This window comes from Calonectris borealis, chromosome 9 (assembly GCF_964195595.1).
Source record: "Calonectris borealis chromosome 9, bCalBor7.hap1.2, whole genome shotgun sequence".
In the NCBI taxonomy this organism is placed as follows: domain Eukaryota; kingdom Metazoa; phylum Chordata; class Aves; order Procellariiformes; family Procellariidae; genus Calonectris; species Calonectris borealis.
In genome coordinates, this window is record NC_134320.1 from 15,439,986 (window position 1) to 15,684,536 (window position 244,551).

The window sequence follows — 244,551 nt, forward strand, 5'->3', positions numbered from 1 at the left end:
GAGGTATCCCCCCCACTTGGGGGGACGCAGGACATGGACATGGGGTGCTGTTGCTGCTGCAGAGCACGGCAGGGACCTGGGTGGTGTTCCTGCACTGGCAATCCCTCCAGGAGGGTCAGGCTGCATCCCAGATGAAGGTGGATGGTGGAAGGGCTTCCCATGGCCCTGGCTGCTCCTCAGGGGTCTGCGCATGACGGAGACGCAGCACATACCCAGCTTTCTGCAGCTGCATCCTCCCCTTGCTCATTTGCCTCCTGGTCAGGGTGCCTGTTGCTGCTGGGGCCCTGGCAAGCTGCCTTCGGTTCAGGCTCTCCTGGGACCCCCAGAGAAGGTGGCAGGCAGGGCACGGACCCCAGGACCTGCCCCTGCTGCCAGGAAGACTCCATTTCCTCCCAGGTGGGCAAAGACAGAAGCAGGCTGCAGGGCAAACACAGTCCTGTCCGTGTTCAGAAGTCATCATCACTAACGCTCTACTTTTAATTAGCTATTGCCAATGAATGTTCCTGCCAGTAGCTGCCTGGGACCGGCTCTCCACTCGCACCAGTCTCATCTCCTGGGCCACCGCGGATGTGGACGGAGCTGCCCCTGGGGGTCAGCAACCACGGTGTGCACAGGCAAAGAAAGCGCAGGCCTCCCCGTCGGAAACAAGTATTTCCAGACTATTCGCCTCCACTGTCAGGAGAAGAGAAGATGTTTTTGCACTGAAGCGGGCTGCTCTCGGACAATTCCATTGGTGGTCCTGGAGATTAAGTTAAAATCCCTGTGCCAGGCAGAGGGGAATGAGGCTTCCCAATGCCCAGAACAAGGTGCTGGGGAAATACCGCATCCCTACCCGCCGTCCCTGCCGGCTGCCTCGCCGTCCCCACGGACCTGCTTCATGCAGCGGAATGAGAAGTCGCTGGTTGGGAAAGCAGGCGGCTGCATGCACATTTGGCTCTATTGTTTCATAATTATTAGCAGAGAGATTGAAAATGTAATTATGATAATTAAGCTAAATCGCAATCTTCCTACAGGAGCTACCAAATTATTTATATCAACTTTTCATTCTAATTCCCTTAACCGTTCCCTGCCTAGAGGAGGAGAAGCCCTCACCGCTCCGGGCTGCCCGCACTGTGTGCCGGTGCAGGTGATCCTCCGGCACTTGCTGAAACAGCAGCGAGTGGCAGCTCTTGCTCAGCATGGAACTGGGCTGGGAAAGGAGCTGTGTGAGAGACAGCAGCCCCGAGGGCTGGAGCGCTCCAGGGGCCAGGAGCCACAGCAAGAGGGGGGAGCTGGTGGGGAGCGTGCAGGGCTGGGAAAGGCAGCACTGGGCTGCAGGCAGGGCTGGCTGGAAAGGGCAGAGCGATGCTGGGCAGATGCTCAGCAGGAGGTGGCTGCCAGGGCTGGATTCAGGCACCGAGTCTCCTGTCCCTCGGGGCTAAGGGTGTACCTGCCACACTGATTTTTGGAGCCGGAGTGAGCAGAGAGCTCAGTGTAGCAGGACTCGAGGGCCACGGCATGCCCAGGCCAGCCTGCTGCAGAGCCCGGCTCTGCGCACAGCGTGGGTGATCTCCATCCCCCAGCAGCAGCAGCTTCGGCGCTGTCTCTCTGCCGGCTCCCTCCAGGAACGCTGTCAGCTCTAATTAATGTCACAGTTTAGCTTGCTCATGCATCCGAGCAGACTGCATGCAACTTCAAAGTGCTGCAGGAAGAGCGATGAGTCCAGTCCCACAGCCTTTTCCTTGTGTTCCCGGGGTCTGCAGAGCGCCTGTGCTGGTGCAGCGGAGATTTCCAGATCTGGACGTGACGCCGAGCATGTCACCTCTCTGTGCGGGCTGGCAGCAGGACCAGCTGCAGGAGGCAGGCTGGCCAGCCGCCCCCCATTTTGGAGCAGGAGAGCATGGGAGGAGCTCTATAGGTACAGCCCTTTGCTGGGGCCCATTCTCCAGGGGAGAGCTCACATCCTTCCCGCAGAGATGAGGACACGTTCGGGACGTGGGGACAGATGGTGTGTACCATGATGTGCCACCAGGTCTGGGGCACCTGGGATGGAGCTGCAGGGCAGTATGAAAGCCCAGATGCCTGCAGCGAGCAACCCCATTCCCCTCAGCAGCCCTGGGCTATCCTGTCCCAGACCTTGCCTGGCTCCTGCTACCAATGGGGCTTGCTTTAAGCCTGCAGATGGGAGCTGGGCCCTGGCTTACCGATGCTGAACATGCAGAGCATCTCGCAGCTTGGGAAAAAGCATTTTGCAGCCTTTCTCTCACCTCCACTCCTCAGCAGCAGCATGGAGCGCCGTGACCAAGGCCAGATCCTGGAGGGTGCTGGGCAGCTGCAGCCTGGAGCTCAGCTCCTTGCAGAGCCATCATGTCAAGCCGAGGGCAGGATTGGGCCCATGTCCTTCATTATATAACTGTTTCTCCAAGTGTTTTTGTAGCACTCAGCCCTCCCACCGGGCAGAGCCCCCACCGGCAAGGGGGAATGTCATGTTTTTTTGAATGCATCGGTTTGATTTCACGCCGGGTCGTAGCAGCGGCCAATTCCACCCCTCCACTCCCCCCAGCTCATGCACCTTGCAGGGCATTAACCAAGGTGCAGCCCCCTGCGAGCCACCAGGCAGCAAGCTGGAGGTGTCACCTTGCCTGGGGTGGGTGATGGAGCTGCGGGGAGAAGCAGAACCCCAGAGGCCAGGCCAGGTCGGTTCATCTGCGGGGCCCCGCGGATGAACCGACCTGGCCTGGCCTCTGAGACCCCATGCTGTCCATGCCCTGCCCCAGCTGCCTGCCCTCGCATTCCTGTCCCCGCACATCATCCCCCTCCAGCTGCTGGGGAAAACAGCCCCCGCTGCCACCAGCGGCTGGGGTGCGGAGGGGGAGCCGCCTTCGCAGCACGCAGGCTCTGCGGGAGCTGGGGCTGCTGCTGGCCTTGGAAATGCAGGGTTTTTTCCTCCCGACTCTAAGAGAAGCGGGAGGTGAGGCACAGCCGGCTGGCACTGTGCACTGCTTGCAGCCCTGCCGATTTTTTCCATCACCGATGGGACCCTGGCCACCCTCGTCCAGGAAACAGGTCCTCACCAGGGGCTGTGCATTGCTGTCACCCACACCCCCTTGGAAGGTAGGAAGGCAGGAGATCTGGCCCCACGCCTCCTTTGCAGGCTGAGATTTGCGGGCTTTCCCCCTAATTAATGGGGAGTTTTGGTGTGATGGCTGAAAATTGGGCAATAGGACAGTTGCGGTGTCTTGGGAATGACTAACAGCAGTGGGACAGGTCAGCTGCTCTTCTCCAACACATCGCCGAGGAGGAAATCCTGGTGCCTTCCTGCTTCCCCGTGAGAGTCACAGTGTGTGTGCTGAAGGTGACACGGAACTGCCCCAGGGGCTGGAGCTGTACTCGATACTGGGTATTGCCTCTAGACCCCAAAAAGCAAGAGGTTTTCACCAACTGGCCTGGTGACTTGCACCAGCCCCTCAGACAGCAATTCTCGCAGCACTGCCCCTGGCCAGACAAACTGGATGTCACCCGTACAGGCATGTCACCAGACTGACTGCAAATAATTCTGGATCTAAATCAGTACCGCAGTCTGGGCTAAAAGTCATTTTGTGACCTGGCTCGCTCCACTTGACCACTGGCTAATTTTTCTGGTTGTAAATGATATTTTTTCCGGTTGTGGATGAGGATGACCTAAGGACAGGAGAAGGGCATGCTAAGGGCGGAGAAAAACAAGAAGCTGCACGTGGGATCCTGCAAAGACTTCCACGTTTGTGTGGCCCCCCTCAGCCTCATTACCTACGTGCAGGAGCAAGTCGGGAGTACACCAGCAAATACACAAAGTCAACAAATAGTATTAGCAATAAGTGCTCTTTTTCCCTTAATCTCTTCATATTAAGAGTATCATTGTTGTTGCCTGGAATAATCACATGCTCTGTTTAGCCGTAACATGCTCTGGAAACCTCAGGCAGCTGGTGAGGTACCTAAGCCGACTTGCCAAAGTAGCAGCCCCATGTGCCGGATTCGAACCAGCAGCTGAAGCCTTTGGAGCAGGATCATTGCCTTTCCTGGTGTTGTATCATTTGTTATGGGTATTTTCTGGCCAATTCATCACCTGCTGTCCGCTAGGTCGGCGGTGTGTGGAGCTCAGTGTTCAACCTTGCTGTGCTGGAACCCTCCAAGGGCTGCCTGAGCCCCGGCAGGAGCACAGCCTGCCGAGCCCTGGCTGATGTGTCGGTGAGCAGGGCAGTGATTTGCACCAGAGGCAGATAGCAATGCTTGACTGGTAATCCTGCAAACATCTGCTCCCACGTTTGACTTCTCCCCACACAGTCCAAACCTCCCGGCAGAGCAATCAGGCTGCCTGTGCTCTCCCTTTGCAGGCCCGTCCCTGGGATGGGGCTGCTGGCTGGTGGGGAGCAGCGTTTCAGAGGCTGCGCTGCTCTTTGCGCAGCCCACGCGCCTCAGCTGCGTCAGGGGCTGATTCACCATCCCCGGCTCTAGAGCTGAGCTGGCGCTGATGGATGGAGCCCAATCGACGGGGGAACGCGCGTCTCTGCTGACAGCCTGAGCAGGGGCCGTGCCGCGCTCGGTGGGACGCTGCACCTCATCTGCGGGGAGCAGCCCTGGCACAGGGGCTGGCATCAGCCCCAGCGCTGAGCAGAGACCACAGAACAGTTTGTCCTCCACCGATGGAAGCACAGCCTGAGACAGGAACGGCCTCAATGGCAGTCAGCAGAGGCTGCGTGTCCCACAGAGGCCTTTCCCAAAGCCCTGCTCTTCTCTGGGGCTGCCGCCCCACCAGCCAGCAGCAGGCTTTTCAGCTTGGCAAGAAGCTACTTGTTTCAAAGGAAAATCATTAGCAGCTCAGCCCTTTACTCGAACCTGTTCCAGAGAAGGTCTTGCTCTCTCCTCCTCTCCTTATCCTAGGGAGATGCTCCTTCAGACTTGCTGTGCAGAAAATATAATGACCTTTTTCTCCTCACATGCACTTGTTCTCATTTGCAGGCCCATGCATGCTGCTACGGGGAGGGCACAGCAGTTAAGCACACATCAATAACCTCGCACTAGCACTGCAGATATCTGTATGATTTTTTTTTTTCAATGGTTCTAGTACCAAAATATCCCAGGCACAAAGGGATTTGGACCCTACATTTACAGCTAATGATCTGTACAGGCCTCTAAGGAAACTGCACGGTAGCCCTGCTAATGGCTTCAAGGGGAAATGCTTCAGGCCCTGGCTGCTGCTGGTGCTGCTCGGGGAATTCTGCTTTCAGTTCCGGCATGCAATAAAAACCTTTCCATACTGTTGCAGACATGATGGCTCTTCTGGAGAGAGGAAAGGCATTGACTGAGCTAATGCCATTAACCGCCTTTAAGCACACACAGAGGATGTAAAAGCAAACACCGCCCGGTCATTCAGCAACTGGGATTAGCTCAAACCAGCCCGTGCGTTCCCCGGCGTGCCTGGCGTGCCCTGCTCTCGGGGCGCCGTACCACTGCCCTTCTCCCAGTGCTGCCCGCTCCCCCCACCCCAAGAGAGAGCAGACAGTGACACAGAGCCCTGAGCGTACACTTGGGGCACTCGTGATCTCCAGGGCACTGAAGGTGCCCCGCTGCGGGCAAGGCAGCCTCTCAGCCCCCACTCTGGGGAAAGCAGTGCAGGATAAGCTTTCCCCAGTGTTTCATTTTCCCCTCATCGCCTGCCCCTTCCCTCCCTGGGAAAGGCGAGGGGAGCTTTGCTTGAGAAAGAGCTGCAAGAGGCACTTTTTCTTTTGCGAGGTTCGTCTCAGCAGTGCTGGCCTGAGTGTGCTCAAATCCATCCATGGCCACTGTCACCTGCTGCATCTCATTGCCCATCACAGGCTGAGCGGGACCTGGACAAGAAGGTGTCTGCTCTGAGGGGGGCTCCTCCCTCTCGCCATTACCCCTTCCTGTGCAAACCACCCCGGCGTGCCTCCCTCCTCAGACTGACTCACACTGAGGCAATGGTAAAAGCTTCTCGCGGTGCGGTGGCAAATTTTGCAATCTGTTTTAATGAGATATTTACAAATTCGGAGGCTGGCTCCTTGCACAAGGAGTGCGGCCTGGCCCCGGCAGCTGGTTGGGCTTTTCATTGACATTCCTGCAACTCGCCCGATTGCAGCACAGGCACAGTGGAAAACATTTAGACATCAGAAATGCCAGATTAATTATCTCTTAATTGATACCTCCACTTGGGGACAAATGAAACCGGAACATCTCTACTGCCCTGGGAGCCTGCCACTTACAAACAGATTTACAGCTAAAAATACCGCAGCAGTCCTGTGGCTAATCAACTTCGCTGCTTAGCCTGGGTGAGGTTATGAAATTGTCTCGGGCTGGCGCTGCAAGCAGTGAGGGATCATCTGCAGTGGCGGCGTCCGACTGCAAACCCCGTGAGGGCTGCACGGCACTCCCAGCGCCCACGAGCGCGCTGCCAGGCAAAGGGCAGCTCGCCCCGCATGAGCCCCACGGCAGCCTCAGAACCACGCTGTTACGTTTCTCGAGCCTCCGATCCAGCCACAGAGTCCCAACATGAGGCTTCTCACACATTCCTGCCCATCGTTAGAGGCTGCAGAGAGAAAATCTCATCCCTGTGTCTTGTGAGACCTTAAGTGCCTGATGTGTTTCCCTGCAGTGTAAGATTTCCCGCTGGCTCAGGAACCATGCTCGGTGCTTGTGAGGGCTTTTCTGTGCGGTGCCCTCCTGCACCTACAACACACCCCAAGGGATCTCTCCCCCCCATCTTCTTACAGGAACACACACACACAGAGGCCAAATCGCCACAGCGACCACAGTTTCTTTTAAATTACTGTCATCTTTATTTTCTTCACGTATGTGCAAACAGAGGAGATCGCAATGGTGGTGTTCTTAAAAATAACAAAATGTATTTGCATACATTTCCCTATGTACAGGTGAACAGCCACAAGTAGAGTCATCTTTTGCACAGCAAAAGATCTAGAGCATTGAGACCGGGGACAGGACCGGGGCCCAAAAAAAGGGTCTAGCTTAAAAATAGTAATAAAATAAAAAAATTTCACAACAGTGCAAACGTCTCGGACACGACAGCACGATGGAGTGACTTTAATGGAGAAAACGGCGGGGGGGCCCTCTCGGATATGAGATTTCTGACTGTAAACAAGGCGCAACACCTCCCTCCCGCCGCCCTCCCCGGGGAAAGCTATTCCAGGAATTTGGCAGATCTTCAAGGGCTGAGCCGGAGGTAAACAGCCCGCGGCCGCCTCCCCTCCTCGGGCCACGGCGGGCTGGGGCCCGGCTCCGGCAGCCACCGGCACCGGCACCGGGAGGGGCGGCCGCTCCCGGGGATGCTGCGGGACGCAGGGGCGCCGCAGGGAACCAGGGCGCCCGGAGGGGCCCCGCTGCGCTCCCGGAGAGACCGAGCACTCCCGGAGGGGCGCCGGTGCAACCTCGGCGGGGCCGGAGGGGTCCCGGTGCACTGCCGGAGGGGCGCCGGTGCAACCTCGGCGGGGCCGGAGGGGTCCCGGTGCGCTCCGGCCGGGCCGTGCACGCCCGGAAGGGACCGCGCACCAGCGGCGCGGCCGAGCGCTCAGCCGGTCTCGGGGTCGCCGGGGGGCGGCTGCTCGGCGCCGTTGCAGGGCGGGGCGGCGCCGTCCGGGCCGTTGCTCTCCAGGGAGGACTCGCTGCCCGTGCTCTCGCCGGACAGCAGCCGGCGGACGCGCAGGTCGGCGCGCAGCGAGCGCAGGTCGTTGCCCAGGCTGAGCTCGCCCAGGTCGCGGAGGAGCTGGCCCAGCTCCGGGCCCTCGCCGCGGCCGGCGCCGGCGCGCAACAGCTCGCCCTCGGGCTCGCCCAGCGCCTCCAGGATGTCCTCGCAGTCGCAGTGCATGGCCCGCTCCTCCTGCTCCTCGCCCAGCAGGTCCTCCGTGATGGAGCCCAGCTTGGGCGCGCTGCGGCTCCGCTCCACCGGCGGCTTGTAGCAGCACTGCCCGTTGAGCAGCTTGCGCAGCGGCACCAGCGGGATGCTCTGCTCGCCCACCAGCTGCTGCTGCTGGTGCCGCGCGTCGTCCCGCTTCTTCAGCCGGCGGAACTCGGCCAGCGCCGTGGCCGAGGTCTGGTAGAGCAGCAGGGCCATGGCCTTCGCCTTCTCGGGCTTGGAGACCAGCACGGCGTGGCAGCGCAGCATCACCGCCTTGTGCTTCAGCTCGTGGCGGTAGATCCAGGCGAAGACGCGCGGCAGGCGCGGGTCGGCCACGCAGTAGGTGACCCGGTGCAGCAGGTAGAGGTGGCCGGGCCGGCGCAGCCCCTTGTCCTCGGCGTGGGCCATGCGGATGCCCTGTGCGCTGATGGTCAGCTTCATCTTGGTGCCCTGCCGGCCCGCCTCGCTCTTGCTCCAGATCTTGCAGACGGCCAGGTCGGTGCAGCCCTCGCCCTTGGACTGGATGGTGGTGGCGTTGCCCAGGTAGAGCACGGTGTACGTGGGGTCCTCGCTGGTCACGCGGAATTTCCGCCGCTTGGAGCGGAACATGCTGCCCACGCGGTGCAGGGCGCTCTCGGGGCAGGCGCGGGCCAGCGAGGTGAGCGCCGAGTAGTGCACGCTCACCGCGTACCCCTTGGGCTTGCTCTGCCGCCGCGCCTCGCCCGCCACCAGCTCCACCTTGCTCCGCTTCCAGGGCAGCATCGCCCCGCGGAGCCGCGGCTAGGCGCCGCGCCGACGGCTCCGGGCGCGGGGGGGCATGCCACGGCGGCGGCGGCTGGGCTGCCCGCCCGCCTCACATCCTTGCGGGCGGCGGGCCGCCGCGGCCGTAGATATAGGCGGGCGCCGGCGCTCCGCGGGCGCGGAGAGGGGAGGCCCCGCGCACCGAGGGCGGAGCGCCCGCTGCCCGCGGCCCGCCGAGCCGGCGGCGCGCTGCTCGCCGCCCGCCCGCCGCCGCCGCTCTGCGCCGCCCGCCGCGGCGCCCCGGCCCCGGCCCCGGCCCCGCCGCGCCGTGGGGCGGGCAGGGGGCGGGCACGGGGCGGCGCCAGCCCGGCCGAGCGGCCCCCCTCCCCGCTCGCCCCGGCCCGCGGAGCGCGGCCCCGCGGAGCGCGGCCCCCGGCGGGGGCAACGGCCGCTGCCGCCCCGGCCGCGGGCGCGGGGGAGCGGGGCGCGGCGGGGACCCGGCCCGCGATGCGCCCCTCCCCCCCCCGGCGGCCCGCCCCGCCTGCCGCCCGGCTCGGTCCCCACGGCGCGGTCCGCCCTGGGTGCTCACGCGAGAGCCGTCCCCACGACCACGCGCGGAGGGTGGGTGCCACAGCGCTCTCCTGCAGCCTCCAGCAGCAGGGGCGGGGAGGATGGAGAGGGCAGCCGTGGGGGGACCGGCAGCTCAAAACCTCCCGAACTGATAAAAATCCCGAGGCCACTGCGGGGCCCCGTGCTCCGGGAGTCCCCGCGCCCGGGAGAACCCAAACCCCAGCAGCCTTCCTGGCCAGGGCGTGCTGTGCAGGAGTCCCACTCTTGCAACATAATCTTCCCTTTGATTTGGTTCGTCCGGCTCTGAGAGCCGAAGGGCCTGCAGCAAATAAAAGCTATTATGTGTGAGTAATGCTTTGCTCTTTATTCATACGCAGCAGCCGAATAACAAGAAGCTGTCTTGTAATTTCTTGCTGGGGTTGCTCGAGTACAGTCACAGACATAATGAGAGCTTTGGAAAGTTGGTCTGTGTGTCGTTGCTATAGCTTCTTGTGTCATGTATATATCCTCTGCCAAAAAGAATAGAAATTCCATAGTTGCAGAGAATGGCACTTCGTCAGGGTTTGAATAAACTCTCGACAAAAGGGGAGCGGTACGTACTCGTACAGTAAAATATGTAAAAGCCTGCTTAAATTATTTGACAAATCATTTCTAGAGTTTGGATCAATGAAAACAAACCCGTGTATCGTTATCATTATCGTTATTATTATTATTACATTATGCCATCTAGCAGATTACTTGGGAACTGCAAGTAACCACAATGACCGGCGTCAAATTATTAAAAGCACTCGCCCATTTGCTTACATTTCAGAAATACCCCCTCATTGGAGGGCAGCGTCGTCAGCCCTGAGGCTGCTCAGCCACAGCTGGTACCAGGGGACGCCTGACCGCATCTATGGTTTCCAGAGGCCGGTGGTGGGTGTGGAGCTGTAACACGCTGCATTTCCTGTCTTTGGCGGCTCTAGCGCAGCACTTTCGCAGCATTAGGAAGGCTGTTGCTGGCCCTGAGACATGAACGTGTTAATGCTCCCATTTTCCTATGGGAAAACTGCAGTCGGAGAGCTGCATGGGCCGGGCACGCACCAGTCAGCGCACGCGAGCCCTTGCATGGCCGGGGCAAGCTGGCTGGACCCCTTGGTGTAAAGCCCAGTGCCCACTGAGACGCTCGTCTGGGCTCAGCACCGTACTGAACCGAGCCGTCTGCCTCTTGGGCAAAGTCCCTCTGGGACTGTTCGGGAGGGCAGGCAAGGGGCTGAGGTCTGCCCCGGCCGGCGGTGCCCAGCAGCAGCCTGCGCCAGCTGGGGTCCCTGCTTTTGGCCCTGGCTGGCCTGACGCAGGCTGGGTGCTGGGCACCCATTGGGAGCCCCCCAATGCTGTCAGTGTGGTGGGCGGGAGGGGCTATGTGCCGTGCTGCAGCCCAGTGCAGATAGCTCCTGCCAGCCTGCGGGACCATCCTGCTGCAGAGCAGGGAGAGAGAGACTTTGGTTTGTACAGCTAATTCATTTCATCTCCAGAAGCATCCAATGTGCTTTTCCTTTGTCTTCTTTGTCTTGCAAGGTGAAAACAGAAGACACTGCTGTGCACATAAAATAAATCCAACCGCTTAGGGTGACATGTGACACCCACATGTGGTGTGGCACTCCCACGGTGCCCAGAGAGCTGCCTTCTCCCCTTGAGGTGTCCTGCCGAACCACTGCGCTTGAGAGCCCGCAGCTCCCGGCTCGCACCCCCAGACCCACGCCTGCCCCGTGCTCAGCGGCTGCCACCTCCCTGAGCAGCGCCTGTGAGCTGCAAGGCCGAGAGCAACCCCGGCTGCTCCTCTGAGACGTGTGGGCACGGCAGGCTCTCCACGGGAGTGGGACTTGCCTTGCCGAAGCCCTGCCTGCCTCCGGCTGTCGGCAGAGGAGCCTGTCCTGGGTCTCGGGCTGGTGGCTCTGCGGGAAGGTGTTTGCTCCAGGTGGGATGGAGCGGGCAAGGAGCCCCCCAGGCCTCCCTGCGGCGCTGCCTCCAGAGGGAGGTTAGCAGCAGGGGGGCTGGCGCTGGCGCACAGACACTTGTGGTAGTTACTCCCACAGAGCTGTTTGCAGAGCCATGCTGGGCAGGTGCCTCTGTCACCCCGATTAAAGTAACCCATGCTCAGGAATGAAGACCTTAAATTTTCACAGCATGGCTCGCAGAGGCTGCCGAGCCCCGTGTCTCTCCGACAGCCCTTGGGCGTACCTGTCTGCAAACCCCAGCAGTGTGTAAGGTGAGGAGGAGCTCTGACCCCCTTGCCCTCCCCACCACCTCCCCAGCCCCCAAGTTGGCAGCAGTTCCATTGCTGCGTTGCCTTCTCGGGGCAGAGGTTTCCTTATCAGCCCCTCAGAGACCCGCTGGAAGCTCCAGGTGGTGGCTGGGGAGCAGCAGCACCCCAGGCACAGCTGCCTCCGGGCCGGCTGGAAGTGCAGCTGCAGGGAAGGTGTCTTGTGGTTACAGCCCTGCTCGAGGATGGAAACTGTCTCAGCGCAGTTCCTCGCCGCGCTTGCTCACCAGTTGGTGTGCCGGAGACCATTGCAGCCTTCCTTGCTTCATTAATGGGCCCAGTTAGCTTCAGGACCATCTCTGCTGCTGTGCGGCAGCTGCTTCAGTTCTGGGCATGGAGAACCACTACATGCTTTGGCAACAGAAGAGCACGTTGCAAATCATGGTGGCCTGTGATGGCAATTCCCAAACGAAATTCTGACCCCTCCTAGTCCCGTGCTGGGTTGAGGGGCTGTGCCACGGTGTTTCTTTGAAGTCTGGCAGCAGGGAGCAGCCCAGTTAAGCTTGGAGCACCCGCTCCAAGCGTGGGGCTATTCCTGTGGTGTTGGATGTCCGTATTTCACTGCCAGGAGGAGAAGCTGAGGCACAATGAGAGGGGAGCCTGCCCTGCGGGGCCAGGGCATGCTGCCTGGTTCCCAGCGAGCACGAGGCTCCCTCCCTGCCTGCGAGGCCGGCAGCACCCATGCTGTGTAGCACATGCACGCTGGGGGCTTATCTGTACGGCCCTGTAGCCCGGGGGAAGCACAGCAGCCTGCTCTCTACTTACGCAATGCCCCAGCAGCTACCGAGCATCACCTGCCTGCGTGTGCCCGCCTGGAGAGCTTGTGCGAGGCGTGGGAAAGTCTGTGAGATACCATCTCTCCCCCGCGGCCCAGCCTGCCCTGTGCCGGCAGCACCGCGAGTGCTGCACTTGGCCCTTGGCAGACCCCCCTCCCTGCCCCGCTCCATCCTCCTCCTCCCCTGGCCGCTCCGGTCTGCGCTGGAGCCCATGGTTGCAGCCTAGCAGGAGACTGTAAGCTCCGGGATGCCCGCTGCCCCGCTGGGGCGCAGGCAGGCGGGCAGCTGCCCACCGCCGCCGTTGGAGGGGGATGCCGGGCTGCCCGTGCTGGCTGCCCTGTGGCGGCATGGGGAGATGCCAGGGCCTGTCCGGTGGGAGAGGGTAAAACCCTGCAGAGAGCAGCCCTGCTTCAGGGATGGCTTTTGTGCCCAGCAGCTGGATCTGGAGCTGATGCGGGTCTCTGGTTGGGGAGAGTAGCGGGAAAAGGTGCTGGGAAAAGTTGATATGACAAGACCAGAATAATTAATGAGAATGTATTGATTTTGTCAGCGTATGAAAAACATCCCAGACTTTCTCCTCTCAGATAGCGGTGGAGCTTATCATGCTGCAGCAGCCAAAGTGACACAGTCAAAGCGAAACTTTTCAAACCGGTATTTCAGTGTTTTCCAAAACAAAGTATTTCAGAGGCTCTGTAACTAGGCTAAACGTTGAAGTTTCGACTCTTTGTTCCGAACCAGGACAAAGGAAATGCTGAACTGTCAGGATTTTCCGTGAAACGGAAAGGCTGAGCGGCACCCGGGCCCTGCGGTCCATCGATGGGGCAGGCGGGGTGCCATGGCCCCCAGCCCCACCAGCCATCATCCAGGTCTCACTGGCAGTGGCTGGGAGCTGGGTCTCAGCCTCAGATGAGTCGGCAGGGCAGGGAACAGCATCTCCTGCTCAGGGAGAGGGGTCCCTAATAGCCCTTCATGGATGCCTCATGCTGCCCCTGCTGCCCTCCTGCCTCTCCGAAGGGGAGCAGCACCCCATCCTGCCGGCGACCTGCCCCGGTGGGGCTGCGGGGGTCGGTGCTGGGGGCACGGGCCATGCCAGGGCAGTGTGAGGACCATGGGGGTCCATGCCCTGGATTCTCCTGGGTGCACTGAGGGCGATGCCGGTGCAGCTCAGGGTGCCACAGCCCGGGGACAGCCCCGGGGCCGGGGCTGTGCTGCTCGGCGGGGCCGTGGCGGTGGTGGCACACCTCCGCCGCGGTTGTTTTTCAGTCACCGAGGGCGGCACACCCCGCTTCCTGCACAGGCGGCCCCGGCGCTTCCTGCGCCCGCAGCTATAATTAGAAGGGCAGCCGGTGGCCGGGGGGGCAGAGCCCTCCCTCGGGGGTCACGGCACCCTCGGGGGGGGCTCGCCGGGCCAGCGGAGCTGTGCCGGGTACCCATCCTCCCACCATGCTGCCAGCCAAGGGGTGCAGAGGTGGTGTCGGGGCGGCATCCTCTGCTCGACGCCCCATCCTGGGGGCTGCCCCCATGGGCCCATCCCTGCCCATGTGGAGGGGGAGCCAGTGCAGGCAGCGGCGGGCAGCAGGGACGAGCCTGCCCAGGCAGAGCCGGCACGCCGGGAGCTGGAGAAATCCCCTGCCGGCTTCCCGCCCGGTGCTTTGCGCCTTCAAAGATGCAGGCAGCTCTCTCTAATTAACCTTCCCCCACCCTGCCAGGCGAGGAGGTGATTTTATCTTCATAGGGCTGGTGGAAGAAGCGGAGTCTAAAAAACTCGCCTGAGGGCCCCGGCAGGGTCGGTGCCTTCTCAGGGCTCAGCCTCAGCCAGGCAGCCGTGCTTCAGAGCCTCCCTGGGGTGCTGCTCTTCCTAGAGGGGACCAAGACCTTCACCAAAAGATGGGGGAGCTTGCGGAGCAGGTTCCCCCTTTTCCTATGGTGCCGGCATGCTTCTGAGTACGGCTGGAAAGAAGGGGGTTCAGGCAGCTGCAGTTGTGCACAGAGCCAAATTGTCTCAGTGTTCTTGCAGGGGTGCTTTGGGGGGGGTTCTTAATGGGTCTGCTTGTCAGGCTGAGGCTGGCAGTACCGCTGAATCGAGCATTGTGAGCCTACATGAATAATGAATAGCCGTCACATGAATATTTTATTAGAGACACAGTCCTGAGATCTCCCAGTGCTGCCTTAGAGGAAAATGGAGGAAAAGTTGTCCAGAAAGAACAATGTTTCCTTTAGGCAAAAATGCACTGGTGTCGTTGGCTTTTGAGAAAGAGCTGTTGCTGCTAAATAATTCTCAGGATTTGCATCAAAAACTGGAGCAGTGGTTTGGCTCCAAGGCAGAAGAAGTTGGGAGGGAAGCCAGACCTTTTGACACAAGTCAATGATTACAGCGCACTGGAAGGACAGCAGATTTTACTTTGTCTTTGCAATGGTTTTGCGAGAAGTCCCGAAGCCATGGCCACCCTCCAAAGAGCCGGCAGTGCTGGGCACTCGGTTAACACACTTCAAAGGAGCGGCGAGAGGTTCGGTGATGCACAGGGGGTGCTTGCTTTCCCGGGACAGCATTGCACTGCAGCCCGAGCACTGCTGTCAAAGAGCTGAGTTGTAAAAACAAGGCCCAGCAGCGAAAATCATGTTCATTTTGCATGCCGTGGTAGCTGCTGCATCATACGGGAGCGGGCTGCAATTCGACAGGTTTATTGGACTTCACAGCACATGCCCCTCTCCTCCACGCTCTCCTTGGTTGTCTGCGCTCTCGGCATGCGCACACAGGTGCCGAGCCACCTCTGTACAGCTCTTGTGAAAGCGTCTCTTCCGCCGTGGCCCTTTTTACTGCGGGCGATTAATCCACGCATAAATGTCTTCTAGGAGAAGCAGGTTGTCGTGTTTAGGTAAAAGCAGAAGCAGCCTATCTTGCTCAGGTAGGCACAGCAAAGCAATAGGAGTGGGATGAGAAACACTGCAATTAGAAATAGGCAATTAAGACTCTAGCCGAGACACTGATGTCTCTGTCACTTGGCTCACCCAATCTACATCTCCTTCAGCATTGCTCTGCTCAAAGCGATCCTCGCTGTGCTGCTGGCATCAGCGGACAGAAATAATTCCTTAGTGTTTATGAAGCGCTCAGAAATGTATCTGTTGCAAGAATGGGCATTTCTTCAGCAGCTCCCACAAAGGTGGCAGAAAATATCTGCAGTGACTGTCCCTGGAGCACTTCAGTCTGGAGATGGGGAATGGCGTGGGAAAAAAGGGCAACGTGTGGGAAAAACATCCCGATCAAAATGCACAGATCTTTGCTCTTCAGGATAGCCTCAAACCTCACCGCCCGCAGGAGGCACAGAGGGTTGCAGGCGGCCAAGCAAGCCTGAGCCTCCTTTTCCCACCGTGCCAGCACTTCTGCCCGTCCCGAGTGTCTCTGTTTCCAGTTCATGCCACCGGCCGTGGTTGCCCGTGTCCCGTGGAGGTCCATCGAGCTCTGCGCTCCGTACCGGTGGCTGTATCGCCAGCCAAGGACCCCGGCGGCACCGAGGCCGCGCTGCCGGGGCTGCGCCGATGGGATTATTGAGGCGTTTCGCCCCTGGTTGGGCGGCCTGGGAGCGGCATCGCGCGTGCCTCGGCTGAGGGGTTAGAAGTGCTGCCAGACCCGAGGCGTGGGGAAAGGCCGGGCTGGCTGGCTGCTCTGGTTGATGATTATGCAGTGTAGACGGAAGGTAACTTTTAACTGAAGTATAAAAGAAATACAATAATGAGCACTTATATTGCTGCCTCGGTGCCCACATAAAGACCTGAGATGGTTTTATTAAAGATGACTTGATTAAAAATGAATTTACTAAATCACTGCGTGCTGTCTGCAGCCCACCAGCCTTCCACTGAAGCACCTTGTGTAAATGAAAAGGCGAACACTGAGTCCCCTTTCATCTGTCTTACTTGCCTTTAGGAAGCAGAGGAGAGGCCGGGCCAGGCTGGCGGTGGCGGCAGAGCCGGGGATGAGCATGGCAAGGGTTCAGACGTACTCGGGAAATTTATGCTGTACGGTTGCTGGCTTTGAAAAGGAGAAGAAAGGAAGAACGGCGTCTTCCTAACGAGTGTTTATCATGGGGAGGCATCACGTAGTGCTGAGCGTGAGAAAAGACCCCTGCCCACGGGATTTCGTACGCTGCCGTGCTGCTGGCAGCCGGCACCTGAAGTTAAGCTTTGCCTGCCTGTGTAGGCAGTGCCTGTGTTTTCCAGGGATTAGCCGGGTTATTCTCCGATTACAGCTGATACACATTACAGAGGTATAGTCAAAAATGTCTGGCCCTAACCCAACAGCCATAAAGGAGAAATGGTTCATAAATCAGTTCACTGTGCAAGAACAGGTCGAGTTGTTTATTAATTTAACATTCTCTCCCATCTTGACCCAAACCGGCCGCAACGGCTGCTGCCGAAACCCATTTGATGGTTGCCTGGCCGGGCGGGCAACGTCCTCCATCTGGCAGAGATGCCCAGGCTCTGGCTAGATTTTGGCAGCTGCCTCGTAGCGCACCTTCCACCTCCCCATCCACTCTTCGTCACCGTCGTTCCGTGTGCGCTATTTGCTGTGTTGGGATGATGGGGAGGGGATCCTGCATCGGGCTGGGTGTGTTACAGGGCGCAGGGGCCACCTCAGCCCTGGGAGCTTGTGGCTTCCCCCGGAGGGACGCACAAAACCCCTGCCCCCATCGCCGCCTGCCGGGACAGGGTTTCGCACGCCGCGCTGCCGGCGTTGGCTTCCCGGCGATAGCACCTGCGCCAGGCCGAACCGGCGAGCGGAACCGGCGAGCGGAACCGGGGAGCGGAACCGGCCCCCGCAGCCGTCGGCGCTGCCGTGGGCTCTGCTGGGGCTCGCAGCCCTGCGCGTCGCCCCGCTGCCGGCGCCCCCTGCGGCAGCGCAGGCCTCGGGGCGCTGCCTTTAGACGTGCCCCGTGTTTTATTTGTGCCATGTGCTAATGGTGGGGCTGGTGGCTGCGGTGGGTGTGAGAGGGTTAGAGCGGGGCTTGGGGAGGGGAGCGTCGGAGAGGCGTGTGTCCTGCTGAGAGCCATGGGGACGGATGGACGGGTGGGCAGGGCAGCGTGGGGATGGACAGATGGACAGAGCAGCGTGGGAGTGGATGGATGGATGGATGGGCAGAGCAGTGCGGGGATGGACGGACGGACGGACGGGCAGGGCAGCATGGAGATGGACGGAGGGACGTGCATGGGTGCGGGTGGACAGATGGACGGGCAGGGCAGCGAGTGGACGGGGGAGCGCATGGAGCGACGGGGAGGCAGGCCGGGCACGGCCGGGCATGGGGGGCCGGTCACGGGGGTTCGGTCACGGGGGGCCGGGCACGGCCGGGCACGGGGGGGCGGTCACGGGGGACCGGTCACGGGGGGCCGGTCACGGCCGGGCACGGGGGGGCGGTCACGGGGGACCGGGCACGGGGGGGCGGTCACGGCCGGGCACGGGGGGGCGGTCACGGGGGGCCGGTCGCGGGGGCGGTCACGGGGGGGCGGTCGCGGGGGCCGGGCACGGGGGCCGGGCACGGGGGGGCGGTCACGGCCGGGCACGGGGGGGCGGTCGCGGGGGCCGGGCACGGGGGCGGCGGTGCCGGTGCCGTGGCGCCGCCCGGCGGCGGGCGCGGGGAGCGCGGGGCCGCCCCGGAACCCGCCTGCCCGGAACGCTGCTCCGCGGGCGCGGGGCGCGGCGGAGGGCCCCGCGGAAGGGCCGCGGAAGCGGGGCGGCCGACCCCGCCCCTTCCGGCTCCGGCGGCGGCATGGGCAAGAAGCGGGGCGCGGGGCTGGGCCGGTGCCTGCAGCGGCAGCGCGGCCTGGAGCGCCGCGGCGCCTCCTCATGGGTAGGGTGGGGGGGCTGGGGCGGCGGGGCCGCGGCGGGAGGCCGGGGCGACCCGGGCTGACGGCGGCGTCTTGTCCCGGCAGCTGCACGCCAGCGAGGTGGGCGGCGAGCGCGGCCCGGAGCTGCGGTCGGCGGCCGAGCAGAGCCCGCTGGAGGAGTTCCTGGCCACGGCCGAGCTGGCCGGCACCCGCTTCGTAGCCGGTGAGGGGCTGGGACGGGTCCTGGGCTGCGGCTGGGCCTGGGGAGAGGCCCAGTGCCGGGCGGGGGCGGATCCAGGGGCTGGGGAGGGGGTCCCGGGGCTGCGGGCCAGGACCGGTTCTGGGATGGAGGAGCAGGAGTAGTCTGGGCCTGGCAATGGGTTTGGCCGGGCAGGGGACCGGGGGACAGAGGATGGGGTCCTGAGCCACGGCGGGGGATCAGCAGGAACGGGGTGGGGTGGCAGGGGCCAGCAGAGCTGGTGACGGGGGGCATGGGGACAGCTGGCTTTGGATGACTGTCTCTTCCGTCCTGCAGAGCGCCTGAACATCCAGATCGTGTCTGCCCAGAGCCGCACTGGCCTGCTTACGGCCCAGGAGGCCCAGCGTGTCCGGCAGCTGCACGAGGAGAACCGGCAGTTCCTGCGCATCCCACGGAGGTGAGTCCTGCAGGGCCAGGCTTGGATCCCCCTCTGCTGAGTGGGCTCAGCTCCTCAGTGGCTGCAAGCCTGGGGACAGCCCTCTGGTTTGTCGGTACCCTGTTTTTGGGGAAGCCACTACCTAGCCTGTCTGCAGCACAGGTGCCTGCCTGCGGGTGCTGCCAGCCCATCTGTCCTGATTGTGTGGGTTTCCTGCACAAAGCCTGGCACCACTGGGGCTGGTGTGTCCAGGCCACCTAGTAAGCCTTTCCAGAACTCTGTGCGTGGTGGACAGAGAGATGAATCCCCCATCTTAAATGCCCTATAAATCTTAGCTCGAAAAAACAGCTTTGTGCGATCTAATGTGCATAGGATAGCAGCCTCTCAGCTAGTGGAGTTTAGAAGGAACAAGAAAACAGGCGTACTTAAAGCTGCTGAAAACAGGTGCACGCACATCTAAACTATAACCACTCAGTGTAGCTGAATGTGTGGTGCCTGTGTTCTTTATGGATGTTTATTGCAGTAATGTAACTGGTCTAATTGCTGCTTCTGATCACTCACCCCACAATGTGCTTGTTACAGGCCACAGTGGGATAGGACAACCAGTGCGGAGGACTTGAAGCAGGCGGAGAGGGAGAGCTTTCTCGAATGGAGACGACAGCTTGCCCAGTGAGTATGCCACTTGTGTCTGGGTAAGTAGCTGGTGGCATTTGGAGACGCAGGAAGCAGCGGGTTGTATTTATCCTTGCTGGACCAATAAAATTGATGTCTTGTCAGTAGCTCCCTGTACTTGTTCTAGAAGGCTGGACATCCCAGCCACAGTCCAGACACGGCTTTGTGGTGAGCTCTGCAAAGTGCTCTTGTGTGTGCGTGTTCTTGTACTGTTTACGGTTAAAATTCTTCAGGCTGGAGTGTGATGTTCTGCTTTTGCCTGTGAAGTGGAGGAGTGGTGAATGTGTCCTCTAAGAGCATCAGTGCCGCTCTGAATAGCGTGCAGTGCTGCCAGCCTGCGTACAGCAGCTTGTGCTGGTCCGGTGCTGCATCTGCTGGCCTGGAGAGTTAGGTGGTATCTGCTCACACACTGCGAACCCGCGCTTGCCCTGAGTAAAGTCGTTCAGGCGGTGGTAACAGCAAGTCAAGGATTGTACAGAGCCATTTCGGGTGCCATTTGTTATTTTTTCTAGGTGGTACTTGATTGAGCAATAACTGCTGGCATTTGGGATAACTTCTCTGGTTTATTATTGTGGCTCTGAAATTTCACAGGCAGACTTTTGATGAGTTTTTGCTCTTCCCATCATTTACCACTTCTCCATTGGCATGATCAGGAGCCATTGTGTCGCTGCTGAACCAGTGCCACTGACACCAGTTTACCTGGGCGCTTGATTCATTTCCAAAACCAGCAGAAATGGTACTTACTATATGAGTCTGATTTGATAGCTCTGTCTGAAACTAAAGCCTCCTGGATCTGAGGAAGAACTGGTGGTGTGCTTATTGCCTGACATGAGCCAAATATGACGTCTTTTTTCTGTTTTGCCTTAGACTTGAGGAAGAAAAAAAGTTAATTCTAACCCCGTTTGAACGAAACTTGGAATTTTGGCGTCAGCTTTGGAGAGTTATTGAAAGAAGGTAAAGTACAGCACTATCCACTTTTAAAAAGTAATGTTTAATGTGTTTTCCTGAATTGAAGCTTTTGAGTCAAGCTTCAAGTGTCTGAGCACAGGAAAAACAATTACAGTTAGCAATGTTTTATTATCAGCTCTGAAGTGATTTTGTTTTGAAGTGACCAAAATGTGACGTGAAGAAGGGCAGCTGCTTAGTGGTGCACGCTAGCTCTCAGCACTGCGGTTCTGCAGGGGGTTTGCTGCGAGTCTCGGATGATTCTTCAGATGCTGCTGCTCTTGGCCTCTTCCAGTATCTCTGTGTGGGAGGCCTCTTTTGAGAATGTGTCTTTGAGATCTTTTGCCAAGATCAACCCTTTCTCCTCTTTCTGAACCAGACAGCTGCAGCCTGACGCTCAGGGGCAGGAGGCAAGGGAGATCAGCTAAATAACGTTGGGAAAGAAAGAGCCTCTTGGTGCTTGGCCTCTTGCCATGCAGAGAAATTGCAGCAGTACACAAAAGACAACAGCCTGTCATATCACAGAAATAGCTTTGTTTGCTCTGCCGAGCTGTAATACAATAGGAGTGCTATCTGCTACATCAATCTAACGGGGGCATTTAATTTCACTAGTAATTAAGTTTGACATCATCTTGTCTGATTTTCCTAAAATTGAAAAATACTTCACCAGTGAGGTCATGGTGAGCTGGTCCCTTCACAGAAGTGGCTTTGTACGGGGTGCTGCTGGGCCTTTGGCCAGGAGAGAGCTGGGTTGGGAGCATCCACTGTAGGGTATCATGATATGCAGTGTGAGTGTATTGTGTGTTTTGAGGTGGCTGGAATGTGTTCTTAATGCCTTTCTGCTCTTGTTAGAGCTTTTTAGTTCATGTAGAGTGAGGATGCTGTCTCAGAATGGAACGGAAAAGTCATCTAGTCCCTTACCTTGCCAGATAATTTGATCTGTGTCAGCCTTTTCTTGTGTTTGCTTCAAACTAGCTCCCAGCGGTGTGATTCAGTAACTTCTCTGTATCCCATCCAGCACCATGGTGTCAGCTTTCTCTTGTATTGATCTTTGAATTTCTGTAACTGTTCAGTACCTCTTTGTACCCATGCGGCTTATGAAATGACTCCCTTGGGGGGTTTATTGATTTTTTTTTTTTTTATTTTTTTTTTTCCCCGTATGTAACCAGCTGACTAGTGAGGCTTGAAATTCTTCCATTCAATCTGTGGTGTTCTGAAGCTGTCCTGAGTTAACAGAAATCCCTGTCAAACAAATAGAATCAGCACATGGCAAGCAGTATTTTAAATTACCTGCCTGGAGAAGTTCTAGTGGAAGAGGCTGTAGTTAAATTTTCCCCCTCCTTTTGAAAAAAAATAAGCATGAGTGCCTCTGGTATCTGAAGCCAGTGTGTCTAATTTGCCTGTAGAACTGATGAGTCTTGCTCATACATGTGGTGGCAACCTCGTTTCCTAAAAGCTTACATGGGGGAGCAACATGTTTTACTGGAGTCTTAACACTATTCTTTCACTCTCCTCTGCTTTTTGTGTTAAGAAGAGCACAAAGGAAATTCTGAAATGCCTGATAGCAAACACTTAGAATCTACAGGTCATTTGTGGGAGACTTTGTGCATCTTGCTCCATGCAAAGGGGACAACAGTGTTCCAGAATACCTTGCTGTGCAGGAAAACCACCTCTTCTTCCTCTCTGTAGCCACCCCAACGCAGTTTGGGCATAAGAATAGACAAAAATAAAGTTGCGTTTTCATAGTTTTTAGTAATGTTCTAAAGGATAGAATACCACTACTCTGGTTCTTGCCCGCTGGCCATTTCTGAAGGGTAGATGGATTGGCAAAACTCGCCTGCTTCCTTTCCCCTTGCCGGCTGTACAGGAGAATTAGCCAAGTGAGGCAGAAATACTGTACGGCAGTACTGGCTTGTAGCGTAAGCATGGCTCAGTTGGGGGCTGTGGGATGCTGAGATGCTTTGTTAATTTAGTAAAGGTGCTTAGCAGGATAATACAGTTAAAACCATTAAAATTGCAAGCAAAACCTAAAAGCAAGTAGTGTGCTGTGCCTCGCTGCTTTCTTTGAGGCAAGGTAAGAAAGAGTACTTTATGGGGCTTTCTTTTATTTTTGCAGTGATATTGTAGTCCAGATAGTAGATGCTAGAAATCCCCTTCTGTTTAGATGCCAAGATCTGGTAAGTAAACCACTTTCTTGAATGTTGTCTTCATTTTATTTCCTAGAGTTTATATGGTTTATTTTTTGTTTAACACATTCAGCCACTTTGAAGCTGTTCTGCTGTTGTACCTAACTGGATTATTTATTTATGCAAGTATTCTGGCATCAAATTATTTTTCTGCAGTGTTTTTTGATGATTCACACAGAGCGTTGTGGATTTAGAGGCAGTTCTGCAGACATTATACGGCAGATATTATACTGCTCCTCATTACCCACTAGAATTGTCTGTACTTAAAGGAATTGTTCTCTTTAAAAGCATAGTGGAATAAAAATGGGTGAGGATTACTGTGCTGAAAGCGAAGGATTAAGAATTATTGAAGTGACAACTTCGTAATGATAGACTATAAAACGCTGTGCATCAATAAGATATGAAACTGCTCAAATAGTTGATCTTAAGAGTTCCTGCTGTGAGGTGCTGATTAATATCTTGTCGTAGCTCTAAGCAGACAAGGTGTTTGCACACGTGGCCAGAAACAGCCTGTATTGCGGTAGCTGCATGCTCCAATTTGTTCTTGTAGCTGTCTGCTAAACACCGGTTCCATCTAGCCCAGGGTTATGGTAAGCTTAGCTACACTCGTGTGGAGCTGGATGGGGTAACTTGTCTTGCTGCTCTTATATCACCCTGGGGGGAGGAGGAGTCCAAACCAGAGTAGGAACTGAGCCTTCTCTTGTTTTCTTCAGGAAAGCTACATTAAGGAGGTCAGCAGTGACAAGGAGAACATGATCCTGATAAACAAAGCAGATTTGCTGAGTGAGGAGCAGCGGGCTGCTTGGGCCCAGTTCTTTGAGAAAGAGGGCGTTAAGGTGGTGTTCTGGTCAGCTTTGGCAGAGTGCAGACGGCTATCTGGAGAAGCAAAGGTACTGTAGATGACCAGTTCCCACTGGATATGTGCTGGCTGCCTCTGATGACTTGCTTTTTACTTTTGCGTGTGACACACCTGAGCACCTTTCTAGGAAAGGTACAGTTCTTGTCTCAAGGAAGGATTATTCTAAGGACCTATGTGGCTCTAAAACAGCATTTTAATGATTGATTCAGAGACAAAAGTGAGGAGAGTAAAATGGTGAACAAAGTGGTATGCCGTTTGGTTGCTGTTCATAGTGCTTGCAATTTCTCTTTCAAGGTTAATAGCATGATAAATAATACTGAACTAGAATGTAAATTTGTTCCTTAAGGCTACTGATGAATAGCTACAGAAACAGCCCTTGTAGATCTGTCTGCAAACTGTTAACTCATTGACAGAATTGGAATCCTTTCCAAGAGGGATGCTGTGAGGGATGTGGTTATCTGTACAGAGGATTTTTCTCTCCCAGGGAGGGGAGGTGTTTCTTAGAGAACGTAAAGTACCTGAGAGCTTTTCTTTGCCCAGTGGAACAAACTGTGCTGCTGCCCCGAGTTACGTGTTTTCAATAGATGCCACTTTCAGGTTTTATTGGGTTCATCTGTTACAGCCATCGCTATTCAGCTATGGAATATCCCAGATCTCCTTCAGCTGGTTTACAGTCCTTGGATAAAATGTTTTTTACACATTGATTTAAAAGCGAGACTGAAAGTGTTAGTTCTGCTTTCTTTTTTGGAAGGAAACGTCAGAATACTATTGTTATGAAAAGGTCTTTCTTTTTGAATGTGAACTGTTAGCAGGGAGGAAATGTAAAGAGTTGGACTGAAAACAAGACAGTTGAAATTATTTTAATGAAATATTTAGACCTGAAACAAAATGGCTTTGTTCTGAACATTTTGAAAAATGTACATGCATTCTATTACTAGGAACACTTGATAATTTTTTAAAAAAAATATTTGCTGGGTTCTGCTGCTGCTGTGTGTAAGGATGCTGTGGGTGTGCGCGCATTCAGAGTTGTGCTTCTGGAGAGAAACCTCTAACGACTTCAGAATGAAGCTAACAATCCCTCTTGGAATACTTTTGTCATTCTCCTAAAATGGGCTAGTTGTTTCTACATAAGACCCCTAAAAAACTTGTGTAAGCAGTGAGTTGTTGGTCCTTGGGATCTGACTGATGAAAACAGTTGCCTGCAGTGCAGCAGCTGCGGTCAACAGCAAGACTTAGTGTTGTCTTTACATTTCTTTACATGAAATACTGTTCACACAGGAACTAGACACTGAAGATGTAGCAGAGGACCTGAGTGATTCTGAGGATGGAAGCTCCGGTCAAGAAGATGATGATGACGCACCACAAGATAGCACAGAAAGCACATCCACAGGCAGTGCTTTGCAAACTGTAAATCAAGTTCTGGTTAGTGATGGTGACAGTAGTGATGAATATGAAGACTGTGAAGATGATGAAGAGGAGGCCTGGCAAACCTGTTCTGAAGATGAAGGCGGGGACAAAGTAAATGCTATTGCCCCAGAGAGGATGGAAAGCAGGACTGATGGTGCTGCAGTGCAGCATGTAGTGCAGGAGCAGAACAGGAACATCAGGAACTTCAGCCATCTGGTACAGAGAAATGAGCTGCTGGAGATACTCAAAACCATGCACAATGGACCAAGGGTGAAGGATGGGGAAGTAAATGTTGGGCTGGTGAGTTGGACTTTGTGCTTAAATGGAACTTGCTTAATCTAAATTTTAATTCCATATGCCTTCCATGGGAAAAATTCGTCCTGTAGCCTGGCTTCCTATAAGGGTAAAAAAAACTAATGAGCACAAATCACTGAGGGTTTTGTGCAGAGATTAATTTTGAAGTTCCTGGAGCTCAGCATTCCCCACTGCTTGCCTTAATTTTTTTTAGTACATTTTATTAAAGTACTTTTGTGTCAGAGCTTTGCCAGTCTTCTGGCATTGCCCTGCCTGATACCATTGTTACCATTCCACTTCTTTGTCGTCTAGGTGGGTTACCCTAATGTTGGCAAAAGTTCGACCATCAACACAATCCTTGGAAATAAGAAGGTGTCAGTGTCTGCTACACCAGGCCGTACGAAACACTTTCAGGTATTGCTAACAAAGAGCATTGATCTTTTTATTTTTTTTTTTTTTCCCCCCCAGTGGAAGAGAGCTTCATTATGAACTGGTTGTAGCCGAGTGGACTCACTGAGAACTTTGTTTGCCAACCTGAACTCTGCCCAGCAGAGTTTAGGTTCACGAGGGGTGGGCTTGATGTATATAATTTTGGAACTATAGTTCTTGCTTCCAAACTCTTGCTACAGCTTGAGAGTCACTCGTAAGAGCTGCTGTGCAATGGGAGATATTTTCCATCTCCTGATTTTATTTAAGTAGCTTGGCCCTTGTTTTTTCAACAGTCATGAGGAGAGAACCTCTGAAAAGTGAGTGTTCCTCTGAATAGCTTAAGGTCAAACTTTCAAACTATCCTTTTTGTCCGCAGTCTAACCGTGTTCATATTGATCAAGCTCTTAATTTTTGGTAGCAACTCCAATGCTACAATGAGCATTGTGGGATTTGTACTTGTGCAATCTCCTACCTGTTTCAAAAGGTCCAACATAGTTAAAGGTTTCAGGAGTGCTTTCTCCTCCCCCATCAGATTGGAGAGCTCAAGATCTTGCTGCCCCCATCTGGACACCTTATTTATGAACCTTGGAAGTGCCGCTGTCTTCCACATCAGTTTTCCTTAATTCATTGGCTGGGGCCAGCAGGGCAAATGTCTGTGTTAGCAGAATTTCTGCTTATTCTCATTTGCATCCTTGTTCCATCTATGCATTTGATTGTTTTGTTTTGTTCCTTTTTGCTCCATGGACACTGACTTGCCTTGGTGAACTCCTCGGTTATTTATTGTGTAGACCCTGTATGTGGAGCCTGGCCTGTGCCTATGTGATTGCCCTGGTCTGGTGATGCCATCTTTCATCTCTACCAAGGCAGAAATGATTTGTTCTGGAATTCTGCCTATAGACCAGATGAGGGACCACGTCCCACCCATTTCTCTAATATCCTTTGCATGGGATTTGTAAGAATGTCTGCAAGCGTTGGATCTGGAGCGTGCAGTGTAGCATGTTCCAGCCCTGCTAGGGGCACACGTGCTCATGCGTTGAGGGTGGGGGGACACACATTGGATAAAACAGCCCTGCTGTGTTGGTCTTCCCCATCTCATATCAAGTTTGTCTTGTGTCAAACTTGCATCGTTTTTCTGGTTTGCAACAAAATCCAAAAGTCATTCTTAATGTGTGCTCTTGGAGTGACTAGGGCAAGATTACTTGTGTAGCTGAAAATCACCAGGTGGTTTCCTTTACTAGCATACATTTGCCAGCATATCCCACGAAACGTTTTGGAAGCAACCTATGGAATAAATATCATAAGGCCGAGGGAAGATGAGGATCCAGATCGGAAGCCAACAGCTGAAGAGCTGCTAACAGCATATGGATGTGAGTGATGATCCCTTTAAAACCTATTGCCTCTGCTGTGCGCATGGTCCTGAACGTGGCCTTAGGAGAACTTTTTAAAGTTAGGCCCAACTCAGGTTTGTCATGCAAAAGGAAGGGCCTCTCAGGAACAGCTAATCTCCTGTTTGTTGCAGTGGTGCTTTGCCAGCTTTGTCTGACAGATGTAGTGATTGTGTTGAGAATGTTGGTGAAATGCCCTGCCAGTCTGTGTAGCGTGATGCTCTCATCCTTCTAGATACCTCCCATCAACTGTGTCTTGAATTAGACTTTGAAGAATGCAGTGAAGGTTTATCTCCCTTGTCTGATTCTCTGATGCAGCTAATCTTCTCTGGCCTTAAAACAAAACAAAACAAAAAAAAACCCAGCAGGTTTTCTGGTGTTGGGGAGATGCCAGCTCTCATCATTCCTTTCAGGTTAGGATGCTTCTGCACTACCTCTACGGTCAGCAATGTTCCCTTTTTTCCCTGCTGTCCCCAACAGAAGCCTCCTCCTAAGGGAGTTTTTCTGAGAAAGGATACAAATGGGCAGCTAGGCAGCAGAGAAGAATGTGTTAATTCTCTTGTTGCACGGACACAGAATGTACTTTGGGTTTGTTTTCCAGATATGAGAGGCTTTATGACAGCTCATGGACAGCCAGACCAGCCGAGATCAGCTCGATACGTGTTAAAAGACTATGTCAGTGTAAGTGTTTCCTACATTTGGGTTTTCTTTTCTGCTAGGAGGTGAATTGAAGGTTCACTGGGGCATGAAGGAGCACAATAAAGTGAATTCTATCTCTCTGGATAAAATCACCATATATCAAAATACTCTTTAAATTGGGCTATTTTTATGTTTTAAAAGAATAAATGGAATTTCTGAAGCTGCTTAATCTTAAAAAGATGATTGCTTAAAAATATGATGCTAGCTAAATAAATTATTGTATCTCTAAAATAGGCAGCAGATATTCAGGAAACGAACCCATATTGTATAGTTGGACGAGTTGGACTGCAGTTCTGAGTGTTGTAATACTGCATGCTTCTACAGCACCTCTTGGCAACTTATTGTTGAGTATTTCTTAATAGGATCCTCCAGTACTCCTGAGAGTTTTGCACTGTATTGTTTGCAGCTGGACACTGCAGCTGGAAATGGTGCTTTGAAGTAGAGGTGGAACAGTACTTTAACTTAGAAGTCAAGCCAGTTGTTGCCTGGGAAGAGAAATAAAGTGTACCGATAGTCTGCCAGTGCGAGCCCCTGGACTTCCAGGGCCCTTCTTAGGTTTGGAGTTGTTTTCTTTCCTCTCTGGGTCTTTCTCTGAGTTTTTTTGGTAATAACTGTATTCCATTGCTTTCACAGGGGAAGCTGTTATATTGCCATCCACCTCCTGGCATTGACCCAAATGATTTTCAGCACCAGCATCAAAGATGCCCACAGAGCAGAACTGTGCAGGCCAGTGGACAGGTGAAGCCTGAGAAGAATACCAAAGCAAAACAAATTGAAAATGTGGTGGACAAAACATTTTTCCACCAGGTAAATTCTGGAGGAGATTTATTCTAGGAGTTTTTACAGCAGCACTGCTGTGTCATAGTTACTGGAAAAAATAGCTTTGAGGATGGAGGGGTGCTGGGTTGTTAATGGTGTTAGATGCCGTTGGCATCTGCACTTAATTTTTACCCGAGAGCTCTCTGTTCTTTTTATTATCTCCTAAATCACTGGGAATGTCCTAGGTGACTGAAAGATAGCTATTGAGGTGCGCATAGTTGATTTTTAAAAGGTCAGCGGCGTGACCCTCATCATTATGGTCCTAACATCAGTCTTGAGCAAACAGGAGAGTGACTGGGAAGAAAGACAAGGAAGGAGGGTGGTGTGACACAGCAACCGACCAGGAACATGGTTTTGGACTAACAGGTCCTTCAAACTTTCCTTTCCTGAGATGATGTATTTAGGGGACATGATAACCTTCTTTGAGACAATTGATTTAGTACTACATGGTTGTTTTGACTCAGAACCTGAAATCAGATGAAAAGAACACAGAAACAGATTTAAAATCTAATTCAGAAATCTCAAAATGAAGTGGGAAATGGAAATTTCTCTTAACTTGTGTGCTTCTTGTTAGGTCCCACAAGGATCTGTTTTGCCCCTACACTACTGAAAAAATGTATTAATCACCTGTAATGAGATATCAGATCCATAACTGATTAAGTCTGCATACCTGACAAAGATCAGAACAGCGTGTGTTTAGCAGTGAAGAGGATGGGTCACAGAGAGCATGATCCGTTCTGCTTGGCTAGCTGGATATGAACAGTATTTGTTTCAGCACAGCTAAAGATAGTCATGCATTTTGAAAACAAGAACTCGGGCCCTTTTGAAAAACAGTGAGCTGTTTTGGAAAGCTATGACCTGAGAAGAATTTTTGGGATTACCAGACTCTTCCTCTGGCTGCCCAGAGTGCTGGCACGAGCAGTGAGCTCCGGCAGTGCTACCCATGCTCCAGACTTGAGCAACTTATTTTAGTCTCTGGCTTTCACAGACGCCAGATTTATTTGCAAAGACAATTTGTTGTGTGCAAAGCAGAGACTGTGAGAATCGATCCTAGCGCCATAGCTAATGTCTGTCAGAGCTCGGTGTCTCGTCAACACTCCGCCTCTGCTTGCAGTGGTAGACACCGAGGACCTGGCGCGGCGAGACATGGCTGCAGACAGAACTGGAGCATGCTGGCAGGCTTTGACTCAGCTGCGTGGTGTGACCTTTCCTGCAGCTCTGGAGCTGGGGGCTGAGCAGGTCTGGTAGGGTTTGAGCTTGCCTGTGCTGGTTTTAGTAACATATCACAGCTCCTTGTGGTTAAGTATCTTCTCATTGGTCACTGGTGATTATATCTCCTCTTCCAGGAGAACGTTCGTGCCCTGATGAAAGGCGTTCGGGCTGCAATGGGATACCGGCCCGGCAGTGGCCTCGTGCCTATGACTACGCCCAATCCTGGGAATGTGGTAGGAAAGCCCTGGAAAAAACATGGAAACAGGAATAAGAAGGAGAAAATTCGCAGGATCACTAAACACCTGGAGGCTTAGCTGTGGCTCTGGCATCTGGCCTTTCCGGGGCAGGGACTGCACTGTCCTGCAGGCCTGAACTGAGGGGGGAAAAAAAGGATAAGCAGGCATTGCTAGCTCACCTGGGAACTCTGTGCTGTGGATTGGCCTGGGCAGGGGATAAGAGTGGGCTCTGATAGTTGGAGCTCATCCCTTCCAAGAACAAAAGAGACCTGCCCGTTCGTGTTATCTGGAAGCCAGCCCAGACGGTTGACTGCTGCTGAAACGTCCTTTCAATGGGAGCAGATGGAGCCATGCGGGAATGTTTTTTTTCCTTCCACAGAGGATGTATTTTATAGCTGTTGGGATCAAAGCAAGCCCTGTAAAACTGACTAAAATCTTTAAACAGTTGAATCTGAATGAGTGATGTTTGTTACATTTTGAGACGCTATTGCTCATCTTTTTTTTTTTTTTTTTTACTGCTTGTTTGTTGATTTGACAGAATACTTTAGTGTGTTGAAAAATGAGGTAAAAGGATCTTTATTGCCCTCTTCCTTGTCTGCTATACCAGCCCTATTCTGTAGAATCCAGTGCTGAAACCACTCCCTATCTCCCAGCTTAAGGCAGAGCAGAGCATGGCATACCATGCAAGGAAAATGCTGCTTTTATGTCCTTCACACTGAGCTGGTATCAGTTGGTTTTCTGTGTGACTTCCCGTTGGTATTTTAAAACATCAGCTCTGTGTGACTGGCCAAAAATCTGGTGCTAATTTTTCCTTAAATATATTAGAGATTTTACTTCCTATATGGTGCCATGTTCTGTCTCACTGGCCTGTTAGCTATTGACCTAGTTGCAGAAGTGTCATAGTAGCAGATTTTAATGCGTATATTCGTATTGGATGCTAAAAAGACTATACTTACTTGGGGTCAGACTTAAGTGAGATTTACTCCTTGGTTGCCTTGCTGAGAAAATGTTTGTGCACTTTGTCAGTGCTCTTCAGTCCAGCACAGGGAGTAATGATAGGACTGGAAAGGCTGGCAAAGACAACTTGTGCTTTGTTTTTAGGTGGTGAAGCAGAGTAACAGATGATGCTGGTCTCTGATACTAAAAAAAGGGATTGCTCTCTTGTAATTTTGTGCTTTTCAGGCCTTAAGTGTGGGTGGAGAGATGAAAGCAACTGCTGAGCAGCAGATGTGGGGTGTGCAACCAAGCTGCTTTTGGCTTTGTGACCCTTTGTGTGCTTGTCCTTTACAGCCAATTCGCACTGTGTATGCGGAGGGTCCCCTGACAGCAGAGCTCTCACCTCGGCTCCTGCTTCCCCTGGAGTCCCTGCTCTCAAATTCTTAATTACATCAGTGGAGGGAAGATATTTCCCTGCCACTTGTAAAACCAAAGCATAATTATACTGAACGAATACGGTCAATGGTATTTTAAGTCAGTGTTCCATAGTGGAAAGTAGATTCTCAGGAGATACTGTTTAATCTGGTTCTCCTGGAGAAGGTGATTTTTGCCGTTGTTTCCTGAAGAAATTGTGCCCTAGCCAAATAAGTCTCTGAACAGACTTTCCCCACCCTGCTTGGAGGGATGGTTTCTGCTTTTGTCCCTTATAATATTTCAGGGACCTGATTGCTCAGAAATGCCCGTTTCTTTTTGTCCTGTCTTTTGTGAAGGTATTATCTGTCAAATTACCTGTCAAACTGAAGTTGGGGTATCCTTTATTGAAGTTTTTACAATATTTTTTTTCTGTTCTATTTCCTTCAAAGCATTTTGAATTCTTTGTTCTTGATGCACGTATCTGGGTTTCCTTCTTTTGCCCTCTCAGCCCTTTCCTGCCAGCTGGGTCTCCCTGAGCCTCCTTGCTGGGCAGGCTGTGTCCTGGTGTGGACACTTGCAAATCCAGTGAATAACAGCAGTCCCCAGGGCCTGAGGCTTGGGACGACTCTGCTTGGTGCTCACAGAAACCTTTGGGCACAAGACCTGCCCAAACACTTGCAGTGTTTGCCTGAGTGAATGGAGAATAATGTAAATGTAAATAAGACCAAGCAAATAATTGTTAAATGCAAACTGCTCCGTGCTGTGCTAAAAGACTCTTGCCTTGATAGAAGAAGGACCAGAAACAAGAGTTGTGGACCTAAAGGCTTGTTAATATTTTATGCTGCTATTGAGCAGTGGGCAAACTAGGTAATAGGCGAGGATCGTGGTTAAATTAATGCTTTCCTGGGGTGGTTTGTTCTGTTGCTGAACTGCATCCGCCCTGCCCTACCCTTGCTGGGGAACGCCAGCCGGGCTGTGTTGACAGCTCAGTGCAGCACACGCGAGCAGCTGGCAGGCATGAGGCAACGGGGGACTGCTCTGTTGTCAGGAGCCGGCACAAAGGAGGCGTTGTGCTTCGCTCCGGCCACCTGCTGAAGGAGCCTCTCTCTGCTGCTCCCGTTGCTTTCCGCAGAAGCCAAGTTTCCATTTTTGAGTGTTGTTTTCTTAAAGTGCCTTGTGCACGTAGAGGGAACGCGCGGGCTGCAACTGGCTCCAGTCTGTTCTTTGGGGTCCGCAGCGCGTTCAGCACCCCAGCGGTCTGCCTGCCCTTTTAGGGGACTTTGCTTTATAATTAAAGCAGTTTGTTTTCCTGGCTGATGTCGTTACCTGCTGCACTGATACGTGCAGCAGAAGCGCAGAGCTGGCTTGGGAATATGGTTTGAAGCTGAACTTCCCTTTTACAGTATCTTGTGCTTGCATCATGAGCTATAGTTTTCCTCTCAGCAGCGCAGGAGCTGGAGCTGCGCTTCCCCTCCAAGTCTCTTCTGCCCAGTTTAGGGAGCCCTTGTCCAACAAGGAGTCTGCTCCCAGCAGCGTGTGGTGCTTTCTACCCCGGGGGTGGTGCTGGGCGCTGTACCTGCGGGGCAGTGCTGGCAGCCCGTGGTGGCGTTCCCGGGTGTGACTCCCCGGGGCTGGGCGAGAGGCTGCAGGGCTGCTCTGCTCCGACATCCCGCAGTGTCGAGCGCGGCTGGGCCTGTCCCTCTGCCCTAGGCTGTCCTGCGGGTGCCCGGGGCAGGGCCGGCGGCAGGCGTCTGTCCTCTGCCTCCTGTACAGCTTCCTGGGCCACATCCGCAACGCAGTTGGAGTGCTGCTCGCTAGCCAGCTCGGCATCCAGGTGGGCAAGGCTCCGTGCAACAGGGTGGGGATGCCCCCCTGCACCCTGCCCAGATCGCCGCCGCAGCTGTGGGACCCACACTTGCCTGCCAGAAGTGCTGCTCTGCTGCCCTGGGGTGCTGGGCCTGGAAGGGGGAGGATTTTGGCAGCCTGGCTCAAGATGGCACAGCAAATGCAGCCTCTTCCGTGGGAGGCTGTGAGCTGCTGCCTGAGGTTTTGCATTTTAGGGAGGCTCAGCCTCCCTGTGCTGTCGTGTCTCCCCAGATCCTCACAGGCGCCTACGTGGCTGTGGCTGACATCATCCGCCTCCTGCTCACCCTCTTTCCCCCGTGCCCCCCTGAGTCCCAGAAGACAGCGGGTCTGTGCAGAGGTGCCCCTCCTGCCATCAGTGCCGGTCAGCGGCAGCCTGCTCCGAGCCGAGGGCTTCGGGGAGCACTGTGTGCCCCCGGCTGGGCAGCCTGGCGCGGGCACCTTGGGGACAGTGGCGCCTGGGGTAGTGGTGTGGCACCCTGGGCGAGCAGGGGGTGGCTGGGTGGCCCCTGCGATGGGCGAGGAATGGGGGACCCAGCGCAACCCACGAGGGCAGGATGGGGCAAAGCCTGTCCCTGAGGATGACGCCCTGAAAGTGAGCCCGTGTCCCATGCAGGCCTGCCTCGCCAGCGGAGGAGGCGGCGGCTGCGGGATGGCCGGCTCGCCCTCGCCCTGCCCCTGTCCGTGGGTGCTGGTGGGTCTCTGCTGGCACCCAGCCCCCGGCCCTCCCGGGAGCAGCTCCAAGGAGCCCGGCGGAGGCTGCCTGGGATGGCGTTCGAAGTGAGCTGCCCCCTCCTCGCCCCCCCAGGGTCGGGTGGGCAGCAGGCAGAGCCTGGGCGAGCACAGGCAGCTGCCAGGCTCTGAGCACCGGCGGGGTCGGTTGTATTTTCCCCTTTAGCATCCTTGGAGCTGGCGTTTCTGCTTCCCAGGGCTTCGTGTGCCTGGGGTGCCCCAGGCTGGTCCAGGGGTGCTTTGTGGTCCCCCAGGACCCACCCCAGCCCCCGCACCCCAGGGGGTGGGAGCCAGGAGAGGCAGCCCCCACACACCGTGGCACTTCTGGTCTGGCAGGAGGGGGGTGAAGTCCTTGGGATCACCAGGGGGGCCTGGAGCAGCTGGTGGGGACTGGGCTCCTGCTGGGTGGTGTGTGCTGGGTGCTGTCAGGGTGGGCTGTGATGGAGGGGTTCTCCTGCCTTCCCTGTTTCTTCTTCCTCCCTCAGGACAACAGGGAAGTGCTGGGGTTTGTCCTGGAGCTGCTCTCCGCCCTCATTGCCCTCACGGCCAGCATTCCCGCATTCTCCAGAGCAGTAAGTGCCTGCTTGGCATGGCTGCCCTTATGCCCCCAGTCCCAGGCAGGGCTCCCCAGCCGTGAGTCCTGTGTCCTGTTGCAAAAGCCCTGGGGGGATGTGGGGTGCCCGTGCCCCCTGCACAGACTCTTCCAGCTGCTTGGTCCTCAGGGCAGCTGCAGGGTTTGGCACAGCAGCCCCCTTCCCAGTGGGGTGCAGGGTCCCCATGCTGGCTGCGGCAGTGTCCCTGTCTGGGGACGGGGTCCGTGGCTCCAAAGCTGTGGGTGGCTCTGGGCAGGGGGAAGCCGTGCCCGTGGAGGTGGCTATGGGCCACCCTCTGCTCAGCCGCAGCCGGTGTCCTCTACGCAGCAGCGACTGTCACCCACAACCAGCAGCCTGCACACGTCCTGAGGTCCCTGCCCTGGCTCCTGATCACCCTGGGCTCGGCTGCGCTGGATGTGGCCGTATCCTTTCCCAGCTCCTCTCCCGGGGCTCTTGGCCAGGATGAGGAGGTGGACAAGGCACAGCTCCTCTCCTGGCCCCAGTGCCCGGGCTGTGGGACTGGCATGGGGAGAGGGATCTGCTGTCATTCCAGAAATAGCCTTAATGGGGGCTCAGCTCCTCTTTCTCACCTGCATGGCCAAGAGCCAGATGGGCCAGCGGCTTGTACCAGAGGTCCCCAATGCCTGGGCTCTCCTGGCTGGAGAGGGGGAGGAAGAGGAAGAAGAGGTTTTTTCTCTCTCTGGTTGAAGAGTGGAAAGGAGAGCTGCCCTGCGTAGCAGCATTACTGCCCTGCTGCCCCAGGTGAGGGTGCAGGGATGTCAGGGGCCGGGGCCCCCATGGAGGGTTAGCATGCTGCAGGGCACAGCTGGCACTGAACGTCACCCTCACCACAGGGCCATGCGCGTTTTCCTCCCATGCTGACCTGGGAGCAGCTTGGTGTTGGTGTGCAGCTCCCAGGTGCTCCTCTGGCCCCAGCGGTCACTGCGGGGGGGGGGCTGGCGGGTGTCCCTCACCTCCCCCCGTTCCCTCTGCAAGGTGGGGAGGGTCTGGCTGCAGGATCCGACCATGTCAGCTCAGCACCCTGCACCCACCCAGGTCCCCAGTTCTTGGTGTGGCTGGAGTGACACTACTGTTGGGGATGGGTGCTATGTCCCTTGGTGCAGGCTGTGGCGTGGGCGCAGCTCTCCTGGTTGTAGCCGACGTGGCTCGCTCTCCTTTGCAGGCTGCAAACTGGGCCCCACTTAACATGTTTCCAAAACCCAAACCTGGGCGCAGGGTGGTGGCAACCAGCCACTGCCTAGACCTGATGATCAGGCTGGTGCAGCAGGTGAGAGGCTGCTGGGCCTTGGTGCAGTCCTGGGGCTGGGGCAGGATCCGGGGGGGGTCAGGGATGCTCTTGCCCCTCTGCTGGAGAATGGGATCTCTGCGGATGGCTGTGGGGGAGTGGGTGCATGTGCCTTGCTGTCCTGCACAGCACAGATAAACCAGCAGCTTCCAGATGCTGTTGCAATGTGAGCCCCGAGGTGCTGAGCACGCACAGGCGCTGCTGCGTTTTAGTGCTCTCCCCAGTGATGTCTCCCTTTGATGTTCTCCTCTTGCTTTCTGTCACCTATCAGACTGGTCGTGGCATGGCAACGCTGCCCAGGGATGCACAGACGGGTGCAGCAGGCCCTGTGCCACCAGAGCCCCTGCCTGCCCCCGGCTCCCAGCCCTGCACGCTGGGCTCTCCTCATCCAGCTCCTCTGATGCTGCCTCCATCAACTCGGAGCTGGAGGTCAGTGCCTGCCCCTGGCTCTTTAGATGCTGTTTCTTCTCCTTCTGGGGCTCTGCCCTGCTGCAGCATGTACATTAAGGCATCCACCCCATATGGTGACAGTCCTGGCGCTGGAGGCAGGTCTAGAGCCCTGTTCAGATGGGTCCATCCCAGAGCAATGCCCAGGATGCTGCTGAGGCTGCTTTGTAGAGCAGAGCTCAGAAAAGGAGCGTAGAGACCAGTTTATTCTGTCAAGGCGTGGGTGAACCACCACAGCATCTCTGCATGCCCTTGCACAAGTGTGCCAGCCCCGCTCGCAGCCTCGCCTGCCCGCCCGGGGAGTCTCCATCTGTGGCTGCTCCTGAAAAGGCTGGAGCCAGGGTGAACTCCAGGCTGTCCCCGGCTCACTCAGAAGTCTTTTTACTCTGGCTGAGCTGCAGCTGGCACAGCCCTGCGGAGACGCTGCTGCGAAATGAGGGGATTTCACAGGGCTTCTGTTGGTAGTGTTACATGGCCCTTCTCTTTCCTGTCTGCCTACGAGTTAGTGGAGCTTTATCCTCAGGAGAGGGGCAAGACCTGTACATTTTCAGAGCTTCTCTGCTACCTCCTGGTAGTCTTGCTTAGTTTCTCCTAAGGGCTTTTCTGCTCGGGCTGCTGCTGTTGGCTGCCAGAGGGTTTCAGTGCAGGTCTCCCTGGTGCAACACTGGACCCAGTTCTGCCCTGGAGGTCCAGAAAACTGGGACTGTCCTTCACACACAGGACTTGCTGTTGCATGTCAGAGCTGCTGCCTAGGCTGTCCATCTACTAGAAAATGTGCTTTGCAGGGTCTCTTGGGGGACAGCAATATTTTTTACTCTATCCCTGAAAATGGAAGCGTTGTAGGTGAGCAATGGAGGGGCATGCCAGGATGCACTCACCAACTGCACATCCCTGAGCTGCTCTGCTGTGGGGCACAATGGCTCTTCTAACGCTGCGATCCATGGCAGGTGAGGTACAAGCCTCACTTCCCTCAGCTTTGCAGAGCCAGCGCTACACAAAAAAAATCCTTTTCCCATCTGCAGACCAGGCAGGGTCACGGTCAGGTTTCTCTGATCTCTTCCTGATGTCTCAGCACAAGGATCAGTGGGATGATGACTTTTGCACCAGGGAGTCCCGCAGCGAAGGGCTGCCGTGCGTGCATCTCGACAGCTTTCTGCAGTCACAGCCTGGTCCAAAAATACTTCATTATTCCTCTGGAGGAGGCTGAAATCCTTCCCTCCTGCCGTTAGGGGCCGGCCTTTCCAAGGCAGAGGGAGAACAGCCTTGGCCACGCAGGCAGGCGTCCCCAGCGCAGCAGTGTTGGGTCCCGTTGCAGTTAGGGATCCCAGAAGAGGTGCAGGCCCTCGGGGACTCCCCCGGCACCAGCCCTGCAGAGCAGCGCATGAATCAGCTGTTCCCAGCCAGCCCGCTGGAGAAGGTGGTCAAGAGGACCACGGTGGGCAAAGCGACTCTTGCCTTGGCAAGTCAGGAGCTGGGTCCAGGCCTCTCAGGCTGCTTCTGCTGAAGTTAAGCAGCTCTTTCCTGGTTGTCCATTGCTTTAAAGTAAGAAGCAGCCTTTTTTTTTTCCTCTGCTCAATGCTCCTTCTCTGCTCCTGTGAGCTTTAAGCCATTGCCTGGCCCCAGCAGGTTCCTCAACCCCATGTGTCTGAGAGGAGCAGTGATGTGCTCTGCCACCCCCTCTGTGTGGTGGCTTTAGTGCAGCTTTTTCCTGAGTTTGTTTTCTTTTTTTTCCCTTTTGCAGCAGAAATATTGGAGAAAAATATCACTGGGCTGCTGGGAGAGAGGCAGGGAGCAACGCAGAGCACCTCAGAGTATAATTTCTAAGAGCTAAATGCCTGAGTTGCCCAAGACATCTTGGGACATGAAGAGAGGTCATGGTGAGGACAAGAGGAAAAGAAACTGCTCCTGAGTCAGAGGAACTCTGCCCCGGTCTTTTTTCTTGCTGTAGCTGTGGGAAAAGGGTGTCCCATGGATGGTGTCAGGGTGGGAGGGCTGCACTTGCTGGGTGGAGCAGACTTGGGTTTGCACTCCTGGAAATGTCCCCCTCTGATCCCAGCCCCTTGTCACTTGGGAGTCAGCAGTTGAGGCAAAGAAACAGAAACATCGACGTGTCCCTGGCGGGAAGTTCCTGCAGTCCAGCAAGGCTTTTGCTGCCTGCACAGAGCAAAGGGAAGCTGGAAGCCTCTACAGAGCCCCTTTGTGTTCGCTGGTGCTGGTGAACCAGCCGAGCTTCATCTGGGGCTTGACAGGGTTTTTAGCAAGGGTTGTCTCTGCCTGGTGGCTCTCGGAACCGGCTGTGCTCGCAGCAGCGCAGTGGGATGCTCAGGAACCGTTGCTGTGGGGGTCCCAGGGAAAAGGGATTCTCCCTCTCTTGACACGCTCTGTCTTGCTCGGCCCACCCCGTGTGCTCCTGAGCCCTTTCCTCACGTTGCGTGGGTGGGGAGGGAAGCGCCTGAGAAAAATGGAAACCAACATTGTTCTGCTTTGAGCTTTGCTTGTGTTGTCGTGGAGAAAGGGAGAACAAAATATTTTCTAGTTTCAAACATAGCCAATTCCCCTTTCTGGAAAGAGGTGGCGCAGGCCCTGTGCTGCCCGCGGGGAGCAGGGCTGCCCGGGGCTCCCTCGCACCCGGCTGTGGCACCGCCTGCTCCTTTTCTTCACAGTGGGACTTTGAAGACATGACGGTGCGGTGGAGCTGGCCCGGCGCTGCTGCTCAGCCTCGGTCTGTGCTGTGCCCGGGCATCTTTGGGCACCCCGCAGCCCGTCCGAGACACCCGAGCACCCGTCCCCCGGCCGAGCAAGCAGTAAACAGCAGAAGGTGCTTCCTTGGGGCTCCCTGGGAGAGGTGATAAGCTCATGACAGGCTGCCATGCCATGCTGTGCCCAGAGCACTGCCTCGGTGGAGCGGTGACAGCTTCCAGCATCTCCTTGCACCCTTGTCCTGCTGCAAAGGGGTGTGGGGGTCCCCCTTCCCCACCACTGTTGGCTGCACTCCCTGGGATTGGGGCTGCAGAAGAGGTGCAGCCTCGCGACTGGGTTTAAATCCAGCAGTCTCCTCTGTTGGTTGGGCTGGTGTTTTCCCCAGCATTGGGGGCTACAAGCCTGCCTAGTCTGCTCTGCAGACTCTGGAATTGAAGCCTGCTGATCCACCCACCAAGGCAGGAGATGGGGACAGTCCCCACTGTGGCTTCCTGCTGGTGGCTGCTACGCCTCCCCCTCACCCCTGACTGCTGAACACTAGCACCGCGAGCCAGGGACCAGTGAGACAGAACCCCAGCCGGAAGGTTATATATGTCTTAAGTGCTGTACATGGGGGACTGACCCATCGCTCATGGTCTGCCTGCCAGGTGCCATCTGCTCCCACCGACTGCCGTAAGGGAGAGCGCTGCCAAGTCCTGCGCTGGGGAGGTGAATTTGTTGCCCTGGGATGATTTTGTGCCTCAAAATGTGTGTGGTGCAGACCAGGGGAAGCTGCAGAAACGTGGGAGCCCGTGCAAAGGTGAAGAGGGAGCCGCCAGTTTGCATTCACAGCGCTGGGTGCCTTCAAGTGCCTTGGGCCCCGTGTGCGCTGGTGAGGCTGCAGCTGCCGTGCGGGGATCCCCAGGACCCCGCAGCCCACGCTGGTAGATTTGTTGCACATGAAGCGCTGCTTTGTCTCAAACCTTGTCCGTATCTTTCGAATCCGTGGGCTGTATCCTGCTGCCCCAGCCCGGGGATGCTGGGAGGGGAAGCCCTGGGCGTGCTGGACACTTGGCTGGAGCAAAAGGATCCAGGACGGGGACTTGGGGACCTGCTGGCTGCTCTCCTGCTCCTCTCTGTTACAGAGCACGGGGGAAGAGAAAAGCTTCCCACACAGGAGAGCGTTGGAGAGCACAACTGGGGCCAGTTTGATCCCTGCAGCCAGAGCTTAGCTCTTTGCCCCAGGATGGGTGGTGGTGGCTCCTAGAAGAAGCACATCAGGGAAAGAGCCTTTCCTATAGCCCTGGCCTGACAGTGCCTCCCACAGCCTTTTCTGAGGTGCTGGTGGCTTGTAGCCGTCCTTCCCTCCCAGTGGCACACATCCTGCCCTGGCCTCCGGGCTCGGCTCTAGCTAAATAAACCAGAAGGAAGAAAGAAATGGGAGACCATGGTGTTTCAATGCCATGGTCAAATCTCACCAAGCCATGCTGCCTCGCACTGCTATCCCTCTAGGTGAGCAGCGGAGCTGGCACCTGCCTCCAGCAGCGGAAAATGCACCGCTCCTTCACAGGGTGAGGTGTAGCAGGGTGAGGATGGGGCCCCGGGGCGGCCAAATCCTGCAGCAGCAGCAAAAGGAGCCTTTGCAGAGCTCCTGCTGATAAGAAGCGCCTGCATTCATGTTTCCAAAGGCCCGAGCGAATTGCTGAGTGGCGAGGCTCAGAAATCCAGACGCCAGACAATGGAAAGCCTGGAAACATAAAGGAAAGGAAATTCTTCTGCTGTATTGCCTTTCCTATGGCGATAAGATAACCCAAAGTGAAACAAAAGTCTCCGCTGCAGACGGTGGGGTGGGCACCTCAGCCGCTTTAGAAAGCGGCAGGAGGCCTTCTGCATGAGCCGGGATCTCCCGAGCTGGCGGGGCGCAGATGGCGTGTGCAGCCCTTGCACGGGTGCGCAGCGGGCAGCGGAGTTTGCGGTGCTTTCCACTGAGTCTTGGAAGCAACAGGTAACCTGGCCTGCTCCTCTCCATCCCTCCGGCCCATCCAGGTCCTCATTTACACACTGACAAGATGATAAATCTTGCTTTAAATTCTCTGGAAGAGCTGAGAAAAGTGAGGCCACAACATTTGCTAGTGATACGTAATTATTTGGTATATGAAATCCCAAAGCTTGTGCCAGAATGCCTTGAAGGGGTTTAGCACTGCTGAGTGGCTGGGGGACAGAGTGACAGGTTATATTGCGGTGGAGAGAGGGACAGCGAGCATGTCCACGTGGGCAGGGGTGCCACAGAGGCAGCTGGTCGTGGGAGCGTGGTGCTGTGTGGGAGATGCTAGGGCATGGATTGCAAGTGAATCTGTGCCATGCTGGTGTGTGCACAGTGCTGGGCACCTCCCATAGCACCCAGAGCCACGTGGGCGATGAGGAACAAGGACAGCAAGGGGTATGGATGGCATTCGAATAAGGAACGACTAAATGGGGCGAGCCTCTGAAGAGGTGTCCTGTCCCAAGGAGGGGATGTGGTGGGGTGGGTACCACTGGGGCAGCAGGGGAAAGGGAAGAACAAGTGCCTCTGCTGCACCTCGCAGCACAGGGACAGGGAGCTCTGAGATGAAACTGGCCAGAGACAAGTTCAGACTACAGCCTGCATGCTCAGAGAAAGCCCAAATTAACTGCGGAAATCATTGTGGGCTATTTTGGGCAGCGAGTCTGGGATGAATGATGAGTGGAGTTCAAGGGGGCAGGCCAGGGCTGCCCCTCTGGCTCAGGAAGCCCCCGGGGCTGTGGCCACTGGGAGCGGCAGGGCGGGCTGCAGGTCACCCTGTGCTGCCCTGCTCCGCTTTGGCCCCAGAGGCGAGCCTCTGGTCTGCCCCAAGGGCTGCATTGGTGTCCCGTCATTAACAGTTAAACTGCAGACAACAAGGGGACGGGTGCTGTGCCCAGTGGGGCAGCGCCTGCTCCCTTCTCGTGGGGGGGTCCTGGGATGGGGGCTGTGAAGGGGCGCGATGGTGCTTGCTCAGGCTGTGGGAAGGGACGTTGCAGGCTGCAGGGACCTGGGCTGCACAGGAGGGTGCTGGGGCTCGGGCACATCACGCATTTCTGTGGTTTGCGGCTGTGCAGCGGCTGCACTTGCTCTCTGCCCTGGGGTGCAGCAAGGAGAAATCAGTGGTCTCAGCCCTTTCAGATCTTGTATTCAGTCCACCTGGTTTTTTTCCCCTTTGGTTTTACACTGACGGCCCAGCTTTGGGAAGCGGAGGCTGAGCTGTAGGCATAGGGAGAGGTGCAGGAATCAGGACAGCAGCAGCTTTGGTCGGACAGTTGTGACGCTTGCGTGCCTGGCAGTCTTGGGAAGCAGGACCTGGCAGCAGAGCAAAAAAAGGCACAAAGCACCGTAACACCGTGCAGGATTACGCATCCATGCAGTGCGGTTTGCTGTACCCTCTCTGCCCGCTCCCTTTAGCCCTCAGTGGCTGCTTCTGCTGGGGTATTTGGGGAGCTACCACTGGCACCAGCACCTCCAGAGATCACCCCACCGGCAACCATGGTCATGCTCAGGGAAATGAAAAGCTCTTCCCAGTACAGAGCGCGCACTGGAGCGTTTCCAGCACTGCTGCCAGGCCAGGCCTGCTGCAGCCACACGTTGCATACGCAATCGCACAGTGAGGCTGGCTGCATGCACCCGGCATGGCCCCTGTGCTGTTGCCCCTCCCGGGCAGGTGAACCGAGCGGGCCAGGCAGGCGTTCCCCGTGGGACATCATTGCGGGCTTCTGCTGGCTGTCCCGATGGCCGTCACAGCTGCCTTTCGGGTCTTCTCCTGCCCTGTGGCTTGCAGCAGAGGTGAGCCGAGCACCCGCTGCTCCCTGCTGTGCCAGGGCACGTGGTTTGTGGGGTATCTGGACCCGCTCAGGAGGCTCTTTCAGCCCTGCCGGGGAGGGTCCCCGGGTGGCCTCGCAGCAGTGGGGAATGGAGAGGTGGCAGGAATGACCCGTTCTCCTCCCTGCGGGGCTGCTCTGCAGGCGGAGATGGGCTCGTGGGCTGCTCTTGGGCTTCCTGGTGAGATGACATAAGCCCTTCAGGAGAGGATCCTCTTTGCCCTGGGACTTGGAACAACGTGCCTCCTGTTGCAGCTGGTGTTTCAGGAACCGAGCTGTCCCCGGGGTCAGGCTGAGCCCCCCGGGGCAGGACGGCCGCTGGCTGAGTGCCTTGGAAGCGCCCCGCACCGCTCTCTGCACCGCTGTCGGACAGGATCTGAGCAGCCATTGTGCAGAACAAAACAAACCCTTCCTATCGTGTCAGAGGCTCGGAGGGTGGCTCTGCTTCCAGCTGCGGGGCTGAAGAGCGCAGCCCTGCCAGAGCCCGCTGATAACCATCTCCCCTTGCAAAAGAGTTCAAGTCCCCGCTCCTGGAGGGTGATGTCACCCTATCAGCGCTTGAAGGCTCCCGATAAAGGGATCAATGTAACTCCAACTGCATCCCCACCAGGGCTGCGAACACAATGTACTGGGCGCAGCCAAAGCGAGCACAGCCGGGGCCCTGCCTGCTCTTTCGCCTTCGGGAGGGTTGCGGCTGCCCGGACCCCGCACAGCGCAGCGCCAGGGCCGGGAACAATAGTGGCCGCGGCATTGCTGCGGCCAGGGTGGGCGATTACCGAAAATCATGTGCTTACCCCGGCTGCGACAAAGGCAATTTGTCAAAGTCCCATTTTCCTTTCCCTGATAAGATAGGGCTCGCAGAGTACAATAATGCTTTCCTGAGATACAATTGTGGCTCTTCTACCCGGCACACACGCAGAGGAGGCTAATTTTGGCCTTGCTGGGCTGGCAGGGGGTGAGAGGAGGCCTCCGTCTGTGCTGGGGCCGTGGTCCAAGGGGCAGGGTGAGCCTGGAGGACCAGGACAGCCCCGGGGGCAGCAGGGTCACGCTGCGTCCCACGGGCTGGCATGCTCCCTGCTCCCTGCCAGCACTCCTGGAGGGTGCCACGGCTGCAGAAGGAGCTGTCGCCACCGGCTTCGTGATAAGGAGCCGATACGATGTGGCACGATGCTGCAATCCTGCTGACACCTGGTAAACCCTGCCTGGGGCTGGGGTGGCCAGGATCAGCACTGCTCCCCCTTACCCTTGCAGGCACCCACGGCATGCAGCTGCACCCTCACGCCCTCTTCCCTCCCGTGCTTTGAACGTTATCCCGTCCTAAAGGCAGCACTGTGATGCGAGGCCAGTGTTCGTGTCCTGGCTGAGGAAAGCTGCCCCTTCCCAGCTGTCTGCACTGTGGTTTGCTGGCCAAGCACGGGCAGGAAGGCGATCTGGGCTGCCTGCTGCAAGCCGGTCCCTCCGCAGGCAGCTCCAGTGCCACCACAATCTCAAGAAGAAAGCAGTAAATGGCACCATTGACAAAGCTAGACCTGATGAAATCCCTGGCCTCCCTGGGAACCAGACCTTTTTGATAATATAGATAATATTTGTAGGTGCTGGATCCGGCCTTCCTCAGGAGGGTAATGAGCAGCACGCCCCTCCAGCGGAGCCAACGTTTCCATTTTGGCATATTGCTTGGGATGCACTTTCTGCACAGTTTGAAATCCGAGCATAATACTATCTTCATGAACCACATTCACCAGTCTGATAACGTGACCCAACAAAAGGTCAATGGAAAAGTTAATATAATTTATTGGCTGATTTAAAAAAAAATCTAATCATCTGTTTTTCCTTTTTCCTGACCCCCCCCACCCGCACCCAGCGCCCTGCTGACATTTTCCAGCCATTCCCAAAACAATGGCCAGGGTGGGAATGCTCCGAGCGGGCGCAGCTTTGGAGGAGGCTTTTCCTGAGGGGCTGCCGCCGCATCTGGCTGCTCAGCTCCCCCTTCCCGAGAGGTGTGCAGGGGATGCTGTGCGCAGCCAAGGGACAGGCCTGGCACCAGGTCGGGTTTGGGCAGACCGCGTGGCTCCAGTGTGTTTGCTGGGCGTCCTCTGCTCCGCGGGGTGACTTGAGCTCACCTGCTTGGAGCTCAAAGGGGGACCTTCACATCTGCTGGTTTCGTAGCTGTGGACAGGAGGGAAGGAGGGTCCAGCTGCGTCCCCGGGTATCAGGCACAGCTGCTGGAGCAGCGTGGCCACATGTCTTGGATGAAGCCCTCAAGGGCCCCAAGAACATCCTCTCCATGGACACAGCCTTTTGGGGAGGTCTCCATTAGCACGAGCTGCGCTGCCTCACGGGAAGGCTGCAGGAACCCCAATGCGGTGCGTAGACGTGCGCACATAGGTGCATTCCTTTTCACACGTGCGTGAGCAGGTGGGACACGCTGTCACACAAGCACCCCTCTTCCTTGCATAGTCCTCCCTTTGGGTGTCCCAGCCACCAAGAGCATGCTGCCGCTCGCTCAGCCCGGGGCAGCGGGGTTGAAAGCTGCTTCACCCCATAGCTACTCAGCAACCACTTGTCTCCTCGTGCCCTGGAGCCTGTGCTGTCTGCAGCGACCCAAGAGGTGTCTGGAGCAATCAAGCAGCCAGATGGTTGTCAGGGCATGACCTGTCCTGAGGAGGCAGATGAGCTTGCTTCACTAGGGTGGAGCTGCAAAAGTAATTAGTCATTGCTTATGCTAATACCTTACAGATGCAAAAGAAAGGACCCCAGAGGGCAAGGGATGGTGGAAAGGATCCAGCAGCTTCTTGTTCAGTGTTAGGTGCTGCTTAAAAGTGGTGGCTTTGGAGCTGCTACCCTGCTGAGCCATGGGAGGGAGAGCATGGGGAAACCATCCTCTGGCATGGGCTGGGGGAAGGAGAAAGTCCAGAGCTGCCCCTTTCTGTCAGGCTGCAGCACTGCCGAGCTCTGTCACGGTGCTATCGTGGCCAGGCATGGAAACCATGGCTCCTGTCAGCAAGTGACTGTCCTCCCCGGCCTCTTCGCAGCGCTGTCTCCAGGCCCGGCTGTTACTCGGGAAAGGCTGGAGAGATGGAGGGAGCCCGAGCAGTGTGGCTTGGAAAGCAGGGGGCAAAGGAAAAGCAGGTAATTTCTAAAGTCGGTAGTTTCAGAAAAGCAAAATGAGCCTCAAAAATGATCTCGTCTTGTGTTTTGTAAAGCTGGTGCATGCACGTTTGTGTGTGGGGCTGGCTGTAGCCCTTCCAGCTCTGCCTGCTGCTCACCCTGCCCGGCGCTCTGGGGTGCTGCTGCCCGCCGGCAAACCCAGCATCCCCGACGTGGGCGAACTGGGCTCCCGTGCTGGGGATGCTCCCCTGCCTTGGGGAGCTCAGGAAGAGAGGAGAGCTGGAGGCAGGACCCCTGGGCCTGGGCTCTGGGGCAGGTAGCCCTGGGTTCCTCCAAGCCTCTCACAAGCGGGAGCCTTTGGATGCTGCTGTCCCCAACAGCCCAGGGTGCAGGTACCTCGCCAAGGCCAACAGCAGGCATCCCTTGTGCAGAGCTGCTTTTCTCCTGCTGCTCTGCAATTACCAGACTGCTGCTTGTGTTCCCGAGGCTTTCTGCCCGCCTTAGGAACTGATTTCCAGTGTCTTGTGGGTGAGCTGATTTTCTCTGGCCCTTGCACAAGATGTTCTTCACCCACCAGCACATTTAGCTCCTGCTCGGTTCCAGCTGGTGCCGGGCCACGTGGCTGGGCACACCGGTCCGGATGGCAGCGATGCCGTCAGCCTGCGGGGCGAATGCGGAGCCACCGGGGCGGCAGAGGGCATTGCAAAAGCACAGCTTCTCAGACCATAAAAAAATTGTGGATCTTGCCCATTTAGTTGAAATAACAGAGATGAAAAAGTTACTAATGAGGATGACTGATGGTGGGTCAAATGACCAGACAGCGTAACCTGCCTAGCCTCCTTCGCCAAGGCGCCGTGCCAAGGAGCGGAGATGCACGCAGGGTCTAGCACCCCGTGCTCTTTGAAAGCAGGCATGGCCCAGCCTTGCTCCAGAGAGCACGAAGCAGAAGAAAGGCTTCCCAGCCCTCCGCTTTGTTGTAACAGCACAGACCGCCGGTCTGCCGGGCGGTTTCCCAGGAGGTGCTGTGAGAGCAAGGTTGCATAAGTCACTTCAGCAATAACTCCGCTTGTGCTGGACCATGCTGTTAAAGTCATGTCCTGTTGCCAGGCACAGCAGGGGTTAGGAGTTGTTCCTTAACCTGGCTGGACAGGAGTATCTTTGGTTTGAGATCTGTGATAAACCCCTGGAGAAGCTGTGGATGCCAAACGCCCCCCGTCCTGCCCATGTTGCAGTCCCCGGTGGCGTGGCAGTAAAAAGGAGATTTGTGTTTGATTCCCTGATGGGAGGATACACAAGCTGTCTCCTCACTGAATTTCAGAGCACTTCAGCTCCCTACTGCATGCTTGCCTGCTCTGGGCCGGCTCCCATCAGAAATGGCCGGGACAGTGGTCTGCACGGACCTTCATCCCAGCCCAGGACGGCTGCAAGAGCTGCTGCTTCTCTGCAATTGATGTCGAAAGACAGAAGGTGAAAGCAAGTGTTGCATATGCTATAAAAATCAAATCCAGGTTTTTTTTTGGTTCAGTAGGGGAACTCTTCTACGATAAATATGTCTCGGAAACTGGGAATCCAAACAGCAATAGTTCAAAGACATTTTTCCGGTGCTGCAGATCTAAAGCCGCTCATCGCAGCACAGCCCTTGTCAGGCTAAGCGTAACAGGGATCGCGTCCTCGCTTCCCGCCAAGGCACTAATTCACAGATCCTGAAGAATGTGCCAGTGGTATTTCAGCAGCTCTAATGCTCTGCAGCCTGTGAAGGCTGCACAGTAACTGAAAGGAAATATCTTTGTTTTTATTCACTTGGCTTTATTCCTAATTCACTCTTTGATGCCATCAGCCTGGGATAATACATTTTCAGAGATATGCTTGAAATTAAGGAAATGAGTCTGATTAAGTCCTTTAAACATACTTTGAGGGAGAAATGTACAACAATAGAGGTATTAAAGGTCCTATTTTCAAGCAATTCTAATATGAAATCAAAACATCGCGCTGCTAGATGGCGAGGTCCATTAGCGGTGTGTGTGCATTCTTTAGCTGGAGAGGATATCTCCTTCTCCAGTGAGGAAAGTTGCCAGAGAGCTTGAATCTGTCCTCTGTGCTGGGTGGGCAGTGAGAGGCGGATTCATTTCACAGTCCCCTTACTTGCAGCCAAATAATAAATGCACAAGCACTTGCCCTTTGCCAGTAGTACTCTGCTAGGTAAAAGTGATGGTTTCTCAAGAGTCTTGCGTTCGAGGTTTGCCTGCATATTTTTTTCTTTTAGCTCTGTTTAGATAGTTGCTTTATTTTTCTTAGCTGTCCCGGGGTAGTTTATCTGTAAATAGGTTACCTAGCATTGCATTTATGCTGTCTGTTGGTGTGGGTGGAGCTCCCCCCATTTACTGGAATGCTTCCCAGTGAAGTCAGTCGCTTTGTGGGTACCTGCTGGGCCCCCTTGGCAATTTTTCCCTCTGGCTGGGACAACGGCTGCCAAACCTCCTTCATAGTGCGGCAGCCTTTGCTCTGCTGTTACCATCACCAGTGCTGATGTGGTGCCCAAGGATTTCAGCCCGGCCCGGGAGCTGGATGTGACAAGACCTGTGCAAGCCATCAGGAGTCTTGTCCTTGGTGGGGACAATCCATCAGCGAGCTTTTGGGTGCGCGCTGCATGGCAGCGTTAAGAAATAATACGGTGGAGGTGTGAAAGCAGGTAAAGGCACTCAGATCCCACTTTTCTTTAGGTATGATACGGGCTAGGCAAAGTCTGACAGTCCTACTGACTGAAAGACTTCTGCATTATTTAAAATAAAGAGGGGAGGGGGGAAAGGGACAAGTACCGACAAAAAGGACGTGCCAAGTAGCTGCACAGTGATTCAGTTACGGCTTTGTGGCAGCAGGGAGCCAGGAGAGGGGATGGTAACTTCTGGGGAGGGAATAGACTTTAAAGGGCCTGAGAAGTAACCTGGAGACAGGCGTGACCTCCTTTACTGCTTCCCATGGCAGCTGTGGGGCTAGCGAGAGGAATGGGAAAGCACAGTGTTATTTATTCCATCTACTATAAAAAGTGACTATTTAAGATCTTGTTCGAGTAAATGGGGCAATGAATTCCCCTTTCACTCTGACTGCTGCTGAAGGCATGTGACTTATTAGATATGCTGCTGTTGCAATGGAAATAACTAGCCAGGCTATTTTAAACCAAGAAGAACTGGATGTCTGGGGAAAGGGGGGAAAAAGGGTTGGGTGGCACAAGAGAAAAGAGAGACTTCGTCTGTGACAATCTTGGGCACTTTGTACAATTTGCTCTTTAAGCTGTTTCACAAGCTGTTCTGGCAGAGAAGTGATAATAAATTGTTTAACAACTCAGGCTTGCCAAAGTAGTTTAAGGAGCTTTCAGAGGGGACTTTTAAAGACTTGTGGCTTTCAACTGCATGTGAATCATCTTCTTGAAGAGTGAAACTGTAATTGCAGATTGCTAACCACCGTTTCATGGGTCACCATATACCTGTCTGTGCATTCACGAGCTCTGGCACTCCGTTCAAGAGGCAGATGTTCCCGTGCAGATCCCATGCCCGCGTCCGAGCGCAGCAGCGATGCTGTTGCTGATGCCAACCTACTGAACTTGAAAATCTCAGCTGGCAGAGCCTGCAAGCAACTGAGGTCAGGGAAAATAAATAAAGGTAGGAGGAGGAATGTCATGTCCACCCACAGCCAATTCCTTCCCCTCTGTGACTGGGGGAAGGCATGGAGCCTTACCCACTCTCAGCCCCTTTTCTTATGAGGCTCTTATTTGCCTCAGGATGTATGGGGATTAGAGAGAGTGGGCCGTGGGGACTTCATCCCCTAAACATGTAACACCCTTGCCAGGTAAGTCAAACAAACAAGGCCAGAGGTATCCCATGGCTGTCCCTGGGGAGGGCTTGGTGGCACAGGGCTAGCAGAGGTGTGCTTGCAGCATCTGGGGCCAGATGTGGCCAGCTGGGAACCTCTGCACTGCGGAGGTGGGTCCCATAACCTCCTTTGAGCTAAGGCACGTATTTACACAGCCCTACCAGAAAAGGCAGGGTGGAACATGCTAATATATACACATTAAAGAGACTGAATAAATAAACAGTAGGTTTTGATTTATTTTCTCTGCTACTTGGATATCTTAGTTTTGGCACAAGATAGATTTTGTACACAAACGTGATCTCCAGATAGGCTCTTGTCCTGGCTGATTTAGAAATCATGTGCAAAGGAGAAAAAAGCTTTGCAAATGTTCTTAAAGCAAAATGATTTTTATGCTGCGTACTGCTGAAGCACATAAAATCCTTGGCCCCCGTCAGCTGGGTAATATACAACAGGTAACAAAGCTGGTCTCTGCCCTGAAGGATTTACAGTTTAAGATGAGAGATAACAGTGGATACACTCAGACTGGGAAAGAACATAAAATATGTTTAGTCAGCCTGAGACTCACTAAATGCTATACACCTACTGAGCATCGTTCAGCACATCTGTGCCTCCGCCTGGGAGAGTGCAGGGTTTGGTGGGGCAAAGCCGGACATGGAAAACCGCGTACGCCCTCGACACTGGGGAAAAGGTGATGGGAGGGAGCAATCGAGAAACGTCACCTGTGAAAAATGTTCTAGTCATTGTCTAGCCAAGTTGTAAAGGAGCTGGTAAGTTTTATTGTGGGACCTGTATCCAGTTCAGGTTCAGGTGGAATATATGTGACTATGAAATCAAAATAGTCACGGGAAGCCTGTTAAGAAAGGCTGCTAGAAGTGATCTAAGCAGGCTGTTACAGCTCCTCTTTCCTCAAGCCCCATGCTGCTTGCCTGCTCCCGCATTATTGAGCAAAGTCTCGAGGAATTACACTGGCTGTGAATGGCCGTAACATTTGCAGAAGCGGGGACGGTGCTGGATTGTGTGCTCTGGCTCGTTTCCTCCTGTTAACCAGTCTCACTAAGGTGGACTGAACAGAGAAAAAAAGTTATTTCTCTTGTAATTCTTTTTCTTCTTGTTTCTACCAGGTGGAACACCTGATGCTTTAAAAGCACCAAACACCACGATTTCTATGCAAGCCGTAACTCACGATGCCCTGTGACCTGTCCCTTCCCTAGAGAAGCTGCAGCCAGCGATGCTGCGGGAGAGCGGAGCTTGCCGAGCACTTCCAGCGGCACAAACCAGAGTGACGCCAAGAGAGCTGGAAAGCAGCTGAGAAACAGCTTAAGGAGATGGGTGGAGGGAACGTGCCAACCACAAAATTAATCTCTGGATTAATAAAAGCCTGCATGGTTTGAGGTTTGTGAAGCAATAAACGAGCTCAAATTTGCCAGAGACTGGAAAAGGAAAGCAATTAAGTGTTAAGGGAAACCTTCTAATGCGGGTAAAGATAATACATTAGAATATGCAATGGGTTGAAAAATGTGATGAGAAATTAATCTTTAATTGAAAATGACTGAAGGAATTCTGATGAAGAACACAGAAATGTATGTGTCAAAGTAAATCTTTTTACTCTTATTACTAATGGGGAATGACAGAATAACAGCTTCTGTTTAATAGCACTAGTAACTTCATAATATTTTTCCTTTGAGTCATATGGTAGGCTCTTTTTACCAGTCAATACTTAGCCCCCCAAAAAATCTCCCCTTTGGCTTCTCATCATCATAGTCAAGTTTCTAGGTCTGTATGGGTGTCTGCTACTTCTGCTTAATTAAGTGTTTCGCCTCTGTTTTTCTCTTTCCATCAATATCCAAGCAGAACAGGACCCATTTCAATGTCCCTGCCTTCATATGACTCTACTGGGGACACCGCTGCCAAGTTTGCAAGGCTAAAAGCAGTTACGAGCAAAAGCGAGCCTGAGGAAATACTTCAGTACGATCCGAATGGAAATTGGGGGAGTTCTTCACCAATGTGTTATTAGATGACTCAAATGCTCACTATTTCAGTGTCACCAAAGGAGGCTTTTCTGGTTTTGAAATAAAACATCCTGCTCAAAAGGGGAGGTATAGGCAACAATAAAGACATATATAGGTGGAAATTTGGCAAGCTGATAGCAATGGGTAGATTAACCTTTTGAAAACAGGGGTAATGAATTGGGGAAATTCCGTGAAGATATATATGGCCAATACCATTGATCACCACGCAGTGGCATTTCCTTGAGGTACAAAGAAAATACTAGTAGTGATTTAGGTTGGATGTTAGACAAAGACAATAACAATTCAGTGGAAAAAAAGCTGAAATTATTTAGTAAATTTTTCTGAAAAATGAAGAGAACAATGTCCCTGTATTTAACTGGAGGTATTTTTATCTTCCACATGTAAACAGAGTGAATGAAAACTACTGGTTAATACCCGTCTTTAAAACTTGCATGCAAAAGTATTTTAAAAATTGCCTGAGAAGATCACCAAACCCTTCGTGCTGATTTCTTAGCAAATACTGCATCGCTGTGAGTTTCCAGAGACTCAGGGGAAGTAATGGTTGAGTCATTATATAAAAGCCAGTAAATGACGTGTCCCAGGTAAGCAGGAACCGAAGCTCGGCTAGGCTGACGCCAGCCTTTGGCAAAAGTGGTAAGGAGGTCACTGAAGCAAGCGGTCAACACAGAATTAAGCTGTGACGGTACTAGAGTTAACACATTAACGGTAAATAGATGTTTTTAAATTTTTTTTGAGTAGAAGAAGGTGACCATTCTGATTTGAGTCAGAGCAGCTCGGTATTGTGCCTGATCCGTGGGCGGTTGCCAAGAGGCAGTTTTGTTTCTCCTTTTGTTTTCCTCTCATTCCCTTAAATAGTGGTCACATGCCTGCCCGGTGAATCAGTTCAACTCACTGGGCCAACAGAAAACTATGCCTTTTCTTTTCTTTTTATTATTGGCAGAGTTTCCTGCAGGATCCTTGTGCCGGGCTGACTCACCCCAGCACTGCGGGGTCACTGGAGCTGGCGCGGGAAGCCGAGAGCACTGCTGGGGCAATGGGTGCTCTGCCAGATGGATGTAACCCCTGTTCCGTCACTGCTGGGGTTGCGTGCAATGAGACATAATGGTCAGCGGTTCCCTTAATCTGCCATGGAGGAGAACTAGTGGAAACAAAATAGCACCATGTGAAAATAAATATAGACCATATTGTGGTTTACAGACCCCTTAAATGGTTTCCAGTGCTTTTCAAAATCTTTAACTGATGCATCTGAAAACTTAACCCGTCATCCACCTGAGGGTATGTTTAGTGAAGTCACACAGGTGTCCCTTTTTTGGCCTTACTATGTTCATTATCCTGGAAGTAGTAAAAATAATTTCTGATACAGTGTCTGGAGAGACGCCTAAGTCAGTGGGACAGCAATGGAGTGGGCCATCAGGCACACTGCCCTTGCTGGCTTTCTTGGCTGGGTGTTTCTGAGCAATGCAAATTTTATAAAATTAAACACCGGCTTCTAGGCGCTGAGAGCAGAGCACACACAAGTCCCAGCTGAGCAGTGACACGGGCGAGGGCTGCCGATGAGGACAATAGCAGGCAGCTGAGCACTGGGCATGTTCCTTGGACATCAGTACCTTTCCAGGTAAGCACATCGTTAGCTGATGGCAAAGGCCGTTGACAGAGATGGGTTATTAAAGGCAGGCGTGTGCCTGACAGCGGGGTGTGCAAAGACCCCTTGGCACTCCTGTCGGGTCGCGGGGAAGAGGAGCCGAGCGACCCGCTGGCTTTTTTGAACAGGGTGGGCTGGGTCGTGTCCCACACCTGACCCGGGGTCTGCGAGGGAGCCCTGCGGCGGGTGGGAAGCCCTCGGTGTCCCAGGGCGTGCAGAAGGGACGGTCATCTCTTACAGGGAGGTTTCCGTGAGCCGTTCCCCGCCCTCTCTCACCACTATGTACCCTATGGAGTGGACATACGTAGTTATACAGTGGCCTGCTCCTCTGGGCACCACGGTTGACTGTCAAGCCCACCATGGCGTGAATGCCTGTGCTGGACGGGTCAGTTCCTCCAAGGGAGGCTTTAAAGGTCTTGGCCCTGCGGTAACTGAGGACTGGGGGTAACTCAGGAGGGTAACTTGAGGAGCCGGCCCCCGACTCCACGGGGATGTCTGCCCTGCAGCTTTTAGGGGCAACGTCCAGCCCCCAGCACCTGCAGGGCACCCCACAGCCAGCACCTGCGGCCTGGGGGACGCCCACCAGCCTCCGCTCCCACCCTGGAGTGAGGCCTTGCAGCCCAACACCCGCTGCCATCCCCTGCCAAGACCCCCGGCACTGCCCCACGCATGCGGGTCCCCAGGGAGCCCCAGGCCTGCTCCGCAGGGGCCCTGCCCCTGTCCAAAGCACCTCTCTGGGCCCCACTGCCCCAGAGACCCGCTGTCCTGCCCACAGAGTCCCCCACAGCCATGTCCCCCCTATAGCCATGCCCCCCCTTATAGCCATGTCCCCCCACAGCCATACTCCCCCTATAGCCATGCCAGCCCCCAGCCATGTCCCTCCTATAGCCATGCCCCCCCCCAGCCATGCCCCCCTATAGCCATGTCCCCCCTATAGCCATGCCCCCCCCAGCCATGCCCCCCTATAGCCATGCCCCCCCCCCCCGCCATGCCCCACCTTGGGCTTCCCTGCCCCACAGCTGCCCCCGCCCCCTGCCCAAACCCCGCCCCCTCCCCAGGCGAGGCCCCGCCCAACTCCGGAGCCGCGCGGCACACCGGTCTTCCGGCGCGTGACGCGAGGGGCGGGGGGCGTGTCGCGGCGACGTCACTTCCGTGCCCCTCCCTGCCCCCGCCCAGCGCGGCCGGCGCGTGGAGCCGGTTGGCGGCGGATCCGGTCGCGCCTCACGAGGCAGCCGCGGGCGCGCCGCCGGGCGGGCGGGGTGGGGCGGGGGAGAGCCGGTCCCGCTCCGGTCCCGCGCCCGCCCCGCCGGCATGGGGCTCAGCTGAGGGCGCCGCCGGTGAGTGGGGCCGCGGGACGGCGGGCCCGGCCCGGCCCGGCCCGGCAGGTGAGGGAGGGAGGGTCCGCGGGCCCCCGCGCCCCCGGGCCCCCGCCGCCTTGGGCTCGGGCCCTCTTGCCCTTCAGCCGCGCCGGCGTCTCCTCTGCCCGCAGCAGCCCCGCGGGGCGGCCCGGCTCGGGCGCGGAGGTCGTGGCGGGGCCGCTGCCGGGAATAGCGGCTCCCCGCGCTCCTCGGAGCGGGTCCCGCGGCTGGGGCAGCCCCCACCGCCCGGGGGAGGGGCGGGCGTGCGGCTGAGAGCGTGTGCGCGGCGTGCGCCGCGGCCCGGGGTCCCCCGGCAGCCGGTCTCCGGACACGTGCGGCGCCTTCCCAGCGGCCCGGTGGTTCCCGCTCCCCTCCCGCTGCCCGGCCTGGCGCCAGCGGCGCCCGTCCGCCCCCGAGGCTGCCCTGGGCTCCCGCGTGGCACCTTCAGCAGCTCGGGCAGAAGTCCGATTGCGCTTCTGCGGTCTGCTCCGCCCGGCTTTCAGTTCTGCCTGCGGGTTCTGGTTACCGAACACCGGTGCATGAAGCGTCTGGCCGCTTGGGCACCCGTCAGTGTGTCTTGTGCTGGCGGGGTCGCTGGGAAACGCTAGTGATCGTGTACCAAAGAGAAACTTTCCCCGCAAAGAACAAGAAGAGGGTTCGATGCGTCTCATCCATTTTTCAGCAGATGAGTCAGTGCGTTATACTGCTGTTGACAAGGTTATAGAGTACTTTTCTATCAGCTGAGCTGTGGAGATGGTGATCTCACACTGCAAGCACCTCTGACAACCACTGCTTCATCCCCAAGAGGGGGCCTGTTCATGCTTGTTCAGGGGTAAACAACTACTAGGTGAATTAAACACTGAGAATAGAAACGGAGTTGACGAGGCAATTTTAAAAACTGCCTTGGTGCTTAAGGTGAAGAGGAAGAACTTGAGTGTCTCAGTACTGGCTCTAAAAGTTTGCTGCTACCAATAGTGCTCTGGCTTACCCGCCGGGGTGTGTGTATCCCTGCAGGTGCTGTGGTTGGAGGAGGCCTTTGGAGCTGTTCAAGAAGCTGTTGTCTCCCTCAGCTGAGATAGTGTAGCCTCCAGCAACGGGAGGTGGTTAACTCTAAACTGCTCTAACATGAGCACTGATAGTTGTCTGGCCGCACCAACTGACTGCTTCCTCTTCATCTGAGCTTGCTGAGAATTTTGTTCCAGTTTTAGAATTCTTTAATGTGTTTTCTTTGCTGTAGGCACCTGCTAGAACTGTATGGTATTTTCTTAGCTAGGGCAATTAAGATTAAGTCTCATTTAGCCTATTCATTCCTCTGACTGTATTTTTTTTGTTTTTTTTTTATTGTAGGTGACTCAGCCGTTGTATGTATGAGAATTGTCCACACACTGGCTCTTCAGACAGGTTAGCTATATTTTTCTGCCATCAGTTCCATCATATCTGAAAGAGTTGCTACATTTACCTTTTATTAAAGTAAAACTGACTTTTGTACAACACTGTTATCTCCTGTAGAATACTGATTTTCTTGAACCTGTGGAGAAACGGCTTTTTTCGGCATTATTTAAATATACTCTATAGTATAAGTCAGGCCCTCGTAAACTTGGTGTCCATGTAGCAGTGTCATTGGTTACAGCAATAGATCTTGGCTGCATGTACACTGAGGAAGTGTTTGTCTTGGTATGTAGCGTGACAGTAAGGGCTGCATACTGCTAGTTTTGTAAGCTTCTTTTTCTTGTTGGTGAATTACAAATACAACTTTACAAAGTTTAAAGAATATGTATACTTTGAACTGTATAATTGACTTGGAAATTTAGTGGTACTGACTTAACTCTCCTTCGAAGAAGCGTATCGTTAAGATGGCTTGGTGAAATAAAAATGTCGTGTATTGTTGGTGTAGTCACCTGTGAGGAAGACCACTGGCTTCTGGCACTGGCTTCTGGCAGTTCCAGTGTGAGTGCCTAGGTCAGCTAGGAAAAACTGGTGTGCTCTGAAGTACTCAGCTTTTAAAGTACTTCAGAAGACGGGTAAGAGAGATCTTCGTATTAACTTTGTTTTTGGCCAAAGCTGACTGTCCATGCCACAAGGAAGACCATGCCACAAGGAGGAGAAAGCAGTGAAAGGGATCTGAGCAATTCTGCAGGCGCTGTCTCCAGCAGAGCTGCTGGACAGCAGCTGCTACCTTCCTGACTACCTTCCAGGAGCAGTGGTGCTGTTCTAGGTGCTCCACTTGGTATTTTCCAGTAGTGCTCTCTAGACTTTGAGCTCATTATCCTCTTACCCCTTAATTTTTTTGTTAGTTGTCTTCTAGAATCAAGTGTCTGTTCCTGTATTTTTGATTCATCCCTTTATCCTCTCGGGAGGGCTTGATGACTCGGTCAGGCACTAATTCATCCCTAACCCGAAGAGAGGGGGGTGCAGGGTTCTAGCTGCCTGGTCAGGCAGCATGCAATGCCTGGCAAGGGAGTGTGGGGGCTGCCTAGCAGGGGGGGAAGTTGCATCATGATGGCTGAGTATGATTGAGAAACTGATTCAGTCCTCTTCTGCTAGTGTGCCATGTGACAGGCATGGTGCATCAGACAAGCTGTTTTGCTGTGGCCCTAATAAATTATTTTAAAAAAGAAATAAGAATCTGTATTGACAGGGAGCCCTCATATTGATTTTTCTCATTTGCCTCCAGGAGGGAGTATCCTCACTGTCTTCCGTGTGGAGTATAAAACAGTCAACAAGACACAGATTTTCAGTGGTATGGAGACAAATTCCATTTATTCTGTGGGAGTAAAATACCTTTTAATTGTTAAAGCCAGGTCCAAGTGGGTTGCCCAGGTCATAGAGGAAATTTGTACTAGAACTGGGAGCTGACATGGAAAAGCCAGGTTTTCGTCAAGCATCTTAACCATTGCATCCTTTTTCCTTTTTCTGGCAACCTTCAGATACTGTTTGCTTTACTTCTGTAAAATACCAACAGTGGATTACTTTGACTTAGCTTGTCCAAGGTCTGTTGTAGGAATTAATACTTCTGGTGTGAAAAATGTCTGAGTTGAGTGGTGCGCTTAAGCATCTTTAACAGCAGGCCAGGGAGAACTGTTCTAACACTTTCCTATTAAATGTCTGTCTGGTATGAACCTGATGGTAGCTGGCATGGAGGGAAGAGGTTTCATTCCTTTAATACCTTGTGAAACAAAGTCTTTTAGTTAATTCTTCTAAAACTTAGAGTTTTGGAAATTAGAAAAAAGGGTTTCCTTAGATTTTATTTTCTCAATGCCCAAACAGTATCAGCATAATGTAAAAATGTATGCTTCTGCGGTGTACATTTAGACTCATCTTTTGAATGGCTTAAGGGCTTGCATTGGAGAACTGAGTGTGTATGTAAGTGTATGGTTTTTTGGGCAGGGATTACTGGCCTCCGCAGCATGGCATCTAGCATGGCCAAGCCTGCTTTGGGTTTGTAGACATGGTATTGTGCAAATTAGTAGGTTTTGCGTTCTTTCAGTGGCGAAAAAACCCCAACATTCTGACTAGTGCTTGGATCTGGTTATGTTTAGCATGGGAAAGTTCGTACAAAACAAATCCTAGTTCAAAAAATCCTAATTTCCTAATTAGACATTTAAAAAAATATTTTAAATAACAGTAATGCTAAAGTGTTTCCCTTTCACTGTTACACAATGAGCTAAAAATAGTTTTCATTCATAAAAAACGCTACTTCCTTTGGTAAATAATCTGCTTAGCAGAGAACAAAAGTTCAGTTTGTAGTAAACTGTAGTTGTGTTGTAGCTTCAAGTCTAACGCTTTTATTCCTGATTGAAGTAAGACTGTAAGTTTAGATCTTTGGTAGCTGAAAGGCAGAGTTAAATAAAAAAGGGTGGGTGATTCATAGTTACTCTTCAGGAGTTATGGATGTGGTCTACACAAAATTCTGAAGTGCTGCATGTTGCTGCTCCTTTTCTAAAATATGTAACTTCAGCACCATCTCCATGGAGCGCTGTGCACAGGTTGGGATTGGGAAGGGGTCTTTGTGACCCTGGAGCCTAGCTGCTTGCTCTGAAGTGGTGCAGTGTCAATTGTAGTGTTCGTCATCCTATCAGTCCTACCAGAATTAACTGCATTTTGCATTCATTCTGTATTTTCATTTTTTCCTTCGAAAGAATTTAGCCCTTTAGTGTGGTTCTGATTTATTAAAATTATGGCATTGCATTGTTCATCTTAAAGCAGCTCTTTGGAAGAGGACCGGGTACTGGAAATGGTAGCAAGTCCATTACTACTTTTGTTGGATTGAGATTTTATGTGGTATTTAAGACCAAAAGACCATCCTTCAAAATCAAAATACCTAACTCGCTTTCTTTTTTGACCTTTATCAAAGTTATGTGATGGTGACATTTTCGGTTTAGAAGGTACATACAGCAACAAAAATGGCAACTCCTTTAGATTTTATTCTAGCTAGAGGATGTCAAAATGAAAGGTGATAAATGGCAATGGCTATGAAATCAGAGCTCGTGATCCTTATAAAGGGTAGGAGACAGAACAGCAAAATGGGAAGGCTTTTGAGAAATAGAGAAAGTAGTAAGACCAACTTATATTATGAGCTTTTACTGACTTTGGATGCAAGAAAAAAATATACGTAGAGTGTGAAAGTAAGTCACATTATGAAGAAAATGTATAAGAAAATAGTAGAGGCAGATATGAAGAACATGTATAAAAGAATAGTAGAGGCAGATATTGGAAAGGCCAAAGTGCAAATGGAATTGCAACTAGCAAGAGGCATAAAAGCTAGCAAGGTTCCTGTAGAATAATGTTAATAGCAGGAGGAAGATTGGAAAATGTCTCTCTTGATTCAGTGGAGAATGTATGTGTCTACAGAAGGTGCAGAACATTTGAAGTGCTCAGTGCCTATCTTGCTTGTCTTCTCTAACATAGTGTCATGCAGGTGCTTAATCTTATTAATACTTGTGATGAGGTAGTATTTTACACTGGAGTGTACTTCCATTAGATGTTCCTGCGTCAGCTGGCCCTGATAAGCTTCACTGTACAACTCTCAAAACAGCTCAAAAAATGCAAAAATATTGTCTAGAAATTCTCAGAAGTGCTAGAAGACTGGCAAAGGATGAGTCTTCAGAGAGTTATAATGGAAGAGAGCTGAGGAAGAGGAGTTGAAGTCTGACAGTTCGCTTTATCTCATTTTTTTCCATCAGTTGAGATTAATAAGCAAACATTCTGTTTTCAAGTGCTTGGAAGATAACTACGAGAAGAATAACAGCATGAACTGGTTTGTGGGAAAACTAATTGTGTCCAAAGTCTAATACCTTTTTATTGCAGAGCAGAAAGCTTAGTGGCTATGGCAGAAGCAGAGGTCTTGTCTCCTGATTGATTGATTTATTTATTTAATAAGGTTTTCCACATTTTAATGGCCTCATAAGTAAATGGAGACATGATCTGGGGAAAGTAGTCTAGGAAACGTGCAAAATTGGGTAGATGATCCTATTCAGAGAACAGTAATTACTGATTCAGTGTTGAAATGAGAGGTTATGTTGAAGGGTTCTGTCCTGGGTACAGTTGCCTTTAATGGAAGCATCAGTCAACTGGCTGATTAAATGTGCTTATTAAATTCTCAGGGACTATGTGTTGGAGGACATGATGAGAGTTCAAAATGACCTGAAAAATAGGATGAAATGCAATAGGGACAAATGCAGAGTACTGCACTTAGGCAGGAATTATCAACTGTGCAAGTGGAGGGTGAGGAATAACTGGTTAGGTACTAGAAAAAGGACGTGGGAGTGTACTGGATCACAAGTTGAACATGAGTCAGTGTCATGCTGTTTGCAGAAAAGGCGAAGATCTTACTGGGATGTTTAAACGGGAGTATTGTCTGTGAGATGTAAAGTTTAAATCTGTCGGCTGTATTTGCTGTTGGTATACTCTCAGTGTACAGACAGCATCTGTTTTGGGTGCCAAAATTCAAGAAGAATTTGGACCACTTGGAAGGAGTTCAGAGGGGAGAAATGCAAATGATCAGAGTTTGAGGAAACAACTTCATAAAGATGGAAGAAAATCTGAGTTATTTTGGCAAGAGATGAGGAGATTAAGAGGAATGTAAGAGATTTCAAGTATTTGAAAGATTTGTAAGAAGGAGGTGCTATTTTCAATGACCATGATGGGCAGGTTGAAATGGGATTAAATGGGATTTCATCAAGGAAACAGCGATTAAGCTTTTAACTTTCTCACAGTAAAAATGTTACTTTAAGAAGTCTTTTATTGGTGGTCATTAAGAACAAGTTCGTGTGTTGAGAAAGACTAGTATAGTTGGTTTAGGTTGGGGAATAGGCTAAACTCTCTATTGATGTCCCTTTCATCTCCTTTTATAGGATTCTACTTGTAGTTTGTGTCAAGTTTGGGCCAAGGAGGGGGAAATACACAGGATTCTTTTTGTCCATCGCTTGGTCGTATCATGTGAGTTTAGACCTTGCACAGGTTCAGATGGCTGGATTGGGGTGCTTGTATTGGTTTGGAAACATATGGTGTTCTGGATGTTACTCTCTTCTCTGGGATGCTGCCTCTTGCAAATGGAGCAAGTTTTCTTGTGCTTTTGGGATGTTCTAAACCTCCATGGTGGAGGTACTACAGGATGGCAAGGTGTGTGTGTAACTTCAGTGCAGCAGAGCATTGAGGAATTTTCAATAATTTTAGTAGTCTTCATAGCTTCAGATTACTACTTTAGAGTCAGATGGTAATTCTAATGCTTCTGATCGTTACTTAGAAAGGTCCACCTTTGGCTTTGAAGATCTTTTTGAAGGACACATACTTCGGTATATTCACTAGTACAGGGAGCCTAAGTGAGGACGGACAGATTTCAAAGTGGAAAGTCCAACAGTGAGTCTAGCCATGCTATTTTATTTATCATTATTTCATGTACTCTTATAATTGCTTTTGATTGTCTGCAGTAGACTGCATGACAAAACCAAGGATCTAACTATTCCCTCTGTTTCAGTGATTGATTTGCAAGATAACTGGAATGTGTGGAAACATTTAAATTAATCCTATGCATTTTGCAGTCATACCATGTCTCCAAATCAATGAAGAAAAGTACAGTTACCCTTGTGAACTCTGGCCTTTAGATCTGCCACAGTGTTTAATGTCAATAGTAGCAAGAGCTTATCTTCTGGAGGATACATTTAATGCAGTAGTAGATAGCAGGAGCTGAAAGTTCAGTGATGTGGATAAGGGTTGGCCTCCAATGTGGTGATTGTACGGTGTGTTGGCAGTTACATTGCGTTACCTGCCTGACTTTACCTTCACCCCGTAATAGTATTTATTGAACTGTATAACTTTTGGGTACAGAGGAATTTCCTGAAAATTCCTGTTACTGTTGAATTGCTAGAGAATTTTTTCTCTGAGCGGAGGGATAGTTTTTCTTACCTCTGTGTCTCAAACAGAGAAACTGTTTTTATCTTAGAGGAGGGGAGGATTCTTAACATATCTGCCATTGTCACTAAGTTGTGAAGGTTTGATCCAAAGCCCAGTGAATTCAGAGAGTTGTTCCATTGGCTTGAGAAGACTTTGGCTGAGGGTGCTGCTGTCTAAAACTGGTGCTTCTGTCACTACAGCAGTACTCCAGATCTGACAAGCCAGTGAAAAGTTCATTTCAGACCAACTGGTAGTTCAAACAGGAATATAAAAGGGCTGTCAAATGTGCAGTCTTGCAGGGTGCATTCTTTGGATTAACCCTATCTTCAGTTGGTCCATTTGATGAGGACCACAAAAAAGTTAAGTAGTGTTTCAAGAGAGACATTACTTTCCTGCATCATAGCCATGCTTTATTGCTAGAGGCAATCTACTGAGCCTTAATACTGGCAATATTGAAGACCTGTGGTATGAAAAGGAGCAATGGTTTTGACTCCAGTTTGGACAGCCAGGCTTTAAATGCCAACAGTGTATGGATGAAACACAGCTTCTGCCTGTTTGTCGTTCTGTACAATCGTACTGCTGCGACAGTTATCTAGCGCTTGGGTGAGATCAACCCATGGTGAAGGGCATGTGTCTGGAGCAGCGGCAGGTGTAATGTGTCTGAGTGAACAGAAGCACTTGGAAAACCCCTGTTGTGCAGTCTCTGTTGGTTGAAAGTGTACTCGGGCTCCTGGCTTCCTAAGTTTTGCTAGCTCATCTACAAATTTTATTTTTTGTTTGAAATATAAATTGCATTGTCTTTTCCAGCAGAAATAGCTTTACTGTAGTAACGAACAGGCAAAAATGTAGAAACACACATAATGTTTCACCACACAAATTGTATGCCTTTTGTAGGGGGAGAGCACAATGAAAAATAACTTACGGTCTTGTCAGCTTGACAGAGTCCTTACTCTATAGCATGCAAATGTAGGTATCCTTGTAGCACTCTTCCCTGTGCCACCCTCTCCTTCATCCAGCAACATTCCTTCTCCAGAGAGATAGCTTTTGTCAGTAGTGAGACTGTTGGCATAATTGCATTCTGAGCATGCGTTATGAAGGATTTTTGTGCCTCAGGCTGCTACGGTATGCTAGTAGCATTTTTAACACCAGTTCTTAGCCTGTGGTCATTTCAGTAGTGATTATCTGGGTCGTTAAATTGCTGCTGTCTCTTTGCTGGAGACTGCTGGTTCCACATAACTCCATTGGTAGAATGGATTATAGGAGTGTTTTGCTCAGGTTTCAGTGCGAAGTATTTTGAATTTGCATAGTCTGCATCTTGCATGCGGAACAAACATAGAGTGCCTCGATTTTTTCTGCTTGCTGTTATCCTCCGATGGCATAAATGTCTGGGAAGCAATAGCATATTAAATACCATAATTGTCTGTCCAGCTGAAGTCAGGTAACACTTGTTATATGTAACATTGATGGATGTGGTAGGAGAACTTACACAGACTATAGTCAGATGGTAATTGTGCTGATTGATTAGCTACTGTCAACAGAAGCTGTATCAGGTTGAGAATATTGTGGTGTGCACCATGAGAAAATGCTTTCTGTTCACTTATTGCTAAACTGAAGTAGTTCACCTTTTGTAAAGCTCATTTTCCTTGGAGACTGTAATTTTTGATATTGTGGACACTGAGCTGTACCTAGGCAGTTGAGTTTGCTGAGTTCATGGAGCAGTATTTTGTGGTGAATCATCTGCTCGGTGTTTCACTGTATCCTCCCATCTTATCTTTGCTAGATTCCTGAAGTGTGTTTTATATCTATGCTTTCCTCCATCAGGGAACATCCTCATTCCTTGGATGCTAATTTTGATTTTAGCGAAGTTAATGTTTCTTAATTTTGAAAGTGTGGCAGTGTATCTATTAAATACAGCTATGAAAATGGCTTGATACCTGTAAACATCAGCTTGAAAGATAGTAAAAATACAGTAACTTGTGGCTGATTCCCTTCTTAATGTTCTATAGAAATAAGGTAATGTTCAGAGCTTCAGTCTTTTTCAAAACCTTTTTAATTGTTTTGCTTTCATTCAGATAAAGTAGTTGTGTGTGAATTTCCTTTCTTGAGTGCTGTGGCCAAGGAGAAACCAACGTGCATATTCATACAGCAAGTTGTGATGGTGTTTAAGTTGGGTCTTTCCTAAGTTTTTTTCTATCTTGATAAACAGAGGCATTTTAAAAAACTCTGTGAGGTGGCTGGTGTGTTTGCAGGTAAGATAGGAGTTAAGTTAATGTCTGTCAGAAAGTTGCACGTGTGGATTTCTAACTGTATTAATCACACTGGTTTGCTAGAGATCTTGGATAAAGTCTACTGCATATGGAATTGGGCTACTCTGCTGTAGTTTCTGTAAGGAGCATAGAAATTTGAGGACTCTGCAGAGCCTCTACAAGGGGTTCAGTTTATGCTTAAGTCTTATGATCCTGTTGAAGCTTCAGGGTGAGGTGTCAACTTTGACAGAGCTGCCCTGTGGTCACTTTTATGTAAACTGTGAATGTCCACCCCCTCTTCCTTTCTGTAGAATGCCATGGTAAAAAAACATTGCTTGCTTTGTTTGAAGTGTTTTCAGATATATTGTGTGTTCTGCCCTTGATCCCTTTACTGTGAGGTTCAACGTGTAAGACGGATGGGGATTTGGATATTGTGGCACCATCTGGAATAGAAGTGTTAGCTTCATCCTGTAAACCAGAAATCCAGAAAGACCTGTGCTCATCAGAAATGGCATATGGGGGTAGTCCTGATGGGAACTTCTCATGTTTTAGAGATATTTCAGGGATCTGGGACTTGATGATGAGGAATTTAGTACCTATATAATTGCAAGTTTAATTCCTTGATGACTTTTGAAAATTCATTAAAATGTTTGTTTTGAATCTCTCATCTTGTGAGCCACCGTTGTTTGAATGTTCTTCTATGAAAACGTACTGGGTATGGTAAGTGGAATCGCAGACTCACAGGGTGGTTGAGGTTGAAAGGGCCCTCTGGAGGTCATCTTGTCCAGTCCCCCGCTCGAGCAGGGCCACCTAGAGCCAGTTGCCCAGAACCATGTCCACATGGAATACATTTTTTTGTAATATACGTAATGGTATTTAATGTTTCTATTCCATAAATGATTTTTTTAACATCAGCACTTAATGTAACCAGCAGGTGCTTCTAGGAACGTGTGACTTCTCTTCCACTTACCTGTAAAGACTGAGTATGTATGAGAGAAAACAGACACTTCTGCTCTTGAAAAATGTTTTTTAACCAATCTTAATTAGCTATTTGTGTAGTGTATTGTTTTCTGATTTATTTGTAGCATTAGTGTGTTATTGGCCACATGCAAATTCTTATGGGGAATGAGACACTGTAAGAAAGATACATAGCAGAACTGTGAAAGATGCTGACAAGGATGATCAGAAGTGTGGAATGGCCTCTGTGAGGGAAGCTGTTAGTTGTTCCTGCATGGAGAAGACTGAAGGGTGGGGGATAAAACAGTTTGTAAAAGAATCAAAGGTGGCAGGGAGGGAGTAAATAAGGCATGACTTCACTGCCTCTTCAAATACGAGAAGTAGGAAGCTTCAGCTGAAACTAGCAGATGGAGGGTCAAAATAAGGAAAGAAAAAAACCCCTTCCCTATGAACTCAGGAATTCTTTGCTGCAGGATGTTGGCATGCTTAAAATGTGCCCCAAAATAGTTAAAAACATTAAGAAAAATCCACTTAGTATTAAGTAAGATGGTGTAGTGTTTGGCGACGAAGCTCTTGAACTGCAAGTCACTGGGACTGGAGGGAGTCTACAGGGTAGTATCATTATACGACTGTACCCATGATGGCTCCTTGACTGCTGCTCTTCAGGGTGCTGTGCACATTTAATCTGACCTTTTGGGGGCTGTTATTTTGTTGCTCTGTTAGTCTTCAGCCAGGCTTTCTATTCTTTGGTTACTTTCATTCAAAGGGTATAGAGTAAAAGCTCCTCACGCATTTAATGCATGTGGAGGATCATGGCAGTCCTTTCCTTTAGAAAACTGACCTCTGTTTTCACCTACTATTTATGAAAAAACAAGGCTGATGGGGAAAATCTTGAGTGGAGTATCTGGACCAGAGGTATCTGAGAAGAGGCTACTTCTGAATATTTGGCTAGGCAGTGGTGATATTTCAGTTAGTGAGGTCAACCCTTGAGGAAAGAGTGCTCCTTGATACATTTAACGTACTTACTTACAACATTTCAGTCTTGATTTTAAGAAAACTAACTTTCCTCCTTATAGCAGAGAAGACAGATACAGTTACATCTCTTAGTATGTTATAAAAAAGTTTATAGGCTAGGAAAGAAAAAAAAATTCTAAAAAAGGTAGCTCAGATGCAGATGTAAATATTGCTCTAGACATGATACCTAACAGGAGACATTCTCCTTTAACATAAGTTTGCAGGATAAAAGTTAACTATAAATGGAGTGATAATCAAAAGCTATTGCGTACTGAAGAAGCAAGTCTGAAGACCTTTACTGACTGTCATCATTAGTGCTGAGAAGATTGCAGCAGTTGAAGGGAGATCATGTGTCAGGTTTTTGCAGAGTCTGTTTCCATTCTACAGAAGATGTCTCCCACTGCTGATGCTGTGGAAATCGCTCCCAAGAGGTACACAAGTGCTGCAAGGTATCATTTAGACTGAGCTATTTAAGGCAATGATGAAATGTATTGTAGTAGGCTGCTGTGAGTTCACTAAATTACCTACAATTTACTGAATTGTAGGACTGTTCTGAATGACTGGGACAGAGTAGCTAGATGGACTTGGGCCAAAGTTTACACGACAGGCATGGAGGAATTGGGTTAAAAGTTACAGTCCTGTAGGTCTGTTCTCTTGTCTTTATCAAACTTCAGTTCATGGAGATAGAGAGTGTAACTTTTCCCCCTTGGTTTTCTCATCTTACCTCATATGGTAATTCTGAGAGTAAATTAATAATTTTCGGGAGCTAAGGTGTCAGGTTGTATAAATTCCTGTGCGTAAGAAAATCGTCTTCTACAGCAGTCTAATATCTGAATGGAACTTGTTTGCAGATTTTTCTGTTACTTATTTCAGCTATTGGAATTTGATCAAGGCAAATAAATTGTCCTGCATGACACCTTAAATTGTGTTAAATTCTTTGATACAACCTTTTAACTTTAATTTTTAGTGTTGTTATATGATATTTAGAGTTTTAGCAATTTCTGTCATGCATAGTATTTCTATTGATTGGTGGGTTGGTTGCATACAAGAAGAGCTCTTTCCTTGAAGTGTTTTTGATCTAAGTAAAGTGAATGTGCTACATACTTAAGGCTTTGTATCAATTTATTATGACTGTTTAAAAAATTTATACTTTCAGTAAACGTTAGGAAACCCAGGTTTAAGTGCTGAAGTTTAACCTATTTGCACGTATAGATCTTACAGAATAAATTTTTAGAAGTGAGTACAATTTGATGCTATTTCTGTTAATCTGGAAGATACTGTGTGCGTTTAGCAGTCACATAGTTGAACTTTAAAAATCTTTAAGGTTTACATCACGACTTCAGGGGAGTGTGAAGAAATACTGCTTTGTCTCAGAATGCTCGGCTGAAAGCAGTGAAAGGTACTAAGTCAAACTTACGATGGGAAAGAAAAGACGCGCTAAAGCAGATTGCTTGCTTATGATGAGTATGACTGGTTCTCAAACTATGCTGTGGTCATAGCTGTATGCCAACTGTATGTGCTTTTGAGGAAACAAAAGTTAAATGTCTAAACTTCAGAGGAAAGTTCATCTCTTGTGATTAGTCTGGTTGTGCTTGATGATCTCCTTGTAGGCAAACAGAAATTTGATTCAAATGTTCTTATGCTAACCTCAAAAATATTTTCCAAGAATTTAGAGGAAGAGGAAAAAAAGTCATTGCCTCCTTTTACTGAGCATCCATACCACAAAAGCAAATATATCCCAGGAAGCAGATACTCTACATCGCACAATAAGGCGGCAGCCACACAGGAAAGGTTGGGCTCTTGGCACAGCCCCTGAGGGGAAATGCTTCCTTGAAAGGACCCATTGTTGCTGGATTTGGGTCTTCAGACTCCCAATTCTCTACTAGAATACTTGCGGTTCTCTTGGTGCTGGGATGGGGCATCTTTGCCATCTCTGTTATCTGACCGTAATAGTCTTGGTTATTTAATCAAATAGAAGGACTGAGTGAAGTTTATGCCCCCTGCGAGAAAGGAAAGTCTTTAGAAAGGAACGTCTTTTTGGAAACAGCTTCAGTGCTCAGCTATTGAAAACTCACGGTGATTATAATGACGCCATGCCTTATCCAAGGTATTTGAAACAGTTTAACTTTCTCTTCCAAGAATAAATAAAACATTTCATTGTCCCTGTTGTCAGAGTCTCTGAATTCTAACCCAAATGTCTAGTATACTCTTCCAAGAGAGGAAAGAAACAGTAAGCATCTAAAATAAATGGATGCTTTATTGGATTCCCTGACTGTGGAACAGACCTTCTTTCCCTCATGGCAGCCAGGCAGGAGATCCAGAAATCAAAAAAGTAAACAAGGAAAGACTGTCTTCTGTGTGTCAGAGTGGGAACAAGCTTTGGGCAATTTTGACTTTTGGTGCTTGATTTATCAGTTGAAAATTTTCGTAAATGTAAATAGGTGCTGCTTGAAGTAAGATAAATGAGATGCCGGGGAGGTTAGGTGGTGAAGTGCTTGACTAGTTGTCGTTGATATGAATGACTGCTTTCCAAATTCTCTTCTAACATGTCTTCAACTTGTGCATGTGCTGTTGCATTAATAGCAAATTTTTAAGTGGTCTGAAAATAATGATCTGAAGACCAGTTAAAAAGTAAGTTTTGAGTATAGTATTGGCTATAGTACTTTGTTATCATGATGAATTGCACTACTGAGTTTATTGTTAGATGTAGAATTATCTTTCCTTAATGTAGCATGTATTCTGTTCTAAACATTGCAATTGCTATTGCAGCCTGCAAAAAGTATACTTTACAAAGAATACACTCTACAAATGTAAATACAATTTTGGTTTGGTGATTGTTGGATACAATGGTATTCCTTAAGCCTAAACACAGAAACAAAAGCTTGTATTATAACAGAAAGCCCAAGATGGGAAGTGATAAAATAGGTATTGAGTGGAGGGCTTTGTTAAAATTTAGCTCGTGTACTTGTAAAATTTCCATGTATTCATTAAACTATTATGTCATTCTTATTGTTAGAACTTGGTTAGTTGACTAAAGTGTTAAGCTTTGTTTGTAGTACAAATTATAATGTTAACTTCCTTCAAAATATAGCTGGAGGATTTTTCATCTTCCATAGTCCTTTTAGCTTGTAGGTCTTACCCAAACATTTATTGTACATTTATGCGGGTAACTTCATCTTTAAGGGTTCAGCTGCAAGCTACTGGAGAACTGTAAATTGCAACGACTTCCATTCATGTTAGGTGTATTTCTCACGTTGAAGGTGCCTCTCAAGGAGAGTATCTTTTACGTTTGCAGTCTGGACTACAAACTTACAATAAATATTAATATGTTGAAATAATACTGAAAGCGTTACAAATAAATTTAAATTAACACACGTAAGCTCATCCTAGTGTATGTTGAAGTAAAATGTGATAACCTTTGGTTTTTATGGTCGTAAAAATGTGATATCCCCAGACTATTGGCTAAGTTGTATAGCCAATATATAGCTGTAGAGATCTGTTCCAGTTTTGAAGTGATCTTTGAGTGATGTGGCTTTTAGATTTTGGGGGCAGGCAAAGACAGGATCTCGCGCATGGTGTCAGGCTTGCCAGGTGGCACGAGAAGTCTCTAGCATTGTGCTGCAGCTCGGATACATGGATCCCTCTGAGTCCAGGGTGTAGTGTAATCCCATCTGCCTCAAATCACAGCTGTGGTCCTGGATGCTAAGTGGAAGTTGTCACTGCGACAGTGGTGCACATCAGAGATGTAAAAATGCTGAGTGCAGGCGCACCTGTGTTCAGAAGCTCCTTGGAGATGTAAGAATCCATAAAAAAGAACTTTGGAAACTGTTTCCTCTGAGGAGATACCAAGACTAATGAGTGAGGGATGGTGAATCCTGATAACAGACTGTTTGGAGACAAGATGTCATAATGTGGATTTTAGCAGGGCATTCTTACAGCCTTTAAAATCAACTCCTAGCTTTTGTAATTCCAAATCTGTTTAAAAGTGGTCTTTTTTTTCATTTTCAGTGGCTGCAGGTTCTGCCAATCTCTTCAAAAGCAGCCAGTGGAGAAATTTTAGGAAATAGTACATTATTTTTGTAGATGTTGAAATAAATCCCTTATGTAAAGGAGGAGGACTGGAAAGTAAATATGGGACTTATGTCCGAGCCATTGTGGGCAGAAGCTTTGGTTTCAGCTCTTGAAAGCTTGAAATGTTCTGTTCAAGTTTGCTTCTTTTTTTGGTGATTGATTTTTAAAGTGTGCAGCATGTTATGTGATACGGTTTGAGAAGAATGTGCTCCTAAATATTTTTTTATCTTTATTTTTTCTGATCCTTACATCTTCTTAGCCTTGTGTCCTTGTCCATTTACTTATTGGTACAGCACACTTTAAGTCAGTGTTTTAGATTCAGCTTTTCAGGTATTGTATGTGGAATTCATTGGCAGTTGGCATGGGCAGGAGCTGCAAGCCCAAGTAGTAATAACTGATAAGACTTTTCCTTCTATTTTTATAGCTCCATTTAACAGTGTGCTTTTTCTAGAGTATGGTCTTTTAAGCAATACCTAGAACTTCTTTCCCTAGCTGCTGGCAATTCTGACATCAGATTAAATATTACACGTACATTGAAAGCAGTCAATGTATTGACTGCAGCTTTGCATGGTCAGTGCTGCCAAGTGGTGTGTAGCAGGATGGCAAAGGAGATCTTGGGTCAAGAACAGTGGGTTTTTTTGTGTTGTTGTGGTGGTGTTTTTGTTTTTTTTTTTTCCCCTGAGAAATGTGTCCAGGGGAAAGAGTTCTTAATCTTTTTGGAATAATTTTGAAGACGCATTTTCATTGTTTTTTTACTGGATAAGAGGTGCTTTTTTTTATATGTGTATGGACATATTATAAGATTCAAATTTGAAATACACTTCAATATTCAGAGCAACTTTTGGCATTCGGCCTGAGGTACGAGTGCAGAACTGTCTTGCAAAGCCCCATCTCCTTGGATGTGCCAGGTGCTCCTGTACAGCACCTGATACTCAGCCCTTGGAGGCTGACGTGGAAAGCTGGCTTCCTTGGAAGGGCAAAAGCACACACTTTTCCTCTGTTAAATGCTTTGTAAAATTAACTGCCATCCTCTTCTGCTAATGGTCAGCTATAGCCCAGGCTGCCTTTCCATCTTTCCTAAGAAATTGAATGTATTTTGGAACGGAATGTATTCTCAGATGATACATTCAAACCTCTTCGTGGCCTGTTATTGCTCTTCTAGTTTGAGTACTTCTTCAATTTTTAATTCCATAACTGCCAGTATGGCAGAGATTGAGTGTTAGTTGGTGTTTTGTATCTGTAAAGCAGTGGTTTACCTCCTGTAGGTCCATTGCATGAATGCCAAAAACCTTTACCATAACGTGTGGAAAAAATGGGCTCCGGTTGGTACCTGCTCTGAGTGGGAATCGTATGTTTCTGAACAAGAATGAGCCCTGATGGTAAACATTGCCTTTGTAAGGTCTGTTACCTTGCTAGGTTGATTCCTTCTCGTGCTAAAGGGTTGGAAGTATGGCTCTAAAGTGCAGAAATGCTTAATTTCTGAAATAACGTTTGGTTTTCTAGTTTCAAGGAAACAAGGTTTTTCTGTGTTTTGACAGCGAGTCAGGATACAGTTGATGGTGATGTCTGTCTGCTATGCAACAGGCACTGTCTGCAGTTAAGAATGACTGTTCAAGGTATTTTTTTTAATTCACAAATATGAAAGACTTGTAATGACATCAGACCATTTAGAAAATTAATTTTCAACTCCAGAGCTGTGAGGTGTCTCTTAATGGAGGATATATTTGTTGTGAATAGTTCTTGAAAAAGACTTGAAAAGTCTTTCAGTAGCCCTTAAAGTTACCATAATGGATCCTTTTGGACCCAGGAGAACCAGACGGGTCACTTAGTAAGACACTAGATCAGATTTCAGGAATATGATTGATGTTTGATCTATATTGTGATATTTTTCTAGACAGGTGAATTGATTTGTGTTTTTCTTTTTGTTGTGTGGGGTTTTTTTTGTGTCTTAATTCTCTTCCTGTAGAAATTTATGGTGCTTGGTTTATTTAATGACAGTGATTACGCAGGGAGCTGAGGAAGATTGACTGGTATTAATGTCTGCACATAGGTGGTTTTTAAATTTGGCCTCTTTCATGCATGTCTCTCACTTTTCCTGTCTGCTTTGCTAGATCTTTTCATTTGCCCTTTGTGTTCTTACCAAAGCAGTGCTGGTTGATCCTTGTCTTGTACAGAAAAGTAACTTATTTCTGCAGCGGTCGGGTAGTGACCAAGTTACCTGTTTCAGCTTTGTAGCACTTGATCTCTAAAGGTCCTCTGATTTGGTGTATGTGATTCCTTCGTTATGCTCTGTGATAAACGGTAAAATGCTGAGAGTGAGAAACGTGTGCGTTTCTTAACTGCTGCCTTTAACATCGATTAGCTCCTCGAAATGAATGTTGTTGTCTTCACTCACAACAGCTGTAAATACAAGGAAGGGTTTGGTCAGAAGCGCATATGCTTTTAGCTGGGCAGATAATATCAGGACTCGTGCATAGACCTGAAACTGTCTGCGGGCTCCTGGTGAGGCATTTCTGGTTTGAATAGAAGGCGCTGGACCGGGCGGCTGATGCCTGGAAGCGCAGCCTCCGCGCCAGCCCGGCCACAGTCTTGCAATTGTTCGGCCACACTGGAGGGAAGAGGAGAAAAAAAAGCATTCCAAGCAGTGCCAAATTTTCTTTGATATGTTAATCTTTTGATAACAGTTTGAAAAGCCCTTGGAGACTTTTTTTAGATTTTAGACAAAATAGTTCATTTGTCAGGACTTCCCTTGTAGATAGGGTCTCAGTTATTAAGAACTGCCTCACTAACTCATGATAACAAAAGCAAGTGCAGAGGACAGCTGCTGGACTGCTTGTTGGTAAGAGAACTCTTAATTATCTCAGGATTTTTATGAATTTTTGAAAAGAATAAAATAGGGAATGTTTAAGGTACAAGTTTGTAAGTTTATTTACTTGCATATTTTAAGCAGACGAATGATGACAGAGCATAAGCATATGTAACAACTTGATAATTTTTTATGCATATCCATACATGGATTTTACTAAAGACTTGAGCTGTCAAAATTATATTTTCATCTGAGAAACATGGTTTTTAAATTACCCAGTGACTGCAGGAGATCTCAAAAGTTTCTTCTTTTGTAGCTGTAGTCTCTCCAGACTTTGGATTTTTTCTCTTGAAATTATGAAACTGGGAAAATAAACTGATGGCAACAATGTATGTATCCTAAAGCAGAATTAGTTTTTAAGGATTATGGACTTGGGACAAATGTTGAGGGAAGATCTCTTTGCTTCCCATCCCCCAAATCAAACTTGAAGGGTAAAATTTGCACTGAGGTAGTTTGTTAATTATGCCAACTATTAGAAAACTGACTTCAGATAAGCTAGTAGTCCTTCGAAAGTGTGGCTTGCAGAACTCTTCGGGCATACTGATTGAGACTTACTGTAGTTCTTTAACAACATTTTCCTTAATAAATATGCCATGAGTTCACTTGCACCTTGTATACTGTTGCTGCAAATGTTTATTGCCTATAAATATTTTGGTAGAACTGCTTGGTATCCTGGTTGTTTAGTCAGGATAGATCAACAAATAGATATTGGTGTAGTAATTCAGAAAAGGTGCAACATTCCTTCACTGTGGGGGATGCATGTAGTTTTAAGGTCTGTACACTGCTGTAATTTCTCCAGTGATCCAATTTGTGATCTGCGTTAGCTCCAAAATAATATCGACTTAAATCTGAAATTGCAGGTGCTGTCCTACTCATAGGACATACTGTTCGGGACAGAGACAAATAGCAATTGCAGTTTAAGTTAATTTTGATACACTTTTTTTTTTACAATGTTGCGGATTTACTGTTTAAGCTTGTGATTCAAATGTATGCTCTTAGAAGTATTTACAGTTCAGACACTGTTCAGCTGATCGCTATACCATTTGTTAATGTTCTAAAATATTGCAAGTGATTTAATTCTCTTAGTCTCAGTGGCAAACAGCGTTTTTTTTACAGACCTTTTTGATACCTCCTACTTTTCTGACTCTAGAATATGCTTAGCTGTACAATAGTAGCTCAAATGGAGTGACAGTAACTTTCACCATTTCCATTGTTTTTGGCCTCTTTCTTTAAAAGGAATAATTAGTGCTTTTTGGTTGCTATTTTCAGTTTGTTAAAGGGGGAAAGGACTTCTCTAGCTATTCACTCCAGGGAACTTGTGCCGGAGAGAGGCTGAGTGGCAGCCCTTGCATCAGAGGCACTTTATATTTGAATATTCCTGAATCCATGTTGCTTCTTGCGAGTGGTTTTCAACCTCACCTCAATTTGAGTACTAGTAAAATGTCGTACTCCCTTGTAGTCTGAAAAGTCCAAGGCTTATATTTAAATATTTAATTAAATATTTAAAGTATTGAAATGTTTAATTTCCCACCATATTATAGAAGGAGGTAAAGATCAAATGCAAACTGCTAAAGTCTCTTCTGAATTGGTGAGATGCTGCTGCTTCTTTCTTCAGTCTGACCCAGCAGCCTGAAGTCACTGCCTGTGGAGCCCATGGTGATGGTGTGGTGGTGGTCAACCCCAGTGAGAAACAAACCCAAAGCAATTATGCCTTTGAACTCTTGATGATGAGCTTGGGCTGATGATGTGCCAAAAGAGATAAGATTGGAGAAAGAGTGCTGTTCTTCATTGCTGTATAGTAATGATTTTCATGACCCATCAACTAAGAAAAGATTTGTTTTCTAAGTTGAGAGATTTGAATTTGAATTTAATATGGAAAATTATAGGCAGTATGTGAAATATTGAGAATGTGTGTGTTAGTTCAAGGTTGCTCAGTAAATGAGTCTGTATAAAATAATGCAGATGGAGCTAATGATGTGAGGCAAAAATAGCCTCTTAATGCTCCTCATGTATTCCCAGTGTGATTCCACCCAGCTGTTCAAAGAACTCATTGAATCACAGGAATTATTGCTGGTGCTCTCAGTGCTGAGATTTCCCTTTGTGCTTCTTCAGACCGATGACTTGACGCTCACTCCTAGCTGTGGAACAGCCCTAAATTAAAGCAATTGCACTTCTCTCTCATGCTGCTGTGGTGTCCCATAAAGTGCCTGTTCTGACGTGTTGGCCATATGGAAATCTCAGTTGAGATTTATTGATCTTGAAGCTGTTTGCATTTATTTTGCCGCCTGGTGCTTTCCTGTATCAAGTACAGTTGTTGCTAGATATGTTCATCAGGATTGGAGTATTGCCTGCAGGCACTGTTTTTCATGTTGCAGAACACTATAGCGGGGAAATGCATGTTTGTTTAAGAGCAGACTAGTTCAAGTATGATAAATTTAATAATTCTCTCATAGAACTGTGAACTTTATTAGAAATATAATTCTGTAAATACACAAAACTTTTTCTGGCTGCACGAGTTCTTGATTGAAAATGTGATTTGTAGAGTGTACATAAAGTTGTTTGACGTTATTAATTCAAAGATTGTTCTCGGGAGCTTTCTCAGCAATCCTGTGTAGGTTAGGACAGATTTTAACTCGTTTCATATACATATATCTTTCCCAGAATAAAAAACTGTTTGGTGAAGAAAAGTGGCAATTTAAACAAAAATGTGTTTTAGAACTTGCATGACTTGTGTAACAGATAAGGAAGTACCAGTAGTGCACATCTTTTGGCTTAATTTCCAAATTAATTTGCAGTAAGAAAGGTATTCATAGTTCAGTTCATTGGATAGTAATAGAAAATTTTCAGCTTAACAAAGCAAGGAGGGTGTGAGCTGGTGTTTCTATCAAAGGAGACAGTTGTTACCAAATTAGCTTCCTTCCATACAGAACAAAATACAAACTGTATCAAGCTGAGTTGTTTTTCACCTGTGACTGAGCTGTGTGTTGTGATGCAGTTCTTTGCTTCAAGTGTGTGTTTCTTCCACTAGGACCTTATTCAGCAGGGGGAATAGATTTCTGAGGAGATCCAGATTGGGGCAGCAAAAGAAACCTTTTCTGTTGGGTTCGTGGTTCATTTGTTGGCTTAATTGGAAAGGAGGTGGTAGCTTGCATGTGAGGATGTGATGATGTTGATAAACTGCAGGAGTTGGGAGGAAGGACCTTTTGAAGTTGGCATTGCTGCTGAATGTAAGTGCGTGGATCCAGGGGCTGGCTTTGAAGGGGATCCGACTTGGAGTCTGGTCATTTGATTTGTGGAAATGTTGGGGAGTTAATGACAGCAAAGAACTTGGTAATGCTTGTGCTTTTATCATAATGCTGCCTAATACTAAGTATTTTAAATAGTGGCATCCTAGTCTTCAATGGACAGCTGACGTGAAGTTAAGTAGATGGCTTTCACCGTGACTTTTTTTTTGTAACAGCCTTCTGTCTGAAAAATTACAATTACAATAACAACTTGTGCTATGACAGTGAATTCTTAATACTTGAGATACTTGAGGACTGCTTATATGCTGTGGTAGTAAGTGCTGTCTTCTGAGAGATTTATATATGTGCAGTAAATAAAATTAAAGGCTGTACAATGTCAGTGCAGAGAATGATAGTTAATCCATGTCCTGGCAGGTAAGCACTGGCTATTCAGTGGTTTTAACTATGGTAGGTGGTCCTGTGGACATACTTCTGATGAGCCTCATAGTATGTTGTAGCCTTTTGTTTGTAGTTCTTCCCTATTGGAATAGGGATCTGTGTGCACTATGTTCATCTTGTAGACAGCTTTGTATTTTTTCATGCCTTTCCCTATTCATGAAACTTGTGATCATAATCTATCCTCAAAGCACCCCGCAAGATTTGCAGCTATGAGAGAATCACAATAAGAAATGAACCCATTGATACAAACTGAATGGTAAAAGAATTGGAAAGAAGGGAAAAGACTAACTGACCATTAAGCATGTCTTGATTTAGAAATATTAAACTGGGGACTAAACTTTTTTTAGCATGTACTTATTTTTCTGCTCAGATGAGAAATGCACATCTCAGGGATACAATGCCTTTCATCTTGAAGGATAGCCTGGCTTGTGAAACCATCTGATTGGAACTGTTATGTGTAGAATGATAGAAATGTATAATCTTGAGCTACTTTTAAACTTTTTTTTACAGGTTTAATTTACGTTTCCATTGTGGAGTTTGTATAATGTACCAAAAACTGCTTGCTGCATGTAGAATGTAACCGAGTTAAATTGATAGAAGCTCTTTTCCCTCCTTCAGAGCCTGCTGTTTCTGCAATATTTCACTTTTATTCATCCAGCTTTACTAGAGCTCCTGGGGTCGTTACTACTGGAAACTAGTAATAGTGCAAATTTAAGATCTAAATTAATATGTTGTCAGTGTGTTTTATGTGTATGCACTTACAGAAAATAACTCAAAACAACCTAATACTTAGGTCTAAAATCAGTAATCTTGCTTCAATTTTTAATTCTTTTGTTGTTAAAGGTCTTCCATATCTCAAGTCGAGAAGTTCCATATCATACTAAACATGGAGAAAGAAGAAAAGAAATTTGTCAATAAAGCAGAGGAAGATGAGATGGTAATGAATTCTGTTAGTCTATTTTTATACAATTGAAAGCCTTTGCAAAGGTGCTAGGTTGGCTACATTGAGGTCAGTAGTCCGATAGATAACAGATTTTGGTGCTTAACATTTTTTTTTAAAGGAAAATGGAAGCAAAGTGGGTTGTAGGGTTTCTATTTTTTTTCTTCTTCAAATCCTGGCGCTTTTTGCTTGTCATTTAAAACAGGTTAATGCTCCATAATCTGACTGTACTCTGCATACTCTTGCCTATTCATATTTATGCAGGTAAGACCCACTCCCTAAAGCATGGCAAGCAGTTTTATGGGTATTTGGTAGCACATAAACTTTTGCTTCCTACTGGAGCAATGATAGCACTTACTGTTTGTCCTGGAAGACACAGCAGTTAGCTTTCACAGGAAGATAGTGATCTTTAAATTTCTAGCCCATTCTAGAGACAGCAGAAACTATTTGGGATATATAGGGGTTTTTGTTTTAAAAAATGGTAGATTCCTGTGAACTGAAGTCCTTGTTCTGTCTTTGTGCACGCTGCTAGGAAAAGCTGTTCTTCACTAGACCAGCTCTAATACAGAGAGTAGGCAAACACACCTTACAACAAAAAATGAAACTGAGATGCTTATGGTCTCATCACTAAAATAAATGCTTTTCAGAGGAAATAATTTTGTTTGCCCCAAAAGAAGCATTAACCTCTCCTACTATCTTTCACCCACCCGTTTTTATTGGTAAGGAGTGAATACTGGCTCCAGTGTTTTGGGGGTGACAGAGAACGGGTTTTGTCTCTGCTTTTTGTCAGCTGAAAAGGCTGCAAAAGAAACTTGTCGAAAAGTCTTTTCTTAGGAAAGGAGTTTAAACAATTTCTAATACTGTTTAATGAAAAGTACAAAAAAATTTACAAAAAGTTGGTGTCGATGTGAACAATGTGGGTGGGACTCAATGGGAAACTTCATTGCCCTTTTGCAGCAGGAAATACAATCTAATGATGTAATGTGAAACTCAGGAATGTTACACAGCATCTAGTAAGTCACTGAATTATTTTCTGTTCCTGGCTGTCATCAGGTTAAGTTGGTACTTGCCTTTGACTAAGGCAGGCTTAATACTTTGTGGTTTTTTTTTAATGGGAGCTTTTTTCCAGCTGGTGCAAGTTACAGAACCTTTGACAGTGTGGCTTGCAGTTTCTAATGGTTCCCATTTCTTGTTAAATGGCAGGCAAAATAAGCCAGTTTCTCTACTAAAAAGTAGTGTTTGATAAATATATTTACAAGCTTGTTTAGAAAGTATGAAATTCAGCTAGCATCAGTAATTTAAAACTATGTATGCTAGCTAATCAAATGCTAAAGTGGTAAAATCAGCATTTGGCAAAACCACATATGCTTTTGTTCTTAAACGCTTAGCTGACTCGTGCAGTGTCATGGTCAAAAATGTGGTTGTTCACTGAGAGTTAAGGCAGGTTGTGCTGCAACCTCAGTCCTTAGGGAGCAGTGCAGGGAGGAGACAGGTCCTGCAATGAAGTGTTTTAAACAATGTGGATGTTCTGCCTTTGTCAAGCTTTTACTGATGTTTGTATTTCTGACCGAGCAAAACAGTGTTCCTTTTTGTTGCCACTCCATCATGGATTAGGTTTTTAAAATCTTTCCTTCCCCCAGAGGAGAAAAAGGAGAAAATGGCCTTTAAATTTGATTTGCTTTAAATACCGCACTTCATGAAAAATTAATGTTGGCTTCCCAAGCCCGAGTAGTTAAAAGCGTCATTGTTTGTTTCTCTGTTTCCATGCAGGAGATCTATGGCTATGATCTATGTCGCTGGAAGTTGGTGCTAGTTACTGTAGGAGTGATCTGTTCAGGTGGCTTTCTTCTCCTCCTCCTCTACTGGATGCCTCAGTGGCGTGTGAAAGCAACATGCAAAAGGACTGTGCTTAAAGACTGTGAAGTGGTTCTGCTGAGAACAACTGTAAGTCTATAGGAGGATGCGCTTCTCCCAGAATGCAGTTGTTTTACATCCCTCTTGCTGCTACCTAAAATACACAAATCCTTGTCTGCAATGTAGACATGATTTTGTTTTACAGCACTGCAGAACTGTGCTCCTTGGTACTGTACATAGCTTTGATGCCCGTATGGGAAGACTGATAGCTGTTTGCAGAGGACATAGCAAAAAGAAAGTCTTTGCTTTTGGATTTTAAGAATTAAATACATGAATGCTGTTGTCATCAGAAGTTGCAGAAGAGATACCGTGTTCATATAACCTGATAACATGGTTTTCAGGTTTTCCCTCCCTTGTTCAGCGGAGATACATTTGTTGAATTAAAGTGTAACTGTGGACCCAAGTATGGTTTGATTTCAAGTGTTTTTCTTCCTCCACAATTGCAGTGTACAGTCCCTGGTTATGATCTTGTGTTAAGTCCTCAGTCATTCGAAGTTGCAGGGTGGGTGCAGCTGACTGCATAGGAATCCCATGGTTCCTCCTACTACAGAACAACTATATTAAATTGTGAAGGGCTGAAGATACCAAAATTCAAGTACCAAGACTCATTGCTTAAAAGAAATAAATCTTTCGGTGCAAAAAATACGCTTTTAGAATTGTGGAAAGAAAGTGTATTCTTAAGGTAGCTGATATTAACTTAGGGATGTCTTCTGTAGTTATGTATGGGTTCTGCTAATCTGTCATCTGTTGTTGACATATTTTGCTACAGCTGTTGTAGTAAAACGCTGTTTAAATGCTGTTTCAACCAACTCATTTTTTTCCCTCTTTTTAAGGATGAATTCAAGATATGGTTTTGTGCAAAGGTTCGCATTATGCCTTCTTTGGGAGCCAATCCTTTACAGAATCCTAACCCTATTGTACACAAGGTTTCAAATGGCCATGCTGTTCATTTCTGTGAATCTGCTGCAGAAGAGAATAAAAATGATTTGAAAAAATACTTGCCTGTAAGTAAACCTGCAACATTACGCTTCCTAATTTTCAAAGTATCTCAAGTAGTATCTAGAGTAAACACACACAACACAGTACATGTGAGCTGCTACTTTTGTCTAAAAGGCTAACTCATTCTTTGGGTGGAGCACAAATCTTTTCCTCAATAACGTGTTACTGGAAACTGTGGAATGCTTGGAAGATTATTTTGAAAGAAAAGTATTCATTTTTCAGTGAAGTTTTTCTAAATTCACTTTCTATTGCTGTTCAGAATCAAGTCAGTCAGAAGAGGTGTTAAGCAGTGCTAGTTTAATATCTTTGTTGCCCTTGCAGATTCGTTATTTCACACATCACAGCGTGAAGTATTTCTGGAATGATTCAGTTCAAAGTTTTGATGTTGTACGGTAAGAATACTTTTTTCTTTTGTGTTGTGCTTCAAACTGCATTTTTTTTTAATACACAATAGCATGCCTAAGAACATGGTGAAAATTGGTATCATATTCTGACCAGCTGTTTTAGCTCATTGAGTCTTTGTTTAAACCATAGCGAGAGCAGGGAGATGTTTAACACAGCGTGACTTTGGAAGGAAGGTATTTGTTTAATCTACCTTTATTGAGCATGATTCGTATAGGGTGACAGGCTGCATGCCTCTGCAGACTTTTTGCCTGTTCTTGCAGTGTTATTTGAGAATCAGAGCACCTGTTTGTAGACAGTAGTTCTCCTTCTACAAACTCTTAAAAATTTTCCTTTTGATGGAATAACTTATATTTTTTGCATTGGTGCTGAGCTAGACCCTAAAGGAGTATCTAGGGAGAGGGGAATTCACCAAATACCTTGTTGCTCACCTTTGTGTAGGTCTGCTGCTACATTTTAGTCTGGTTGAGCTTAATTTGATCCCTCTTTGGTTACTCTTTAGTAACAAAAATAGGTCTCTTGCATTGAAAGAAAACATCTTTCAGTGGGCAGTACCAGTTGCGCTCACTGAATGTGATGCGCTGTATTTTCTTTTATCCAGCAGCACTGTTGCATGATGTTAGGGTTGAAGAAGAAAGTTCTTTTTTCTGATGCTACTGATAAGGCCTTCTCATAGTTCTAACAAGTTAAATGAACACAGGCTTCTCTGTTTTTGACAACTGCTTGTTAAAATAAGAAGTTCAGATCAGAAATATAACATCTTTTTAACTTAAATCAATGTTCACTGCATTGAACCATCATGTGGAAAAGTTCAAGCACTGCATATAGAAAAAATTAATGACCAGTGACTGAAGGAAAGAAAAATAGCCAAAATTTCTGTAAGAAGAAACATACTCTGCAAATGTTTCTTATGTTTTCGAAAAAAGTGTGTGCAAATAGTATGGAAAGTTATCAGCAGTGATAATAATTTAAAGAAATTATCATAATACAAGCAGTTACAAAACTGAGCACCCCTCCTCTGGGAGGGTGGAAATGTCTCAGTTCATGTGTAAATAATTAAAAGCTTTGTATGCATTTTTTACGTTAAACGTCCCATGAATTACAGTGGTGCAGGTAGCGATGCTTGTCATTTTGCATTACAGGGTCCTGTTTTCATGCCTATAGTGTTGCTAATTTAAACTGTTCAAAGGGAATATTTCCCACAGATGAGATTAAAAAAACTCAAAACTATACTTTTATGCTAAGAACAGGTATGGGAAAAAATCATACGACTCCACGTGTTTAGAAAAAACTGTTGTTCCTTAACACTAAAGCAGTGACTTGAAACTTGGCATTTGTTGGCTGTTTGACTGTGCCTTTTGATGTTCTTGTGATAACTCGGTCAATTTATAACCCCCGGAAAAATCTCAGATATGCCTGTGAAGTTATGTGAGCATTTATTCAATCACATTCTTGCTGATATGCCAAACTTTCATTTGTTTGATGTATTAGCAACGACTGAGCCCAACCACTTGTTTAGTCAGGTACTGTAGCTGAGCTGGACACCATTATTTAGCAATTGGATAATAAAGGGGAGAAACAGCTGGATCTGAGACATAACTGATACTGGTAGAGTACTAAGTCACTTTTGCACAAGAACGAGAGTTTGCTATAATTTTTCTCTAAAGTGAATTAGGTGTGGTCATGTAGTGAAGCACTAGATATCACCTGCAAAATAATAGCTGAACTTATGAATGATAAATATTCTGAAAAGAAGTCTCAAAAATTTGTCCTTCATCAAGATACTTTTTCTTAATCTGCTCTTCAGTTTATGTAAAAAACAGAAACCGGTATTACCTAATAACGTGGTTGAGAATCAAGTTAATATTTGTAAAGAGCCGGTATATGAGACTGAGGGCTTTACAGTAAAATCCATAAGGCAAGCAACACAGTGGTAGTTGTGATTGAAGCACAATACTGCATCATGAAGATTTATTCACTCTGCAGTTAATTATGCAAGTATCCAGAGACAGAACAGTTTTATCACATAATTAAAGACTTAGCACAATAGAGAAGGGAGGCAAATTAAGATTTCTTGGGCAACTAATTTGGTTATGAGAGCTTGAGTTTCATATCATTGTTCTTTTTATAATAATGTAATATTAAGATCACTGTTTTAAACACAGGAAATGCAAGTGTAATTGTTCTTAAACTAAATCAGACTTGGTCACATAGCCAAAGAGGATGCAACTTTGACCTTGTATGTCTGTTTTGTTTTAGCTAGTGTCAACTGAATCTCTGAGTGAGTTGATGAGTGCTTTATGTAATAAACTGTGTGCACGCAGGGATTTTTTTTAAATGCCCTGGGAATTCAGTACTGTAACAGTACTGTAAAAAGCAGATAACATCCTGCTAGAAGCTTTGTCTTTGCATGGACATTACACACATAGGTATGCATATTTGCATATAAAGCACTTAGTTTTAGGTACCCTTCTTCAACCCACTGTTGTATTCCTTTTTGTGCAGGAAAAGAAAACTGAGTCATTTGGGATAGAATGGGAGGAAAGGCACAGTTATTAGCAGATAATTGTATATAATATAATTATATATATAATATAATATAATATATAATTTTAAAATCCTTGAACTTGAAAAATTTTAGGGAAACCTTGTAAACCTGTGGCCAGATTAACACATTAACATTTTCATCTTGTGTTCTTTTACGAGAAGTTGGCAGAAACATGGTCCTAGCCTTTGTAATAGTGAGGATGTTTAAAGCTTTCCCTGTGTTCTAGAGAACGGAAATAATTGTTACTATATGTGCACAACGAAGAGTTTTTTTCTTCACTGGGACAACTCTGAATCCTTTTTAGTAGATAACTTAATAGATATCCAATATAAAAAAGACTTGTGTTGAATAGTGCTGGTTTTGTCATGTCATCTGTGAAAGCCTTTTGGAAGGTAGTGATATTTTCCTGTGCATCCAAAGTATGTCCACTAGAACATGCCTGGATATTGAGCATGATATGTCCGATTTACCGAGTTTGGTAGTTGAAGTGATCCCATAGCTGTAAACATAATGGTGTTTCGGGTGTGCTTGCTTATCTGCAGGTCTTCTAAATTATAGCATTTGCTTTCACAGCACATAGACAAGTCCTGTGAAGATGAGTCTTCTAGTGATAAGGAAGTACTTAAAATGTAGAATGTACTTTACCTAGTCATGGATAAAATTTTGATAGCAAGATGCTGCAAAATAGCTTCAATATATATTTATTTAATAAGTTGACTAATAATTGTTTCTAAAATGCTTCCATTACTACTTAGAGAAAAATGAAGATAATTTTAAGAAATATTAATCCATATTGATTTCATATAATGTTTTATAAAACTTGCTTACTTTTTCTTTTTAGAGGCCTTTGAATACTACTTATGCTAGTGTTTTACTTCATTTTTAAGTGTATCTCCATTTTGATTGAAATAGATATGACTATCCTACAGAGTAAGACGTGTCAACAAGAGGACTGCTTTTAACATCTCATTGGTATCTGCAGTTGTGACAAAAACAGCTAGAAAAACATTAATCCATAGACTTTGTTATTTTATAATATTATAATATATTTTATAATACGTAACTCTCGGCAAAGACCTAGCTGTTTTGAGTTACTGAATACTTCATTTTAAATATCAGGTTTCTTAAATAACTCATTGACTTTCTCCTTTACTTAGAGGTCTAGATGAATCTACATTCTGTTCTTCAATTCATAACAAACACAGCACAGGACTGACAAAGGGAATGCATGATTACAGGTAATATTACAGTATTTGAGTGAAGAGTTGTTTTCATTCCATCACCTATGCTCAAAGTGTTAACAAACCTAGAAGACAATTGAGTGATTAGTGTTTACAGACAGGCTCTTATACTTCCTTCAAAGAAAGCTGTTAGATGTATGAAGTTCTTGTTTATCTTACCTATACGTTGTATAGGAACTAGACTCTGATATTGTGTTGACTTAATTTTCTCAAACTACACTGACCATGGGAGTTGGAACTATTGCTTAAACTAATTCAGAATATGCTTCTGAAATTGTATTTGCTACTTAAAGTTTTGAAATAAAATGTGTACAAAAAGAATAGCAAGCAGTTATGTTTTCAACCACGTTGGCAGGGAAATTTGGCAGTTGATGTAAAACAAAGTAGTTACTTTTTCCACATAATGTGCCTTTAAGTGACATAAATGTTACCATAACATATTGTCATTGTTGAAGGGTGTGCAAAAAGACTGATTCCCAGTGGAAAAGTCCATCAGGAGTTCTTTAGCTGGAAAGATGCTCATTTGTCTCAAGCTGCAGATTGTTGAAGGCTCGAAGGGAACGCTGAGGGAGATCACTCTGCTGCTGCTTGTTTTCTTTCCCATCCTTGGCTAGCGGTCATTGTGAGAGAGGGGATAGTGTGCTAGATGGCTAATAAGGAATATTGGATGCTAGGAAGCAGGAAACCTGGCTTAAACTGTAACTAATTTCTTATTTTAGGAGGATCAGGCTGGAACTTCCCAGGTCTCAGGACTTTAGCTTTAATTTTAAAAGCTTAGTTAGTATCAGAGGTGTGTCCCATAGCTTGCATGGATCTGTCTCGGGTTGGTTGGGGCTAAATGCATTCCCCACTTTTTCTTTTAATTCTGGTTGGCAAGAAATAACTGGGGGGAGAAAACCTAATGTTTTAACATGCTCTTTTAGACTAACGGTGTAAATATGCCTGTCAAGGGACACAGCTGAAGTGCATAGGTAGGGAAGAACTTAGTCTAGAAAAAAACCTTTAAAATGTAACTTTAATGGTACATAGTTCAGGGATTTCTTAGTTCTCAAATGTGAACAGCAGGCTGGAATATATACTGTGAAAATGTAGGTATGTACTTAATTATTGGTGTTCTAATTTATTGATACACTACCCAAACTAGAATAGTTTGGGTTCTGTTGCAATCCTGGTTGGTTTTTTGCATATGAAACCTTCTTAGAGTTTAAAATATGGAAGCATCTGCTTGCTCATCATTCCATTTTCTGTCAATTTGTGTCTTTTCCTACGACAAAAGCCTTTTCCTTAAGAACATCCTCTAAGGGCTTCTTCATGTCAATGTCATTTAACTAGCTCAGATCCCATCAGAGGTTAGTTTCTTGCCCCCCCTTTCATGATTTGCCTTTCTTCATGCTAAGAATAAAACTAAGATACAGAACCATGAAAAGAGTGTCTTACTGCAGCGTAAGAGTTAACACTTGTTTGAGCTTAAGTTAATGAGAACCCCATATTGGCTTTCAGAATGACATGTTTAATGACATTGGACCTATACACAGTTTACAGGGGAATCTTATTATGAAAGAACCTAAAAATAAGTTACAGTTTAAATTGAAGTATAAAATAATTATCTTTGTATTGGAACATCTCACTGGGTAAATGTTTTCTGATAAACACCTTTTGAAACAATATGATAAATAAAAGGGGCCGCAGATTAAATAATATTTTATACTTTCTCATATTAATGGAATTACTTTGAAGTGAATAAGATTTCTAATAAAAATTTTAACTGCCTTTTGATATTTTTCTTTTTTTAATGCAGAAAAGCATTCTATGGAGTAAATGAAATTGCTGTGAAAGTGCCTTCCATTTTTAAGCTTCTGATTAAGGAGGTAAGAGCTTTTCTTTAACAAATCAAAAAAAGTATATCATTAAAAGTTACTTTAAGTACAATGACTGTTGGACTGGTCTTTAAATAATAGTGTAAGACAGAAACCTTCCCCCAGAGCCCAGCACTGTAAAGCAAAATGATATGGACCTTTATTTTTGAGCTCTCAAAACTTAAGAGGCCTTAGATTTAAGCTCTTCAGAGTTCACAACCTGGTGTCTTAGCAAGGATGTTAGAAAGTGTGTCAGAATTCTTCGAGAGGGTATGCGTCTTATTTATTTTTTGTTGATAATTTCAAACCTAAAATGACCGATAGTGTTCTCCATTACCAGCCCAGGGATTATACATTACAACATATGCATCAAATCAAATGTGTTCTTGCATATACTTTTGTTGGATTTGTTCCATTTTTCTTGTATCAGGTGGATTTGAATAATTGACTTGTTATCTATGTGCTGTAATAATGCATGATAGAAACTTTTGAACAAAGAAACTCTCCAGCCTGAACTAACGGAGTAAGAACTTGAGGTGTCAGCTTATTTATTAATAAGAAATAGATAATAACATTAATTAATAACAAATTAATTTAAGAATTGTAACTTAAGGTGCATCAGATGTTCCTGTCCTTTTGCTTTGAGGCGTAGGAAAAAATGCACGCAGTCTTAAAAGTATGTGTTTGTGTATTATTTTAGTGAGAACTGTGCTTTTGAGGGGTTGAGGAAGTAGTGAAAAAGAGGGATCAGTTTGGCAAAACAGACAAAAATCACGTATCAAGAACTGAAAGGTTTATCTCCTCCGTGGAGGAGGAGGATGATTCTGACTCTCTTCTGATGGAGAATGCATGTGACCTTTTGGTGTAACTTTAATGTTCTGTCACTTTTCTAGGTTCTCAACCCTTTTTACATTTTTCAGTTGTTCAGTGTGATATTGTGGATCACTGATGAATATCACTACTATGCATTAGCAATTGTGATCATGTCTGTAATATCCATTGTTAGCTCACTCTACACCATTAGAAAGGTAAGTTCAAAGAAAACAGATGCATCTTTTCAGCTTTTTGCCAGTTGGTTTATTTTGATGTGAAATTGCCTACAAATCTTTAAGAATTTTTCAGAGATATACAGGTAGAATGTTGTTATGGGTTTTCCCTCTTTGAGCTGAAAGAATTTGGATTTACGGATCTCTTCGAGACCCTTCTCTGCTGACTTTCCATGACAACCATGAGGTTGACCTCATCTTAAATAAAACCCGGACACAAGTTTAAGTACCAAGTTGTATTGACAGTAGTGATTCTGTCTTGCATTGTTTCCTTCTGTTTGAGAAAGTCCAACGGAATTGAGCACCAGCCAGATGTGTGGACTGTTAAATTGGTGATGCATTTGTCTTTGTAGACTTAGGTGTATCTGATGGAAATCAAAATAGTAATTATCCTTAAATTGCAATCTCTGAATTTGGACCAGAGACAAAAAACCCCTCTTACCTTAATCCAACTTCATACAACTACTGCAGGTTTTACTTATGTATGTTAATGACCAAACGTTTTTATAACAGCTTGTGTAGCAATGTATATTTGCTTCCAGAATGCTGTTAAAAGTAGGAACCTGTACAGGTTGATGCACTCAAACTTTACTTGCCTGTAAGTTTCCTAAACTATGTTCAAGAGAATGTTTTGAGTAACATTTTGTTGTAAAAGAATCTCATCACTTCTACTTGTAGAGCTAGAACCTGCATTTAGAATTAGAAGAAAACAAGCTGTGCTTTTAAATAATGAACTGTTTTCTCCCCTTTGCAGCAATATGTTATGTTACATGACATGGTAGCAGCTCACAGCATTGTCAGAGTTTCTGTCTGCAGAGGAAACCAAGGTAAATTTCACAGGCGGTTTGGAAGGTTGAGTTTAAATTGTTCATTAAGTGTGAGTGTAAAGTTGGTGCGCATCTGTGCGTTCTTTGATCAGCTTGAAATGCTTGCATTTCTTAGCAAAATTGCATGGGAAAAGGAGAATTGCAAAGTGGAATTTAGATAGGATAATTACCTATTCAGGATTATCCTTCTAGATGGTATTTTTAGCGAGTATCACGTTTGTTCTAGGTTAGCTGCTTGTCCTATTCCTGTTTCTCATTGTCTACCACTCCACATATGTAATTGTCATTGTCGTTTCTTTCTTGGCTTAAAGATGTGCATGTGTGGGGTTTCCATTACAATTTATTACCCAGCAGGGGCTGCAGATTGATTTCTGGACTTTTGCTCATTTGGATACCACAGTAGTTGAAGATAGTTAGGTTGTGGTGTGTGATATTGTTTTGTAGGACATGTATTTGTGTTGGACTTGTGTTTTTATACCGAAGTTACACTTCAGTTAATTGTTAATATCTTTTGTACAAGCTTGATTCCTTTCATTTTTTATGATGAACTATATCCACGTGGTCTAGAGTTTAATCTGTGATGGAACTGGGTTTATCAATGGCTTTTTCTGAATCTTTTAAAAAACTTTTCATAATGCCATTAATAAAATGGAGTATAATCTTAATTGTCACCACCTGGATCTTAGCTGTGAGGATCTTTATCAGGTTTTGTAGATGGTGGCTATTTTCAGGTAAACTTGTTTGTGTTTTAACACTCAGAAATAGAAGAAATCCTTTCCACCGACCTTGTGCCTGGAGATATCATGTTGATTCCATCTAATGGGACAATTATGCCCTGTGATGCAGTACTTCTCAGTGGTACTTGCATTGTAAATGAAAGTATGTTAACAGGTAAAGTAAACTTGATAGAGTTTTGCGTGGCTAAAGGTATTAGTTTATACCTGCGTGCATGCTTAACTTACAGTATGCTCCAGCAGAAGCAGATATGTTTATTTTGCTTGAAATGTGTATCTTCTTGCAATTACATATGCTCCTAAATACTTATGTACTTGTGTTCTGCTTATCTGCCACTGCTACCTGGTACTGCTTGGCAACTCCAAAAATGAGTTTTTGAAAAGCTTCTGTCGTGATAGTTTGTCTTCCTGCCTCTTGACTTGGTGTTCTCAGTGCAGATTGAGTTCTGCAGTATGTTTCTTCAGAAAAATTTTGCCCAAACTTTTTAGTTGCTTCCAAGAATGAAGGTAGTGAGTAGAATGTTCTGCTGTATTTAAAAACAGAAATTATGATCTCAAGTTGTGCCCGCATTCTCTGATACCAGGGACCTGATGTATTTGAAGGATCGTTTCAGTGAATAGGATGGACTTTGTGTTATTCCTAGGATAATCTGTCCAAACTGGCAGCATTTAGAAAATTGTAGTTCAGAGATTGTGTTTTATCATGTTCAATTCTTTGAATATACTTGAGCTTCTTGCTGCTGCTAGCGACTGATAAAAATTGGTTGCAGCCCTTTCTTGAGTGTACTCAGTCACCAAAGGAGCTGAGAATAATTTTCTTCAGCTTCCAGTTTTTCTGAGTAAAGATGGGGTGATGCCTTGCAGCACGAGAAGGAAGCTTGTCCTGTTTTCATTCAATGAACTGTATTTTACACCTATCTGATTTGAAGAAAGAGGCACAAAAGCTGTATTGGTGAATAACGAATAGAGTTAAATAGGATTTGGATAAGGAATCTGGTGAGCTGAGGCTAATAGGTGACAGACTACCTAATAACGTGCTGAAAGGAAGATGACTTTTTCCATAAGTCTGCTTCTGTGCTGATGAAGTGAGATTGTATTGTTCTACTTGAAGTTGGGAAGGAAAAAATGTCTATTCTTATTTGATCTTGCTTAGAGACTCTTTTTCTATTTAAGGTGAAAGTGTTCCTGTCACAAAGATTAATCTTCCAAATCCTTCAGAATATCCAAAAGCAATGGGAGATGAAATATACAGTCCAGAAGTGCATAAACGGCATACTTTGTTCTGTGGAACCAATGTCATTCAAACCCGTTTTTATACTGGAGAATTGGTCAAAGCTCTAGTAGTGAGAACAGGTATTGATTGTTAAGTTTATCACTTGTTAACATGCACTCGCTTTTGTAGGTGTATGTCAACTGATACTTTGGAGTATCGTGTTGAATGTTGCTGGGCTTGGATAAATGCGTATACCCCATATAATTTGATAAATATCTTACAACAACAGTAGAACTAGATAACGGCCTGGAGAGTATCAATTGGCAAGCAAGAAAGTGAATCAGTCATTAGCATCACTTTAAAACTTATCTGAATGCATTTTCAAGTCCTTTAGATGTCTCTTATGGTGGGTTGGTTGAACTACATGTGCCTCTTTGAAAAGGTTTGGCATACCATTGGATTGGGTGGGTAGCGGGCAACTGCTTATTTTAGTGGAATCATTGGCAATGTCAAATGTTTTTCTTTGCCCATAGTTTTGTCAAAGTACATAACATTTGCTTAAAAAATGTGTTCGATCTAGCCCTTTCTACAGAAGTACTTATTCATACTAGTATGGTGAAGGTTTGGTTTTAAACAATACAGATGTTCTATTAAAATTGCACAGACTAATGTAGTTGTGGGATTCAGCTTTACAAAGATGATCTTAAGAAAACCACCACAAAATAGATGAATGTAAGCTATAATCCAAGCTACAATAGAATTGGATAGAATAAATTTGACTACAGTGACTAGAATACTACTTAAGTCAAGTTTTCCAACAAGTAACTTCATCCTACTTAGCCTCTTCTTTCTCTGGTGTCTTCTCTTCACCTTCTGTTAGTCTGTTATAGCAGTAAATGTTCTGATTTTTTTATTAAATTCATTAATGTCTTTCTAGAGGCTTTTATTAGTCTTTTTTTCAAAGAAAAATATTTCCCTTCCCTTGAACACATCTCCCCTTTAATACTATCCATCTCAACTTCTTTTGTTTCTTAAATAAAAAATTTTATGTGCCCAGCCTGACGCGCATATACAGATAGGTGGTCCAAAACAGGAACAGAAGTGAGCTGCTGAAGACTTATTTCTTCTACTCTGCAGGAAGGATAATGCTTTTTTTTGAAGTCTGAAACCATGGTCTGGAACTTTTACAAGGAGAATTGTAATTGCTTCCAACACAGAGTCTTACTGCCCTGACATCTGAAGTAATTTTTTTTAATCTGCTCTTTGCCCGTGACATGTCAGAGTTAGCTCCTGTGTTGAAAACAGGATGAATTTAGCTCTGTGGACCTTGTACAGATTTTACATATGGACAAGTACACTTTTCCTTTTTTTTGCTCCTGAAACTCAGTTCATGGAGATGTTAGTGTGCATGTCATTGTGGCTCCTATTGTAACTGTAAGGAATTCAAAACTGGAAATTTTTTTTAGAGAACAGAAATGTTCACTGAAGCTATCTGTATGTTGAGTGCGTTGTCAAGACACCACATGAGGTTTTCATTTGTTTTACCCTGGCGTGTTCTAGCTTATGTGGCTACAGAACCTTCTGTAAAACCATTAAAAAAAATCAAAAGTAGTTCTGATGGGTTTTTTTGACTGCTGTGTTGAATTACAAAGCGTTCATGACTAAATAGTCAAGTACATACTGACATGCTGAACTTCTCTGAACAGGCCCATGGTTTGTATTCTGCAGTAGCAAATTCAAAGCCTGGAGGCTTCACGCCTTATTCCTCTTGTGATGAACTCATCCTCTTTGAGACTGATGCAATAGCTGCTTCGTTCTGGTAGAATCTTCTATGCCACGTATCAGCATGGAGGGCTTAGCCTTTGCTGGGAGGGCTTGCAGACTGAGAAGCTGTCAAGGAGCTGCCACTAATGCCAGCAGCCCTGATATTGATATTGAGGTTGTAGTAATAGACTTTGAAGTCTAAGCAGATACAAAATGTTCTGAGCATACAAAATTGGGCGCTGGTGTTGGCCTCTTCACGTGTTGAGGCAAAGGCTCAAGGAGGATCTCAGGGTGTCTGTTGGTCGTCTGACTCTAAGACCCTTAGAAGTCTAGTCTCTTGGTTTAGGTGTCAGAATGTGATCAAGAGGTGGGCTTCTCCAAAAGATGTCTCTGTGCACTGCAGTTTTTTTGAGTCTTTCTTTCTGGCTAGCCAGGGAGCTTACAGAGGCTTGCCATTTAAGTACTTAAGGTTGGACTCTCTGAATAACTTAATTTTGTTTTTGCAAGGACTGGCTTAATTACACAACTAATAAATATACCCACTAGCTCTGCACTGTGAGGGACAAAATGCAGTACAACAAACTCTTCCAGGCCAAACCATTTGAGGGTTTACTGCTGCTGTAGAAGAGGGATTCGTTTGTGTCAGCTGCATGTCCTTGCCACAGGAGAGAAGCACGTAACATGATGTGCACGTGCATTTTTGAAGCACCTTAATTACGGTATTGCAAAACATCTGTTACTGTATATTGAGAAACAGTCGTAATGAAATGAGTAGCTTAGGGGTTTCATTGAGGGTTTTAATATATTTGAATAACTTTGCTCTTGTTTATACTTTTAATAACTTACTCCTTTTTATTTCTAGGCTTTAGTACTGCTAAAGGACAGCTTGTTCGTTCCATACTTTATCCAAAGCCGACTGATTTTAAACTCTACAGAGATGCCTATTTGTTTCTGCTGTCTCTGGTAGTGGTGGCAGGCATTGGGTTTCTTTACACGGTTGTCAATAGCATCTTAAATGAGGTATGTTTTCATTTCTGGTCCAGAACTGCCTTATTTTAGAAGAGGGTTGATCATGATTTCCAACACACTTCAGATGATAAGAAACAATTTGATTTTAAGTGAAAATTTCTTTGCTTTATTTTGTATCAGTGGAACGAGAAAGACAAGCTTACTGAGAACAAAATCCATCAGAGAAGCAGAATTTGAATATATGAGTTTACCTCAATTTCTACTGACCCAATTACTAGACTTTTATCTTTATTATATGTAAGATTACCATCTGACTGATACTCAGTTGGAAGAAATAGGATACAGCACATCTAACGCATGCTGCAGGCAAAAAAATCCTTACCAAGAAATTGATAAGTGATAACCTGATAACTGTAATTTTTTTCTCTCCAAAAATTTTGCATTATTCAGTTACTGTTTTAAAGTAATATATTTGCAGGGGAAAAAATGAAGTCTTGAAGTTTCGGGTTGCGGATAATTTAGGACATGGGTGCTGATGGTGGGTGAAGATTGTGCTAGGCTTCTGGGCAATCCAGAACATGCTGTACTGGGGAAAGCAATGTGTGGATTTTGGTTTTGGTAACAGCGATGTAACGCTTCAGTGGGATAGTGAATCTTCAAGTAGTGAGTTCTTGTTCATTAACTTCGACCCTTATTGCAGGTTCCAGCTCATACCATTGTCATTGAGTCTCTTGACATTATCACTATCACGGTGCCTCCAGCGCTCCCTGCTGCCATGACTGCTGGCATCGTTTATGCACAAAGAAGGTTGAAAAAAATTGGCATCTTCTGCATCAGCCCACAAAGGATAAATATTTGTGGCCAGCTGAATCTTGTGTGTTTTGATAAGGTTAGGTGAATTTTGAAACTTTGTGTTGCCACGTGGAGAGGCATTGTATTATAAATGGGAATTCGTATAGACTAGTAACTACGGGAAAATTCATTACTTTTGTATCTTAAATCATTTTTGTCCTGTTAGCTTCCAGGTATTCAGTGTTCACCACCTGTTAAGTCACTTGATTTAGTCTTCTCTAAAAAGCTGCTTTCTTATCTCAAGATTCCTAAGTCCTAACTTTACTACTGGCACCCCAGAAATGTGAGAGTTTGGGTCTATTAAGAGTTTTATTTAGTACATAGACTGCTGGAAAATTGAATGTGAGGTCAGACTTGTTTCTCATTTTCATTTATTTCAATGAAGAGCCAAACCAGCATATTTTGCTATTATTCCGTAACAGCAACGTGAGTGAAAAACAGTAATGCCACTAGCCAGAATCCTTTGCTTTTTGCTCATTCTTAGATAAAATTTATTTTCCTCCTTAGATTATTATCTAAAATCTGAAGTACCCAAACTAAATTTATTATTTCCCTTGTAAATATATTCCAGTTACTGTTTTAGCTGTGTAAGAGCCCCCAACCCCTGAAAATAGAGATGTTGAGCTATCATCTTTGGATTTTAAGAGTCTTTCGTTTGTCTTGTCTCTAAGGAGGGGCATGATTGCTTTGAATGTTTAAGTTATTTAATAGAGTTGAAACTTAGTTACTAGCAAAAAGCAAGGGAGATACTGTATTTCCTGTCCTGAAGTCTTGATTTTTAAGTGAAAACAAAATAAAATATATTGTTCAGGTGTAACTTGATTAATTAGCTGTTAATTTTTGCTTTACCTGAGGATAACTTGTTTCTGAAGGCTTTTTCTTCTTGCCGTGCCCCTTGGTTTATTTTGCAGACTGGCACACTTACTGAGGACGGCTTGGATCTTTGGGGAATTCAACGGGTGGAAAATGCTCGGTGAGGATAAGCTCAGAGCTGGTAGCAAATATGATACTTAGTTGTGCTTTAACAGCTTCAGCAGAATAGAATAGAATAGAAAATTCAATGTGAGCTCATATATGTTTGCATTTCTGTAATGAGCTGTAAGAATGCAACTGAAAATATGGTTTAGGTGTAATGAAAGTTATAATTCTCTTACGAGGCTGAGGTGGAATTTAATTTGTTGAAGTCTGAGATCTCGTTAGGTTCATACTGCAGAAATGATGCCGTTAAAGTAGAGCATGTTTCCTTAATCCTGTCCTCCTAAGTGATGACTTTTTGGGCTGCTAAAATGAATTAGCTTAGCTAATTGAGTTAAGTACAAAGTGATAAGAGGCCTCTGTATGAGGACTCAAACTAGACGGTGAATTAACATAGAGTTTTTGAAGGAGACGGACGTTGTGACTGTTTCTGAAGATTCCAGCCCAGAGAGTCTTAATCTGTTTTCTGTGATGTGTGAAAATACAAGTGAAGAGACTTGTGCAGTCAATTTTCTTTTGTTAATCTAAACAAACTTTTTGAATTGGCTTGTAATAAATAATTATAGTGCTAAGTATATTATAACTTCATTGTTTTAGTTTCCTTTTGCCGGAAGAGAGGGCTTGCAGTGAGAGCTTGCTGAAGTCTGAGTTTGTTGCTTGCATGGCAACTTGTCATTCCCTTACAAAAATTGAAGGGGTACTTTCTGGGGATCCGCTTGATTTGAAGATGTTTGAAGCAATAGGATGGGTAAGTGTCTGCTTGTTTCAAGAGAAGCAATGTTTTTAAGATCAGTAATCTGAAATTTCCTACGCTGTTATATAGAAGATAAGCCATTATATGCTGTTTCAAGCTGTAACTGTGAAATGGTGGGCTTTTGACAATGCCTGTGTGTCAAAGCAAGTCTTAATATGAAAATGTTCCTAATGTGTTCTGTGCAACAATTCATAGAACTGAAAGAATCTGAAGGACTAATTTACTGCTTTCTGATGTTGTGTGTGGCAAGGTTTCAATGCATATAATAAGATCCACTTAGCTATTTTACATGTTTAAGTTAACTGCTAAAGAAAGACACTTAATTCTCACAGGAAGTCTTGTTTAGAAAGATCATTGCACCTTGGGCTGACTTCCAAGGCTGGTTTTTTTTCTGAAAATTACATTATGAGAAAATCAAGGTTAATGAATGTGTAAATTAGTTGATTATTTTTAATACAGATTTTAGAAGAAGCAACTGAAGAGGAAACAGCTCTTCATAATCGCATCATGCCGACAGTGGTTCGACCTTCAAAACAACTTTTCCCAGAATCCAAGCAAGCAACAAATCAAGAAATGGTATAAAAATTCAAAGCAATTCTTTGAGTTAAAGTAATCCTTCGTGTTAAACAAATACATTTTACCGTATGCTGTGGTTCTGGCTGATATAATGCAAACAGGATCAAAACTGTGTGGTTTTTGATGGCAAAGATAGAGAAGACATGTTTAAACCGTTGTTGAAGGTAGTGGTTCAGTATATGTTACTTTCAAGGTGAGCAGACTGATTGCCAGCATTATTACCCTTACAGGCTGGTTATAAAGTGCTGTACTTTATACAGCCTAAGCATTTTAATATTTGCATCATTACCAAATTCTTATTGTGCTAATGAAGTGCTTAGGTGTGCTCACCTTGCAGTTTCAGTTAAAACAATCGTTAGTTAATGTCACTGCACGGTACGGAATTCTTGCCACTGTTGTACCTTAGAGATGTATGTTTTAATGAAGTGCCAAGTTAAAAATAAAATGTCCTTGGCAGATATAAAATTTTCTTCTATCTGCATTTTGAAGTATTTTTTTAAACAGGAGGGAAAATGTGACTGTATATCCAGACTATTACAGAGCAGGGTAGCGGGAGGGTATAGCAGGTTGGTTCCTCTGTATGAATCTTATTCTAAGTGGATAGAAGCATCTTTTTTTGTTCAGAACTCAGTGTACGTGCACAGCAGTAATTATTATGCAGTAGTTGACACGTGAACATTCTTGAAACTTATTACATTATTTTTTTGGGGATATACTTAATAACCATGGACTTATTCTGAAATACCATAGTACTTTAATCATTTACATAGGCTAAATAGACACAGGTTGGACTGTGAAAGGTTTTGCAAATTCTAATCAAGAAATCAAGCTCTAAAGTTCTACTATGTCTCACTTAAAGTAAAGGATACCAAACATGCAGTATACTCATATTCAACTTTCATGAAATCCATTGCATATACAGTGTGGCTTTACTTAGAGAGTGCTCTGTAGATTCATTTACTGATTTATGTTGAAATAGTTTGTAGCTGAAAAAATACTTAAACTAATATTTACAGTAAATGTATTTTTTCTTTTTTTAGGAATTGTTTGAGCTTTCGGTAAGTATGCTTTTTCAGTTAAACATCTACCTTTTTTTTCAGAATGTATGTGGATATAACCCTTTTATTCCTTCCTTCCTGTATGACACAGACCAGTTATGAGATTGGAATTGTGCGCCAGTTTCCATTTTCTTCAGTTTTGCAACGTATGTGTGTAATAGCAAGAGTTCTAGGGGAGAAGAGAATGGATGCTTACATGAAAGGTGCCCCTGAAGTGATTGCCAGCTTGTGTAAGCAGGAAACAGGTAAAGGAACAAACTATTTTTTTCTTGTGTAGCTCAGCTGTAATATGAATAATTTTAATAACTCTAAACTTGACCTTTTTAAAGTTCCTGTTGACTTTGAGTGTGTCCTGGAAGAATACACTAAGCAGGGCTTCCGAGTTATTGCTCTTGCTCACAGAAAATTGGAGTCTAAGCTTACATGGCACAAAGTCCAGACTATTAATAGGTAAGAGTGACTTCACTTTTTTAATAAGTAACAGGCTTTAAAAGCTGCATGCTTTGAATTAATTATGTAATATTTATTTTTGTTTAAATCAATTAGTACTCTTCTTTAGCTTTCATCTGTCTTGACATAGGTAGTTCTGTGCATTCTTTATTTGTACGCTGCAAAAATATGTAGAAATTTAAGATAAGGAAGTTTTTCTGCAATAATGTGAATTCTGAAGAACATCTTTTAAGCTTGAAATGAACTTGTAATAATCATTCTTCATGAGGTTTAATTTATGCTAATGTGGCAGAAAACCTCATCCAATTTCTTTGTTACTTGAACATACTTATATCGTTTGTCTATTAAAGATCATGGCATGTAGTGGAAACCCTCCTGTGCCTGTTTGATTTAGTTTCTTCATCTGCTATATAAGCAGCATGTCCATTTTCTCATTGCAAAGCTTGCCAGAAAGCTTTGGAAGGTAAAAAGGTTTCTTCCTTCAAAGAGTAGCATTTCCTGTTAATTACTTCTCAGCTGGTCCTAGTTTTGTGGATAACGCTATCTTTTCCATAGTGTTTTGAAAGTGTAGCATCGCTATGAAAATGCCAACTTTGACTCTGTTCTTTTGTATCAGCTGCAAAACAGTACAAAGCAGGGAAATGGGTTTTCCAATTTCAGGTGTGAAAATCTACAGTAGCAGTCTACCCTAGACCTGTAAATACACTGACTTTCACATAAAACAAAGTTAATTAGTCGCTTTACTTAATTAGCTAATGTCTATTAATCTTACTAGCCTTGGTAACATAATTTGGTAGCTTTGTAAGTTAAGGTTCAGCTAATTTGGAAATTAGAGATCTGCATTCTAAACAAATCTTAAAATTTGGCTGTCAATGCAATTAGTTTCAGAGCATTTTTTCTAGCAATAACCTTTCTTTTTGAGAATGTAATTTCTTTTAGAAAGAATGCTCGTGGAAAAAACTAAACAACTGTGCTTGAGAGGAAAAAACATTTTCTCGTACTGGTTTTAAACTAAAACAAGGGAAATAGGTATAAATGAATGTTAATGATGATATATCTCAGATCACTTTTTATAAAGCAAATTCTTCACACTTTTAATGGTTAAAAATAAGCATTTCCTTTTACTTTGATAAACAGAAAATCAGGCTCTTTAAGCTACATCTAATAATTGTTCTTTTCCTTGCCTCCTTTTCTACAGAGATGCTATTGAAAGCAACATGGATTTTATGGGGTTAATTATAATGCAAAACAAGCTAAAGCAAGAAACCCCTGCTGTACTTGAAGATTTGCATAAAGCCAACATTCGCACTGTCATGGTTACAGGTTAGCATGTAAACATTCATACTCAAAAAGATAAAAATCCATCTGGTTTTGGTAGTCTTTTAATTGTTGTGTATGAAGTAAAATTTTAGTGTCAATAGGCTGAGATTACACTGTATGTATAGCAAGAGGGAAGTTTAAAAACTATTGTGAGAATATTCAGACACCAATCTGTTTCTTCTTGAGTGAAGGCTGCTTTGGTAAGTCAGAGATCAGAAACCAGCATGGGGGTTAATTCTACTTCATAGCTTCCTCTGCCTAGCTCCATGCACAAGTTACTTTGTACTGAATTGAAGGGTGAAAAACCTTGGAGGTTTTCCAAATCGTATGAGGTAAAAGTCCAGTCTAATCTTATAACTGACGCTGCTTTGAGAAGGACGTTGGACTAGATGACCTCCTGAGGGTCCTTACCATTTTTAATTATATTATAAGTCACTTTGTAATGCATTTTTTTTTTGAAAGAATGACTTTTTATGTTCCCCTAAGTGGGCTAGGTATATGTGCTCAGTGTTCTGCATGCAATATGCGTGTGTGATTTTTAAATCACAGGTATTGCAACTTTAGAGGAGTGTTTTGATAGGCTAGCAATACAACTGGTTGTTTGTCTTGCATGATCTGTGACCATGTTTAAAAATCAGTACTTTAAATGGCTCCATATTTTCTGCCTGATTTTAGAGTTGGTCAATAAGAGATCTTTGTGGCTGAAAGAAGCATACAAAGTTTTTAGTGATGCTAGTGCAGGGGAGGGATTTAACGGGCTAGACTTTGAATTTTGTCTGTAGACTTTGTTGCCCTAAGGTTGTCACTGTTAGGCAGTTCTCCTCCTAGTTTAAAACTGCCTTTGTTAGCTTTTCTCTTATGTGGAATAGCGGTGTATGCTGTTGATCCTTTTCTAACTCAAACGTTTTTACATGCAATTGTTTAACAGGGGATAACATGTTAACTGCTATCTCTGTGGCCAGAGACTGTGGAATGATTCTACCTCAGGATAAGGTTATTATTGCTGAAGCACTACCTCCAAAGGATGGGCAGGCTGCCAGGATCAACTGGCATTATGCAGATACCCTCGCAAAATGCACTAGTTCATCACCAGCCATAAACTCAGAGGTAATATGGGCATTATTATGCCCTTAGAGTGTAAGCAGTTAGTTTTACTGTTGAGTTTCTTTCTTTTTATCTTACTCCGTTAAGTAGCAAATCTGCTGTTGTCAAATCAAAATTGATGTACTAGTTAACCTTCAGATCTTAAAATACCAAAGAGTAGTAAAACAGCTGGGGGAGCTAGTTTTTCAACTGTGGTGCGACATTTGACACTTTAGTTGTGCAGGAGACAGTTTTTTCCATATTTCAATCTGTTTAGACTGCTCTAGTTGCTTGTAGTTGAAACATTAAACCACATTTTCTTGTTACTAAATAAGTGTTATCGTTGTATGGTGTTTTCTTTCAAGTAACATTCTTAGAAACCTCCTCTAGTGTAGGATCTCTAGGAATACCCCTCTGAGTATTAGCTTGAAATTACAAGGTGTCTGTGTAAATACATTACAGCTAGAGTATTAAACTGCTTTTTGGTAGGATATTCCAGTTAAATTGGTCCACGAAAGCCTTGAAGATCTCCAGATGACCAAATACCATTTTGCAATGAATGGAAAGTCATTTGCAGTGATTTTGGAGCATTTTCAGGACCTGGTACCCAAGGTGAGCATTTTACTTGAGTATGGGCACTTTTGATGGTGAGCAGACTTTGCCCTGTGAGCATTAAGAAATCTTCTGTCTTCCAGCTTGTGTTACATGGCACTGTGTTTGCTCGCATGGCGCCTGATCAGAAAACTCAGTTGGTGGAAGCTTTACAAAATGTAGAGTAAGTATTTGCTTAAGCATAGAAAGTGGGAGGGTTGACAGTGTTCGGTGTGGTAGGAGAAAAAATTATGTATGCTGCTAGCTGTTTTGCCAAATGAAAAAGGCTGGGCTAATATAACTTCCCTGAGTTGGTAAATCAGCCTATTAGCTGAGCAGGAATGAGAGTAGTACCATCTGCTGGCTAGTTGTGAAAGTTTCAGACTTTTCATGAAGTTATAAATGATGAATTACTAAACTGACTAAGATACTTTATAAATCTGGTTGCTTGGCTTAATAAACAAACCCATCAAATGTCTTCTAATTAAAGAAGTATTAATGGGGTGTCTTCTGTTCACATATGCTCAGTATACTGTCTGTCGGTGTCAGGCCTTGCAGCTATTCAAAATACTACAGAAGTCTTTTTGCCTAGAGCAAAGGTGCTTTAGACCACCCAGGAATGATAGAGGGCTGATAACCGTATTGGTCTGATTGACCTGGCTAAGTCATGTTACTTTTCTGTCTACTTCCTTATATGTATGATGGGAACAGTAATTGCTTTCAGCATTAACGATCACTCATTATTATGCAAACCCTGAATAAGTCAAATAATATAGACATACTTAATGAAATGAGCTGAACGGACTATGATTAGGGAATGGTCCAGAATGTGACATCTGTTTGGTTTTTATAGTTACTATGTGGGCATGTGTGGAGATGGAGCAAATGACTGTGGCGTAAGTATATTTTTATTTTCCGTACAGAACTGTTCAGTTAAATTTTACAGCTGAAAGCAAGTTTTAAAATGTTCTCTATTTCAATCTTAACTGGCAGGCGCTAAAGAGGGCACATGGTGGTATATCTTTGTCTGAACTTGAGGCTTCTGTGGCATCACCATTCACTTCCAGGACACCTAGTATTTCCTGCGTGCCAAAGCTGATCAGGTAATGCCACTTACTGTGAACTTAAATGTGGCTGGGTAACTCATTTTGCATACCCTATGTTAGTATATGTTTGATGCTGTAGGAGGCCAGTCTGAATTAAAGAACAAGCCATACATTTTTAGTAGTTCTGTTTCTTTACTGAAGGTACTCTGAGCAAAGGCTTGCCGTAGCATGATTTAGTATTTTGTTATAAACTCTTTTGTCCATGTAAAGTTAATTTTTTAGAGTGTGAGTGAGCTTCTACACGTTAGTATTTGATTTGATGTCTTCATGACTATGTTAGTTTCCATAAAGGCTGTATGTAATTGCAAGCAGTAAAATTCTTCAGATAATTGCTCAGCACCATACAAAGTAGAAAACAAATTTTCTAAATAGGGTTTGACCAATTTCTGATTCTAGAATTGGAAGTTAGGTAATAATTTTGAATAAAGGTCAGGCAGAGAAAAATTTAGTTAAATCTGTGTGAAGTAATGTGTAACCAGAAACATTTCTGAAGTCAGCAACTCTGTGGCTGACTGCACGTTCATTCAATCCGTGTAGTAAACGAGTGCTTCATAGATGCTTCTACAAGCAGACCTTCATCTTAAAACCTCTGTTGGAAAACCACATAAAGAACACCGAAGTAGGGTGGTGGCTCAGTTCAGAAGGCATGCTCACAACTTTGATGTACTTGAAAGTATACCATTCTGACCCCTTTTTCTCCATATGTCTTCAGCCTAATGTCCGTCAAAGGATTTGCTGATATGTTTAATTGCAGCTAACGTTTTGCTAAGCATAGTTTAACTGCTTGCACAGAAAGCTTTCTAGTTACATGATCGCATTTGTTTTGACAGGGAAGGCCGTGCTGCTTTAATAACTTCCTTCTGTGTATTTAAGTTCATGGCATTATACAGCATTATCCAGTACATCAGTGTTACTCTGCTATATTCTGTAAGTATTTAATTGTGGTTAAGCAGTGTCAACGTAATTCAGAGATCTGAAAATTGATAGATATTTAATATAAATTGTTGCAAGTCTTTCTGAGTACACAACACCCACACTCTAAAAACTGTCTTTGGACTAGAAGTATTGTTAGTATTTTTTGCTTTTTTAATATTAACTGTATGAAAAACATGGTAGTATCTATTTAAAAAAGGCAATAACTAATGCCTGTGAATAGAAAGTCTCTACAGTGGGTAGTCCAAATAAGCATATAAATTGAACAAAAATACAGTTTTCCATTATTTAAAAACTGTCAGCATTTTAAAATAGCCTAACTTTATTTAAGTGCAATGCATTCCTTTTATGTAAGGGTTAAAAGAGAGCAGCTGCAAGTATTGAGTTAGGAGCGGGGGGAAAAAGCAAAGTGGAGTATTTCCTGTTAATATGATTGGATTCACAATATGGCATGTGGTAGAAATCCTGTATTTTAATTTGTATTCTGAGTAAGTTAAACATGCAAAGTATTAAAGGACCTTTGAGGTGGAAATTTTGACAACTGTATGACTACATAGTAAGGTTATGGTGTTTAGAGAACTGTGTGCCTAAGCTATTATTTCATTGGTCTGTAATATTCAGTAATATAAGTTTGATTACAAACAAATTTCAATTAAAAATAGCTTATGCATCTTGAAACGGAAATTGTTTCATACCTTGATACTTCAGGAATTGATCTATGAATTGTAGAGTACTCAAGACTCCTGCAGATAAAGGAAGCCAGTTTGATAAGAGACTGTCTTGTTTATAGAGTGAAATTTAAAGAATTAATGCCATAGAAATGTCACTGTAAGAAGTTTCTTGGTGTGAAGAAATTACCAATGTTTCAGTTGTGATTTCTGTCTAGATCCTGAGCAATTTGGGAGATTTCCAGTTTCTCTTCATTGATTTGGCAATCATTTTGGTGGTTGTCTTCACTAGTAAGTATTGTCCTGAATTACCCCTGCTGGCTTTTTATAAAGCAGTTTTTGCTTGGTCAAATTTTCTTTAATATGGAGTATTTTGGAGTAAGCACTGTGACATATAGTTAAGATGTTACGACTACTACAGTATATGCATTAAAAAAACCAAACCACGGCGTACTGAGTTAGATTCATCTGAAGTTTGTGAAATGTACTCATACAAAAAGCAGGTCGCGGGCATGATCTTAGGAAAGTAGTTCTTCACAGTACAAAAAATCATAAATCTCTACTGACACGAGGAAACTGTTTTTGGAATCAAACCAGGAGTTGTTCCAACATCATCTCCCTCAAATGTTTTGATTTCTTGCATTTTTAGTTGAACTTCTGTCCACAAAATGTTATACTTAAAAACTATTATCTAGTGAAATATTTGATTCCACATATGAACCTATCAGTTTACTGGCTAACAGTAGAATTCCATTTTCAAGTCTAATAGAAACTGCTGCTTTGAAGCAGTGGCAGACCAAAACTGAGGAGATGAGCTGTAAGTCCTTGTGCCAGACAAAGGGAATTTGGCCAGACACTACTAATTCCTTAAGTCTCATGGCTTCTATTATTGTCCCCTGCTATCCTGTGCTGCTGGGGGTAACCAGCCTGTAGAAGGCACTGTGGCGTTATTCTAGTGAGGTATAATCTTTTCAAGGTGGTTTCACACTTGCAGTTCTAGACTAATTTTTAAAGTGATGTCATGAGCAAGCCATTCTAATTCCACAGAATGTGAGCAGGGTAACTCTTGAAAACCATAATGATGTAATGTGTAATTTTTTTTTCTTTCTCTGCAGTGAGTCTGAACCCTGCTTGGAAGGAGCTTGTTGCGCGAAGGCCTCCATCAGGTCTTATCTCAGGTCCACTTCTGTGTTCTGTTTTGTCTCAGATCATCATCTGCCTTGCTTTCCAAACCTTCGGGTTTTTTTGGGTCAAACAGCAGTCCTGGTATGAGCCTTGGACTACAGAATCTGAGTAAGTGTTTCAGTGGCTCCATGCAGGATACAGTAATGATCGGAAATCTATAGGCAATAATTGCTCTCTTCTTTATTGACCCCCTTTAGGGACTTTATAAATAAAGCTTCTGTATGGCAGCTTGCTAGTCTGCTGAATTTTTTGTGAAAAGCATACTAATATGTAGGAGTTACCCAATGGCTGAAATGCAAAATTGGGTCAGAGCCAGACTGCAGGGTCTGAAGACTCCTCAACTTTGGGACGGTTGAGATTGAAATTTAAAATTAATGGTTCAGACTTATTTTAACTCTTCTACATTATAAAGTTTTGTTTTCCTGTTAGAGCTCCAGTAAATCAAATTCATATTTCTGAAAGTGAAGAGGTGTTTTCATGGTTTTTTTAATTACACTTCGAAGACAGGTAAGAAAATATTGCATCTACAGTGATAGTTTCTAAACGGTTCATGTAGTGAACTAACAAGCTGGAAGCTCAGAATTCACAAAAATTGCTATGTCCCTGACGCAGTTTTGAGTTCTTACTATCTGTAGTAGATTTTCAAGGATAAGCTTTTTTTAACTACTGTAGCAATTTGTTCTGTCATTACTTTTGTTAATAAGTAGGCCTTGTTTGCATCTTCTCCTTAACTCAGTGTTAAATGTTTTTTTTATGTTGTAGTGCATGTAATGTATTGGATGCCACAAACACCAGCTCTGCACACCATGGGAATGAGACTCTTCATGATGAACATTACATTAAAAATTATGAAAACACAACTTTGTTTTTTATATCCAGCTTTCAGTACCTCATAGTGGCAATTGTCTTTTCTAAAGGAAAGCCCTTTAGACAACCGTGCTACAAAAATTGTAAGTCCTTTCTTACTATATGCAGTTCCAAGTAAAACTCCAAGTGACTGCACTTATGTATCCATGGCTTGCTTACAATTCTGTTGTGCCACTTCAGCAGTCGTAGTGTTGCTAGGAGAGCATAGTACAATTATCCTCTGATAATCAGAGCTAGAAATAGGGAAGTATTAAACTGTATGGAGAAATTTGTGTTAATAGTTGCTTTGTTTGTAGAAGTATATGTGTATATATGTTCCAGCTCCACAAGTGAGCCAATAAGAAATTGAGTCTGGCCTTCTGTCTCTTTATGGCTATCAGCACAACTTGTATTGCCAAAATCCACCTGGACGGGGATTAGAGGGAGAAAAGAGGTTATTTCCAGGCGTAATGAACCCATGATACATGGAAAAACTGTCTAAAACTTCGATTGTGAGATGGTCTGATTTAAAATATTTTTTTCTTCTTTTACAGTTCTGTTTGTTATATCTGTGATAGTTCTTTATGTCTTCATATTCTTCATCATGTTGCATCCTGTTGAATCTATTGACACATTTCTTGAGGTAAGATTCAGCAGATATGCAGGCATCTGTACTTCCTGGGATAACTGGTTGGCTGCCTTTTGGGCAAGGTTGACCCCTTTAGAGCTTTAACTTCGCATTTCTGGGGGAGAAGGGAGAATTTATTCACACACTGTTTTGAATGTGTGTTTACTTCATATGTGTGTTGCTAACCTCTGGCAACTTTTTCTCACAGCTTGTGTGTGTGCCATATGAGTGGCGCCTAAGAATTCTCATCATTGTTATTCTCAATGCAATTGTATCCGTACTGACAGAGGTAAGAAATTGAAATGGAAAAAAATGCTTGTCTGTCAAGTGGGGTTTTTTTCAGGGTACATGTTTGTCTCTTGTTTAGAAGGTCTCTCTTCACAAAATACCAACGTAAGTGGCCACTGTTTTCTTGTTGAGTTTGTATTCCTAAGTTTGTAGTCCTTGTAGGCTAGATTTAAGGTATCAAGGTTTTATGTGTTAGAAGTGTAATTTTAAAAGCTTTTTTTATTAATTTATAAAAAAGGGGGAAAAGTTGAAAGACTTATAAATTATTTCAGCCATTTCATAGGACAATACTTTCCATATTTATTTGCTGTGTTAATTCAGTTCAGACTAACGTAACATAGTAAACAACTATATAAAATCCTTAGGGGAGCCCATCTTCATTCAGCTGAATCACACACACAGCTTATTGTTCAGAATAACACAGGTCTATATAACTTGTTCATCTAATCCGATCCACGTCCAGAAGTAGAGATGTTCATGTAGATCTGCTTTTTCCAACCCTGAGCTTGTCCAAAGTCATCACTGTGGATATTGACCTCTTCTGCTGTAATTCCAGAGTAAATTTGGGCAAAAACATGCCCTACTTTTCATCCAGGTACCCCTATGTTGTTTCCAAGAATCTTCCAGATTCCAGAATCCAGATATATCTTCCAGAAGGAGTCTGGATTCAAAGCCAGTCATTTATTCCTGTGGTTAGTTCTTCTTCCTGTTAAATTGATGCCTTATTTCCAATCTGAAAACCCTGATTTGGGTTTTGGTTGCAGCCTTTCAACATGATCTAGCGCTTGCACACTACAATTATCTGTTTTTACTGTATAACATTTTCTGCAGCTTCTAGTCAGTATTTCCATTACTATGTGAGGGATTGCTATCAAGGTAACCAGCGTAATGTTTGCTTGGATCATACTATTTTGGCCTTTGAAGATTACTACAGCATTAATATTCTTCTAGTTGACTAGTTTTTTCCCTTTTATTCATGACTTAGTAGAAATAAAATCAACCAAAGTTTTTTTAGATGACGTTGACTTAATTTTGATTAAAGGATCAAAATTATCAAGGCTTTGTGTTCAAAATGTTGTTCCAAATAGAATTTGCAATATATGCTATTATGTTGCTCCCTATTGGAACATGTTTTTCGGTGTTTTCACATGATAGGTGATAACTTGTCTTTTCCAAAACATGGCAGTAGATATTAAATTTTCTGGCCTTTGCCTTGTTGTTAACAAGTTTATCCTCTCCTAAAGATCCTGTGCCTTTCTTACGTTGTCCTATATTTACTCTAACCCTACCTGTGATGGAGTTTTCCTTTATGCCCTTTAATTCTTTCATTTTTTTGTACTACTAAACTCTTAATAGTTTTCTTTTTTTGCCTCCTTTTTATTTGTTAAAAGTTAATTTTTATGCATATTGCTGTCTTTGCTACTGAATCAAAATAGTTAAGCTGCAGAATCGTGGCTTTTTTGTCTTCTGCTAAGTTCAAAACAAACCTCCTAGATAGAAATATGTTTTCCCTGTTTACTTTTTCTAGTCAGTTTTGATGTTTTTATTACCATGTCTGGGAAATCAGCTGTCTTGAAGCACTAAGATTATTCCTTGGAATTGAGCTTTGTGTTGATACATGGAATGTAAATAGGTGGTGGTTACAACTTTCATTCCAGTGATAAATTTTACTGAGAGAAATAAATTAAACTTAGCTTCTGCTGAAAAATTACTTTGTTCTGCAGATTATCTTTCTGACTTTTATACAACCTTGTGATGTTTCTGTTCTGGAAGCGTAAGGGCTCTAGTAGAAAGTCTGTACAGCGTGTCAGTCCACATATCAGCACGTGTCTCTCAAGGACAAGTGGTTCTCTGGTTTAAACGTTCATAAGGTTCCACTCCTGGACCTTGTTGGTTGCCACATCAATTTGTAAACTTCTGCATTTCTAGTAAGCATAACCTAAACAATATAATTATTGCAAAGCGTTTGCTTTCACACAGTATTTCAAACCCCAACCCACTCTTTCCTGTGCAGGTGTGAGTTAGCATCTTTCAACACTTTAGTCACTTAACTGTCATTACCAAAACTGGTAGGATGATTTGTCATATTCCTTTTAACCAGACTTTCCTATTTACCTTGTTGCCCATACGTTAGTAGTGGAATAGAAGTAATATAGAATTTAGTTTTCTTGACATCAATTGTTTGGGATGTTCTGCTTTGATTTAAAACCTATGTCTTCCACTGTTAGTAGAATGCTTTATTTAGACAGAGAGGTAAGTTATCTTACTGTACGGCATGTGTCCAACAGAAGCATTGTCTAGTGATCCTCAAATCCCAAATCTTTTTTTTACGATACACGCTTCACCTTTCATAACTTCAGCCTGCTTTTGTCCCACCTTTTGAACTGTATCCAACTCCAGCATATTACTCTAGGCTCGCTGAAGCTTTTTCATGTGGTGCCAACTCATTGGGTCCAATGTATTGTGTAGAAATCGCAGGCTATTTCATTTCTTCTCTTCCAATATAGCTCATTGCCCTTCTGTCCTTGTGTGCCTGGCTGGATTTTCTGCTCACTACACTTTTCACTACAGAGTTACTGGGTACCACAGGTCACCTGCTGAGTGTCTAGGAAAATCTACTGGTGGCATCTCCTTATTTCTTTTAACAAGGTACTCTGTAGGTATATCACCTATAGTTTGTTCTCAGCAGAACAAACTAATCCCTCCGTAATTGCCTCTTTAAGTGTCTCATAATAACGAGATACATGAGGGATTGGATCTGTCCTTTTTTGTCACACTTGCCACACAGTTTGACACTTTTGTGTCGCACTACGATCATATGTAGTTTCTTAATTGCTTCTACAACAGGAATGATTTCTGACTGTGGTTGTCCCAAACATGTTTTCTGAAATGCTGTGTAAAGCTTTGCTCCTACCATGTGGGTGCCAGACTAGGTTCACAAAGCACACACATTCTTTCTACCAGATCATAGAAAATATTGCACAATGAAGGCAGATCCTAGCAGATGTTCCTCCTTACTCTGATGCCTGGTATAGACATACTTAAACCAGACTAGCTTCAAAAATGAACATCTAACAAGCTGAAGATTTGTTGGCAAATGCTTTATAAAAGCACTATAAAATTCTGGTGTATTATAAAATCACAAGCATTACAAAATCTGTTACAAAAGTCTGGCTGATCAGATCCCCTTCCTCAACAGCAGAGGTTAGTCAGATGTGAGAAGTGGAATCTGTCCAAAAAGCAGAGTTGTAGGCTCAAGGCGATGGAAGATACAGGTTCACACCTGTGCTGCCGGATTTGTTCAAGGCTCTTGAGTCCGCCCACACAGCTGTATGAGAACAACCAGATGTACTGAACATACTGTTCAACTTCTGCCCACTCTTCCAAAATCTGGAACGGCTCCTCCAGAATTCCTTCAGACTTCCTGCTGCTGGCTCAGCTTTGCCACCCCACTGAAGCTTTTCTGGGAACGTCACTGGTTTGAAACAAACTACGAACAAAGCGTAGCTACAGCGTGAAGTACACTATAATGTTGAAGATGGTTTGAGGGGAAACCGCTTTAAGCACTCATGTCTGCGATGCTTCACAGGTTTTTTAGAGTATTGAAACATCTTAAGAATGTGTATTTATGATTTTTACCTGTATCGATGGATGCAGTTTTGGTCATTGTCGCTATTGATTTAAAGTACATGTTCATATTCTTAAATCTCATGTGAGCACTTTAAGAATGACAACGTTTATCGCTTAAGTACTGACAAGTAATGTAAACTCTCCATTTTGCCTGGCACTGAATTAGTTATGCCTAACACACTATTTCAGGTTTTATTTGTAATGTGCACACTAACAACAAATGATCATTAGTTTCTTTAATTCTTCCCGCTCACTGCAATGTCTCACAGAATGTCCTCCTTGATATGATCCTTTGGAAGGTTGTGTTCAATCGAGACAAACAAGGAGAATATCGCCTCACCATACCCCAGCCGCCTCAGGTTGGAGACTAGTATTTTGCTGTCATCATTTGAGTGCATGCAGATAATTCAGTTTTGTCTTTTTTATGATCTATACGTGTCTGTTGCCTTATCTTAAGCTTAAGACTGTTTAAATTAGATTTCTGTAACTTGAATATTAAAAGGAAAGGCTTCTGGTTTTATATTTTTCTCCTTGTTGACACTTAAAAAAATTTAGCTCTGTATGCAAGAACTGCTAAGCAAACCCGGAGGATTGCTTTTTAGACTTTTCTCACTTTATCTTCAGTTTGCACATTAGCAAATTTTACTTCTGTTGTCACAAGTTAGCATGCTAGGACTGGAGAACGTCTTGATTTGCTTGGAAGCAGAATTGCTGATGCTGGGTCTAATCCAGTTCTTTATTAAATTAATTTGGTTTAGGATTTTAGAACATTGTCTTGTGAGAGCAGTAATTTATAGCACGTACAAATGAAATGAAACAAAATGGCAAATGAAAGTATGTTATAACTACTTCAGATGGTTTAGGAGACTGAAGGATTTAGCTTCTGCTTTTCAGGTGACCATGAATCTTGGTCTGGTCTGCCCGTCTGTCATTAATACATGAAGGAAACCTATGTGAATTCTGTAAAAAAAAATAGCTTTTTCTTTTTTAAGCCTGTTGGCTTATTACTATTAGCTGGTTGTACATTTGTTCTTGTTAAAATGACAATGGTTTATTTCTCAGCACTAAATTCTATTAAATGTATTCACTTCAGACTTATATTTGTCCTTCTGAGGCTGTTCAAGAAAAAAATTGCTTTGTGTTCACTGAAGAATGGAAGTTGTGCTTAAATCTCACGTTTGGTTCAGTTCACCCATTGATAGAAATTCAGAGCATGAGGAAAACCATAGAATATATAGCCCTTAAAATGTCAGCCCTGCAGACTACAGGTGCTCTCTGGGGCACGAGAGGGATCCAGTCTTGAGAATGAGGAATGGTGTTTCTCTTTTCCAGCTAGTTAAGTTACATGCATTTAGGACTGGGAGAGGAAAAATAGGAAGGAAGACTTAAGTTCAATAATTTGTGTTTGTGTTGGACTTAGGTTTCACAGTATCAGCAAGTTAAATTCTGCCACTTTTGGCTGGCTGGCTGCCTTCAGTTAAACAATTCATTGCTTAAAAAGTGTTTTGAGGCTCTGGGAATTTGACTGCTTTTTCTAGCCTTTTATTCTTCAATAGTAACATTATTTAATGGTGCCTGTTATACCTGTGTTTATTGAAACTGTTATAAAATATGCATAAAAGCTTTTGGTGACCTTAGATGTCACGATAATGCAGAATACTTATTTTTTCTTAATGTTTTTAAAATGTCATTGCTACCATAGTATAGAAGAGATGATACAACAGAAGAGTTTCTGTACTACACTTTCTAGGTTCAATGTGACAATGAAATAGTAAATTAGAAACTAAAATAATAGTTTTTCTTCTAGCGATTCACTGTATTCTTAGTTGTATTAATTTTTTCTTATGGTAATTCAATTTGCAAATCTGTTCACTTCTGCAGGAGGCTGTGGATCGCCGTGGAGTCTGTTTCCTTTCTTCCCTGTTTGGTTGTAGAGAGAAGACACCAAAAGCCAAGTATATGCATCTAGCTCAGGAACTGCTGGTGGATCCAGAATGGCCACCAAAACCCAGAACAACAACAGAAGCGAAAGTACCATCCCAAGAAAATGGTTCATATCAAATCATCACTGTAACATAACAGTGGATATTGGTGGCATGTGTCTTTAATAGTATTCAGAAGAATGTAATTTTAAGGCTTTATTTGAAATTGCAGTATACTAAATGTCAAATTCTAATGCAGGTATTTCCAACTCTTTTGTCTCTCTGAATACAAAGTTCAGGGCCAGACATCTTATGGCTATAAATTTTAAAAATGTAGGTTACCTTAGGCAGAACAAAAATGATTGTGTTTCCTTCCACCTTCTTTCAAATTTCATTATTCCTAAATGAGATGTATTTGAAGGTTTAAACTGCAGGGCAGTTAAAACGGGTTCATTTTATTTGCCTGGAGTATCTTAATCATTGTTCTAACCTGCTTATCCGGGCACGTGTTCATGTAAACCCTATGATGTAATGGTTTCATGGTAGTACTAGAGGCACATAATAACCTTGTCATGCCTTTTTTTTTTTTTTTTTTTGATATTCACTGTTGAAAAGCTTTGTGCCTCAGAACGGTTCTAAGTTTTGGTGTGTGTGTACCTCCAAGTTTGTCCCTACTAGTAAGGAGTGTTTCCAGGTGTAAGGTTTGGATTTTAATTTTTAATTCTTTAGTCTGCCACAGCAGGAATTGGGAATGCTGTAGAAGCAATACGCTTTGTCCTTAAGAAGAAAGCACATTGCTTTCAAGTGGGTTCTTAGCTTCTTTTCTAGGTAACCCCAAGGAAAGGCTTAGGTGGCCTCCAGAGGCAGAGACATTTGGCTACACTCTAAAGTTTTTGGAGAAGGAAGGCTGGAGAATCTTAACACTTCCGTCTGTCTCATGTTTTATTACATTTAGCTATGCATTTCTCCACAGACCTTGCTTTTTCTAGCAGAAGAGTTGGATTATCCCTTTGTGGACCATGTTTTATTTGTAAATCTTAAGATAATTTTCCTATATACCTTGAAGTAGTAAGGCCAGAGTTACTGCTGCAAGGGAAATGGGGGTGGGAGGGAGGAATATTTTCACATGCCCACGCTTGGGATTTGTGCATGTTAAGAACATATGCATTTCAAAGAGTCTGCCAGTGTCTTAAGCACTATATGTAGCTGTATGAAACAAAATTAAGAGAAAATAGATGAGCTAAAATCTGTCTTGCTGCAGATCTATAAGGCTTATGTGGATTTTATTTAAAAAAAAAAAAAAGGAAAAAAGAAAAGCTTGCGTCACCAATAATGCTGCTTAAGCACTTGGGGTAGCGATACATCATTTTGCCATTAGGCGGTATCAAAACACAAGACCACTAGAAAAATACATTTGCAAAGATGTAGAGGCAGGCACCGTCTTCACGGGCAAAGCTTAAAGCTTCTTTTTTTTTTTTTTTTATAAACCACAAATTACTTTGCTCCAAACCATCTTCAACTTGCTGAACTTTCAGAAAAGTCTTCGTTGGTGTCTTTGGAAAGATGATAAAAATACTGAAAATACTGACTCTTGATCAGTCTGTTTTGACTGGTTCAGACACCTCCAAGCTTTGGGAGGGGATCTGGGATCTGGAGAAGTCATGATTCTTTAGAGATCCTTTAGAGAAGGAAGTCAGGTCCTTTAGAGTAGTTGTGGAAGGAGGGCCCCGAACTCCCTGGCCAGCTGGGATCTGTTTGAATTGTCTGTGTTCTGATGATGGAATTTGAGGTTTTGTTTGTTTTATTTTTCTTTTTTTTTAATTCCTGTGGATACAATTCCATTCCAGCATTGTTTTAATAAGGCAAAATTTTCAGGTTGGGCCTAATTCCCTTGTGCTGTTCTGTAAGGCAGTATGGACAGTGTCCCCCACTGCTCATGTTATGGTTTCTGCAGTGTTGAACATACTGTGCCAATGGGGAATTTAAAAGTGGTGCTAAATGGTTTGGAAGACGTTTTCCTAGAACTTGGGGGTTTAAGTTATTAGCACTCGCTCCTCAGAAATAGTATGCATATAGTGTACTATCCTCTAGTCCAGCTGTCAACTCCTTTCCTGATTTTTTTTGTTGTTGTTTGTTTTTGAGGCATGGAGCAGGAGGAAGGGGGAAGTGGTTTTCTTAGCATTCATTCAACAGAGCAATGTAAAAGTCTTATCATCTTGGCTTCTTAGGGTCATAAACACCGAACAACATTGGTAGCTTTTAAGGGGTCTGCAATTGTGGACTTGGATAAATTTATTAATCATGAACTTGGGTCATTTGGCTAATTTCTGTCAATGTTGATTTTACAAAATCTTTGTAGCATGGAATAATTGATGAAGAATAATTCTTAGCTGCGTAAGTAATATTCAAATTTAAAGAAAAATAATATTTTAGTTGAAAAATGTTGTGAAGCTATGCATCTTGGACCTGGGAGCTGTGACTTATCCTTAAACGCATAAGCTTTTGCTTTCCATTTCATTGACCATTTTAGCTTGGTTGTTCCATCAGAAGTGAAAGAAAATATAGGCATCTTTCCCTTTTATATGCTTTTGCTTAATGCTTTCTCTAAACTGATAATTTCTCTTGGCTTGTTTGGTTTCTGAAGCTAGTCTTTCAATCTTATTCTAGTTTATTAGACTTACCTAGAAAGTGAGGAGGAAACAGCTTATTAAGGTTGGCTTGTCTTCGGAGAACATTTTAGGGAACTCTTACTAAAACTCATGTTGCCCGGTGTCTCCACTTGATTGAGTGACTAATGGGTCATGAGCCCATTTAAACTGGAATATTTTGCAAATGGGAGCTAGTTTCCTCAAGGTATGCGTTCAGAGTTAGTAAATGTTCTTGAGGTTGCATGCTTGAGCTCTGACCTATTTGCTTCTGACGTTTAGTCAAGAATAATAAATCAGCTTTTCTGAGAATCCTTGTTGTTCAGCCACAAAATAAGCTTTTGCATCTTCTGCAATCATTGGGATTTATGCCTTCCTACCCAGGAGCTGAGTTTGGCCACCTATAATTTTTCTCATTTTGAGCAGTTTAGTTTTTCTGGTTTTCAGAAATGCAGCAAACTACATCTGCACTAGCGTATTCAGTTTCTGCTTTGAAGTAAGATGAAATTCAGTTTGTAGCGAAAAGAATCTCTTCTAATGTTCATCTTGGAAGTCTAAATTCAGGTGAACAGACCAATTTAGTGATCTCCACTAGATACTTGGTAGACATTTTCTTTCTGCTGTATATTTTGGCCTTACGTTGAGGAGTTTGATTTATTATTAAATTATTTGTGTATGCAGACTTTAATCTGTACGTATTTTACTTTGATGTATTAGGATTTGTAAATATTACTGATTTTTAAATATTATTTATGCACATACTTAAAGGACTGGTCTACCCAGAAAAGCAACTGCTAAATAATAAATGTTACTTTTTAGAAATAAATTGCAAGATCATTAAATTGTATATCCCTCAGGGTTATTTTTAAAGTTTTTTTTTTCCCCTCTTCCCTTCAGATTCAATTAGCAGTAACTCCAGTTTCATGTACTATAGAACTAAATCTACTGTAAAGAAAATGCTGCGAATAATGCTTGTGTAGAAGCGTCTAAAACACCCACAGAACTGACTGTCCATATTCATCATAACATTAAATTGGAAACTCTTACTGTTGCACTTTTAAAAAGTTGTTGGATTTTTAGTTATATTTATTTTTTTCTTTCTTCATGAAGGTTGTGCTGAACAGTCATCCCAAATTGGGTAAATAATTCTGTACTGTATATGTGTATACAGTATAATACTAAGCAGATGTGGAGTCCTTTTTATGCTGCAAATTTTTAATGCTTATGTTGGTCATCACGAAAAGAGAGCTAAAGTTCTGTAAGACTTTTCCCATGAAATTCTGAATTGTAAACTTAGGCTTTTGTATGTCTAAGGGAAAGCTGTGGGTTTTTGACAATTTTTAGAGTCTTGAATATGTTGATTTTATACAGTAAAGCTTCAGGTTTTTAAAGCTATTTTCAACAAACTGCAGCTTGTTTGATAATTATGTGAACCAGAAACTACTCAGTTTGTCATGAATTCCTCAAGGCTAACACAGATTAAAAGGCTTATCATTACAGCGCTCTCTAGAAGCTCAGCTTCCTTTTTATTTTTAAATCTGAAGTGATACTACATCTTTGTATTTAAAATATGTATTGCTGCTCTAGAATGGTACCCTGTTGTCAAGAGGCATACATAAATAACTGTACAATAGAATTGTAAATAGACTTGTAAATCATTTTTGTGACTGAAGCTCTTTGAAAATAAAAATTAAAATGAACAGATATTTTAACTCTTTTCATTAGTTTCATGAAATTGTTTTTAATTATTCTTTATACCATTAGATCCAAAGCTTGTTGAAGAATACAGACTTACTCCCACTGATGTCATGGGTACCTTGTTCAGTGCCTCTGTATTTTTGAAGATGGGGGTGGAGAAGTATGCATGCCATGTGTTATCAGTGCATATGGTATCACTGCTGTTCTGCAGTGGGATAATACTGACCGTAGTTTTATCTGGTGGCTTATGAGAGCCATTTTAAAGCCAGACCTTGTACATGTGATAGCAACTTGTTTTCCACCTTCTGTTATCCAGATGTTCCTTCCGTTCTTTGATGCGTGGGAGGCATTATCTTGAAAAGACTCTTGGGCAAATGTTCCTGCTTGTGAGCTGGCACTGTTGTCGCAGTCACCTTCAGAAAAATCACACAGAAATGAAGACATCTTTTCCATCCTGTGGCTCACCTTTTGTTTAAACATTCATTAACAGAGCACATTATTTTAAACTTGAAGATAAGATGTTTGAAATACACGGTTACTTCATTACAAAAACTTAATCTTTTAATTTCAAGCCAGTATTTTGAAAACTTAGAGCTTTTCTCTCTTCAGATTCCTTCAGGCTTTAGGTTTTGTTGGCCTCTGACTACAGAAGACTTGGAGGAAAACCAGAAGCCAAATGGGTCAACCCTGGATTGCTTAGCCAAAGGGTTAAGTAGAAAACTCTTCATTCCTTACTCAAATTGCTTTGACTCCAATCCTGCAAGAAAGTAAAAGTCAGAGCGGCCTTGTGAAGGTACATATCAATCACTTGGTTGTTTAAAGTAGATGTGTCCACTCCTTCAAAAGCTAATGCACCTGTGTAGCAGACCATGATGAAACTAAGTGTCTTAACAAATTTGAAATTTCTTTGTGATTATAGTTCATGTTGAAACATAGATTTCTGACTCCAGACAGATTTACATTGGGTTGGTTGAAGCACATACTCTAATATCACTGTCAAAGAATCTACAAGTGGTTTTTGTGCTGTTGCATGTGTGACTTCAAACTTTCTCCTGTTTCGTGAGTGGTCTCAAGTTCTGCTTTTGGAGTTGCATACGATCTATGGAAGCTGGTTGCTTACACAACTCAATGTAGGCAAAATCTGCTCTGAAGCTTAAAATATTCTTTGGCCTTTCACGGTAGTTACGCAAACATGGGTGAAAGTGTTATCTAGAGGATGCGTTTTGCTGTCTTACTTCCCATTTAAAGTGCAGAATCATGGTGAAGCCTGATTGCCTGCTATGTTCCTAGTAAGTTCCTCTAAAAAGCAGATAAGTTTCTAAGGTATAGTTCAAAATTCCTTTTTCATGCTCTTGGGAGTTGAGAGACTTGCAAAAAAGTAAAGAAGTTAGGCACCATAGTAAATGATATGTGTGCTTAGTATTTATGAAACTAAGTTCAAAACTGATTTGTGATTTTTTATATACTAACAGTATTAATGTATTGCTTCTGGCATCCTTTCATAGTCTTGAGAAACATTAAGGGGGTGGTAGAAAGTGAAAGAGGCTGTAGACCAGAAAATGGTAAATGACCAGCCATGCTGGTGTCCTTTCTGGAATGGCAGGTGTCTCACGTGAGGGTTTGAGAAAATTTTAATACATAGGAATGTATAAGTATGACCTTAATGTGAATCTTACTGTATTCTCTACTATTAAAATCTTCAGTTGTGGAAGTTCAAATTTTTCTTCAAAAAATACCATTAGCAGCTCTAGATATTTGAGATCCATAGGATTATCCAGTTCCTGTGCCAGTCATACGCTTGTGGCCTTAATCTCTTGCAAAGAATTTCTCCCATTCCATTGTTTGTGAAAATGTATGTCTTCTAGCACTTCTGAGCGTCTAACCCTGTCTCGTTGAATACTCTCTTAGCTTTTGTTACAAGACCAGGAAAACGGACATCCCCGGTCTACAGATTGGTGTTAGCCTATTTCTTATTTTACAAACTCTGGCTTGCAGTCGTGCCCTCTGAGGAACCTGCTTTTGCAGTCTGTAGCATAACAATTTGGGTTTTTTTTTTCCCCATTTGGTTCTCTAGATCTTTATTTCTCTCGTCTCACTGAATCCTGTAGTTCTGCTGTGGTCTTGGGTTGAGTTGGTGCAGGTTGAGATGCCAGTCAGGGCTTGAAACAGAAATTTCTTGGTGCGTTTCTGCCCCGTATGGAGGGTTGTGCTTGCACCACCCAGAATCATCTCACCGGCTGCCTGCTCTGCGTGCCGTGGGCTGTAGGCTGAGGTACTTGCCCTGGGTGCGTGGGGATGTGCTCCTCATCAGTGTGCTGAGGTGGGGATAGGTAGGATCAGGGACAGGCTGGCTTACAAGTTTCTCTGTCGAGGTGAAGGCATCACTGGTTTATGTGAGATGGTCAGTTTTGGAGTGGGATTGGGGGGGACTGCTAGGAGGGCGAGATTCTCTGAAACATTCTTTTTTGACATGGAAAAGTCCTTTGGAAGGGTGAGATCTCAAGGCCTTTTTTGGTGACCTTTGGTCTCATTCAAAGAGTTATAGAAAGGCCCGTGAGAGCTTGCTTTGCAGCACCATGTTGCTGGTGGTTGATACCGCTTAGGTGCCGTGTCCTTCCCGAGGAAGGGATGCAGATTTTACCAGTCTTCAGTACTCTGAAACTAACCAAGAATATTTTTGGAAATACTCTTTAGCTTTTTTTGATGCAGCAGCTGTTCTTGCTCCATGGCGGTATGTCCTTGTCAGCAGTTCAGGCACGTGAGAAGCTCTGCTCTCCTACCCGACTTACTCCTTTTTAAGTGATTGTGTTTGTACTCATGTCTGTTTGGGGGGTTGGTATGGGACAGCTTCATCCTTGCCCCTACAAAAGGGTATGTTGGGATGGAGGTCCCCTCTCCCCCAGTGTTCTCGGTGCTGAAGACTGACACGGTGTCAGCTATTCCACTTAGGCCTGCAGAACTTGTCCAGCTATTCCAGCAGTCCCAGCTGCTGCTTCTCCTACTGATGGCCAGGTGCTTGACTTCCAGGTTTCTGATACACTTGGACTTGTTGATTTCACTAAGGAAGTATTTCTAAACTGTGGAGGATTTCTGTTTGACTCGGTCTTTTAAATATTATCATTATAGCTACAACATTTGCTTTCCTGTTCCTTTTTTTGTTTGGAAATCTATACAACTTTCCAACCTTGTGGTATGTTTCATGCAGATCTACCTTTATTGGTACAGCTTTCTAGCAAACCTCACGGCATTTCTTTCCTCTCATTTAATTGTATTTTTAATACCACTGATAACTTAATGTTGTGTTAAGCTGTTGAAATGAGAGTTGTTGGTTATCAGAGTCCCACTACCGTCCTGTGCTGCATGAGCTCTGGTGTGTTATTTCAGGCTATGTCAAAAATAGCCCGTTGCTTCTTGTGTGTTCTTGGGCTGTTCCAAGAAGCGATCACTTGCAAATGCTGAGAGATGATTTAACAGAACTGTGTGCTGTTTTGCTTTTGGCCACTTAAAATATAGGACACCCTTTTTACCTCCATTATCTGTTTTTGCAGGCTAAACTTTATTTTTAAACCTCAGGTAACCTACAATAAAAAAAATATTGTGGGTGCAGGACCTTTTGATAATGTTTTTTTTTAAAGACTTTCTGTGTGTAACAGTATATAATGCTTTTCTCTTCAAACAAATATATGCCTTATGACTACTTAAAGTTTCATCATGATTTTCATATGCTTTTATTGTACTTGACTAGTACAAATATAAACAAGGAATACTTGATTTACAAAAGAGGTTTATCCGTGTAAGCTGAGCACTTTAGAAATATTTGCAGTCAACAGTAATAGAGATTTTGAAGTTTGCTTTCAAGCCCAGAGAAATTTCGCACACATCTGCAGGTTTTATGATATATTCACACAACTTCGTCGGCTGCTAAATTATTAACTACCTGTGATCAAATCCTGACTGTCTCTTATCTCTTGTAACAGCTAATGTTTCTGGCACTTCAACAAGGATGTTGGTGTTTCGTTTGTCAGTGATGATCAAGCTTTTCTTCCAGCTGGATGCATCTATTTGTCCTGAGAAATGCGACTGCTCTTCAGAAAATGCAATTCATTGCTCTGGTCCCCACATAAAAGACCTGGAATCGTTAAATCTGCCTTGCAACATGACAGAAATTCACATAACGGACACTAATGTAACATACTTGCAGGATGTTTTTTCTAGGATGGTGGAACTGCAACATCTCATCTTGTCTTCAAACAACATCTCTCTGATTTCACCAATGGCTTTTAAAGGCTTGAGAAGGCTAAAAGCCCTCAAGCTGCTAGATAATAAGCTGGTCAAACTTCCCCCAGAAGTGTTTGATGACATGGTACAGCTTCAGCAATTGATCATTGAAAATAACAGGTTGAAATCCATCGAAGAAAATCTGTTTGATGAACTAGCTAGTTTGGAGGAGCTTTTCTTGAACAAGAACCAACTAACAGCACTTCCTAGTGGCGTGCTGAAGAAACTTGCCAAACTCAAAGTACTGAACTTGTCGAGAAATTATTTGGCAGCACTGCCTAGAAATATATTTAGCGCGTTAACCAGGCTTGAGAAGCTGATGCTGTATTTTAACAGGCTGTCTGCAATAGAGTCTGGTATGTTTGATAGCCTGAAGGAGCTGCTGGAACTCTTCCTGCATTCCAATAACATCCAGTCCATCGCCCCTGATGCATTTCATTGTCTTCATAAACTGAGAAGCCTAACGCTCTCCAGAAACAAGCTTGAGGTTTTGCCTCTTGGGCTTTTTCTGCATTTGCATAACCTGTCTAAATTGACCTTGTACAGGAACCCCCTGAAGTCTCTTCCAGAAGTATTGTTTGGAGAAATGAGGCATCTTGGTAGCCTGTGGCTGTATCACACAAAGCTCTCAACAATACCAGATTTTGTGTTCAGTAACTTGACAAATTTAGAGCTTCTTGTGCTGAGTTTTAATCCAGAGCTTAGTGTTCTTCCCAAGAATGTATTCAGTGGTCTGAATGAACTGCGGGGCCTTTCTCTGCATACAAATAATATTTCCAGTCTGCCAGAGGGCATCTTCCTGAGCCTTCAGAAACTGCAGAACATTTCCCTTTTTGATTCGAGGCTTGAGGCTCTTCCTAGAAACCTCTTTCATAATCTCAAGCACCTTCAGAAAGTTTACCTCAATAGTACTAAGCTGCAGTCTCTTCCTGGAGATTTCTTTACCGCTTTACCTGAGCTGCAAGAAGTCTTCCTTGACGACAACCCTTGGAAATGCGATTGCCAAATTCTTGGCTTCCAAGAGTGGCTCCAAAAGAGCATGGAGATAGTTAAAAATGTGCCATCTCTAATGTGTGACAGCCCGCTGGCACTACAGAATATTTCTCTTGTGGCTCTAAGAAATCATCACCTGAAGTGCCTGCCACCCACAGCCATTACATACCAGATGTTCAGCTCAACGTATTCCCAGGCTTTGACTTCTCTTGTGACGGAACACTTGACATCATCTTGGGAGACTACTGTAACAGTGGTGTCTGACACGGATACCAGCACACCCACATCAATTCCTGTTGCAACTCCAGGCTTTACCTACTCACATGTTCGAGATGTTGGACGGCCTAGGTTTCATTTCTCAGATGTTCCAACACAAGCTTCTGCCAGCATCATAGTAGAAACCAACAATGTCAGAGGAACAGATTTAACTACTCTTGCTTGGTGGGATGAGCTGCCAGCCCGCAGGAGTGCTAAGCCCTATTTTAATACCAGAATTGCTTATTGTCAGTTATTATTGTGTCTTTACACTTTGATTTTAGCACTCCAGACTGTAACCATTGTGCTCAGTCTGTATGTGATGGGTAAAACCAGGCAGCTCTTGCACTCCAGAAATATTCCTGCTCAGCCTGTAGTTCTGATAAAATTTTTAAGAAGATAGAGAATACCAGCCAAAGAGGATTAGAAGCACTGTTTCGGATGCATTTTGAGCATTTGGGCAGTTCACACTTGATTCAGATATGGATTACAAATCTTCGTAGCAAGAACCATAAAGACCTTGTTTTTACAGCATAATGAAAATGCACTTTTATGTACCTTAGTGTTCACCAAAAGTGATTGTAGTCACTGAACGTTGCTACAGCACTTGGTGCATGAGCCCAGAGGGAGAGCTGACAGAAAATCTGTGGTCACCTCTACGCGTGTGCTACTAGTTTCCTGCTTTGGACTGCAGCCCTGTCCCTGCCAGACACCTTCGCCTGCTGTCGTGCTCACGCTGCTCGGATGGAAGTGGCATCAATGTGGGAAAGTCTACATAGGAAGACGGCTTTAACCGTGCTTTAAAGGTTGCCTGTGGTACTCCAAATGCTATTATGCCTTATGCTGCCTGCAGTGTTTTGTCTCCTTATTGAGAAAAGAAACGGTATTTATGGGAGGAGATGCTGGAAAAGACCTTTTAAAAATGTAGGTGGGGGCAGAATGATATGGTGCAAATGTCTTAATTTTTGCTTTCTGTCCTCAGCCCCTTCCCAGGACATGGCAGGAGGAAGGGGTACTATTTAAAGCTAACAGTGCTTTCCTCTAGCTTAAGCAGAGGAAGATAAGTAAGGTGCTGGGCTAGGAAGTATAATCTTGATGTATTTTGTTGTTTTGTTTGTGTTTTGGAAACTTTGTAAGATTACTACAAATCTGAATTTTAAGTAAACGCTTTCATCTTTGAACTTTGACCAGTGGTCTGGAAAGCAAGGTGTTACTCGCTGCATGATGCAGCGAGTCTTGAAACAGGCGGGCCAGGCAGATGCCCAGGGCTGAGGCTTGGCTCCAGAGGAGCGTAGCTGGTTTGAGAGCTGGTCTTGACTGAGCTGGGAGAGAAGGGGATGGTCTCTCCTGGGCTTGGCTAGCAAAACATGGGCGTGCAGCAAAGCAGCAGGGAGCCTGCCTGGTCTACCTTTTTTGAAGTTGGCTGGGGAACATACGCATCTCCATCAAATTGCAGTATGCAGCAGCATATTCAGTCATATTCAGTCTCTGTACTTTTTACCTTTTTTTTATTCCATAGTATTACTCCCTGACTTCCAGCCCTTTCAAGTGTTGATAACGGAAAGGCAACTACGAGGCAATAGTGTGGGCTTTGGTCTTCATACTGAAATGTTTTTTAATATTTTGAAAGATAGGAGTATCTTAGTTTGTAAGTAGGCTGGTGTCTGTAAGCTGTCAGACTGCATGCGCTTTGGTAGCTCTTGGATTTAGCTATTAGCTTTTATCTTAATTATGTGACTTAGCTTGTTCTTAAAAGCTCTGACGTGCTCAACAGCTAGGGCTGGATGAAGGAGCTTCTGGATCTGGTTCCCTGCTCCTTGGGCGGGAGATCCTGTACTCTAGGAGTCCTTTCGTGGCCTTACTGACTTTCTAACTATTGAGGTTGTTCCTGGGTGGCCTTCAAATGGCACTTTACAAGCCTGAGCTGAAGAGAGCTTGCATTTGCTGCAGGTCTGTGGCTTGTCCCCTGCTGTGTGCTACGCTAGGCAATGAGAATAAACTACGGACTGCTTTGTTTCAGGGTGCTCTGCTGCTGAACTTGAATTCCGCTTCTAGGCTGTGAAAAGAGGCAGTGTGCTTCGATGGTGTTAAATAACCATCGTCTTGCTGGTGAGGTTTAACAAAAATTTAGCAAGCCTGGCTAAATGGTAGGTAGAGCTATCTCTAAAGGACGAGAAATGCAAGTCACTACAGCTCGTGCGAAGCAAACCGGGACTGGATTCATAAACAGAAGCACCAGAGTATTTATTGCAATATATTTAAGAGAAGCACAAAGCCAACATGAAGCTTTCTTGGTGGTGGTTCTGGGTTGTTACATGCTAGTGCTTAGAAGGAGGCAGTTGTTACAAATTTAGGTTCTTGGTTGGGCAACTGTAATGACCACTTAGTGTTGTTCCGGCTCCAGCGCCGTCGTACCGGTGCCACGCAAGCATCTGCTCGCAGCAGGCAGGAGATAAGTATAATCTGGACTAACGAGGAAGTTGTTTTACAAACCACGCTGGTTGTTGTTTGCCTCGGTGAGGCACTGAAGAAGTGCGCTCGTGGCTACAGGCGCTCGGATGCACATTGTCTCATTTCTAAGAAAAAGCAACGGTTCGGTTGCCATATGGGCGTACCGAATGCCCATATGCCCGACCTCTGGAAGAGCAGCGGGTTAGCAGCAGCTGCCATCTTTTGGAACCCTCCTTTGGCCGCCCCAGCCCTGCAGTGGGGCCAGCTGGGTCTCCACGCTGCTCCTTTGGCTCCCGTTCCGCAGTCGCTGAGCTCTGGCACGTGGGGGCTTTGGCACGCGGCTGCGTGCAGTGAAGTGCTCAGAGGAGGATGATTCGTCTTTACATGCTGTCATCGGGCTTTCCCCGCGCTTCAGCCAGACGGGGAAGTGAAGTCAGCAGACAACAAAAGGCTGGAGCAATACGGGCCTGGGGTGTTTTACTAACCCTTCCTCTGAGGTGTCCTGTTTTGAGCTGCCTCTGATTCACTGCTTGTGCCCAGCAGAGCTCCGCCCTTCCTGCAGAACTCCCTGGCCTGGGAAATCCAAGGACATGCTTATTTATATCCCATCTCCGTTTTGCCTGGAGAAGGGACAGTCTTCCAGGTCAGCGTGATGGCGGCTGTGGCGGGCGGGGAGGCAGCAGGGAGGCCTCCTCGGGAACAGTGCAGCGGCACCTCTGGGCAGCATTGCCTTGCTGCCCTCTCAAGACACCGACGGCTTGCCACCGCCAGTGTATTGGCAGGGTTTTTCCCGGTCCCTGCAGCCTCCATGATCTACTGCCCAGCCTTTGCCACCAGGCTGGGCTTGGGGGGACAGTGGGCTGGAAAAGGTTGAAGGTATCTAATCTCTGGTCCGGGGGGGCCTGCTCTGGGGAGAGGGTGGACGCAACGCACATCTGCACTCAGTGGCTGAGGGGATCGGCTCCACACCCTTGGCTCCCGTACAGGACGCAGAGTCATGGTTTGCATGTTCACCAGACCTCCGAGTCCAGGGGCTGCCTCCGGGACCGCATCCTAGTCGGCAGTGCTTGGGGTACGTCACCAACACAGCCTAGCCAAGGGTCTTCTGCAACTCGCTCGGTTCCCTCAAACGCTTGTTTCTGTGGCGGTTGCTCCTGCTCTCTCTGCTTTAGGAAGTCCTGGAGCGGTGGGAGCTCCGACCCCCTGTGCTGGGCCATGGGAGTACGCGGCGTGTTTCCAGCCCGATGTCACTGCAGGTGCCATTCTCCTTTGCTTGTTGGGGCTTGAATGCACAGGATCCCCGAAGAGCAGGGTGGCGAGGAGGGAATTAACTGCTGCCGTAAGTGCTGGCAGCTCTCTGCCTGTTTCCCGGCTGCTGCAGGACCCTTCCAAGCCACCAGCACTCGTGTGCTGCGCTCGTGTCCCTGGCATCTCTGCCCTTTCCGTGTCACCTCTGCCACGTGAGGCCAGTAGCTGCTGGAGGGCCTCTGTTGCTTGCAGAGGGGAGTGAGCGCAGGTGGGTGCCTGCTAAATGCAGCTCAGCCCCAGCATGGAGCAGCAAGATTGGAGCCTGCACCTCGAATCCTCCCTCTCCTGGTGGCAAAAAGAAGCCAAGTGATGGCAGGTGTGCTTGGAGAAGCCACCCAGGAACGTGCGAGACCGCTGGCTGCAAGGCAGGAGCTCTGGGAGCCTCTGGCTGATGATACGGAGCATTGGCCATGTCTCCTCCAGGCCTCCGACCAGCACACGTCGCCTGGGGAAGCTGATTCAGCAGCTGTGATGTCGGAGCACAGATTTCCTAGGGATGACAGAATAGCTGGGAGGAGATGCAGCCAAAGGCACGTACCCGCGGGACGAGGCTGGGGTTGCGTTTACAGACTCTCAAAGTGATCAGGAGGCCTGAAGCTCCTACTTTGCCCCTGCTCTGTCCAGAGATGGGCAAGCTATGGAGGTGTTATGCCTCCATTTTCCTAGCCGGAGTCTGCGTTCACATCCCCTTCCCTCCTGGGTGTTTATGGGCAGATGAGCCCTGCCAAAGCCTCTTGCCTGCGACATGGCGGGCGAGTCCCGCTTCATTGCGGGATGGGGGTCTGCTGCTCCAGCAGCACCTGGAGGCATCCTGCCACCGGGCTCAGCCCCTCTTGTGCAATCGCTGCTGTAGGACTGTTGTGTTTCTCCGTGCCAGGCTTCCAGCTGTGCCTTTGTGTCTCTCTAGATGAAAAAAGCCCAGGGCAGGGAGCCAGCGACGGCTGGCAGTGGCTCAGCAGCCTGCTGTGCACTCCTCTGCCCGCCTCCCCTGGGCACGGGGGAGAGATGGGGCCCCTTCCCCCTTGGGGTGCTGGGAAGGGGTCCCTGAGGTACTCCCTGGTGCCAGGGATGGCTTTACGGAGATGGAGAGCAGGGCGAAGCTGGTCCAGCAAACACCTCGCAGTGCCTGAGCAGGGACAGCCCCCCACCATCGCCTCCTGCTCCAGCCGGTCCTTCCCCCCTCTCGCAGCGCCCATCGGACAAGCTCTTTCCGCTTCGGATTATCTCTCCGGGCGGACTTGGCTGTGAGCCCCACATTCCTTCCAGCCTAGCACTGCCCTGAGCCTGCGCCAATGCTGATGCTATCGCTCAGGGCTCAGGCCAGGGCCGAGCCCGGAGGAGATGGTCCTGCTGGCCAGGCGAGCCCCGCTGACGCTTAAGATCCTAAATGCCATTTTCCTTGAGCTCCAGGAAGGTTTTGGTGGGTCTCGTGCTGGTGCGTGGATGGAGGTTGGGCTGATGGCCATCCCTGCTGCCCATCCTCGAGGGATCAGGGCTGCTGCTCCTTCCCAAAGCTCCCACCCCGCACATGCACTTCCCCAAGGAAGGCAGGACGTGTCCCCGTGCCTTGGGGCAGATGCAGATGGGGCATCCTGCAGCCATGAGCAGCGAGACAGCCCTGGCCCTGCATTCCTCAAGCAGGGAGCTGAAAATGCTGTGGGGGCTGGATCGCTGGCCCCATGGAGGAGCTCTCTGGTTTGGGTGTGTGGTGGGGAAGGGGCTGCTGGGCCTCCAGCACTAGTCCCTGAGGGACTAATGCTCCTTCCTTCACCCCTCAGCTGTGGCTCGAGCCTACGTGTCCTGCTGCACGGCTCAGGCCCGGAGGTGTCCCCCTGTGCTGCAGCACTGAGGGGACCCCCTCCCCTGGCCCCTAGCCCAGCCCTCCGCCCTCCTCCTCCGCTTCAGCAGAGCAGAGTTTGGCCCGATGCCCTGGGCCAGCCGGTCTCTGCGAGCACCGGGGGCCACCGTGGGGGTTTCTCATAGCGGGGTGGGGGGCTTGCAGCAGTGCAAAATAACTGGGGGGGTCCCAGCCCTGCGCTGCAGGGAGCGGCGGGGCCTGGGGACGTCCCGTCCCTCCCAGGGGTGTCAGTTCAGGCAGGAGCTGGAGGTGTGCGAGGAGCAGGGGCCGGGGGGAGCGGAGGCTGCTGGGCTGCGCAGCCCTGCGGCGTGGGTGAGCGAGCTCAGCTGTTTGGCAGATGAGCAATGCGCTTTCCTGACCAAGCTCACAAGCTGCTAATTTTAGCGATTACATGAATTTTTCCAAGCGGTCTCGAGTCCCTTGGTGATTCAGAGCCACTTGGCTTTGCTGCGTCCACCACGCCGGCCGTGACGAGGTGTGCCAGCACTGACGGACCCGGGATGTCCCGCTGTCCAGGAGCGAGGCCCACCTCCCCAAACATGGGTGACGCTGCTGCCCTGGGGCTCCTGGGCCCTCCCTGGCTGGTGGTGTTTCGGGGCTGAGCTCCGTGTGGGCTTGTGCGAGAGGTCACAGGACAGACGGGAGCCGTGGTGGGGCTGGGAACCCAGACTGCGTTAAATGCAAATGGCTCAGCGTGGCCCAGGGTTGGCTGCTCCTGGCCCTGCCAGCCTCCGGGAGCCCCAGCCAGGGTTTTGTCCAAGCGCAAGGGGTAACACCAGCTGGGACCACTTGCCACAGGACCTCCAGCCCGGGCTGTGACTGCCGGCAGCGGCTGGGCTGCGGGTCAGCACCATGTGCGCTTGCTTTTCCCCACGCAGAGGAGTTTGGCCACTGCCTTTGGTGAGGAATCGGAAAACCGTGTTTGTGCAGGCAGCAGAGACGGCGAGGAGGGCTGGGGGCTCTGGGGGAAGGAGCCACCCCCCCCAGGCCCAGCCGGGACCACAGGTTGTGCTGCCAGCCCCTCACGGGGGCACAGGGTCTGGCAGGTGCCCACCCTTGGGCTCCATCATCCTCTTAGAGGTTTAGGGACATGGCAGTGACTCCACGCCATCCTGAGCTTGGTCTGGGGAGTTCAGCCTTTCTCTGGCCAGTGTGGCTGGAGCTGGGGAAAGTCCCCAGAGCACTGCTGGACCCCGGGGCTTTCCCGTGGCGCGAGACTTGCTCCGTTCCATCCAGCACCGTGCGAGCTCCCAGCTATGTGGAGCAGCCTCCCTTTGCAAAACGCTTATCTCACCCTCAATAACATGCACATGCTGTCTCTGGGAACTGCCTCTCCCCTCCAGATGTGCAGAACGTGTCCGTGCATCTGTCCTGAGATCCTGCACTGCAGGCAGCAGCTCCCCTTCCCTGCCTGCCCCCCGCTCCTCTCCCTTGCATGTAGCCTGGGGCAAGCGCCTGTGCGCTCTCCTCCGGGAGCGGCTCCCTCTCCGCTGCGGGTGCGGTGCACGGGCTTGTGCCGTTACTCAGCCTTGCTTTATTTTTAGGGATGTATTGAAAACAGACTTGTCCTTCCCAGCCAGGGGCCGGAGCCAGGTTCCCGAGGCCTGGGTAGAGGCAGCTGGGTTTTTGGCAGAGCTGTTACTCGGGCTCCTCTGAAATTTTGCGGCCCTAGGTACTATAATCTGATCACCCCCCCTCCTGGGGACAGGGTGTTTAAGGGTACCCACAGCTGCATGCCCATCTCTATGTCCCCCCCGGAGCAGCGCTGCTTGGAAGGAGCAGAGCCTGACATTCCTCTGTCGGACTGGGCTTGGGGTGGTGGTTTTTCGGAAGTGCTGGGGTTTAATTTCTGTGTTGCCTTGCTGAAAAGCTGTGTGCTTCTGGGATGAGTCAGAGCAGGCATGAGCCCAGCAGCTCTGGTGCTGGCGGCGGGCAGACAGAGCCGGCGATAAGGGTGTGATAAGACCACGCGAGCCCTGCTCTTGTGCCAGGGCTGCAGGGAGCGGGCAGCTCCCAAGCCCGCTGCCTGACCTCCAGCTGCACCGCTGTCAAGGAAGCGAGGAGGTTATTCTCGGAACAACGGCGCTGGGAAAATCTGCTATGTCAATAGAGTGTGAGCTAAAGCACTTGCGGGTGGTGTTTTCAAAATGCCTCTTCTCCATGCCCAAATCCCTGGGCTTTGCCCCAGAAGCAGGCGGGGAGCATGGCTGGGGGGTAGCCCCAGCCTCCATGCTCGCTCCCCAGTCGGGGAAGGGTCTGTGGCCATCCGGCATGTCCCACGGCAGCCGGGCCCCCCATGCAATCTGACAGATCAGCAGCGTTGCCTCCGGCTGAAGTCCCACTCCCTACCCTCTTCCCACGATCCCTGTCGCCTTCCTCTGAGTCTGGCTGGAAACTCTGCTCTCCATCCCTGCAGTTTGTTGTTTATCCTGGTCTGATCTCCCCCTTTGAACAGGGGCCTGTTCCCTGCGCTGCCCTGCGCCCTCCCACCCCTCTCGGCACAGCACGCTGTGGCATGGGGATGAAGGCAGCCTTCCTCCCCCCGCTCCGGCGGCAGCCCCATGCTGTTCCCATCTCCAGCAGCTCGTTAGCACTGGCTGGGACCTGAGCAGGGGCTGTGGCGGCCGGCGGAAACATGGGTGGGCTGAGACGGGATTAGACGTGGTCAGGGAAATTCCAGCTGCCCCGTGGTTAGCACGGGGCTGCTCCGGCTCCGGGAAGCCCGATGGGGCCATGCATGCTGGCTCTCCTCAGCTGCTTCCTCCCGAATATCCGTTCCTGGCGGCTGCCGGACCGGGGCTGCCCAGGAGAGGTGGGCAAGGGGGGGGGACCTGGGCTGGGCGGTGGGGATATGGGCACCCCCATGCACCCATGTGGGCTGGAGGGGGCAGGGGAGGGGTGGCAGCAGGTGCCCCTGAACAAACGGATGGGACGGGCTTGTGCCCTGCTTCCCCAACACCCCTAGGTGCTGGGCTCCATCACCCACGTGTCAGGGCTGCTGAGGATGAAGAGCAGCGTACAGGCTGCAGCGCAGCCGCGGCAGCCCCTGGGAGATGGCAGCGTGTGCCGCTTTGGGGCTGCGAGGCTGCCTGCAGTCGGTATCGAGGGGGTTTCTCGGCGCCTGCAGGCACGGCAGTGCTGGTGGGAGATGCTCTGGCTTGCTGAGGGCTCTCTGAAGCAGCCTGGCCTCTGGCTGGCACCAGCAATGCCGCTGACCTCTGCCTGGTGCCCACTCCTGGCTGGGCTGGGCAAGGTGCCTGCGGGGCAGAGCCCTGGAGTGGGTGCTTGCAGGTTCCTGTCCCGTTTGCATTTGTGGTTGGGGGGAGTGAACGAGAGCTGTGACCCCGGGCAGGGGCGGCGTGCTGGGGGGCTGCCTGTGCTGCTGGCCCTGGGCTGGGGCACGGCCGGAGGTCCTGACACTTGCAGGGGCCGTAGCCGGGGAGGAAGCGCTGGGCATGTGCCGAGGCAATGCCTTGGAGTAGCCCCGGTGTGAATGCGTGCCAGCGAAGGGCAGGATTGTGCCAGGGGCCTGGCTTTGCCTCAGCTGTCCCCATGGTCAGGGCACCCAGCTGTGTTTCACCGGGGACCAGGGGGGCTCCCGGGGCCGAGCTGCTACCTGGGCACTGGTTGACAAGAGCAGCGCGTTGGCGGGGCTGGCTGCTTGTCTTCAAACCAGGCACTGGGGTTCAGGAGAGGGAAACCCAAAACTCCGAGACGATTGCTGTGTTTGCCGAGGAAATAGGAGTTGGAAGCAGCTCTGCTCCAGCGCTTTCACTAACCCCGACGCTGCCCCTGTGCTGATTCATTGATTTGGACGGGTTATATACTGGGAGGGGAAGCATGAACCACACTCGGCTCTCTTGCCAGCACGGAGCTGTGCTCGCTCGGCGCTCGCGGCTGCAGGACTCTCGGGTAAGTCTCCTCTCCGCTACTGCCCCTGTGAGCGGCCCCGGGCCCGGGGGACTCCCGGGGCAGCTCCGAGGGGTGGCGGCGGGATTTGCATGTTCAGCATCTTTTGATTTGATGGAGATGTCTGTCTTCCAAGGGTTCTCCAACAAAGCAAGATCACTTAGGCATTGTGGGAGCTGAAATAGTTACATTGGTTTTTATTTAAGATAAGCTGCCTATCAAGAAAATTAAGGGGGGCGAAGTAACGGGGGCTGAGGTTAGGAGCAGCGGGATGCTGAGGGGCTGAGCGGCAGGGCATATTCAGCCCCTTGGTCTGTACGCTTTTTGTCCCTAGAAGAAAAGAGAAGATAAATTGTTTTCAGCTGCCCTTTCTGAAGGGTGCTCCAGCGTGGATGCTCTCTGAGCTGCCTTACCAGGGAGTGACACGAGCAGGGCTTTTGATGTGCAGAGCGTTTGGGGAAGTTTATAAATGGCTTGCTATAAACAAAGCTGTTCTTGGATGCAGATTGTTTCCATATGGGAAACATAAACGGCGCTGGCTTGTGGAGGGTTCCTCCCTCCCTGCCACAGAGCAAGCGTCTTCCCTGGAGGGAGCCTGGGGTGGAGGGCAGGGGCTGCGCCCCCAGCACCCCAGGGTGCTGTGCCAGCCAGGGTGCCGTGCCTGGACCCCTGCCCTGCTGGACTTGCCAGTCTGGCTGAGCCGAGCTGGGGGACAGGGGAGCCATGGGTTTTCCCCCTCCCTTGTGCCACTCGAAGCTGTTAGCGGGGGGCTGCTCCATGCCAGCCTGGCACAAGGCTGCTGCTTTAATCTACAGAGGGAGGAAGCTCCCAGGCCAGAGGAGGGAGGAGAGGGTGTCCACGGTGGCCATGCTTGTGGGGTGATGGAGGACCTCGCTGTAAAGCCCTTGCTCCCCCCAGGCTCCAGGGCTCCCTCGGGCACTACCCCTGGGACCAGCCCGCAAACAGGTGCCCACACCAGACACCCTGCTCTCACGGCCAAAATCAGCCAGGGCTGAGACCTTCTGCTGGGGATGGGGTGCAGACAGGGCCACCCCCGTACCCAGCCTGGGCTGGGGAGCTGGCAGAGGGCCCAGCTGATCTGGGCTCCTGAAGGACTGAGGCTAAAGCACACCCGGGCAGTGGGTGCTGGTGCTGCTCTTGGCTCCACGACAGGAGCTCAGAACCCTTGCTGCCGGCCAGAGCCAGGAGGGTGCTTGGAGGTGCCGGGGGGCACCTTTCTTCCTGTTCCCACCCAGCATCCCTGGGACCCACTCCGCTGTGGGTGCCACGGGCCGGCTCTGGTGAAGGTCTCGGCTGTTCGGTGGTGCCGGGAGGCCAGCGCCGCTGGTAGCGGCTCGCCATGCTCGCTGCAAAACAGGAAACCGCACTCCTGGCTGCTGGAGGAGCTGAGCGAGGGGGACGCCAGGGATGCCACTAATAGCTGTGGTATGGCAGCCAGGCGCCGCAGCCCCCGGCTCTGTCCCGCTCTGCGTTCCTGCCTGGGCTGTGCCCAGCCCTGCCTGCCTCAGCCTTCCTCGCCTGCCCTCCTCTGCCTCACTGCCGTGCTGGGGGCAGGAGTGTGGCCACGGACTCGGTGGCCCTTTCCAGGGAGAAAGCAGCACCCATCCCTGGCAGCAGCCCTGGGGGGCTGGGAAATCGCAGGGGCTGAGCCCCCCTTCCTTTCTTTTTGCTGCAGGCCCAATGGAGCAGGGAGTCTGGTGGCGGTGGCTGCTGCTGCTGGTGGGCACCCACCTGGCCCGTGGCCAGTGCCCGGAGCAGTGCCAGTGTGTCCGCACTGCCCAGGTGGAGTGCTCCGGCTCTGGCATCACTGCAGTCCCCAGCCCCATCCCCACGAATGCCATGACCCTCCAGATCATCAACACGCGTATCACCGAGCTGGGTGACGCGTCCTTCGGCAACGCCTCCCTGCTGATCGGGCTGCGCATCGAGAAGAACAACCTGTCGCGCATCAGCCCTGGGGCCTTCCAGCACCTGCCCGACCTGCGCTACCTCAGCCTGGCCAGCAACAAGCTGCAGGAGCTCCCCGTGCAGGTCTTCGAGCCCCTGGACAAGCTGGAGTCGCTGCTTCTCTCCAGCAACCAGATCTTCCAGGTCGAGCCTTCCCACTTCGCCCACCTGAGCAACCTCAAGGAACTGCAGCTGCACGGGAACAACCTGCAGGAGCTGAAGGAGGGGTTGTTTGACCAGCTCACCAGCCTCACCAAGCTCAACCTGGCCAGGAACAACATCGACCGCCTGCCGCCCCGGGCCTTCGAGCGGCTGGCGCGGCTGCAGGTGCTGCGGCTCTACGAGAACCGGCTCCGGCAGATCCCAGCAGGCGCCTTCGACGGTTTGCCGGAGCTGCAGGAGCTGGGGCTGCACCAGAACCAGCTGGAGATGCTGTCCCCGGAGCTCTTCATGCACAACGGGAACCTGCAGAAGCTCTACCTGTCCAACAACCTCCTTGCCACCCTGCCAAGCGGCGTCTTCTTGCCCCTGCGCGCCCTCGCCAAGATCACCCTGCACGTCAACCGCCTGCGGGACATCTCCCCCGGCGCCTTCGGGCCCATGCCCGACCTGCGGGAGCTGTGGCTCTATGAGAACGAGCTTTCCACCCTCCCTACAGCCGTCTTCGGCAACCTCACCCAGCTGCAGCTCCTGGTCCTCAGCAAGAACCGGCTGCGCTCGGTGGCGCCGGGGGCTTTCCGGGGCCTGGGGGAGCTGCTGGAGCTGTCGCTGCACTCCAACGCCCTGCGCCGTCTGGACGCCCAGGTGCTGGAGGGGCTGCCCAAGCTGCAGAACATCTCCCTGCACCACAACCAGCTGCAGGCGCTGCCACGGGGCCTCTTTGGGGCCACCCCGGGGCTGCGGCACCTGCAGCTGCACTCCAATGCCCTGGAGTACCTGCCTGCCGGCATCTTCTCCCCCCTGGCTGCCCTGCGGGAGGTGAAGCTGCACAACAACTCCTGGCGCTGCGACGAGGGCATCCTGCCCCTGCGGGGCTGGCTGGAGGACAACCCCCACAAGGTGGGCGAGACACCCCCCCTCTGTGCCCAGCCCCCTACCCTGCGGGGCACCCCCATCGCCGGGCTGCCACGGGACCAGCTCCTTGCCCCCCGGCCCCCCACTGCCTCCCCCCATCCTAGCACCCCGCTCCCCGCTCGCCCCTCCGAGGCAGCATTGCCGGAGCGTGCCTGGACGGAGCCCCCCATGGGGCTGCCGGTCTCCCCCAGGGAGGAGGAGGAGAAGAAGGAGGAAGAGGAGGAGGAGAGGGGGCGGTGGGGGCTGACGCGCATGCAGAGCGGGGTGGTGGTGGCGGTCATCGTGCTGGTGTGTGTGGCCCTGCTCGCCGCTCTCGTGGCACTGGTGGTCTACGGCTGTAGGAAGAAGAGCCATGTCGTGCTCATGAGGATGAAGGCACCTAACGAAGCCTGAGCGCCCGGCAGACCCTGGGGGGAGCAGTGCTGGCGGGGTGTCCCCTCCCCACGGGGCTGAGGGACATGACAGCAGCTCTGCATCAGCTGCCCTTGCTGATTTGGACAGGCTGGCATCACCCCGCCTGCTGTGCGTCCCCCATCCTGCTCTGCTTTGCCCTGTCCCTGCTCTGCAGCAGGATGTCCCCCTGGGTGACCTCCCACAGCTGCCCTCTGTCCCCAGCCCCTCCTGCCTCCAGCGCAGCCTCTGTACCTATTCTCTGCCTGGGGGCAGCAGCTGGGGTGTGGGGGCGTTGAGAGGGACCCCTCGAGCAGGGACCCACAGCCTGGCCATGATGGTGCTTACCCCAAACAACAGGACCTCGCAGCGTTCCCCTCCAGCGCTGCCTGCCCTTGTGCTGCCTGCTGCCCCCCCCCATGCCTTCAGCCTCTGCCCCTGCCTGGGCAGGCAGGTGCTAGCCATCATGCAGGGTCGGGAGCTGAGCGAGCGCCTTCGCCCCCAGCAGAGCTGCGTGTCCTTGTGCTGCTTTGTAGCTCGCCTGCATCGGGGTGGGGATCCCCGCGGGGCTGGGCTGCCTGGGCCTGGCGCTGCTGCTAGGGTGGCACACCCTGAGTGACTCAGCCGCGTCCAAGCTGCCCTCCCTGCCTGCAGGCAGCGCGGGCCAGAGCACAGCCAGCATCTTCCCTCACCCCAAGCCTTCCCTTCGCGCTTGTGCATCTCCTGAGCCCTCACCTCACGCTGGTGCTACCCCTCCTGCAGCCCTGCCCCTGCCTGCAGCACCCACGCGGGTGGCCGGGGGGGTCACACCAGCCCCTGCTGCAGGGGAATTAGAGAAGTGGGGTGCGAAGCATGCACAGAGCTGGACCCCCTGCCTGGCCACGCTGGCCACCCCTTCCCCTGCGAGGGCTGTCTGCCAGGTGCTGGGAGAGGCTCCTGCACTTGTGCCCCGGGGCCGCTGCAGCGTGCTGGGGCTGCTCCTGCTGCACCCTATCCCTGGTCCTCGCTGCCTCCGCACCCTCGTGTGTACCCCGCCAACTGGTCAGCAGCCTGCTCTGCAAAGCTATAGCCTCTCCTCCCCTCTCCTCTTCCTCTTCCCACCCCGAGCCTCCCCCTGTCTGCCTGCCGGGTCCTGCTGCCTGCTCGCAGCCCTCGGGCAGCGGGGATGCTGGTGGTGCACGCCGGGGGAGGTGTCAGCAAGCACTGGCTGCTCTGCAAATGGCAGGCAGGGGCCGCACTGTCCCCCAGCAGCACCTGTGTCCAGTGGCCACCGTGCCTCCTCCAGCTGTGGCACGGGCCACAGAAGCGTCCAGCTCACCTCTGCGAGCAGGGTGGTGGCACCAGGCTGCCTGGGGATCGCTGCCACGGGACAAGGGTCACACTCGGTGTGCACCCCATGGTGCTGGCTGCTCACAGCGCCCCAGGAGCCGGCGCTGGCACAAGCAGCCCCATGCTCGCACACATGATGGGGTGCTCCTCTGGGCTGGAACCTGCATGGCGGCGGGCGACACGGGACTGTGCCGCTGGGCTGTTGGGTGCTGCTCTGTCACCTCTCCATTAAAGCACAGTTGTCCACCCCCAGTGCCAAGAGCTGTTCATTCGCTCCTCCGCGGTGCGCAGCTGGGGAATGACCCAGCAGGGACAGGAGCTGAGCTTGATTTCATCTGCTAAGAGACTTTGTCATGTTGAGGAAAAGCCCATACAGGCTGGTGGGGCTGGGAGGGGGTTAGTGGGCTGTGCTGCAGAGCCCACGCTGGCCTGGGCTCTGACCTGGGGTGAGGGCCCTAGGAGGGCTCAGCCATCCAACAGCAGCAGGATGGCTTTTGGAGAGTGAGCTGAGCTCGATGGAGACACCGACTGCCCCCTGCGCAGTCCTCTCCCTGGGGCATGGCCCCAAGGGTTTCCCCAGCTCCACCCCGGGATGGAGGGGAGCTCACTTGGCTCCCTTCAGAGCTGGCTGCTGCTGGCTTGTGTCAGCTGAGTTTCTCTGTGTGTCACCCTCTGCTCCATCCGTCCGGCTGAATGCACGTAAGTGTCCCTCCTCCTGCCCCTGGGGGTGCCTCCATGGCCGCTGCCACCCCAGCCTGTTCCAACACAGGCCCTTGCAGGGCAGCCCTTAGGGTGGCGTATGCTGCTCCCCCGGGCAGCTCCCTGGCAGTCCAGCTGGACCACGGGTCCCTTTGGCCATCCCACTGCTGGCTGGGTGCATGTCCCAGGCTGCAAAGCACCTGGTGCATCTCAGCATGGTGGGCCCAGGGTGGTCCCCTCCCCATGACATTGCTTTGCCTTGCTAAGCTGTGCGGGGTCCCCTCTCTCATGCAAGGGCTGTTTGCTAGCCCCATTCCTTGATGAGATTTAATAACGTCCAGGGGGGCTCTTAGGGGCCTGCTGCAAGCAAACACGCTGTCCTCGGTGTGGGACCGGTGCCACCCATGCCAGCAGCGCCCTGACACGGTTCCAGGGCCAGTGGACGTCCGGGGCCAGGACCCCACTTCCCTGCCAGGATGCTTGCTGGCGGCTGCCTCTGGCCTCACCTCCAGTCAATCTGGGGTCGGGTTATTTTTTGAAGCGCTCCAAGGACACGGGTTGTTGTTGCCGATAAGCAGCAAGGGGCAGCTCCGCCCCAGCAGGAACGGCTCATCAGCCGGCTTCCCATCCGCCCCAGAAAACATCGTCCCATCTCGGCGAGCGGCGTCCCTGCAAACCTGCTGCAGGCTTGGTGGCGGTCCCCACGATGCCACACTCGGTAAGTGGTGGCCACACCGCTCGGGTGGTTTGGGGGGGCCCAGGACAGGTGGGAGTTACTGTTGGCTCTGTGTGAAAACAAGTGAGATGGTGGAAAGGAAAAGCTGAGCCCAACGCTGCTCTCGAGTGCTGATATAAGTCAGGATACCCCCACTTGTGCAGGGTGTCTGCAGGTGAGCATCGCCGTGGGGCAGGCAGCAGCCCCCATCACCCGGCAGCATGTGTCCTGAGTAGGGAGGGACTGGCGGAGGTCTGGAGGCCACCGCTTTGCTCAGGTGGTCAAAAAGTGCCTTCTGTGGGCTGGGAACAGGCATTTGGTCAAGCCAAATATCCCTCGGTTTGATGCTGCTCTGGTTGCTTGCAGAGAAAGAAGTACTTGATGGGCAATTAGAAATAGAACCAGTGGACCCCCCCCTTCTGTCACTGAGCGCAGAGCAGCCCTGCAGCGTTGTCCCCATCACCCCCGTGTGTGCAGCACATCCCCATGCTTCACACATGCCCCTGCCCCAGCGGCCAGGTCCGCGCCTGCAGCGACATCTCGTGAGGCTGTGGGCTCCCCCGAGACCCCTGTGGGACCCCACAGCTCCCACCTCGGCCGCTGCTCTGCAGGACGTGGGGAGTGTTGGGGAGGGTGACACCACCCTGGTTGTCACAGGGCGGGTGGGAGCAGGGCTGGGGTGCAGGGGAAGAGCCCCGACCACTGCACGGGGCAGGTGGGGAGAGATTTGGGAGGGAAGCGCTCCCCGTTCCCTCAAGGGGAGCACTGGGGTGGTGCGGGGGTCTGGGGCTGGAGGGATGCCCCACGGCCGGGGCAGCTGCCCACGCTGGCAGTGCCCCAGGGCTTGTTCCCCTGCGTTTCTGGCTGCAAAAGCCGCTTCCCCAGCAGCACCCGCCTGCAGGTGCAGATTTCTGCCCTGCTGAGGCAGGGGATGAGGCTCGGCTCCTTCTCCAGTGCAGGCTGGTGGTCTACGCGCTGCTGGGGCTGGGGTCCCTGCTGGTGAGGGGACTGCTGCCACCCTGCCCCCCCGCCTGCCAGTGCTATGACACCTCCAAAGTCTTCTGCTCGGAGGAAAGGATGCAGGAGATCCCGGCGGGCCTGCCAGGGAACGCCACCCAGCTCTTCTTCGTGGAGACGGCCCTGAGCAGCGTCCGCAGCGGGGCCCTGGGCTCCAGCACCACCCTCACCAAGCTGGTCTTCCTCAACAACGACATCCAGGAGCTGGAGGCCGGTGCCTTTCGGGGGCTGCCCAACCTTGCCGAGCTGGAGGTGTCGGGCAACCCCTTGCCAGTGGTCACCCCGGGGGTGCTGATGGGGCTGCCCAGTCTCAGCAAGCTCTCCCTGGGTGCCAACGCCATCCGCTCCCTGCAGCAGGGGTTCTTTGCCACCGCCTGCCGCCTGCAGGATCTGCGCTTGCCAGGGAACAAGATCGAGGCACTGCCACCCGGCATCTTCCGCCCGCTCCGGCGCCTCCAGACCCTGGACCTCTCACAGAACATTCTGGCTGAGCTGCCGGCCGGGCTGCTGGTTCCCCTCACCGCCCTCCGCCTCCTCAAGCTCAGTGACAACCTGCTGGCACGGGTGCCCCCCGGCGTTTTCGGGGCACTGGGCCAGCTGGCCGAGCTCCACTTGGACGGTAACCGGCTGGAGGAGCTGCCGGCCAGCGCCTTCGCCGGGCTGGAGGGGCTGCGGCGGCTGCAGCTGCAGCACAATGCCCTGGTCAGGCTGGCCCCCGACATCTTCGCTGGTCTCCCCAACCTCACCGTCCTCAGCCTGGAGGGCAACCGCCTGGCCACCCTGCCCAGTGCCCTCCTTGCCGGCAACCCTCACCTCCTCCACCTCTCGCTGGCCCGTAACCGGCTGGAGACGCTGCCCCAGGGACTCTTTGCCAACTTGTCGGCGCTGCAGACGCTGGCGCTCTCGCACAATGCCATGGTCCGTCTGCCCCCCGGGGTTTTCCAGGGGCTGGCGGGGCTGGCGGCACTGCAGCTGAGCCACAACAACCTCTCCAGCCTGCCAGCTGGGCTACTGGCTGGGCTGCCCCTCCTGGCCTCCCTGACGCTGGACCACAACCGCCTGGCCCGCCTGCCCCCAGGGCTCTTCGATGCCAATGAGGAGCTGGCGCACGTGGGGCTGGCCGACAACCCCTGGGCCTGCGACTGCCGCCTGGCCTATCTCCTGGGCTGGCTGCAGGGCTTCGCCGAACCCCTCACGCATGCACAAGCCTCCTGCGCCAGCCCGGCCGCCCTCCAGGGACGGTCCCTGCTGGAGGTCCCTCAGGGGCAGCTGGAGTGCCCGGGAGAGCCCAGCATCCCCCCAGAGGAGGTGCCGGGGGAGGATGCTCCGGGGCAGTGCACCTACAGCAACCCCGAGGGCACTATGAGCGTGGCCTGCGATGCCACGAGCTGCCAGCGGCTCAGCCTTCGCCTCCCTCCTCCTCTTCCTCCCCAGCAGGCTGCGGGGCCGGGGCCAGCGTACCAGGGCACCTGGGTGCTGCGCTCCCGTTGCGGCACGCTGCAGGTCAGTGTTCTCGTCTCAGCGCAGAGCGGGGATGAGACCACGTCACCAGGTCTCCCCCCTCCACCCTAGGGCTCGGGCAGGTGCCCGCCTCTGCTCTGCTCTTGCATTGGCAACCTCCAAACCAGCCTGGGAACTGGCACCTCGTCTGGCTTTGCTACCCATGGTCACCAGCTGTCACCAAGCTCTCCGCAAGAGCTGGCCTGGTGGTATTTATTCTCCCAGCTATGCATTTCCTGTGTATTTCAAATATCATTAAAATCTATACATTATTTCTGTGCGACCAGTTCCCATGGTGGAGAGAGGAAACATTTCCCGTCTCTGCCTGCGTATTGGGGGAAGCGAAAATTGCTGTGGTCCAACGGGGACTTGGCTGGGGCTGCGCTCGGTGTCCCATGGGTGCAGATGCCTGGGGTTGAGTAGTGCTGCTCTCTGGCGTGCTCATCTCTGCCCGCTGCAGCTCTCCAGGCCCACCTCCTTCCCTGTTTCCCTCAGCAGTGCAGAGACCCAGCTGCAGCCTGGCACCAGCCCCCAGGGCACCCGTTTGCTGTGGGGTGTCCGAGGGAATTGTGGGCGAGGGGCACGGGCTGCCTGGCGAGGGGCAGGGGCTGCCTGGCTGCAGGGTGGGCTCCAGCCCAGGGCTGTGCACCAGCAGTCCCCCACCCACCCTGGCAGGGCTTGGCCCACATCCCAGAGAAGCTCGGGGACCCCGCAGAGATGGGGCGCAAAGTCCCAGCAGAGCTGCCCGCCCAGGAGATGGCAGGTAAGGTGGGTGCTCCCCTAAGAAAGCAACTGTGTGTGCATACACATGCGTGTGCGTGGGTTCGTGTGTGTGTGTGTGCAGGCACATACGCGTGTGTTCGCGGGTGCTGCAGCGAGCCGCCTGCCAGCAGAGCCCTTCCCGGCGGCGGCGGGGCCCGGGGCTGCGGTCTGGTGCTGCTGCACCATCTTGCGGCCGGCGGGACACGGGCTCTCCTGGGCCAGGCGGAGCGGGGAGAGCCCTGCCTGCGCCGGCCACCCTCCTCTGAGCCTGCCTTCCCGGCCCTGCCTGCAGCAACAGGGCAGCTGGGTCCTTGCTTGGGGCTGCGCTGGGTTTGCTGCCGGGCTGTGCGTCTGTGCCAGCGCCTTCCCCGCTGCTGCCCAGCCGCAGGGCTGGGAGCAAAGTGGAGGCTCCGTGTTGTGTTAGCTCCTGGGAGGCAGGCGGGCGATGCTGCACCCCCAGACACGATCCCACACAGCCACCCTGCCACCTCTCCTGCACAAGAGACTGCCACCCTGCTGTGGCCATCTCCCAGGTGATGCTGGCATGGCCACCTCCGAGCCTGGATCGGGCGGGCTGGGGCTGGCTGCACCTCCCCAGCCCTGGCACAGCTCCCACTCTGGGGGGTGTGTGTTGTCCATGGCCCGGGGAGGCTGGTGTCACTCCAGGAGGGTCTTTGGCTTGTGCTAGGGTGGAGGGGAGCACAAGGGTCAGCCCCAGCCCTACGACCGGGCAAGGTGTGGGGCTATGGAGCTGAGCCCAGAGCCTGGGTGTCAGCGTATCTGTCCAGCCACTGTTATAAGCTTAAAAAAATGCCTTCGGAGCAGCACCTTCAGCTACATAAGCCAATTTCTGGGGAAGGAAACAGCTGGATATTTTTAATAGGAAAAGCTTTAAGCAGGAAAAGCTCCCTTCTGTTGTGTCAGTGGGGGTGGTGCCTGTGAAGCTGGTGGGTTATGCTGGTGGAGATATGGGGCTGCAGAGAGCTTCAGTTACAAAACAGGCTGGCCTGGAGATCATCAGGTTTCCCTGGATGTGACTAGTCAGGTGGCACCAGCAGATAATGCCTAGGGAGTACGTGTCTGTGTCCTGTCCCAGGGGTTTCTGCAAATGGCCTCCCACGCTGGGGGCACAGCTCCACTCCCCGCTCCCCGGCCATCCCTTATCTTCCCTCGCAGACCTGCGCCCTGACCTCGCGTGAAACCAAGCCCTGCGCCTGGGCCATGGATAAAGAGCTGGCCAGGTGATGGGACCCCCGTCTGGTGGCCTCGCTCCTCACACGGCACGGCTCGCTCTGGTGGCTGGACTCCTTCAAGTGCTCGGCCGAGTAAGTGATGCAAAACGCTTTTTTTTGCGCTTTAAAATGTGCCGGGAGGGGCGGCTCTGGGGGGCTGTTGATTGTTTCCTTGCAGCAAGGAGCAGGAGAGGCTGCAGTGCTGTGAGCTGGGGCTGTCCCTCCACGTCCCTGTGCTGCAGGGTGGGACAAGCAGGGGACCACACTGAGGTCCACTGCAGCCAGAACAGGTTAAGGGAGGGTTTTAAAAGGGCTTTGCAGTTCAAAACTGTTAAATTTCATCCCCGGGCACCCAGCCCAGCCATTCCCACCTGAGCATTTAACCCATTGGGCTGCCCCTGCAGCTGAAGTGAAGCAGGCACTTTTGCACCCGCGCCCCCGGCTCCTGCACCCGAGTCTCCCTGGGGAGAGGATGGGCAGGGATCAGCAGCAGCCTCTGCCCCGGGGAGCCTTGCGGGGCAGCTGGCACATATCTCACCTCCCATTGGTTTCTCTTCAAACCCAGTGGCTTTCAGCCTCCTTATTAGCTGACCTCTCAACATTTTTAAAAAAAATAACTTTTCATAGCAAATCTACCCTCCCAGCGTAAGTTTTTTTGCATGGTCAGCTTTGATGGACACCCAAGAAGCAACCCACAGCCCTTTCCCCTGCTCCCACCCAGGGCTGTGAATCACAAGCTGGAAACTAATGTCCCAGTACAATGCCTATGGCTATTAAACCCCAGCTAATGTGTTGGCTGAGTGTTTCCAAATGACTCGATGGAAATGGTGGGCTTTACGTGGCTACTGATGGGTGTGCATCAGTGACTTCACTTCCTAACTGCAGGTCAGAGCCCTAAATGTTAGGTACTAAAGAGTTCATCTGTGGATATTTCAGAGTCTTTTAACGAGCCTTGCTCTAAAGCTTGGTTGCTGCTCACAAGTTAACCATTTCTATCTGACAGAGCTGCATAACCGAGGCCAAAATATGATGCAATTAGCAAGAATCCTCAAAAGGAGATGCTTAAATGACTCCCCTGGACTGAGAGAAGCACCAATGAAATAGCAAGTCCGCCCAGCACAGTGTGGAAATTCTGAGCAAACAAGGTCATCTGGTCTTGGCTGGCTCCTGGGACCCTTTTCTGGTCCCTCATTAGCAAGCGCAGGGCTGATTGCTTCTGTTGTTGCATGAATGGGCTATTGCCCTGCTGAGTAACTGGAGCCACTGGGGCAGCACTAATGTGCAGCAGCACTTTGCCTTCTTCACCCAGACAGCTGCCGAGCCTACAGCCCAAACATGGGAGAAGGATGGTCAGAGAACAGACTGTCCAGCCCTTGCCCCTCCTGGAGTTCTCCCACCATGAGCTGGCTTGCCAAACCATGAGCTGGCTCGCTCTGCCTTCCTCTCCATCCCTCGGTACCAACGGCAGTGAACTTTTGTAAATGCAGCGTGCGTTGGCTTGTACAGTCTCTCTCTTTCTCATAAAATGAGTTACGATATGTGAACAGAAGAGGCCCGAGAGCTGAACGACAGCATGGTACCACAGTTCGTGAGCTATGGACAGAGATTTTTTTTGTTCTTCATAACTCATTTTTGAAACCTTTTTTTCAGGACAATGTATCAGCACTTCCTTTTCCTTTTCTTCCTCTCCTTTCATCCCCGTAAATGCCAAGATCAAATCCTGGGTGAAGATCCATATGAAATGCCCGAAGACTACCAGGAGGTCTACAGAGGGACAAAAAATGACGTCAAAGAGATCCCAAAGATTGCAAAGCCCTTCATTTCTGAGATGATCTTTGTGCAAACCAGCATCACTGCTATAAGGAAAGGTGCATTCAGGTACATGCCCAACCTGATCAAGATTTTGTTTATTGGCAACAAAATCAAGACAGTTGAACCTGGAGCCTTTGATAGTTTGGAGAAGCTGAGGGACTTGGAGATATCTGGTGCCTTGTTAGAAGAACTAGCTGTGGGCACTTTCCAAAACCTCCCAAGCTTGCAGAGGCTGGATCTGAGAGACAGCCACCTCAGATGCATTCCCAAAGGCCTGTTTGATGGGCTGGAAAATTTGGGAGAGCTTTCCCTGCACATCAATGAAATCCCTTCTCTTCCAGAAGGCGTTTTTGATTCTCTCGTCAATCTAACGTTTTTGGACCTGGCTAGAAACAGGATCACGACTCTTCCTGGGGATGCCTTTAGCAAACTCCCCCAGCTGCAAGTCCTCCGGCTGTATGAGAATGAGTTGCAGGACCTCCCAGAGGGGCTGCTAGACAGTCAGCCAGGGCTGCTGGAGCTCAGCCTCCAGAGGAACAGGCTCAGGGCGCTGCCACCCATGCTCCTGAGGAGCCTGTCTCACCTGGAGAAACTCCTCTTGGACAACAACCTCATTGGGGTTCTCCCACCTCAGGGCTTTTTTGGTTTAAACAAATTGAAGCTGCTGACTCTGGGTTCAAACCACATTACGGAGCTCCCCTGCTGCCTTTTTGACACCATGCCACACCTGCAGGAGCTGGACCTGGGCAGGAACAGTTTGGCCACACTTCCAGATGGCATCTTTGTCAACCTTACATCTCTTGACAAACTCATCTTGTCCCACAACCAGCTAGCAGCTCTACCAAGAGGAACCTTCGCTGGGCTCAGCAAGCTCTTGGACCTCCAGCTGGATACAAATCATCTGTCTGCTCTGGACAATGAGGTCTTTGCTTCTCTCCCAAATCTGAAAACCCTCAACCTTCGGAAGAACCAGCTGGAGAGTGTCCCCCAAGGTCTCTTGGACCCCCTGAAGAAGCTCAGCTCAGTGTATCTGAGTGGGAACCCATGGAGATGTGACTGCAACCTCTGCTATCTGCACAGCTGGATCCTGGGCAACAGTGAGAAGGTCAAATTGTCCACCCACGTGTCATGCAAGAGTCCACCCCACCTGGCAGGGCAAGCAGTGTCATCACTGAGGGACAACCACTTAATTTGCCCAGCTACTCTGCCTCTTTCAGCTTCTTTTATCCCATCGCTGCCATTCACCTCCACATCATCCCAAGGGATGTCAACCTTGCTGTCACCTGGAGCCGTGCCCACTGCAGGACCAACCATGCTGTCATTGGCAGCCTTTCCCATCATGGCACTGCCAACCATGCTGTCGCCTATGGCCATCTCTGCCATGTTGCCAACCATGCCAACAGAGGCTTTCTTCACCACTCCATCACCAACCATGCCATCTAAGGCCTTCATCACCACCCCATCATCAACTGTGCTGCCAAAGGCCTCCATCGCCACCCCATCACCAACTGTGCTGCCGAAGGCCCCCATCACCACCCCATCACCAACTGTCCTGCTAGAGACCTCCATCAATACACCATCACCAACCGTGCTGCCCAAGACCTCCATCAACACACCATCACCAACTGTGCTGCCAAAGGCCTCCATTGCCACCCCATCACCAACTGTGCTGCCCAAGGCTTCCATCACCACCCCATTGCCAGCTGTGCCACAAGAGGTGTTCAGCCTGTGTCCAACTCCATCCATCATAAGCCTACAGCCTCCTGGGGCCACCAGCCCAGAGCCTGCACTGTCCACTCTAGCTTCTGCCATCACACCAGTGCCAACCAGCCTGCTGGCAGCCACCGCCAGACAAGTGCCTCCTGCTCTTCTGGCACCCACAGAGAGGTCAGCCACCATCCCATGGGGGACACCCAGCATCTCCCTTGTCTCAGCCCCATCCACAGCACTCTTGCCACCCCCCAGGACTGCTGTGCCGGGCATGGTCCCGCTGGCCTCACACTCCCCGTCCCACCATGCTCCTGCACCAGACAGGGAGCGGGACCGTGCCACTGTGTGGGGCTTGTCCACAGTTGGCACCCAGCCCACTCCCACTGCCCCCAAACACGCTCCCGCCCCTGAAGGCACCATCCTGCTCCCGACGCCTCCCGTCCCCCCGCTGCCAGATCGTACGAGCCCCTGGCCGGCCTCCCCACCCCTGGCCCCCAGCGGCCGTCACGCCTGGGGCTTCGCCCTGCGGTCCAGCCCGTGGCACTGCCGGGTCGCCCTGGCCCTGGGCCTGGCCGCGCTGGTGCTGCAGGTGGGCTGCACGCTGCTGTGGGGGATGCTCGCCCTTCTCCTCCACCAAGCCACCCGCCGCCAGGACCACTCCATGCTGCCGGTGAGGCTGCTGAGTCTCCAAGCCCTGGCTGCCCCGGGGTCCCTTGAGCAAGCCCAGGCACCGCTTTGAGCTTCGCTGCCCCTGCATGACCTGGGCAATGCCCATCGCTCTCCTTCGGGGTCTGGAGCCTTGCTGGCAACGGGGTGCGTATGTCATGGGGTGCGGACCAGCATCGGTGGGGTGCAGACCCCAGGGGTGGAGGTCCCAGCACCCAGGCTCTTTTGGGGTGCCTCCCAGATGGCCCCTGGAGATGCTGTGAGCCTGAGGAGTCTATGCACGGTGTCACTGCCTGACGGGCCCTTCTGCCAAGCGACACTAGATGGCATCCCGACACAGGCAGTGGCTGCCACCGCCCGCCCAGGGCCACCGGGAGTAGAGAGGGCGACCAGTGGCCCTGGAGACACCGCATCGAAATGCCAGACACCCCGCACCCGGCTGGCTGGGGACCTCGCTGGACCTCGGGCACGGCCTGCTCTTGATTGCAGGGTCTGGTCGGGGGTCCTGCCTGCATCTCCTCCCCATCCCTGGCAGGTACCTGCAGGGTGAAAGCAGTCCTTGGGGAAGGACTTCCCAAGGCTTTCTGCCCTGCACCCCGGCTTCTTCCCTGCGTCGCGTTATGGGACGTGTCAGTGCCTGTCCCTCCGTCCTAACACTCTGACCTCTTCCCCTCTCTTTCTCCCTTTCCTCCTCACTGATATTAAAGCCTCCCCTGCATCTCTGCTGTGCACCGAAGGGCTGGTGAGAGGAGTATTTTCATCCCAGGGCTTTTCTCGCCGTGACCTGCTGCGGGGGATTCCTGCTGCTTGCTGGAGCACGGGGTCCCCAGTCAGTGCCGGCCAGCAGGGACTGGTGTAGGACCAGGGTTGCACACCCTCCTGCAGGCAGCAACAGAGGGAGACAATAGACATGCTTTTCTTCCCCCTCTTAAATCTCGTGAAACCCCCCAAAACCTCTTTGCGATGCTGCCTGCCCTGGCCTCTCTGGAAGAGTAATGTTTGAGCAGGGCCGGCCACGTGGTGCTGATACTATAACTTCACCTGACGCTGAGCCCCGACTGCAGCCTGAGCACCAGCTCTTCTGCAGCTCGGGAGGAGAGGGATAACTCTCCTCGTAAATGCAGGTCTGATGTGCGCCTTCACCTCCGCAGTCCTGGGCTGCCGCCAGGGCCAGGAAAGTGCCAAACTTAAACAAAAGCGGCTGTTTCTGCAGGATTTCTGGAAGTGCTGAAACTTTCACTAGAAAGCTTTAGCCCAGGAGATTTTTGAGCCGGTGAACCCAGGCGTTGTTCCTTGGTTTTGGGTCTTTGGGTACCTTATTTTCTCTAGGCTCAATGCTGACTTTGCCCTGTGCCAGGCGAGCTGCTCCCAGATGTAATCACCCCGGTTACTGCAGGGTTGCAGGTGTCTGTCTTCAACTCCTCGCCTTTGCTGCCAGCGCCTGCTCCGTCCCGCCCTGCCTTTGGGTGCCCTTCCCCAAGTGCGGGGCGTAGGGGCTGCCTGGCTTTGGAGGGTCTCAGGGGGGAGAACCCCTGCAAATCAATAGTCCGGACATGTCCTGGGCAAAGAGCCGGGGGGAAGCGGCTCAGAAAGCTCCTGGCCGGGGAGCCCAGAGTGCCACAGCTCCCCTGCCTGGTGCAAGAGCAGGGGAGGGGGAAAGGGGCTTCGCATTAGGGTATGTGCCTGCATCTATGCATTAGAGACCTGGATATATGTCTTTGCTAAGAGCCTGTGCAGTGTTACAGGCCCTTCGGCTGCTCCTTGAAGTCCTGCTGACGGCTGTGAAATACGGGAGGCGAGTGCGGGGCAGCACATCTGGGCGGGATGGAGCGAGCGGCTCCGGGACGGGGCTGGCACGGCGGGTAATGAGACACAGATGAGGGGGAGGGAGTGTTTTTCCTGGCAGTCCAGATGGGCTCGACTTAATACTTGATTTAGAGGGTTTGAAAGCGGGGCCTGGCTGCCGGGGAACAGACCCCGAGCACTTCCCGGGGCGGCGAGGGGGGGCCTCCGCTGGCTTTTCAGATATTTAATGGCCCAGCGCAGTCTAAACAGGGAAGTACTTTGGGGTGAGATTAGCACAACATAATCACATCTTAAAAGGTCTTCAGAGACACAAGGCACGTCCGTTCTCATATTAATTACTTGTTATTAATAAAGCTGGGGTCAGGCTAGAGGTGTTCACTCCGCAGCGTGCTGACTCCCTCTTTGCGGAGCGGTGGTGTATCTGAAAGCAGCACGAAGCCCCGCAGCCTCCACCTGTGCCCGTCCCGCTCCGGAAACCAAATGGCCAACATTCCTACAGCCACCTTTAAAACTAATTTGCCCCATAATACCCCAAAAGGGCCACGTCTTTCTAAGTGCCCAGAACACCTCCGAATGCTGTAAAATAATAATAGCCAGGGTGTTCTCAGCATGGGAATTTCCTGCTATGATTGATTTCTAATTTGCAATGAAAATACAGCCGCCTGTGTTCCTGGGGCCAGGCTGGTGCAGCTGGCTCGCAGGCAGGAGTCGGCTCCCTCCATCGCTGCGAGGCCGATCCCTGGAGGGCTACGGCTGTGCTGGGCTGGGAGGAATTAGCAGCCGTTCCTGTTTGCCCCTGCTTGCTCTGGTGTCCCCTAGGAGGGAGGGGGCTGAGAGGCGGGTGGGATGCAGGGTGTCCTGGGGGTGATGTGCTGCACAGCCTGTGGAGGAACATGCTTGGGTTTCCTGATTGCTGAGCAAGAGCAGCCAGAGAGCACGTGGGGATGGGGCAGAGCATGGGGGGTCTGCACTGGGGAAACCAGTATACAGGTTTGCTGCTTCGGAGCTGCACCTCGCTGCGATGCCAAGGAGAGGCCTTTCTCCCAGCAGGAGGGTACGTGGCTGGGGCAGGTGCCCAGGGAGAGCACAGCCCCCAGCACATGCTCCCCGCTCTGCTGTGGGCAGCCCCGGCATCCCTTTGCAGGACAGCCATTGCACTGAGTAGTGCTTGATAATTTTTTAATCCATGAATTTCTCTGGTTTCTCTGAATTCAGGTAAGATTTTAGCATCTGCCGCAGTACCCTGTGGTGAGGAGTGCCCAGGATGGCCCATGCACCAAACAAGGCAGCACCTCCCTTTGCTCTCCCCCTGCTCGTGCTCACTGCTCCTTGCTTGGCATGCCCCTGGTTCTTGCTTTGGAAAAAAAAGGGTGAGCCCCCCTGTGTGGCATCTCCAGGCTGCTTGTGACACTGTAAACCTCTTCCCAGTTGCCGTGACTGCCTGAAGTCCTCGTAGTTAGCCTCAGGTGACAACCAGTTAGAAGCAAAGACAGGACACTGTGCGTGTGTGTCCTTGAGAGGCACTGGGACCGGGGAGGGTCTCCAGCATGGCCTGGGAGTCCCACAGCCGCCGCTGGCTCTCTTCCTGCCCTGTGGTTCCCACAGCCCTCTCACTCGTGCTGCAGTACCGACCTGTAACCCCTCTGCCCGTCAGCCCCGCCGGGACCCCCCTGCGCTGCGGGTGCGGTGGCCTGTCCCTGCCACCTGCTTCTGGTCCTCTTCCTGCCCCTGGGGTGCCCCGCGGGTGGGAAGGGGGCTCGTGAGCGACAGCCCTTTCTTGTGGCTGGCGGGAAGGGGGGCAATGAACACCTGCAGGGGGGGATTTGCACAATAACCCGGGTGGGGAGCAAACCTGAGCCACCGGCGGGCAAGTCCCAGTGCTGGCTTGCTGCTGGGAACCTGCCCCAGCCCGCGGCTGCGCTGCCGCAGCTTCCTCCCCGGGTGCCCACCTCGTGTGCCGGCCCCAAACACGTGCCGTAGCTGTGCCGGGAGAGGTGTCTCACCGGCTGCTGGTGTGGTTTGAGCCCCCACGTTTCCCGCGACCGCCTGCCCCAGAGGGGTGGGGGGGCTGGGGCTGGCTGCTCTGTGTGCTGCGGGCAGGGCGGGAAGGAGCTGGTTTGGCACTGGGTCTGATAGGAGCAGGGAGGTGCTGGCAGTGCTGCCTGGAGGGGTGGGATGGGCGACATGGGACCTGCAGGGTGAGAACCCGAGCTGGAGCAGCTCCCTGGCAGAGGCAGCTGCGGCTGCTGGGATCAGCCTAAGGACCGGCTGGGCATGCATGTCCGGCACACATCCATCCCCTTTGTGCTCAGCAGAGATGACCGTGGGCTGGCAGTCACTGCTCGGTGTTGCTGCTGTGCCCCCTCAATGCTGGTGATGGTTTCGAACACCAGCACCACTCCTCCGTGTGTCCTCTGGACTGTCTGTCTCTCCCTCCCCATCCTTCACCCGCAGCATCCCTCCCCGTGCCCACTCACGGCTCCCGTCCAGCTGCGTCAGGCTGCTCCTTGCCGAGAAGCCATGTGAGACACATGGGGCAGGAGCTGAACTGGGACATTCATTCGTCTGCTTTGGCCTTGGCATCTCCCAGCCCTCCTGCAAAAGGGCTGCAGCCATGTCCCACCGGGGCAGGGGCCCGACCTCCCCCAGGGCAGCCGGCGCAGCGAGAGGACACCCAGGCATGGGGGATGGGGCTCAAGGGGGTGCGGGGCTGGCACCCCCGGCGTTCCCATTCTCGGTCTGCCTGCTTCACGCCTTGTGCTGCCCATGCTTTTATCCAGGATTTGGGCAGGGCATGAGAGCAAGGGCAAGGAAAACCAGCCGGCGCATCCTCCCTTGGGCAGCGGGAGAGCCCGGAGGGGCGGAAGTCGCCTGTTTGTTTAAGGTGCAAACAAGTGCTGTTAATCTGCTGCCTGTTTGTATTTCTTCAGAGCCCCCGAGCGCTGGGGGAGCGGAGATGGGGTCTCCCCTTTGTGCGGGGGCAGGGTCAGGCTATTGGAAGTGGAGGTGAGAAAACACAGAGGGGCAGCTGGAACCTGCTTTGGGAGGGAAAGATTTTTTTCGGCTATTTATGATAATTAGTGGGAAACGTTCCTCAAGCGTTTCAGATGATTCTGTAATGAAGTTGGGCCGAATGTTCCCGCTTTGTTCCCCTGGAACCATTAAAAATCCCCCTTCTTTGGCTGCCTTAATGCAATGCTGAAAAGGCACAATGGCATAAAAGTGGCTCTGGGCAGGGCGGCACGCCTCCTGCCCCGCCAGATAGAGCCCTTCAGAGCCCAGATTTTCTGGGTTATAAACCTCACCGCTTGCAATGTTCATGCAAAGGCTGCTGCGGATCCCGTGCCCGGGGCTCCTTTGTGTCCCTGATGCCGGTCAGTGCGTGTGGGTGCCAGCCGCCAGCACCACCAAACTTGCGGCACGCTCGGGAGGGACAACAGCCGACGCAAACACACCGGGGTGAGAGAGAGCAGGCGCAGCAAGGGATGCCATTGCTCCGCTTTTATAGAAAAGCTGCTTTCTCCCTGTGGTTGTGGCTGGGAGTTTGCCAGGGCGAAATGGTGCACTGGGAGGGGACTCATCCCTGTGCAGGGGGAAATGGGGAGTCCAGCCCCAAGGAAAGTGCTTCTGAGTCAGCGCTCTTCTGGGCCAGATCCTGCCCTGCCCACCAGGGCCAGGCAGCCCCCAGGCACCAGTGCAGAGCGAGGCGCGTGAAACCCAGCCGCGACCCTCTGGGTGGATCTCTATCAGGCTGCAAGAGCTGGCTCATTCTCCTCTTGCTTTTAGCAGTGGAAGGCTTCTCTGGTGTAAGTGATGAAAGGAAAATCCACCTGCCTGATCTCACACATCTATCAGCACTATTTCCCCAAGGATGATGTGTAAAGCTAATGGGAGCTCTCTTACTAAAGCTGTGATAAAAAGGGAAAATGGCAGGAGCTTTTAGCATACTGGTGGGGGCTGAATGTGATGGTTTTCGGTGTCCCCATCAATATTCCCACCCGGACTCCGGCCGGTGAGCTTTGTGTCCCAGGTTGGGACATGGGGCTGCAGCTGGTGGGGGGGAGCTGCTGCCCTCCTGCTCCTCCTTCGGCTGGGCGAGGGCGGCTGGGGAGCACGTGGGCACCCAGTGCGGGCACCGGGCTGCAGCACACCCCTGCGGTGCTGCAAAGGCGGGAGGGTGCTGTGCTTGCTGGCCAGGCATCTTCCTTCCCAACCACAGCCAGCGTTATTTAGACAGCAAGCGCTAATTGGGATCATGTCACACTTAATGCCCACCCGCTGCCCCATGGCTGGAGCCGACGTGCCCCGCTAAGGCATGAAACCATCAGGCTGGGGAGGAGAGGCTAAGGGCTGGGAGCACGGCTCCCCGGGACTGCCCCGTCTCTCCACCTCACCTGCCCCGGCTGTAATCAAGCGATCATCTCAGCCCCCTCGCTTCTTTCAATGGGGGAAAATTTGCAGACAAATTCCTGCCAGCGGGATGTTGGAGCTCTCCTGGGTGGCGGGATAAAGATACCTGTCACCCCCCCCGGCCCCGCCGCCGGCTCACACTGGGAGCACGGCTGGGAGCCCCGTGCTGGCTGCGGGGCCGGTGGCTGCGGGCAGTGTGGGAATGGGCCAGGGGGGCTCCCGGGAGAAGCGGGAGGGCTTTCCTTTTCCCCGAGATAATGCATGGCCTGCAGCGGCGAGGCGGCACGATGAGCCCCGCTGTGAATAGGCTGGAGCCCTTACCTCCGGTTTCTGTTACGGCAGGTCCTGAAGCACCACTTGAATTATGATGCCTTTGCCAGTCCCTGTGTCTGTCCCGATAATCTTTTTTGGGGAAAAATCTCTAGATACACAGTAAATTTTCTTTGGGAGCTGGGGTAGAGGTATGTGGACACCTGCAGGCTCTGGGATGGAGTACTTGGCTGGTGTATGTCTGCAGGGAAGAGTGATGGGTCCTGCGCAAAGTGTGGTGCGTTTGGTCTCGGAGATGGGCACATCAGTGCGGGGTGCTGCCTGCTTCATGCGTTAAACCTCCACACCGAGCCAAATTGCTCTCTTTGCAAAGTTTGCCGTGGGAAACCAGCTATCTCACTGGTGATATTGAGCCTATTGGACCACGGCAAGCCCGTGGCTTCCCGAGCGGCATGGAGAGGGTGGACACTGGCAGCATGCAACAGCTCTGGCCAAGAAGCAGCGTGTCTGATGGACCAGGCAGCGCCGGTACCACCCCCATCCCTGCGGGCACACCTCCACCCCTTCGCTCTGCTTCCCCCCCAGGTCCAGCGATTGCTTGCCAACAAATTATTTCCATAAGCTCTCGGCAGAGGCCGGAGACAAAAGCTCAGGTACGGAGCGGCGGCGTGCTCCTGACCTTTCCCACCGCTGGACAAACGGAGCCGGCAGCACGAGGCGGGCGCACAAAGGCGCTGCGCCGGCCGGAGCGCTGACCCCGCCGTGCCACAGCTACCTGCTGCTCCGCCACAATGGCCCCGCGGCCCCGGCCGGCCTGCCGGGGCGATGAAAAAGGGCCTGAGATAATAATGAGCCTGACTACCACTGCTCTCTTCAGAGAACCGAGTCAACTCCTTGGGAGGAAAGAAGAAAAAAAAAAAAAGGAAAAAAAAAAAAAAGAAAGAAAACCCCCTCTTGGATAATAAAGAAGTAACAAATGAAGACTGAAAGCCTATAGAAGGCGTCTTAACCCAGCGAAGAAAAAAAATGTCAACATCTGTGGAGCTGTCTGCAAAAACAGACCGAACCCCTAATGAATACCCTCTAGAAAAGGCATTCACTCGAGGAAAGGCAAAAGGCTACATTTTTCTATGGAGGTATAAAGATTTTGATGAATCTGCCCTTTCCCTTTCCAGTGCAGTTGAACCAAGCGCTAATGTTCATCTTCAGCTGTATTAAAGGGTGCGGAGGGGGGCGGAGGGGGGAAGAGTCTTGATCTGAAAGCTTATGAGGAGGGTGGATTTAGGGAGCCTGGATAGATGTCTGAGCACTAAGGCAAGGAAGAAAAGCAACAGGCATTAGAGAAAATACTGTTTAACAAGAGTTTCTTTAGTCAGCCCATTTGAGCAGAGATTGGTGCGCCATAAACGTAATCCTCTTAGTGCTGACTTAAACGTGTTTGTACAAAACAGGGAAATATAATATGAATGTAATAGTCACGTTTGCTAAAATGCTTAATAAAAAGACAAAAGTCCTTTATTTTGATCTTCAGCTCCAGTGCGGGCTTGGGGCACAGCAGATGTTTTCTCAGAAGACTGCTTGGAAAAAAAAAGAAAGAAATTCAGAATATGGCTGTGGCCTGCCTGGCTGTGCCGCACGGCACCGCAGCATCTTCACTGGGCTCGTCGCTGGCGAAGCCAGCCCTGGCCTAACGAGCCCCTGGGCTCTCTGGCGTGCGAGGCGAGCCGCCATGGTTTTGACCCTATAAACACTTGATGAGGAGCGGTTGGTAAACAAGGCGTGTTTCAGGTGAGAAGGCACAGGCAATTTTCTTTACTGTCCCCGGAGGCTTTGCTAGGGGGAACAGTGTCAAGGAATAGTCCCCAGCTGGGAAAGGTGCAGCTCCTCCCGAGCCGGGCAGAGTTTAAGTCCCGGCTGTCAGAGCCAGACCCAGCCAGAGCTGTTGTGGAGGGACCATAATGCTCGTCCCCTGGTGCTTCCTACCTTGTGCTACGGCCACAGCAGGTAGAGCTGCTGCAATCACCATCCTGACATTTATGCTAATCACAGATGAATTTTAAAGACATGAGTGAAATTTTTCAGGCTTTTTCAGGGTGTTTTTTTTTTTTTATTATTTTTTCATTTCTGTAGAATAATCATGGAAAATGCTAAGCTGAAGTGGCAGTGTTTGGTTGTGACTTAGCTTTCTAAACTTTCAATTAGTGTTGATGCTGTACAGCTGTACTGGCTAATGTTAAATATATTAGATGTTTGTCTTGGGCACTGTTGGTACTTCACATCATTGTCAAACACCAGCAATACAGGCAGAAGAAATGGTGATAAAATCGTGTCACTTTTCCAGGTCTAATAGTCAAACATTGCTATTCCACAGTAAATTTCAGAGCTTTCTTCTGACGTGGGACGAAGGGCAGTGCCGCAGTATTGGGGGGCTCACACGGGGCAGGGGGCAGAAAAGGGCATCTCCATAACTGCCCGTGGGCCAGCGCGACCCTGGGAGCCTGGTGGGCATGCTGCGCTCCTCTCGGCTCTCGCATGGCACCGGGGAGCTGTTGGTAGGACTAAAATAATGTATTTTCCTTTGTGTTTCTCAAACAGAAGACATCTTGCCCCAAGAAGCTGTGGTTTCCCCCTGGGCCAGCCCCAGTGGGTGCTGGTGGTTGGTGGTTGGTAGCCCACCGGTCTTGGGTCAAAGCTGGGGTCGAAGCCAGGGTTTGTGCTGCAGGTTTGGGTGCCTGGTCATGCCAGGGTGCCCCTATGATGCCACCTCCTAGAGATGGAGGAGTGGCATGGGGACAGAGCTGCTTGCTTTCTGCTGCAGCAAATGTCAGTGCAAACTAGGTAGAACTTGTTTCCTGAAGAAAATTTGCACTCTAATAGGCAAAGAAATGCCCCGGCGGTTTTGGAAGCACATCAGATGTTTTCTGGTATGGCCCACAATGTGTACAGCGAACGCAAGGCATTTTCTGTGGAGAGCAGATATTTTCCACAATAACAACATATTTTGTTAAAAAAAAAATCATCTGGTCTCCCAATTAAGAAGAAAGAAAAAAAGCTTGAAAGCAGATATTTTCTGACTTCCAGGGTCCTGTGCTCAGGCGCTGCAGCAGTGGGCAGGGATGGAGCAGCCCCTCCAGCTGCAGAGGAGCGAAGGGGAGCCCGGGGGGGGTGAGCTGGGCTGGTACCCGCGCCTGGCTCCTGCTAGTGGGTGCGTGCGGTCACACTGATGCCATGTGGTTCAGATCCCTGGCATCACCCAGCTCCTCTCCGTCACTTGTCACCGGGCGGGGAGGATGACAGGTCCTGTGTTTCCCCACCAGGCACCAGCTCGGGAAGGTCTGCCGGGGCCACCGAGGCAGGTGGCAGCTCCGGGGAGAAACCGGGGGCATTTGGAGCCAGGCTGGTGGGGACATGCCTGTAATGCAGTTCATCTGGATCTGTGCGGTGGGATGGCAATGGCTGATAAGCTCTGGTGCTGGTCTTGGATGATCAGTCCTGGTTTGGGTGTGAAATGGTGAAAAAAGACTTAAAACAGCCAACTTGCTGCCTGCAGAGAATGGATGCGTTTTTGGTAGTGGGAAAAAAGGAAATGGGTTAATTATTTGGGTCCACCTTCACTTTTTTTGGAGGCTGCTTCTTTGGCTAAGGGAAAACTAAACACGGGAGATTTTTCCGATGGGCAGGGAAGCTCTTGGTGCTTGGGGCTGCTCGCTCGGGCAGCGGTGCCCTTGTTCTAGCGGAAGCATCTCCTTGGTGCCTCCTCCTGCTTTCTCCCACGCCTGCTTTCTTTCTCTCTCTGTTATCCCAAATGGTGACAGCAGAGCCTCCAAGCCCTGCTATGTTTCCTCCCGGCGCACCTGGTTCCCGAGCCTCGTGTGCGAAAGGCACATTTCTTCACCAGCAACGTCGTTACTGTAACGGGAACAACGCACTTTACAACCCAATAAACCCCACGTCCTTCTGTGCAGGCTCCTCTTACGTGACGCTAATGCTTACAAGATGTGCAACGCTGCGGGACAGCCCCGGTAACCAACGCCCCAGCAAACGGTTTGTGTTTTACATTGCTCTGCGGCCGCAGTCTTTGCTAATTAATCCCAGGGACGAGCCTCCTGCTATCGGCAGGCCCCCAGCCGCGGGGTGCCGGTGCCCGCCGTGGCTCCCGCTCCCGGCTCTGCAGCGGAGCACGAGGCTCTCTCCCACCTGCGATGGGTGTCCCCCGCCGCAGCCCACCCTCGGTCCCTGCTTTCATCCGCAGCTCGGGGCTGTTTATAGCCCGGTGCTGGCTGCGGCTCGGCGGGATGCCCGGGTGCCGGGGGAAGCACGGCATTGTCTCGCAGCGGCGTTGTGATCACACACTGCGGCTAACGTGATTTACATCCCATATTCGACCTCTGGTGACTTCAAAGCTCAGGCGAGAGAGGGATTAAGCGGAGGGGCTGGGGCCAGGGGAGCCGGGGGGGGCCCGGCTCACCTTTGAGCTCCCGTCATCCCCTCCCCACCGGACTCGGGATAATCATCTCCCTTTGTGCTGCCGAGGAAAGCCGGGGTGCAAACACAGGGACCTTGTCAATATTGGTTTTTGAGAAGACTTTTTTCTATTCTCCCATGTCTGGAGTTTTTGTACCCAAATCCCCCTGGGGCTGCCCAGTCTTCCCCTGGGAAATTGGGATCCCGGGGGTCCCTGCTAACACCAGCCATTGATTGAAATTTCACACCCACCTGTTTGCACACAAGATTTAATTTGGTTGATTCTTCATGCCCTTTTCCTGCTTAATCGTCAACCTATTGACCTTAATATTAAAAGGGGCTAAGGGCGAGGGAGAGAGAGACTACATTTCTGTAAGGGAACAAAAGCTTCCAGAGAATAAAGTAGGCACAGCCAGCCCTGAGCTAATGAGTCCCCGCCGCACACAGGAGCAGAGAGCCTGTGTGCTGCCCGTGGCTGGTGCAGCTCTCCTCTCCTCTGCGAACGGGGCACGTTTCACTGCCTGTCCCTTTCCTCACTGCGCTCTACAGGACCCACAAGTTTAAGGCCAGAAGGGATGGGAGACCACCCAGGCTGAGTCTGGGCACCTACCAGCCCGCTGTGTTTTGCTTTTCCCGCCGCACTTGCACAGGGTGAATGTGCCTTGCTGAAGCACCTCCTGTTTGATGGAAGATGCCGGGATGCTGGAAACTTTGCTCCAGCGATGCAGCAGCAGCAGCGGGCAGAGGTGAGGAGCATCCTGCACTCCTGTGTCCCTGCCATGCCCCAGTGCTGTGGTGTGGCTCTTACACACACATCACAGCAGCATCCGTGCAGCCTGCACCCAGGGGTAATGCTGAGCCCTGCCGTGCTCCGGCGACCTGGCCGGCATGCCCTGCGAGCTGGGGCTGGGCCAGCGGCCAACTGTGCATCCTCTGCTCGGCATGGGGCAGCCCGCAGGGAATAGCTGCCCCGGCCTGTGAACTAAATAGCAGGCCAGCTCGCTTGCTGGCAGCCCGCAGGAGCAGCATTGAGGCATGCGTCTGCCATTGCGCGGTGGCCGGGCAGCCTCCCTGCTCTCTGGGGGTCCGGCCGCTCTCATGCTTGCCCTGCCTCTGAGCACAGGCAGGGAAAGGGCAGGAGAAAAGGCGTTCGGTGTCCGCCGAGGTTGGAAGGGGGGAAACACAGCCTTTAACCCGCTCGGTGGAAGGGAGGGTGGGACTGTCCATCCCCGCTGTTCGGCTGGCAGGATGCACAGCAACCCGTAGGGCAGGGCCTTGTGCTAATTTGCCGTCAGCCCCGCAACGTGCCGGGCTGTGCCAGGACTGTGGGGGCCGCAGGAGGGGCCGGGTGTGCCGGTAAAGGCAGGGCACAGCCCCCACGGCCCCGCGTGTGAAGTGTGCACACCCACGGGGACCGGCACGTGCCTGCTCCTTGCCGGAGGCCAGGGGTGAAACCCCGAGCAGCAGCTTCGGCTGTGGGGGTACCGGCCAGCCACACCCGGGGGGCTGTGACCACCTTCCCTGCAACACCCTGTTTCACAGGGTAGAGTTTTCGGCGGTTTCTGCACTTGCAGACGTAATCTGCCTGCTGGAAAACAAAAAAGGAAAAGGAGCTCTATTTTTTCCCCGCTCTGCCTTAGCTGACGTGAAACCCAAGCTGTGTGGGAGCCTGCGAGCGTGTGTGGCTGCGCTCACACGTGTGTGCGGCGAGCCGCCCGTGTCCTGCGCCCTGGCCGGGGCCGTGCCGGGGGGGCGTGCGGGTGCGGGTGCATGTGCGCCTTTCCCCAGGGGGGCTGTTTTGGTCTGCACAATGCGGTCATGTTTATTTAATATTTGACGTCCCTTCTGTCTTCAGCGCTGACATTAATTGCCAGACAATGAGCAATGGAGCCCAGATGTTCCCCGGCGGTGGCCTCCCTTCCTTCGCCAGCGCTATGCGGGTGATAAAAAATCCAAGGGGGAGTTGTATTTGGGCCGCTGCTGCTGCGGGGCCGTCAGCGGGAGCAGGCGGGGGGCTTGCAGGTCAGCTCCCCCAACCTGGGGATGCCCACGCGCGGGCAGCTCCTGCCCCAGCCCCCCTGCGCCGGGAGCTGGGCACGGGCAGCGCGGGCGTCAGGGAGCAGGGGCTGAGCAAAGCGCCGGAGGTGAAACCCACCGGCAGACGGGCTGATCTCCAGGATCTCCCCAAGGGCCTCCCTGCCCGGACTGCGGCAAAAGGCTTTCGCAGGCTGTGCCCGGCTGCCGTGCTGCTGGCATGCTCGCTTGCCAACCAGAGATTAACACTGCAGCCTGATATTTTGTAAATATCCTCACTCGCAAAACAGGAGGCCGTTTTACAGCAGACGTGGCCTTATCGGAGAGCCGCAGTGCCACTGGGGCCCCCATGCATCCAGCCGAGCACCTGTGCTGTGGCTCTGCGGCTGCGCGGGGGCTCTGGGTGCTCCCGGGGTTTGTCCTTTAGAGGTGGGGCAGGATCGGTGAAATACGGCTGACGGGTTTGCGAGGGCTGAAACGGCTGGGCTGGGCAGAGGAAGGCAGCGTCCCCTCTCTGTCCTCTGCCGTCGGTAGGACACGACACGAGGAAGATGCTCGGGTGGTTTGTGGGGAGGCAGCCCAATTTCTTGCTCTGCCAGGGGCTTAGTATGCACCCACCGCTAATCATTAGCCATTATTCTTTAATTAGGAATGAATTGTTAGAACAAATGGCACTGGAGACTAATGCATGGGATGGTGTTATTTTTAGAAATGATGTCTGTCACGGTGGCATCACTTCCTAAAGGGACGCGCGTGACAGGGAGCGTAACCAGCAAACTGGCCTGACCAGCAAATAACCCCTTGCACGGTTTCCATATTGCCTTTTTAAACAGGAAGGGAACATGATACAAACGCTATGCGAATTATGATCTGAAAAGTTTTCCTGGCAGGTTGTCACATGAGTTGTTAGTGTCATTCTTTGACATGCACACTCAAAGCCTTTCTGTACCACTGATTTAACCCTCTTGCCCCCTGGGAGAGCTGCCAGGCAGAGCTTTTCTTCCCCACCTCTTGGGTCAGCCCTTTTCTCTGGTACACCCGAGATGTGGTTTCACACCAGCGCCTGAGTCGGGGCTCCCCAGCTGCTGAATTTGGGTGCAGCTCGAGGGGTTGGTGAGCCGGGGCAGGCAGGGCGACATAAAGCTTGCTGCAGCTGCCCCCTCGCCCCAGGGCTGCCAGGCTGGGAAGCGGCTGAATAACCCCTCCCGTGCACCACCTCCTCTCCCCTGGAGCGCTGGGGCATCCTCACCCCCCAAAAGCAACCCCGGCTGAGGTGGGGAGCGCGTGGGGGCCCGCTCGACCCCGCGGGGCTGTGCGTGTGGGCGGGGGTCCCTCCCCGCGCGTGTGCTCATCTCCTTCTGGGCTGCCTTGGCCACGGCTTCGCACAGAGCCCAGCTGCGCTCTGGCCGGGGAACATCCGCTGTGGAAACCTGGGAGGAGCTGACAATCCCCAAAGATTGGCTGCACACCCGGCCAAGCAAGAGCTGCTGGCTCCCGGCCTAATTCGTTGCAAATGTGCTTCCATGTGGTTCCAATCTGGAGCCCCTGCTCCCCCCGTGCTGCCCCTCGGGGCTCGGCAGGGGCCGGGAGCAGCCGAGCGGGGCAGAGCCGGGAGCAGCCCCGCCGCTGGCCTGGGTACGCAGCAACTGCCCGGCTCCCTGACCCTGAGACATGTCCCCCGGCCAGTCCTCTCCTGGGGGGGCACAGGGAACCTTCCCCCCCGGCAAGGGGTGAGACCAGCTCATGGCAAATTCCCGCTGGGGACACGATGCCCGGAAAGGTCCTCGCTGGCCCGCACCCCGTGGAGGGGCTAACATCACTCCTTTGGCACTTAGCCCGGCCCCGGGCATCGTCTTCCCATTGGGGTTCGATTTTCGTCTGCCACTGGGCTGGCAGCCAGGGGCAGCCAGCACCCTTGTTTAGCCTTCACTTCGCCCTCCCCAGCGGTCGGCCGGGGCTGCGGCCGCCTCCTCCCTGTCCTGGGGCACAGGTGGGCCCCCGGGGCGCGGCACCCTCTCTGCCCTCCCTGCCAGCTCCTGCCGGCTTGGCAGGGTTTGGGGCAGGAGAGAGAAAGGCTGGGTCCTGCTCACTGCACTCCGTGCATGGAGGCCTGCCGGCGCTGCCGGCAGTGCTGCGCTGCTGCCCCTGCGCCATCCTGCCTGAGGCTCTGCTGCGCTGTGCCCATCGGTCCCTGGGCAGTGCGGTGACACCGTGTCACCCCCCAGCACGCTGGCTCCAGCAGAGATGTCCCCAGGCAGCGCTGGGCTCCTGAGCCCACCTGACCCTTGCATTTCCTTGCTGGACATGAAGCATCTCCCCCAGAGGCAGGGCAGCTCTCTCAGCCCCCCAGGACGGGCACTGTGGGGACTCAGGACCAGAGAGTTCCCTGCCTGCACCCTCGTGCACAGTCCCAGCGCCAGCACTTCCAGGCGGTGTCCCATGTCCCATGTCCCCTTGTCCCATGCACGCACCTGGGTTTAACGTCTCAAACTAGTGCTAAACACCGTATATTCATTTCAGATCTTCCACCCGAGGGTCTTTCCCCATCTTTTGGGGTTCTTGCCTATGTCCTGCAATGCCCCTTTGGTGCCGCCAAGCAACTTTAAGCTCAATTTAAAATGAATCCAGACTCAAACACCCTCTTCCCCCCCGCCCCCAGCTCATGCATTTGGAAGGAGATTGCATCAAAGCTTCAAAATAATCAATAAAATATTGCCCCATTAAGCAAAGTTGCAACCCCTCTCCTCTCCCATGTTTATAGCTGAATTAAAAATGCCTGGCACGAGCTTAACCCTCAGAGCATTGAAATAAAATGGCATAAAATGAGTTCAGTTCTCCTCAGGTTTCAGGAGAAGTGGGGTGAACCATGCGGGGGAGCGAGCGGGGCCGGGGCCGGCACCTGCAATAACATCTTTGGTGTCACTGCAGGAGTGGAAAAGGAAATGAGCAGTCAAGGAGCCGGGAGCAGCACGATGGTGGCCGGGCCGGCTGGGCTGTGATTGCTGCCCCGCCACCCCTCGCCGAATCTAGATCCCCCCACGGGCGTGCTCTGCCGCTGGCACCCCGGGGTGGCTGCGCTGCGGCTGTGGACGGCCTGCAGTGCCCGTAGCATGGGGAGGAGTGACCTGGACCTGTGGCTGCCGTGGCGGAGATGGGGAGATGGGGTCCCTCCGTCACCCTTTGCGTCCAGCCATTGGGATGGGTCCAGGTGCCGGGAAGGGAAAAATCTCCCCGGCAAGTGCTTTTGGATCCTGGGGAATAAGCAGCTCAGCTAAAATGCAGAAGCAGCACTGATGGCTGGGGAGGCTGTGGGAGGACGTACCCGTGGGCATCACCCTCAAAGGGCTTTGCCACACACCGCCACTGCAGGGAGATGCTGGGATGAGCTTGGCCAGACCCTGCAGAGCACGGGCTGCACAGGAAGCCCCGACCTTGTGAGACTGGGCTCCCTCCCTCCGTAAAAAGCCAAGCTAACTCCTTTGGGGGGGGCTCAGGGCTGCTGTCACCCTTGCAGGAGCAGTGTTGGGGTCTGCGTCAGGGTGGTGGGGGGAGAGCTGATGCCTGGACGCCCTGCAAGGTGTGCAGCCGTCACTGTGCCGGAGCGCTGCTGGCCCCGGTGCAGCCAGGCGTTGCGCTTGGCCTTTTAAGATCAGAAAGGTTTTTGAACTGACGTTAGCTCTGGTACGCGGAGGAGCGCGTACAGCAGGGTAATTAAAGTGTAAGAGCGAGGCTGGGTTTGCCTTTAATGGCTTGCAGCTGCAAATATTTTTCTGTCTTCTCAAGCCCACTTGTAAGCTGTCTGGCTGTATTTCTCATCCTGGCCAATTAGATTCCCATGTGTGCTGCAGGAGTGAAAATATAGAAAGTGAATAATCCTCCAATTCTGCTCCTCGCTATAGAGGCCTTTGAACCTCTGGCTGCCGTGGCTCCCTTCCACCCCAGCCCCATCGCCGCCCTGGACAGCCCCCTCTGCATCCACCCTGGCTCCCCTCTTCGCAACTGAACTTCACCTCTAGCAAATCTGCCTGGGCATCACCTCGATTCATCTTCAAGCCTTTCTGATCAAAGCTGGGGGCTTCCCGCACCCCACCCCCCCCGCCCCTTTTTGCTGAGTTTTACAGCCATTTTCCAGTTTGGATGCTGGTTTTCTGCCAAAAGTTCCACTCTAAAATCAAAAGGGGCAGTCCATTAATAGGAGGCAGCTGTAACAAGTACACTATTGTGTTGTCTCTTCCAAGGTACCCGGGATTTTTAATAAACTGTGGGGCGTGGGGAGCTGGTTGCCTCCAAGAAAGGGGAGGCAAAGGGGGGGAAGAGGGAGCTGGCAGAAACCGCAGTGCCATAAAACGCAGCCCGGCAGCGCGGGGCCTTCAGCACGCTCGGCGCTGCGTGGCGGTGGGAGCGGCGCAGGAGGCACTCGGCAGCCTCCCGGCTCCCTTCCAGCTCAGGGATCAGGTATCGGTCGGGAAACGCCGCTGGCTTTGATCCCTGTGGGCTGACGAGGCTCTTTGCCAGGACCCACGCAGCGAAAACAGGCTCACCGCCCCGGCTGCCCTGCGCCGGGCTGCCCGCGGCTGCCGGGACGGCTCGCTCCAGGGATGGGAGCTGCCAGTCCTGGGGGAAAGCGGGGGAGCCAGGCAGGGCAGGGGGCACAGAAGCTGCTTGGCCTGCAAAGGGGTCCCTGTGCTCCCCAAATGTGTGGGACACGCAGGGTGGGTGGCCGCAGTGCCTTTACTACTCCTAGCCATCCTGGTGCAGGGAGGGCAGCTCGGCCCCTGCAGGGACCCCCTGCCTGGGGGGATTGGGGCTGGCTTGTCTGTGCCGCAGTGCCAGCTCTCCAGCCCCACGGTGCCAGCAGCCTCGCCGCCCCGCTCGGCACAGCTCTGCCCTTGCTTGGCTGCCGGGCTGCAACCTGTCAGCACCGCTTGCCCGGCAAATGCCAGGCGCATGGCTGGGCTTGGCCGTGGCAGCCGACCCAGCGGCGTTCGCAGCCATGCCATTCCCCAGCCCCAGGGGGCTGTGTCCCTGCCAGGGCAGCCCCCTCCCAGCCACGTGCTCCTCTGCCCAGCCTGGGGGATGACCTGCCGGGGTGGCTCACTGCGAGGGGCTGGTGAGACACTGCTGGGGTCAAGGGCACCCATGCACCAGCTGGGAAGCTGGTAGGGAGCTCCAGTAAGTGCAATAGGATGTAAACCTGAAACAGCCACAGCCATGACGAGCCCAGAGCCCGGTTCCCAGCCGCGTTTGGGTCTCATTGGGAAATGTCAGTGTTATTCCCATTTCAGACTTGGCCCAGCTGGGGAAGGTCCCGAAGACATTCCCCATGAGGGACATCAGCCAGCACCCAGCAGGCCACGTGCAAACTGCCTTGTCCGGTCAGGAGCTGTGTGTGATACCCCTCGAGACCCCCAGCACCCATGGCCAAGCCGCCGGAGCAAGGTGGGCAGAGCAAACCCAGCCAGGGCTGCCACACGGGCCAATTCAGTCGAGCGCCCCTCGCTGCAAATCCCCAGGGCTCCTGCCCTCCGCCCCCGTGGGGTGCAGGGAGCACCCTATGGCGGGGCGAGCCGAGGGCACGGAGGCAGGTTCCCGCGCTGGGGTTTGGGAGCAGCGGGGCGGAGGGGCCGACCCCGCGGGCTCACCATTGCAAGTCAAGGTGAGGACGGGCTGGGAGCAGATGGGACCTGCTCTGCTCGTGAAAGAGCGTTTCTGCTATTTATGCTAAGCGGTGGGAATGCTTCTCAAGCATTTCGGATGGCTCTGTAATGAGGCCGGCCTAAATATGCCAGCATTGTTTGTGCCGGACAATTAAAAACTCCCCCTTGCCACATTAACGGTGTCTCTGGTGGCGGAAGGGCCCGGGAAGGCGCGGGCGAGGGCAGCCCACAAAGCCCGCCTTTTGTTTCGTGCTCCTTTGAACCCTCTCAAAGCCCCCGTTTCAAGGGGTGGCTTTTGTTTTCTTTTCAGCGGGCCTGAACCCAGAGCCGCCTGTTGTTTAGCAACACAGAAATGTGACCTTAATTGACTCTGCTCTCGGTGCACTGTGTAAATCACTTCTGGCACCCAGGGGGAGTGCGTGACGTGCCCCCCCTCCCCGGCCCCGGTGCACCGGGGAGCATCCTCCCTCTGGCTGCTCCCAGTCCCCGGTGAAGGGGGACCCCAGCTCTGCGCATCCCCTCGTTCCGGGCTGGCAGGGGAGCGGGATGAGAAGCAGGGCTGGGAATACTCCTGCCCCCGTGGCAGAGGGCTTCCCGTTTCCACGGGGGAGCGAGGAAAACTGTTTCCCTCTGCTCTTCAAACCCCTCTTGTAGCCAGTGCCTCCTGCTCGTGTTTACACTCTGGCTGGGCTGGGAAGCCTCTTTACCTGCCTTCCCCGGGACTCACCGGGTTAAAGTTTATTGCAGGATAAATTAAATGATGATGATGAAAATGATCAAGTGATGAAAAGGTAACAACTCCTCCTGCAAATGTCTGACACACACTTAGCCAGACGACTTATTTGTAGGATACCAGGGGGCTGATACATTAACAGATATAATTTGCGGTCTCCCGAGGAGAGGTTAAGGGCTGGGAGCACGGCTCCCCGGGAGCTGCCCCGTCTCTCCACCTCGCCTGCCCCCCGGCCTTAATCAAGCGATCATCTCAGCCTGCGCCTCGCCGGCCCCCTCGCTCCTTTCAATTGGGGAAAATTTGCAGACAAATTCCTGCCAGCGGGACGTTGGAGCTCTCCTGCATGGCGGGATAAAGATACCTGTCACCTCCGCGCGGCCCCGCCGCCGGCTCACGCTGGGATCGCCGTTCAAGGAGCACCATGCTGATACCCTTATTTGATTACGCCTCTTCATGCCTTCCTCTGTGCGGGAAGAGCTATTCAGCAGCAGCACCACGGTGCTCCCAGCACGGGCTGGCCCCGCTGCTGGCCTTTTGTTAGCCCCGCTGGCGGCACGCCGGGCGTCAGGGCTGCACGGGGGGCCTCGCGCCGCCGCCCCGGGCCAGGGCTCTTCCCGATGCTTTGCAACAGGGCCCTGGCCAGGCTGTTGATTTTTAACCAGAAAACTATAAAAACAAGGGGGAAAATGGGATTTAAATAGAAACATGAATGGCTCCATAGGATAAGTGCTCCATTCCTCCTTCTGCTTTGCTGTGCTGCCCAGTACCTGCTAGCTGTGTCCAGCAGGAGATCCCATGGGCACGTTACCAGGATAAGCCCCGGGTGCTGCTGGCTGCTGGGCGATCTGGCTCCCCTGTGGCTTCGGGAGCTTTCAGTTGGGTTTGTGAGCTTGCAGAGAGAGGATCAATCATCCCTCTGCTCGGGAGCTCAAACCTCAGCAGCTGGAGGTCCCTCTGGCACAAAGAGCCTTCGGCTGCAATCTCAACATAAATGCCAAACTGCAGATTCCCTGGCCAGAGCCACCTGCCCCGTGCCACACTACCCAGTGCTCCCGGACAATGCCGCCTGTACCCGGCCTTGTCCCAAGGACCAGCAGTGGCCACCTCGCCTGCTAAGAAGAGGTGTGGCATCTGCAGTCGAAGCGTTTGACAGATCACCCCATGCTGCCCCAGCACCGCAGCCCCTCTGCTGTCTCCAGGAGTTTCTTGTACCTTATGTTAAGGTAAAATATGCTGCTCCAGGTGATGCTGGGGTGGGAGCCCCCAGACAGCCCTGCAGCAGCCCCGGGGAAGGCAGCTTGGGTTCCTGCCTCTCCTTCTGGAGTTAATCACCCGGACTGCTAGAAATGTGGAGCAATTGGCCCTTGTTTTGCTTTTCCCTGCTAGATTAAAGAGCTCTTAAGTACCTGGCTTGTTATTTCTGCCAAGCTACTTACGCACCAAGGTCCTTGTGACTGTAATCAAGCCGCCTCTTGATATTCTTCCTGATAAACTAAGTAGGCTGAGTGTCCTGTCTGCCTCCATCGGAAACGTCCTCAGCCCTTGTCGTGCTCTCCTGGGGTTTCTCTGCAGGCTCTCCAGCTTGGGGCACAGCCTGCTTTGGCAACGTGCACACTGCAACGGCCTTGAGCGTGCCAGGATTGGACCTGCTGGTGCAAAGTCACTCTCCTGTGCCAGCTCCTCCAAAACAGCCCTTACGTCTTGCAAAGCCAGTGGTGGAAGGGACAGGCTGGCTGCACAAACCTCCACGCTCTCCCTGCCTGCACAGCTGCAAATCCCGCCGCGAAGCCCGCAGGCTTTGGGCACCTGCCCCTTCCCCCCTTCCCCACACCAAAGTTTGCTCTGAGCATCAACCGCCCTCAAATCTCCATCCAGCGAGTTCTGCTCTGCTGGGCAGGAGCAAGGCTCTGGGGAGCAATGAGTGTGGTTGGGGCAGAGCATCTCTGGAAGAGAGGGGACTCTCCAAGCAGCCAGGGAGGGACCAGTGAAGACCAGCCCTTACCTGGGTGTCATGTCCATCTTCTGATGCCCAAGCCCAGCTCCAGGCTCCCAGAGAGCCCCACGGGCTCCTGCGCCGATTGCTGCCTGTTTCTCCACCTTAGCAGCTGGCTGGGCAGCTGGCCTACCCATGGCTGGCTGGAGAGTGGTGATCTGGGTGGCCACAGCGCAGCAAGGAAGACATCTGGGTCCTTGGATGCAAGGTGTCACCTGCAGGAGCCCAGTCCCTTGGGTCAGAGCCACGATGCAAGTAGTGCCTCTGGTCTTTGCTGGCTCCAAAGTCGCTGCGCAGAGAGAAGTGCCAGATGGGCCAAATCACCACTGTGTTTGTAAAGATAAAATGACACTCTGGTACTTAATTAAAGTAATCATCAATATCTTACTTTTGACCAAAATACCCCCATATTGCAGGTGTTTCGCAGATTGGGGCTAGCTCTTGTTAACAAGTGCTTCCCGCCCTGCAGGGAGCATCCCCCGGTCCCGGTGCCGGGCTGGCCTGCGCCCCGTGCACGGTCACCGCCCGGGACGAAAAGTGGCATTTTCTGGACTCAGGTCACTGCCCTCCAGCAAAGGGGCTCTTGGCCGAGCCCCAGCAGCACGTCCTGCTACCGGCACCTCCTGAAAGGGACCTTCCGCCGCAGCCCCAGCCCATTGTCCCAGGGGATAATTGGAGGGAGAAGTGAAACGGGGCTATAATGAATTCTGCTGCTATTCAGCGGGGCCGGGAGGCAGAAAGCTCGCTGCTCCTGCCAAAGTGCTGAGGCTGCTACTTCCATTCTGCGGCCGAAGGGGAGGTCTCCGGAGGGCAGCTCGCTATTGAGGATGCTACGGGGTTGAAACAACACCCAGCATCTGAAGTTTTACCCTTTCTGCACGAATGTGCTCCGATGTGGCTGTGCACAGGGTCCTTCCCTGCAGGTTTGGCAGGGCTGTAGCCAAGCTGCTGGTGCTCCCCGGCTTGCACAGTGCAAGGCTGCAGCTCTACGACGTGTCGGGGTGTCCCCATGCCTGTCACACTGTGCTGTGCTGACACCAGCTTCAGCTCTGCTGCCCTTCTCCCCAGGCTGCCCTCGGGGGCTCTGACCGGCCAAATCCTTGTTCTCTCCTCCCAGGGGTCCTGTGCAAAGCTCCCTCAGCCATAGTGACCCCCCGCAGGCCACAGACCGATGCTGGGGCACCCAGCAGCACAAGCACAGCTCCGCCAGCCCCACTTCCAGGGGCTGCACCACCACCCTGCCTGTTTTGGGGGGTGACGGAGCAGCCCCAGAGCAGGGACCCAGCCCGGGGGTGGATGGAAAATCTGTGCTGCTCTTTCCAGGCGCCCCGAGGCTGTGAAGGGCCGGACGGCGAAACATCTGTGTGGTCCCTCCCGCGCGCAGGCAGAGCCCCGTGGCGGGCAGCTCCTCTCCCACGCGCTCCTGCCGGTAGCTGGCCGTCTCCAGACATCTTGCATCGTTCTGCTCAGCTCCACTGCAGCTGCTGCCGAGCTCCTGCTGGGGTCTCGCACGCGGGGTGGGGTTCCCCCTCTCTCAAAAGCCTGCGGATCCTCCCGGCAGCATCCGGCTAGAGGCAGGGACCCTGCCAGGAGCGGTCTCCCGGGATGCCGGGCTGGCTCAGGCACACGGAGCCCAGGCCCATGGTGCCTTGGCCCCGGGGAAAGCTTTCTGCCAATTCGCCCGAGCTGCAGAGGGATCGGTGCCAGAAGAAGAGCTGGCAGCCTGTGCGGGGGTCGGCCTCCCGCACACGAAGCCCAAGGGGGTGTGGGGGTGCCCAGCTGCCTCCCCGGCGCAGGGAGGCAAGCAGGGGCAGCGAACTGGTGTTGCAGGGCAGTCCCCAGGGATGCCGGTGTTGCTCCTGCCTTGAGGTGCACCAGTCTTATTTTATGTCCAGGCACTCTTTAAGCAAATGTGTAAGTAAATTCCTTCCCTTTCTTGCCCGTTGGGATGACATGGTTTCAAACCTTGGAAGGGGATTTAGGGCTTTTGTCTCCGGCCCAGCAAATGGGGCAGGCGCACAATCAGCAAACCACTGGCAATTACAGCCATCGCGATTTTCTGCATCAGTGCCATAAACAAGGGGGCAGGGGAGCCCAGAGCACAGCACCCTGAAGAGCAAGGGAAGACAAACAGGACTTTGTCCCAAGGTTTAGAGCAGGCTGCAGGCATCCCCAGGGCTAAACGCTGTTCTTCCCAGTGCATGGTGCTCTCGTAACACCTTGGCTCAGTGGAGCTTAGCAGGCTGTCACAAGCCCCAAGGAGAGCCCTCCTGACCTCCCTGGGAAACGACTCCAGAGAGCAATAAACTGGCTCCTGTTTACTTTGGGAGGGGGGTTCTCAGCGGGCTTTAACGCAGGAGGGACAACTCTGTGAAATGTGGCTGACACAGGAGCCGTCGCTGGAGCAGCCCACAGCCGCTAGCGAGTGCACGGGGCCAGCTGGGGTCTGAGCCTCCCCCGTGAAGGATGAGGGCCACAGACAGCCTGTCCCGTCAGACCTTTTCCTGTCCTGTTTCCCATGGGTGATGGTTAACCAGTCCCGTCTGCAATGTGCTCCTCCAGACAGGCAAACACCGGGTGATAAGGGAGCCCTCAGCCCATGCAAGGTCTGCGGTGGGGAGGGGGGAGCGGTGGCTGTGCCGTGGGCTGTCCCAGCACAGGAGGAGCTCCCCGAGAGGCGCCTTGTGACCCTCGTGCTCGCCGTGACGCTGGCTGAGCAAGCACAATGCAGCTCACGGCCATGCCCCTCTCCCCTTTGCCTGTTTGCCTGCTCCCATCCCGCTGCCCTTGTCCGTTTTCCCAGCGGCGGGTGGCCATGGTGGTCCCGCTCCTCATCCCTTTGGGGAGACGTGACCCCGCTCACCCGGTGCCCAGCACCAGACCCGCTCTCAAACCTCCGGGGAGAGCTGACCCAAACAGGCAGTGCCACAGGCAGGGGGCTGCCCACAGCCCCTGCCTGCAGCCTGCCCGCACGCAGCTGAGCCCAGCAGGGAAGGCAGTGAGCGCCAGTGCCGTCTGCGAGCACAAACAGCTGCTTGGAGCCCGCTCAGAAACACCAGCCCGGGCTGTCCAGCTGCCAGCCCCTCTGTTTCAGAGCACAATGAAAGCCGAAGGATGGCTGAAAGCAAGCCACCCCGTGGGAAGGGAAGTGCGGAGCTCTGTGCTGCAGGACAAGCCAGTGCCGACCCCATGGTGAGGAGCGAGGCTTGGCTGCAGGAGAAAGGAAGCATCCGTCAGGCCCACTGGGGTCCTCACCATGAGACCCTTGTGCAGCTGCTGATCAGCCAGAGCCCTCCCAGCTGCAGAGCTGGGTATGAGGGCTCCAGTTTACCTGTCCATTCACCATACGTGGGACTGGTTCGGTTGGGAATGCTGCCTAGTGGAAGGGTTTGTCCTGATGCATCGTCATCCCAAAGCTCCCCCATCCCCTTCCAGGCTCATCGTCTCCTCCAGCACCTACCACGATGCAGCCCTGAAGGGTGTCCTGGTCTTTCCTCCGTAGCCGGGAAGGGCTCCGGTATTGCTCTGCATTTACATGTTGCAGTCAAACCACTGAGTGCAACGGGCCATTTGCTCTCCCCCACCATAAACTGGATTAATTTCACTGCTGGGACAAAGGCAGGTTGTCTTCCAGGTCTGGAGCTGAGCCTGTTGCTGATGGAGGCAGGGATGGGGCTCAGCCTGATGCTGGAGCTGCAAACAACGCCAAATGTTCCCCAAGCCTGGCAGGATCAGCCTGTTTTGGTCCTGCTTTATACTAGTCTTTAGCCTCAGTGAGGATGCTGCTGGGCTGCAGCGGGCTCAGGCCCAGAACTGCCTCCCCTGTTTGACAGATGCCCTACGTGTCTCGGCACTGCCAAAAGAGACCGGGGTTTATCTGTGCCTGGGCTGCAGCAGGGCTGCGGGCGCGAGAGCCAGGCAAGATACGTAACTGTGAGGTTCGGCATGTGTCTCTACATCCTGCTCCCTCTCTTGGTACAAACACTGTCCAGATTTCCAACGTCAGAGGGAGAGACACCAGCCAGATTGTTTTACGGTTTCAAGAACTCATAATGTTTTCCAGAGAACAGAGCTGCAGCCCATCTTCTGCAGTGGGAAGAGCTGCGGCAGCCTCCAGTTGTTACCGACAGCCCTCTGATCTCCTCGGCAGCCAAAAAAAAAGCCAAAAAACCACAGGGCACTCTTGGAAAGGCTCTTGCCAGGCACCTTGGTACACCCACATCCAGAGTGGTTCATGCTGTCCCAATTCCTGAGGACCCAAAGCAGAAAGCAGCCTTCTCCTAGTGCTGCCACAGCTCCTCGGTAGACATCTCCCTTGCAGGGCAGGCACGTTTGCTGGTGGTCCTGGTGCTGGCACGGCTGGGCGGTGCGACAGCAGCCGACAGCCTGGGGACGGCATGGGACCCTGCTCAGGGGGGAAGGACCCAGCAGAGGCCCTACTCCGGGGACAATTTTAGGGATGACTTTTGGTGAGGTGCTAAGAAGCAGCGGGCTGGATTGGAGACAGGCTGTGTTTTCTCGGGGGGGTGGGAGGACATGAAGGGAGACGTGGCTTCGCAGGGAGTCACAGGGTGACCCTGCCCTGGTTCCCAGCCCCTGGGCCACCGGGTGTCCCAGTCTCACGGCTGAGTCCCAGCCTCCGCGCTAGCAGAGCTGCCCGAGCCACGCTGGTGTGCTGGCAGACTCGTTACAGCAGGTCTGCTTTTAATTAAGCGGGACACTGCTTTTGTACAGCTGAATCCCTCAGGAGTTTGGGTACAGAGCCTTTGCCCCTGCAACTGGGCTCCTGCTGCTTCCCCCTGCGTGGCGGGCGGCAGGCGAAGGGAGCTGGGGCCAGGGGCTTTGGGAGCATGTGCCGGGGTGGCGCGTCCCACCCGTGCAGGGTGCTGGCTGTGTCCCCAGTGTGGGAGGGCACGGCGCGGGCTGCGCCATGCCCTGCCACGGGTGTTTGGTCTTCTTGGGCCCGAAGGCAAAGCCCAGGGCTCTTGTGCCGGGCAGATAAGAGTTAATGCCCCTGCAGTTGTGCTGAGCTGACTTTATTGGCAATAAACCCCGGCTGGAAACAGCTTCCTAATCATTACAGATTACAGGTAGCCCTACCTCCGTGGCTGCCCTTCTGCCCTGCGCTGCTGCCCCCGCGCCCCCCTCGGCAAACACCCTGGGGGTAGCCCCCCCCCAGCCCTGCACCCCTCCGGTGTCACACAGCCCCTGCGCCACCTTCGCTGCAGTGCCGGCAGGCGGGACACGTGCCCCCAGCCTGCTCCCGGTGCTCACCACGGGTGCCAGCCCAGGGCTGAGCCACGGCTGTGGGCGACAGGAGCAAACCAGAGCCTGTGTGGGTCAAATCACTGTCCTCGGACATTTGTAACGGGGAGCTGGTACCCCCAGGGCACGGCTCTGGCATGGCTGTGCCGGGGGGGGACAGCTATGCTGGCACAGGGGACATCGGAAATCGCTCCTGCTGCAGAGGCTGGGAAGGGGAGAAGTTTGGCCCAGCTCAGCCGGGAATGCCGTCCCCAGCGCCAGCTGATGGCGCGGCCGGCCGCGAATGTTTAATCAACGGGAGCAGAGTCATTTGTCTGGGCTGACCCCCCCCGGAAGTCTGCGCTCCGCAAAACAACCCCGGCTTTTGTTTGACTTGTTTTAAGTAAAACACATGTCACCCCCGTAAATCACAGGTCCCCTTCCCACCCTGCCCCAGGGGCAGCGGCAGAGCAAAGGCGGGTGCTGGCCTTGAGGCGCTGGCACAAACGCGAGTCCCGGGCTCCCTGGGTCTGGGCAGGGCCCGGCCCAGCGCGGGGCTGGGGAGGGGCTGCGTGCCCTAGCCAGGAGCTGCGGGGCTGGAGCGTCCCGGTCCCCGCAGCGAGCAGCCATCCCCAACCTGCTCGCACACCCGCGGCGTGCAGCCCCCCCAGGGAGGTTTGCGGTGCCGGCCCCGAGGGGCTCTTGCCCTGACACCCCCGGACAACCCACCTCACTCCCCCCAAATCCCAGCCCGGCCGCCAGACTGCTTTTCCACCGTCCCCATGCTCCCCACGGGCCAGAGGCCTGGATCCCAGCCCAAGGTCGGCCGGCGGCTGCGGGCCCCTGGCACGATGGTTTGGGACAGCCGGCCGGGGGGCCGCCGCGCTGCCGGGTCTCGTCCGAGGCGCGCGGGCGGCGTGCGGCAGCAGGCTGCCGGCGTTCGGCCACGGGCTGCCGGCGTTCGGCCTCGCCGCCTGCCAGCGGGGGCCGGAGCGGGCTCGTGTGCCGGCGGCGGCGGCGCGCTCCCTCCCGCGCTCCCCGCGCCGCCTGGCAGCCCGCCACCGCGCCGGGGGTTCGCTCCTTTCTCACGACCTCTCAGGTTCCTGAGCTCATCTGGGAGCTATTCATTTCCTGCCAGAAAACAGCCTTGCCTGCTAAAAAAACCACCTTGGCCGCAGAGCGGCCCAGGGCTTGGTACGAGGGCTCTCCCGGCTTAAATCATAAAGCTCCGGCTGTCTGGCTGGAATCAAAGGCAGGGCGGCGCGGGGGGGCGCGGGGGCCCGTGCCATATGGTAGCACTTAAGAGCCAAGGAGGAAGCGAGGAGGGGTTTTTGCGCTGCTCGCGAGGAGTGTGGGAAAAGTTAATTGACTTTAATGACAGGTTTCCCGGGACGGCAGCGGCGGCCGACGGAAGAGAGCTGCAGGGATGCGAGGGGCAGCCGGGGACGTAAACCCCGTGGTGGGTGGGAGGCATGGCAGGGTGCTGGGGGAGGCAGGCAGAGCCCCCTGCCCGCAGACCCCCGTGCAGGTGTGCTGCAGGCAGGGATGGAGCGCTGCTCCCTCCAGCTCAGCGCTCTTCGGGCTGCAAATGCACGCACAGGATTGTAGCAAACTGCTTACAAGCCCAAGAGTGATAATCTGAGAGGGACAGACCTGGCTCCAGCCCTCCCCAGGGTGTCCAGGAAGCCAACAGGAGCTGCATCCCATCCGGCAGCACTGAGTTCCGTCCCTTTTCTTACCTGTCCTGCACAGCCCCATGCAGGGTCACAGCTAAACGAGAGGCCACCATTCAGCAGCTCAGCCCTTGTCACTTCCCTGGCACTCCCCATCCCTCCCTCACCCTTGCCTGCTCATCCCACAAGACCAGTTTGAAAGCATTTGCTGCACCTGAAGGGTGACTCCTGCACATAATGATCTGCGGACCCACAGCCTGCATTTGTCATCCCAATTTGTCACGGGCTCAGTAAATTGGCACCAAGAGCGCGGCTCCTGGGAATTGCTCTGATCCCCTCAAAGCTCACAAACTCAAGCAGATCTCTCATGTCAACAGGCTGTGGGATAGAGTAAACACAAAAAGCTTTGGAGAAAGTGGTCCAAGCATGGCATATCTGCTTTATACTAGGCTATTTAAACTCCATTAGCAAATAGGTTCGTCTTGTCTTTCACTCCTGGATCTGCTATGTGTTCTCCATTAGCCTACAGCAAAGTCTTTTTTTTCTAATGCGCTTTCCAAACCAACCGCTTTCCAAACCAGCAGAAAAGGAAGACTCTGCTAAGCTGGAACAGCTTCAGCTCTTCCAGGTGATGTGTTACTGGTCTGCATCAGCCCCACGCAGGCCGTCCAGCAGCAGGAGTTGGTCTGATGCGATTCCCAGACAGACAGGTCCTGTGAGCGCTTCTCTGAACACAAGGTGGGCTCAGTCCTGCCCGCGGTATCTCCAGCACAGAAAGGTGACACTATGGCTGATGGAAGGGAAGGCAGGCTCAGCCTGTACGGCTACACGCCTGCCTCGCTTGCCTAGGGGCAGCAAATCCAGTATTCCCAAGCCTGGCACACAAAACCTGGCTGCGAGATGCCACCGTGAGGGTGGCAATGCAGGCAGGCGAGCAAGGTGCTGGGAGACAGAGAAGGGGAAGCTCTTCTGCACCACCCAGGGAGCTCAGCCCCTGCAGCCCCTTTTAAAAGAGAGCTGCCACTGGCCCCAACCTCATCAGTACACCCTGCAGAGAGAGATCCTGGATGCATCCCCCCTCCTCCCCCTCCCAAATCCATCCCAAGAAGTATTTTCACATCAGGAGGATGGGTTTGTATACAGGGAGAAGGGGAGGAAAGCTGGGGAGGGATTCAAACCCCAGCAGGTTTGATCTGTCTGGTCTCGCACTCTCCCCAGTTTTCATTTCTCCAGCACCTGGATACAGTCAAGCACCTGGCTGATCCAGACAAAATCCAACAAGCTTTTGCAGCAGGATTTGGAAGGAATCCCCAGTGGATCCCAGCACGTTTTAAAGCTGTCCGCTCTGAGTTAGGACTTGTTAAGAAGGGCAATGCAAGCTGTAACCCAACGCCGCTCACCTCTATCTAGGGCTCGCATCTTGCCTGGAAATGGGGCATCCCCAAGTCAAAGGGGTCAGTTGCCGCTCACAGTTACAGAGGGAGATAGTCCGCACAGCCCCACATCACTCCCCCAGACACATGTTTTCCATATAACAGCAGAGGAAATGCCCAACTCTATCAAAAACACATGCAGAGCATTAATCATCAAGCAGAGCCTGGCTGGTGCTCAGGGCTGGGAACAGCTCTGTGCTTTTAAGTCCAGGTGGAGGTGGTGCCCAGCGCCTGCTGCAGCCTGTCAGCCAGGAGACAGGAGCACTCGTGTCAGGCTTGTCCTGCAGAGAGCCGGAGTTCTTGTAACACGAGAAGCTGGCAGGCACCGCTCTCTAAATCAACTGACTGAAGTCATTCGCGATTTACACCACGGCCCGGGAGCGGGCCCCTCCGGGTCCAGGGCAGGAGGCTCACCTGGGCAGCCTAGACTGGGAGCCGGGCTGCCAGGCTCTGTGCTGAATCCGTCTCGCTTTACCTGGGCTACTCCACTCCGCCAGCCCGAGGAGCCAGGAACAGCGCGGGGGTGCCTCCCTCAGCGCATTCACCAGCTCTGCAAACATAAGCTCTTTTTAACAAGTCTGATCAGTTGAGCTGCTCCCAAGGAAGCAGTAATTACATCTGCCCCGGGGCAGGGAGAGGGGACAGAGGGTCTGAGTGTTAGCTCCAGCCTAGAGAGCAGGACAAGGCAGCCCTGGAGCAGCACGATCCACAGGCGGCCAGGAGCTTCCTATGCACAGACACTAGCACTCCAACTTATCTCCAAAGGCCTTCCAAAATGGAAGAGACTTTTATTTTAAGAGCATTCAAAAAAAAAAAAAACCCCGATCTTTGGTGTCACATAAGGAAGGGGAGGGAAGGGAGAAAAAAAAGATCTCGTGTAAAACACGAAACACTGTCAAAGGAGTGCTATGGTACAAAGGCACAATCCAATATGAACATATAACCTATGTACAGCCGTGCCAGCAGCACGGGGTGCGGTGCTCAGTCCAGTCCGGTGCCTGCCACCCTCACCAGGGTCTCCAGACCGAATCAGCTGTGCCGGGTGGCGGGCCAGGCGGCGAGGCGGCAGTGGCGGCTGAGGGTGGACCACCGTACAGGGGCAGCACAGCACCACTGGGAGCAAAGGCAGTGCTGGGGATGAGGAAGGCAAATTGCCCATCGGAGGCCGGCAGCAGCTGGAAGCCACCGTACACCTTGGCTGCGTCGGCGCCCGGCTTGCAGGGCATGCCCGGGAGCGGCCCCGCACCACTGCCCGGCGGCACCAGGGGTGGCCCAAAGGCTGCGGCTGGTGGCAGCGGGGGCGGTGGGGGGGGCGCAGGGTAGTTCATGGCGTTGATCTGGGTCATGCAGCTGGCCAGGTGGCCCAGGAGCCGGGTGCGCACCTCGGTGTTGACGCCCTCGCAGGTGGAGAGGAACCGCGTCACCTCATTCATGCACTCGCTGAAGCCAGCACGGTACTTGCCCAGCACCGTGGGGTCTGTGCTCAGCGCGGCTGTGGGGGGAGAGAGGTGCACAGCGGTCAGCAGGCTTCGCAGGGAATGGGGGTGTGCAGCCCACCAGCATTGCATCCTGCAGCCCCTCTGAGCCAGGAATCCAGGCGGGGAGTGCAGCCCCTCTGGCAGCATGTCTTGTGCTCCCGGGTGCTGAGGATCCAGATGGAGAGCATGGTCCCTCTGCTACCAAGTCCACCAGCACCAGGGACCCAGGTGGGGAACAGACAAGTCCTAAGCGTCCTCCTGTGCCCCTAAGTACTGGGGATCTAGGTTGGGAACACAGTCTTCCTGGTGGCTCCTGTGCCTCCCATCCCCCCCAAAACAGACCCAGGTGGAGAGCACCGCTCTGCTGGTAGAGGGGACCCAAGCCGGGATTGCAGCCCTCTCAGTGCCCTCCAGAACCAGCGATGCAGACAGAGAGCACAGTAACCCCACAGCCTCCCTTGTACTGGGGATACAGGTACAGAGCACGGTGCCCCTCACCACCCCCCAGTACCTGGGATGCACATGGGAAGCGCTGTACCCCCCCATAGTCCCCCAGTACCCGGGATGCAGGCGGAGAGCCCACTGGCCCCCTGTACCAGGGATACAGGTACAGAGGACAGTGTCCCCCACCAAGCCCCAGTACTGGGGATGCAGGTGTGGAGCCGGGTACGCCCATTACCCTCACCACCGAGGATGCAGGCAGGGAGTGCGATGGCCCCAGCCCCCGGAATGCATGCAGCGTCGCTCCGGCCCCCCCCCCCCAATTTCCGCCGGGACTCACCGGTCATCTGGGCTCGCTGAAGGCTCCGCAGGTGCTTGACGGTCATCTCCAGGATGTCGGCCTTCTCCAGCTTGGAGTGCCGCGAGCTCTGCGGGCACACACGGGGCTCAAACCGGCCCGGCAGCGGCGCCGGCCCCCCCCACGCCCCCCGCCCCAGGCGCCCCCCGCTTACATCCTTCTTCAGCGCGTCCAGGATAAGCGTCTTCAGCTGCCCCAGGCTCTCGTTGATGCGCGCCCGCCGCCGCTTCTCCATGATGGGCTTGGAGGACTGCAAGAGAGGCGGCGGTCAGCGCCCGGCGCTGCTCCGTACGCCACTGCCCGGCCCGGCGCCACCCGTCCCGGCCGCCCTTACCTTCCGGTGCTCCGCCGCCGTCTTGGGCTTGTCGGGCGTCGCGTTGACGCTGGCGGGGGTGGCGGCCACCGGCGAGGCGCTGCTCTTCTCCATCAGGTCGGCCGGCATCCTGCGCCCGCGCCGGCAGCGCCCGCCGCCGCGGAAGAGGCGCCGCCGCGGCAGCAGCGGGGGGGGCCGGGGCGGGCGGGCGCGCGCTCCAGGCCGGCGGGCGGCGGCGGGGCGCGGGTGCCGCGCGCCCTTGGCCGCCCCTACTTATAGCGCGCGCCGCACGCGCGCGGCTCGTGTGAAACGTCCCCCGCCGCCGTTCCCACACTCGCGCCCAGCCAATGGGCGCCGCCCGCACGCGGCCCCGCTCGTGGACGGCGCCCGCCCATTGGCTGGGCGCCGCGCGGCGGCCGCCGGCCAATGGCGCGGGGCGGGCGGCCGGGCGGCCGCGGTTAACCCCTTGGGCGCCGCCCGCGGGGGCGGGGGGAGGACCTCGGCGGGGGAGGGGGCGGCCCTCGGGGGGCGCCGCGCTAATTACCGGGTTAATTGGCGCCCGTGGCAGGCGCGGCCCCGCCCGCTCCCCTCGGGGGGCGCCGGCTGCCGGCCCCGGGGCGGGCTGCGCTGTGGGGGGCCGCGGGCCTCCGGGGTGATGGCCGGGACGCGGCGGCCTGGGCCCAGCTGTGGTGGCCGGAGCCCAGCTACCGTGTGGCGGGCGCGCCGCGGCCCCGATCCCCGCTGCGGTGGCCTGCGTCCTCCCACGGTGCCCTCGGCCTCGCCACGGCGGCCTGGGCCTCGCCACGGCGGCCTGCCCCTGCCCACCGCAGGTGCCATCGGGGCCGGGCACCGCCCGCGCCCGGCCGGTCTCCAGAGCCCCGTGCGGCGGAGGGCCGAGGTGCGCGGCGGCACAGGCGGGGCTGAGGGACGCCGCTGGTGCGGGTGACGCTCCCCGGCGCTCGCACGCGTCGGTGCGGTGGGGCCGCAGGTGCGGTGGTGCCTGCGCCCGCGTCCTCGGGCGAGTGCGAAACCGCAGGGTGGTGCCTGTCCCTTGGCCCTGGCCCGGCCGCGCTTCTCCTGCCGCCTCCAGCTGGTTCGGACAGTTTGTGGGATACTTTAAAAAAAAAAAAAAGAAGTATTTTGCCTGCGGACTTGAATCTTTTTTTTCCCTCCGCTTGACTGACTTTCTCACACTCCTATTCCCATAGTCTGCCAGCTAAGCCTGAGTCATCCTGCCAAGAACTAGACCTGGCCTATTCAAAAATGTGCTCACTCGCTCTTTCTTTCTGTCTCTCTTTCTTTTCTTTCTTTCTTTTTTTTTTTTTCTTGAGTATACACAGTAATGTTTTTCCACCTCCTCCAGTACCTGATCTGCACCTGTACAGGGCCAATCCCACACGTATCACCTGATCTCGCCTTTTCAGAGACCGTGAGAAAAATAAAGTTAGAGAAAGAAGAGACATGTTTGCAGATCTCACCGGTGCAAAGCCCTCGTCTCTGCAGAGGCTTGCCTGCTGAGCCTTCAGAGCTTAAAAAAAGGAAAATAAATAAAAGGGAGAGTGTCATGTTTAAAACTGCAGAAAAGTACAAATCCAGGCTTTCTTTCGGCTCCTTGATGGAGCCACAAGCCTTTTGATTTAAAAACAAAGAACAGCCTTCAGCATGTAAGATTCAACTTCAGATGAGCAATATTTGACGTAAGCCCCAATTAGCTAGACATTCGGACAAACTCGAGCGAGGAAAAGATTGAGGCTGCACTGGGGAAGTCGCTACCGAAAGGCCTTTTCTCCGTCACCTTTATGGGGAAATCGGAGACAACTGATTAGTGTGAAAACTCAATACATTTCTGGAGAGCCTAAAAAGTTCTCCGGTGGACCAATATTTTTTCCAGTGCTGATATTTGGGTATATTTTTTTGGGAAAAAAAGCAAAGTATTCACAATTACTGAGCTAGTGTTCTCCCTCCTGCGGGGATTTGCAAAGGGCTCAGGAAATGCGGAGCTGGCCAGCCCGGTCCCTCCCAGCCGGGACTGAGAACAGGCTGTAATTATGTCCATGTTTATGGTAGCCGAGGAGCTGCTAGCCACCTCTAATTGCCGGCAACAGGTCGGTGTCTCTGGGGGATGAGAGCGGGGCAGGCAGGGAGAACAGGCTGTCATTAGGGGTTGCGAGCGCTCGCCCACGCCCGGGCCCGGGAAGTGCCTGGCAGCAGCTCCCCGTGCCTGCGCCCCTGCCCTGCCGCAGCCCAGCCCCGGCTCGCTGCAGAGCCCACGGGGAGGGTTTCGCTTTTGGGGCGTGCGAGGAGCCAGGCTGTAGGGCACTGGGCCTCCAAAAGCATTGGCTTCTGCGGGGGCTTCCTGGAGTGACAGCGGTGTCCCCACTCCACATCTCCTCCTCCGCCTGCCTGCCGCTGTGAAGTGCCTTACACGTGCGAGGTTTGTGGTCCCCGAGCGGAAGCAGGTATACGTGTGAATTCCCTGAGGATCAGGAGAGGAAAGGGAGGATTTACATGGAAGGATGTCTCTGGAAATGAAGTGGCCGAGGCCAAGTTTAGGCTGGAAGGAGGTGGTGAAGGGGTTTGTAACTGTTGGGGGGACCTGGAACAGATCCTCTGGGCTTCTCCAGCCCTGCCTTTGCTTGTAAAAAAGGTGCCAAGGGGGAGATAAAGCCCCGAGATAGGGGGCTGCCCCAGGGACTGGGGTGTCCCGTGTCCCGCAGTCCTCCGGCAATGTTTTTTTCTTTGCTCGGGCAGTAATCTTGGGTTACAAATTGGGAATTGTCCAAAACAGATTTGGGAAGAACCTTTAGACAGCGCATTAGGGCATTACTGACTGGCAGAACCTCTTGGAAGAAAAATGTGTTGGCAAGAAAATTTAGACTAGTCCTGGGCACGGGCCCAGGGGTGGGAAGGTGAAATAAAATAGGATGCTGCCGCTAGTGCGGCATGCAGGAGGCGAGGAGGTGGCAGGGCTGGCTGTGCCTGCTCTCCGGTCCTTTAGGAAGCAGCCAAGATGAGCAAAATGTGCTTCTAGAGATCTAAAAGCCTTAATATGCAAAGCTTGCAGGATCCTAGGAAGTACAGAAAATAGAAACCAAGTTGCTTGTAAGAGCTGGGATACAAGCTGGAGCCCAGGAATGGCACACCAAGCCTTTCCCCTTCGGGTCATGGACTGAAATCCTAGCCTGGCTGCAGCTCAAAGTCGTCACCACCCTGAAGGCTGGAAAACAAGTGCTGCGTCTCAGGGACATGTCCCTGGCACAGATGTCTCCTCTGGGCAGCCCCACACATGTGCCTCCACTCGTGGTCCCCAGCCCAGAAGCTGCTGTGCAAACCATACCCAACTGGTTCCCCTGGGAGGTGTGATCCCAGAAGCTTTGGGCACAGGTTTCAGGGTTTTTTTTCCCTTCCATAAACGTTTGCCAGATATTTGGGACAAGGTCACTTTCAAACTGACTTCCTGACAAAGCTTCCTAGATGAAGCAAAGCTTTGGTGGACGTTGCTCCCCTACACACCGGCTCCTCGTGGTAAAAGGGCAGCTTTCATGCAGCAGTATCACTGCCCGGCAATCCTGATGGCAGGAGCAGCTCGCTGGGTAGGACGGCAGCCCCGTTTTATGACAGATCTTGCCCTCTCCTTTCCACTGGGACCCATTTCCCAAGGGCCTGCTGAGCCCCAGGATGCCGATGCTGGCAGACGTGTCTCGGGGGGCTTGCATGACGGCTGCTCCCGCAGCGAGCGCGTGCCTTGCAGGAGCCGGGCTCTTTCAGCTGTTCCCTGGCTGCCGCCGCAGAGAAGAGGCTGAAGTGTTTATTCATTTTACTCCTCGCTGTGTGAGTCAGGCTGGGTGTGGGGGAGTTCTGTCTATTCTGCAGCAACACCCCTTGCGTTGGGGGGCATCTGTGGGCTCCAGGAACTGGTGCCCTTCCTCCCATTGCCCACATGGCCAGGCAGGCATCGCTGGGAATGGCACAGGAAGTTGCGGGATGAAGCGGCAGAGGCTTTGCTGAAGTAGCAAAGTACCACTCCGAGAAACTCCAATGTTGCTAAGGTCAGGGATTGAAGAACCGTTTTCATCTCCCCATCCCATCCCGGCACAGGCTGGAGCATGGCTCTGCACTGAGGAGGGCGGTGGGACAAGAGCCAGGGTACCTGGATCTCTTGCTAAGCTGATTTCTCTTGGCAGGCTCCTATCCTGCTGAACCAAGGAAACGCTGCTGGGGAGCTGGCGAGGAGGGCGTTTTGGCAGCTGTGAAATGCCACCCATGTGGATGGGAATTCCTTTCCTGCCCTGATACCCACAGCGTTATTTCAGAGGTTGCTGGTTGGGCTGGAGCAGCCGCATGTGCTAATGGGCACGAGGTGGTGCGGCCCCAGCTTTCCCCTTTGTGCCCTTGCAGAGCCCCGGCTCCAGCCTGGTCCTCCGCTGGCAGCGAGGGCTGGGCGCTGGCAGCTGCTGCAGCTGGGAACAAGCACTGGGAACATCCCCAAATTGTTTGCAGGGCTTGGACCTGTATCTGCCACTGCCATTGCCAGCCGGAGGCTGGGAGCTGCCTTTACCCTTCTCTTATAGATGCTCTTTCCACATGACATGACCAGAGTTCACCGGACCACGAATTTGCAGTTTGCTGGCTGTGACAGGGCAGTCCCGCTCCAGCACAACAGCCAGTATCTTTTGCAAGATACAGCAGCTCCAGGCAGAGGGACATACAGCTGAGCCTGCATCCCTCTGAGAACCAGAAATAAATGCGCAGTCATTGCTGCACTCCGGAGAGGAGAAGGAGCGTCTCTCGGCTGTCATCCTCTCCCAGTGTGGTGGGAGGTGTTGGCAGTGACAGCCGGGTTATTTATTTATTAAGATCCCACTTGTGTTGCTGCCTGAGGCTGCTGTCTCTATGCCGGAGCTCTGCTGCCTGTGTGCTTGCAGGGCTCGGGGAGACACTGCAAGCCGTGGAGCCTGGGTACATATATAAAAATACTGTGACTTTGGCAATGGTGGGGATGGAAGAGGCATGCAGGGCTCGTTGGCACTGAAAATGTCCCTGTCCCAAACACCGAGCAGAAGGGACCCTCTTGAGAGCCTCCAGGTGAAGGTGGATGTACATCAGCTTCACATCCACTGAGTCCAGCCCCCAGCCGTGTTGCTGCAGCACTCGTGTGCTGAGCCGTATGTGATCTCTGGCATGCCGTGGCTGTAGGAAGCCCCGCAGGCTTTTCCAGAACACGGCTTTTAAGTCAGATCAGACCAGCAGTGCGGTTTGCCGCCCAGCTGTGTGCAGCTGGATCGGTGCGGCCGGGGGGCGGGAAGACGCAGGCAGGAGCGTGGCGAGGTGGGAGCCTTGCCAGCCATCCTCAGCGCAGGGAAACCACGCCTGGGTGCATCAGCATGCCCTCCAAGTCCCGGCACATGAGCCCTTCTGTGCCCCTTCTGCCCTCTTCCCCCAGCCCCGCTGGACCCGCAGCCGAGGGCAGGTGGGGGCCACGGCACACGGCTCCCTGGGGGCTGAACCTTCACCGACTGCAGGCTCATAAATCCCATGGGGCCAGCCCTTGACCGCAGTGTTTGTGCTCCTCTGGAGGGTGATCAATCACATTTTCCAACATGATTCCTTCTCCTTGGCATTAATCAGTCCAAGAAAGCAGCCTGGACTGATCACTGCCCCGGAACTCTGTTAAATTCATCAGCTGATCGTCATCTCCTGTTCCTGATGCCATGACTCGGCAGTGGGGAGAGCGGTGTATAAACTGCACGTTATCCTCAAAACCCTGGCAACCACGGCGACGCAGCAAGAAAATATTTGGGACCTTTGGGAGATGCTGCAACAGGCAGCCCTGCCTGGCGCTGGGAAGCTCAGCTGAGGGCAGTGCGGGCCGGCGGGCAGGACGGCCAGCACAGGGGCTGTGTGCCCCGCCGAGGGCAGGGACAGAGGTCTCAGCCCTCCTGGTCTGACCTGGTCCCGGAGCCCTTGGGACACCAGGCATTTCCCTTTGACAGATGGGATTGGTCACAGCTTGCCAGCCCTCCCATTTCCGTTATTCCCATATCCATTTATTCAAGAAAACACAGGATACTTCAGGGTGCAGTGCTTTGCCACTGCAGAATAGAGCCTTTGCACAGCCAGCGCCTTTCTTGAAGTGGTAGGTAGATGGACTCTGATAAATCCAGGGTACGATGAATCATTTGCACTTGGCGCCTGATGTCCCCAGTGTCTTCAGTTTTGTTTTAGCTTGGCAGCGTTATGGAGAGAATTAGCCTATCTCACTAATATTTTAATGTATATATAATTTGAATGCTGCACTCCTAAAATCAATATTCATTATTCAAGGTGATAGCAGAGCTAAAATTAGTCCTTATATCAAGAATATCAGATGATCATACGTTATTGGGATTAGCGACCTCATGAAGACACACGTCTTCATACACGTGGTAGGGCAGCAGGGCACGGTGCTAAGCTGCGCGGCAGTGCACCCTCAGCATCGTCCCTGCTGCCGCTCCGGGGAGCCAGATCCTGCCTTGCCTCCTGCCTGCGGCGGTCCCGGTGAGCCACCTAATTACACCAGAGTTAAGCCGCGGCGGCAAGTGAGGCGATCTGGGGCGGTGTGCCAGGGGGACACAGGGACAGTGGATTTCCGTTTACTTTCCTGCCCAGGGTGGTCAGACCTGACGTGGGAGGTGGTGATTTGAAATCCTCAATTTACACTTTTTGACAGCAGAGCAGGGTGTGTGCTAGGATGGACTGGTTTTCTCCCTTATTTTCCTTCCTTCTCTTGCTGATTTGCAGACAAGCCCCTCCATTAGTCCCTTGGCCACTGACATGCATTAGCAAGGGGTGGGATTTTGGGAAAACTGTGCATTCTCCATTTGCTTTGGTTACGCACGGCCGCACGTGTGCCAGTCCAGAGCTGTGTGAGTGCCCTGGTGCTGGAGATCATGCTGGAGAAGAGTTTTTCTTATACTAGCTAATACGAGAGGAGAAAAGGTGGAGATCTTTTACATGCGAGTCAAGAATTGATGTGTTACTAATTGCTGTAATAGAAAACATTATACCTCAGAGGATGCTGTTATTTTATAAACAAGGGGATAATTTACAGCTCAATTACTTAAATCATGAGTTAATTACTAAGCATAATGAATAAATACATTTGCAAGTACAACATTTAATTTGCACAGATTCCAGTAGTCTAGGCATTATTTGATAAGTAATCTGGAATGTTGTATGAAATGACATTTATTTTCACATGTAATCCAAATGATGAAATGTCCTGAAATGAGATTTCAAGGGCCTTGTCCTTCCTCCCCTGCAACGAAGGGCAGCGTTTTCATCAGCTGCCTTAGAAATGCGTTCAGGCTGCCTGGGAGCACAGGGGAAGGCAGGAATCCTCCAGGAGCGACACAGAGAGCAGAGTAGCAAGCTTAGGTTCATGCAGGTGCAATTTTTTAATACTACAAAATGCAAAGAGAGAATATAGAGACAAAAATCAGGGACATCTGCGATGGGCTGGGAGGCTTCACATCAGTGTTAGCTGACAGCAGGACGACTGCGGGGCTGTGAAAAACACAGGCAGGACCCGAGGAGGTGAGCGGGGAGTACTTCTGGCACCAAGAGAGAGGCGTTAGTGCTGTGGCCTGAGCACCAGCGAGGCCTTGGCTCTGTGCAAGGATGCAAACAGAAGCAGCAGCAAATAAACCCAGCAAAGGGGGGTTTTGCAGCCCACTGCTGTCCATGCACGCCCGACAGCCTCTGCTCGCTCTGCAGCAGGCTGCAGGACTTCGGAGGCTGCAGGACTTTGTGCCCATCGCAGGCAGGTCCCATTCTGCGGGGCGTAAGGAGCCCTGCCTGCTGCCTGCCCGCTGCCGCGCTGGCTGCCGGAGCTGGGGCCGGCTGCCGCTGCCCCGAATAAGAGGCCCTGCAAACAGCAGGCACCTGCACTTTGGTTGCTCCTCTTGAATAATGTTGGGCTACTGGTGCCCTTTCGCAGGCTCATATCTTTATTGGAGGCTGTTAAAGCCAAACCTCCCAACAGCAATAACATGACTACAAAGCATTTCTAAGAAAAAAGTACGTGGGAATAAGGGAGATACAGAGATCCCAGCCAATTTCAGCACAATACAAGTCTGAAATATCCTTATAAAGTTAACAAGTCAAATTTAAATGTATACAAGGCTCAGGAGCATACAGGAAACAGGATCAGCCAATCCTTCAAAGGCACATCATTGTCTTTCAGAAAGTCCACTGAAAGGCTGATGGCATAAAAAAGGTGTATTCACATGGCTGATACGGTGATAAACCCGGTGGAGAGATGCCGGCAGCCAGAGCGGGCAGGGATGCTCGCTGCAGGGACGTTACAGTGGCCCAGTCCGTTGTTACAGAGCGCTTTGTCCTGCTCTCTCTGCTGTTGCCCCACAATAAAATGGGGTTCTTCTGGTGTAAAGCTGGGGAGAGTTTGGCAGGTGATTTCCTCCGAGGCAAGCAGCGACCCTTGCCACTGGCTTTACGATAGGCGAGCCAGCCTTTGCAGTCCCGCTGCTGGAGAGAGGCAAGAAATAACGCTCACGCCTTGCCTGGCACCGTCTCCACCACGCTCCCGAGCAGCACAAGCCGCAGCCAGGAGAGCAGCACACGGTGGTGAATTCCCTGTCCCCTGTGACACAAGGAGGCATCCCACCCCCGATGCCACAGGCAGGAGAGGACGAGGAAAGAGCTAGAAGAGGCTGCTTCTGCTGCACGTCCAGGAGCTTGTCCCTGCTTTCTCCTCGGAGCCGAAGGCACCTGTGGGTTCGGAGCGTGTCTGCAGTAGGCACCTGGAGGACAGCTTGTTTCAGCAAGGGGAGCTGGAGGGGACCTCGTGGAGCGTTGCAATGTGGAAAGCGTGCCAAAAGGTCTCAAGCCTGCCCCTATTTGACTCCCTTAAGTACCAGATTAATAGCCAAATGTGCTCGTGAAATGCCAGAGACCTGGAGTTCAGTCAGCCTGCCTGGGTGGTGTCAGCACGGCCAGCTTACCATGCCTGATCTTTCCGTCTCCGGTGTGTTATTTGTGGACAGCAGGCTATATTCTGCCTTCATCATGTGCTGTTGTGTGTTTATACATTTTACCCATCTGTTTGAAAGCAAGAAGCGATGCCACATGACTTAAGCAACCAGCCACGCTCTCTAAATAGCAAATCATCCAAGCAGGCTAGATTGCAAACCATCCAAGGGCTGCAATAGATTGGCATAAAAGTGTCGAGAAAATGCCCTGCCACAAAGACATTGGAAAAATCAAGGTCATTTCATGGCTTGTTTGTGAGCGGGAAGCAAAACCACCCCGATGTGGTGCCTCAGAAGAGGCCAGCAGATCTGGGACGCGTGTTGCAGGACCCGGCGTGCAGGAATTCGTGAACCATAAGGCCTTGTCAAAAATAATTTTTAAATGAAATGCAGTGTCCTAGCAAAACACGTCTGAGACATAAAACAAAACCAAAGTACAAAATGTGGCGTTTAAAGGCTGGATTCTGTCTCAAGTGAATAGAAGCCACATGCATCCATCTGAGATCAGATTTTGGCCTGATTTGAAACTGTGCTCGCAGAGGCTGCAGCGAGAGCAGGCAGAGGAAGGCTCCATCTCCTTTTACAATCCTCTAGACCAGACCAGCCTTTCTGCGCTTCCCGGAGAATGAAAAGGCTTCTGACACCAGTCCCTGTGTGCGTTACCTCCCCGGCTGCGGGGTGGAGGGTCCTGGGGCTGCACCGGGCAGCGCGGCGGCTCAGCTGCCCGCTCCACGCTGCGTGCAGGCAGCAGAGAGGCTGCTTCCACCTGCCTGAAAGCCGGGTCCAGACCTGCACATCTGTGCCTGCGCTGCCCAGGGCAGGTTTGGGGCCGGTGAGCGCCCAGCGACACCACCGTGCACCAAGTCTCTTGCAAAAATGCCAGTACCGGGACTTAACCTTTATTAATTGGGGAGAGGAAGAAATAATGCTGGCAAAATATTGTCAAATACTTCAAATTAATGATTAATTCTAGATGGAGTGATACTGTTTGATGTGGTCTTTGCTGGTTTAAACAGGAGAAGGGTGATTCACTCTAAAGGAATTTATAAAAACACAAGTATTTGCTCATGGACAATAAATACTGGGGCAGATAAAAAGGGGGATGAAGTGTTCGGCGTTGTGATAGCAACTCCGCTCAAGAAAACTTTTGACCTTCTCACATCTTAAATCAACACACCCCCTCCTTGCTCTCCTCCGGGCCTGCCCTTGAGGCCGAAGGGACGGGTACGTGGGAGCGCGCCGGGCTCGCCGCAGGCTGCGTCGCCGGCAGGTCCCCCCCATCTCCCTCCCGTCCCCGCAGAGAAGGCTCGGGCACCTGCCGGCGCCCGGCAAGGGGCACGGGGCAGCACCCGACAGCAGTTTACACAATCTGTGTACACAGCGTCATCTGTCAACCTGCCTGTTGTAAATGTAAGCGTATAAACCCGGCGCTGAAGCTGCTGCGGTTCAGAGCTGCCCCGCCTGGGAAGCTGAGATTTACGCTGCCTGCTGGCGAGCGAGGCGTCCCGTCCCGTCCCGTCCCGTCCCGTCCCGTCCCCTCCCGTCCCCTCCCATCCCCTCCCGGCGCGGGCAGGCGGGATGCCCAGGAGAGATGGCTGCAGGCAGCAGAGAGCCCATTAATAACCCAGATGGAGCTGGAGCAGAGGCGCCGGCAGCGCTACGCGTGCCCCACGGCACCTGCCAGCCGTCGGATGTGTACCTGAAGGAGGGAGCTTGCTATCTACCTTTCCCGTGGGAATACGATGCAGCCAGGATAACCCCCGGACCTCGCTGGGGCTCTGCCAGTGCCATTGAAGTATTGATGTCCGCTGATTACCCTGACACGATGCTGGTTTTATTGAGACAAGATTAACCACTTGCACTTTGAAGGGAGGCTGGGCACACACTGTCACCGGCTGTCCCCTGCCGGGAAGGGCTCCGGAGCCTCTTTTCTGGGCTTCACTTCTTTACAAAAATCTAACTATTTTTGCCCTAAAAATAACAGCACGGGGGTGAGCATGGGGAGCGGACGTGGCAAAGTCCCTGAGCTCGTGCCCAGCCTTGCCGTGGCTGCCGCGGGGTGGCCGGCGGCGCAGGGTGGCCCTGGCCACAGCACCTGTGGTGCGGGGCTGGTGGAGCGGAGCTGGCGGTACCCACGGAGGGCTGAGCCCCTATCTGCGGCCGTTCCTGCGGCATCGCCTCGCAGGCTGTCAGCGAGCCTTTCATCGCAGACCCTACTGACATCATCCTTTCCAAAACACCTGAGCTCCTCGTGGTCCCTGTGCTCATAACACTTGGAAGTGACAGAGGCTTCTGGTTTCAATTAACCCAGGGGCAGTTTGGGGACTATCTGATTGCACAGGAGTGGAGGGGAGAGGAGAAAAGGCCTTTCCGAGCAGCGGCGATGGAGTGTGTGGGTGAGGAACTTCTGAAAAAAGCAGATGGTTTCCCTCTTTCCTTCCTCCTTCTTTTCCTTGTCTTTTTTTTTTTCCTGAATTCTGTGGAACAGACAACCCAACAGCACATTTTTCACCATCAAAGCTTTGCTGAAGGGAATTCTCCGCTGCTATTTCATTTCTTCCTGATGTTCACAGATCGTAAAGCAAACGGCCTCTGGAGGACGGGGAGAGCAGATCTATCCCGGGGTCACAGCAGAGGACCGGCCCGGCCCCCTTGGTGCACGACAGCCTTTCCCCGGCGGTTGGCAGCCAGGGGAAGCGCACAGGCATCTGCCTTTGGATGCCGGGTACCAAACACAGCACCACAGCCAGCCGCTGCTGACACGGGAGTCTGGGACACACAGAGGTTTGCAGAGGTCCGTGACCTCGGCCTTGGACATCTGCAGAAGGATAACAGCCATGAGCAGAGGTTGCTTGCAGCAGGGGAAAGCAGCCACCGAAGTCCCCGGGCTGGCCCCGCTAACTAGGTTTGCTGGTGCTGTCCTGGGAGGAGACACACTCGCAGGTCAGCAAAGGCAGGTCCCACCTGGAGCCTTCCTCCCACAGCCTTCCCACGGTCACGCAGCAGCCAGGGATCCCAAATCCTCTGTCTCTGGAAGGGAGGAAGCCATAATCCCATGAAATCCCAGCCCACAGTGTGCCGGTCCCTTAAATTACTCTCACTCGCGTGCAACACGTTCAATGCCTTTTGGAAGAAAGGTAGTTAAAGGAGGAGGTGTAAATGGAAAATAAGATTGAAGGGCAGACAGGGCTAGAGAGTTCTGTCATGATAATCTGAGATCTGCTTTTTTAAGACACCCTTTTTAGACCTGGCAACGCTAGTTGATTGCTGTCCCCTGTGATCCATGGCAGCGCTGGCCGCGCCGTGGGAAGATGCTCTTTGAAAAGAAGGAGTGAGAATTCAGCCCAGGAGCTGCAGCAGAGGGAGGGACAGGGGCGAGGGACGGTGGCCAGTTGTGCTTGGAGGGCTGGGGGAGGTCACTGATGACTCTGGTCTTCTTTCACCGGTGACTTGGACACAAAACGGGAGCATTTACTAGCAAAATGTGTTTCTCCAGCCAGGAGAGTGAGCTGTGGAGGCCAGCGTGGGGCTGGGAGCCGCTGCCCGGCCCCCCGGGATGCCTGCGAGGGCGGGCGGCCGGGCAACGTGCTCGCTACATGCGCGCGACTGAGTCAGAGGAAGAAAACTGCAGAAGGGAATGACAAAACTGCCGGGAAGACAAATGAGGCTGAAATGATCACTGGGACTGGGAGGGTCTGGAGCAACTCCCAGCAGGAGCGGCAGCAGCCAGAAAATAACCTCATCGCTCGCTGGAGCTTGAGCCACACGTGAGAGGGATGAACTGGCGTGGGCTGGCGAGGGACGGGCGTCCCCTGCACCGCGTCTCCACGGCCTCGTTCACCACCGCTCGTGCAGGAGCACAAGCTCGCTCCTCGCCGTGAGCCTGCGGAGGAGGTGCTGGAGGCAGAGGCGAGGAGCAGCCAGCCCTGCGGGGTTTATCAGGGTATGTGCTGTGCTTGTCACCTCTGACATCAGCACTATGCCTTGAAGATGTCCCTTGCCTAAGGAAAAGCCACTTACAGGCTCCATACCCTGGATGGTGAACGGCAGCGACCCTGGCTTGGGATGTGGGTTGCCCTGAAGGGATGGTGCACAGCGATGCCACCTCGTGCCGCGATGCTGCCAGTAGTGCAGAGCCGCAGCGCTGAGCTGGGTCCGTCCCCACGTCCTGGGGGTCCAGGGAGCTGCTGACCCAAACATGACAGGTTTTGGGTGAAAGCAGGCTATCTGTGAAGGTGCTCCAGCCCCGTTCCCCATGTGCCATGGGGACACCCGGTGAGGACGAGGGCACTGCTCACCTCCTCCCCACCTGCACCCTGGGGACCCATCCAGCCCCCCACTGATACAGGAGCGGGAGTCCCAGGGTGAGGACGGCCGCGGGGCTCGCCGGCAGCCCGGCACAGCCTGACGGGGCCTGGAGCCAGCCCAGCCAAAGAGCTGATGGTTTTCACACCCTGTCAGCCTGATGAACGGCCCCACTCCCTCGGCGCTCAGCGCCTGCAAGGGTCAATTACAGCGATTACTTCAAGGAGTCAAACCGGCTGCCGGCAGCGCTGGAGAAAATCTTTGTTTCGGGTTCGGCTTTGTCACGGGAAGGAAAGAAGTGCCTGGGCGTGCGGCGGGGGGTGAAAGAGCCTCTACTGTACGCAGGGCAAAAGTCAGGGGGTGGCCGGGTGTTTGGGGGGGAGGAGGGCTCCCCCGGGGCCAGCTGCCCTGTTCTGCTAGCGCGACTGAGCAGCAGCTGGGTCTTGTGACTCGAGAAGGGCCTAAAAGCAGCCCAGCGGTTGTAGGGAGAAGCTAACGAGGCAGTTAGTGGTGGAGAGAGCTTTCAAAAGTGGACGTGGTGCTGTAATGTGAGAAACAGAAAAGAGCAAAACCCTGGCAAGTTAAAAGTAAAGTCACAATAAAGGTGATTTAAAACTTTGGGGAAGAACTTGCTAAAGGTATTAAAAGCTGAAAATAAGCATATTTGCGTATGTGCCAGGAATAAGAAACCAGCCAGCGAGCCGGTGCGGGTTGTAGATGGTGGAGGCATAAACAGAGCACCCAGGGAAGGCAAAGCCTCAGCAGAAAATCTGAAGGATGGTTTGAAGATCGGGGATGATGCTCAGGCAGTGCCCCGCAGCAGCAGCCTTCCTGCAGGGCTATGCCGGGGGGCCCGTCCCATGGCAGGGGCCTGCTGGAGATGTCTTCCAGCAAAGCGAGGAGCTGCGGAGTGGCACGTGTCCGGGACGAGGTGATGCCAGCCCAGCTGGGGTCGGTACCTAGCCCCTTCTGCCAGCCTGGGGCAGAGGGTGGGAAAGGCGACACGAGCCGTAGGCAGAGGGGCTCAGGGGATGTCATGGGCAATTTGGGAGAAGTCATCTATAACAGTGTGGGTCAATACACCACCTTGCAGGAGGAAGCCATGCCTCGCAAATAAGCCAGGGGAGCAGAGCGATGCGCCGGTCATGGGGCAGCGGCACTTCCAAAATGGTTTTGCCTCGGCACCTCTCCAAAAGCCCCTGAATGCCCAATGGACTGGAGGGACATTGGCCTTGCAGGGAGAAAACAACTGGTTAAAAGACTTGGGGTCACCAAATGTAAAGCTGGCTGCTGAGCAGGAGCTCACAGTATTAAACTTCAGGCTGGTAAACTGGCAGATGAAATTCAGTATTGATAAAGGCAAAGCAACAACTCACAGAAAAGCAGCCCTAACTAGCCATGCAAAACGCTGACCTCCTCTTCAGCGATGCTGGGTCGGAGTCAGGACAGCAAGCGTAATGCGTGATTAGGAAACGAAGAGAGAACAACTAAATAGATCCTCCTCTTGAGTATTATGTGCAGCTCTTTTTTCTCAAAAAGGATGTAATAGGAATAAAGGAGAACGAAGAAAGGCCTTAAGGATGCTTGGGAGAAGAGTTTGGAGGCATGGTGAGGAAAGATCGGGAAATATCAGATGTCCAGGTCACATAAGCTTGGAAAAGCTGAAGGGAGATGACAAAGGTCCCAGGAGCCAGAGTGGCAGGCGGAGGGAGAGCTGGCATCAAACTGGGAACAGGGAAATCACGGTGAGAACAAGTCCAAAACAAAGAGGAGAAAGCCCTTGCCTTCCCCAGGCACAGCTCAGCTGCAAAACCCTCTGCCACAGGCTGCTGGGGCAGCCAAAAGTGCCCAAGGCGGAGAAAGCTGCGCCCACAGATGCTCTGAGTCAGCCTGACACAGAACTGCAAGCAGCTGGGACGGAGCTCGCTCATGCCCGCCCCGCTGCCCTGCTCCCCCGCCAGCCCCGTACCTGCCACCGGCACAAGCGGGGTGCCGGGGGCTGGCACCGTTCCCGCAGGAGCCGCAGTACTTCGGCACCTGGTGCACTGCAAGCTGGTGATCCTTGGCCTGGGAAAGGGGTGAAGAACCAGAATACCAGACCATAAGGCTGAGCTGAGCACATGGAGGCACCTCGTGAGATGCAAAGGGTCGGGCAGGGAGCTGTGCCCCGGTGCTTTGCTTCCCATGTGCCGCGCTCCGGCTCTGAGCTGCCGGGCAGAAATCCTCCCCTGCCTGCCACTGCCGCCTCCGCTGCACAGCGCCTTCGCCCTTCCCTGGCTTTTATGAGCAAGAATTGACCAAGGTTTTCTCTGTCAGATTTAAAAATACCTTGAGTCAGGAAGAAAAAGAAGCCGAACCTGCCTCTGCGTCACACCGGGGCTGTCCCGGGCGTCTGGGCTGCAGGTGCTGGATGCACAGCCTGGTGCACCCGCAAGCAGAGCGAGGTGGCGGGGCAGCTCACAGGGGCTGGCAGGGCAATGCGTGGCTTTTGGCAAGCTGTTTTTTTCTGGTGCAAAGCCATTTGCTGCCTGTAAGGCTGGCCGGCCCTGCTCTGAACCTGCAGCACTGGCAGGAGAGCTCAGCATCCTCCGCAGCTCCACACCAGCATCCAGCCACCCCAAACACCCAGCCGCGGGCAGCCTCCCCGAGCTCCTCCTGCCCGCAGCAGGCAGCCTGGCCAGCGCCCGTGCCCGGCACCCTGCCGCCCACCCCGGCTGCCGCCCCCCCCGCCGTCCCGCACGCGAGGGCCGGGGGCAGAGGCCCGGCCGCCAGCATCGCTCGCCCTTCGGGGTGCGGGCCGGGGGTGGGATTTGCGGAGATTATGCCGGAGGAATTACAAAGGAGCAGACTTTCCCACAGACGCTTCAATCGCCGCTCTGAGAAAGTGTGTGAGCCGAGGCGGCCCGCCTGCCTCACGGTGCTTTGGGGAACGCACAGGAACAGCACACATGGTTTTTAATAATTAAGTAACTTTAATTGTCCTGGGAAAGCAGCGCTTGCCTTGGGGCACTCTGTGCAAACTCATAATTAATGTTACCGGGAGAGATTACGGGAAGGAGAACTGAGAAATTATTCACTTTTGCTTTTTAAGCCTCTCCGTGTTAAAGCTGTATTATCCCCTGGTTTAAAGCCTCATTTAGCTGTGAAGAAAACCAGTGTACTTGCGGGGGGAGGCGCGGGGAAGGAAGGCAAAGCACCCTGACAAATTACAAGCAGCCGCACCAGGCTCTGCCGCCAGCCGTGGCGGGGTGGGAGCCGGCGGCCGGCGTGGCTGGGAGCAGCCCGGGTGTGCCGAGCAGCACCGCGGCCGAGAGCCCAGAGGAGCGAAGGATGCTCATCGTCAGCCTGGGCCCCGGGCCGGCGTGTGTGTGTAATTCCCACGTGCACCTTGCTTGAAGGCTCCAAAGGCAGCTGCCAGCGCAGGCGCTGCCAGACGGTACCGGGGCAAAGGCTGGTCTCTCCCAGTCCCTCCCAGTAGTGCACCAGAGGGCCAAATCCCGGGGAGCCTGAATTTGGCAAAGCGCGACCTCCTTCAGAGGGTTACTAGCCCTTTGTAAATCCGATTTATTCCAAGTAAATAAAATAAGTGTTTAGCATCCTAAACCTGGCCGTGCTCTTCCACCACGACCTGGTCCCAGTCCTCCCGGGGCCGGTGCTTTCCTGCAGCAGCGCGTCCCCCGGCTCGGCCGTGCAGCGAGCAAGTGCTCCTCCGGAACATGCCTGGCACGGGTGGCTGAAGTCCCTGTGTCAGGGCACGTCTCAAGCAAGCTGAGCCCCAGAGCCCCCCGGAGCCCCCCGGCCCTCCTCCCCAGGCAGCTGCCTTCCTCTCCGGGGCTGCTGAGCCGGGGAGGATTCATTCAGCTCACAAGTGATGCTGTGAGCCAGCGCAGCCCGAGCCCCACGGGGAGCCCAGCCGACAGGCTTTGCCGGCACGGCACAAAGAGGTGGGCAGTGACGGAGGGATGCAAATCCTTCCCGGTGTGTGCGTCGCCTGGGATCTGCGGCGCTTGCTGGCGCGTTTCACCCACTTTAAAACCAACAACCTATTGGACTGGAGCGGCTCTTTTCTTTCTTTTTTTCCTTTCTGTTTTTTTTTTCTTCCCCCCAAAGCAAATCACTGGACTCACACAGGACGCAAGGTATTTTACTCTATAGAAATCCTTTTTTCAGGCAACTATGTCAAGAATGTTTTCATACTTTGGGCTGGATGGGAAAAAAAAAGGGCTTAATCCCCTGAGATGGTTATTTCTCTGAAAACAGACATGCAAATGCTGGACTTGTCAAACCTTAAAATGTTTTCTTTATTCAGGGAATTACTGCCTGCCTGCTGAGCCCGGGTAATGCTGACAGGCTAAGCCCGGGGCCTTGGCAGCAGAGCATGCAGAGTGTGGGAAAGGGCGGCTGAGGCACGCGCCAGATAAGATCATACAATAAATGATACAGCCCTCCGGAGCACACGGCCACTTTCATATGCAAACAGGTCTCCCCGGTACACACACACACACACACACATGCACACGCACATGCACACGCTTCCCGGGCAGGGTGCAGCACCTTGCAGCACGCCCGGGCAGAGGCACCCGCACATGCATGCCCACGGCTGCGTGGCTGGCCGGGCAGAGCATCGCAGCGCCAGGGGCTGCAGGGTGGCGGATGCGGGGGGATGCATGGAGACGCAGGGTGGGTTTTGCTCAGCCCGGTGAGCATCCCAGGTGCTGGAGGAGGAGGCATCTTCCCAGTGACCCACAGTCTGGCCAGGCACATTCCCTAATCGTCCTGTCATGCCTCAGTGGCTGCATTTTGGCGCTGCTGGTGCCCAGGTTCCTATCGCAGCTGGGGGTAGTGGCTTGCAGACCCTGCTGGAGCCCTGCGAGGAGGGGAAAGTCATCATTTAAGCACTTGCTAGTTCTTTCTTCCGACTGTGGGGTAAAACCTGGCAACAGGACCCAAATGGCTCAGAAGGGGACAAAGGCGATCCAAAACGCACAGGACTTTTAATTGCATTTTTTTAAGCTAGCGTGTTGCTTTTGGCCTAAGTGAGGTTTTTTGGTGCACATGCCTGAGGCTGGGCAACGCAGCCACAAGTTCTGCCCTCTGACAGGGATTCATTTCTAAACAGAAGCAAAGAGCGTGACCCCACTGATGGGAGCGGCGGGACTGATGGTGCCATGTCCCTGCTGCCCGCGGGAGCAGCGCCAGCCTCCCCCCAGGGAGACGCAGAGCCCTTGCTTGGGCCATTTTTGCTTTCTTTGCAGTGTGAAAACCTGACTCAGCCAGGGCGCAGGTGGGCAGGAGGCTGGTGTGAGCCTCCCTCAAGCCCTAAGTGTGGCACCTGCACATTTGTATTAATAACCCGGTGCCTGGCGATCCGCAGCAGGCGGAGAGCAGCCGTCACGGGTGATAACGCTGGGGGGTCACACAGCCGGCCGCAGCTAATGACCCGCACTCCGAGTAGCGCCGGGATAGAAATGATGGCTGCTGAGCTGCCGAAAGCGCAGCAAAAGCCACTGTGGAAGGGAGCTGCACTTGGAGCCAAAACGGGCTCCCTCGAGGAGCCAAGTGCCACCCAAGAGCAGCGCTGGCACCAGCCCGAGCCCCTGTGGGCTGCCGACGGCCGCGGTCACCCTCTCCCATCCCGTCATGTCCCGCTCCGACACCACCACCCACGGGTGCTGCTGGGACATGTTTTGTGGGGAGCATCGCTAAGTTAATCTCAGCACAGCTCCTCCTAACCCGAGCTTAACTTTCGGCATGGTTATGGTTGCATTTTCAGGGCATGCAGGAGCCTGAGCGCGGGGGCAGAAGGCTGCTGAGCACACGAGAGGTGGCCAAAAGAGGTGGCTGGTGATGGATGGCTGCCCCACGCACCCGCAGCGCCCTGCACACTCGCAAATCACAGCTCCTCACTCCTCGCTGCTCTCAAGGTAGTTGGGGAAGGGGGAGAGGGAGGGCGGGGGGATCCTGGCGTCTTACTCCCGGCTTAATACGGTGCATTCACACAGATAATCTGTCAAAGAAAAAATGAGCCAACAAGCTATCTATTCTTGTCTGCGCTATTTTCCCATGTCAGAAACAGGCTGGGCTGAAAAATGTAGGTTTCCCCTTTCATCTTGCCTTTCAGAGCCCCTGAACAAGATGCCTTTCTTTGCCAGCACTCGCTGAGGAGATCTTGCCTCGAAGAGTGGAAAAAGGGGCTTGCTTTTTTTTTTTCTTCTTTTTTTTTTTTTTTAATATCTATGCCCAGGCCATGCCGGTGGCAGGGAAGTGGAGTAGCTTTTATTTTTCCTGGGAAGTGAGGGTGCTGTGCCAATCCCCCCCTTGATCTCCCACCGTTGTTACTGTCTGCACCAAGCTGAATGGGGGGGGTGACAACAAACATTTCCCTTCCACTGCTGGGAGATTTTATTTTTAACTTGAAAAGAAGTGCCTGGGGAGGGAGGCAAAAATAACATTTCCGCAGGTTGGAGGCCCCAGTGAATAAGTGATGAAACGCTGCCGCATCCTCCCCTCAGCCACGTGGTGCCAGCGCACCAGTGCCGGACACCCAGCAACACCCATCCTTTCATGAGTGCTGCCATACCCCTCTGATTAACTCGCATTTCTCTGTCTGTGCCTCTCCCCCTCATCCCTCCTCCCCGTCCCAGCCGGCTCCGGCAGGGATGTGTGTCCCTGCCAGCCGGGCACACCGCGGTGAGCCTCCTCTCCCCATGCCTGGGGGGTGGCAGGAGCACCAGGGGCAGGCGGGGGATCCGCACGCCTCCTCTTTATGGGGCGGTGGCAATCCTCGCCCTCCTCTGTCCGGGCATCTTGGGCTCGCGTGCTCTTTTTATACAGTTGCTTTGGTCTAATAAAAGCAAGAAATGTGTTTTTATAGGCTTTGTGGTCTGTCTTTCATTAATCACATTTCTTTGCGTACTTGCTCGTTTGTTCTACTTCAGTGACTGGCAGCGGCCACCAGCTCTCCAGCCGCGTGGGCTGTTCTGCTGGTGCATGTTGATTTATGGAAGTGGTTTTCAAAAAATAATATTTGAAATGGCCAGGTAACAGCCAAGTGCAGGGAGAGGACGTATCGGCAGCACTCGTATAGCAGCAATCCAGCTCTCCGGTTTCTTGTAAAAGCAAATACTTTAAAGGGTTTTAGGCTGTTCTGCTTCCTTCAGTGTTTTGAGAAGGACTGAAAATCGTGATCCCCTTTGCCATGGTTCCCCTGGCTTGGGGATCACACATGGCAAGCAAATGAACCCTCTCTGAGACCCAATTAGTGGTGCCACTGGAAGCCTTCATTATGTTATTTTTTTTAATGTAACTTTTTTAAAAAAGAGGTGGATGCTCTTGCCTCTTCCTGATGCAGGAGGAAAGCGGAAAGTCAGGCTGTATCCCTCAAATCTTGGAGGAGCCTGCCAGCCCCAAAGCTTGGTGCTGGAGACTAGATGTCCCTACAGCCAATAATGACACACAACCTCACGCAACTTTTTTTCCCCTCAGCTTTTCTTGGAGGTTTCGTAAAGACGAGCAGAAAGAGGAGACAGAGCTCTGGGAGCAAATGGTTGTGCGCAACCTGCCGGGGAGCCGGTTCACCTCTGGGGGATGCCTAAGCAGCATCCAGACACCCCGGGTGCTTGCTTCCTGGCTGTCACCTGTAATGAGGGCAGGGGAAGAAGCTCCTGCGGGGAACGCTGCAGAAGAGATGGCCGAAAGCTTGGGCTGCGGCGAGCTGTGGTGCCGGTCCCTGTGCTGCTGAGCCTCGCTGGTGCCTGCGGTGGGTGCGAATGCAGGGCCAACACCCACAACCGTCAGAGAGCTGTCGGAAGAGCTAAAGGGCATGGGGATGTGCTTCTCTGTCAAAATGTTTCTGAGGCAGGGCTGCTGGGAGGAACCGCAGGGAAATAGGGAGCAGACAGAGCAGGCAGCTAATTGCAAGGAGCAAAAATACATAGGTGAGATAAAAGAGAGTGTTTGCATCGTCTGGAACCCCCCGGCCATTCCAGGGTTGCCTCCAGCTGTTTGGCGAAAAGCTCTTTCCAGCCTTTGAGGAGGTCATGGTTAATCCGGAATCAAACAAAACTAGCAAGCAAAGGTGAGCAGGCAGGGAGGAAGGCATGAAACCAGCTCCTTTTGACTGTTGGGAGGACTGGGAAACTTGTAAATGCAATTGCTGGTGGTGGTGGTGTAGCACTGTGATTGCCACAGCTTTTGCATGACAGTACTGAGAGATCCCACCTAAAGCTGGAGCTGCTCCAGGCTCTGGAGAGAAGAACTCTGTGGCCTGAATACACAAAACAGGAGTGGAAACGGGTAAGAAATGACTTTCCCACAAGCAGAGTGGGGCAGAGCTGGAGCTGCCATCCCCTCGGTACGGCCGCGGCCACCAGCTGCCTTGCCCAGGCAGCAGGGTCAGGGCTCAGCTGCGTAAACACATGGGGACCTGGGCAAGAGCTGGAGCAGCCCGAGGAGCCCGTGGCAGCCCAGCGTGCCACGTCCGTGGGAGCCTGGCAGGGCTTTGAGACGTGACAGCGGGGCAGGGACGCCCGGGCCAGCGCGGTGTCAGCAGCACCACCAACTCGCCCCAGACTTTGGCCCCGCTGCAGAGAAGGGTACCTGGGCACCTGAAACGCTGCGGTCCTTCTTAAACCTGAGCCTGGGAGCTTCCCCCAGGACACGGGAAGGGGGTGGCAGGCAAAGGCAGGACCATCCCCAGCCTCCTCTGCATTCCTCCCAGCCAGCTGGGCCCGGCGTGACGCAGCAGGGACCGGGACGTGCCTGTCCTTGCTTTGGGCTCCTGAAGGAAAGGGGCTGAGGCCACGGGTGCTCCATGGGAATGAGCATCGTGGCTTCCGCAGGGTTGGGAAACTGATGTTATCGCAAGGGAGGTTTCGCCTCAGCACGGAGGTGAGGAGCAGCCCCCCCCAGCCAGCCCCGCAGCCGCTGCCCCGGGCCCTCCGCCAGCTCTGCGGGATGGAGGCCCCGGCGGAGGCAGGCTGGGAACCGCCTGGACCGCTCCAGCAGACGGGGCCGATGCCGGTCACGCCACACTGTGAATCACCAGCCCCGGCGTGCAGCCGGATCCTTCACCCGCAGCGGCGAGGGCTGGGCAGGCGCCGGGTACGCCCAGGTACACCTCTCATCTGATGCGGGGGCCTTTCCCCGGGCAAGGGCAAGGGCTGCGCGGGGGCCGCTGGGCGCTGCTGCTCTCCCTGGGGCACAGTCCAGCCGTCCTCCCCAAGCCCCCGAGCTTCCTGGCTGCAGGCAGGGCTGGGAGCGGCGGGACTGCTGAAGCCCTGGGAGATACTCGCCTGGCCCTCCTGGGAACCTGCAAGTCTTTCCATGGGCTCGGGAGCTCAGACCCCAAACCTTCCCCCCATGCGTGGGAGGAGGCTCTGAAGTCAGCACAAATTCAGAAAGAATACCCCGTGCATGTGAACGAAGGCTCAGGCGAGGGCAAACCTTGCCCGTAAAGAGGATCCTGACCCTGGGCAACTGCTGCTGCACTGCCATCCCGGGGAGATGCGGGGACACCCTTTCCTTCCTGCACCAGGAGCTCGTTTGACACCTCTCCCGGCGCTCTGCCAGGCTGCCCCAGCACCCACTGGTGCACTGGGACACTGCCAGTCCCGCTCACCCCCCGCCAGCCCCGCTCACCCCCTGCCAGCCCCGCTCACCCCCTGCCAGGCTCTGGGGGCAAGCTGGCCAGCCCGCGTGAGAAGCGAGGCTGGTGTCCGGCAGGATCAGCCCCGCTGCTCTCCAGGTGCCGATGCTTCCTCTGAGCACCAACGCTGTCCCGCAGGCACATCCCACCTGCGCTCGGGGGGAAGCGCCGAGGGATGTGAGGGGTGATGGGGCAGCGCGGGGGAGATGCCTGCCCTGCAGGCAGGGAGTGCAGGCCGCTGGGCACCGCGCTGCGGGCTCAGCAAGGACGGGGCAGGCGAAGCGGAGCAAAATCCCCGGAGGAAAGCTTTGCTCAGCGCCTGCCTCCAAAGGGTTAAGCAGCTTGCACAAACCACCCCGGAGCCCGGGTCTGCTCTGCCCCCTCCGTCTCCTTCGCCCTCCGAGGGCCGGGCTGGTGCCAAAGTCGGAACCTGCTAATCAGCAGCTCCCAGCAGCGGCAGCCCTCCGTCTGCCTTGACTCCTGGCCAAGCGCGGCCGAGCCTGCCGGCGCAGGAATGTGTGAGAGCCATGTGTCACTTCTCCAGACTGTGGGAAAGTGCTGCTCCAGTGAACTCACAGCAGCTGCCCTGCCCCAGCCCGGCCGCGCCGCGGGAGAAACAGGAGCCGAGGCTCGCAGCCCTTGGAACGGCGGTTTGCTCCCGCTCGTTTCCGTGCGGATCCGCTGCCAACCCCCAGCCCCATGGGTGACAAAGAACATCTGAGCCCCCAATGCCTGCCATGGCCACCACGGATGGGGAAGGAAGAGCTGCTGCCCTTTTTTTCCTTTAGAGAACAATTCTCCCCCCTCCTTTTTTGTTTTTTTTGTTTTTTTTTTTAAACGCAGGGTGTGGGGGTTGTTGACAGCAGCAGCCCGGGGAGCCGGGAGCTGCCCCCGCGCCGCAGCTCGCACCACCTGGCACTTGTACAAGACTCTTCATCTTCAAAGCCCTGGGCAGACAATGGCCCCTTTCAGGCCCCGTGGTGCCTGGAGCTGGCCAGGGCCCCGGCCGTGGTCAGTCTGCCCGGCTGGGGCTGAGCGGCGTGGGGCTCAGCCCCAGAGCTGGCACGGAGGCATGCCTGCCCCCAGCTGCAAGGGGAAGGCAGGAGATGCCGGCTGCCGTGGGGGGATGCTCCTGCAGCCCACACCCCAGCTCCTGGGGGAGCAGCCAGCCCCTTCTCCTCACCAGCATCCTCTCTGCTCACCATGGCCCTTTCGGGCATCGCAGCGGCCGTCAGCGCGGCATCTCCTGGAGGGGCTCCGTGCTGGAGCCCCAGTGCAGCCGCCGGCTCGGTGTGGAGGGGTTGGCTGCCTCGCTGCGGGAGCCCACGCCAGCAGCTCTAAAGTCAGACAAAAGCAAAACCAAGCGGAATAGAGGGTGGGGAACAGCCATCTCCTTTTTTGCCCCAGCCCCCTGCCAGGGGATTAATTGCTGGCCTGGGGAGAGGGAGGACGAGGAGAACCGGGCTGGGGCTTGGCAGGAGGGCAGCAAGGAAAAGTGCTGAAGCAGCACAAGTGGTGGCCGGCTAGTGCCCCCGCGCCTGCCACCAGCCCTCCCTGGCTCCTCCTCGCTACGCTGGCCCTGACCCATCAGGGTCTGCAGACAAGCATCTATTTCTGCCCGCATTTTCATCTCCTTCTCCTAAGCCTGCCACGGGCTCTTGTTAAAGCTGCTTGCTGGGGACTCATTAACTTGGCAGGCTCAGTGAACTCGGATCAATTAAAATAAAGCTTCTTAGCTTCTCTGCCCTCTGCTTTGCTGCAATGTTGCCCCGCTCTCCTACTCCTGTCCACAGACCAGAACAGGCAGAACGAGGATGATGGTCCCCTACCCACAGCACGTCCTGGAGATGTGCTGGCAGCCCCAGGTCTACCTCTGCCATAGTCCTGGCCCACGTTAGCACCAGTGACTGGGTGCCCTCCCTGCTCTTGGGGAGCAGGGTTGGTGAGAGCCTCTTCCACAGGAAGCCACAGCTCCCGTCGGGGTGGCCGAGGTATTTATAAAGGCACGAGCAGGGTAGGATGGCTGCAGTCCGAAACTTCGCTTTGGTTTTTAGACACTTTGTCCAAGAGATGCCGACATGCTCTCAGCCCCTGCTGGCACAGCCGGCCGTGGTGCTCCTTGCTGGGTCCAGCGCTGAGCTTGGCCCTGCAGATCCCAAACGATGTCTCCCATCTGGTCCCCATAACGTAAGAGCAGGGCTCAGGAGGCAGAGCCTGCTCCCCAGACCCCGCGGTGCCCAGGGCAGGCTGCTTGGCCAACAGCCACGCTCAGATGCCCAGTTCACCTGAGGTGTGATTCACAGCTCCTGCTGGATTTAGTCAAATGTTATGATGGGTCCATTGATGCATTGCCAATTACAGTTTTAAGGGTGTAAGAAGAGAGGCAGACTCACTTCTTTTTCCCCAAAAAAGTGCTCTGGATGCCCTGCAGCCAGTGGAGGGCTGGAATATTCCCAATACTGCCCTGCCATCAACTTCTTCATGACTCCAGTACTTTGCTATTTCAGAAACCTTTGGAGGGTGATGCTGATTACCTGGTCAGAGCTACACAAATTCAGAAGGTCAGGCAGAAGCAGAGCTTGGGCTTTCAGCCGCCTTTAAACCTGTTGACCAAACCCAAACAAACCAAAGCTCTAATGAAATTAGTTTGGAGTTTTTCCTGGATTGCATCTGTGCAAATTGGGATTCTGCTGCAGACAGACAGACGATGATATTAGTGGGTACAAAATGAGGCCACAGGGTGTTAGAGACCATGGGCCAAGCCAAACGTTGGATGCGAACGCTCCCAGACTCTGGGAAAACGACGACCCAGGCACTGGCTGAGCAGGGTGCCTCCAGCTTATCTCTGCAAACCAAGACAGCAGCACGGCCTCTCTGGCTCTTGGCTGTGGACAAGCTCCAGCACAGCTAGAAAATCTGGGGTTTCAGCATCCACTGGCATCTTTTTCACCGCTTGGCCACAACCGCGATGGCTTGCAGCCTTTCTCACTGCGAGGACATCGGACATGTCACCTGCTGCAGAGCCGAGCTGTGTCCGCTCTCGAAGCGGAGATGGACCCTGCTTGCAAGCTGCACCCGCCACTCCGCTGCTTGCCTGCAAGTATCCCCACATGGCCTCTCACATGGAGAAAATGTTTGCTGTTGGTGCTAGGCGTAGACCTAAACTCCTTGCCTGAAAGCCCTTGAAGCGGGGCAGCTCGCACGAGGAAGAACTGAACTTGGAAGCTTGGGGTCAGCAGTTTCTCCATGCCAGAACTGAGCAAGAAAAGCAAACAGCTCCGGCAGCCCTTCTCTGATTTGGGTTTTGTTACACTTTCCAAACACGTCAGTGAAATATTCACAAAGGATCAGCCAAATCTTTCCAAGGCTTGGAGGCTCAGTTTCAAATGAGCATTGGCCTTATTGACACTTTGCAGAGGTTTGATTGCACTGGGAGGAGGAAGAAAGGTGAAGTGTGAGGTTTAACCAGCCCTCTGCTATGGCAGCACGTCATCTTTTTAGTGCTGGACCAGCTCCCTTTTAAAGGCAGGTAGGGCTCCCCTTTGCCTGCTCTGCCCCTCCTCAGTGACTCAGTGGAGCATATATGTATACATGTATATCAGTGCTAATGACCGTGCTTACCTGCCGGGTGTATTTGCTGGGCAACATTTGACTCTCATGGGATGCAAAGATGGGAAGAGTGAATCAGCTTGCTTAAACCTCCCCTGAGTTTGTGGAGGAGCCTGGCAGCACCCAGGGACACCAACGACCATGAGCGAGGGCAGAGCCATCCCATGAGAAAGGCAACGGCCGTGTCCTTATGTCTGTGGAGAGCAGCCTGCAATGTCAGCTGAAGGCTCAGAAACTAGGGGCAAGGAGAAGGCAGCTGACGGATAGTTCGTAATTTCATAACTCAGGAGTTTGGGGGTGCTAGGGGTTGAATTAACCACTTTTCAAAATTCCTTAGTAGGGGACATCCAAGTGCTTTCTAAGCAGTAACTGAATACCCATCCCCTACAGCGAACTAAGAGATCGGGCATTGTTCATGCAAGGGCTGAGCTACAGCACAGGTACATGGTGGAGCTGCTGGCTGCATGTGTGTGTGCCTATTTTTTACCTTAAATCTCTCACAAAACGATCCTGCAGCCTGCCCCAATCCCACCGCTCTGCGCTGTCCCCTGGCTGGCTTTTGCGCAGTGCCGGTGCAATGTTTAAGGAGTCCTGCAGCTGGCTGCCAGCTGTGGCTCCCCTCCATCACTCGGTGCCGGGGTGCACGCCGGGGTGCTCCCAGCCACCTCCTCCGTGCATGAGACCGGAGGTGCCACCGCATGCCCTGGCCCTGCCGCTGAAGGCACAGCCGCAGCCGCGCGGAGCACGTCCCCACGGCTCCCTCCCTTCCAGCCAAGTGGGAGGCAGCAGTCTTGGCAGGCAGGGCAACAAAAATGCCGACAGGGAATCGCCGGCGGGCCGAGGGGTCCGGCAGCTTCCCCTCTGCTCTGCCCTCAGCTGCTGAGCGCTTGCAGGGCCCGTTGGGATAACGTTTCTCCTCGCTGCTAATCCCTGCTTAGCGGGCACATTGCTGGGATGGCAGAGCCACCCCGAGCTCTTGACGCCCGGCTCGGCCCACGGCTCAAATTCAAGGCACCTGCTGCCATAGGCAACTCGGGAAACCCGGCCAAGGGGTTGTCGTGGTTTGAAGCCCCGGCAGTGGGCTCAAACCCCCTGCAAGCAGTTCCTGTGCCGCCATGCACAGCACGGGGAGTGCAAGGGGTGGCAAGCAGGCCAGCAGGTCCCACAGCCCCTTGGCTACCCCCACATTGCAAAAATCAGGTGCCTGGTGAGACGCCCATGGATGCCCAGCTGGGAGTGGGGGTCCTGCACCCAGGGGCGGAGGTGCCACCTTGTCCTGCAGCCCCCACGCTGGGTTGGTGTCCCCCAGGGGCAGGTCTTGTCCCCCTGCAGGGAGGAAGGGACTGTCATCCCCCCCAGCCCCACAGGTTTCCCCGGTGTCAGCACTGTGTCACCGTGAGCCGCCTGTTGCCACGGGCCCTGGGAGAGGTCTGGGGGTCACCATCACCCTCCCACTGTGACAAGGGAGGAGCAGGATACTGTGACAAGGACCCAACCCTGCCAAGTCCTGGGAGCTCTCACCTCTTGGGAAAAGGAAGGACTTTGGCTGAACTGGTCAAAAATAACCATTTTAGCCAGAAGTTTTGATTTTTAAAAATATTTCCTACTCTAGTTTCTAATTTATTTTCAAAAGGAAAACAAACCCAAAATGTTATCTTTAAAAAAAAATCTGTTTTTATTCAAGTACTAGTATGATAAAAAAACCAAAACTGTTTTGTGCTTGAGAGCTTTACTCTAAACCTAAATGCTTTCTGTAACAAACAACTGCTTTTTTAATACCAAAAATTTTCAACCAAAAATAGTTCTTTGATGCTAAATTTTTATTTTGATCCTATCTTTAATCTGAAAGTGTTTCAACAAATCCTTCCAGGATGGAAGAAAACCAAAAATGTGAGCGCGACAGCAAGCGCAGGAGCTGGGGCACGGAAGGAAAGCCAGGACAGCAGGGCTAGAGCTCAGCTACCTTCAACCAGATACCTCCAGGGGAAGGGAGGGGAGGAGGAAGACTTTAATGAATTAGTCCTGGGCACTCTGGAGCATTTCCAGTTTGCAAATTACCACTGCTTTATTAGGCTCTAATTCAATCTGCTCCTGGGCATTGCTTGCAAAAGTCTTTTTGAAGAAGAGCGGTGGGAAGCATCCCGGTGTGGGGCTGTGGCAGCGCATCCCGGCCGGTGCTCACCCTGCTTGGGGTCTATTCCCCATCCCCATCCAGCAGGGGAGGAAAATGTGACCCCAGGGTTGCTGGAGACACTTAATTTCATTAAGTGTCCCTGCTGCGTGATAAATCCCATGAGAAGAGCCTCAGAGTGGTTTAGAAAAAGTCACAAGGTGATTAACTCTTTGTGGAGAGGAGTGTGTGAGTGTGCAAACGTGGCCCCGCTGCACACCCACACCTCTGCCAGCCTCTGGGGACAATCAAACCCACCCGTCTTCCCCGGGACAGGCAGGGCCATCCTCGTGAGCTCCGCGCTATGTTTAGGGGCTTGCTGTGTCCCTGCTGCTGGGGACAGCACTCCTGTACCAGTATGTCATGGGCACCATCGGTCATCTGCAAATCCACAAGACCTTGCAGTGCTGCACAGCGAGGGCGGGGGACGTGGTGCCTGCCCGCCCCCATGTCCCAGCTAGACGTGCATACGTATATGTATACATATGTGTCTGTAGGACTAGGTTTGCTGGAAATCAGGGTCTTTTTGGTGGCCTGGGTAGCCAGGGCTGGGTGTTGGACCAGGGAGCCTGCGCTGTCCCAGCAGAGGCAGGGCAGGGTGCCCGGTCCTGCTCTGTGCTGGCAGAGAGAGGAGGCTGAAAGGAAGTGAAGCCTGCAGCATTATCAGATCTGCCTGCGTTCACGGCAGAGCCTGAGCCCAGCAGCAGCTCGGCAGCCCGGCCGACCCCCTGCCCGCTCCCTGCGGGGTCCCCTAAGAGCCTCCTGGGGACTAGCACGGGGCCATTTATGGGGGACCCTCTCCCAGGACTCGCCGGATGGAAGGGTTTTTTTCCAACACTATTGGGCTGGGATGGCATCCATCCCCGCGTGGAGGTCTGGCTGGCACAGACACACGTGCATGCACAGCCTGCAGCCCCGCAGCAGAGCTCGTGCCAGTGGGGAGAGTGGCTGTAGCTGTGCGGGGTCTGCAGCATCCCAGCACCCCAAAAGCCCCCTCTTCCCTGTATGAGCTGAAAAAGTAGTCCCTAACTAAAATGTGGCAAGTTTGGTTTTTGGCTGAGAGCCGCAGGATGGGCTGAGTTTGACACACAACCAGTTCTCACTGTCACCTGGCAGCATATCACCCATGAAAGGTGTATTATCCATGATCAGACATTGCCACCCCCAGAGATGCCCTCTCCCTATGAGCACGACTCCTGGGTTTAAAACCAGAGTGTTTTCATGGAAGGAGAGAAAAAAAGGGGGCAAAATCCTACAAGGGGACTAGTAAAAAGCAAAAGCCTGGAAACCCCTGCCCCTACACCCTAAAAAAGGATCAGCCTTGGCTCTTTCTCCCCCCACGTGGCACAGTGTCCCTGCCCCTTAGGAGTTCACTTCTGAGAATGAAACGCTCTGGCAAACAGGGTGAAAGGAGAGGGTGGAGAAGCGGGAATGAAGAGGATGAATGGGAGGTATCCAGCCCTGCTCTTATCTGTTGGCTGCTGAGTGAGGCATGATGAATTCCCCAGCAACAGGTCTGTTTTGTCAGGAGGCCTCTTATCAGATGGCACAAGCACAGTGGTCTGGCCGTGGCTATTAATCACCCATCAGCAGCCTTTCCTCCAAAGAGAAAAGTTATTCCCCCTCCTTTTCCCTGTTGGCCCCAGGCCTGGCTCCCAAAAGCCGCAGGGAGAAACCTCCACCCAGCCAAAGCCCCCTGCTCCCAGAGGAGCGCAGGAGACAGGGGATGCTGGAGACGCCCAGCACCCTTTGGATAAGGGAACAGGAGTGGGAGGGAGGTGTGGGAGAGCAAACTACCCTGGCCCCACCAGCCATCTCCCCCTGCCTGTGCTGAGTGGCTGGGGACAGACCCCCAGGGACCTGCTGGTCCCCATCGTCGGGCTGGAAGGAGCGGCGTGGGCCAGGAGAGCGGGGGCCATGGGGCACCCTGGGCTTGCCGACATCTGCCCTCACCTCACCTCTGCCAGCACAGCAGAAGCTGCAGAGTTTCTGGCACGGTGTCACTGACACCAGGGGCTTTGAGGAGTGGGTTTGGTGGCAGGTTTGGCTCTCCCACCAAACTGCGGGCCCTGGCACCCCCATCGCCTGCGCTCCCTAATCCCCAGCCCGCTGCTCCATCCTCGCTGCCCGGCTGCTGCCGCGGGCTGAGCTGGGCTCTCGGCTCGCTCCGTTTACACACGCTGCTTGTCTGCGGCTGGTGGTGGGCGATGGGCTCTGCAAGGCGAGCTCTGGGAAGCCCCTTTCATTTTATAAGCTGTCTTTCCTGGGACTTAGCTGGGACTGAGGCGTGCAGCCCCCCCGGGGTGATGGGGGGACAGGAGCAGCAGCGGCTTTACAGCCGTGAGAAGCGACTTTAATGCAAAGCGATTTCTCGGAGCAAAGGGAGAAAATGCCTATGTGCATATGTGTCATCTCGTAACGCACATGGGCATATCAGAGCCCCAACATCAGGGTGGCCCCAAAAGGCAGGGGGATGCCTCATGGTCAAGGACACCCTTCTGCCTGTGTCACAACCCCTCGCAGCACCTGCCCTGTGCACATCCCCAGACCCCATGGGGACACTGGTGGGCTGTAACACTGCAGGGCTGCAAACTGCTGTGGCTGCGAGACAGTCCCCACATGTCACTGTGATGGCAGACTGGAGGGAAATGCTGGATATCAGCTCAAACACAGGCACAGATCAAATCTAGGCAGGGGGAAGCAGCGTCTCCGAGGCATCCAGAAGTGAGGGTGGCATTTGAGAGGCAGCAAAGACGAAGGAGGCCAGGGGAGAGGGAGGAGGGGGATGCTCGGGCAGAAGGTGAAGGAGACACTGCATCCCATCTGGCTGCAAGCACCCGAGCAGGATGGAGAATGGCCGGAGCCCAGCTTCTTCAAGCCCAAGGAGTCACTGATCCCCAGGGACACCTTCACGCAGCGTGCAGCTGCCCCTGTAAAACCTGTAGGCTTGGAGCGTGCAGGGGTGAGGTTGCACACGGGAGGCAGATGGGTCTGGCTTTGGGGGTCATGCTGCCTGGAAGCAGAGCAGGAACGCTCCTGCTCCAGCGCTCTGCAGGGTGCAACTGAAGTGAGACTTCTGACGCTAGCTCTGGCCACAGCAGGACTCACAGGCTGGAAAATTTCTGTCAGGAGGAGAAAGGAGGGAGGGTTGGTGCCAGGAGCTGTCAGCGGTGGGTCAGTCTCCTCTTACCTCCCCTCTGCAGCCGCGCCAGGGCTGCCGGGGGAGTCGTCTGCGATGGCTCCGGGTCTGGTGCCATCGGCATATGGGTGACATTTGTCCCTTGGTCATGTTTTCCCCATGCCCAGATGGTGCAAAGTCCTTGCTGTTCCCGTGTCAGCTGAGGCATGGGACGAGGATGCCAGCTCAGCGGCTGACACTGAAAAGGGGCGGCTGCGGAGCCACGTGCGAGGGAGGGCAGCCAGGGGGGTGCCATGTGCGGTTCCTGCTTCAGGGAGCTGTGCATATTCCCCCTCCCATGGAAATTTTAACCCTGGTCATCTCTTTCTCACAAATGGGCCACAGAAGATGGTTTTGCCCCCCCCAGTCATTTTTCTTCTCGTTTTTCCATGCAGCCTCACATAGGACCGCTCCAGCAGTGGGCCACTCTGGGGTGGCATTTATTGTCACCTTTAAGGGGAGGTTGCTGCCAGAAAAGCAATACCTACAATCCATCCTGGAAAAGCGACAGTCCTTCACCCAGGGGCTGGCTGGAGGTGAGGTCCGTGTCTGTGTGGTGGCAATATGTTTGCTCAGCTCCTGGGGCATCCTGGGCTGTGCCAGCGGGGGCCAGCACTGGGCCCCCCTGTGCCGTGCAAACCTGTTGTCACAGGGAGGCAACAAAGCCATGAATGAGAGTTCATGGCAGTGAATAATGGAAAGCAGTTGTCCTTTGTAATGTTGCCTGGCCATAAAATGTCAGATAGATGTAAAAGTTATAAATACATCAGAGAGCAAATAATTACAGCATTGCATTAACTCCTTGCTTCGGGAGTGCTGCTTACCTCCCCGGGCAGCTCCCAGCACCAGGGAGATGAGCCAAGAGCAACCTGGGGAGGGGACCCAAATGGGTGCAAACTCCCTTCCCTGGTAAGCGCTGATCTGTTGCCGACAGGAGTCTGGTTGGGCGCTGGCACTCACAGTGGGTTTCAGACCTGTCCAATGCATTGCTGAATCTCACGGGTTGGATATCTGAGTGTGTTACTGTGTTGAGGGACGGGCAGCGCCCCGATGTGTGATTAGCTAGGTGAGAGCCAAGGGCAGACACGCGCCCAGCCATGCTGACCATGGGAGGCAGCAGCTGAGGACGCAGCCGGTAAAATTTTAGGGTGAGTATGTTCTAATGGCAAGGATTTTCTCACCACGTGGGAGGAACAGCCTCCTCTCAGCTGTACAGAGGAGCACCACGGATGGGTATGTTCATGCACTCCCAGTGCACGTGTATTGAAGGAGGAACAGGAGGAGTCTGAAGATCCCCATTCCAGCCACCACTGTGGAAGCGGCACTGGCACAGCCGTCTGGATAAGGACTTAGGAGGCGCAGCATCCGCTCAGTACCAAACCGAGGCAGCGTTCCCAAACCAAGGGGCCGTGCGGGTGCTCAGGAGCAGCAGCCGGAGCAGGCTTCCTGCAGGGGACCAGCGCTGGCAGAGGGCTGGGGACACCACCCTCAGTGCCGAGAAGTTACCCTCCAATTGCTTGCCATTGTGGTGGGATGTCAGAAATTTCCCCAGTGTATATATATACACCCATACATCTATACATGGCTGTAACAGTTGAAGCAGACCCCAAACCCTTAGAGAACATTCCTGAGAAACCTCTCTGCAGCGCCAAGACTTCAGAGCATGGTCTTGGAGCTCCAAAGGTACGGCTCGAGGGTGAAACACAAGCCTGGGCGAGGAATTCCTGCAGGAGGGTTTGACAGAAGGGCAAGATGCAGAGGAGAAGGAGGGCTCGGAGGAACAGGTGCAGGCGGTCTTGCAATACTTACCCGCGTCTACAAATACACCAGTGGAAATAGTGAGAGAAGCAGAGAGCAATGATGCAATAAATCTTTTAAAAGAAACAATAAGACCAGGACAGCTGGCATAAAAAGGAGCATGTTCCCCTGGCTACCAGTGACTTTAGGAATGAAAAAAGTGGAGTCGGTGAGGGACAACATAGTGGCAGGGGAAAAACAGTGATCCCAGAGAAATTTAAATCCTGGGCTCCTGAGAAAGTCTCCTGGGCAAACTGGGTGCTTTTCGAAAGACTTGGAGGAGAGATAGTCTTTGCCTAGCATGGCGTGTGACGAAAAGAAATGTCAGAGATTGCTGCACTTGAGCAAAATATTGAAGGAAGAACAGCAAGAATGTATGAAATTTTCAGAGTGTATGAGGAGAGCCGAGAGGAGAGGGTGCCGAGTGTGCCTGAACGCAGAGGAACTGTCTTAAACCCAGGGAAATGCTTCGTGGTCCCCTGCGTGCTGTGTGTGCTGGACCCAGCCGTGGGCACGGAGCAGTGGGGAGGCTCATTCCTAAAAGCCCTCCGGTTTGACCCTCTGGGGCTGCTCTCCTCTGCTGGGGTGCACCAAAGCCAAGGTGGGCTCCAGGCCAGGAGCAGCTTTCCCAGCTACAGCCACCACCTCGCCCAGACAGACAGGAGCAAGCGAGGAGGAAAATGACCCCCCCTGAGATCCTCTAGGTGCTTCACGCATGGGTGTTTCTTTCCAAAACTGGGTTTTGTGCCTAAACTTCAGTCCCCAGTGCCTTAGCCAGAGAAGCGTCCCACTGCCCTGATACCCAGCTCCATCCTGAGCCCACCGGGTGTCTTGGGCTAAGTGTTCACTGTATGAAAAGCTGTTCCCTTCTCTTTGTAGCTGTGAATTTGCTACTTTTTAGTTTCTTTGCATTACCCTCTTCCTCTGGTGCCACAAGAGACTCTAGCAGAGGCTCCCGCGGTCCCCTGAAGTCTCCCCTTCTCCTATTGATCGCCCCTTTCCAACCTGAAATAAGAAGCAGCTTCCCCCCTGGTTGCCCCCGTGTATGCCCCCAGCTTGTTCTCTTGGCTAAATTTCAGTTGAGGAACATGCTGGAACGCTAAAGCCGTCGTAATGAGTAACACACTTCTTCAGTGGAACGATGCTTTCCGAATGCACCATGCTTTACAGCTACCATAAATAATGAAATCAGTATTTGTAAACTATTCTTTAAAGAATCCATTCTTTTCCAGAGATTTCAAAAGCATGTCATCTTCCAGATTGTGAAGTTTGCCAGTTCATCTATTTTTAGAAATTCTCACTCTACTGATGTGGTCAAGACAGTCCTTAAACAGAAAAGGGTGGCTGCGTGCCTCAAAGGTATAAACAGCCAGACATGTGATGGGAAATGCTTCAGAGGTGAGCGTGTCAGACTCCTAGACATCAAAGTTGTTGGGTGGTGAAACTCCAGGGACAAATCAGTGTGCAGGCGGAGAAACAGGCACGGAAAAACATCTTAAAAGTGACTTTTCTTGGAGATCTGAAGAGTCCTTAAAATAGTCTCAGGTCCCAGGAAACAAGACAGATCCCACAGAAAACTGGCAGCACGGCCTCAGCCGGTACCGGCACTTCCTTGGAAACCTTAATTTGCATAAACATAAAAGTGAGGGGAAAAAAGTCAAAAAAAGCCAAGCAAGCCAGGTTGTCTGTGAGGCTCCTCTGGGCCGCGATCACTGCCAGACCCACCAACTGCCTGGGGCGGCTTCGCTAGCGTCCCCCCATCCTCATCTCTCAGCCTCAGCAGCGTCCCGAGGGCTGCGCAGGGAGCGGGGACAACCCTGCCCTGCGCAGGAGCGAGCCCCGTGGTTGTGATAAGGGAAAACAAACCCACATCTGAAGACCTCCCAATATTTGATATCGCCCAACCTTGGTAAGGTCATGGATGGATGACTGTGATCCTGCCCTTTTCCCTGCCGGCTGGTTGCCTCCTTGCCTCCAGTTCAGCACAGCACGAGCCTGGTGAAGTTGCTGGGACTTAGATGCTCTTTGAGGCCTCTATTCCTAACTTGCAGAGTTTAAAACAATTTTTACTGCATTTAACATTTCAAAGACCCCGTTCTGTCCTAAGTGATAAATTTCCTTCCTGCGTGCATGCTTTTTTCCTATTTAAAGGCTGTTGACTCTTTTGCTTAAAATACATGTATATATTTATTTGGTTACTAGATAAAACAACTGGGTCATGCCTTGCTGCTGCTGTCTTCTCATTTTGATTAAGATAATGGATTTCATGTATTTCTCTATGTATTTAATTTAAAAGTTCATGCCTCTATCTTTCACTTTTCAGGCCCAGATTGTGACTTTCTGTGCACTGTATAAAACACCAGCCCCACAGAAGGGGGGTTCCTCCTGCTCCATACCAAGAACTTGTCCTAGTATGAGATGCACCAGCCAAGGTCCATGGGAAGAGGACTTTCTGTGCAATTTCAGATCCCCTTCAGATCACAGATAGTGTCCCATCCTCAGCTGCAACTCTTCCTTGATGCTCCCAAGAAATATGATAAACCCATCAGGCTACACAGGACCAGTTCCACCTCGGAAGGAAGGTCCCTCAACTCTTGCAGGTGCTTAAATTGCCTTTCGACCTTCTCTCTGCTAAGCTGAGTCCCTTTTGCCTCTCATCGCAAGGCTTGCCTGGCCAGGCCCTTCCTTTGGCCTCTTGCTGTGTCCCCACATTCCCCACATCCTTCTCCAGGTGCCAATTCCAGCACTGGTCACTGCGTCGTTGCAGCTCTCCCACCCTGCTTGCTCCTGCCCCAGGCAGCACCACTCCTTATACCTGAGCTGGGGCTTCGACCCAAGATGACTCCCAAGTCTTCCTTCAAGTCATGACTTTCCCAGGCACCGCTGGCCTCCCGGGCTGACTGTGCATTTGTTGGGGACCCACTAGGTCTGGCTGTGACCCTACAACCAGGTATGGTCCCACTCCTGGCTGCACGGGGTGAGGTGCACACCACGGGGCGGCCCCTCTGCCTGTGCTTTCAGACACCTGGAAGAACCAAGCAGAGGTGCCCAACGCCTCGCAGGTGGGGACAGCCCTGCCCCGCGGCCACCGGGCTTCTGCAGCAGCATCCTGCCAGCTCCAGGCGTGGGCAGAGCTAACACAAGGGTTTGCAGCTCCCCTCGCAGAGGTCGCCCCGGCTCTGCTCCGAGCTGCCCAGCCAGGACGGGAGGCAGCGACCCACAAACACCTCCCTGCATCCCAGCTCCCTCTCAAAGCTGGCTTTTTCAAACCACGAGACTCCCATGAAACCTGGCCCTGCTCCAAGGTTCACGCGGGCGGCAGTGGGGTGGGAGGAGGAGGGAAGCAGAGAGCAATCCATAACCTTTGTAGCACTCTCGAGAGCAGCTGTCTGGCAAATGTCAAGCACTGTCTAGGGCTATTTTGGGCACTTTATTTTTATAAAGGATGCTTTGAGGTGGGGGAAGGGCATGGAGAGGGTTTTCTCATCGCCAGCACCTTAAAGAAGGGAGGAAAGTTCAAGGACGCTCCTTGGTCATGTGGCCAATGCCATGTCCTGTTGGAGTGTCCCTGGAGGCTCTCGGACAGTCAGGACACCAGAGATGGACCTTGGCTTGTCTCACGCTGGAGTCCTCCAGAAGGAGCCCAAGTCTCTCAGGAGCCAGGGTGGGGATGTGGAGGTGGCTCACGCTGTGGACACAACATTGGTGTGCACCATCACTGCAAGGGGCATGAGCACCCCGTGCTGCCCAGCTCCCCAAGAGGACTCCTGGGTGAGAAACCAGTGGCCTTGAGTGTCCCTCCTAAGGAGTCTCATAAATACAGTCTTCATTCTGGATGTTTTCCACTGCTGTCCCATGGGCCCAGTCCTCCAAGCCCTCAAGAGCCCTCAGACTCCTTCGCTTTCAACAGAGCCAAGACCTGGAGCCAAGATATTACACAAGGAGGAGCAGAGCATCTAGAGATCCTCGCCTGAAAGATTAAACAGAGCGTAACTGGAACATCCAACAGGAAAGCGTTCCTGTTGACAGAAGGGGATGTTCTTCCAAGAGTGGAAACAGTTGCAGAAAGTCAGTGTGTTTGTCTTTACAAACTTTCGGGTGGAACATAAAGTAGTTCTCATTTGTAATAGTGGAGGGTTCGGGCCCTCCACAATGTGCCTCTTTATCAGAGGCAAAAGTAGCGTGGAAGTAGGAGAAATAGCCCCTCGATATTTTTTACTATAAAATATTACACGGTGTGTTTAGTGTTTTCAGACTGGCTGGGCCTGATCCCTGCTGGGATCTCAGAAAGACGCTGGCGTGAATAATCCGAGGCAGTTTTGTGAGCATCTGGAAGTTAGCACAGAGATGAGTAATATCTGACATGGCTTTGTCAAGAATGAGACACGTCAGGCCAAGTTAATTTCCTTCAGCAGCGGGGTATAAGAAGCCCAGGGAGCAGCGGTGGCTGTGGGACGGGAGCCGCGGGCAGGCGCGGGGTGCTCTGCCCGCCCTGCCCGTAGGGCGGCGGGGGAGCGGGGCCAGGCAGGGTGCCGCAGGACGGGTGCGGAGCGCGCCGGGGGACGGTATTGCCAGAGCAGCTCTCAATGGCTCACTGTGGGGCTGGAAAGCTGCTATTGAGCACTCCCATTAACGGCCAGTGTGGAGAAACAGAGAGCGCATTTATTACATTTGCATGCCACGCAAGGCTGGGGCCGCAGACAGAAAAAGGATTGTGGCAAACTGGAGAAATGGGATGCAAAGCCAGGAGGAGGCTGAAGGAGGGGGGGAGCACGCTGCGGCGTGCCCCTGCGAGAAGGGACACGGGCAGGGGAAGATGTCCCTGGGGTTGCTGCCTGCTGTCACCTCTGCTGCAGCCCTGGAGCTGCAGAGGGACCCCCAAGAGATGCTGCTGACCCAGCAAATGCAGACAGAAGAGTTTCCCATGCAGCCCTATGGAGCCCACGGTGCCTGGGCAAACGCAGGTGACGGTCACCCATGGGCAGCCACCGCGTCTTGGCTGGAGTGGACTGGGCTAGCTGCACTCAGCCAAAGCTCTGGCGCACATGACGTGGCACGCAATTTATATACCTTTAATTCACAGTGCTGTGGTCTGAGCCATTTCCGTATTAAATCGAGTCGGTTTAACAGCAGAAGCTGTCAGCACCAGCTGGGCGGCCCGCCTCACAAATGGCAGTGGAGGCAGGGTATAAACCAGCAGTAACCGAAACCCTCCTGCACTGGTCCCAGCCAGCTCGTCCTGCTGCAGCGAGGGAAGGCACGCGTAGAAGCAAAAACCTGGTACCCAACTGCGGCAAGCTGCTTTCTGCAAGTGCTGGGATAAGGTACAGCTTAAAATTAGCTACCATAAGACACAGTGCAAAACGAAACACAAGGAAACGTGTTTCCCCCAGCCCCTGCCTGCAATGGGAGGAGGATGCCGAAGGGGAGATGAGGCCGCAGGAAAGCCGGACACCCCGCGGCTGGGAACCGGCGGGAGCTGCGGGGCAGCTGCCAGCCCAGGCAGGGATGCCTTTCACCCGCAGCAACTCGAAACAGAAATGGAAAAGGGTTAACTTTTGTCTTTGTCAGTCTGCGGAGCCAGTGTGAAATCAACCCCCCAGATCCTGTTTTTCTGTGCTCCCAGAAGAATGTAAACCTTTTTAAACAAAACCCAAACTTTTTAGCAAAGGAAAAAAAGAAAGAAAGAAAGAAAAAAAGCAGCTGAAACCGTTAATTTGTGTCAAACCCCGGCAATCCTCAAATTCAACAAGAGAAAAGCCCTGGGGGAGGCACTGAGACCTGGTGCTGCCTCAGCCCGGTGGGACGTGACCCCCTTCTCGCCACCCGGAGAGGATTCCTGGTCCTGAGGGGGGGGCTGGCCACGTCCTGAGCCGCCGTGGCCCCACGAGGGCTCGTGCCAAGCGCTGGGAGCAGGATCCCGGCTTGGCGACGGGCCGGGGTCACCGGGGGAGGCTGGGGCAGGGCAGGAATTTGCCGATGGGTGCTGGCTGCCCGGCTGGTCCCCCAACGGCGAGGCCATGTGGTTTCCCCGCGCCGGGTGGCGGCGGGGGAATAAAAGGAAGGCTTTGAAAGTTGGCGTGTGACGGGGCGTCCCCCCGGGGAGCGGGGCGGCAGCGAGCGCGTGCGTCTGCAAGCGGCCCTGGCCGGCCGCCACGCTCCCCTCCGTTTATTTACGGTGGTTTATCAGGGGCTGCGGGCTGCGATAAAGTTTATGAAAATAAAAGGCGTCTCCAGCAGGCCAGGGCGAGAGCAGGCCCTGCCGTTGCTTTCCCACACTGATTAGGATCTGGGCAGGCTTCGGCGCTCCAGATCTCCGATGAAAGCAGTGGGACCGGCAGCACTTCCCTTCCTGGCCCCCGCTCAGGGCCAGAGGCAGCGAGAGGTCAGCGCGCTGCATGCTGCACACACACAGCCTGCACGGTGCCTCGCATGCTGCGCACCACGCACCGGGCACCATGCCGGGCACGCCGGCACCACGCCATGCACACCCTGCACTGCACACTGTGCACCACGCACCATGCACCACACACTGTGCACCACGCACCATGCACCACACCATGCACACTGTGCACTATACACTGTGCACCCCACACTGGGCACCGTGCTGTGCACACCGGGCATCAGGCACTGCACCCTGTGCACCATGCACCGGGCACTACGCCATGCACACTGGGCACTGTGCACCACATACTGCTCCTTGCCATGCACACTGGGCACTGTGCAGCCCACAGTGAGCACTGCACCATGCACAGCAGGCACCAAGCATTGCACGCTGCATCATGCACCACACCATGCACACCAGGCATCAGGCACCGCACGCTGCGCACCATGCACCATGCCGTGCACACTGGGCACCCCACACCAGGCACCACACCAATTCCCTGCGCTCCCACACTCTAGGACCTGGGGAAGGAGCTACAGCCTTTCCCTTTGAAGGAGCTCCGGCTCCTGCGTGTGGGGCAGTGCCAGGGTAAGGCATCTGGCTGGGATGCAGCTGGGGCAGGACCGGGTCTGTCCCCTGCGGAGGCAGCAAGGTCCCTGCCCTCGCCGGCAGGCAGCCGTCCCCATCCCCGGGATGCCGGCCAAGGCCACGGCCCCTTTCCGCCGATTGTTCATTGGCGGCAGGGCCACGGCTTCCTTCTGGTCATGAGTCCGACCCTCACCCTGGCGTGAGTGTCGGGGCTGGCGCCTCAATCCCTGCCGGGTGCAGGTGGGGGGCTCGCAGTTCCAGGGCAGGCGGGCTCCGGGGAACTGAGTCTCCTGCAAGTAATACCTCCAGAATTCACCGGGCTGCGTTAGCGGGCAGCCCGGGCAGAAACGCTCAGGCAGATGAGGAACAAAACCCAAGCAGCATTACCAGCTGGAAAACGGGAGTCTGATCCGACTGCCCTGGGGTTAGGAGGAATTTGGGCGATGGCAGTAAGGGAAGGTTCCGTCCCCCAAGTGCTGCCGGGCTTGGAAATGTTCAGTTAAGTGTGGGTTTTGTGGGGGGTGGTTTTATTGCCCCTTATCACCTCCAGCACACTCTGGAAGAGTTGCTGGGAACCAAAACACTTAAAAGCAGCTCGGGATGAAACCTCAAACCACACAAATCGCGCTTGGTCTGGGGTTTTCTTGCAAGCTCAAAGCGCCGGCTGGGTTCTCAAAGGAGCCGTGAATCTCTGAATGAAGCTGGCTCGCAGCTCGTGGTTTGCAAGAGGAACACAACTCCTCCTCCCCACCGCCTTCTCCCCTCTTACGGAGTGTTTCCCTGCCTGGAAAAATCAGGTGGATGCTCAGAGCCGAACCTTGCTTCGGATGGTGCAGGATCCCTGCACGGACCCTCCCGGTGCCCCGGTAGTGCCCCCCGCTGCCACCCTCTGCAAACCGAACAGCGGGGAGGGCTCTTTCCTTTCTTACAGCGAGTGTCAAGATTTATGGGGCACTGGCACCACATCAAAAGCGAATTCAGTCATTTACAGTAAAATCAAAGCGGGCAGAACAATGAATATGAAGCAAGGTTAAAACACCTTGTTACAGGAACAAATTGTGCAGCTGACATCAAAATAATGGAATTTATGTCCCCGTGGGTTGGAGCCAAATTATTTGCAGTGACATTTGTCTAAGCACGAGCTCTGGGAGAGGTGCTTGATGCTGCTGCCGCCGAGATATTTTGGGGTCAGGCAGCAGCCGAGTTCACACGGCAGAGCAGCAGGCGGGAGGCGGCCAGGGGAGGGCTCAGGATCAGGCCCCTTCCGACCATCTCCCCTCCTCTAAGGCGGGGTGGCGTGGGGAACCCCCTACGCCTCCCGGGGCGGGCCATACGCCGCATGTGTGGTCCATGCAGGACTCGCCCCAGCTGTAAAGCACGGACGTGATGCTGTTGCTGGCACCCGCCCAGGAGATGCTGCGTGCTCAGTAATGAATTCAAGGTGCCCCGTAACCCCAGAGCCACGTACCAGGCGTGTCGGGCTCTGTCCTGCCACACGCCGCTTGCCCAAGGCTGCCGCCAGCCCGGGCGGCATCGCCAGCTCCTTGGGCAGCAGCCGGCGTTTCGTCCCACCCCCCCAGCCCCTTTCTTTTCACAGCATTTTGGGGCAGCGCATCCTTTTTCCTTCCCTGCCTAACCCCAGGCAGGCTTGTGCATCTCACACCTGCCCCACCCTGGGGCGTCCCAACACCACCTACTCCCTCCACCTCCCCCCCCAGCACAGAAATAACCCCCCTGCCACCCCCAGGGCATGGGTTGGGGCTGCCCGGTGCCCGCAGGGAGCATCCCCTCCCCGTCCCCTGCCAGCGGCCCCGTGCGAGGCTGGCAGTCCCTCGTGCGAGACCGGCCATCCCCGGGAACACGGTGCCCGGGCAGGCGTCACGTCCCCCTCTGGCAGCTCTGCCTGCGTGCCGCGTGGCTGGGCTTGTTTTGAAAATATATTGTGAAGCACTTCATTGCTATGGTGACTTATTTTATGGACAAATAAATATTTGGCCCTTTTTCCTTTTGCCTTAAAAGTCTGTCCCTTCTCCCCCTCTCTGCATCCTTTTGGCCATGTTTATATTGCAGGGTGTCTCTGCTCCTTCGGCCTCGCCCGTCCTCCTCTCCTCCCCATGCAGCACATCTCTGCATGTCCTTCATCACCCCTCCTCACCAGCCTGCAGCTCGGTGTCCCAGGGTCCCCCCAGGGTGGGAGACAAGGAGGCTCCCTCCCACCCCGCTATTTAAGCATTTATGCATTTTGGGGGAACCAAAATTATTTTATCCTCTTAATTCTTGGGTTTCACATCCCAGCAGCAGCAATGTGGCTGTTTTCCGTTTTCCCGGTCCCAGCATTGTCTCCTCGGTCAGGCTCCACATGCCTGTGTGTCCTGTGTTTCCATCAGGATGGTCCCATCACGATTGCTCCCATCTGTGTCCCCCATGTTTCTTTTGGGCTTTTTTGGGGTTTTCAGGGATTCACTCAAGCAAGATTCTGGGCAAGCAAAATCTTCCACCAGATCTCCTGAAACCCCCAAAAAAGCCATTAAAAATAGCAACTGGCAAAGCAAAACCACCAATTCACTGAGCAGGGGAAGGGGAGGCAGGACACAAACGAACCTCCTTCATTAATAAATCCTAGCAGCTGTGGAAAGTTTGAGGCAAGTGAGAGCACCCAGACAGAAAATTAAAAAGCTAATAAAGTCCTCAGTGTGGGGGCACTGGCATCAGGTCAGCTTTACTTCTCTAGGCACCTCGTAAAGAGACATTCCAGGACACTAACTCATAAGGGAAAGCTGCAGGGGTCAAGGAGAACAGGGGAAACCTAGCCATGGTAACTCAAGTACACTGGAAAGGCAGCAGAAAAACAGCAAGAAGTTGGGGTTTTTTCTTCCCCCCCTTTTTTTTTTTTCTCTCTCCATTGGCTGTTGAGCGAGCAGAGCCTGCTCTTGGGGTTGGAGAGGCATGGGCATGGTGGAGCAGCAGAGCAGAGCCCCAGCGAAGAGCCCGGTCTGGTGGGATGGCTGGGGATGGGAACCCGGAGCAGGGGCTGTTTCCAAGCCAGGACCAGAAGCTGCTCCCTGCCCTCTCCTCCACGCTGCCCGCCCTGCTGCACCACTGCTGCCTGCCTGGGGATGTGCAATAGCCTGAGACCATATGCTAAAATGCATGATATGCCTCAGTGTTAACTGTAAATCTAAAGGATGATGCTTTCATGGGGGTAAAAAGCTGAAAATTATTCCTTAATATTTTATATTTCTTTTTATGCCCCCAGGCTGGTGCTGCAGCTCTTACCCCTGTTGCCTGCCCCAGGCTGAGCCGGGCTCTGCCCTGGGCGCTCACCCTCCTGCTGCCGGCGGGGGTCTGCATGCCAGCCCCAGCACTGGGGGAGGTGTAAACAGCCCCACAGCACAGATGCTGCTCCCTGGCAGTTCCCATACAGATTCGGCAGCTCCCCTGGCATCCCAGGGCTGAGGGGTGTTCGCTGTGGGGTGGGGTGTAGTTGAATGGTAGGAGACCGGCACTGAGCCCGGTGATGGAAGAAAGGGAAGTCCCTCACGGGAAGCTGATGGGTGCTGCTGGTTTTAGCAGCTTTGCCCCATCCACATCCCCTCATAATCTCCCTGGGCACCTGCCAGGGGAGCAGCATTCCTCCAGCATCCTCCCAACACAGGTTGGGGCCATGACACCCCCTCAGGGTTCCCTGGATCTCAGGGACCACTCAGAGACCCATCCCTTATTTGCAAGAGCCGGGGTGACTTTGGGCAGGTGGACCACCACTCATTCCAGCACTGATGTCTGCCCCATGCCAGGCTGCCATGGCTATGGCCAGCCCTGGCCCCTCGGCCATGGGCCACCCCATGGCTTCAGGCACCTTCCCCTGGAAGGAGGGTGGTGGCAGAGCACAGGGTGTGCATGGCTGGGTGGCCGAGGATGCGGTGGCTACTGCTGTGCCACTAAGGAGGGACTCTGTGGGGCTCAGCCGTGTTTGGGTCAGGGTCCTGGCTCGGGGGAGAGATGTAAATCATTTGATGTAGTTTGCTCAGTTGAGCTCTTTGCAGGGACTGCCTTCTTATTGGGATGATGGCACCAATTACCTCATTAGGACAGAGGGGTGGCTTTTATGGCAGATTTTGGCAATGTCTCAGCCTTGGGACCATTAGCTGTGCCAGGGGGAGGTGGGGGAAACACGGAGCCTGGGGTGGTGGGAGCTGCCCACCTGCAGCACCTCTGCATGGGGCCACGGATGCTTGCAGCCGGGCAGGGGGACGTGTGTGTACCCCCCTGCAAGGGAAGCTGGGTGCTCTGCCATTGGGGAGCCCAGCGCTGTGCCCAGGGGCTTGCTGGCATCTCTCTCCCTCTTCTTTTCCAGCCTTCCAGGTGGAAAGAGCAAGGAAAGAAAGTAGTCTTGCCTGCCCCAGGAGGTCCTGCTCACAGCAAAATCCCAGCCTGCAAGTGCTCTTGGCAACTCTTTAAAATAGGCAAATGTGTATGTGTGAAGAGCAGCTTCCCAGGAGTGGGAAGGGGTGGGATGAAGGGAGGAGGCCTGGATGCGCGTATGGTCCATGGCCAGGCAGCCCCTCCCGGGAGCAAGCGGCCAAGGCAGAGTCAGACCCAGGCCCAGCTGGCCAGGGCCAGGGGAACCTCTTACAGGGCTCTGGCCGCCGCATAAAAACCTTCTGCCGAGTGCTGGGCTGATGCCGTCCCCCGGCCACGGCTGCATCTCAGGTACCTGGACCAGGATGCTCAGCTCTTGGTTGGCTCCTAGGGAGGACCACCGAGGAAGCATGGGCATGGTTATTGTGGAGGAGCACGAGGTGGTTTCCTGGTCCTGGGCTGGTGGCCAGAAGTGACCAGGAGTCTCAGTCCCACTCCCTCACCCTGCCACAGCTCACAAGTGGCTTTGGCCCCTGGCTCTGGTTTGCCTCTCGGTAAATTCACCTTGGTTTTGCATTGCAGCATTGCCCAGGAGCCCGTGATCCCACGGTGTGACTGCTGGCCAGGCAGCCCTGCCCTGCCTGCCCTGCCTGCCCTGCCTGCCCTGCCTGCCCTGGGGACGCAGCACTCTCCCTGTAGGCGGGCAGGGACCATTCACTGGGGCTCCCAGTGCAACGTGCCCGAGTCCTGCTGCCCACACTGCTTCCCAAATAAGCCCCCTCGATTTGCATGCGGGTGAAAAGCAATGTGCAAGTGTAGAAGCAGCCGCAGTGAATACTTCAGCAGAAAACCGTGGGTTTCCCTGGCTTGCCAGAGCCCAGCCTGGAGGGCACTTTCACAGCCAAGCTATAAACCTTGCGAACGGGCTTTCTGATGGAAACATTGACATAACCTGTAGCTGACAGAGCAACAGCTCCGCTCATGTTAAGCCTGCGTTTTAATCCCTAATCCCCCCAGCTCCTGGCCTGTCTCAGAAATGGACCCGTGCAGCTGGCTGAGCATCCCCGGGGACACGGTGGGCGGCTGGACCGGGGGGGTCGCACGGGTCCGGCTGCCCCCGCCCTGCCAGCCCCAGCCTGCCGCGCTGCAGGTGAGGGGCCGATGGCTGGGGGGAGAGCCCCTCTGCTGCAGCGCGACGGTCCTCTGCCACCAAAAAGGCGAAAGAAAAAGGCAGAGCGGTTCAGTTGGTTGTAAAAATTAATGAGTTCAGATACAGACTTGCTTTATTCCGGTCCAGCTGCGTAACCACGGCGATTGTGTCCGGCACACTAGACAGTTACATCAGCTCCACACCCCTGTACAATAAGACTCTGTTTGATCTCAGAAACAAGATCAGACTCCTGGGCTTTGCACATCCTGCTTCCTACATATGTAAAATCATTTTATTACCAGCCAGGAGAGTTCATCTAAGCCGCTCTCACTGTGCAGCTGATGTGGAGAGAACATGCCCCTGTCTGCACTTCTTTTACCAGATGGAGATCTGCAAAGAGGTTTCAGAGCTGCTACTTCTCTGAGTTTGGTTTTTTTTTTTTAATTCCTCATCTTAGACTGGAAACTCTGGGGCAGGACCTGAGTCTCCTCATGCGTTTGTGCAGCCCCTGCACAGTGGGAGGTGTGTATGGCTCAGCTCTCCTGAATATAAGTGGTAAATAAGCAGCTGTGTGTTTTTGCTTGGCTTTATCCCCTTTTCTCTCATCTGCCCAGGAGAGGAAGTTCCTCATAAAAAATATGCTCTGCTCTTCAAATGTCTCCTCAAATCCCCCTCTGTTTGTTAGGTCCATGAGACACTGGGGAACTGTCCCTGTATTCAAATATTTACTGTGCCCCACGTGAGTAACCCCATTGTCACCAAGGCTGTTATGGATATGCCCAAGCTGCTACAGGCTCAGCCTGACCAGCCGCAGCACCACGACTCTTCTACTCATTACAGATTGCTCAGCAGCGTTACAAGGCACTGGCTCCCCTTTAATCACAGCTATTCCAGTTACACAGTCCCACTGATGCTGCTCTGCTGCTGGCCCCACATATCCTGACTGCTGAGCTGCAGCACGCAGACACTTGCTGTTGCACTGGGTGGCAGAGCTGCATCCTGGGATGCATCTGCAGCACTGGTGTGCAGCGTCACTGCATCCCGGGATGCATCTGCAGCACTGGAGTGCAGCATCACTGCATCCCGGGATGCATCTGCAGCACTGGTATGCAACATCACTGCATCCTGGGATGCATCTGCAACATTGGCATGCGGGGAGCGCCGCAGGGCTCACCCAAATGAGAGCACATTCCTAAAGAAAATATGCTTTTCAGCCCAGGCTTCCTCTGCTGCCGATGTCTGCAGGGCTGTGTGGCCAGAGCTCACTGACTCACGGCATACAGGTCACCAGGCAGCTGCCGGGTGGTATCTCTTATTTACTGCTCAGTTGTGGTTGGATTTAAATCAGCAGCACAGGCGGAGGGAGGGGAAATCCCCTCTTCCCATCCCAGCCCCATGGAGTCATCCAGTCTAACTGGAGCGGCTACTCTAAGTGCATCTAGTTTAGGGCCTTGCTTCACCCCTGGCTGCTTTCTTCTCGCTCAGCTCTCCTAGTTTTGTTAAGTTTCCAGTCTAGAGGCGTCGGGGTGCTTGCAGCTTTGAATAAAGCTCTTGGAGACCCAACCCAGGTCACACACCCTGTAGTTCACCAAGGACAACACTAGGACAGGTCTGTTCAGCAGCAGCAAGGAAAAGTGGTGCCAGCCCATTCCAGTTTGAAAAGAAGAAACTGGTGACCCAGTACCCGACGTAGTAGCTACCAGCGTGGGCACAGGCATCCCCGACTCACACAGCCCCGGTCAGTCCCACACCCCTCAACTCCTCGCGGCTTATGGGAGCCCTGACCTGCTCGAATCAGGCATGACAAAAGAGGCTGCTGAATCTTTTTGGCTGAAAGCCACTCCTAGCATGCGTGCCAGACCAGATTAGAGCTTAGCTTCCCCGTAAACGTCCCCTGAAGACCTTTGTTGATCAAGTTGTGCACCCAGGGCAGGGCCACCGACCTGACTCGCATGCGATGGCAGTCCCCCGTGCCTCCCATCTTTGCCACCTGGGCCCATGAGTCGAATGGGGATCTCCTCCTCTCCCGGAGGCCTTTCCCTCCAAGCCTTGGTTTGGGGAAGCTGAGGCTGGCACCCGTGCAATGAGAGCTGCTCGCAAGAGAGGAGGCTACGGGAAGCTCTGGCCAGCAAGGGCCATCAGGGTGGACCAGCACTGTCGCCAGCTGGTTTCATGCTCTTAACAAGTGTGTATTTATCCCACTGCCGCCAGGATAATTGCCAAAGATTTTGCATGTAGCAATGACTTCCTTCTCTCTGGGGCACTCCCCAGCTCTTCCAGCAGCTTTCCAGGCGATTTTCTGCTGCGGATCTCCCCATCCTCTCTAGACCCTGCTTTTTGTAAGCGCATTTTGACCTCAGCTCGGGACCACGTGTGCATGTTTTCACAAGCAAAGCAAACAAAAAAAAAAACCCAACCACCCCTCCAGCCATCCCACCGCAACGCCGGAGTGCCTGCCATTTCCAATGGCTTTTCCTGTTGTCAGTTTGTAATTACCCCGGGATGCCATTCCCCGCATTGCTCCGACAACCGGGATTTAAGGCCCCGCAAAGAGCAGAGCCGCCCGGCCTCCAAACCCTCCCAATGCAGCCGGCATCGTTCTCATCAATCATCTTCTGTCAGATGGGGAACTTGAGCAACCCCAACCCAAATCGGAATATGGAAGGGAGGCCTTCCCCGTCCCACCCTCCCCTGTTTGAGAGCCCAGCTCGAATAAACAAAACCTGAAAGGGCCAAGGCAGCTCAAAAGGAAACTGTAAACGATCCCATCTGTGAGTCTTGGCGAATATCTCCTGCAGAAGGGGGGCGTGGGGGAGAGAAAACAAGTTGAAGGGTCCTTTTTTTTTGCTCAGAAGGAAATACCGTTGTGTTCAAACGTTGCTACTGCTCCAAATGTCATTCCAGAGCCCAAACCTGCGCTCCTCCTCAGACGGGTTTCTTACCAGAGACGGTGGCAGGAGCCTTCAGGAGAGGTTGCCATTTGCAGGGATAATTATCTGTAAAGCAGTGCTGAACTCATGTAAACCCAGCTCGGGGTGGAAGACGTAGATCAGGAAAGAAAAGCAGATGATATGTGGAAAAGTCGTATTCTATAGTGATAAATGTGTTTGTGAGACAGCAAAACATCATCTCTGCTCGCACTGGAGAACCAGAGCTTGCTGGGTTCCTGTCCGTGATTTACAGGTGCTGGTAAGTTCACTCTATCAGGGTGGAAATGGCCTTGTTTTCCGAGTGCCTCCGTTTGTGGGTGCTCAGCTGGGTGCTGATGCTCACAGCACAGTGGGTGGCTGCTGGGGACCTCAGAAAAGGCAGGTCCTGGGGTGGCAGCCAGGATCAGCAGCACCTACACTTAGGCAGCCAGCCTGGAAAGGTTGCCCGTGCCCAAGTTTAGAAAGTCAGGATAAACCATGGGGGTCCAGACGCCCCCTGTCCTTTCCCCATTCTTGAAGCCTGCCTGGTTTTAGGTTTTCCATTTTCGGGGCTACTGAATGGTCTGTTAGCCTTGTCCCCCACTTTTCCCAGGCAGCGTTTCTGCCTTCTGGCCCCAAACAGGCAGGTTGGGCTAAGCACTTGATAAGGGATATTGCAATTGTATTGGCAGCCTCGGTGCATGACAAAAGCACTGGTGATCACAAAGCAGCTTTATCTCACCAGGTTTCCAGCTCTGTTCCTCAGTCTCAAAGGCCGGGGATTGTCAGTAAGGGCACTTTGCATCTTCAAAGAGCAGGAGCAGTTTCAGGCTCAGCCCAGGGAACCCTGGAGACCCCAGCAGTGCTGCCCCAGGGGAGTCTGAAACCCAGGTCTGGGTTGTGGAGCAGGAGTCCACACGTGCCACAGGCACCCGGGGATGCGCTTGGGAAATGCTCTGCGCATCACCGGCCGCCACTAGCAACCCCTGCTTCGTTTAGTCAGGGCATCAGCTCGCCACAAACAGATGGAAAACATTCCAATGCTTTTGGCTAACGATTGGCCTTTAAACACGAGTTAATATTTAATTGTGAATTCAGCTTTCAATCAAGCCAGTGAGAGTGGGGAATGAATATTTAAGACAATGTTAATCGTGCTAGAGGCAGGGAGAGGGGACCAGCAGGTGACAGAGGGCTCAGGGTGAGGACTGAGGACTTTCTGGTCCTTGGAAGGATTTGGCTCCAGCAGAGTGATGCTGCTGTGGCTAAACACCAAGTAGGTCCTGGGACAGATAGGAGAGAGCTGTCACAGGAAAGCACTTATCACCTTCTGGTGCTCACACTGCAAACAGTGTGCTGAAATGTTGGCGAGTACCAAGAGAGTCACAAAAATTATTTGAAGGCAGAAATGAGCATTCTGGAACGAGACTCGTAGAGCTCAACTGATTTTGTGCAACCCTGAAAAATGAGCCTTTGGTCATATATCTAAAAGTCACGACAGGAAGAAGAAACAGAACGAATATTGAATTTAGTAGAGAATGTTATAACAAGTCTCACAACCAGGAAAGGGAATCAGGACACATTTAACAGGAAATCAAGCATTTATCTTTAAGGGATAGGGTTAGAAACCACTGAAACAAGCCAGGAAAAGGAGAGACAGATGCTCAGTCCAAGGAGAAATGCTTTTCTAGCTCTTCCTGGGGTCAGCTTAGGCATTTCTGGGCAAAATGTGATGCCTGTGAAATACAGACCTTCCATCCTGAACAAGTCCAACCAGCTCCCACAGCTGTAAGCAATACAAGCTCGTAGGCCCAGGGAGAAAATGAGGGAAACATTTGGGAGTAGAGTGGGTGGGCAGCGGGAGCTGGTCCTGAGCCCCTGCAAGAAGCAGCTGAGGATGAAGTAAATGAGCTCGAGGGTGTGACTCCAGTGGGCACATGTCAGAGGGGCAGGCGGTTCACTTGGTGCCAGGCTTTTCCCTTCCACCCTCCTGGAAGTGCCACCCCTTCAGCTGCCAGGCACAGACGTGGCCCTCGCTTGCCCCGGGACACAGAGCCCGGCTGCTCCCTGTCCCCTTTACGAGCACTGTAAAGCAGGGGGAGACACCGTTTCTGCACCTCTGCCTCTGCTCGTTAGCTAATGTGAAATAAATCCCTTTTATCTTCGCAGTCATTTTCTACGGATAATAATCCCTTTTTGTGTGCACCCACTTTAACTGTTTCCAAACTGAGCTGTAATTGCTGATAGTAATTAAGTTAATACATATTTACAGCCGTGTAGAGTTATAGAAGGTCTCCTGTAGTTTTATTTGAGGCATTTTCTTTAACCTGCTGTAAAATCATTAACAAGTTGTTCAGTGTTAATTGCCTCCAGTGCTGATCTTGTCCCCTTGCCTCTGGACAAGGCAGGGCAGGCAGATGGCTTCCCCTGCCTGGCCCAGGATGGCTGCTTTCTCCCCGCTCACATCCTGGCTTTAATGCAAGGCAGAGGTGACCGTCACCTTTCTTTTCTACCCTGTTGCTCCAGTTTTGGTAAATTCACCTCTGTGGCCAACTTTCCAAGCCATTTGCAAAAAGAGCCGTGCGATGGCTTACACTCCCCGTGTCCATGCATGCCGTGAGGGTGGGGAGCAGGACCCCGGGAGAGTGGGGGACCCGGCAGGGCTCAGCCTCGGCCCCTGCCTGCAGCTCTGCCGAGCGCCGTGGCAGCAATCCCCCCGTGCCAGATTTTCTGCTGCTTGCATTTGTGCTTTTGTGCTTGCCAAGAGCCCCAAACCACTCAGCAAACAGCGTGTGTGGTGAGAGATCACCGCGTGTAATCTCCGGGCGAATCTGCCATTATACAGTAGGCTAATTAACTCCGGGCGGTGGTACAGGGTCATGATGAGCTATCGGCTCCAGGAATGTCCTCCCCAAAGGGAAGTAAATATCGCTGCGAGAGCGGGGAGCCCCTTTCTATGGCAGTGAATCCTGATAAAGAGCTTCACTCCATTCTCCTGCTGCTGGCTCCAGCTTAGCGTTTTTAAAGCTAATTCTCCCCCACGCTAATCTGGAGGATCCATTCAGCCCAAAGCCCAACATCTGAGTCTATTTGCAAAGCGTGCAGCTGTGTCAATTTGCAAAGACAAAGGAAAGCTCCTCTGTCAACAGGTCGGGGAGCTCAGGTAGCACGAGCGAATTGAGGGCAAGAAGTCAAAGTGGTTTCACAAACCATCAGACCATGCTTAAATCCCATCCAGCCCGAGAGGCCGGGGCAGTGCAAGGGATAAAGGGAGCACCGAGGAGTGGGCTGAACGGCCGGGGCTGTAAGTCTGCCAATTAGTGCTATTAAAGGAAGATAATTAGATCTGCTCCATGGAAACCCCAGAGGAGGCAGAATGCAATTTCCATTTGGGCTTATTTTAATAAAAGTTAGAAATGCCAGGAGATGCCAAAATTGATCGCTGGCAATATGAGCAGGGCCCCCGGTGTAGGGTAGAGCAGGAGGGGACCGCAGCCCTCCGCGACGCAGGAAACCGCCTGCTTGGTATTCGTGCCCAAGGGATGAAAGTTGAAAATTTTGGGAGAGCACTTCTAGATAAACAAATCCAATCTCCTTTAGAGCCTCTGCTTCTCTGGCAACTTTTATTTTTAGGAATTACTCTGCGCAGGGGCAGATGCCATGGAGATGCTTAGTGGTGATGTGCTCTGAGCGACAGCAGGGCTGGGAGCAGCCCTTCCTAGGGCACCGAGTTTGGAGATGTGAGGAAGGCAGGAGACATCCTGATGTCCTCTGAGAGAGAGAGCACGAAGAAAATAAGTCCTGGGGAGGAAATGGGACTTCTCACCCAGACCCTTAATCTCAGTGCCATCAGGTCAGGGAAATACTTATCCCTGTTTCACTCAGGAGGAAACGGTGTCTCGGGGAAGTCAAGTCTAAGATTTCTGAAGTCAGCCTGTGGTTTAGGATGCCACAGCCCAGCCTGGGCACTCCCTAGCCATTGGCAATCGAGGACCGTGGCACCACAGAGCCCCTTGGGCTGGTGGCAGGGACCAGCCAGTGTTTGAATGGAGCATGGGAATATCGGCATGGGCATTTACAACCTTCAGAGAGTTAATGAGCAAAGAGAGTAAGGAGTCATCACACAGCCGGTGTGTGAGAAGGTCCTAAGTCTCCTCATTTCTAATAATCTAAACTGATTTCCTGTGATTCAGAGATCTGCAAAATAAGCTGTGTTCAAGCAAATCCATTTTGCCACTGAAAACTTCCCCATAAGCAAAACTCTCACTGGAAATAAAGGCAGTCTCAGTCTGTCTTTGAATTTTTAAGACAAAGAATAGGACTCTGGCTAGAAGGATTTTGCTGAAACTATAACTTTGCCTGCAGGTAGACACTATACGTGGGAAGAGGAATTTCAAAGAGAAACAACCGGAAGGCTGAAAACAGCCGACCACGGCTGATGTTGGTATCAGCCATGTGCTGACCCCCGGCAGCCGTCCCTCCCTGTGCCTGCGGAGCAGGGAGGAGGAGTTTGACTTCAGCAAGCCCCCTTTGGAGGAAATTTAGATATTGTCCATTAGGTAAATATTCTCAGATGTGCAATAATGAACACCATTAAATAGCTTTCATGGGTGCACTTAATCAAAATATACATCACATATACTCTAGGTGTATCTCTAGTGAGCAGGGAAAACAGGTGAAATCTTATGTTTGTGTTCTTTCATGATATGAGGTCCAAAATAATATTCTGCCCAGCTACTTCTTCCTTGTAACGCAAATTGTCAGGGCACATATATACAGATGTAAAAAATTTGACCAGATGCTACATTTTTCTCTTACAGTTAAGCATATTTATTTTGATAATGTCTGGCAATATAACACCTGCAACGTTAATAAACACAGTCATCCCTTTCAAATACATTTTATACCCACTGTACATTTTTATTTTGAGATAATAAATCACACGTGTAAACCTTATTAATCATTTAAACAGCCCCTTAAAACACCGCTGAAAAGATTTTCCAACTCAAACACCTTTTAAGACGCAATGACATCATGTCTGTCGGGACATTGTTATGCAGCGAAGATTGTAAGACATTTTCCCCCCATAAAGTTGCTGTAATAAAGTTTGTCATTGCAGTCATTAAATTAATGTTTTCTCCTCTTACCTTCTTCCTTACTCTAGAGCTACCCATCGTCAGGGAGAAAGAGAAAACATGCCACGGTGAAAAATTTGGGTGTCTAATCATGAAGTCTGCCACAAAGCAAAATACCCATTGATTTCAACAAGAGTTATCTACCAGTCTGTCTTCTATTAAATCCTGGGGTACTTGGCTTCTCCTGGGCAGGCAGAACAAGCATGGAGAGAAAGAGGAAGAAGAGACTCCAAATTCCACCTGGAAATGGAGAAAAACTGAGCAAATGCTGTTGTTTCATGGAACTGAACATCCTGGGAGGAACCAGTCCTCACTGGAAATCTTCACTTGTGCATCTCCTGCCTTACAGGAGATGCTGGCCCAGCTGACAGGTTCAGCGGAGGCTTTGCCTGCTGAACAAGTGCAAAGCGATGTTTGACTAAGCTAAAAGAGAGAGCAGAAGATGAGTTTTTATCAGTCGGAGGCTGCAGATGCCTTGGTGGTAGCAGCTTCTGAGTGAGCTGAAAGCCATGCTAAATATGATATTTGGAGTCTCTTTCTCCTATTGCAGGAGCTGAGCTCTGGGCTGCTCTGAACAGCCCCAGATGGGTGCCGCACGCCCTATCCCAGCAGCACCACATAGGCATGCCCCAGCTCTCACCGCAGCCGTGGTGACCACCCTTTGGTGGTCTGTGAAACCAAAACCTCAGACATGTCATCGGTGCCTGTGACTCAGACCTGCTGTGTGCTTGCTCCCTCAGCCTGTCCCAGAGGAAAAGAAACGTGCAAATGAGTCTGTTGGGTTTGGCTGCTTCCAGAAATGCCTCTCCTGGCAGATGGTCCCTGCTGGGGATGGCAGTGCTGCAGAGTGCATCGTGTCCTGCAAGCGGGGACACAAGTCCAGCAGTGCAACGAGGAGAGCTCCTTGCAGAGTGGTTTCAGCCTCAATGTCTCAAAGCTCAAGGCTAGAAGAGCCTCCTGCATGCACGCACAAAAATTCAGCTGAATTCAAACCTTTCAGTCCATAGGAGACGGCTCTGCGCGGTGCAGGGATGTGCGTGCTGCTGCCTGGTCCCAGCAGAGACCGGAGCTGAACTTGTCTGACCCCACCAGCTTCCCAACTCAGCACATACAGAAAAGCCTAAGACAAGCTCTGGTCTAGCCCAGCTGCAGGTCCTGTAACAGGTTTCCTTCTCAAAAGATACCCCGGCCAACTTTAAGCCAATTACCAGGGAGACAAACACACCTGCCTGATGCTAATTAGAAACCGTCTCGGGGGCCCTGCGCCCCCGCCACAGAGCCCAGGACCCGGCGGAGGGCTGCACCCCTGCTCCCGTGCCAGCCACACGACGGGTGATCCCAGCGTTCCACCCTGGGGACGGCAGCACCTCCTGCACAGTAGCTTGCATTCCCGGCTGTCTTCCTTCTCGCCTAAAAAAATAGGCAGGGCGCATACCTATCACTAACTGAACAATTAAGCTATTAAGTAACTCAGTTAATAAATTCAGATTTTGCCCTAATACATTTCTAATGACCTTGTCTAATAAATTCAAAGCAATCTGGGAAGAATGCTTGTTGCCATATTTTAAAGGCAAAAGTGATTTATGTTTGCTGAGAGGGCAAAGACAGTCGCCTGTGATTTATTACTATCAGGCACTGTATCTTTCATCTCTTTAATTATTTTCTCTACAGGCAGCTTCAAAAGTGCTCCTGAAGGCTGAATGGTGGGTGTTTTTCAAGTTCAGATACTTACTGCTTAGGTCCGAACTGTTGTTTTTGCCTTCCTATCTGTGGCTTCAAATATTAATCATGGAAGCTGCAATTTAGTTTGTTTAGGTTGGACTTAATGCAACAAATGATTTTGCATGCTTGGTACCCTACCAGAGCCAAATGCCTGAAACCTCGAAGGTTTTTGTCCATTGGTGATATTTTCCAGTGGGAAAGCCAGCAACAACGACCAGCCTCCATAGAGCTGACTGGGTGGTTTATAACAAGATTTAGCTTTTATTGTCAGACTATAGGCAGGAGGTTTGGGAGCAAGTCTGAAGGCTGCTCTGGCTTTATTGGGTGAAAAGACCAACTTTTCCATCCTTCCTAGAGAGGGGAGCTCGCCTGGCGTTGACCATGCAGCCAAAGGGGAAGATGAACTCACTGTTGGAAAGCCTGAGGCCAGGACAGGAGAAGCACAATTACATGAGGAAATTAATCTGGTTTCCAGAGGGAGAAAGGCAGGAATCACCGCTCGAAAGCCCCCCTTCTGCCCGGGGACGTGGGGGGATTTCCAGAGGAGCCGCGTGGAGTTCGGCTCTCACGTCCCAGAAACTCAGGGGAGCTGAGTTCATCTGTCACTCACGTCCTTCGGAAAGCTCAGCCTAAAGCGGCGGGGGGATGCTAGTATTTATATCCTCGCTCTCTTACATACCCCAGGACTTCCTAGGAATTGAGAAAACCGGATTTAATCTTTGCCCAGCTTCCAGTCCCTAGCCAGGGCTCAAACTGTGGGAATTTTTTCCGCCAAGACTGTCTTCCAGCTATTTCCAGGTAGTCTTCAAAACGGACCTGGCTGGGATTCAGACAGGAAAAACTATTTCTACAAGATTTCCTGTCTGGATTTACAAGTCCAAGAGGTCTGGAGAATACCGAGGAATCATCCAAAACCTCGATAAGCGCCTTCCTGACTCACGGACAGGCTGGACGTCAGGGATGTAGGACGACACGCAGCTTGGTCCTCGCAAGAAGACCCAAAACTGCCTGTCCTGAGATGGCCTCGGCTCCCGTCAGAGGCACCGGGGAAGGAGCATCCGGGGCCGCGTGGCCTGGAAAAGGGTTTGTTTTCCAGAGCTCCCCGTGGGCAGTGTCGCAAGGGCTGGCTTGCACACGCTGCCTTACACGGCACGGTCCCGGCCTCCGGCGTCTCGTTTGGTTCAAGTGCTCTGCGCTAAACAAAACACTCGGTAAGAAACAAGGAGCTTCCAACGGGTTTCTTCTTCCCCAAATCCCCCTGGTCCCCACTCCGCTCAAGCATGCATCTTCTCAAATAACATGTCCCGTTTTGAGTCTCTACAGCCAGGGGAAACTCTTAGCAGCATTTTTTGGGGTCAGTTTTTCATGACTGAGACCTAGTCATGCAAACAAAGATTTTTTTTTTTCTGACCAAAACAACATTAAGGAGAAAATTCTTTCCCATGACTAAAGCCAGGCGGGAATTTTTCAACAGAAAAGCAGAAAGTTTTCAGGGAAAGAGTCAGTTTGGTGCTATTTTACATGTAATTCTTCTTTTCGTTTTTAAAATAGGAAAATGCGCACTTCTCATATTTAATGGTTGTCATGCAAATAAATACCACCGTCTTTACCAAGTCAAGGGTCCTTGCCAGTTCTCACTGCTAGCTAGAACCAGTGCTAGCACCAGTGGGACTGTATTTGACAGCATCATCTGGCTTATGTGCTAGTTTTCATCATGAGTGAAGCTAGGTGCCTAATCACAATTATTCAAAGCCAGTCGAAGTTCAGTTGTCCTGTACCAAACACCTCAAAGCTCTGGGGGCATTTAAACAAGACTGAATATCATCACCCAGCCAAGGGCCAAGATGCACTAACGCCAGAACCTTGGTTTTATCTTTGATTTGAAAGGCAGTAAGTAATAACCAGGGCCACAGCGTCTCTTCAGAGGAATGCGTTAAGGACTATGTTCAACAGCCTGGCTTCTGTCCTTGCAGGTCCCCCACCTAAAGCGGTGGGAATGCAGACTGAGGGCCCTTTCTTCCGAGCTGCAGTAAAGGGCGAGGACCCGCACCAGGCAATGAGGGGCAATACCTCGCCTCAATGTCGGAGACCGCTGCTCCGTTCGTTCCCATTATTTCAGGGGATACTAGAAGCAATAATGTGATATTTAAACAAGTTACCACAAACAAAGCTGTGAACAATTTGACAGTCAAGCTTAGAAGAGTGCAAAATATTGCTCTTACCATTTTCTGCAATGACGTTATGGCCAGAGGGGCTCGTGGAGGGAGCCCAAGCTGCTGCACTGCAGGAGACACTAACCCTTCCGCACGCGGTCCCAAAGCCCAGCTATCCATCTGACTGTCCAAACAAAATCCAGCAACAATGGAAACGGAATTCATTAAACTAAAATAGACATGATTTTATCCTTGTTGGCCTAACCTTGGTTCCTTGTACATTGAAACCTTCCATTTGTGGGCCTGGACATTAACAGATGAGTTATTAACTAGCCGTGGCTAATTATAGATAGCTGCATCACTTTTTTAAAAGGGAGGCATTGTCAAGGCCAGCTAGGGCCAAAGTTGAGGTCTTGTGAAGTTAATCTTATTGTAAAAATCACTCAGTAGAAAATATTTTTTTTTCCCCTTCAACTTCCACCGAAAATTAATTTTATGGGAATTTGAACACTTTCCTGAAGTGTTTGTAAAACAACCAGCAAAGCAGGGCGGAGGTAAAACAGGTTAGTCCTTCTTCGTTGTCTGAGCTGGCACTGAACAGCGTGTATCGGTGAGAAGGAAATCATTAAGCCTTTAAACTTTCTTTCATTTAGATGATATACAATATTGTTAATGAACACAGTTATGGGCATTTGCCTTCCCCAGCTGTATGATTTTTTACTTAGTACCGCACTTTTAATCTTCCCACAGACTTAAGGAATTGTTATCCCTGAAAGGAAGCGAGACCTCCCTCACTGATGAAGATTTAGTTTGCTAATACGTTTTGATGAGGCAGGAACGCAGCACAGAGGAATTAAAGGAATAATAAAATAAACATTTCTACCCACAGAAAGAGGAACCTACCCTCACAAAGCACCCCTGGCTGGTTGATGGGTGGGTGTCCTGCCTCAGGGCCACACCGGAGCCTGGGGTGCTCCTAAAAATGCTCAGCGGCGAGGGCAGAGCAGGGTTTGAACGCATAAATGAAGAAGGGGGGGCTAAGCTCTGGGGTGGTGGAAGCCAGCGTTGCTGCCTGAGCCCCGAGCCCGCGCTGATTTAGCTGTGAGAGTCCGGACCTCTCCGGAAAACCTGCAAATGAAGACATGTGTGACATTAGCTAAGGCTTTCTAATTAGATGGAGAAAACAAATCTGCTCCACCCCAGGCAGCTGCAGCTCCAGCCAGCATGTTACTTATTAGCTCAAATTATTATTATTATAAAAAACACTTGACTTTCTTGTACAAAAAGTAAAAAGGGATTAGCGGGGTCTACTCAGACGGCTCTCCTCAGACTAACCTCCAACATCTCAGACAAAGGCTCAACCAGAACAGAGGCTTTCTCAGTCCAAGGACAAAACAGACCCCAAACGGCTGCAATAGAAAGTCAAAGGCAATACTTGACACGGCACTCAACTCTGTTTGCTGACTTTTCCTAATGCATACAATAAAATTCAGCCCAAATATGTCACTGCTGCCAATTACCCAGGGCAACAGCCGGACCCTGGCGCTGGTAAATCAATGGAGGCACAAGGGAAAGCTGCTTTCCCCAAACCTGAAGTAGGTGGAAGACCATAAAGGCGAGAAACACACCAGGAGGGATTAGGGGCTGCAGAACAAAACGTGCCGGGAGGGCTCTGAGTGAGCGGGTCCCCTCTGCCCACCACCCCTCCCGGCTTGGGCTTTACCCAAGTCTGCACAAACCTGTCCCCGGGGAGGCTGCGCCCCAGCCCGCTCCCATCAGGAGAATGGGGAAAAGGGGGACAACTCATCGGCCAAACGAGGATGCCAGGAAATCCCTGTAGGAAGCCTGAGCTTCAGCAGCAAGGGGACGGGGCTGGCTGGGATGTCAAAGGCTGCTTTCCCCAGAGTGGCAAAGCTCTGGGCTGTGTGGGAGAGGGCAACCAGGGCTGGTGTTAGCAATTTGACTTAAAATTATTTGATTGGCAAATCCAAGCTGCCTGGGACTTGGTAGGTAATGAGCCACAGCTTCGGTGTGAAAAGCTCTCTTTAACCTTAAGGTATTTCCCTGTTAAGCAAATTGCACCACACGCATCTCCATCTCTGCCAGCTCTGCTCACAGACTGAAGCTCTTCCCAGTTTTGCAGGCTGAAATTTGTATGGAAATGCTCGATTTGTCTGAACAGCAGTTGGCGTTTTTAATCACCCAGGCCCACCGCACGTGGCTGGGTGCTTTGCAAGCGCAGTCCTGGGGGTAGAAACACCTCTCTGGATACAGCCCGAGTTTGGAAAATGGCTGAGCCTTTGCCACGATGGTTTCATCACTCGTTCTTCAGTCCTCACGGGGAAAAGCTGTGCCTCCCAAAGAGCCCGCAATGGACCGCAGCAGTTTGCGTCGAAAGGATTTTGAGAAGCGTGATGTTCTGCCACTCCCCTTCTGGGCTTTGCAGCAGTGTGGGGTGTGTAATGGTCCAGAGAAAATCAATTGGACACTGCATTTGAGAGATAAGGGTTGGGATTTTATTCCGAATAACCTGGTGACCCCAATCAATCTCTGTCCCCAAACCTTCTGAAAGTTTGATACTCTAGTCTGCAATTAAGCCTCCACAACGAAGAACTGCAGCAGATGTTCCAGTCAAAACACCTTTATTAACTATTTATTTCTGATGCACATCAGGAGATACCAGCCAATGCATTTAAAGGCAGACAATAGGTTTTGCCTGACTGGTATACAGTCCCATTAAGTTTTAGAGGTTTTCTCCCCCTACTTTTTAAGTTTTCAATTTTTTTAAGCTGATAAAACTAAAATAAACTGTGAAATCCCCCAAACTTTCCTCGTGATAGTGACTCTGTGAAAAGAACTTAAGCCAAACTGTTGCAGCTTAAAGAAAAGAGCTTGAAATGTGAAGGGGGTATGAGACCACTCCATCTCACTTTCCTGACAGGGAGCAGGGCCAGGATGATGCTGGGCACAGCCGGGCGCTGCCCTAGGTGCAGGGGCACACATCCAGCTTCTGTTTCCCACCTGAAGGTCTCTCCTGCCCCACTTCAATCAAGCAAGAAGTTGTACCTGGTAGGAGCAGCTGCTGCTCAGGGCAAAGCAGGTGCTGGAGACAAAGACAAGTCCAGAGAACAAGTATTGAACACAAAGGTTAATTCCTCAGATAAATACATTTCTGCTGAGTAAAACTTAAGCCTGTTTCCTATTCTGGGATGCCTCTGGGCCAGATGTTCCCACCGGTACATGCTGCTGCTGCTGCTGAAGGTAGCGCACGCCCTCCTCGTGTGCTTTAGGGCATGGTTAGCAAGCGACAAGAGAGGAATAAATCCTGTGCTCGTCGGGCAGTGAGAGGACACCCAAGGAAGATGCTCTCCGAGGGGTGCACAGAAAAACTCTTTTCCCATGGCTGGCGCTTTCAGATATGGCCAGGGCACTCCCTGGTGCAGCAAAGTCCCATGCACACAGGGTCATCCCACCCCACGGGCTGGGGTTTCGGCTTTGCACCATGAAGCAGTGGGACAAAAGCCCTCGAAAGCCTTTCCCCGTTTGCTGGGCAGCTCAGCCCAAAGCCCCCCATGCCTCCTGCATTCGCAGCAGCCATACGGGTGGCCACGCAGGGTCTGACCCTGAAGTCCCTAGGGGAATTTTGCCTGGTGGATATTAACGTTGGTGAGTGATGCCCATTTAGGCACCGAGCACAGCCGGCTCAGCCCAAGCCAAACTCCCTCGGGCTGGCCCCATCCAGGGCTGGGGGAAAAAGGGGCCTTTGGCGGGAAGGTGTTTTTCATCACCCTGAGAGCTGTGTCCGATGGCATTGTCGGAAGCAGCAGGTAGCAGTGAAAGGCAGGGTCGCTCCCCTGCCCAGCCCCAGCCCCTATTGTGCCGCCTTTCAGTGCCAGCGAAAGGTCAGCCCGCAGCCACGGCTCCCAGCCTTCGCTTTTTTGTTACGATTGTCACAAGGTAAATTAATCAGATTTACGGCATTAAGCCTTGCCGTATCTTGAGCCTTTCAGTCCTTTCTGCCCCAAGAACTTCCCTCATATGAACAGGCTCTTTGTTTATCCTTGCCTGTACAATCTTCATTTGGTGATGGGGGAGCAGTAGGGGGACAAAGACTGGAGCTGCTGCCCCGCGAGGAGGCAGGTACCCCGCGACAGCAGCGCTCACCGCCCGAAACATTGGTGGTTGCATCGCTTCAAATATTTCTTCCTGGGTGATCGGCTGGGGAAGATCCTGTTTTCAGAGCTGCGGTGCCACTCGCACATCTTTTGGGAAGAATAGCTGCCCCTCCGGTAAATAAAAGGCGAGAGCAATTCTGCAGCAGGGGCAAGCCGCCACCACCGTGAGCACAGAGCACAATTTATGTCCCTCTGACGTACCTACAGCATATGGGACCACTTACACAGTTGTTTGCCTTGGTCAATGGGTCTGCTGAGCCATTGGGGAGCTGGGTCTTATTTCACTTTCTGACGGGGATTTGGAAATGACCGGCCCCGCAGCCAGCACGGGGCTCCCAGCCGTGCTCCCAGTGTGAGCCGGCAGCGGGGCCGGGGGGGGTGACAGGTATCTTTATCCCGCCACCCAGGAGAGCTCCAACATCCCGCTGGCAGGAATTTGTCTGCAAATTTTCCCCCATTGAAAGGAGCGAGGGGGCCGATATGATTGCTTGATTAAGGGGCAGGCGAGGTGGAGACAGGGGCACTTCAATAGGCCGCGGCTCCGAGGAATTCCCCTCCCTTTGGGAGACTGCGATCCACTTCTCCGCGCTATTTCTCACTCATAGGATCACATCTACGACTGCCAGCTTTTTCAGTGAGTCTCTTTTCTCCAGAGCATACAGCTTAAAAAAATCTATATTTAATCTATCCATATGGAAAAGCGATCTTTAAAGAATGAAACCAAGAGAGAGTAATAAATGCAATTGCAGTGAAACTAGCAGCCAGAGTGGGAAAGGGTGGGAAAGAGTATCAGCGACCTTATCTTCTGCAGGTGCATTTGATTTTGATTTGATTATCCTCAGGGCAACTCATAACCGTGAAACATAAAACACATTAATGCATTTGTTTTGAGCAATGGCATGCAGATAAGAGGAAGATTATACACCACATTTGGATGCTGTGTTTGTATTGACTTTTCTGCTTTAAGTTTTTTAACTTTTACACAAAAAAATGAAAAGCAAGATGATGGTACGTAGTGTGTACATTCAAGTGACGTCTCCATAATGAGAAAACATTTAGTGTGTATTTAAATTTAAATAAGGGAAACAAAACGACATCCTAAATTCTCGTCATCCGTCACTCTCTGCAAAAAGACCTCTTCCCAGAGATGGCCGGCAGGCTGAGCGCCTTCCCTCAGAAAATAAGCTGCATGGGTGAGTTTGCACGTAATCTTTTGGCCTGGTGCTGATACATAATCCAAAGATGCCTGTAACTTTTAGAGCATGAATGGTGTCGCATTGGGTGAAAAATGAGACCTCATGGCGAGCCGAGGATCCCCCGTGACACAGAGGTGATCGGTGAGCAAAGCCAGCAGCATCGCTTCCTTCCCCAGCGTGGGGGCTGTCCCCCGCACGCCGCCCGGCCACGCTCCTCCTCCCGCAACACCAGCCCGGTGACTCATTAACACTGGGAGGACTTCAAATATCTGCGTCGGATCTTCCCAAAAGTCAGAGAGGGAGGGTGAGCCTGGCATGAGACCATACCTCTGCTGAGTGTCTTTTGGGTGGTGGCAGTAATTCATTCCTGGATAAGATGCAGTTGAGCGAAATGAATGGATTTTTAATGGAAAATATGGTTTTGAAGAGGAGACTGAAATTTTTTATCGCTCCCTGTGTCCCACTGGGAAAGCTGCCTAAGCTCTCCACCTCCTTTTGCCCAGCACACAAGCTCTACCTGCCTCACAGGGATGAGGTGTTTGCCACAGTTTTTTGCATTTTCAGATGAAAAAGCCTTAATCAGTATAACATATTTCCTAAAAGAAGAAGAAAATAGATGTGATTCATGCTTTCAGGCACACGTCTACTTAAATGTTTTGCCAGCGTACATCAGCTACAATCATCATGATGATTTCCTCAAGATTAAAAAAAAGAAGAAGAGGGAAGAACAGGCACTCCTGACTGTGCCTGAATTAAAGAAATGGTGTCATTTCTTTGGCTTTGTCATTATTTTCATTTCCTTCTTCTCCCTCTCCCCTAGAAATTATTAAATCATTAAAATGATTTAAAAAATACCAAAGCAGATGTCTGGCCTGTTTGATCTCGAGCCTGAATAGGGAAGAAAAAGGAGTCAAGACTCTGATTATGGAAAAAAAAGTAGAAGAGAGAAAAAAAATTGTAACAGGAAAGTCATGAAGGAGAAGATTTGGCTTTGATCTCCGCACCGCACCGGCTTCGCTGGGAGAGGGGGGGCTCTGCTGAGCAAAGCTGGGCTGTTGTGCGACTGCTTCAGGGGATCACAGGGGCAACACTTTACACCATCTGCTCAAAGGCAAACAAGTCACTCCAAGCGAGATTTCCATCCTTGGGGTACGAGAAAGCAAGCAAAATATGGATTTGATGTGTGTAGAATGAAGGTATACCTCAAATCACAGATGCTATTTTGACTTCTACATAACTGGCCTCCTTCTGCTGAAGGAGACTGATTAACAGGCTGCCAGCCTTGCCTGGCTCATTCATTTTAATTCCTAATTTGTATACCCTCCTGTTTGTCCTGCTGCAGAGAATCCAGGGCTTAGGAAACAGCCATTAGAAATCAGAGTGATGGTAGCAAAGAGCATCAGCAGGCATGCAAAGCTAACCCGCTCACACCGCTCTTGGTGATTTTCGACAGTAAAAGGTACGCTGGGAACGACAAAGGGTCATTTCCCCTGTACTCGCTGCTAACGTGGTCTCTAGGTATGTTGGAGAGAGATTGATTTTGTCTGTGTACGTTTTCACTGATCTCCATTGCTCCAGGCTCCAAAGGCTGTTTGAGTTGTTTTCTAGCTCGAAGGAAAATGATAAAATCCTAAAGATGGCCTGGACATATTACTCAAATCCCTCCAGCATTTGGCACCTCTGCCGAAGTGGTACCATGGTGTTCCCCCTGTACCTCCAACCCCAAAGCACCACCAACGCACTCCAGCCCTTTCCTTAGCGAGACAGGCTGACCCCGGCCAGAGAGACAGGACGGGAACTATTCCCTGGACCTGTTTTCTCTTTGTCTGAGAAGCAGTTTTAATTTTACTGTAGCAAAACCTAACACATCTACTCCTTCCTGGACTATGGGTTTTACCTGCTGCTTGCAGACATCTCCCAGGCGGGTCAGGCCCATGGCTGCCCGTCTGAGAGCCCAGCTCAGATGTTTCAGAAGGAGAAAAAAGTCTCACAAAATACGGAGGTGAGGAAATCTACCCCACACAGATCCCACCTGGATTACTGGCAGTGAGTGACTCAAGCTGTGAGGCATGTAGCTTCCTATGTCTTCAAGGCAGCTCTTAGGATTGAGCAGTTTAAAGTCTACATGGCTGAAAACAGTGGATTTCTTCTTTTTGTCCTGACATCAAGGCAGCTCTGGGGGTCAGAGGAGGATGCTGTGATGTCTTGGGCACC

At 51.5% G+C, this 244,551-nt stretch overlaps 8 protein-coding genes across 17 annotated transcripts; 6 read left to right on the forward strand and 2 right to left on the reverse strand.

Moving 5' to 3' along the window:
- Nucleotides 1-6,785: 6,785 nt before the first annotated feature.
- On the reverse strand, nucleotides 6,786-8,752 carry FAM43A (family with sequence similarity 43 member A). The gene has a single exon (XM_075158398.1). It carries the CDS (start codon nucleotides 8,642-8,644, stop codon nucleotides 7,556-7,558), a length of 1,089 nt encoding a protein of 362 aa, XP_075014499.1. The 5' UTR covers nucleotides 8,645-8,752; the 3' UTR covers nucleotides 6,786-7,555.
- A 9,251-nt stretch (nucleotides 8,753-18,003) lies between these two features.
- Nucleotides 18,004-51,058, forward strand: LSG1 (large 60S subunit nuclear export GTPase 1). 5 transcript variants are annotated; one of them, XM_075158402.1, is made up of 14 exons: nucleotides 18,004-18,111; nucleotides 18,194-18,311; nucleotides 18,624-18,744; nucleotides 19,306-19,392; nucleotides 20,263-20,349; nucleotides 22,457-22,517; nucleotides 23,240-23,416; nucleotides 24,664-25,092; nucleotides 25,399-25,500; nucleotides 26,304-26,447; nucleotides 26,759-26,882; nucleotides 27,502-27,581; nucleotides 28,233-28,406; nucleotides 50,803-51,058. In XM_075158402.1, the coding sequence occupies exons 1-14, from the start codon at nucleotides 18,031-18,033 to the stop codon at nucleotides 50,821-50,823; spliced, it is 1,806 nt and encodes a 601-aa protein (XP_075014503.1). In that variant the 5' UTR covers nucleotides 18,004-18,030; the 3' UTR covers nucleotides 50,824-51,058. The 5 variants fall into 5 exon arrangements, with proteins under 5 accessions (XP_075014503.1, XP_075014501.1, XP_075014500.1 ...); XM_075158400.1 differs by lacking the exon at nucleotides 50,803-51,058 and adding an exon at nucleotides 37,899-38,055; XM_075158399.1 differs by lacking the exon at nucleotides 50,803-51,058 and adding an exon at nucleotides 29,765-30,316.
- Nucleotides 51,059-54,526: 3,468 nt separating this feature from the next.
- Nucleotides 54,527-116,609, forward strand: ATP13A3 (ATPase 13A3). 3 transcript variants are annotated; one of them, XM_075158405.1, is made up of 35 exons: nucleotides 54,527-54,690; nucleotides 56,059-56,112; nucleotides 77,784-77,877; nucleotides 79,651-79,824; nucleotides 80,628-80,798; nucleotides 81,115-81,185; nucleotides 84,901-84,981; nucleotides 86,783-86,852; nucleotides 87,734-87,868; nucleotides 88,641-88,713; nucleotides 89,473-89,604; nucleotides 90,621-90,800; nucleotides 93,287-93,444; nucleotides 94,094-94,282; nucleotides 95,157-95,218; nucleotides 95,818-95,968; nucleotides 96,434-96,550; nucleotides 97,591-97,608; nucleotides 97,700-97,853; nucleotides 97,938-98,058; nucleotides 99,257-99,381; nucleotides 100,307-100,485; nucleotides 100,951-101,073; nucleotides 101,157-101,236; nucleotides 101,906-101,948; nucleotides 102,046-102,155; nucleotides 102,989-103,085; nucleotides 103,978-104,050; nucleotides 104,875-105,052; nucleotides 105,707-105,894; nucleotides 106,345-106,433; nucleotides 106,627-106,707; nucleotides 110,606-110,695; nucleotides 112,218-112,386; nucleotides 116,014-116,609. In XM_075158405.1, the coding sequence occupies exons 2-35, from the start codon at nucleotides 56,075-56,077 to the stop codon at nucleotides 116,043-116,045; spliced, it is 3,846 nt and encodes a 1,281-aa protein (XP_075014506.1). In that variant the 5' UTR covers nucleotides 54,527-54,690; nucleotides 56,059-56,074; the 3' UTR covers nucleotides 116,046-116,609. The 3 variants fall into 3 exon arrangements, with proteins under 3 accessions (XP_075014506.1, XP_075014507.1, XP_075014508.1); XM_075158406.1 differs by having other exon boundaries at nucleotides 112,218-116,609; XM_075158407.1 differs by lacking the exon at nucleotides 110,606-110,695 and having other exon boundaries at nucleotides 112,218-116,609.
- On the forward strand, nucleotides 114,562-130,562 carry GP5 (glycoprotein V platelet). 2 transcript variants are annotated; one of them, XM_075158408.1, is made up of 3 exons: nucleotides 114,562-114,652; nucleotides 117,211-117,394; nucleotides 120,579-130,562. In XM_075158408.1, the coding sequence occupies exon 3, from the start codon at nucleotides 120,605-120,607 to the stop codon at nucleotides 122,528-122,530; it is 1,926 nt and encodes a 641-aa protein (XP_075014509.1). In that variant the 5' UTR covers nucleotides 114,562-114,652; nucleotides 117,211-117,394; nucleotides 120,579-120,604; the 3' UTR covers nucleotides 122,531-130,562. The 2 variants fall into 2 exon arrangements, with proteins under 2 accessions (XP_075014509.1, XP_075014510.1); XM_075158409.1 differs by lacking the exon at nucleotides 117,211-117,394 and having other exon boundaries at nucleotides 114,579-114,652.
- On the forward strand, nucleotides 122,845-136,666 carry LOC142085889 (uncharacterized). Of its 2 annotated transcripts, none has more exons than XM_075158412.1 (2): nucleotides 122,845-122,933; nucleotides 133,350-136,666. In XM_075158412.1, exon 2 carries the CDS (start codon nucleotides 133,355-133,357, stop codon nucleotides 135,086-135,088), a length of 1,734 nt encoding a protein of 577 aa, XP_075014513.1. In that variant the 5' UTR covers nucleotides 122,845-122,933; nucleotides 133,350-133,354; the 3' UTR covers nucleotides 135,089-136,666. The 2 variants fall into 2 exon arrangements, with proteins under 2 accessions (XP_075014513.1, XP_075014512.1); XM_075158411.1 differs by lacking the exon at nucleotides 122,845-122,933 and adding an exon at nucleotides 122,953-123,055.
- Nucleotides 136,667-137,707: 1,041 nt separating this feature from the next.
- LOC142085890 (uncharacterized) lies at nucleotides 137,708-141,017 on the forward strand. Its single transcript, XM_075158413.1, has 2 exons — nucleotides 137,708-137,831; nucleotides 138,783-141,017. Exons 1-2 carry the CDS (start codon nucleotides 137,820-137,822, stop codon nucleotides 140,415-140,417), a joined length of 1,647 nt encoding a protein of 548 aa, XP_075014514.1. The 5' UTR covers nucleotides 137,708-137,819; the 3' UTR covers nucleotides 140,418-141,017.
- Nucleotides 141,018-141,035: 18 nt separating this feature from the next.
- LOC142085891 (uncharacterized) lies at nucleotides 141,036-154,531 on the forward strand. 2 transcript variants are annotated; one of them, XM_075158414.1, is made up of 3 exons: nucleotides 141,036-141,108; nucleotides 142,284-142,432; nucleotides 143,343-154,531. In XM_075158414.1, exon 3 carries the CDS (start codon nucleotides 143,994-143,996, stop codon nucleotides 146,598-146,600), a length of 2,607 nt encoding a protein of 868 aa, XP_075014515.1. In that variant the 5' UTR covers nucleotides 141,036-141,108; nucleotides 142,284-142,432; nucleotides 143,343-143,993; the 3' UTR covers nucleotides 146,601-154,531. The 2 variants fall into 2 exon arrangements, with proteins under 2 accessions (XP_075014515.1, XP_075014516.1); XM_075158415.1 differs by lacking the exon at nucleotides 141,036-141,108 and having other exon boundaries at nucleotides 142,184-142,432; nucleotides 143,990-154,531.
- Nucleotides 154,532-176,959: 22,428 nt separating this feature from the next.
- HES1 (hes family bHLH transcription factor 1) lies at nucleotides 176,960-178,966 on the reverse strand. Its single transcript, XM_075157638.1, has 4 exons — nucleotides 178,856-178,966; nucleotides 178,676-178,771; nucleotides 178,504-178,591; nucleotides 176,960-177,736 (listed from the first exon to the last, which is right to left on the reverse strand). Exons 1-4 carry the CDS (start codon nucleotides 178,961-178,963, stop codon nucleotides 177,252-177,254), a joined length of 777 nt encoding a protein of 258 aa, XP_075013739.1. The 5' UTR covers nucleotides 178,964-178,966; the 3' UTR covers nucleotides 176,960-177,251.
- Nucleotides 178,967-244,551: the final 65,585 nt, after the last annotated feature.

Bases quoted from the DNA above. Each gene is read 5' to 3' on its own strand.
- FAM43A (XM_075158398.1), bottom strand. From the start codon at position 8,644: ATGCTGCCCTGGAAGCGGAGCAAGGTGGAGCTGGTGGCGGGCGAGGCG.
- LSG1 (XM_075158399.1), top strand. From the start codon at position 18,031: ATGGGCAAGAAGCGGGGCGCGGGGCTGGGCCGGTGCCTGCAGCGGCAG. The intron at 26,883-27,501 runs GTGAGTGATGAT...TTTGTTTTCCAG, and splicing joins GCTGCTAACAGCATATGGAT to ATATGAGAGGCTTTATGACA. The intron at 28,407-29,764 runs GTAAATTCTGGA...CTCCTCTTCCAG, and splicing joins ACAAAACATTTTTCCACCAG to GAGAACGTTCGTGCCCTGAT.
- GP5 (XM_075158408.1), top strand. From the start codon at position 120,605: ATGTTGGTGTTTCGTTTGTCAGTGATGATCAAGCTTTTCTTCCAGCTG.
- ATP13A3 (XM_075158405.1), top strand. From the start codon at position 56,075: ATGTATGAGAATTGTCCACACACTGGCTCTTCAGACAG. The intron at 84,982-86,782 runs GTAATATTACAG...TTTTTAATGCAG, and splicing joins AAGGGAATGCATGATTACAG to AAAAGCATTCTATGGAGTAA. The intron at 102,156-102,988 runs GTAATGCCACTT...TTGTTTTGACAG, and splicing joins TGCGTGCCAAAGCTGATCAG to GGAAGGCCGTGCTGCTTTAA.
- LOC142085891 (XM_075158414.1), top strand. From the start codon at position 143,994: ATGTATCAGCACTTCCTTTTCCTTTTCTTCCTCTCCTTTCATCCCCGT.
- HES1 (XM_075157638.1), bottom strand. From the start codon at position 178,963: ATGCCGGCCGACCTGATGGAGAAGAGCAGCGCCTCGCCGGTGGCCGCC. The intron at 178,592-178,675 runs GTAAGCGGGGGG...GTGTGCCCGCAG, and splicing joins TGGACGCGCTGAAGAAGGAT to AGCTCGCGGCACTCCAAGCT. The intron at 177,737-178,503 runs GTGAGTCCCGGC...CTCCCCCCACAG, and splicing joins TCAGCGAGCCCAGATGACCG to CCGCGCTGAGCACAGACCCC.
- LOC142085889 (XM_075158411.1), top strand. From the start codon at position 122,953: ATGCTATTATGCCTTATGCTGCCTGCAGTGTTTTGTCTCCTTATTGAG. The intron at 123,056-133,349 runs GTGGGGGCAGAA...TTTTTGCTGCAG, and splicing joins AAGACCTTTTAAAAATGTAG to GCCCAATGGAGCAGGGAGTC.